At 48.1% G+C, this 272,717-nt stretch overlaps 5 protein-coding genes and 2 non-coding genes across 17 annotated transcripts in view; 6 read left to right on the top strand and 1 right to left on the bottom strand.

Moving 5' to 3' along the window:
* The first annotated feature begins 4,984 nt into the window (after nucleotides 1–4,984).
* Nucleotides 4,985–5,061, top strand: TRNAV-AAC (transfer RNA valine (anticodon AAC)). Its single transcript has one exon. It is a non-coding gene; the product is annotated as a tRNA-Val (tRNA).
* A 22,157-nt stretch (nucleotides 5,062–27,218) lies between these two features.
* Nucleotides 27,219–41,683, top strand: MORN3 (MORN repeat containing 3). Its single transcript, XM_066255070.1, has 7 exons — nucleotides 27,219–27,405; nucleotides 31,506–31,679; nucleotides 35,915–36,072; nucleotides 38,782–38,941; nucleotides 40,125–40,309; nucleotides 40,567–40,647; nucleotides 41,065–41,683. Exons 2-6 carry the CDS (start codon nucleotides 31,535–31,537, stop codon nucleotides 40,639–40,641), a joined length of 723 nt encoding a protein of 240 aa, XP_066111167.1. The 5' UTR covers nucleotides 27,219–27,405; nucleotides 31,506–31,534; the 3' UTR covers nucleotides 40,642–40,647; nucleotides 41,065–41,683.
* Nucleotides 41,684–42,952: 1,269 nt separating this feature from the next.
* LOC136325762 (calcium release-activated calcium channel protein 1) lies at nucleotides 42,953–64,482 on the bottom strand. The gene is made up of 2 exons (XM_066260622.1): nucleotides 63,888–64,482; nucleotides 42,953–47,968 (listed from the first exon to the last, which is right to left on the bottom strand). Exons 1-2 carry the CDS (start codon nucleotides 64,182–64,184, stop codon nucleotides 47,366–47,368), a joined length of 900 nt encoding a protein of 299 aa, XP_066116719.1. The 5' UTR covers nucleotides 64,185–64,482; the 3' UTR covers nucleotides 42,953–47,365.
* Nucleotides 64,483–81,725: 17,243 nt separating this feature from the next.
* On the top strand, nucleotides 81,726–81,828 carry LOC136327979 (U6 spliceosomal RNA). The gene has a single exon (XR_010730026.1). It is a non-coding gene; the product is annotated as a U6 spliceosomal RNA (small nuclear RNA).
* A 16,527-nt stretch (nucleotides 81,829–98,355) lies between these two features.
* On the top strand, nucleotides 98,356–213,209 carry KDM2B (lysine demethylase 2B). 11 transcript variants are annotated; one of them, XM_066260624.1, is made up of 24 exons: nucleotides 98,356–98,450; nucleotides 99,678–99,822; nucleotides 102,740–102,818; nucleotides 104,067–104,113; nucleotides 119,575–119,753; nucleotides 119,923–120,029; nucleotides 132,410–132,503; nucleotides 133,601–133,754; nucleotides 141,553–141,668; nucleotides 148,091–148,217; nucleotides 151,823–152,310; nucleotides 164,510–164,596; nucleotides 194,313–194,537; nucleotides 202,253–202,396; nucleotides 202,667–202,780; nucleotides 203,361–203,447; nucleotides 203,625–203,888; nucleotides 204,144–204,254; nucleotides 204,812–204,850; nucleotides 204,972–205,657; nucleotides 206,229–206,392; nucleotides 206,479–206,640; nucleotides 207,275–207,493; nucleotides 210,800–213,209. In XM_066260624.1, the coding sequence occupies exons 1-24, from the start codon at nucleotides 98,373–98,375 to the stop codon at nucleotides 210,979–210,981; spliced, it is 4,098 nt and encodes a 1,365-aa protein (XP_066116721.1). In that variant the 5' UTR covers nucleotides 98,356–98,372; the 3' UTR covers nucleotides 210,982–213,209. The 11 variants fall into 11 exon arrangements, with proteins under 11 accessions (XP_066116721.1, XP_066116720.1, XP_066116726.1 ...); XM_066260623.1 differs by having other exon boundaries at nucleotides 203,361–203,448; nucleotides 203,617–203,888; XM_066260626.1 differs by having other exon boundaries at nucleotides 98,379–98,629; nucleotides 203,361–203,448; nucleotides 203,617–203,888.
* Nucleotides 213,210–215,612: 2,403 nt separating this feature from the next.
* Nucleotides 215,613–222,398, top strand: RNF34 (ring finger protein 34). The gene is given in 6 exon segments (XM_066254471.1): nucleotides 215,613–215,625; nucleotides 218,810–218,856; nucleotides 219,288–219,418; nucleotides 219,420–219,481; nucleotides 221,876–221,998; nucleotides 222,001–222,398. Coding segments are annotated over 6 exon segments (435 nt in total). The 3' UTR covers nucleotides 222,060–222,398.
* Nucleotides 222,399–264,663: 42,265 nt separating this feature from the next.
* Nucleotides 264,664–272,717, top strand: part of ANAPC5 (anaphase promoting complex subunit 5) — a 32,903-nt gene continuing 24,849 nt past the window's right edge. Inside the window, 4 exon segments of the mRNA XM_066260621.1 lie at nucleotides 264,664–265,029; nucleotides 268,331–268,410; nucleotides 270,013–270,122; nucleotides 271,366–271,559. Coding sequence (XP_066116718.1) covers nucleotides 264,823–265,029; nucleotides 268,331–268,410; nucleotides 270,013–270,122; nucleotides 271,366–271,559 — 591 coding nt within the window. The 5' untranslated portion in view covers nucleotides 264,664–264,822.

Below are 272,717 nucleotides of genomic sequence, written 5' to 3'. Positions count from 1 at the left end.
TCAAAAGACACAACCGCTTCAAAGCTAATTGAATCCAAAGCCCTTCCCCTCGATATGTCCCTGCCTAGCTTTCCAGTAACATCTCTCATCTCACTCCCATCTCCAGTCCTTGCCCTCTTCCTGCCCTTGCATGGAACATTCTTTCCTCTAAATCTTCATACCGTTGCCTTTTGCTGTCATTCAAGCCTCAGTTCAAATGATACCTGTGTTAGTGTCCCAGGGCTGCCCTAACCGCAAACTGGATGGCTTAAACAACCGAAATGTATTCTCTCACAGCTCTGGAGGCTAGAAATGCAAAATCAGGGTGTCACCAAAGCCATGTTCCCTTTAAGACTCTGGGTGGTGGCCGTCAATCCTTGGCATTTATTGGCTTGTAACTGTATCATTCCAATCTTTGCCTCTGTTATCACATGGCCATTTTCCTTGTGTGCTTGTCTGTGTCCTCTTGTCTTATAAGAATACCAATCTTATTGGATTAAGAACCCACTCTAGTCCAGTATGACTTCACCTCAACCAGCTATATCTGCAAAGACCCTGTTTCCAAATAAGTTCACATTCTGAGGTAGTGGATATTAGAAGTTCAACACATCTTTCTGGGGGACACAATTCAACCTGTAACAATACTTCTTAAAAAAGGCTTCCTAGGCCTGACCTGTGGTGGCGCAGTGGATAAAGCGTCAACCTGGAAATGCTGAGGTCGCTGGTTCGAAACCCTGGGCTTGCCTGGTCAAGGCACATATGGGAGTTGATGCTTCCTGCTCCTCCCCCCCTTCTCTCTCTCTTCTCTCTCTCTCTACCCCCCTTTCTAAAAAAAAAAAAAAAAAAATGAATAAAAAAAAAAGGCTTCCTAGCCTGACCTGTGGTGGCGCAGTGGATAAAGCGTCGACCTGGAAATGCTGAGGTTGCCGGTTCGAAACCCTGGGCTTGCCTGGTCAAGGCACATATGGGAGTTGATGCTTCCAGCTCCTCCCCCCTGTCTCTCTCTCCTCTCTCTGTCTCTCTCTCTCCTCTCTAAAATGAATAAAAAAAAAAAAAAGGCTTCCTGAACACCCTAAGGTTCGTGTCTCCTTCCAGTCACATATATATCTCCTGTTTTATTTCCTTCATACAACTTACTATTATATAAAAGTGTTTGTCTCCCTGTTGGTTGTACGTTTCCCTCTGCCAGTATATAATCTCCATAAGATCTCAGGGATCTTGTCTCTATCTTGGTTGTCACTGGGTCCACAGAGCTTGGCACAGAGTAGGTCCTCAATAAATACATTTTTTTGTTTTTTGGGGTTTTTTTTTACAGAGAGAGAGAGATAGAGAAAGGGATAGACAGAGACAGACAGACAGGAACAGAGAGATGAGAAGCATCAATCATTAGTTTTTCGTTGCGCATTGCAACACCTTAGTTGTTCATTGATTGCTTTCTCATATGTGCCTTGACCACGGGCCTTCAGCAGACCGAGTAACCCCTTGCTCAAGCCAGTGACCTTGGGACCAAGCTGGTGAGCTTTTGCTCAAACCAGATGAGCCCGCGCTCAAGCTGGAGACCTCGGGGTCTCAAACTTGGGTCCTCAGCATCCCAGTCCGACGCTCTATCCACTGTGCCACCTCCTGGTCAGACAATAAATACATATTTATTGAAGGAATGAACATTAAATATCATCTAATGGAGAGGTTCTCAACTTTTGAGGTTCACAGACTCCTCTGAGAACTCTGAATGGGGAATATACACATAAACACACAGAGAAATATTTGCAATTTATTTTAAAATTCTTAGCCCTGCCGGTTGGCTCAGTGGTAGAGCGTCAGCCTGGCGAGCAGAAGTCCTGGGTTCAATTCCCCGGCCAGGGCACACAGGAGAAGCGCCCATCTGCTTCTCCACCCCTCCCCCTCTCCTTCCTCTCTATCTCTATCTTCCCCTCCCGCAGCCAAGGCTCCATTGGAGCAAAAGATGGCCCCGAGCGCTGGGGATGGCTCCTTGGCCTCTGCCCCAGGCGCTAGAGTGGCTATGGTCTCGACAGAGTGACCCCCCCTCCATGGGCAGAGCATCGCCCCCTGGTGGGCGTGCCGGGTGGATCCCGGTCGGGCGCATGCGGGAATCTGTCTGACTGCTTCCCCGTTTCCAGCTTCGGAAAAATACAAAAAATAAAATAAAATTCTTATTACTTATTGATGGTTTTTAGAGAGAGAGGAAGGGGGAGAGAAAGAGAAACATCAATTTGTTGTTTTACTTATTTATGTATTCATTGGTTGATTCTTGTATATGCTCCAACCAGGGATGGAACTGGCAACCTTGGCATATCAGGACAACACTCTAACCAACTGAGCCATCCTGCCAGGGATATCAATGTTTTTTAATTTAATTTTTTTTTTTTTTTTTTTTTACAGAGACAGAGAGAGAGAGAATCAGAGAGAAGGACAGACAGACAGGAACGGAGAGAGATGAGAAGTATCAATCATCAGTTTTTCGTTTTGACACCTTAGTTGTTCATTGATTGCTTTCTCATATGTGCCTTGACCACAGGCCTTCAGCAGACCGGGTAACCAGCGACTTTGGGTCCAAGCTGGTGAGCTTTTTGCTCATCAAGCTGGCGACCTCGGGGTTTCAAACCTGGGTTCTTCCACATCCCAGTCCAATGCTCTATCTACTGCGCCACCTCCTGGTCAGCCTAAAAAATTTTTTTTACATAAAATTCAGACTTTTGCCTGACTTATGGTGGCACAGTGGATAAAGCGTCGACCTGGAAATACTGAGGTCGCCGGTTCGAAACCCTTGGCCTGCCTGGTCAAGGCACATATGGGAGTTGATGCTTCCTGCTCCTCCCCCCTTCTCTCTCTCTGTCTATCCCTCTCTCTCTCCTCTCTAAAATGAACAAATAAATAAATAAAAATTCAGACTTTTATTTTCTATTGAAAAACGGGAAGATCTGGACACACTGCACTTAGGTTTCTGCACAGTAATGGGCTGGGACAGAGTAACAGTGTCCCTTTCACATGGGACTTACCAGATGCCACAGTCCCCACCATGATCAATTGTGTTGCCCCATCCTACTTCATGTATTTATGTAATCTGTGGGCCCTGGAGACATCTGAGTCAGAGACTCACAACCTAATGAATCGTGAAGATTGCAAAACTGCCTAAAATACTGAAATGGTGGTAAAACACAAAATGGTTTATGTAATTGGAGTTAGTAGAATCAAAAAGAAAATATAGGGCCTTGAAGAATCAATAAAGTGTCACAAAGAAGAGGGTTTGGGAAGAAGAAGCCTCCTCACCTCTGCTTACAGTTAATCCTATAGGGTCCACCAGCCTGAGGCTGCCACTGAGCAGATGATGTCCCCCAAGGGAGGTCTGGGCAGGTGCACCTTATCTTTAGGTATCTACAGGCTAGCCACATTCAGGTTGCAAATCTAAGGGACTGTCCTCTCCATGGGGTCAGATTCCACATGTATTATTCTTGAGCCTTTCTGTAGATGGCCACCTCCATCACATAGCCAGCCACTTAGGTGCCAGAAGTATTGGATCTTACTTGGCTTCCACCCTGTACCTGTTCCTGCCCAAAGCACTTTCAGAGTCACTCGTCAGCTCTCTGAAGCCAGATCTGGCTCTTCTTAGGGACTTTGATCATGATATATGAGAGAGTGTGTTGCAAGGTTACCCTCCCCAGCCCCTGCCCACACCACCAGGGGAATCTTCCCTATTTGTTCTCTTTAAGGCATTCTACTTAGGGACCTGACAGCAGAATGTGCTCATCCAGTTTGGGAGAGTCATAAAAGTAGCAAACATACAGTACTCACTAGGTGCCTGAAACTCGTCTATATGCTTTACATATGTATGTTATTGCATTCAATCCTCACAGTGACATTATGAGAAAGGCTCTTTATTATCCCCATTTCACAGGTAAATATTCTTAAAACAGCGATTTTCACAGTGCTGCAAGAAATTTTAACACATGCACTACCTGGCCTGACCAGGCGGTGGTGCAGTGGATAAAGTGTCAAACTGGGATGCGAAGGACGCAAGTTCGAGACCCTGAGGTCGCCAGCTTGAGCACCGGCTCATCTGGTTTGAGCAAAGCTCACCAGCTTGGACCCAAAGTCGCTGGCTTGAGCAAGGGGTTACTCAGTCTGCTAAAGGCCCACGGTCAAGGCACATATGAGAAAGCAATCAATGAACAACTAAGGTGTCGCAACGAAAAAAACTGATGATTGATGCTTCTCATCTCTCTCTCCGTTCTTGTCTGTTTGTTCCTATCTATCCTTCTCTGTGACTCTCTCTCTGTCTCTGTCTCTGTCTCTGTAATAAATAAATAAATAAATAAATAAATAAATAAATAAAAACATGCACTACCTGACTATTTACTCAGAGGCACTGACCTCTTTTCCCTTAGATTTTCTAATTTAAAAAAAAAAAAAAAAGACAACTGCCAACAATAATAGCCATCCGGTGGTGCAAATGAATCAAAATTATACCTATTTTTTGTCAGATCATCAAAAATATATTATGGTGTGCTGCAGAAATTTAGTAACTAGTTTATGTGTGCCATGAGATGAAGAAGGTTGAAAATCGCTGCTCTAGGGCATGGGTTCCCCAACGTTCGTAAACCACTCCTGGAGAGCTTGTTAAAATGCAGATTCTGCCTGACCAGTGGTGACACACTGGATAGAGTGTCTACTGGAAACGCTGAGGTCACCAGTTCGAATGAGAGCTCCCAGCTTGAGCCCAAAGTCACTGGCTTGAGCAAGAGGTCACTGGCTCGGCTTGAGTGGTCACCAGTCCTATGTCCAGTCAAGGCACATATGAGAAGCAATCGATACACAACTTAAGTGAAGGAACAGCCGTGGCCGGATAGCTCAGTTGGTTAGAGCATCATCCTAAAGTACAGAGATTGCCATTTGATCCCTGGTTGGAGTACATGGAGGGAGCAGATCAATGTTCCTCTCTTTCTCTCTCTCCCCCTTCCTTCCTCTCTCATTGAAATAAATAAAAATAGCCCTGGCCAGTTGGCTCAGTGGTAGAGCGTCGGCCTAACGTGCAGGAGTCCCGGGTTCGATTCCCCGGCCAGGGCACACAGCAGAAGCGCCCATCTGCTTCTCCACCCCTCCCCCTCTCCTTCCTCTCTGTCTCTCTCTTCCCCTCCCGCAGCCAAGGCTCCACTGGAGCAAAAGATGGCCCCGGGCGCTGGGGATGGCTCCTTGGCCTCTGCCCCAGGCGCTAGAGTGGCTCTGGTCGCGGCAGAGCGACGCCCGGAGGGGCAGAGCGTCGCCCCTGGTGGGCGTGCTGGGTGGATCCCGGTCGGGCACATGCGGAAGTCTATCTGACTGTCTCTCCCCGTTTCCCGCTTCAGAAAAATACAAGAGGAAAAAATAAATAAATAAATAAATAAATAAATAAATAAAAATAAAGTGAAGCAACAACGAGTCGTTGCTTTTCTCTTTTCCTTTCTCTCTCCCACTTTCTCTCCTGTTAAAAAAATAACTAAAATAGTGCCTGACCTGTGGTGGCGCAGTGGATAACGCCTCGACCTGGAAATGCTGAGGTTGCCGGTTTGAAACCCTGGGCTTGCCTGGTCAAGGCACATATGGGAGTTGATGCTTCCAGCTCCTCCCCGCTTCTCTCTCTCTGTCTCTCTCTCCCTCGCTCTCTCCTCTCTAAAAATGAATAAAGAAAAAAAAAAGATTAAAAAAAATAATAACTAAAATAAAATTCTGATTCAGCAGATTCTAGAAAGGGACTGAAATACTGTAATTCTACAAGCTCCAGCCACTACTGGCCAGAGGACTACACTTCAAATGGCAAGAAACCAAGGTGGAGAGCTTCCCCAAGACCACCCAGTTACGACTGTTACCTCTATGAAGCAGAGTGCCAAGAGCCAGTCTAAATAAAGAGCACCTGCCTAAGAAGAAGTGAAAATTCTAGGGACTTTTCCTTCACTCACTTTCCACAGATGTCCTTGCTCAAAATAGCCCCAAAGATTGAAATGCAAAAACGTTTATAGCAGCGCTTTTCTGATCAGCCAAACACTGGAAACATCCCAAGTGCCCCACAACAGGGAAATGGTTAAATAAGCTATAGTCTGTGCATATCGTGTATTTGGCTGTTAAAATGACCGTTATGGAACTAAATGCATGCCTGTAAACAGGCATAGAAAATAGGCCCTGGCCGGTTGGCTCAGCGGTAGAGCATCGGCCTGGCGTGCGGGGGACCCGGGTTCGATTCCCGGCCAGGGCACATAGGAGAAATGCCCATCTGCTTCTCCACCCCTCCCCTGGAGCAAAGATGGCCCGGGCGCTGAGGATGGCTCCTTGGCCTCTGCCCCAGGCGCTAGAGTGGCTCTGGTCGCAGCAGAGCGACGCCCCGGAGGGGCAGAGCATCGCCCCCTGGTGGGCAGAGCGGTAGCCCCTGGTGGGCGTGCCAGGTGGATCCCAGTCGGGTGCATGCGGGAGTATGTCTGCCTCCCCGTTTCCAGCTTCAGAAAAAGAAAAAAGAAAAAAAGAAAATCACGGAAGCCCTGGCTGGTTAGCTCAGTGGCAGAGCGTCAGCCTGGCGTGCAGGAGTCCCTGGTTTGATTCCCGGCCAGGGCACACAGGAGAGGCGCCCATCTGCTTCTCCACCCCTCCCCCTCTCCTTCCTCTCTGTCTCTCTCTTCCCCTCCCGCAGCCAAGGCTCCATTGGAGCAAAGATGGCCCGGGTGCTGGGGATGGCTCTGTGGCCTCTGCTTCAGGCGCTAGAGTGGCTCTGATTGCGGCAGAGTGACGCCCCGGATAGGCAGAGCATCGCCCCCTGGTGGGCATGCGGGGTGGATCCCGGTCGGACACGTGCGGGAGTCTGACTGCCTTCCCGTTTCCAATTTCAGAAAAATAAAAAAAAAGAAAGAAAGAAAATCATGGGATGACCAGGCGGTGGCGCAGGGGATAGAGCGTCGGACTGGGATGCAGAAGGACCCAGGTTCGAGACACCGAGGTCGCAGCTTGGACCCAAGCTCATCTGGCTTGAGCAAAAAAAGCTCACCAGCTTGGACCCAAGGTCGCTGGCTCGAGCAAGGGGTTACTCCGTCTGCTGAAGGCCCACAGTCAAGGCACATATGAGAAAGCAATCAATGAATAACTAAGGTGTCACAACAAAAAACTGATGATTGATGCTTCTCATCTCTCTCCGTTCCTGTCTGTCTATCCCTCTCTCTGACTCTCTCTCTGTCCCTGTAAAAAAAAAAAATTTAATAAAGAAAATTATGGGAAGTAGAAAAGTGGAATCCAAAATAATGTGTGTAAACTGATTAAAGTTATGCAATCATTTGTGTACCCTGAGAAAGATTGGGTGAATTTAGCATAACAGAAATAGTCAATCATGTCAGTTGATGGAATTTTAATTTCCTGAAATGTTGTGCAGGTGTTTGAAAGAAATTTTCAAGCCCGGGTCTTGTTCCTGATGGGTTTAGAATGTAACGGAAACAGCAAGCATTAGCTATTAAATTTCATGTGTTTAATGTTTAGTCTTCAGGTATCAAGATGTCCTTTATGTTTCTATCCAGTTATTTGTACTCCTGGGCCTACCTGGGGCTAGATGGGGCTGTGTGATTTATTTGGTCCAGTCAGAGAGACCTGAGTTCAAATGTCAGTTCTACTACTTGCTGAGTGCGGGATCCTGAGAACCCAATTCACCTTCTCTCTGTACTGGGAAGTCGCTCCGGTAAGACTGTTGTGAGGATTCAGTGCAATGAATAATGTAAAAAGCTAGGTAATATGTAAGCAAGAAAGCACTGAATTTATGTTTGAGTTTTTCTAAAAATGTTTTATTTGGGGGTGATATTTTTAGATTTATAAAACTGCAAAGATAGTATAGAAAGTTCATAACCGCCTGACTGGACAGTGGTGCAGTGGATAAGAGTGTCGGACTGGGATGAGAAAGACCCAGGTTCGAGACCCCGAAGTTGCCAGCTTGAGCAAAGGCTCATCTGGTTTGAGCAAAGGCTCACCAGCTTGAGCCCAAGGTCACTGGCTCGAGCAAGGGGTTACTCGGTCTGCTGAAGGCCCGCGGTCAAGGTACGTATGAGAAAGTAATCAATGAACAATTAAGGTGTTGCAACGCGCAAAGAAAAACTAATGATTTATGCTTCTCATCTCTCCGTTTCCTATCTGTCTGTCCCTGTCTATCCCTCTCTCTGACTCTCTCTCTCTGTCTCTGTAAAAAAAAAAAAAAAATTTATTCTGACATTAAAAAGCATTTAAAAAAAAAAATGCCAAAGCGTCGACCTGGAAATGCTGAGGTCGCCGGTTCGAAACCCTGGGTTTGCCTGGTCAAGGCACATGTGGGAGTTGATGCTTCCAGCTCCTCCCCACCTTCTCTCTCTGTCTCTCTCTCTCCCTTTCTCTCTCCTCTCTAAAATGAATAAATAAATAAAAATTTTAAAAAAAACCAAAAAATAAAAAAAAAAGAGCACCTGTTTAAAAAAAAAAAAAAAAAAAAAAGCCTGACCAGGCGGTGGCGCAGTGGATAGAGCGTCAAACTGGGATGCAGAGGACCCAGGTTTGAGACCCCGAGGTCACCAGCTTGAGCGTGGGCTCATCTGGCTTGAGCAAAAAGCTCACCAGCTTGGACCCAAGGTCGCTGGCTTGAGCAAGGGGTTACTTGGTCTGCTGAAGGCCCGCGGTCAAGGCACATATGAGAAAGCAATCATTGAACAACTAAGGAGTCGCAACAAAAAATTGATGATTGATGCTTCTCATCTCTCTCCATTCTTGTCTGTCCCTATCTATCCCTCTCTCTGACTCTCTCTCTTGTCTCTGTAAAAATAATAATAATAATTTTTTAAAAATTAAAAAAAAAGAAAGTTCATAACCATGATACCTTTGTCAAAAATGCAGAAGTTAACACAGGTGTATCACTAGCAACTAAACTCCAGACTTTACTCAGATTTTGCCAGTTTTTCCACTGATGTCCTCTTTCTGTTCCAGGATTCATTCTGCCATTGCATTCAGGCATCATGTTTCCAGAGTCTCCTCTGGCCTGTGATAGTATCTCAGTCCTGACCTTGACAGTTCTGAAGAGTAATATATTTACTGAGGCCCTGGCTGGGTTGCTCAGTGAATAGAGCATTGTCCCTGTGCGCCGAGGTCACAGTTCAATCCCCGGTCAGGGCACATACCAGAAACAACCAATGAGTGTACCACTAAATGAAACAATTAAGTGGAACAAGTTGATGCTTCTCTCTCTCTCTCCCTTTGCCCCTTCCCCCTTTCTTTCTCTTTCTCTCTCAAATCAATAGAAATTTCTTTTTTAATAATAGCTTTATTGAAATATTGTGATGATTAATTTTAGTGTCAACTTAACTGGGCCATGCCATGCCCAGATATCTGGTTCAACGTTATTCTGGGTGTGTCTTTGAGGCTGTTTACAGAAGAGATTATTCGAATGGTAGACTGAGTAAAGTAGATTATCTCCCTCAATGTGTGTGTGTGGGGGGGGAGCTCATCTCATCAGTGGAGGGACTAAATAGCATCAACAGGTAGAGAATTCTCTCTTTCTGTGCTGACCTTGTGACACAGGTTTTCTCCTCTCCTCAGAATGGAACTTCCACCATCAGCATTTCTGGTTCTCTGTCCTTGAAACTCAGGCTGAAACTACACATTTTGTTTATCCATTCACCAGTTGATGGATATTTGAGTTGTTTCCACTTTGGGGCTATTATGAATAGTGCTGCTCTGGACATTCATGCACAAGTTCTTATGTGGTTGTATGTTTTCTTTTCTCTTACACTCAGGAGTGGAATGGAATTGCTGAGTCAGAGGGTAACTGGGTTTAACTTTTTTTTTTTTTTTTTTTAGCATGCATGCACAGGAGAGAGACAGATAGGAACAGGCAGACAGGAAGGGAGAGAGCTGAGAAGCATCAATTCTTTGTTGCGGAACCTTAGTTGTTCATTGATTGCTTTCACATATGGGCCTTGATGGGGGGGGGGGGGGGACTCCAGCTGAGCCAGTGATCCCTTGCTTGAGCCAGTGACCTTGGACTCAAGTCAGCAACCTTGGGCTTCAAGCCAGCAACCATGGGTTATGTCTATGATCCCATACTCACACCGGCAACCGCTGGCAACCCTGTGCTCAAGCTGGACAAGCCCATGCTCAAGCTGGTGAACTCAGGGTTTCGAACCTGGGTCCTCAGTGTCCCAGGCTGATGCTCAATCCGCTGCACCATTGCCTGGTCAGGCTGGATTTAATATTTTGAGGAACTGCCTGACTATTTTTCCAAAATGGCTGCACCATTTTATAACCGCATCAGCAATGTATGAAGACTCCAATTTCTCCACATTCTGGCCAACACTTCTTATTGTCTGTATTTGTCATTTAGCTGTCCTGTAATTTTATGTGAATTATATCTGAGGTTTAGATTTTTTGTTTGCCTAATGGCTAAGAATGTTGACTGTCTTTTCATGTGCTCATTGGCCAACTTCTTTTGGAGAAATGCATATTCTAATCCAGGGGTCCCCAAACTACAGCCTGCGGCCGCATGCAACCCCCTGAGGCCATTTATCCGGCCCCCACCGCACTTCCGGAAGGGGCACCTCTTTCATTGGTGATCAGTGAGAGGAGCATAGTTCCCATTGAAATACTGGTCAGTTTGTTGATTTAAATTTACTTGTTCTTTATTTTTTTTTTATTTATTTATTTTTTGTATTTTTCTGAAGCTGGAAACTGGGAGAGACAGTCAGACAGACTCCCGCATGCGCCCGACAGGGATCCACCCGGCACGCCCACCACGGGCAGGCGACGCTCTGCCCACCAGGGGGCGATGCTCTGCCCCTCTGCCGTGACCAGAGCCACTCTAGCACCTGGGGCAGAGGCCAAGGAGCCATCCCCAGCGCCCGGGCCATCTTTGCTCCAATGGAGCCTTGGCTACGGGAGGGGAAGAGAGAGACAGAGAGGAAGGGGGGGGTGGAGAAGTAAATGGGCGCTTCTCCTATGTGCCCTGGCCGGTAATCGAACCCGGGTCCCCCGCATACCAGGCTGACGCTGAGCCAACCAGCCAGGGCCTACTTGTTCTTTATTTTAAATATTGTATTTGTTCCTGTTTTGTTTTTTTACTTTAAAATAAAATATGTGCAGTGTGCATAGGGATTTGTTCATAATTTTTTTATAGTCCGGCCCTCCAGCGGTCTGAGGGACAGTGAACTGGTCCCCTGTGCAAAAAGTTTGGGGACCCCTGTTCTAATCCTTTCCTCATTTTAAAATTGTGTTATTTCCTGCCTGACCTGTAGTGGCGCAGTGGATAAAGCGTCAACCTGGAAATGCTGAGGTCGCCGGTTCGAAACCCTGGGCTTGCCTGGTCAAGGCACATATGGGAGTTGATGCTTCCAGCTCCTCCCCCCTTCTCTCTCTCTCTGTCTCTCCTCTCTCCCCCCCCCGTCTCTCCCTCTCCTCTCTAAAATGAATAAATTAAAAAAATAGAAAAAAAATTAAAATTGTGTTATTTCCTAACACAGAGATACAGAGAACACGGTGGCAATAGCCAGAGGGAAGGGGGGTGGAGGTAGGTGGAGGAGGGCAAGGAAGGAGAGAAATGGGGTTGGAAGGGACTTTGCTTGGGGCAGAGGGTGCATGAAGTGGTATGTAGATGGTGTTCTATTGAGTTGTACAGTAGAAACCTTTTGACAAACCAATGTCAACCCAATAAATTTTAAAAATATATAAATAAAAATGGGTTAGTTCCCCTTTTATTGTTGAGTTGCAAAGATTCTTTATATATTTTGGATACAAGTCTCATCATATATATGATTTGCATTTATTTTTCTCCCATTCTGTGAGTAGACTATATATATAATATATATAAAATGTATATATTTGCCTGATCTGTGGTGGCGCAGTGGATAAAGCATTGACCTGGAACACTGAGGTTGCCGGTTCGAAACCCTGGGCTTGCCTGGTCAAGGCACATATGGGAGTTGATGCTTCCTGTTCCTCCCCACCTACTCTCTCTCTCTTTCTAATGAATAAAAGCTTTAAAAAATGTATATATTTTATATATGCTAATGTAAATATATAATTTCTATAACTTATTCAACAATCTGAAACTTAAAGAAAAGTTATAAGTACATTACAAAGAACTTTTTTTTCGAACCCATTTGAGCATAGATTGCTGAACCCTCTGTCCCATCACTGCTAAATGCCACTTTAGTGGGCACTTCCCACAATCAAGCCAAAGTACAAGAAATTAATACTGAATCATTACTACTCTCTAATCCTCAGCCCCCATTCAAGTTTTCCAATTGTGCCAATAGCATCCTTTATAGCAAAAGGATCCAATCCAGGGTCATCCATTGTGTTTGGTTGCTATGTCTCTAGTCTCTGGTCACACAGAACGGTTCCTCAATCTTTCTTTGTCTTCCTTGTCCTGATATTTATAAAAAGGACAGGATGGTTACTTTGTAGAGTTCTCCTTAATTCGGGCTTGCCTAATGCATCCTCCTGATTAGATCGACCTTAGGTATCTTTGTCAGGACTGCCATGGAAGTGACCCTGTGTGCTCATTGCATCTCAGCAGGTGGGACAGGATTTCAGTCCTCCTACTGCTGCCCATGTTCACATCACTTGATTAAGGTAGTATTTTCCAAGCTGCTCCATGTAAAGTTACTATTATTCCCTTTGTGATTTGTAAGTATTCCATGGGAGGCACTTGATGCAAATATTTGCTCCTTTGTGTGTGTGTGTGTGTGTGTGTGTGTGTGTGTGTGACAGAGACAGAGAGAGACCTTAGTCTCCTTAGTTGTTCATTGATAGCTTTCTCATATGTGCCTTGGCCAGGGAGCTACAGCAGACTGAGTGACCCCTTGCTCAAGCCAGCGGGCCTGGGCTTAAGCTGGTGAGCCTTGCTCAAACCAAATGAGGCTGCAGTCAAGCTGGCGACCTTGGGGTCTCTAACCTGGGTCTTCTGTGTCCCAGTCCAATGCTCTATCCACTGTGCCACCGCCTGGTCAAGCGCAAATATTTCGTTCTTCATCAAAGTATCCCTTTATTCATATCATCATGAACTCATAGCTTTCTATTTTAGTCAATGAATCATAATCCGTTATTACAATTATTTATTTTGATGCTAAAGTTGTCACCGACTTAGTCACTGAGACCCACTTCAAGCTGGCTTCTTTGTCTTTTTCACAGCTCCCTGTCATCTTTTAAAGATCATTTTTTTACGTTTTTGACACCAAATCTTAACACCTTCACTGCTCCAACTCTGGAATTAGCCCTTTCTTCACCATTCCTGGTTCCTTTTAGCAAGGAATGGTATTTGGAAACCAAGTTCTGGGTATTAGGGTGTGTTTTCACCACCATGGGATGTCACCACTCTTGGCTTTCTCCAGGGACAGATCTAAGGACTATGTTTATGTATATATGTACATATATATTTGTGGACATTTACACCTTTATTTATGATTGCCCATAAATATTCAAAACCATGATGTCACACCCATACACAGTTTCAGTCCCCAGATCTCATTCTCGTTTTCTCCCTTTCCCATCTTCACGACTCACTTCTCCAGCTGCGGGAAACCAGGCTACCTTCATCCCTGTACTTCCTCATCTGATCATTCCTCCCCACATAGAACCAACCTCCTCTAGCCACCCCCATCTTCTCCCTAGTCCTGATGCCAACCTTGTCCCAGATAAATGCATCTGAATAAAAGAAATGATGAGCAGCCCTTTCTTGGTGTTTTGTCCAGATTGAAATGACTTTCTAAAAAAAATAAATAATGCAAATTGCCCCAATCTCTCATGGCCATAATCAGTGAGCTGTGAATGACAGTGCTTGAGAAAGATTTAGAAATTAAAAACTTCCTAATTCATCTCAAAAGCCATCTAATAATATTTGAGGAATGGATCCATTACTGGACACCTTTGCTGTTCTCATTTGTTGTAGACACACACACACAAAACCCTCTATCCTGGGTTCCAGCCATCCTATTATTTTTGTTTGTCAAATAACAGGGAGAAAACATTGAGCATCTTTTTATGTCTTTCACTTTGACGCATTTGAAGAATTAGAGCTGACAGTTTCCCCAGTGAATCCATATTGACCAGGTTCATCTGTATGGTGGCAGATATTGGAAGAAGATTGTAGGTAGTGGGAACTTTACCAAAATGTTTTCCAGTGACTAGATACAATGTTGGCCGCTTTTGATGTTTTTGGGTTTTTTTGTTGTTGTCTTTTACAGAGACAATGAGTCAGAGAGAGGGATAGACAGGGACAGACAGACAGGAACGGAGAGAGATGAGAAGCATCAATCATTAGTTTTTCATTGCGCGTTGCAACACCTTAGTTGTTCATTGATTGCTTTCTCATATGTGCCTTGACCGCGGGCCTTCAGCAGACGGAGCAACCCCTTGCTGGAGCCAGTAACCTTGGGTTCACGCTGGTGGGCTTTTGCTCAAACCAGATGAGCCGCGCTCAAGCTGGAGACCTCGGGGTCTCGAACCTGGGTCCTCTACATCCCAGTACGAGGCTCTATCCACTGCGCCACCGCCTGGTCAGGCTTTTGCTGTTTTTGTTTTTGCCTTTTTCTTTTTTTTCTTTTTTTTTTTAAGCCTAAGAGATTAAATCTTATTTTATTGCGCCACCTGCTGGCATATTCTCAGAATTTCTGTTTCTTCCAACAAAAGGTAAAAAGGCTTGTTGAACAAAGATTTTTTTTAATTTATTTTTTTTATTTGTATTTATTTACTCATTTTTTTTAGAGAAGAGAGACAGAGAGAGTGAGTGAGAGAAGGGGGAGGAGCTGGAAGCATCAACTCCCATATGTGCCTTGACCAGGCAAGCCCAGGGTTTCGAACAGGAGACCTCAGCATTTCCAGGTCGACGCTTTATCCACTGCGCCACCACAGGACAGGCTAATTTATTTTTTTTAATTTATTCATTTTAGAGAGGAGAGGGAGAGACAGAGAGAGAGAGAGAAGAGAGAGAGAGAGAGAGGAGAGACAGAGAGAGAGAAGGGGGGAGGAGCTGGAAGCATCAACTCCCATATGTGCCTTGACCAGGCAAGCCCAGGGTTTCGAACAGGCGACCTCAGCATTTCCAGGTTGACGCTTTATCCACTGTGCCACCACAGGTCAGGCCATGAACAAAGATTTCTTTTTTTTTTTTTTTTTTTTTTGTATTTTTCTGAAGCTGGAAACAGGGAGAGACAGTCAGACAGACTCCCGCATGCGCCCGACCGGGATCCACCCGGCACACCCACCAGGCGCGGATGCTCTGCCCACCAGGGGACGATGCTCTGCCCCTCCGGGGCGTCGCTCTGCCGCGACCAGAGCCATTCTAGCGCCTGGGGCAGCGGCCAAGGAGCCAACCCCAGCGCCCGGGCCATCTTTGCTCCAATGGAGCCTCGGCTGCGGGAGGGGAAGAGAGAGACAGAGAGGAAGGAGAGGGGGAAGGGTGGAGAAGCAGATGGGGGCCTCTCCTGTGTGCCCTGGCCGGGAATCGAACCCGGGACTTCTGCACGCCAGGCCGACGTTCTACCACTGAGCCAACCGGCCAGGGCCAACAAAGATTTCTTAACAAATTATATATATATATGTAAACAAAATTATATATATATATTATTTTTCCCCCATCTGAAAAACTACCACTCACAGAGTTTAGGTAGTAGATATTTCAGTGTTCTTCATTTTAGTAAAACAAACTTTTTTTTTTCTACAGAGACAGAGAGAGAGTCAGAGAGAGGGATAGATAGGGACAGACAGACAGGAACAGAGAGAGATGAGAAGCATCAATCATCAGTTTGTCATTGAGACACCTTAGTTGTTCATTGATTGCTTTCTCATATGTGCCTTGATCATGGGCCTTCAGCAGACCGAGTAACCCCTTGCTCAAGCCAGCGACCTTGGGCCCAAGCTGGTGAGCTTTGCTCAAACCAGATGAGTCCGCCCGCACTGAAACTGGTGACCTCAGGGTCTCGAACCTGGGTCCTCGGCATCCCAGTCCAGAGCTCTATCCACTGCACCACTGCCTGGTCAGGCAAACAAACATTTTTTTATTGACAGAGACAGGGAGAGATTCAGAGAGAGGGACAGACAGAAAGGAAGGGAGAGAGATGAGAAGCATCAATTCTTTGTTGCAGCTCCTTAGTTGTTCGTTAATTGCTTTTTCATATGTGCAAGGGAACAATAGCAGACCGAGTGACCCCTTGATCAAGCCAGTGACCTTGGGTTTCAAGCCAGTGACCTTTGGGCTCAAGCCAGCGATCATGGGGTCATGTCTATGATCCCCTGCTCAAGCCAGAGACCTCAGCATTTCAAACCTGGGTCCTCCAGGTCTCAGTCCAACGCTCTATCCACTGCACTACCACCTGGTCCTGGTCAGGCAAAATAAAACATTTTCTTTCCAAGTTATCAAAACGGTGACCTCAGCATTCCAGCTCAAGGATTTAACCAAGTTTTCAACAATGAGAATACCTTACCTTTCTATTGTGAGATAACATATAGTTTCAATAATAATTATAAAGCAAATCTGCCTGACCAGGTGGTAGTACAGTGGATAGAGCATCGGACTGGGATGCAGAGGACCCAGGTTCCAAACTTCGAGGTCGCCAGCTTGAGCGTGGGCTCTCTGGCTTGAGTGCAGGGTCACTGGCTTGAGCATGGGATCATAGACATGACCCGAAAGGTTGCTGCCTTGAAGCTCAAGGTCACTGGCTTGAGCAATGGGTAACTCACTTTGCTGTAGCCCCCTGTTCAATGCACATATGAGAAAGCAATCAATAAACAAGTAAGGTGCTGCAACGAAAAACTGACGCTTCTCATCTCTCTCCTTTCCTGTCTATCTCTACCTATCTGTCCCTCTCTCTATCTCTGTCATAAATAAATAAATAAATAAATAAATAAATAAATTGGTGTATCTGGCCCTGGCTGGTTAGCTCCATTACTTAGAGCATCATCTCAAAACACCAAGGTTGTGGGTTCGATCCCTGGTCATGGCACATACAGGAAGTGAGAAATACATGAACAATTAAGTGGAACAACAAATGAATGCTTCTCGCTCTCTAAAATCAATCAATACACTTTTTAAAAATTGCTGTAGCTATATAATATGAACACTTACATAGTTATTCCTGCACTTAGCAAATATATATGGAGTTCAACACCATTTGTCATTAGGGAAATACAAATGAAATCATGATGGGATACCCTTTCACACCCACTAGGATGGCTAAAGTTAAAAGACAACAGCAGGGTGTGAGGGCAATCTGGCTGCGACATCTGTCACCCCATTGATCGCCAGGGTTGATTCGGCTGATCTGGCTGGCTAGGCGGGTGTCCCCTTCCTCCCTCACTGCTCCATGTGCGTCCCTCCCGAAGCTGCGCGCTCGGTTGAAGAGGACGACCTTCCCCGCTAGAGGAGAGGACCGTTCTTTGGTCAAGGGTATACGAGTAGCTGCGCTCCCCTGCTAGAACCTCCAAACAAGCCTCAAGCTCCATTTGTAGGAGAACGTAGGGTAGTCAAGCTTCCAAGACTCCAGACACATCCAAGTGAGGCGCTGCATGTGGCAGTCTGCCTTTCTTTAAAAAAAAAAAAAAAAAGACAACAGCAGCCCTGCCTAACCAGGCGGTGGTGCAGTGGATTGAGCATTGGACTGGGATGCGGAGGACCCAGGTTCGAGACCCCTAGGTCACCAGCTTCAGCACGGGCTTATATGGTTTGAGCAAAAAAGTTTATCAGCTTGAGCCCTAGGTCGCTGGCTTGAGCAAGTGGTTACTCGGTCAGCTGTAGCCCCACGGTCAAGACACATATGAGAAAGCAATCAATGAGCAACAAAGGTGTCGCAATGAAAAGCTGATGATTGATGCTTCTCATCTCTCTCCATTCCTGTCTGTCTGTCCCTATCTATCCAACTCTCTGACTCTCTCTCTGTCTCTGTAAACACACACATACACACACACACACAAAACAAGATTATAAAAAATAAATAAATAAAAGACAACAGCAGCCCTGGCTGGTTGGCTCAGCAGTAGAGCGTCGGACGGGTGTGTGGAAGTCCCAGGTTTGATTCCCAGCCAGGGCACACAGGAGAAGTGCCCACCTGCTTCTCCACCCCTCCCCCTCTCCTTTCTCTCTGTCTCTGTCTTCCCCTCCCGCAGCCAAGGCTCCACAGGAGCAAAGTTGGCCCAGGCATTGAGGATGGCTCCATGGCCTCTGCCTCAGGCACTAGAATGTCTCCTATTGCAGCAGAGCAACACCCCAGAGGGGCTGAGCAGGGGGCCCATGTGGGATTCTGTCTGTCTGCCTCCTGCCTCTACCCCCCAAAGCCCCCTTCTCACTTTGGAAAAATACTCCAAAAAAACAAAACAAATAAACAAAAAAACAACAGCATATGTTAGCAAAGATATAGAGAAATTAAAACCTCCACACATTACTGATGGCAATGGCAAATAAATGGTGCAGCCACTTAGGAAAGCAGTTTGGCAGGTTCTCAAAAAGTTAAACATAGAGGCACCATCTGACCCAGCAATTCCACTCCTAGGTGTAGTGCCAGGAGAAAACATCCATCCACCCAAAAAGTTGTACACACGTGTTCATAGTGGCAGTATTCATTATAGCCAAAAAGTGGAAACAACCTGCATGGATAAATAAATAAACTGAGGAATGGAGAACCAAATATGATATACCATACAATGGACTATTGTGTTTTTGTTTTTGTTTTTTGTTTTGTTTTTTTTTAACAGAGACAGAGAGAGAGTCAGAGAGAGGGATAGACAGAGACAGACAGACAGGAATGGAGAGATGAGAAGTATCAATCATTAGTTTTTCGTTACGCATTGCGACACATAGTTGTTCGTTGATTGCTTTCTCATACGTACCTTGACAGCGGGCCTTCAGCAGACCGAGTAACCCCTTGCGTGAGCCAGCAACCTTGGGTCCAAGTTGGTGAGCTTTTTGCTCAAGCCAGATGAGCCCACATTCAAGTTGGCACCTCGGGGTCTCGAACCTGGGTCCTCGGCATCCCAGTTCGATGCTCTATTCACTGCGCCACCGCCGGTCAGGCCATACAATGGACTATTATTCAGCCATAAAACAGAATGACGTTCTGACACCTGCTACTGTATGGAACAATCTTGAATACATGATGCTGAGTGAGTCACAAAGGGCCGCATACTATATGATTCCATTTATATGAAATGTCCAGATAGGTGAATCCATATAAACAGAAAGCAGATTGGTAGTTGCCAGGGGCTGGGGATGAGAGAGACTGTTAATGGGTCCAAGGTTTGTTTTGGGAGAGATAAAAACGTTCTTGGATTAGTAGTGATAGTTGCACAACTCATGAATATACTAAAGTCCACACAACATTTTACACTTTAAAGACTGAATTTAAAAAAAAAAAGACTGAGCCTGACCTGTGGTGGCACAGTGGATAAAGCGTCGACCTGGAAATGCTGAGGTCGCCGGTTCGAAACCCTGGGCTTGCCTGGTCAAGGCACATATGGGAGTTGATGCTTCCAGCTCCTCCCCCCCCTTCTTTCTCTCTGTCTCTCCTCTCTCTCTCTCCCTGTCTCTCCCTCTCCTCTCTAAAATGAATAAATTAAAAAAAAAAGACTGAATTTCATGGTAGGTTATGGGTTTTTTTGGGGTTTTTTTGTTTGGGTTTTTTTTTTTGTATTTTTCTGAAGTTGGAAACGGGGAGGCAGTCAGACAGACTCCCGCATGTGCCCAACTGGGATCCACCTGGCACGCCCGCCAGGGGACGATGCTCTGCCCATCTGGGGCATCGCTCTGTTGCAACCAGAGCCATTCTAGCGCCTGAGGCAGAGGCCACAGAGCCATCCTCAGCGCCCCAGCAAACTTTGCTCCAATGGAGCCTTGGCTGCGGGAGGGGAAGAGAGAGACAGAGAGGAAGGAGAGGGGGAGGGGTGGAGAAGCAGATGGGCACTTCTCCTATGTGCCCTGGCTGGGAATCGAACCCAGGACTCCTGCACACCAGGCCGATGCTCTACCACTGAGCCAACTGGCCAGGGTTGGGGTTTTTTTTTAAGTGAGAGATCAGGAGATAGTGAGACAGACTTCCACATGTGCCCCTAGTGGGATCAACCCAGCAACTCCTGTCGGGTCAATGTTCACATCAACCGAGCTATTTTTAACACCTGAGGCTGACAGGCTCAATGGAGCTATCCTCAGTGTCCTGGGCCCACACTCAAACCAACTGATCCACTGGCTGCAAGGTGGGAGAACAGCGAGAGAAGGGGGAGAGAAGCAGATGGTCACTTCTCTCATGTGCCCTGACCCAGGATCAAATTTGGGACATCCATATGCCAGGCCAATGTTCTATCCACTGAGCAAACTGGCCAGGACAAGTAGGTTACATATCTTAATAAACCTGTAATAAGTAAAATTTATTTAAGTGGCTACTATGGGTTGAGCACCATGCCAGGCACTGGGGTTACAGTAATGTCCTAAGCTAGATAGGGCTCCTGTTCATATGTAGTATGTATAGTGTCAAATATTGCATCACACAAAAAATATTAAAGGATCTTCCAAGGGAAGGCAATGTCCAATTAATAATACGAGATTTCTCAATTATTTCTGCCTAATAGAATTCTGTTTTGTTGAAACATAGTTCCAAATCTCTTTTCTCAGTTTAAGGAATTGGAGGCTAATGCCTGACCCCCCTGTACCCCAGCATGAGGATAACTAACAAGTGAGCAGAGATCTTAAACATAGAATGGGAAAGATGAAAGCACAATGTTACATACATGCTTATTTCTTTTGGTTTAAAATGTCGGAAATTTCTTTTTTGTTGTTGTTGTATTTTTCTGAAGTTGGAAATGGGGAGGCAGTCAGACAGACTCCCACATGTGCCCGATTGGGATCCACCCGGCATGCTCACACCAGGGGGCGATGCTCTGCCCATCTGGGGCGTTGCTCTGTTGCAACCAGAGCCATTCTAGCGCCTAAGGCAGAGGCCACAGAGCCATCCTCAGCGCCGGGGCCAACTTTGCTCCAATGGAGCCCTGGCTGTGGGAGGGGAAGAGAGAGACAGAGAGGAAGGAGAGGGGGGAAAAAGGAAGAAGGAAGGAAATTTTTGTGAAATATGCATACAGAGCCTGACCAGGTGGTGGCACAATGGATAAAGCATCTGCTGAGATGCTGAGGACCCAGGTCCAAACCTTGAGGTCACTGGCTTGAGCATGGGCTCATCCAACTTGAGCACGAACTCACTGGCTTGAGCACAGGCAGCTGGCTTGAGCATGGAGCTGCTGATCTGAGTGTAGGATCATGACTTGACCCCATGGTCGCTAGCTTGAGCAAGGGTCACTGGTTCAGCTGGACCCCCTGGTCAAGGCACATTTGAAAAAGCAATCAATTAACAACTAAGGTGCCACAACTATAAGTTGATGCTTCTCATCTCTCTCCCTTCCTGTCTGTCTGTCCCTGTCTGTCTCTCACTAAAGAAAAGAAAGAAATATGCATACAGAAAAGTGCAAAAATGTTACATACAGCTTAACAAACAATTATGAGGTGAACACCTACGTGACTACACCCATGTTGCCCTCGGAAGCCTTGCACATGCTGGTTCCCAAGTGCAATGCCCACCTCTCTCCAAGAGGTGACCACAATCCTAATTTTTTAAAGTTTTTTTAGATAGGAAAGAGAGAGAGAGAGAGAGAGAGAGAGAGAGAGAGAGAGAGAGAGAGAGAAGTGGGGAGGAGCAGGAAGCATCAACTCCCATATGTGCCTTGACCAGTCAAGCCCAGGGTTTCGAACCGGCGACCTCAGCGTTCCAGGTCAACGCTTTATCCACTGCGCCACCACAGGTCAGGCAATCCTAATTTTTATGGTAACTTATTCACTTTTCCTTGCCTTTCTACCACTTACATTTGGATCTCTACCTAAGATGAATTTGTTTTTCCTAGTCTGGGACCTTTAGAAAGCAAATTATATCTTATTGCTTTATGGTGGTTTGTTAGTTGGTTTTGATGCTTATCTTCTTTGCATTCAATATTATGTCTTTAAGACTCATCCACGTTGAAGATGACAGTAATACGTTTGCTTCCACGGCTGTGACATTCTATTGTAGGAAGAGTACATGAATGGTAGTCTCATGCTATCACTAATGAAAATGCAGGGCATTTCTTGTTTGGGATTTAAAGAGCATTGTGGTGATGGGCATTCAGGCACATATATCCTGGTACATTAAATCCCCAGATGCAAGGTTACTGTATCACCAACTTTACTGGATTCTCCCCAACTGCCTTTCAAAGTGGTTCACATTCCCTAAGGGTTCAATTCTTCTGCATTTTCAAATTACCTTTGAAAGGTATATTTCATATGGTTGGTAATTTTAAAACTTTAAAAAAAAATGTTTTTATTGAGGAAGGGGGGGAGACATTCATTCTTGTTGTTCCACTCAGGCCTGCATTCATTGGTTGCTTCCCCTGTGTGTCCTAACCCGGAATGGAACCCACAACCTTGTCCTTTCCGGAGGACACTTTAACCAACCGAGCTAACTGAGCAGGGCCTTATATATAATTTTTAAAATGTTTACTTATTGACCAATATTTAGAGAGAAAGGGATGGAGGGAGCAAGGGAGAGAGGGAGAGAAGCATTCATTTGTTGTTCCCCTTAGTTGTGCATTCACTGGTTGCTTCCTGTGTGTACCTTGACAACGATCGAACCTGCAACCCTGGCATTTTGAACGACGCTCTCACTTAGCTAACCCTTCAGGACCTCAAACGCATCTTTACTGAGTCTTGAAGTCTTCTAGATATGTAAGTATTCGTGGGGAAAAACAAAATTTAGGGAAAATCTTCCCTCTCCTTAAAACTTTTAACACATGTGTAAACAAGAATAATCTTGTAAAACTTTTAAAATATAGAAGTTCTCAGTGGTTATATTCTGGTCGTTACATTTCAATGTTTAGTAATTTTATAGCAAGGAGTCGAGATCAAATCGTAAACTCAGCTTCCGGCTCAGGTATACTCAGCTTATCCGAACTTCCTCCCTCCGTCCCTTCCGCTTTGGAGCACGATCCCGCCCACTTCCGGTAGGGGACAGACAGCACGCAGGCGCCAGTCAGGAGCCATTCACCAAGCTCATCTAGTGCTGAAGTATGCGCGTGTGCGAAAGGGGGCGTGGCTGGGCAATTGCGCGGGAGAATGTAGGCTCGCCGAACTCACGCGACTATGTACACCTACTTAAATAGGCGGGCGGAGCCAAGAGTCTCCTCCAAGGTTCAGGCGGCGCACGCGCACTGAGTACAGGAACGTGGCGTTGGCACAAGGGGAGTCCTTACGCATGCGCAGGTAAATAAGGTCAGGAACTTAAACGCTAGCGTCAGGACCCGCCTCCTTTCTCTCCTCACCCTCCTCTGACTTTTAAAGGGCCAGAGCCCTCTTTCAACGAATTGCTTTTTTAAAATTATTGAGAGCCTACTACGTGCTAGGCCCAACTTTCATTGTCTACTGTGTGCCTTTCCCAATTATTATTTTTGTAATCATTGTAATAATTACGTTCATATGTATATTTTTTTCATAAATTTCTTCCCTCCCCGCAATTGTGCCATTCCCCCTAGGGACAATAATTTGAAATGGGAGGGAAAATGGTGTTCTGGACAGCTCTTTTTAGGTCAAGAAGTCTGAAACTGAATCCTGGTTCCGCCACTGCCATACTCTTTTTACTCCAGATATGGTACCTAATTTCTGTGAACCTAAGAGTTTGCTGATTTTTTTTAAATTTAAATTTTCTTTTTTTACTTTTCAATTACAATTGACATTCAATATTATTTTATATTAGTTTCAGTTGTACAGCATAGTGGTTAGATGGTTAGACATTTATATAATTTATGAAGTGATCTTCTGGATAAATCTAGTACTCACCTGGCACCACACATAGTCATTACAATATTATTGACTGTATTCCCTATGTTGCACTTTACATCCTTGTGGCTGTTTTATGAGTTTGCTGATTTTAAAAATGCTGATAACATCCCTGAACAGTTGGCTCAGACAGGTCAGAGCATCATCCCAAAATGCCAAGGTTACAGATTCCATCTTTGGTCAGGGCACATACAGAAAGCAATCAATAAATGCACAAATAAGTGGAACAACAAATTGATGTTTTTCTCTTTCCCTACCACTTTCTCTAAAATAAATAAATAAATTTTTTATGCTGATAAGATTCCTACCTACCTCATAAGATTGTATATTTTAAAAAATATATGTGTAGGGTACCAACACTATGCCTCACACCACCTATCTATTAAATAAGTAAACAGTGGTCATTAAGTGAAATTATTCACTTAATTATCCTGGTTTTCTGGCTTCTGTAACATAGTTCCAGATGGTTCTTTAGGAGGAAATACTTAATTGCCGGATGGCTAGCAGAATGTAACAGTGCCTATTTCCCAACAATGTTGCCAATATCACAGCCCATCATTTTTACACATTTTTCCTAGTCTAGACAGGATGTAATTGTAATGCAGGGTTGTTTCAACTTTCATTTCTTTAATTGCTAGTGAGGCTGTGCATTTTTTCCTTTAGATGATTTCTTATCTGTATTTCTTTGCCTAACAACTATTTTCAAACACTGTAATTTCCATTGGCTTATCCCTGCAGACATTATGTACAAAGCATTTTTCTGACCAATTAAAAAAAGCCCTGGCCGGGTAGGTCAGTTGGTTAAAGCATCATCCTGATATGCCAAGGTTGTTGGTTGTATCCCAGGTCATGCCCAGACAATAACCAACCAATGAATGCATAACTAAGTGGAAAAACAAATCAATGTTTCTCTCTCTCTCTCCCCTTCTCTAAAATTAGTAAATAAAAAATTAGCCTGACCTGTGGTGGCACAGTGGATAAAGCGTCGACCTGGAACAATGAGGTTGCCGGTTCGAAACCTTGGGCTTGCCTGGTCAAGGCACATATGGGAGTTGATGCTTCCTGCTCCTCCCCCTTCTCTCTCTCTCTCTCTCTCTCTCTCTCTCTCTCCCCTCTCTAAAAATCAATAAATAAAATATTTTTTAAAAATGAAAAAAAGAGGCCTGACCTGTGGTGGCGCAGTGGATAAAGCATCGGCCTGGAAATGCTGAGGTCACTGGTTTGAAACCCTGGGCTTGCCTGGTCAAGGCACATATGGGAGTTGATGCTTCCAGCTCCTCCCCCTTGTCTCTCTCTCCTCTCTCTCTCTCTCCTCTAAAATTAATAAATAAAATTAAATTTAAAAATGAAAAAAAGAAAGAAAGAGGACTGGGGTAGATGGAGAGAATTAAAATAAAACTTTCATAAGACAAAGATCTAAGAAACAGTACATCCAGCCTGACCTATGGTGGCGCAGTGGATAAAGCGTCGACCTGGACATGCTGAGGTCGCCGGTTCGAAACCCTGGGCTTGCCTGGTCAAGGCACATATGGGAGTTAAAGCTTCCAGCTCCTCCCCCCGTCTCTCTCTCTCCCTCTCTCTCTCTCCTCTCTAAAAATGAATAAATAAAATAAAATAAATAAATACTGACTAAACACGAAAAAAAAAAGTAATCCCAAAGAAACAGTACGTCCAGTAGAATTTTCTACAATAAAGGAAATGTTCTGTTTCTCTACTGTCCTATGTGGTAGCCAGTTGCCATATGTGCCTACTGAATACTTGGAATGTGGCTACTGTGACCCAGGAATTGAATTTTTGTTTGAATTTAACTTAAATTTAAATATTATATATCCGGCCCTGGCCGGTTGGCTCAGTGGTAGAGCGTCGGCCTAGCGTGCGGAGGACCCGGGTTCGATTCCCGGCCAGGGCACACAGGAGAAGCGCCCATTTGCTTCTCCACCCCTCCGCCGCGCTTTCCTCTCTGTCTCTCTCTTCCCCTCCCGCAGCCAAGGCTCCATTGGAGCAAAGATGGCCCGGGCGCTGGGCATGGCTCTGTGGCCTCTGCCTCAGGCGCTAGAGTGGCTCTGGTCGCAATATGGCGACGCCCAGGATGGGCAGAGCATCGCCCCCTGGGGGGGGCAGAGCACCGCCCCTGGTGGGCGTGCCGGGTGGATCCCGGTCGGGCGCATGCGGGAGTCTGTCTGACTGTCTCTCCCTGTTTCCAGCTTCAGAAAAAAGAAAAAAAAAAAAAATTATATATCCACCTCACTGATGGCATAGCTCTAGAAATTATAAAAGAGAAGGGAGCAGGATGAGGGGGGTGAAGGGTCCTACAGAGTCTCTCCAAAGTGGCCTCATAAATATGAAGGGACTCAAATTTAGACTTTTGGCATTGTTCCCAAGACAGTCCCAGACAAGGGTGTGTTCGGTTTGCAAAAATCTATCGTGCTATACACTGATGCTATTTACACTTTTCAATTGCATTTTACACTTCAATAAAAACATCAACTACATTTGGCACACTTTGTGTTACACTCTAGACATTTTTCTGATTTTTAATTTAGTTGAAGTCTCAAAATATAGAGGTGGACTGTGACTCACTCTGGACATCTGAGAGACCGTAGAGGGCGCTCATCCTGCACCAGAGACTTCAAGGGTGTGTTGAGAAAATACACACAGCGTACAATTCATTCTTTACCCAGTATCGGCTCCAGGAGCTCAGGGACAGTCCTCAGAACTACAGATGGAAGAATAAGCCCTTGCCTCTGGTCAGGCTACTATTTGGAGGGGGGAAAAAATCCTGGCAGAGGGCACAGAAGAGGCCGAGGTCCTGAGGCAGGATCGTGCCCAGCGTTCGCCAGGAAACCAGGAAGCAAGTGTGAGGGGCTCGAGCCGAGTCAGACGGTGTGCACTGAGTAGGGTACAGCCAGAGAGGAAAAAGTGGGGAGGTGGACAGCTGAAGCAGGGCTTTGAAGGCCACCAGGACTGTGACTTTTCATCTGAGTGCCAAGCGGAACCCCTAGGAAGATGTGAACTGAGGAATGACTTGGATATATACTTGTGTACGTTTGAAATGTATGCATCTTTGGGTATCAAATCCCCACAAACCTAGACCCCGTGTGATGTTGGTTTTCCCTTCAAATTTCGCCGCTTCAACTTTGCATCTAGGCAGAACTCCCTTTAATTCTCTTCGGTCTGTTTCCGGCGTCGTTATTTGCTCTGGGGAACCCCACACCGCCAGAGGGGTGGGAATGGAAAGGACGGTAACCTCCAGGGCACACCGCGACACTCGCTCCGCACTTCTTTGGCCCCTAGGCGGGTGCACCGGCCAGCACCCGCCCTCCACAGGCCCGAAGACTTCCTTCCCCGGCCGCGCGAGGCCCTGAACCGTTCCCCAGGCGCCGCGCAGCGAGCGCAAGGTCTCCACAGAAAGGGGCGGGCACTGCCAGCTGGCGGTGTAGTAGCAACACGTTTCCAAAGCGACCCTGGTGGGGCCTGGGACACCGGAGCGCGCGCTGCGGGCTGCGACTGAAGCTGGAGGTTGCAATCCCTCCGCTCCCGCCCCGGGCAAGTGAGAGCAGGTGAGAGGGGCTGGGGTTTGGGAAGGTCTCCTATCCCTCCGGGCCCAGCCCCTCCGTCTTCCATTGTGGTAATTATTGTTATTCAGTATCAAAACAACCCAGCCAAGTCTGTGCACCGCGTTTCAAGACTTCCCCCCAGCCCCCATCAGTAGCTCTTGTAAATTCAGTCCTCAACCTCTCTTTTTGTGTGTGTGACAGAGAGAGAGAGAGAGAGAGAGAGAGAGGGACAGACAGGAAGGGAGAGAGATAAGAAGCATTGCCTGACCTGTGGTGGCGCAGTGGATAAAGCGTCAACCTGGAAACGCTGAAGTTGCCAGTTCAAAACCCTGGGCTTACCTGGTCAAGGCACATATGGGAGTTGATGCTTCCTGCTCCTCCCCCCTTCTCTCTCTCTCTTTCTTCTCTCTCTCTCTCTCCCCTCTCTATAATGAATAAATAAAATCTTAAAAATAAATTTAAAAAAGGCCTGACCTGTGGTGGCGCAGTGGATAAAGCGTTGACCTGGAAATGCTGAGGTTGCCGGATCAAAACCCTGGGCTTGCCGGGTCAAGGCACATATGGGAGTTGAAGCTTCCTGCTCCTCCCCCCTTCTCTCTCTCTCTCTCTCTCTCAATCTCTCTCTCTCTCTCTCTCCTCTAAAATGAATAAATAAATTAAAAAATTAAAAAAAAAAATAAAAAAAAAAAAGAAGCATCAGTTCTTCCTTGCGGCACCTTAGTTGTTCATTGATTGCTTTCTCATATGTGCCTTGAGGGGGGGGGGGGCTAAGTGACCCCTTGCACAAGCCAGCGACCTTGGGCTCAAGCTGGTGAGCCTTGCTCACACCAGATGAGCCCGCGCTCAAGCCGGCGACCTCAGGGTTTCAAACCTGGGTCCTCCACGTCCCAGTCCAACGCTCTATCCACTCGCTCTATCCACTCACTCTATCTATTATGCCACCGCCTGGTCAGGCCTCAACCTTCTCTTGAGTAGAGCCTATGACCCCGAAAGTGCGGGACAGAGGACGAGTTTATGTGAAATTGATGAGGTCTTAAGTAACCCCCAGTGACATCATAAGAAAGTTAGTATTAAAATCCCTGCAGCCTGACCTGTGGTGGCGCACTGGGATAAAGCATCGACCTGGAACACTGAGGTCGCCGGCCCGAAACCTTGGGCTTGCCTGGTCAAGGCACATATGGGAGTTGATGCTTCCCACTCCTCCCCCTGTTCTCTCTATCTTTTACCCCCCCTTTCTAATAAAAATGAATAAATAAATTTTAAAAATCTTTAAAAAAAAAAGAAAGTTATTAGTTATTAAATCCTAGGTTCTCTTACAATTCTGAGTAAACCAAGGAGAAAATGCCAGTTTGGCATTAACACCTTTCTGAACATTTGCTAATTAATCTTAATCTAGCTAAGACTTAAATTGGTTTCTTTTCAGAATTTTTATTTGTACAGTTACCTTATGCTTTGGGTACCTGACTGGTTTTGCGTTTATACTAATGCTATATAAAGTCTGTTTCTTGGATAAATGTATTGATTTTAAAAAGAGAATTCATTTAGCCTGACCAGGTGGTGGTGCAGTGGATTGAGTGTCAACCTAGGATACTGAGAAACTAGGTTTGAAACCAAGATGATCGCCGGCTTGAGTGCGGGGTCACCAGCTTGAGCATGGGATCATAGACATGACCCCATGGTCACTGGCTTGAGCCCTAAAGTTGTTGCCTTGAAGCCCAATGTCACTAACTTGAGCAAGGTGTTATTGGCTCAGCTGGAGCCACCCCCTGCCCTGACCTCCCCACCCCTATCAAGGCACCTATGAGAAAGTAATCTATGGGCCCTGGCCAGTTGGCTCAGTGGTAGAGCATCAGCCTGGCGTGCAGGAGTCCCGCGTTCGATTCCCAGCCAGGGCACACAGGAGAAGCATCCATCTGCTTATCCACCCCTCCGTCCTCTCTGTCTCTTTCTTCCCCTCCTGCAGCTGGGGCTCCATTGGAGCACAGTTGGCCCAGGCACTAAGAATGGCTCTGTGGCCTCTGCCTCAGGCACTAGAATGGCTCTGGTTGCAACAGAGCAACGCCCCAGATGGGCAGAGCATCGCCCCCTGGTGGGCATGCCAGGTGGATCCCGGTTGGGCACATGCGGGAGTCTATCTGACTGCCTCCCCTTTTCCAACTTCAGAAAAAATACAAAAAAAAAAAAAAGAAAGTAATCTATGAACAACTAAAGTGCCGCAACTATGAGTTGATGCTTCTCATCTCTCTCCCTTCCTGTCTGTCTGTTCTTGTCTGGCCCTCTCTCTCATCTCCCCCCTTCCCTCAAAACAAAAGGAGGGGGGATTCATTTAAATATCAAGATAGTGTACAATAGCCTGGCCTGTGGTGGCGCAATGGATAAAGCGTCGACCTGGAATGCTGAGGTCGCCGGTTCAAAACCCTGGTCTTGCCTGGTCAAGGCACATATGGGAGTTGATGCTTCCTGCTCCTCCCTCCCCCTTCTCTCTCTCTCTCTCTCTCTCTCTCTCTTTCCTCTCTAAAAAAAAAAAAATTAAGATAGTGTACAATATAGGTGGTACTTTGAAATGGGAGGAAAAAACCGCACTAAATTTAGGACCTAAGACTATTTCGCCCCTCCCAGCTTTAGCCCTTGCTGTTTTCATTGCTTGGAGTGACTTTCCCTATTTCTAGGCATGATTGTCCAGATCAGTACCAGACTGCGGTTGGTCAGTCTAGTCAGACCCCTGTGGTCCCTGCTACAGCCCAGCAGAAGGAACTCCTTGGTGAATGGGGCTCAGTGGAAAAGGAAGATGCAGGGCCCTTGCTCAGAAAGCATAAGAATTCCAAAACTGTGACAGTAGAGAAGTAAACCAAGCACAGGCCCTTCTAAGGGCAGCGACCTGTGCAACTGCTCAGGTTGCATACCCGTGGCACTGGCCGCGAGTGGAAGATGCTTGGGACACCATGATCTCCTGGACCTGCTCAGCCCTGAGGTCATTCTGATTGTCTGATTGGTCAGTAGCTCTGGGTGCTGATGGCCAAATATTTTACTCTAGCCCCTACTGCTAGCACTGCTGATGTGTGTATGGAGTGTGTGTGTATTTTCTGAGGGGGAATAAGGATCCCCAGCTTTGGAAGGAACCATCTTTATCACCTTGTGCAAACCCCATGGAGACAGACAGGTGGACATGGATGTCTGCACTGGGGCTCTTGAGTACATGAAGAACACAGGTGGCTCGCAGACTAGGGAGAGTCTCTCTGCAACACCACTGGGCAGGGCAGGGAGAAAAGCTGGGTCTGATAGAACAACTTAACTAGGTGATGAGGCAGACAGGTAGAGGACCAAGGCAGGGGTCAAAGGTCAGATGTAGAAGAGTGACCAACCATCCTAATGTGCCGGGGACTGTCCCAGTTTTAGTACTAAAAGTCTAAGGTCCTAGGAAACCCCTCCGTTCTGGGCATATGGGGATAGTTGGTTAACCTACAGGCAGTGTCTTTAGTTTGTGGGCTCTCTTGCCAGCTTGCAAACTCTGCAAAGCCAGCCCCTGGACTTTTCTGCCATCCTATCCACCAGACAGATGATGCGAGTCCAAGGGAGTTAAAGCACTGGGTGCCTGGCCGGTGTGTGTGTCAGGGGGTGTCCCTGTGGGCTGTCCGCCAGCCCAGAGCAGCAAGACTACCCCAACCTCCTACTCCCTGGAATGGGTCCCATTTCTCACCACAGGGAGCTCCAGGCCAAGTCCTAGCCTTAGGGCCAGCATCAATTCCGATTGGTCGTACTGGTTATCAAACATGTGCCCATCACCCCCTGGCTGAGGGCAGTTTCTTCCTAATGCCATCACAAACCCAACTGCTCTACTGGTTTCCCTGGGTTCCCAAGTAATTGTGGCATCAGACCCCCCACCCTCACCCCCTGAGGGGACCCCTGGAGTAGCAAGGGAGGAGACAGCTGAGGGTCAGTTCAGCATAAGAGGACCCCTCCAAGGGCAACTCACCTTCCCCAGGGACTCAGAACACACATGACTCACCACACTCGAGCTCAGACAGTTGCTTCCCCAGGAAGCTCCAGAACCCTGGCATAACACAAGGCAGACTGAACCCCTGATGTCCCTAACCTTTTGTCAGCACCCTCTGGCCCAGCAGAAGCAGCCAACATGCCTATCTCCAAGTGCCCACAAAAGTCAGAGCCACTGTGGAAAGACTGGGACCGAAAGGCTCAGAAGAATGGACTGAGACACCACGTGTATGCTGTCAATGGTGACCGCTATGTGGGCGAGTGGAAGGACAACATGAAACACGGTCAGTGGGGGACCCTTCGGAGATCGGGTGGCAAGTGTGGGGTCAGTGTCAAGGAAACTGTACAGAGCTCACTGAGGATATAAAATGTGTCCCTGAGGCTCCTCCAAGGGGTGAATGCTGACCTGGACCAGCCTCTATGTGCTGGGGTTCTGAACGGGAACCTAGCCCTGACTTCAGCTGAGAGAAAATCTCAGCGGCCCGCGGGGCACAAAGTAGTCTTGAGACACCAGCCTCAAGCACAGTTGGAGTTCAGGATACTTCATCTCTGTCCCTACACTCTGAGACTGGGGCTGAGCATGGGGCTGGCTTGCAGGAGGAAAAGGCAGACCTCAGAAAGGAGCTTGCAACTGGGATTTTGTTCTTCATACCTGGCCCTGATGTGGCTGGAGTCTGACTAACAGGGCGGTGAAGGAGGAGTCTCCTCAAGTAGCTGGGGCTCAGACTTTAGCTGAATTGGGTTCTTGGTCTAACCAGCAGAGGGCACAGGGGTCCTTGGATACAAATTAAGACGGAAGGAAAAAAAAAAGTGTTTACAATATTTTAAAAAGGTGGCGTGACTTTTCACTCCAGTTTCTTACAATTCCAGATTCTATGCTCTTTACCACTCTTCTCTCCTGCTTTCCTGCATTGAGTGTTTTGGCGTTTATAATCCAGGGTGAGAATCTTAGTTCCACCAACTATATATGACCTTAAGTGATCACTACAGCATTCTGAGCCCCAGTTCCCCCATCTGTAAAATGGGAATAAAACCTATCTGTAAAGATAAGGGATAACATCTATCAAGTGTGTGTAACCTAGGATCTATGCAGCAGGAGAACTTATGGAATGTTCTCTGAGGGCTGATCTTGGCAGGGGTGCCACTCAGAAGGTTCCTTGTCCAAGAAGTCCTCTGAAGCTGACTCTATTCATCCTGGCCAGGTAGCTCTGAGTTGGTTAGAGTATTGTCCTGATATGCCAAGGTTGTGGGTTTGGTTCCCAGTCAGGGCACATAGAAGAATCAACCAATGAATGCACACTAAAGTGGAACATTGAGCCTGACCAGGCAGTGGCACAGTGGATAGAGCGTTGGACTGGGATGCACTGGGATGCGGAAGACCCAGGTTCGAGACCTTGAGGTCACCAGCTTGAGCGAAGGCTCATCTGGTTTGAGCAAAAGCTCACCAGCTTGAGCCCAAGGTTGCTGGCTCAAGCAAGAGGTCACTCGGTCTGCTGAAGGCCCGTGGTCAAGGCACGTATGAGAAGGCAATCAATGAACAATTACGGTGTTGCAATGTGCAATGAAAAACTAATGATTTGATGCTTCTCATCTCTTCGTTCCTGTCTGTCTGTCCCTGTCTATCCCTCTCTCTGACTCTCTCTCTGTCTCTGTAAAAAAAAAAAAAAGAAACGGGCCCTGGCCAGTTGGCTCAGTGGTAGAGCGTCGGCCTGGCGTGCAGGAGTCCCAGGTTCAATTCCTGGCCAGGGCACACAGGAGAAGCACCCATCTGCTTCTCCACCTCTCCCCCTCTCCTTCCTCTCTGTCTTTCTCTTCCCATCCCGCAGCTGAGGCTCTATTGGAGCAAAGTTTGCCCCGGCGCTGAGGATGGCTCTGTGGCCTTTGCCTCAGGCACTAGAATGGCTCTGGATCCCGGTCGGGCGCATGCGGGAGTCTGACTGCCTCCCTGTTTTCAGCTTCGGAAAAATACAAAAAAAAAAAAAAAGAAATGTCTTTGTTCAACAAATATTGGTCATCTACAACATGCCAGGCACTATTTCTCATTGCTGGAAATAGAGCAATGAACCAAAGAGACCAAAGTGTGTGCCCTGATGGAATGCATATTCTCCTGGAAGACACAGACACTACAGAATAAACAATAAATAAGTGAATTATTTATTAAGTTAGAGGTTGACAAGTGATATGGAAAGAAACAGCAAGGTAAAGGTTAATTTATTTTTTTGAGGCTTGTAGTCTTTTTTAAAAAATATTTTTATTTATTTATTTTAGAGAGGAGAGAGAGAGAGAGAGAAGGGGGGAGGAGCAGGAAGCATCAACTCCCATATGTGCCTTAACCAGGCAGCTCCAGGGTTTCGAACTGGCAATCTCAGTGTTTCCAGGTCGACACTTTATCCACTGTGCCACCACAGGTCAGGCCAAGGCTTGTAATCTTAAATGGAATAGTCAGTGTAGGCTTCATTGAGAAAACAAAATTTGAGCAAAGTCTTGCAGGAGGTAGGGAATGAGTGAATATTTGAGGAAGAGTGTTCCAGGCCAAGGAACAGCAGGTGCAAAGGCCCTGAGGTAGAAGTATGCCTTGTCGGATCCAGGAACACCATGGAGGCCATAGTGGTTGAAGGACAGTCAGAAAGGTAGGAGTGGAGGACACAAAAGGAGTTAAAATAGCAAGAGATGGGTCTCCATGTGTGTTCAGAACTAATGAAATATGCAGAACATTTTCTAGGAACTGTCCATGAAAAAATTCCAAACCTAAGGAAAGGTTTAGCATTTATTATGAGCCAAGAGTTTTGAGGCTTGCCTGACCTGTGGTGGCGCAGTGGATAAAACGTCGACCTGGAAATGCTGAGGTCGCCGGTTTGAAACCCTGGGCTTGCCTGGTCAAGGCACATATGGGAGTTGATGCTTCCAGCTCCTCCCCCCTTCTCTCTCTCTCTGTCTCTCTCTCTCCCTCTCTCTGTCCTCTCTAAAAATGAATAAAAAAAATTAAAAAAAAAAGTTTTGAGGTTTGTCCCAAAAGCAAATTATCTCAAGGGATTGAGATAATGCTCCCGACAATGGCAGTTTTGCAGTCTATTTTATACATTAGAATCCAAGGAGGAGACATAAGGCAGGTGCATGAAATCCACAGGTGGCAGAAGAAGGAGGCAGGAGAAAGTAAAGCAGGGAAATCTCCAGGATGGGACAAAAAGTAAAACAGAATGATAGATACTTTTTTTTTTTTTTTACATTTGGTGAGTGCAGGATTGTTAACATTTCACATACATAGTTTACAGAGGTATGCAGGTAACAGATTATAATGAGGAAAGTTGGACTTGTCTTGCCCCGTGCCAGGGTCTGGAGAAGAGATCATTTTACATTTTAAGTGTGGTTTTCTAGATGCACAAAAACAATGGACAGAGCTTGTTCGAGGTAGGGATTCATCTAATCATACAGGGCTTAAGATGTGGCCTCCTACCATAACTTGCGCTGTGATGATTTTTTTTTCTTTTTTCTTTTTTCTTTTTTTGTATTTTTTCCGAAGTTGGAAACCAGGAGGCAGTCAGACAGACTCCCACATGTGCCTGACCGGGATCCACCCGGCACACCCACCAGGTGCGGACGCTCTGCCCATCTTGGGGTGTCGCTCTGCCCATCTTGGGGTGTCGCTCTGCCACAATCAGAGCCATTCTAGCGCCTGAGGCAGAGGCCACAGAGCCATCCTCAGCGCCCCAGCAAACTTTGCTCCAATGGAGCCTTGGCTGCGGGAGGGGAAGAGAGAGACAGAGAGGAAGGAGAGGGGGAGGGGTGGAGAAGCAGATGGGCACTTCTCCTGTGTGCCTTGGCCAGGAATCGAACCTGGGACTCCTGCACGCCAGGCCGACGCTCTACCACTGAGCCAACCGGCCAGGGCTTGTGATGATTTTTTTAATGATCAAAACATCCCTTGAGATTACTTGTCATTATTGAGTTTGTCAGACTTGCCAAGGCAGCCCCTTTTTTGTTCACAAAACCCCAGCCAGCTGCATATCCATTCTGTATTATTAAGAGATGAAGCTGAAATGCTGAGGGGGTAGGGTGAGTCTCCACTTGGGTTTGCTATGTCAGTCTGGCTTCAAGGCAAAGGGCTGGAGAACACCATTTGGAAAATGGAACTTTCTTGGGGTCTTCCTGGGTGCTGGGGATTTAGAGACAAACACAAGTCCTCAAGAATCACTAAGTCGGCCTGACCTGTGGTGGCGCAGTGGATAAAGCGTCGACCTGGAAATGCTGAGGTCGCTGGTTCGAAACCCTGGGCTTGCCTGGTCAAGGCACATATGGGAGTTGATGCTTCCAGCTCCTCCCCCCGTCTCTCTCTCCTCTCTCTCCCTCTCTGTCTCTCTCTCTCTCCTCTCTAAAAATTGAATAAATAAAAATTAAAAAAAAAAAAAAAAAAAAAGAATCACTAAGTCTAGGGGCTCCCGAGGCTCAGGCAGACTCAGCAATGGCCCCCCAGCCCCATGGTGGCCATGTCTGAAGTGTTGGCTCATCTGTATGTCCTCAGGAAAAGGAATACAGGTCTGGAAGAAGAAAGGGGCCATGTATGAGGGGGACTGGAAGTTTGGGAAGCGTGATGGCTATGGCACCCTCAGCCTTCCTGACCAAGAGACGGGAAAGTACAGGAGAGTATACTCCGGCTGGTGGAAAGGTGATAAGAAATCGGTGAGTGGTTCCCATCATGCCCTGGGGCGCGGGCCAGGCTGTGTGTGTGTGTGTGTGTGTGTGTAGGGGGAGGAGTCAGAGAGGCCTGGGAGAAAAGGGGGGTGGATTTGAGGGGTACTGTGTGGGTAGGAGAAGGAAAGGGTGGGGGGATGTCAAGGCTTTTCAGAACAAAACCCAGGAAACAGGAAGGCAGAAGAGAGAGCCCAGGGAGGAGCCTGTGAAGCCCTGTGGCTGGCTATAAGAAGCCAGCCAGGCTGTGGCCTTGGTGGTGGTGGGGAGGGGAGTATCCTCCCCTTACTCCCCCTTCTCTCCTACTCATTTCCTGGCTTTCTTTTCTCTGGGCGGCCCTTTCTGAGAATCCCCCTTCTGTTGGACCAGGATAAGGGAAGGCTAGGAAGAGTGAGAGCAAGAAAGCTGAGGGCACGCCCTTATCCACTAGACAGGAGAGTAAGGTCCCAGGTCCGAGGGGTAGAAGGCAGCCATAGGAATGTCCTCACCCATAAACACCCAAATCCTCGCCATAGGCAATGGAAACAAAAATACAGTACTGCTACTAACAACTGCCATTGCAGTCCTGGAATAGGACATGGTCCTTCAGCTAATTCATCATCATCATCAGCTAAGTCTCATATCATTACCATCAGTATCATCATCCCCATTTTACTTCTGAGGAAACAAGCTCCGAGAGGTGAAGGGCCTTGCTTGGGGTTACACTGCTGACAAATGGTAGAGCCCTGGATTTCATAATCTATGCTTTCAAACTGTTTATTGGCCAGTAGGGAGAAATCAAGTGAAGCCTGACCTGTGGTGGTGCAGTGGATAAAATGTCTACCTGGAAATGCTGAGGTTGCTGGTTCAAAACTTCTGGGCTTGCCTGGTCAAGGCACATATGGGAGTTGATGCTTTCTGCTCCTCCCTCCCACTCTCTGTCTCTCTCTCCTCTCTCTCTCTCTCCCTCTCTCTCCTTTCTAAAAAAAAAAAAAAAAAAAAGAATAAGATCAAGAGAAGATAGAGGTTTGCACAGGAAGCCCAAAGGAAGATCATTGGGTGTTCATGGCAGACTTCCTGTAGGAGGTGACACCAAAAAAATGCAAAGAGTTAAACAGGGAGGGAAAAAAAAGGAGAAGGGGAAGTAGCAAAGGAGGCAGAAGTAACAAAAGGAAGGATATGTCAGCAAGGTGTGTGTGCCCACAGGCGTGGGTGTGAAGCGAGGCGAGCTGTAGGTGTGGGCTTTGATGTGTTGGTGAAGAATCAGGACTTTGAGGGCAGACTTCAGCTGCTTAACCCAACATCCTTAGGTGTGATCTGCAGGGAGCCCATGATTTTCTGTGATTGGATGTTAAATACGGTGTTGATGTTCATTTTTCTGAGGAGAAAGTCTATAGCTTTGATCTGATTCTCAGAGGCATCTGTGACTTTTTTTTTTTTTACAGGGACAGAGAGAGAGTCAGAGAGGGATAGACAGGGACAGACAGACAGGAATGGAGAGAGATGAGAAGCATCAATCATCAGAATTTCATTGCGAGACATTCGTTGTTCATTGATTGCTTTCTCATATGTGCCTCGACCACGAGCCTTCAGCAGACTGAGTAACCCCTCGCTCGAGCCAGCGACCTTGGGCCCAAGCTGGTGAGCTTTTACTCAAACCAGATGAGCCCGCACTCAAGCTAGCGACCTCGGGGTCTCGAACCTGGGTCCTCTATATCCCAGTCCGACGCTCTATCCACTGCGCCACCGCCTGGTCAGGCCATCTGTGACTTTTAATAGGGTCAAATCAGAGTTGGGGCAAACATAATCGGATGGGCGATGTAAAGATCCTTCCAGCTGCTGTATGGAAGATGCATGAGGGTGGGAGAATGAGAGAGAGGAGGAAGGGACCAGTGAGGAGGTGAGAAATGACAGTGGGCTGCATGAAGGCAGTAGCAGAGAGATAGAGGGAAATGGATAACCTGGAGTGATTTTTCAATATGGGATGTATGACTGAGAGAGTGTAAAGCCAGTAGCCACTGCCACCATCACAGCCGCCTGGCCCATGCAGGTTCACATTTGATTTGGACAGACGGTAATGAAACAACGGAGCCAAGAATTGGTGGGCCATTAGCTTTAATCCTAGCTTGCTCCTGGCAGGCAAGAAATACACACAGTGGGAAAACACTTCCCTTTCCACTGTAAGTCAGGGCTCCCATAAGTCAGGGCTCCCAAAGCCACTGACTTATCCAAGTTTTCTAGAATCAAAGCTTTCTAGCTCATCAGCCTTATTCACCTCTGTTCCCCATCTCCTTCTCTCTGCACAAACTGGCTTCTTCTTCAGCATTCTGCCATCTTGGCTGCTTCTCCTCTCCTCCACGTGGCCTTTCTCTGCTCTCCTCCAGCATGGGCTCCTCTGCCCCATTTTATAGTATAGAAATCAAAACCTTTAATCCAATATACATACAAGGAAGTCTCTGATACAAAGTCACTCAGGGTGGGAAAGGCTTAGTCTTAAAACTAAGCCTTAGGTATAACACCCTGCCTGCTTACAGCCTGTCTCCCACACCCAATGCAAACTATAAGCGAGCAAACATATACATCATACTTACAAACTTATTTGACCAACAGAGAGGAAGCAAGGAAGAAGCCCAGGTGTGTGTCTTAGGTGCGAGGAGGTTTGTGGGGCTTCCCTAGTGGCGGGGGGCGCCAGGAACAGGGATGATACTTTTGTGCTTTCAGGGCTATGGGATCCAGTTTTTTGGACCCAAAGAATATTACGAAGGTGAATGGTGTTGCAACCAGCGTAGCGGATGGGGCCGCATGTACTACAGCAATGGTGACATCTTTGAGGGCCAATGGTGGAATGACAAGCCAGAAGGGGAGGGCATGTTACGCCTGAGTAAGTGCCCCGGCCGCCCCAAAGGCCTGTTGGTCACACCCCTTTACTGCTGGTTCCAACTCCCTCAGGGCCGCACACTTGTGGGCCCTATATGTTTGCACCCCCAACAGACCACATCCAGGCAAATCCCAGGTCCAGAGTGGGTTAAGGTGCATGACTGGACCAGATCCCTACCCTCAGGGAGCTTATACTCTAAAAGGAGAGCCTAACAATAAACATGAACAATTAAGATGTTTTCTTATGGTCATAATAATTATAGCTATATAGTACTGAACTCATTTAATCCTCACTATAATCCTATAGCATACGTACTCTTATTCTCAGTCTACAAATGAGCAGAGGCACAGAGAGTTTAAGTCACTTGTTCGAGGTCACACAGTGTTACTCATGAGGTCAAAATGTGCTAAAGAATTTCCCTTAGAAATAGGGAGATGTGGCCCTGGCTGGGTAGCTCAGTTGGTTAGAGTGTTGTCCCGATACAACAAAGTTTGCAGATTTGATTCCTGGCTAGGGCACATATAAGAATCAACTAATGGGCCTGACCTGTGGTGGTGCAGTGGATAAAGCGTCAACCTAGAAATACTGAGGTTGCCGGTTCAGAACCCTGGGCTTGCCTGGTCGGGGCACATGTGGGGGTTGATGCTTCCTGCTCCTCCCCCCTTCTCTCTCTCTCTCTCTCCTCTCTATAATGAATAAATAAAATCTTTTAAAAAAATCAACTAATGACTGCATAACCTAAATAAGTGGAACAACAATTCAATCTTTCTCTCTTTCTCTCTCTCAAATCAACAAGTTTTTTTTTTTAATGCATGGAGCCAGGCTCAGAGTAAGTACTGAAAAAACACTGCCAATTCATCTTATTAGCTACATTTCTTTATAAATAGGAAACCATGTGGCTCCACCAAGTTCAAGTGACTGGTGGAGGCACGATGTGAATCAGGTCTGCTTCTGGAAGTCACCAACACCCCAGGGCTCCGATGTTTATAGGTCAGTTGTCTCGGACCCCACTCCACCTACCAGTCCAGCACACTCTCGTCAACACAGTTCCGTTGGGCTTCCGGATGGGCCTGGCACCTAGCCTGGGAGAGGCAGAGAGCCAGCGAGGCCTGGTGGCGGGGCTGGCCCGGCAGTCTGGCCTGGTTTGCTGTGCCCAGCACCCACATCTCCCTGTCCTTTCTTCTAGAGAATGGGAACCGCTACGAGGGCTACTGGCAGCGAGGCCTGAAGAACGGCTTGGGGCGTTTCTTCCACCTGGACCACGGTCAGCTGTTTGAAGGCTTTTGGGTGGATGATGTAGCCAAGTGTGGCACGATAATTGACTTCGGCCGCGATGAGGCCACTGAGCCCACCCAGTTCCCCATTCCTGAGGTGGGCAGCTCTCACCAGGGCCCTGTGGCCACGCCCAGAAAGAGACAGAGAACAGCAACCCCCAGACCACACCCAGCCTGGCCTGACCCAACCCAATCCAACCAGAGAACAGATGAGGTTTTGTTTTCAGTCAGGGAGGCTAGCAGCACCCCACGAGGCTGACAGCATCCTCAGAAGCAAGTAACACCTAATAAAACTGGCATCTTGGGAGTTCTGTATTCCTCAAACCCACCCCTGTTGTTCCTCCCCGCCTCCAGGTCAAAATTCTAGACCTTGATGGTGTGCTAGAAGCTTTGCCCATGTTCCAGAAGACAAGAGAACAAGAAGACTGATGCCAGGTGAGGGGGCAGACATACCTGTCACCCTCTATGCGGGTGAGGCCACTCCTGAGGTCTTCCTTTGGCAGTAGGGTTCAGGGGTGGGACGAGAGAGGGCGGGTTTCCTGCCTCCTGCTGCCCTGCTGGTCCTTATTTGTTTGTCCCCTTCAAAACTCATTTCACTAAAGACCAGTTCATTCCAGTCCTGCCTAACTCCTCCCATTTATATACCCTGGGCTTACTGGGAGGAACACTGCTTGGAGTCAGGTGGCTGGCTTGCCCCTGAAGGCCATGAGTAAGGTGGTTTGCCCCAGGCCTCCACTTGTCCATCTGTCCAGTGGATCTGTCCAGTCCTAGCCCCTCCTGCTCTGGGTACAAGTGGGATTTACAGGAAGGGCGTTGGTACAGTCTCTGAAACACCAGCTCCCACTGCTGCAGAGACTACCAGAGCTTCAGGAGAGAGTCAAGCCCACGTCACCCAACTGCTCAGACCGGTGCAGCTCCTGCTGGAGGAGTGAGAGGTGACTCCGGCACTCCCTTGGCACCTTCAGAGGGCACCACATTCCTCCCAGCACTGGATCATTCCAAGAGGGGGCCCGTGCTTCTCTCCCTAGCTGGCTTCTCTCCCTTACAGCCTTCATTCTACGACCCTATCCCTGAGTGCATTCGAATAAAGGAGAAGCTGATGGTGGTGAGGTCTGTGGTGTAAGTTTTGGGGGTAGGAGAGCCATGGGAGTGATTTCAGATAGAGGAGAGTGAAGAAGTCTCCATGGCCCGCATGGATTGACCCTGGAGGAAAGAGAGAGACGGCGTCTTCAGGCCTCTAGCTCTGAGATACTCCAGGGAGGAGAAAGCCTACATCTGATCACATTGGTCACTGAAACTTGGGGTTAAACCTGACCTGACTTCTTGGTTTAACACAGGGCCTCTCAACCTCGGAATCCTGTGGGAGCTTTTAAAGCTACAGACGCCCAGGTTCCCCGCCCAGAGTTTCTCATCTGTCAGGGGTGAGGACTAGGCCTTCAAAAGCTTCCCCAGATCATTCCAGTGGATAGCTGAGGCCAAGAACCCCCAATTTACTGGATTTGTGACCCTTAGTAATTGACCTCTGTGCCTCATCTGTAAAATGGGAATTAAGAGGTCTCACAGGAGGCCCTGGCCGGTTGGCTCAGCGGTAGAGCGTCGGCCTAGCGTGCGGAGGACCCGGGTTCGATTCCCGGCCAGGGCACACAGGAGAAGCGCCCATTTGCTTCTCCACCCCTCCACCGCGCTTTCCTCTCTGTCTCTCTCTTCCCCTCCTGCAGCCAAGGCTCCATTGGAGCAAGGATGGCCCGGGCGCTGGGGATGGCTCTGTGGCCTCTGCCTCAGGCGCTAGAGTGGCTCTGGTCGCAACATGGCGACACCCAGGATGGGCAGAGCATCGCCCCCTGGTGGGCAGAGCATCGCCCCTGGTGGGCGTGCCGGGTGGATCCCGGTCGGGCGCATGCGGGAGTCTGTCTGACTGTCTCTCCCCGTTTCCAGCTTCAGAAAAATGGAAAAAAAAAAAAGAAAAAAAAAAAGAGGTCTCACAGGAGTATTTCGAGGACTTGCTAACAGTTGTAATCATAACAAACAACATGTATTGAGGTTAATTGTGAAGCAGATATCTGGGCAGGGCTTTGCATAATTCTAATCTAGGCAACATTCCTGTAAGATAAGAGAAACTCTTACATAATGAGTAGGAACATGAGCTCTGCAGTCAGATTGCCGGGTGTGAATTCAGCACGCTTAGCTGTATGTTCTTGGGTACATCACCCAATTTTTCTTTCTTTTTTTCTTTTTTTTATTCAGTGAGAGGAGAGGAGGCAGAGACAGACTCCTGCATGTGCCCCAACTGGGATCCACCTGGCAAGCCCACTAGAGGGTGAGGCTCTGCCCACCTGGGGGTGTTGCTCCATTGCTCAGCAACTGAGCTCTTCTTAGTGCCTGAGGCCAGGCTATGGAGCCATCCTCAGCACTTGAGGCCAACATGCTCCAATTGAGCCATTGCTGCAGGAGGGAGGGAGGGAGGGAGGGAGGGAGGGAGGGAGGGAGAGAGAGCACTTCGTATTTATAAAACCACTTTCTGAAAGAGATAGAGCTCTCAAACTCTAAGGCCTGCAGGGACCAGGCAAATAGCATAGATGAAGCTAGCCTGGTATGAGACATGTTGGGGCAGTGGAGACTGTAGCATATATATGTTCCCGCTCACTGTTGCTCTACAAGGTGCACCCCATGCTACTGCTCAATCTTCCTTTTTATTTTTTGTATTTATTGATTTTTAGAGAGGAAGGGAGACAAAGAGAAAAACATTGATTTTGTTGTTCCATTTATTCATGCCGTCATTGGTTGATTCCTGCCTGTGCCCTGACCAGGGATCAAACCTACAATCTTGCCATGTCAGGTCGCTGTTCTAACCAACTGAGCAACCTGGCCAGAGAATCTTGGGAGGGAGGGAGGGAGGGAGAGAGAGAGAGAGAGAGAGAGAGAGAGAGAGAGAGAGAAGTGAGAGGGGGAGGGGTGAAGAAGTAGATGGGCACTTCTCCTGTGTGCCCTGACTGGGAATCAAACCTGGGATATCCACATGCTGGGCCGATGCTCTATCACTGAGCCAGTCGGACAGGGCTCCAACCTATTTTCTAGGTTTCCTCCCCTCTAATATGGGACAATAATAGTATTTACTACCCAGGGGTGTTGTGGTTACTGTGAAGATCAAATAAGGGATCCCGTCTCCTTCCCTGGTGACATGTGGCATGTCCGAAAACATTTTGGTTGTGATAGCTGATTGAGGATGCTACTGACACTTAGTAGGTAGAGGCTGGGGATTCTGTTAAACATGCTACAGTGTAAACATTCTACAGAAGAATGACTCAGCCTGCCCTCCACCACGTAACCCTGAAATACCATGATGTTCATAAAGGCCTCACCAAGCGCCTGGCACATAGTAAAGGTTCAATAAACGCTGACACTGCTAAGATTCTTCCTACCTCTTAAGTCATAAACAAGGCATGGTCTGTGCTTCTGACACCAAGAAGCTGAGCCTGGCTACCCTGGGACACAGAATTAACCAGATAGGCCCTGGCTGGATAGCTTGGTTAGTTAGATCATCATCCCCAAAGTGCAAAGGTTACTGGTTCGATCCCTGGTCAGGGCACATACAGGAACAGATTGATGTTCTCGTGTTTCTCTCTTCCTCTCTAGCTAAAATCAGTAATAAAAAAATTAACCAGATAGAGCACTCACTTAGGTGCCAGGTCCTATGCTGACAGCTTTACATGTGCACCCCCCCCCATAACCCTCAAAAACCTGCTATTATTGTGCCAATTTAGAGAAGGAAACAGGTCCAGGGAGGTTCACAAGTCACCAAGCTAGACAGTGCTTGCACTTCAACATAGGTGTCTGTATACTCTTGTGGTACAGAACGGTGGCAGCGTGTACAGGCTACCTACCATTTTTTCAAGGAAGGTGGCAGGGGGTGCTGGTTTATGTATAAACTCTAAATGGGAAACAAAATGAACTGGCAACAATAGTTGTCTCTGGGACAACTGGGAACCTGGGAACGGGGAGGGTAGCTTTTCGCTGTGTATTTGGAAGCATGTGAATATATATTATTTACTCAAAATAGGAATAAAACTGAAATTAAAGAGACCAAGTTCTTAACAACCAGCATTTCCCTAAGTCACCCAGGTTTAAATGGGTTTGTTAAAAACAGAATCAGACACACCCAGGGAGGGGCTTGGATATCTGCATTTTACAAGCCAATCTTGTGATGCTTGAGTTCAGGCAAGTTTAGGAAAGAAAACATAAGACTAGTCACAGCCCAGAAATCATTCCAGGGGGACCGCAGGCCTCTCCAGAGCCGGAGGTGGATCTCTCAGGAGGGTGCTGGAAGATGCCTTTGTCTTCTCTGGGAAGCAGTGGAAGGCTTCATTCAGGTGCCCCTGCCTCGTCCTAATTGTCCTCCTTGGTCCAGCTCGTCCAGGAACAGGGGAGGGGTGGGTCCTGGTGCATGTGATGCAGGATGGAGGCAAGAAGCTGCCACAGGAGACAAGGATGGGCCCCTTTCCAACTCAGCCCACAAAGCTGCTGTGGGCTAACTTCCAAGTCAGCGTAGGACAAGAACTGAAGGCCACACTTTCCCCCAACCTTCACTTTAGTCAGAGCACTTTGTATTTATAAAACCACTTTCTGAAAGAGACAGAGCTCTCAAACTCTAAGGCCCGCAGGGACCAGGCAAATAGCATAGATGAAGCTGGCCTGGTATGAGACATGTTGGGGCAGTGGGGACTGTAGCATATATATGTTCCCACTCACTGTTGCTCTACAAGGTGCACCCCATGCTACTGCTCAATCTTCCTTTTTATTTTTTGTATTTATTGATTTTTAGAGAGGAAGGGAGACAAAGAGAAAAACATTGATTTTGTTGTTCCATTTATTCATGCCGTCATTGGTTGATTCCTGCCTGTGCCCTGACCAGGGATCAAACCTACAATCTTGCCATGTCAGGTCACTGCTCTAACCAACTGAGCAACCTGGCCAGAGAATCTTTTTTTTTTCTCTCTTTATTCAGTGAGAGGAGGGGAGGCAGAGAGACAGATTCCTGCATGTGCCCTGACCATGATCCACCCGGCAAACCCACTAGGGGGCGATGCTCTGCCCATCTGGGGCATTGCTCTGTTGCTCAGCAACCGAGCTCTTCTTAGCACCTGGTAGCCATGGATCTATCCTCAGTGCCCGGGACAACTCACTCCAATCAAGCCATGGCTAAAGGAGGTGGGAGAGGTAGAGAGAGAAAAAGAGGGGGAGGTGTGGAGAAGCAGATGGGTGCCTCTCCTGTGTGCCTTGACTGGGAATCAAACCCAAGACATCCACATACTGGGCCAATGCTCTACCACTGAGCCAACTGGCCAGGGCGCATCTTCCCATTTAAAAAAATATATATTTTAAATTTTGAGTTGAGTGGGGGGAGAGACAGAAGCATAACTTATTCCACTTAGTTGTGCACTCATTGGATGCTTCTCATGTGCTCTGACCAGGGATCGAACCTGCGACCTTGGCGCACCGGGACGACACTTTATCCCCCGAGCCACCCTGCCAGGACCCTCCATTTCCTAAGCAAAGCCAGAATCTGCCCATGTAAAGATTCCTGTGGAGGTCCAGGCTCTGGGCCAGACTTTCCAGGTTTGAATTCTGGCCAATTACTTAACCTCTTTGGGCATCAACTTTGTCATCTGCAAAAAGGAGACAAATATTCCTGCCAAAATGCACAACCTGATTATAACAACGACAAAAGAGCAGAGAAACCAGACTGAGGCAGCATTCTACAAACCACAGGTCTGGGCACTTCAAAAATGTCCATGTCACAGGGATCAAGAGAGGTTGGTCCAACTCCAGGCAATGCCATGCTTCCAGATGGAAAAACCACTGCTGGAAAGTACATGACTGAGAGAAGCAGGAAAGTGAACGCAAGCGGTCCTTTAGTATCGCATCGCTGTCAGATTTCTTGAATGTGATCACTGAACTGTGGTTACATAAGAAAGTCCTGGGTTTTAGGAAGAAGTATTTAAGTATGAAGGGTCTTGACATCAGCAACTAATGCATATGGCTCAGGGGCGGGGGGGGGGGGGTGACACACGACACACTGATCTTCATGATTCCCAGTCTCTATATTTGCAAATCTGCCTACTTGCTGAGGTTGAATATGGAAACCCTCTGCTCTGTTTCTGTTCTCATCCTGTAAATAAGGATCTTTCTCACGTTCTAGTGAGTACCACATTTCCCACTTTTTGTTGATTTTGCCATTAAAAACGGCCCTCAAGCATCACGTTGAGGGGCTGTCGTGCACCTGGTGGAGAAAAGGCTCCTTCCTATCAGGGAGGCACGCTTCCTTTCAGGCATGAGAGGTGGTTCTGCTGGCCCTGAATTCAATGCCAGTGAATCAACACTATATATAATATTAAATAAGGTGTCTTTACATAGAAACATATATAAACAAGGTTACTTATCCTTCAGCTGACAAAAGTACTGTGACCTGAGGCTCACAGGAACCTAACCCCGTCTTTCCCACAGGAAGTGTTCACGGTCATGTTATAGAACAGAACTACTGTGAATAAAAAGAATTGACTGCATATGTATTTCAGTTACTGTTGTTTGTGCCACTCTTTTGTAAGGCCTGAAATTTCTCAGAACGTTGGAAAAAGCAATCTGTTTAGAGGCTTACCTGATCAGGGCACCAGAAGAAGTAACACCAGGCAGCCCAGACCCAACAAACGCAGACACGAGAGAAGGCATTATGAGTATATTTATGTAAACACACACACACACACACACACACGCGCACGCACAAACGCGCACACACATACACACTCAACGCTGAATAGGGCAGGGGAGGTCAAGAGGGAAAGGACAGGAAGCATCCAGATGGCACTGTCATGGGCGAGGAGTAGGGACAAGAGGAGCATCTGTCCCGGCTCTGGCTCCCATCAGTGGCCTCCTAACAGGAGGTGAACCCGGAGCTGGAAGAATAGGAAGTACTTAGTCTCCCAGAGGAAAGTTTCAAAGTGCAGTCATTTCTCTTTAAAAAGAGCCTCTTCCTTCCACTCTCTGCCCCCGGCAGAAAGCCTGCACCCTGAGCAAGCGGTCCTTGAGGCCGGGGCAGGACATGGCTGTGGGGAAGGGTGGAAGGCCAAAGCTAGGAAAAAGTGCCCAGGCCCAGGAGGGCTTAGGCATAGTGGCTGCCAGGTGTCAGGGGGTGGTCCCCTCTGTGGTCCAGCTGGTCCTGCAAGCGGGCGAACTCAGCCAGCTCGTTGAGCTCCTGGAACTGTCGGTCCGTCTTATGGCTGACCAGTGAGCGGTAGAAGTGGACGGCAAAAACGATGAAGATCAGGCCGAAGGGGACCATGATGGTGGTGGAGGCAATGGCGGCAGCCTGGCCCGGGGTGATGCCACTATTGCTGACATTGGCGACCACACCAGGTGCTGGGGGCTTTGTGGTGAGCTGTGGTTGGTCTGGCTGCTTCTTGAGGGGCAAGAACTTGACCCAACAGAGCAGCACGACCTCGGCCAGGAAGAGCAGCGTGCCGATGACGGTGGAGAAGGCCCAGGCCAGCTCGATGTGGCGGTGCATACGCTCGTGGGGCGACTCCTTGACAGAGTTGAGGTTGTGCACGTTGCTCACCGCCTCGATGTTGGGCAGGATGCAGGTGCTGATCATGAGCGCAAACAGGTGCACAGCCACCAGCACTGTTGTGCAGGCACTGAAGGCGATGAGCAGCCCAGGTGGGTAGTCATGGGCAGCATCTAGCTGTACCTCCACCATCGCCACCTGGGGGGGGGGCGGAGAGGCAGACTGAGCACCAGGGCAGCCTCAATCCACAGAGGCTGCCTTCCTGTCATTAACCCTGGGACCCTGGCAACATCACCTGACCTCAGCTGCCACATCTGTATAATAAGAACCATAAGACCCATCCAGGCCCTGGCTGGTTGGCTCAGCAGTAGAGTGTTGGCCCGGCGTGTGGAAGTCCTGGGTTCGATTCCCAGCCAGGGCACACAGGAGAAGCACCCATCTGCTTCTCCACCCCTCCCCCTCTCCTTCCTCTCTGTCTCTTCCCCTCCCACAACCAAGGTTGCATGGAAGCAAAGTTGGCCTGGGCGCTGATGATGGCTTTATGGCCTCAGTCTCAGGCGCTAGAATGGCTCCGGCCACAATGGAGCAATGGCCCATATGGGCAGAGCATCACCCTCTGGTGGGCATGCCAGGTGGATCCCAGTTGGGCGCATGCAGGAGTCTGTCTGACTGCCTCCCTGCTTCTAACTTCAGAAAAATACCAAAAAAAACCCCCACCAAAACCATCCACTGGGGGTTGAAAAGCTACTTCTAGAAAGTACTGGTAAAGAAAGTAGGCTTGGAGCCCAGGCTGCCTGGATTTGAATCCCAGTTCTGCTGCTCAATAGCAACGTCCTTAGAAAAGTCACAGAATTTTTTGAGCCTCAATTTTATTGGTAAAATAGGAACATCATGTTATTTTAACAAAGAGGAGCTCCTGGCATGTGGCAGACAATCTTCCAAACAGCAACCGCTGTTCTTACCACCTAGCCAGGTATTAAAATCCAACTGCCACAAATGGTTAAAATGGTCTTATGAATATGTATATATATATAATTTTTGATATTACAGAGAGAGGAGAGGGTGGGAAATGAGAAGTATCAACTCATAGTTGCTTCACTTTAATTGTTCCCTGGTTGCTTATTGTATGTGTCTTGACTGGGCAAGCCCAAGATTTCAAACCCATGACCTCAACATTCCAGGGTAAGGCTTTATCTACTGCGCCACCACAGGTCAGACTATGAATATTTTACTATGACAAAAAGTTTGCATTAAAAAAAAAAAAGAAAGAAAAAGCAGCTTGACCAGTGATGGCACAGTGGATAGAGCATCTATCTGGGATACTGAGGACCCAGGTTTGAAACCCTGAGGTGGCTGTTTTGAGCACAGGATCATCAACCTGATCCCAAGCTTGTTGGCTTGAGCCCAAGGTCACTGGCTTGAAGCCCAAGGTCGCTGACTTGCGCCTCTTGGACAAGGCATGTATGAGAAGCAATCAATGAATGAATAAAGTGATGCAACTACGAGTTGATGCTTCTCTTCTCTCTCTCCCTCTCTCCAAGGGAAAAAAAATTCTTTAAAAAGAAAAAGCAGCCTGACCATGTGGTGGCACAGTGGATGAAGCATCAGACTGGGATGTGGAGGACCCAGGTTCAAGACCCCGAGGTCGCCAGCTTGAGCGCAGGCTCATCTGGTTTGAGCGAGGCTCACCAGCTTGAGCCTAAGGTCGCTGGCTTGAGCAAGGGGTCACTTGATCTGCTGTAGCCCCCGGTCAAGACACATATGAGAAATCAATCAATGAACAGAGGAACCGCAACGAAGAACTGATGTTTCTCATCTCTCTCCCTTCCTGTCTGTCTGTCCCTATCTGTCCCTCTCTCTGACTCTGTCTCTCCCACAAAAAAAAAAAAAAAGAAAAAAAAAAGAAAAAGCAACCACCCACCACCTTCCCTGTTGGCTCCATACCACCTTTTCAAGCAGAAGCACAGGGATGGAGAGGAAGGTCATGCCCAGGTCCTTTCTGAGAACACACCGCACAAACCAACAAGGAACCACGAGAGGCTTCCCAGAAGAGACGGGCTCCAGCTGGGGGCAGTGGGACAAGGCCTCAGGCCATCTACTCCGGGCACAGGGCCCCATGGCTGACGCACGAGCTGCTCCCTAGTTCCTGAAGAACTATGGGCCCGGGGTCACCTGGGGCACACTCCAGGATTGCCATCCACTGCTTTTCACCCGGGCCTTGCAGATCACCCCCATGTGAAAGTGCAAGCTCATCAGATCTGTGCTCTGGGCAGCAGGTGGTGGGCACACTGCCAGGGCCTGCCTGCCAGGCCTGGAGCAGTAAGTACCAACTGCAATACCATTAAGGAGAGTGACCCTTCATGAAGTGTTCACTAATTATGTGCCAGGCTCCGCGAGTGGGAGGTCTAATGCTGAAATGTACCCATCAGCCCCACACCAGCCTGCCCTGACCCCTCCTTCCTCCTGGGCAGGGTGGTAGGCTCCTTCCTTCCCCACTGGCTCTCCTTCTGCCTGTCGTGTCTAGCCTTGTTTGCTTTTATTTCTGGCTCCGTTATTTAGCTGTAACTCTGGCAAGTTTCTCCAACTTTCTGGGCCTTGGTTTCCTTATCTGTAAAATGGGAATAATGGCACATGGCTCGGCGGGTGGTTGTGAGGGCAGAGTTAATCTGATGTAAAAGACTGATACTTATGCCCTGGCTGGTTGGCTCAGTGGTAGAGCGTCGGCCTGGTGTACATGAGTCCCAGGTTCGATTCCCAGCCAGGGAACACAGAAGCGCCCATCTGCTTCTCCGCCCCTCCCCCTCTCCTTCCTCTCTGTCTCTCTCACCCCCTCCCACAGCTGAGGCTCCATTGGAGCAAAGTTGGCCCAGGCGCTGAGGATGGCTCTGGTTGCAGCAGAGCAACGCCCCAGATGGGCAGAGCATCACCCCCTGGTGGGCATGCCAGGTGGATCCCGGTCGGGCGCATGCGGGAGTCTGTCTGATTGCGTCCCTGTTTCCAACTTAAATAAAAAATAAATAAAAAAAAGAAAAGAAAAAAAAAAGACTGATACTTATTACCCTGGCATTGTTTTTTGTTTCGTTTTTATATTTTTCTTTTTTTTTTTTTTTTTTTTTTTTGCATTTTTCTGAAGCTGGAAACAGGGAGAGACAGTCAGACAGACTCCCGCATGCGCCCGACCGGGATCCACCCGGCACGCCCACCATGGGGCGATGCTCTGTCCACCAGGGGACGATGCTCTGCCCATCCTGGGCGTCGCCATGTTGCGACCAGAGCCACTCTAGCGCCTGAGGCAGAGGCCACAGAGCCATCCCCAGCGCCCGGGCCATCTTTGCTCCAATGGAGCCTTGGCTGCGGGAGGGGAAGAGAGAGACAGAGAGGAAAGCGCGGCGGAGGGGTGGAGAAGCAAATGGGCGCTTCTCCTGTGTGCCCTGGCCGGGAATCGAACCCGGGTCCTCCGCACGCTAGGCCGACGCTCTACCGCTGAGCCAACCGGCCAGGGCCGTTTTTATATTTTTCTGAAGTGAGAAGCAAGGAGGCAGAGAGACAGACTCTCGCATGAGCCCGACCGGGATCCACCTGGCATACCCACCAGGGGCTGATACTCTGCCCATCTGGGGCGTTGCTCTGTTGCAACGAGAGCCATTCTAGTGCCTGAGGCATAGGTCATGCAGCCATCCTCAGCACCTGGGCCAACTTTGCTCCAATGGAGCCTTGGCTGCAGGAGGGGAAGAGAGAGATAAAGAAAAGGGGAAGGGTGGAGAAGCAGATGGGCACTTCTGTGTGCCCTGGCCGAAAATCGAACCTGGGACTTCCACATGCTGGGCTGATGCTCTACCACTGAGCCAACTGGCCAGGGCCTACCCTGACATTGTTGTACAGAGTAAACCCTCAGGGAAAGTGAATTTTATTATTATTATTCAGTTCAGAAGAACCATCATCCCCAGAACCACTGTAAAATCCTGAGGTCTCTCTTCTCTGGCTGGAGAGGTATGTACAATCCAGAGCTGATTTTGGGGTCTGACACCTTTGAGAATCTGGTGACAATAATGGACATCTGCCTTAAAAGGCCCAGGTTTATATAGTCATAGGATTTTTCAGATAAATTCAATGGGCTTCACAACCCTTTGTTCTGGAATTCCCACAGCTGAGGACTGTACGAACTTTTCAGCCCAAGAGTTTATAAAATGTTTCAAGTTTTTCTAAAGCTGGAGCGGTGACATTAGCATTTTGGCTGTTTTTAAGACCATTGCTTGCCTAAGGCCAACCCCAGGAATTTAGTCCATGTCAGGGAGGGATGTGGGGCATCAGGACAGGCCACCAGGGCATGGCGAATTCAAGGCCAGGTGCGGAGGCCTCATGGTCTCTGTCTCCAGGGCTGCCCACAGGGAAAAGGGGGGCACACCCCCTTCAGCGAGGGATGCCTTCTGCCACCTACCCACCCCCAATACTTCCTCTTCCTGTTTTGGCTTGCTGCCCCGGAACCTGAAACCAGAGAAGGGACAAGCAGGAAAGCCCGCTGCTTGGCTGCCCTGGACCCACTGGCTATTTATTCACTCACTGGAAATGTCCAGACCCTTTAGGTGTGCCAGGCCCTGAGCTGGACACGGGGAGCATGTTGGGGGGGGGAGCATATACAGGTAATGCTCCCTTACCTGGTACCTCCCCCTGTCGATGGCTGTCAAAAGTGAACTGGCTCCTCCACTCACAAAACTGTGAACCTTGAATAAGTCTCTCGACCTCTCTGCCACAGCTTCCGCATTGATGCAACGGGGCCTACCTCTACCGGCTGTTAGGAGGATTCATGAGTTCACAAATAGAAAGGCCTCAGAATAACACCTGACAAGCCCACAATAAGCTTAGTCAAATGTCAACCATTATTCTTTTATAAGTGAGGGAACTGAGAATCAGAGAGGTGAGGTCAGTGGTCCCAAAGGTTCACTTGGCTCGGAGCCTCGTGAAAAGGGAGGCACAGGAGCCCTTCTCTCCCTGGTTCTGCCACTGTACACTGCCTCGAACCCAACTCTCACACTGTATCCCTAGCCCTAACCCCGCCCCATGTCATGGTGTGAGGAGGTGAGGCCTAGGGCAGGCGAGGAAGTCCTGAGGGCAGAGAGTCCATGATGGAAACAGTGCTGCAGAGACCCTCCCAGCCTCCCGCCCCAGGAGGACACAGTGAAAAACGTTGTCCATCAGCCTGGAAGTTGGCCTGTAACATTTATCAAATCTGCAGGTGCCTTGATACTGGACTTCCGGCCTCCAGAGCTGTGAGAAATAAATGTCCGTTGTTTATTAGCCATCCACCCAGTCTGCAGTACTCTGTTATAACAGCCCAGTGGGATGAAAACAGTCACCGAGGAGATTAAATGAGGTCTTGACATGTGTTTTAACACCGGGCTGGCCCACAGGAGGTGCTCAATAAATCTTAGTTAGAAAGAAAAACACAGGGCTTGAAGTGGATGCCCTGTGCTTAGGCTGAAGACAGCTGACCCCTCATGCCCATGTTCTGCCCCTTGGGGTGGGGGGGGCTGGACCCCCATTCTGGGCCTTGTTTGACCCAGCTATAATCTCTGGGCACAAGGAAAAAGCATGCCCCAGACCACAGCTGGCCAGATGGCCATGTCAGCAGGACAGAAACCACTGTTTCCACAACATCTGTCACAGCCACAAGCTTCAGGACCAGATGCAGCTGTGGGGACACACCTGGCCTGAGGACACCAGAATTGGCCAGCTGTCCTCCAGTTCTTGGGCCAGGGAGAGGCTGAGCAGGCGGTTCTGGTTCTGTCTGCAACACTGGGCCCTCCGAGGAAGAGGAAGGGGAAGGGGAAGGGGCCTCTTGCCGTGCTCCAGAAGAAACCCAGTCACCTGCGCTGGACCCTACAGCTCCTGGAACTGCGACCAGGAGGGTTGGCTGTATGCATATACTGTTCCCACACTGGGGATCAAGTTCCACGCCATGGGGCTTGCTTAAAGGAGCAGCTGGCAAAAACCATGGATCCCGATAGAAACTGCTCACAGGAATGAAGCCACTGCTCTTTCCAGAATGCTTCACACCTGGGAAATCTCCCTAAGAAAAGGGAGAGTCCAGTCACAGGGGCCTCCCAAACCTGGCAGGGGATTTGCCAGCTGAATCCGGGAGAGACAGATCAGATTACAAGCAGCTTCACAAGGTAAATATAGCTGGGCCCCTTACACCAAAATAAATAGCTCTCATCCAGCCACAGGCCTGCTTGAACCACAGGGGCCCTCAAGGGCTAGGAAGGGTGAGAGACCACCAGTCCCACCTCAGAATGGTCCATGGACTGCCAGCACATGAGACGCCGAGGCACCAATTCTCGGGTGTTGATGAGTCAAGAGGGCCATGTGATTCTGAAAGGTAGGGCCTGGCTGGCTCTGCCAGCGTCTGCCTACAACGCCTGCCTGAATGCCGCTCCTCACTTCTGCTGGACTCCATAGAGGCCCGGGCCACCAGGCGCCTGGAAGGCCAGGCCCTCTGGAGGCAGCCCTCCTGTGTCTGGCGCGACCCGAGCGCCCACAGCTAGGAAGCATGGCTCTCCTCTTCCAAGCCTAGGCTTCTCTTGTTCCCTCTGAGGAGGGTGGGTGTTTGCAGCCTGGAGCAGGAGAGCCGTCAAGCCACAGTCACCTGGGGTCACCCAGAGCTGTCTGAGCCTGCCCGTCCCACCTCAGATGCAAACCATCTATTAAGAGAGGGCTGAGGCCTCGTCCAGCAGTTTATAAACTCTTTGACCACGACCTCCAGTACTCCGAATATTTCTATAAATAGATACACGCCCATGCATAACAGAAACAAAAGTTCCACCAAACAATACTTATCCTTAAAAGCACCAACGAGGTCTGTTCTTACAACACAGGATGCATGCTGCTGCTTTCCATTTCATTCTATACTTATTTCATTAAAAAAAAAAATGCTGGTTCAAACTCACTCCATTTATGCTATAAACCACTCACCTAGGCCAAACCTGCAGATTGGGGGAGATGGGGGGGAGAAGAGGCCTCGACTCTCTCTTCATCTGGCTAATTCCGACTTCTCTAGGTTTTCCACCAGGTCACCCCTGTTCCATGGCTTCCCAGGCGAGGACAGGGCCACTCATTTATTCATTCATTCATGAAAAATATGTATGGAGAACCTATTATGTGCCTGGAGGGTCCTGTGGCTCTGCTGGAGAGAAAGCAGGAAGGAAGAGGGCCAACTCCCCACCTACCCCCCGCCCGCCCTGGGAGGAGGACAGGCTCTGAACGTTCAGGCTCGCCCTTTCAGGCCGCGGTCAGCATCCTTCAACACGCTTCCACCATGGCACTTTGCTGCGGTGTTCGGAAGATGTAACGGCAGACCATGTTTCCTCCACCCCACTCTACTTCTCTCTGTTTCTCCAGCCTGTGTGCTTCGGTGCAAGACTGGTGAGGGATACACGGAGGTAACACTTGCCTTTTAGGTATTGCAACCTAGGGCCTCTGAGGTATTGGACAGACGATCTTACGTGATCTGCTGGAAATCGGAAGACCACACCAGAACTTGGAGTGGATTTATTCAGCTCACCCTTTCTACGTTTCAGTATTGTATTTTCACATATGTTTTATTAGAACACATTATCACACATACAGACATATGTATACAAGCATACAAGTACTGAGGCAAGTACTAAGAATTTTTGAGAGAGGTGTGCACTCAGAAGTGTGGAAACCGCCACTGAGACCAGGGGCTGGCAAACTGTGGCCTGCAGACTCCAAGTTTTACTTTTTTCATTGTTTTGAGAGAAAAAGAGATGAAGGGAGACAGGGAGGGAGAGAGAGAAAGAGAGAGAGACAGACAGAGAGGGAAGAATCAACTCGTTTCACTTAGTTCTTCCATTTAGTTGTGCACTCATCAATTGCTTCTTGTGCAAGCCCTGACCAGGGGTCAAACCCACGATCTCTGGTGCACCGAGTTGATGGTTTATCCACTTAGCCACCCGGCCAAGGCACACTACAATTTTTACTGGCACACAGTTATGCCCATTCATTTACCTATCAGCTAAGCTAAAATGGCAGATTTTATTTATTGATTTTATGGAGAGAGGAGAGAGAGGGATGGGAAATCAGAAGTATCAACTCATAGTTGCTTCACTTTAGTTGTTCACTGCTTCTCATATGTGCCTTGACCAGGCAAGCCCAGGTTTCTAACACATGACCTCAGCATTCTAGGACGACACTTTATCCACTGCGCCAACACAGGCCAGGCTCTGGGGAGCATATTGAAGACCCCCGTAAGTCCCATCAGAGAAACCTGCTGGCTTTTGATTAAACGTTCTCCAAGTCCCCTATACATCTTGCAATGATTGTGCCCCCTTGGAAAACCTTGGATTCCTTCACCAGCCCTGGACCCACAAACCAGAAGAGCTCAACACAGATGAAAATTCCAGAAACATGCCCCAGGCACTTGTGAATTTTTACAAAAGGCTTCTTATCTGAGGCAGGGAGTACTGTCCCTTTGGGGCATTCAGCAAAATTCCATCTGTACACAGCTCCAAGAGCACGGAACTGGACATCTGGAAGGCTTCAAGGGCCCAGCTGTCAGCCAGCTACAGGGGACTTAGAGAGAGTGTAGCTGAGTAGAAAAGTCTCCAAGTCAGAGTAGGGCTTGAACTTTACTAGCCAGATGATCATAACCTATATGAGCCTTAGTTTTCCCACTGACAGTACATACCCTTAAAAAGTGGTTCTGAGGACTAAATAAGACTGAAAGAAAAAGGTCCAGGCACATGCCTGGTGTTCAGTAAAGTCACATCATTAACATTATTCTAGAATTCATCACTTTAACTCCTCTGATCCAAAACCTTCCGTGGCTCCCCATTGCCTTTCCAAGAATTCAAAGGCTCTAAATAGCCAGTCAAGGCCCTGTACCATCTTGCCTAGCTAGATTCCTATTTCTCGACTACTTTCTATACACCCTCAGCTCCAGCCAGAGGAGTCCCTTTGCCTCTCCCTAAGACCCTCTAGAGCAGTAGTCAACCTTTTTATACCTACCGCCCACTTCTGTATCTCTGTTAGTAGTAAAATTTTCTTTTTGTAGTTTTTGTTTGTTTGTTTTACAGAGACAGAGAGAGAGTCAGAGAGAGGGATAGACAGGGACAGACAGACAGGAACGGAGAGAGATGAGAAACATCGATCATTAGTTTTTCGTTGCGACACCTTAGTTGTTTATTGATTGCTTTCTCATATGTGCCTTGCCCGTGGGGCTACAGCAGACCGAGTAACCCCTTGCTCGAGCTAGCGACTTTGGGTCCAAGCTGGTGAGCTTTGCTTAAACCAGATGAGCCCGCGCTCAAGCTGGAGACTCGGGGTCTCAAACCTGGGTCCTCCGCATCCCAGTCCAACAACCTATCTACTGCGCCACCGCCTGGTCAGGCAGTAGTAAAATTTTCTAACTGCCCACCAGTTCCACAGTAATGGTGATTTATAAAGTAGGGAAGTAACTTTACTTTATAAAATTTATAAAGCAGGCCCTGGCCGGTTGGCTCAGCGGTAGAGCGTCGGCCTAGCGTGCGGAGGACCGGGTTCGATTCCTGGCCAGGGCACACAGGAGAAGCGCCCATTTGCTTCTCCACCCCTCCGCCGCGCTTTCCTCTCTGTCTCTCTCTTCCCCTCCCGCAACCAAGGCTCCATTGGAGCAGAGATGGCCCGGGCGCTGGGCATGGCTCTGTGGCCTCTGCCTCAGGCGCTAGAGTGGCTCTGGTCGCAATATGGCGACGCCCAGGATGGGCAGAGCATCGCCCCCTGGGGGGCAGAGCACCGCCCCTGGTGGGCGGGCCGGATGGATCCCGGTCGGGCGCATGAGGGAGTCTGTCTGACTGTCTCTCCCTGTTTCCAGCTTCAGAAAAATGGGAAAAAAAAAAAAAAAAAAAAATTTATAAAGCAGAGTTACAGCAAGTTAAAGTATATAATAATAATTACTTACCAAGTACTTTATGTCGTATTTTTGCTAAGTTTGGCAAAATAAATCTTTATAAAACAACTTACTATAGTTAAATCTATCTTTTTATTTATACTTTGGTTGCTCCGCTACCCAGCTACTGCCCACCATGAAAGCTGGAACACCCACTAGTGGGCGGTAGGGACCAGGTTGACTACCACTGCTCTAGAGTCTCATCTTTGCAACTTTGTTTCCAACACTTCCTCTGATCAGAGGGCTCTTCCCCAAGCCCTAACTTGACCGCCCTCAAGGCTTGCTGGAATCACATTCTTCCAAATCAGTTAACTTGATAAAAGCAGTCCCAGGCCTGACCTGTGGTGGCGTAGTGGATAAAGCGTCGACCTGGAAATGCTGAGGTCGCCGGTTCAAAACCCTGGGCTTGCCTGGTCAAGGCACATATGGGAGTTGATGCTTCCAGCTCCTCCCCCCTTCTCTCTCTCTATCGCCCTCTCCTCTCTAAAATGAATAAATACAAAATTAAAAAAAAAAAAAAAAGCAGTCCCAACACCATGAGAACAGGGTGGGTGAGATTCCTGGATACCTGGGCTAGGTATATTCTAAGTACTTTGCAAATACAAATGCTCCCCCACTTACAATGGAGTTGCATCCCAGAAAACTGACTGTAAGTTGAAGATATCAAAAGTCAGCCTGACCTGTGGTGGTGCTGTGGACAGATTATCGACCAGGGACACTGAGGACCCCGGTTCAAAGCCTTAAGGTCACTGGCTCACCAACTTTGGCGCAGGGTTGTTGGCTTGAGTGTGGTGGGGTCACAGACATGGTCCCATCGTTGCTGGCTTGAGCAAGGGGTCACTGGCTTGGCTGGAGCCTCTCAGTCAAGGCACATAAGAGAAGCAATCAATGAACAACCAAAGAGAAACAACTATAAGTCGATGCTTCTCATTTCTCTCCCTTCCTGTCTGTTTCTCTCTCTCTCTCTCTCTCTCTCTCTCTCTCTCTCGCACACATACACAAATCAAAAGTCAAAAATGCATTCAGCCTGACCAGGTAGTGGCGCAGTGGATAGAGCGTCGGACTGGGACGCAGAGGACCCAGGTTCGAGACCCCAAGGTTGCCAGCTTGAGCATGGGCTCATCTGGTTTGAGCAAAAATTCACCAGCTTGGACCCAAGGTTGCTGGCTCAAGCAAGGGATTACTCAGTCTGCTGAAGGCCCGCAGTCAAGGCACATATGCGAAAGCAATCAATGAACAACTAAGGTGTCGCAATACGCAATGAAAAACTAATGATTGATGCTTCTCATCTCTCCGTTCCTGTCTGTCCCTGTCTATCCCTCACTCTGATTCTCTCTCTGTCTCTGTAAAAAATAAAAAATAAAAAAAATTAAAAAAGCATTCAATCTACCTAACCTACCAAACACCATAGCTTAGACTGGCCCACTTACATGAGCTTAGAACACTTACATTGGCCTACGGTTGGGCAAAGTCATCTAACACAAAGCTTATTTTATAATAAAGTATGGACTATCTCATATAATTTACTATGTGTATCACTTTTACACCATCACAAAGACGAAAAATTTGTTAAGTCGAACCCCCTTAAGTTGGGAACTATCTGCACTAATTCAATGAATCCTAACCCCAATCCCACGAGGTTGGTACAACTATTGCCCCCATTTTACAGTCGAGGATACTGAGGCCCAGAGACATCATGTGACTTCCCCATGATCTCATAGTTGTAAATGGAAAAGCCAGGACTTGAACCCAAGATGTCTGGCTCCAGCCTCCCACCACTGTGATGCTTCCTCTCCCATAGCAATAGGGCTACACAGGCACGTAAGAAGCTTACGTGCAGCTTACCAGGCAGGTAACTTCAAGCAAGTCATTCAACCCTCTGTAGGTTGTGTGAAGATCACAAGAAATGATACAAATATAACACTTAGCATAAGGTCTAGCCATTTCCAAGAGCCCAACCAACAATAACCATGATCACTACCTGTAATGAGCACTGAGAATAGTAATTCTTACTCATCTCCATCCCCCTCTGGATTCTAAACACAGGTTACAGAGGCTCAATAATGTCTTATGATTTGAGCCTTACCTGCCAACTCATTTTCACAGAAATTCCAAGCAACTTCTGAACCTGTCCAGGAACCTAGAAACAAAAGGGTGTTGGCCCGCAGAGAACTTGAGGCAGATAATCCAAAAATAATTGATCCCAGGTCGTAAAAAGCATTTTGTTTACAGCAAGAGGCTGACCTTCCCAATTATCTTCTGCTTAGGCTAACGTTACAGCCTGCCTTCCCCAGCACACCAAGATGGCCATGTGTGCTTGTCACAATCCTTCAACGGACAGGGTCAGGCCAAGGCTGGCAGCCTCTCACTGAGAGGTAAACTGAGGCACAGATAGCCTGAATCACAGCCTTTGAGGGTACCTCTGGCTCAGGAGCACCTGCAGGATGCTGATCATGTGCCACATCCAGAGCCCCTTCTTGGGAATTTGGATGCTGAGCCCAGACAAGGCTTGTTGTTTCAAGAAACGCTGTCAGGGCCCTGGCCGGTTGGCTCAGCGGTGGAGCGTCGGCCTGGCATGCGGGGGACCCGGGTTCGATTCCAGGCCAGGGCACATGAGAGGGGCGCCCATTTGCTTCTCCACCCCCCCCCCTCCTTCCTCTCTGTCTCTCTCTTCCCCTCCCGCAGCCAAGGCTCCATTGGAGCAGAGATGGCCCGGGCACTGGGGATGGCTCCTTGGCCTCTGCCCCAGGCGCCAGAGTGGCTCTGGTCGAGTCAGAGCAACGCCCCAGAGGGGCAGAGCATCGCCCCCTGGTGGGCAGAGCCTCGCCCCTGGTAGGCGTGCCGGGTGGATCCCAGTCGGGCGCATGCGGGGGTCTGACTGTCTCTCCCCGTTTCCAGCTTCAGAAAAATACAAAAAAAAAAAAAAAAAAAAGAAATGCTGTCAGGAATGGGAATCTTGTTTGCAGTCTTGAGGGTCCACTAAGGTGTTTAACATCAAATCCTTAAAATTCTTCAACCTGTCAAGGGCCCAACTGGGCCTTCGTAATGAACCGGCACACAAGTTCCTCTGTACACATGAGAAAACTGGCCCCAAAGAGTGAAGCTACTGGTCTGAGCCTATCTCCCCATGCCTGAGGAGGGGCCAGGCCCTTCCTCCGATAGTGGTGGGTGGGGTTCTCTCAATCTTCAGGTTCTTGGGAGACCCTCCCTCATCCCCACCTAGAGACCTTAACTTGCCTATCCCTGAAGATCAAAGGTCACATCAGCTCCTCTGGTCTTCCAGGTCTCTCTGGAAGTAAGCCCTTGGGGGCAGGAAGTTGATAGTGCTGACTCACAGGACAAGAGAGAGTAGTCCAGGAAGCTCACTCACTCTGTTTCCATAGAGCCAGGCTGTGTGGCCCCCTGCCTCTCAGAGGCTCCCTCACAAAGCTAGGTGTCTGTGGTTGGGGTGGGGCGCAGGCCAACCTGCCCTACTGAGCCCCTCTCCCCACCCCGATCCCAGCTCTCCCAGATTTCCAGACACGTGGCAAACAGTTACCCTCTTATAATTGCTTCCCCAGAGCCCAGGCCGTCATGAGATTCAGCCCTTCCCTGCTGGCAGAACTTCTGGGGATTCGTTCCATCAGCAGAGCCAAGAAGTCTTTGCCACCCTGACCAGGGAAAATAAGGGTCCCCAAAAAACAGTCTGGGTGAGCCAAGGGCCCCCCAATGCCACTGGTGGACCCTGCCTCCTGACTTCCCCACACTGTTTTTAGCAAAAGGAAAAGGGATGTGACATGTTTAGAAGGCCCACTTCTTTGTGAGGAAGAAAGGGCTAGAGAAGGCAGAAGAGTGTCACCCCCCCCATTCTCACTTCTCCTGGAGTGGGAAGGGGACTGGGCAGCTATAAATTTATGACCCCAAGAAAAAGGGGAATGGGTATCCCACCATCTTCAAAGCACTGCTCTGAAGAGTTGACAAACAGTGGTGTCACTCTCTTCTCCTAAAGCTGTAAAATTTTGTTTTGCTTTAAAAAAATAAGGCAAAACAACACTGCCCCGGCCAGTTTGCTCAGTGGGTAGAGCATTGGCCAGGCGTGCAGATGTCCAGGGTCTGATCCCCAGTCAGGGCCCACATGAAAAGTGACCATCTGCTTCTCTTCCCCTTCTTTCCCTCTTCCCGCTTGCAGCCAAGGGCTGGACTGGTTAGAGCGTGGCCTGAGGTGGAAGGTTGCTCGGTTGGTTGCTTCTCTGATTGATTCTAGAGTGTGTGTGGATCAGCCCCAGATGGGGTTGCTGGGTGGATCCCGGTTGGGGAGCATGTGGGAGTCTGTCTAACCATCTCCCCTCCTCTCACTTAAAACAACAAAAAAAATTTTTTCTGCTATATTTCTCATTCCCTAGGGAGCCTAGTCTTAACATGTCCCACTGAAATGACAAAAGTACCCAAGAGAGCCAGGCCTGTAGTGGCACACTGGATAGAGCATCAAACTGGAATGCTGAGGTCACTGGTTCGAAACCCTGGGCTTGCCTGGTCAAGGCACATAAGACAAGTGACAAGGAACCAGCAACAAGCAATTAACAACCAAAGTAAAGGAATTATGAGTTGATACTTCTCACACCCCACCCCTCTCCTATCTTGTAAAATCAATAAATAAAATCTTAAACAAAAAAAAAGTGCCCAAGAGAGTCCGTGCCAGCTGACCTGGGTCCAACTCCCACTCCAGCAGACTAGCTGGATGGCTCTGGGCAGTCCCATGACCAAGTCACCCCAAAGGGTGGGTGAGGAGTTAGTGTGGAAGTTAAGGCACCCCACGCAATGCCTGGTACATGATGGGTGCTTGGCAAATGCCAGCTCCTCTTAAGAGATTCCTCAGGCATAGGCAGACTTGCCTCTTAGGATCTGAGATCGATAAAAAAGAATTTCATCGTATCAGCGTAAACTAAAAACTAGAGTACCACTCCTGTACAACGCACTCCCTTCCCCTCAAGCCTCCCTCAATTTAATTCTTAATGTCAGAAAACTTCTGAGTAGCAGCCTTCAAGTTTTACCAACTCAGAAATCAAGGCCCAGAGAGGGATTTATCTGAGGTCACACAGGCAGCAAGTAGCAGAGTTCAGAGAGCTCTTCCCACCCCAGTCTCTGGGCCTTTACACTGTGGCCCAGTGTACTCTGGGCCCGCTCAGGGTTTCTAAAAAGTTCAAGCTCCAATGCCTTGGCCCACTTGTTTGTAGATCACAGGGAGAGTACCAGACAAACTCCCTTTCCAGGAAAACACAAAGGGTGTGTAGCCACTCCCTTCCTCCCTCCCTGCGGACTAAGAGCTGAGCACACTCACTGACAAGCAAGAGTTGGGCTAGAGACCCTGGGGGGTTGGAGGGGTGGGACCCCATTCATGCAGGCAGATAATCAAGAAATGTTACTAGCACCCTGCCCTGGGAAACTCGGAGATTCCAGGCCTGAAGGCATTCCCAGAGCCACTTCTCTGCCCCAGCAGCAGCCTGGCCTACCCCAACCCTCTCTCACATCAGCTCAGCCCTGCATAAGGAGAGGAAACTATGCCGACCCACTAAGTCGAGAAAGAGCCCATTCAAAGGGAACATTTCCCATCCTCCTCCCCCACACCCAGTGACTCAGTGGCAGGTTGCTGGAGAAGAAACTGAGGGTGGGGAGTGGTTGTCAAACCCCCAGCCTGAGGCTCTGGGGGGAAAATGTGGTAGGAGAAAAGGGTTCGGGAAATCCCCTCTACTAGGCGGTAAAAGAATGTGACCATACTTTGGGCCTCAAGTGTAAGTGCAGAGAGCGCTCAGGGGTTCACCTCCCCCTCCCCGCCTCCTGGCACCTGCTTCCAAGGACAGCAGACCTTTGATGTCCCTTCCTTTACCCCGAACACTTGTGGAACAGTGTCTTGCAGAACTACTTCGAGGATCCTGCTGTTTTTCCCTCCTTGCTGCATGGAGCTTGACCATCTTAAGGTACCTGAGTCCCCCACCCCTCCGCCAACCATGGACATTTGTATGACACCCAATCGCCCACATCAGGAGTCACTTGTCCCCCACCTCCCCTCATGTCCACGACCGCCTTCTCCCAGTTCTTCCCCTCACCCTCAGCCCGCTGCCCCGTGGGCCCCGTCGGGGCCGCGGGCGGGTGTCGCCAGGACAAGAGAGGGGGGAGGGCAGGGCGGCCCGTGCTCACCATGGCGAAGCCGGAGAGTAGAGCCGAGGTCCGGCTGGAAGCTTTGAGCTTGGCGCGACTCAAGTACAGCTTGCGCCAGGACAGCGCCTGCATCGAGTGCTCGTTGAGGCTCATCACCTCGGAGTAACTCTGGCTGACCCACTCCGGGTAGGTGACGGCGGCCGGCGGCGGCGATCCTGGGGGCTCCCCGTCCCCACTGCGGTGGTGGCTCCGGTAGCTGCCGCTGGTGGTGCTGCCGCCGCCGAGGGGAAGCTCAGGACTGTTGTTGCTCGGGGGCGGGGCGGGCTCCGGATACATGGAGCACGCTGCAAAGGCGCGGGCCGGCCCGGGCGCCAGCGGAGGCAGCGGCCCCCACTCCCCGCTGCACGTCCGCCTTCGCCGGAGGCAGCCGCCGCCTGCCCCTCGCGCGGGCCGGGCCTCGCGGGCTGGAGAGGCCGCTGCAGCCGCAGCTTGTAGGCACGCAGCCCCGATAGCAAAAGTAAGGGAAGCAGGGGCCGGAGTCTGCGCGCCAGCCAGCGTACCGGACCCCCCGGTCTGGACCCTCGGCGCGCGCCGGGATTGGCCACCGCCCCACGCTGTTTTACATGAGCCCCGCCCACCTCGACACCCGCCCACGACGGGGTAGGCGGTACCCGTGCGAGTCATGTGATCTGTCTCCTCCGACGGCACCGCCCATAGTTCCTGGCGCGAAGCCGCGGGCGCCCGGGTCTCTTCCTGGAAGTAGCTCGGGTCCCTCGGCCCCGCTGCGCTCGGGCTGCCGGCGCCTCCTACCTCCTCGGCTGCCTGACGGCCCTTGTCCCGGACTCAGGACACTCCTTGGTCGGGTCGCCTGAGGTCTCCTCTGGGCGGTTCCTGAGGCCAGTTTCCCCCTTGGAACAAGGTTAGCTCAAGGTCTGCAGGAAAAAGCAGGCAGAGATCCAGAGTTCATTCTGTATTGACTGACCATCTCCTGGAGGCCCGCACGGTTCTAGGCGCTGAGGGTAGGGTGAGGAACCAGCTGGACAAGATCCCTGCCCTCGTGGAGCTTTCATTCTAGTTGGGAAGACACACCAAGTAGTAAATTGTAATAGTTTATAAAAGTGATTAAAATAAATAAAACAAGGTAAAGGGGATGGATAGGGCTGCAATTGTCATTTTAGAAAACTCCCGGCAGAGATGTTTGGATCCGTCTTGTCCAGTTCATTCACGCACAGTTCAGCAGCGTCTGACACCCAAGTAGGCCGGGCGGGCACCCCATAAACACGCCAATTCGGCAAATGTTTACCAAGCCCTGTTAAGTGCTAGGCTGAGGATTCCAGGAAAATGGTAACTTTCATGGAATCTTATATGTTAGTGGGGAGAACAGGCGATAAATAAATTAAGTTCACACCTTTCTGACTTGGTCGTGTTTGAGCAGAGAATCCCTGAACCAGCAGTGTAAAGAGCCAGAAACCTGCTTTCCTGGGGGAATGGGAGGCAGCAGGTGCAAAGAACTATCTGGCTGGAGCATTAGGAGGCCAAGGTAGCTGCAGAACAGTGGAGGTCAGAAGTGAGGTGGGTGTAGAGCACTGACTCTGGTGAGAATTGTCCCCGGGGAAGGCTGGACCCTTTACTGTCGAATTCTACCCCCAGCATCTGGAATATCACCGGTCCGTACACGGTGCTTAGTAAATATTTGTTGAATGCATAATAAGTGTAGGAGAGACAGGAATGATAAAAAATCACAAGCATGTAGTATTCCAGGTCAGCGGTGTGAAATTTAACTGTTGCCGCCACTAGAGGGCGCCCCTCCACTCACCCTCAGCATGGGATAAAACTGTAGCAACCCTCCTCCCTCCTAAAAAAGTCTGTGGGACTCCCCCAGAGGCCTTTATCTGTTTTTTGTTCTGTTTTGTTTTGTTTTAATTTATTTTTACAGAGGCAGAGATAGACAGGGACAGACAGGAACGGAGAGAGATGAGAAGCATCAATCATTAGTTTCTTGTTGCGCATTGCAACTTCTTAGTTGTTCATTGATTGCTTTCTCATATGTGCCTTGACCGTGGGCCTTCAGCAGACCGAGCAACCCCTTGCTGGAGCCAGCAACCTTGGGTCCAAGCCGGTGAGCTTTTTGCTCAAACCAGATGAGCCCATGCTCAAGCTGGTGACCTTGGGGTCTCGAACCTGGATCCTTCCGCATCCCAGTGCGAAGCTCTATCCACTGCGCCACCGCCTGTTCAGGTCTTTGTCTGTTTTTATATGAACACTCGGGTAAAGAACTTGGAACTTGAAATCTCACCCCACTGGACTTGCTTCTCGGATGGCCTTTTGTACTCGTTACTCCCTCCACTTACCATCTGTGTCTCAGCTCCAATATCACCTCCAAAGAGAGGCCTTCTCCATTTCACGTTCTACCACCTCACCTCACCCTGTTTTATTTCCTTTATAGCTCTGACCCCTACAGTATCTGAAATCACCTAGTTGAGATATGGACTCGTTTGTCTGTGTCCCCCACTCTCCCACAGGTGATGAGGGTCCTAAGAGCAAAGTTCATGTCTGTTTAAATTTTGCTGTCACCCTAGGGCCTCTCACAGGGTCTGGCTCCTGGCAGACTCCCTATAGAAAATGTTCAATGAATAAAATAATGAAACGTCCCTGGTTCAAAGAAGCCCCCAGCTCAGAATTGGGTATACACAACATTTGGAGGCCGCTGGGGCCTGAATTAGCCAGCAGGTCTAGGAGGGAAAGAGGCTGGAAGCTGGGAAGAGATGTTTGCAGATTAAGGAGAACAAAAGGATGGGGGGGGGGCGTTGCAAATCAGCATGGGGGTTGGGGGGTATGGGGCCAGGTTTCCTTTCTCCTGCTCCAACATCATGCCCATCCCCCTTCCTTCGAATTCTCTGGAGTTTTAATCCCACCATGTGCACAGAGTGATATTATAATAGTAATAGTAATAATAATAAAAGTGTTATCCAGACTTGAGGGGCAGGTGTCTGAACAACCTGTTTCCCACCCTAGGGTCCCAGGATCCTGAAAGACTGGTGTGATTAGTAGATTTCCCGACCCTGTTAGAGCCAGCTGGGACCATGAGATACACCTACCCCATCGCAAACACCTGTTTAACACAAACAGATGGTGAAACTGAGGCCCCAGAGAGAAAGCACTTTGTGAAAGTACACCAAACAAGCCAGTGAAGAATCAGAATTGGATGCTAGGGGGCCCACCCCTGTCCCTGCAGTGCCTCCAAGCACCCTGTGTGACCTCTCCTTAAGGGCCAGGGAGGTGTGCTCTCAGCCTTTTGGTGTTTATATCTGAAGAAGCCAAATAAAATATTCAGTCAACTCTGTGCAGGAGGGTGTAAAGATCCAACTGAAAGGGCTGTTGCAACTGGCTATACCACCTCGACCAGTGTGCATAGCCCAGGGCTGGTCAGAGATGGTATGGCCTTCCTTGGCAGGTAGCAAGCTCACCATCACATGGGGTAAAGAAAATAGTGAACATTTATATAGTACTTACCAATGACAGCCACTATGCTAAACCTTTAATATTAAATAATTTATATATTTATTTTAAATATAAACTATAATTTAAATAGAAGTATATATTAATTATGTTCATGTTATATATTAAATTATCTTGTTTATTGTTATTTAATTATGTTACATTGAATTAGGAAATTCCTTCTGACAAGCCCCGGTATTACTGTCACTATATTATAGATGAGAAAAACGGACAGAGGGCCAGTAAGTTAGTAGTACAGAACGTTAAACCCATTTGGTGGTTATCCAGAGTCTGGGGCTTAACTACCACCCACATCACCTCTGCCCCTGTATCAGAATCCCCGGACAGTTTTGTTAAAATGCAATTTACTAAAATCCACCCAAGTAGTTTCTTTTTAGCAAAGTCTTCCAGTAAAGTTTGAGAACCAAACTAGATGAGCTTGCATCTTTAACTGTTTTTTCGTCTTGTTTTAAATTAGTTTTTATTTTATTTTATTTATTGATTTTAGAGAGAAAGGAAGGAGGACGGAGAGAGAGAGAGAGAGAGAGAGAGAGAGAGAGAGAGAAACATCGATCTGTTTCTGTAGGTACCCTGACCAGGGATCAAACCATCAACTTTTGTGTATTGGGATGCCACTCTAACCAACTGAGCTATCCGGTTAGGGCTGCTTTTAGTCTTTGACAAGGAATAAGGTTGGCAGTCCCCTTGGCCACTCAGTTGCAGTGTGACCTTAACCTCTCTGAACCCCCAATCCTTTTAGCAAAAATGGAGATATTATAAAGACCTATTTGTGGATTCTGAATTTGGACAACCAGTCACCCATCCCCAGGCAGGTTTTTTTTTTTTTTTTACAGAGGCAGAGATAGACAGGGACAGACAGACAGGAACGGAGAGAGATGAGAAGCATCAATCATCAGTTTCTCGTTGTGCGCGTTGCGACTTCTTAGTTGTTCATTGATTGCTTTCTCACATGTGCCTTGACCGTGGGCCTTCAGCAGACCGAGTAACCCCCTGCTGGAGCCAGCGACCTTGGGTCCAAGCTGGTGAGCTCTTTGCTCAAGCCAGATGAGCCCGCGCTCAAGCTGGCGACCTCGGGGTCTCGAACCTGGGTCCTTCCGCATCCCAGTCCGACGCTCTATCCACTGCGCCACCACCTGGTCAGGCCAGGCAGGTTTTTAGGAGAGGTAAACCTGATGCCCATGTGAAGAGGGACCCCCACACACACCCATTCCTGCCCAAATAAGGCCTTAAAGAAGTCACCACTTTTACTTCAGTTCAAAAAGAGGGCATTTGAGGCCCTGGCAGGTTGGCTCAGTGGTAGAGCGTCGGCCTGGCGTGCAGAGGTCCCTGGTTCGTTTCCCGGCCAGGGCACACAGGAGAAGCGCCCATCTGCTTCTCCACCCCTCCCCCTCTCCTTCCTCTCTATCTCTCTCTTCCCCTCCTGAAGCCAAGGCTCCATTGGAGCAAGGATGGCCCGGGCGCTGGGGATGGCTCCTTGGTCTCTGCCCCAGGCGCTAGAGTGGCTCTGGTCGCAACATGGCGATGCCCCGGAGGGGCAGAGCGTCGCCCCCTGGTGGGCGTGCCGGGTGGATCCCGGTCGGGCGAATGCGGGAGTCTGTCTGTCTGTCTCTCCCGGTTTCCAGCTTCGGAAAAATACAAAAAAAAAAAAAAAAAAAAAAAAAGAGGGCATTTGGTCAGAGCCCATCATAACTGCTTGCCTCCGTTTTCTCCTTCCCCCAGCCATGCCTCCCTCTGACTGCTCTGAGTTAAAATCTCTAAATTAATAATAATGAAAAGAACCACCATTTCCCGTGCTTGTGCCTCTCTAGAACACAGCTCCCCAGTTCCTGGGCTCATTGGGCGCCCTCTTCCCTCCGATCGGAAGCCATGGCAGGGATATGGCTTCATGCCCATGCCTTTTATGGTTAGCGCTTTTTGTGTCCTGGCTAAGAAATCTTTGCCAACTTCAAGGTCATGAAGATCTGCACCTGTGTTTTAAAACTTTAAAACATTGATTTTTGGCCTGACCTGTGGTGGCGCAGTGGATAAAGCCTCGACCTGGAAATGCTGAGGTCGCCGGTTTGAAACCCTGGGCTTGCCTGCTCAAGGCACATATGGGAGTTGATGCTTCCAGCTCCTCCCCCTTCTCTCTCTCTGTCTCTCTCCTCTCTCTCCCTCTGTCTCTCTCTCTTCTCTAAAAGAAAAGAAAAAAGATGGCCTGACCTGTGGTGGCGCAGTGGATAAAGCGTCGACCTGGAAATGCTGAGGTCGCCGGTTCGAAACCTGGGCTTGCCTGGTCAAGGCACATATGGGAGTTGATGCTTCCAGCTCCTCCCCCCTGTCTCTCTCTCCTCTTTCTCTCTCTCTCTCTCTGTCTTTCTCTCTCCCTCTCTAAAATGAATAAATAAAATAAAAATTTAAAAGAAAAAAGAATAAAAATATTGATTTTTAAAAAGTTGTAGAACCCTAAAAAAATTAATTAATTAAATAAATAAATAAAAAAGTTGTAGAACCCTGAGATGATGTCTCGGTTGGTTAGAGCACCACCATCCCAGTTGGGGCACATACAGGAACATATTGATGTTTCTGTCTTTCTCTCTCTCTTCCTCTTCTTTCTCTAAAATCAATCAATAATTTTTTTAAAGGATTTAAACTTATTTTTAAAAAGCTGTAGAGGCCTGACCTGTGGTGGCGCAGTGGATAAAGCGTCGACCTGGAATGCTGAGGTCACCAGTTCAAAACCCTGGGCTCGCCCGGTCAAGGCACATATGAGAGTTGATGCTTCCTGCTCCTCCCCCTTTCTCTCTCTGTCTCTTTCTCTCCTCTCTCTAAAATGAATAAATAAATAAATAAATAAATAAAAAATAAAAAGCTGTAGGGTTTTTGCTTGTATGTTTAGGTGTGTGTGATCCATCTTTTTTTTTTTTACAAATTAAGGGATTTTTTAAAATTTACTTATTGATTTAAGAGAGAGAGGAAAGGAGAGCAAGAGAGACAGAGAGACAGAAACAGACTGTTCCTTTTTTTTTTTTTTTTTTTGTATTTTTCCGAAGTTGGAAGTGGGGAGGCAGTCAGACAGACTCCTGCATGCACCTGACCGGGATCCACCCAGCTTGCTCACCAGGGGGCGATGCTCTGCCCATCTGGGGCGTCGCTCTGCAGCAATCAGAGCCACTCTAGCGCCTGAGGCAGAGGCCATGGAGCCATCCTCAGCGCCCAGGCAAACTTTGCTTCGATGGAGCCTCGGCTGCAGGAGGGGAAGAGAGAGACAGAGAGGAAGGAGAGGGAGAGGGGTGGAGAAGCAGATGGGCGCTTCTCCTGTGTGCCCTGGCCGGGAATCAAACCTGGGACTCCCACACGCCAGGCCGACGCTCTACCACTGAGCCAACCAGCCAGGGCTCATCAGTCTGTTTCTGTATGTACCCTGATTGGGGATTGAACTGACAACCTTTGTATATTGGGACAACACTCTAGCCAGCCATGCTATCAGGCTGGGGGGGTGATCCATCTGATTTTTTTTTTTTTTTTTTACAGAGACAGAGAGAGAGAGAGTCAGAGAGAGGGATAGACAGGGTCAGACAGACAGGAACAGAGAGATGAGAAGCATCAATCATTAGTTTTTCGTTGCGTGTTGCAACATCTTAGTTTTCATTGATTGCTTTCACATATGTGCCTTGACCACGGGCCTTCAGCAGACTGAGTAACTAACCCCTTGCTCGAGCCAGAGACCTTGGGCTCAAGCTGGTGAGCTTTTTGCTCAAACCAGATGAGCCCTCGCTCAAGCTGGCGACCTCAGGGTCTTGAACCTGGGTCCTCCACATCCCAGTCCGACGCTCTGTCCACTGCGCCACCGTCTGGTTAGGCCCATCTGATTTTTTTTTCTTCTTCTGAATTTGGAAATGGGGAGTCAGTCAGACTCCTGCACGCCGACCGGGATCCACCCGGCATGCCCACCAGAGGGCGATGCTCTGCTCATCTGGGACATCGCTCTGCCGCAATCAGAGCCATTCTAGCGCCTGAGGCAGAGGCCACAGAGCCATCCTCAGTGCCTGGGCCAGCTTTGCTCCAATGGAGCCTTGGCTGCGGGAGGGGAAGAGAGAGACAGAGAGGAAGGAGAGGGGGAGGGGTAGAGAAGCAGATGGGCGCTTTCCCTGTGTGCCCTGACCGGGAATCAAACCTGGGACTCCCGCATGCCAGGCCGACGCTCTACCACTGAGCCAACCGGCCAGGGCCCCCATCTGATTTTTTTTTTTTAATTTTATTATTTTATTTATTTATTCATTTTTAGAGAGGAGAGAGAGAGAGGAGGGAGGAGCAGGAAGCATCAACTCCCATATATGCCTTGACCAGACAAGTGCAGGGTTTTGAACCGGCGACCTCAGTGTTCCCAGGTTGACGCTTTATCCACTGCGCCACCAGAGGTCAGGCCCCATCTGATTTTTGAGTGACCTGGTTTTCTCATTGAAATGTAGGGACATTTTTGTCAAAAATGAAGTGACTCATTCACAGTGGATTTGGAAAACTTGGTACCGATAAAAGGAATGGAAATTTTCTCAAAGGAAGGAAGGAAGGAGGAAGGAAGGAAGGAAGGAAGGAAGGAAGGAAGGAAGGAAGGAAGGAAGGAAGGAAAGAAATGACTCTGTTTCTGGACTCTATTCTAGTCCATTGCTCTATCTGTCTATTCTTCCGCCAATATACATTGTCTTGATTACTCTAGCTTTCAAATAAGTCTTTCAACTTTATTCTCCTTTTTCAAAATTGCTTTTGTTATATAAGGTGCTTTATATCTATGGATTTTGGAGTAAAATGTCAGGATAAATTTTGTCAATACATACTTGATTTAGGAATCATTGTATCTCTTAAAGGGGTGGGGTGTCAGCAGAATGGAATATCTTCCTGGGTGATCTAACCTTCCATTAGCAAAACGGGACCACTGGGTCACACTGTAGAGACTGAGCACCTGAGATCAGAGAGGACTGTTGTGGGTTAAATTGCGCCCCACTCCCTAAAAGATACATTCAAGTCCTAACTCCCAGCACCTCAGAATGTGATCTTATTTGGAGAAAGGGTCATTATAGAGATCACCAAGTTAAAATGAGGTCATTACAATGAGCCCTAATTCAGTAGGACTGGTGTGTTTATAAAAGGGAAATTTGGTCCCTGGCCGGTTGGCTCAGTGGTAGAGCATCGGCCTGGCATGCAGAAGTCCCGGGTCTGATTCCCAGCCAGGGCACACAGGAGAAGCGCCCATCTGCTTCTCCACCCCTCCCCCTCTCCTTCCTCTCTGTCTCTCTCTTCCCCTCCCGCAGCCAAGGCTCCATTGGAGCAAGGATGGCCCGGGCGCTGGGGATGGCTCCTTGGCCTCTGCCCCAGGCGCTAGAGTGGCTCTGGTCGCAACAGAGCGACGCCCCGGAGGGGCAGAGCGTTGCCCCCTGGTGGGCGTGCCGGGTGGATCCCGGTCGGGCACATGCGGGAGTCTGTCTGACTGTCTCTCCCTGTTTCTAGCTTCGGAGAAATACCAAAATAATAATAATAATAATAAATAAATAAATAAATAAATAAATAAATAAAAGGGAAATTTGGGCACACAGACCTGCCCAGAGAGACAACGATGTGAAGGGACCCAGGGAGAAGATGGCCACCTATAAGCTAAGGAATGCCTGCGGCTCCTGGAAGCCAGGAGACAGGTCTGCAATAGGTTCTTCCAAAGAGCCCTCAGAGGGAGCGTGGCCCTGATGACACCTTGATTTCAGACTTCTGGCCTCCAGAATTGTGACAATAAATTTCTGGTGTTGGAACACAAGATGGCGATGGAGTAGGCGACATACCAACTTCCACCTCCCGGAACCAAAGTGGATTACAAACTAATTTTAAGAACCATCATCTGGAAAAACCAACTTTGGACTAAATTAAGAGGACTCTTCAACCAAGGAACACTGAAGAAGCCACACTAAGACTGGTAAGAAAAGCGGAAACGCGGAGAGGGCTGCCCAGCTCCCCAGAGTGAACGGCAACCGGGAGAGACTCGCGTGGTGGGAAGTGAGTTTAGCAGAGAGGGGAGGATCCTGAGTCCCAGGAACAAAGCCCCAGCCTGCAGCCCCAGAGCCTAGAAGAGGCATATGGACAATAAATTTCTAGTGTTCTCCGAGGGCCACACAGTGTGTGGGGCTTTGTTACAGTAGCCTGGGGACTCATGTGAGTGCCCCCGAAGAAATGAGGTGGGATCTTCAGCCAGCCAAAGAAGCGGAGTTCCAGTGGGTTTCACAGGGGCTGCAAGTGTGTTCAGGATGTCAGCAGAGATTAGAAAAGGGCACAGACTTTAGAGCTTGGCCCACCTTGATTCGACTCCCAGCTTTTGTCACTTTACAACTGCGCCACTTTGGGCAAGCAACCCAACCTCTCTGTGCCCCACCAGCCAAACGGGAATAGTAATGAGACTTGGCAGAAAGGGTTGTTAGGAGTGTTCCATGAAAGAACATTTGTCTGGCAATTAGCACAATGCTCAATAAATTGTGGTTATTGTTGTATTTTCCCTCTCGTGACATGTTCTGTGCTCAACGAAAGGGGATCGCTTCATTCCAAATCTAATGAATTGGCTGTTCACAAAAGGCAGAGTATCAGTAAGAATCCAACTAGGAAAAACCTACCAGACTAGGGGAATTTATAGAGAGAAGTGCTTCGTAGGTGATAGAAGAACTATGGAAGAAGGCACACCTCAGGGTGGTGCACCTACAGGTTAGCCATGGCAAGAGGGTCGGTGCCACTCTTTGGGGTTGGAGGGACAGAAGGAGGAGGTGTTTCTGCTATCCGGGAAAGACTGAAGTCACCAGATAGAACCTGGATCCACAGTGGACTTGTCTGGTGGGCGGTGGGGACACAGGACATGTGACTGCTGCTGAGGATGCTACCCAAGGCAGAGAGAGGGAGAAATACTCTGGCTTCTCCCTTCCTCCCGCCACCAGGCTCCTATCCCTGCCTCCCATTAGTGGATCTATGAAGGAAGCTAGTTGATTGGCAGCCTGCAGGGATTGGTCTCCCTGTGATACAGAGCAGAGGAAGGGCAAGGAATGGCTTTGAGGGCAAACAAGCCCAGGCCCAATGTTGAGGTGTAGGGGTTAAGTTTAATCACCCTGAGCCTCAGATTCCCCATCTAGAAAATGGGGATGTGAGTATCTGCTCATAGAATAGTTGAGTGCATAAAACGATTTAACCCAGTGCCTGGTGTGTAAGAGGGGGTACCTTGTACATGTGAATGGAAGATCTAATTTGCTGTTTTCTGCTTGGAAGATGAAAGGAAGGAAGAGAACAAGAGGCCTGGGAATGAACTCAGGGTACAGGAGCAGTGCCACGGCGAGTGATATTTTTATCTCGGAGACATGCCCATCTCTCCTCTGTTCTAAGCTGGTGACTCTGTCAGTCTCCTTTTAGAAATCCTGAGTCAGGGCTGACCACACTGAGCTCAGGGTGGATGGCAGTTTGGTCTCCAGGCTCCTTTAAACGGATTTCAAACCCACTGAACTTTTTATTTAGTGTCTCTGCTTCCAACTGCTGCCAAACTTCCTCGCTTCCTCCATCCCGGGGCTGCGCTGTCTCCAGACTCTCTCTTTGTATAATTAAAAAGAAAAATAGAACAGCTGATGTTGCCAAACACATATTTAAAATGACACCCTGGGTCCAGGGAGTGAAAAATAAAAGCGTTTAAGGTTTAGATGAAAAGTCTCCTTGCTCAGCTGTCTCCTGACCCTGGGCCGCCTTTAATCCCTTGCCCTGGTTTGCAAAAGCCTTTTAAGGGAGGGCGTTTATTTCCCAGAGAACTGTTCCAGCCTAATCACAGAAACATGGCCAGCCTCCCGGGGACAGCTTGTCAAGTGCCATGGGTTCTGTGAGGCCCCCGGGGAGGTGGGGAAATTGGGGTGCTCATCACCCTAGGAGCCACCTCTGAGTCCTTGCTTTTCTTCCCCCATGACCCCTAGTCCGTCAGAAAACCCAGCTGACTGTGTAGCCCTTAACATTTTCTCAAAAATCTGTGCCCTCTCTCCAGTGTCCTTTTCCATCTTCCCCAGGTCACCATCCTCACTGGCCCAGGGACGTCTGCAGTAACAGCCTGCTCCCTGGTGTCTCTGCTTCTGCCCTTGATCCTCCTAAAGCCATTCTGTAACAGCAACCGGAAAAATCTTTCTCAGACAGATCTGGTGTTGTCCCTTCGCCAGTTATATGAGTTTCCCATTGCTGCTGTGACAAACTACCAAAAATTAAGAGGCTTAAAACAGTCCAAGTTTCTTCTCTTACAGTTTGGAGGTCAGAAGTCCAAGGGAAACGATTAAGGTTAAGGCTGGGTCCTTCTGGAAGCTCTGAGGGGAAATCCATTTCATTGCCTTTTTCAGCTTCTAGTGGCTGCCTGTGTTGCTTGGCTTGTGGCCCCTTCTTCCTCCTCCTTTTTTCTTTCTTTAAATTTAATGATTTTAGTGAGAGAAGAAGGGAGAGAGAGAGGCAGAGACAGAAACATTGAGCTGTTCCTGTCTGTGCCCTGATCTGGGATCGAACCAGCAACCTTTGTGTATAAGGACAGCACTCTAACTAACGGAGCTATCCAGTCAGGGCCCCTTTCTCCTTCTTAAAAGAGGAGTCTAATCTCAGTTTCCATAGTCACATCTCCTTCTCTCTTGGGTTTTCCTGTGCACCTCTTATAAGGACCTCTGTGACCATGCCAGGCCTACCTGGGTGATCCTGGATAATCTCCCCATCTCACGATTCTTGACATGACTTGATCACATCTGCAAAGCCCCTTCTGCCATATGAGCTAACATATTCACAGGTTCTAAGATATGGACATCTTTCGGGGGAGGGGAACTCATTATTCAGGTGATCTCACTGTTCAAAGACCTCCAATAGCTTTGCATTGAGTTAGAATAAAACCCAAGCTCCTTAACTGTGATAGGAAGGCCTTATCTGATCTAGCTCTTTCTGTCTCTCCAACACCATTTCATGCCTACCTTCATCCCAGCTTATCTGCATAGGAGCTATTTACTCCTCACTGTTCTCTCTCTCTCCTTTTTTAAGAGAGAAAGAGGCCCTGGCCGGTTGGCTCAGTGGTAGAGCGTCGGCCTGGCGTGCGGAAGTCCCGGGTTCAATTCCCGGCCAGGGCACACAGGAGAAGCGCCCATCTGCTTCTCCACCTCTCCCCCTCTCCTTCCTCTCTGTCTCTCTCTTCCCCTCCCGCAGCCAAGGCTCCATTGGAGCAAAAGATGGCCCGGGCGCTGGGGATAGCTCCTTGGCCTCTGCCCCAGGCGCTAGAGTGGCTCTGGTCATGACAGAGCAATGCCCCGATGGGCAGAGCATCGCCCCCTGGTGGGTGTGCCGGGTGGATCCCAGTCAGGCACATGCGGGAGTCTGTCTGACTACCTCCCCGTTTCCAGCTTCAGAAAAATACAAAAAGAAAAAAAAGAGAGAAAGAGGGAAAGAAAGAGGAACAGACAGGAAGGGAAAGGGATGAGAAGCATCAACTCATAGTTTTTTTTTGTTTTTTTTTTTCTTTTTTCTTTTTTTTTTGCCGAGACCCCCCCCCCCCTTCCAACTCATAGTTGCAGCACCTTAGTTGTTCAGTGATTGCTTTCTTATATGTGTCTTGACTGGTGGGCTCCAGCCAAGTCAGCGACCTTTGGGCTCAAGCCAGCGATCATGAGGTCATATCTATGATCTCATGCTCAATCCGGTGACCCTGCACTAAAGCCAGTGACCTCGGAGTTTCAAACCTGGGTCCTCAGTGTCCCAGGCTGATGCTCTATCCACTGCACCACTGCCTATACAAGTTTTTTCTTATTAAAAAAATTTGTTGATTTGAGAGAGAGAGAGAGAGAGAGATTGATGTTGTTTTGCTCATCCATGCATTCTTTGATTTTTTTTAAAAATTAATTGATTTTAGAGAGAACGGGAAAGCGAGAGACAGAAACATCGATCTGTTCCCATGTGTACCCTGACTGAGGATCGAACCCACAACCTTTTGAGTGTCAGGATGACGCTCTAACTAACCAAGCTATCTGGCCAGAGCCTCTCACTGTTCTTTCCACAGGCCAAGTCCTCAAGGCCTATGCACATGCTGTTCACACTACCTAAATGCTCTTCTGCCAGATCTTCATATGGCTGGCTGCATCTTCCCTTTTAGACCTAAGCTCAATGTCACCTTCTCTTAAAGAGGTCTTTCCCTGATTGATCCATCTCACCCACCACTTCCTGCAGTCTCTCACATCACCGGGGTTTCCTTAACGTCAACATCAGTTCTTAACCTTACCTGCTTGTTTGTTTTTTAGATTTCTTTACTTTTCTTAGTGTCTCTCTCCCCGACTGGCATGTGAGCAAATGAGAGAAGAACCCTTCCTTGCTTTCTTTTTGCTGCAGTATCCCCAGTGACTGGGGGACAGTAGATCCTTATTAAATACTTGTTGGATTGATGGATGGATAGGTGATGGTCTGTACCTCCAGTTTGGTGTCTGGACTTCAGTTTCTAGGATTCAGGCTCAGGATGGAGGTAGATTAGAAAGGCAGGAGAGCCTGACCAGGCGGTGGCACAGTGGATAGAGCATCGGACTGGGACACGGATGACCCAGGTTCGAGACCCCAAGGTCGCCAGCTTGAGCGCAGGCTCATCTGGTTTGAGCAAGGCTCACCAGCTTGAACCCAAGGTTGCTGGCTTGAGCAAGGGATCACTCAGTCTGCTGGAGCCCTCCGGTCAAGGCACATATGAGAAAGCAATCAATGAACAACTAAGGTGCCGCAACAAAGAATTGATGCTTCTCACCTCTCTCCCTTCCGACATGTCTGTCCCTATCTTTCCTCTCTCTGACTTTCTCTGTCTCTGTCACCAAAAAAATAAATAAGAATAATAAAATTAAAAAAAAAATAGCCTGACCAGGCGGTGGTGCAGTGGATAGAGCATCGGACTGGGATGTGGAAGGAGGAAGGACCCAGGTTTGAGACCCCCCGAGGTCACCAGCTTGAGCGCGGGCTCATCTGGTTTGAACAAAAAACTCACCAGCTTGGACCCAAGGTCGCTAGCTCCAGCAAGGGGCTGCTCGGTCTGCTGAAGGCCCGTGGTCAAGGCACATATGAGAAAGCAATCAATGAACAACTAAGGTGGCACAACACGCAACAAAAAACTGATGATTGATGCTTCTCATCTCTCTCTGTTCCTGTCTGTCTGTCCCTGTCTATCCCTCTCTCTGACGTTAAAAATAAATAAATAAATAAATAAATAAATAAATAGAGGCAGAGGGTATAACCCTCAGTGAGTAGAGTACTTCTGGTGTACCAGGCCCTGGGCTAGTCCTTCCTTCAGGAAGTTCAACATTTATTGAACACCAACTGTGTGCCAGTTCAGGTGCAAGTTATGTATACAGTTCAAGGAACATTTATTGAGTGCCTACTGAATGCTAGGTAATGTTTGTTAAGCATCTGCTCCATGCCAGCTGTCCCGAATCAGTGCCTGTGTACACAGTTGAATAAATGCCTGAATCAATGAATGCCCTCAAAGAACCCCCAGTCTTCCTTCTCCAATGGCCTGTAAATAAATAACTCTAACACACAAAGATAAGGCTATATGATGTGGGTGTGTTCAGACTGTAGAGGGGCCCTTATCATCTTGTATTGTCAGGGACCTCTCCCAGAGTCTTATCTTCTCGCCTGTGAGCAGCTCTTTGAAGGTCAGGTTGGTGGACCTGCTCCGTAGTCACCTGCCTGTCCATTCCCTGAGCACCCAGGGAGGACCCTGCCTGGAGCGCATGCTCAGTCCGTGCCTGACGTCTGATGCCCGCGGCCTCTCCTCCTGGCAGTGGTCCTGCCATTCATATGCTAGATGAGAGGGGGCAAGCTGGTCCTAATGCTGCCGGCAGTCTGGGGCGCCTCCAACAGGCAGCCCACTCCCAGTTGGCTTGATTTTTCTTGCTTAAAAAAAGGGAAAGGGGAACTTGATTCTCCCTCTTTGATAGAACCCTTTGCCTAGACTTCTTGTAAAAATTCAGACAATGCATAGAAATTGTTAAAACCTCAGCCTGACCTGTGGTGGCGCAGTGGGATAAAGCGTCGACCTGGAACACTGAGGCCGCCGGTTCGAAACCTTGGGCTTGCCTGGTCAAGGCACATATGGGAGTTGATGCTTCCTGATCCTCCCCCTTCTCTCTCTCTCTCTCTCTCTGTTTCTCTCTCTCTCCCCCTCACTCCTCTCTCTCTAAAAATTAATAAATAAAATATTAAAAAAAAAGAAATTGTTAAAACCTCAGATCCTTACCACAGTCACAAGGCTTTGCCTGATCTGACACTTTCCTTCCCTCCCTCCTTCCTCTTCCTGCTTCTATTTTAAATTGTGGCTAAAGATACACAACAATCCACAACAACTTACCATCCTAACCATTTGAAAGTGTACAGCTCAGTGGCAGTAAGTACCTTCACATTGTGCAGCCGTCACTGCCCTCCTTCCCTTCCTTCTTATTTCTTTTTTTGTTTCTGTCCCTCTCTCTCCTTTCCTCTCTAAAATCAATCAATCAATAAAAAAATGGAGGTAACATATTATCACCATTACCTTAAGAAACAAATGTTTACCACCTTCATAGTTATATTATTCACTGTAACCAAATGGTAGAAACAACCCAAATATCCATCAGCAGATGAATGGAATTAACTACTTTGCTATACATATACCATAGGTTATTATTATTCTGTCTTAAATAGGAAGGAAATCCTGACACAGGCTACAATATGCATGAACCTTGGAGACATTATGCTAAGTGAAATTAGCCAGATATAAAAGGAAAAATGATGGTATGATTCCACATATTTGAAATACCTATAGTAGGCAGATTTATTTGTTTATTTGTTGTGACAGCGAGAGAGAGAGAGAGAGAGAGAGAGAGAGAGAGAGAGAGATAGGGATAGACAGACAGGAAGGAAGAAATTTGAGAAGCATTAGCTCTTTGTCGCAGCACCTTAGTTGTTCATTGATTTCTTTCTCATATGTGCCTTGACCTGGGGGCTACAGTAGAGAGAATGACCCCTTGCTCAAGCCAGCTACTTTGGGCTTCAAGCCAGCGACCTTTGGGATCAAGCCAGCAACCCCACACTCAAGCTGGCGACCTTGGGGTTTTGAATCTGGGTCCTCTGTGTCCCAGTCCAATGGTCTATCCACTGTGCCACCGCCTGGTCAGGCTATAGTAGGTAGATTTATAGCAACCGAAAATAGAATGATAGTTGTCAGTGGCTGGCTGGAGGGGGAATCGTGGGGACTTATTTACCCATTAGGTGTAGAGTTTGTTTGGGATTGTGCTGGGCTGAATATTTGTGCCCTCCCCAAGCTGATAGGTTGGAGCCTCAACCTCCAGTGTGATGGTGTTTGGAGCTAGAGCTTTGGGGAGATGATTAGGTTTAGATTAGACCAGGAGAGTGGGACCGTCATGATGAGATTAGTGTGCTTCTAGGAAGAGGAAGAGGGAGCTTTCTCCATACACAGACCAAGGAAAGGCTATGTGAGCACACAGGGACAAGGTGGCTGTCTACAAACCAAGACAGTTCCTGGGGCCTCACCAGGAACTGATTGTGCTGGCACCTTGACCTTGGATTTCCCAGCCTTCAGAACAGTGAGAAATAAATACTTTGTGTGTGAGCCATCTTGTCTATTTTGTTCTGGTAGCCCAAGCTAACTAAGACAGAGATGATGAGAAAGTTCCCAAGTTAAATGGCAGTGATGGTTGCACAACAATGTGAATGTACTTAATGCCACTGAACTGTAGACCTTAAGATGGTAAAGCTGCCTGACCAGGCGGTGATGCAGTGGATAGAGCGTCGGACTGGGATGCAGAGGACCCAGGTTCGGGACCCCGAGGTTGCCCGCTTGAGCGTGGGCTCATCTGGTTTGAGCAAAGCTCACTAGCTTGGACCCAAGGTTGCTAGCTTGAGCAAGGGGTTACTCAGTCTGCTGAAGGCCCACGGTCAAGGCACATATGAGAAAGCAATCAATGAACAACTAAGTTGTCACAACAAAAAACTGATGATTGATGCTTCTTATCTCTCTCCGTTCCTGTCTGTCCCTATCTCTGACTCTCTCTCAGTCTCTGTAAAAAAAAAAGAAAAAGAAAAAGAAAAATGGTAAAGCTGACATTATATCAATTTTGTCACAATTTTTTTAAAAAGTGCCCAATTCAGCAGTACAATTATTTTTTTCTTTTTTTTTTTTAAGATTTTATTTATTCATTATAGAGAGGGGAGAGAGAGAGAGAAGGGGGGAGGAGCAGGAAGCATCAACTCCCATATGTGCCTTGACCAGGCAAGCCCAGGGTTTTGAACCGGCAACCTCAGTGTTTCTAGGTTGACGCTTTATCCACTGCGCCACCACAGGTCAGGCAGCAGTACAATTATTAAAATTGGAACAATACAGAGAATATTAGAATGGCCCCTGCACAAGCATGACATGCAAAGTTGTGAAGCATTCCGTTAAAAAAAAAAAAGAACAGCAGCAACAACACAAAAAACCCTTTCTTTGATGTTTTCCATGGCCCCATCTCAGTCTCCTCCTCCTAACTCCCAGGAAGGAACTTCTGTTCTCAGTTTTGGATTTATTCCTTTATTGTCCCTTGCTTTTCTATAGAGTATACTGTTTACTTTGACCTGTTTTTGAACTTTATATAAATAAGCTGTACTGTATGGCCACTTCTGCAACTTGCCTTTCAGTTCAACATTTCTGGATCCGAATCATCCACATGGATACCTCAGCTGTATGCTTTTTCACTGCTGTATAGTTTTCCTCCTTGCAATGTACGTACCCCAGGCCTATCTAGATTCTCTCAGCCTCCCTTTCTTAGGTGATCTCTTGGCTGCTGGTTCCATCCTGACTGTTACTATGGGGACCGATCTTGTGTGGGTTCTGACCAGCTGGCCTCCATCTGGGCCTTCTCTGCGTGCCTAGCATTGGCAACACTCAGGAGGGACCGCCTAGGAGCTTGCACATGGTTATGTGGAAGTAGTCGGGAGTTTATACTCCATGGGGCAAACCTCTGACAAGGTGTCAGTAGACAATTGTTCTCCTTTTCCCCACCCTCTCCAGTACTACCCTAAGATGCCATAGTAAGTACGGCCTCTCCTCAGTACTCTCATAGTGACTTACCTTTTTTCCCTGCCTCAGCCCCCGTTCTTACTCTTGTTTCACTAAGACAGTAGCACGGCACTGACTCTTGATTCAGACTCTGCTTTCTGATTTCAGAACCCGAGAAGGACAGACAGACTGCAATCTGTCCACTCTCCTGTAGATGAACATTGGAGTTGTTTCAAGTTTTTTTGAGATGGCATACCATGTGGCCAGGATTAACATCCTTGTTGATGCTTCCTGGTGTGCTTGTGTCTGTTTCTGTAGAACGTTCCGAGCAATGGGGCTGCTGTGTTGACTTACATTTATAGGCTGCTTACTCCTTCAGCTTTACCCGATATTGCCCAATTAATTCCCGAAGTGCCTACTTATTTTTCCAGTTTACCCCCAACCCCCGCCTTTGGCTTACATTTGTCTGGGTCATCTGGGTTTTCTTTCAGTTCCTTTAGCACATTGTGCCCCCCCACCACCAGAAGGCTGTTGCATCTGTTTTTTCTGCTGAGAACACTCCCCACACTCGGCCTAGCTAAAGCCTCCTCTTTCCACAGAGATCAGCTCAGCACCCTCCCTTCCCTGGAACTCTTCAGTACAAACCATGTCAACCCCATCCCCCCGCTCCCCGCCCAGTTCTTCCCTGCCCACCCATTTTGTAGATCTCAAGCCTCATATACCTTTTTGTTGTGATAGACTTAGCAGTTACAGTGTTTCGTTTATCTGTGCAACTACTGGAGCAAGGTCTGCTAAGTTTCACTAGCCTAAAGGTAGTGACCTCCCGGTTTGTTTTTTGTGGTTCTTTCTGTAACAGAGACAGAGAGAGGGACAGGGACAGACAGACAGGAAGAGAGAAGGATAAGAAGCATCAATTCTTCGTTGCGGCACCTTAGTTGTTCATTGATTGCTTTCTCATATGTGCCTTGACGGGGAGAGGGGACTACAGCAGACCGAATGACCCCTTTGTTCAAGCCAGAGACCTTGGGCTCAACTGGTGAGCTTTGTTCAAACCAGATGAGCCTGCACTCAAGCTGGCAACCTTGGGGTTTTGAACTTGGGTCCTCCGCATCCCAGTCTGATGCTCTATCCACTGTGCCACCACCTGGTCAGGCACCTCCCGGTTTGTTTAAGTTCAATCCCATATGTCCAGCACCCAACACCATGCCTGGCATCGAGTAGGCAATTCATATTATTATTCTAATAGCTATTCTGTGTTCTTACTCATATTTGAGTCCAGTGTGTAATTTTTCCAGCGTGGTTTAGCATTCATTAGTATCTTCTGGGGCCAAGATTATGATAATGTCAATAAGCACAGATAAAGGTCAATAAACACCATTGAGCTGGCTGGACCTTGACATGTTTTAAGTGCTTAGCAACTATTGAATTGATGCAGAAGTCACCTGTAGTCTGAGTATTATGGTAAACGGCTATTTTGTTTTGGTGACAGGGACAGAGAGAGACAGTGAGAGGGACAGATAGGGACAGACAGGGAGGGAGAGAGATGAGAGGCATCAATTCTTTGTTGCGGCACCTCAGTTTATTGATTGCCCTCTCATATGTGCCTTGACCGGGGGGCTACAGCAGACAGTGATCCCTTGCTCAAGCCAGTGACCTTGAGCTCAAGCTGGTGAGCCTTGCTCAAACCAGATGAGCCTGTGCTCAAGCTGGTGACCTAGGGGTTTCGAACCTGGGTCTTCCGTTTCCCAGTCTGACTTTCTATCCATTGCGCCACTACCTGGTCAGGCGATGGCTGTTGTTTATTGGGCACATACTATGTGCCTGGCACTTTACGGAGTGCTTCACAGTAGCATCTCATCCTGTCCTCACATCCTACCAGGGAGGTACTTTTATTACCTCCATTTTATAGCTTAGGAGACAGAGCCTTAGGAACCTGGAAGCTAGTAGGCGGTGCAGACAGGATTTCTCAGCCAGAGCTCCTAACTTCCTATCATGCCAGTTTTCTTCTGTTCCCATTACACCGCCTTCAGCAGGGGCCAAGTTCTTAATCACAATGGCAAATCAATGATATCTGTTAATATGGGACATTCATTGAGTACAAATCACTTTACATCCCATCCATTCATTTATCCAACAGATATTTACTGAGAACCTACCATGTGCCAAGCTGTGTTTGAGGGGCTGGGGGACCACAGTGGTGAATACAACAGAATGAAACACTGCCTTTGCAGAGTTGATATCCTAGTGTGAGGAGGAAAAACTTAGAACAAATACCTGATTATGATCAGTGCCACAGAGAAAATGAAAGCAGAAAAAGGAACTCTAGAGTGGGACCACTGGGGTTTCCATGATCTCGTTTCATGCTCCCAGCAGTCTATTATTTTCCCCATTGATGATGAGATTCAGAGAGGGGAAGTTACCTCCTCAGGCACACAGCTCACAGGCTGGGAAGGCAGATCTCTGGCTGGACTGAGGATCCCATCCTGCCCATCACTCTTTATTGTGTGTCTAATGAGCGCCTAGTATTGTGGTGGAGACATAAGGGACATCAAGCATTTTCCCAAGCGTTTATTTAGTCTTACAGGCAGGTAAGTTGACCCAGGTGCGTGGAGGGTTCCTACAGCTGGATGGGAGAGTCCATGCTGGGCCCAGGGCAGATATGAAGTGTGACCACCTATGGGAGTTGTTAAAGCTGGAGTCCAGGCTCAGGTGGACAAATTGATTCCAGAGATCTGGAGCAGAAGACTAGAGCCGCTCATACCCTAGGGCCGTTGGTGATTCACAGGCGTCGCTTCCCTGCCCCCACGACCAGCTCCGAGCCCCGCCCCTTTCCGCCCTAGCTCTCCAGCCCTCCAGGCCATCTAGCGGGGAGAAAGTGGCTAGTGACCAAGTGATAAGCTCCGGTCCTCCCTGGGGAAACCACATGCAAATTCAAATAGTGGTTCCGCTCTCCCCACTCGGAATCAACTGCTTTGGGGGCCTTCCAATAGGGACTGACAGCTGGTCCCCTGCTCTGAGTTGGTGGTCCTCGGGACTCAGTTTCTGCCCAGCGGATCGCTGGAACCGGGAAGGCAGTCTGGAACCCAGGGGAGAAGAGCCTGGGCTTTGGAGCTGCAAAGGTGGCGAGCACCACTTCCCTCAGGCAGGCCAACTTCTGTGGGGCACTTCAAGAGGGCCTCTTAGAACATTTGCCCGTTCTTTAAAGAGGTATACTGTTAGGTTTCCTTGATCAAGCTGAAAATAAACATCTTTGGGAGTCTGATGAATTCATTCAATCAACTAACATTTGTTGAGTATATTTTATGAGCCATATCTAGGGGCTGAGGATAAGCAATGAACAAGAAGTCCAAGCAAGCCTGACCTGTGGTGGCGCAGTGGGATAAAGCACCGACCTGAAACACTGAGGTTCCTGGTTCGAAACCTTGGGCTTGCCTGGTCAAGGCACATATGGGAGTTGATGCTTCCTGCTCCTCCCCCTTCTCTCTCTCTCTCTCTCTCTAAAAATCAATAAATAAAATATTAAAAAAAAAAAAAAGAAGTCCAAGCAAGGTCAGTCTCCTCAGGGACTTTTCAATGAGGGAGATGGACATTAGACTGTGACACACATGAATATTTTATTACAATTGTGAGAAATGTTCTGAATGAGAAAGGGTTTTGTGCTTGGGTAAACTGGGCAGACTGGCTGGCTCTTTACTTTCTTTTTACTTTTTTAAATGGAATTTATTAGTGTGAGTTTTTTAAATGGAATTTAAAGGGGCTCTCCAGTTTCTAAAGGCCATTTCAGAGATTTCTCCCTTCAGACCAGGACTAAGAGGCAAATCTTCATTTCTTTCTCAACACCCTCACCTCATCGAGTCAGAAGGCCTGCTCTCTGCCAGGAATAGGTGCTGCGGGGTGAAAAGGAGGGCTTCTCATAAAGGCTTCTCTGTGCATGAACCTAGCAGACACTCAGTAAATAATTGGTAAATTAATGTCATTTCAAGGAGAGATAGCTTAGTTGGTTAGTGTTGTCCCAGTATGCCAAGGTCGTGGGTTTAATCCCTGGCCAATGAACTTGTGAACAGATGGAATAAGAATTCCATTTTTTTTCTCTCTCTCTCTCTCCCTTTCCTCTCTCTCTAAAATCAAGAAAATAAAATTTTAAAAGTTTTAAAATGGAGAGATAAAAAGCCACTGATTCCATCTGCAAAGGGGGATTGTCTCAATGGGAAAAGAGGAAATCTCAGCACTGTTATTCCTCGATTTCTGGAAGGGTGAGGAATTTGGGGACTAGGGGAGGCATGATAGGGACGCTGGACTTCCATTAGACACATACTTTTAGAGCAGGTGCTGGCACTGTGTTGGGTAGGAGATACATTGATGAAGAAGACAGGCAGGGTCCTTGTCCTCTCAGGCCTCACAGTCTGGTGAGAGCAAAAGGCAACAGGAAGACAATGTGATATGGATTATGAGGGGGCAGAGAAGACACCTAAGTTGATTTCAGGAGAATAAGCATTTTGGAGAGGAAGAGGGCTGGTAGGAGAAAGTGTGCAGGACCAGGACCGAAGAATCAGTATATGCAAAGGCCCTGGGGGAGAGAAAGCTTGATTCAAAGAACTCAAAGAAGTTCAGCATGTTCAGACTTTGGAGACTGATTAGGGGTTGGTAGGATGTTGGAGAGAAAAGCAGAGCTATTTCACCCACCTAGGGCAGGCTTTCCCTTCAGTTTTCCCCTTGGGGGAAAACTATATTTCCCCAATGCACAACTAGTTAGGGTTATGAAGTCCAGGAGGTCCACGTTATAGAACATCGGCTCATTCAATCCTCATACAACTCTTAGATGTTTGATAAAATGACTTCCACTTTACAGATGGGACAACTGAGACTGTTTGGGTGCCTGGTCCAAGGGCACATAGCTCCTGATGTTTGAGAGTTTATATGTTGTTTTATGTAAATGCTTCTGTTCTAGCAGTTCCTTTTACATGAGGTAATGTGTGTAAATGCTTTTTTTGGTAATAGAACCATGTAAACATGAGGTGTTATTAGTTTTCAGCCTACAGCCATTGGGGAGCCCAGGATGGGGCAATAATGAAAGCCAAAAGGCCCAAAGGCCTCTCTTAAAATTTCCCCATATCTATTCTGGTTCCCTCTCTGGGGCACCTCCAGATTATTATCTTCTGCCAAGTAGACAGTTTGTTTCTCAGAAGTTACAAGACGTGGGAGGTTAAAAAAACCCAACACATCAGCACCAACAACGACAAAAACTTCTGCAGCAGCCTGAACACAAAGAGTATGCATTTTGAACAAAGGGCAGGGTGAGACCTGAAAGTAAATGCTGACACATCCTCTCTCCAGCTGTGAACTGGGGGTCTGAGGGCTGCAGCAAAGGTCATCTGTCTCCACATCTTTGGGCAGGAAATGCAATTCAATCCTCTCAGTGACTGATGGGTCTGCTAGATTAATGGAATGTCCCCAACCCTGGACTCTGTTCTGACAGCACAAAAAGGAAATCAAACTTCTCTCCTCCCCTCTCTTCTTACTAAGCAAGGTCAGCTGACTCCTTATTTTAAAAGTTCAAAATTTTTTGCCTGACCTGTGGTGGCACAGTGGATAAAGCATCGACCTGGAAATGCTGAGGTCGCCGGTTCGAAACCCTGGGCTTGCCTGTTCAAGGCACATATGGGAGTTGATGCTTCCAGCTCCTCCCCCCTTCTCTCTCTCTGTCTCTCCTCTCTCTCTCTCTCTCCCTCACCTCTCTAAAATGAATAAATAAAAAAATAAAAATAATAATAAAAAAAAAATCTAAAAGTTCAAAATTTTTCTCCCAGAAATCTGCCCCCAGGTGTCCCTTAAAGATCTGGGGACCATTCCAGGCTTTTTTTCTGTCCTGACTTCATCTTTCAAAATAAAAATTAATGTAAAGGGCATGATGGTCCCTGAAAAGGTTAACTGCCAGCCCTGCTGTCCGGCCCTTGGGGATTGACAACCAATGACCATTTAGCATGATGAAGTAATTCTTGGATTTTGATTTCTATTGGTTAATGCACTTGCCTATCAACCCAAAGATGCAAGTTTTGAAAGTATCTTTGAACTTTCACAACTGCTTCCTGGCGTTAACCCCTTCATAAACTGACCTGTTATTTCCAAGTTTCCTTTCAAAGCTCACACAGAAAGAGAGATATTAGAAAATTCAGCACTCTAGGCATAAACTTGTCTTCCCCAATGACCAAAGCTACATGGTAATTGTCCTCTTTTCTCACTCTGATACTTCAGTCCACAAGGAACTGAGGAATGGAAAAATGAAAAATGCCTTTGGGAACTTCAATCACTTTGACATAGTGTGGTCTGTTGTTTCCCAAAATATTCTTTAAAATGTTTATCTTTTTGATTTTAGAGAGAGAAAAGGGAGAGAGCTGGAGAGAACCAAGAACATCTGTTACTGTATATGCCCTGACCGGGGATTGAACCGGCAACTTCTGTGCTTAGGGACAATGCTCTAAACAATTCAGCTATCCAGCCAGGGCCCCCAATTATTATTATTATTATTATTTAAATGCATGAAATAGCTGTAGAATGCATGCCTTATTTTTTTTTTAATTATTTATTTATTTATTTATTCATTTTTTAGAGAGGGAGAGAGAGAGGCAGAGAGGGAGAGAGAGGAGAGAGAGAGAAGGGGGGAAGAGCTGGAAGCATCAACTCCCATATGTGCCTTGACCAGGCAAGCCCAGGGTTTCAAACCGGCGACCTTAGCATTTCCAGGTTGACGCTTTATCCACTGCGCCACCACAGGTCAGGCATGCCTTATTTTTTAAATTCATTTTTAGAGAGGAGAGAGAGAGACAGAGAGAGACAGAGAGGGAGAGAGGAGAGAGAGACAGAGAAAGAGAAGGGGGAGGAGCTGGAAGCATCAACTCCCATATGTGCCTTAACCAGGCAAGCCCAGGGTTTTGAACTGGCGACCTCAGCATTTCCAGGTCAATGCTTTATTCCCTGCGCCACCGCAGGTCAGGCCCAAATTATTTTTTAAAAATTGCAACAGTAAAACAAAAAAAAAATTTTTTTTTTTACAGAGACAGAGAGAGAATCAGAGAGAGATATAGGCAGGGACAGACAGACAGGAACGAAAAGAGATGAGAAGCATCAATCATCAGTTTTTTGTTGCGCGTTGTGACACATTAGTTGTTCATTGATTGCTTTCTCATATGTGCCTTGACCGTGGGGCTACAGCAGACTGAGTAACCCCTTGCTCGAGCCAACGACCTTGGGTCCAAGCTGGTGAGCTTTTGCTCAAACCAGATGAGCCCGCGCTCAAGCTGGCGACCTTGGGGTCTCGAACCTGGGTCCTTCTGCATCCCAGTCCAACACTCTATCCACTTGGTCAGGCATGGCAAAACTTTTAAGTTTGGCAAAGCCAGGTCCTGGATACAAAGTCCTTGCTGTATACTTTTGTTATATTTATATCCTATCCCTTTCTTTCTGTTTGAACTATTTCATAAACTTAAAAAGGCACAATGGTTGTTAAAAATGCAAATAACATTTAAGTATAGCCTCTAAATAACTTCTTCAAAATTTTTCTCCTCTCCTCAGAAGTGTTCAATGATTTGCTGCACCATTTGAGCTTTTCTTTTCCTTTCTCTTATATATTACCTCTATATAGTTTGTTTTAACATAAATGGGATCATGACATACACGTTATTCTGTGACTCATTTTTCATTTTTTAACCAATCCTGCACTTTTTCTGTATTTACCTTCAATGTATTTACATTCAAATTTACCTCAGCCTTAAAGGATATTTTAGAATGAGGCAGTTGGACATATGCAAAGATCTCCAAGATCATATTAGTGAAAATGGAATGGATAGGACAGTGTGTATACTTGTGTTACACACTGATAAAAGAAAATGTATATGGAGGTTTGTAAAAAGGCATAAATTATTTCTGAGAGGTTACCCAAGAGCCTTGCTAACAAGCCTTCTGGGGTGGGAGTGTGGAGGGGAGAAACTGGATGGATGGAGAGAGGGAAGAGAAAGACTTATAGCAATATTCAAACAGTTTTTAGCCCTGGCCTGAGAGCTCAGTTGATTAGAGCATCGTCCCAATCCGCAAAGGTTGCTGGTTGCATCCCCTGTCAGGGCACAGATAGAAAGAGATTGATATTTCTGTCTGTCTCTGTCTTTCCCTCCCTCGCTCTCTAAAATCAATCACTAAAAAATAAATAAAGGCAAAATTTACCTATAAAAAAGAAAACAAGTTTTATTTTATTTTTTTACAGAGACAGAGAGAGAGTTAGAGAGAGGGATAGACAGGGACAGATAGATAGAAGGGAAGCATCAGCCTGACCTGTGGTGGCGCAGTGGATAAAGCGTCGACGTGGAAATGCTGAGCTTGCCAGTTCGAAACCCTGGGATTGCCTGGTCAAGGCACATATGGGAGTTGATGCTTCCAGCTCATCCCCCCCTTCTCTCTCTGTCTCTCCTCTCCTCTCTAAAATGAATAAATAAAAAATAAATAAAAAAAAAGAAAAGAAGCATCAATCATTAGTTTTTCATTGTGCGTTGCAACACCTTAGTTGTTCATTGATTGCTTTCTCATATGTGCCTTGACTGGGGGGCTACAGCAGACCGAGTAACCCCTTGCTAGAGCCAGCGCAGCGACCTTGGGTTCAAGCTGGTGAGCTTTTGCTCAAATCAGATGAGCCTGTGCTCAAGCTGGCGACCTCGGGGTCTTGAACCTGGGTCCTCTGCATCCCAGTCTGACACTCTATCCACTGTGCCACTGCCTGGTCAGGCAAGAAAACAAGTTTTAAACTGGACACTATCTTATAATTATAACAGAACTTGTAAAATATTTAAATATACTTTATTTATTTAAAATTTTTCTTTTATTTTACTTTTTTTTAAAGTACACTTTAAGCAATTATATTTGGGTGCCCACCATATAGATTCAGAAAGAGAAAATTACCAGTACCTCTCACTGTTCGTATTATCCCCAGAGTTGAGTCTTTTCCTGCAATTTTTTTGGGTGAAGATTTTAGAAAGAAGAGAGGGTGGGGGTGCAGCAAGAAGTACCAACTCATAATTGCTTCACTTTAGTTATTACTTGCTTACTTGTGTCTGTATGTGCCTTGACTGGGCAAGCCTGGGGTCTTGAACCAGTGACCTCATAGTTCCAGGTGGACGCTCTATCCACTGCGCCACCACAGGTCAAGTGTTTTCCTGGGTTTGTGCTAATCACTCTTTGCTTTTACTTGTGCTTTCCCTCTATTTATTTGGTTTAGATTTGCCTGATTTTGCAACTTGAAATGAAATTCATTTTTGAAGAGGTAATGCATTTACATAGTACAAAAATCAAAAGGTACTACAATCTATAAAAGGAAAGAAGTCTGTAAGTTTCAAAATCAGGAAACATTAATGCATACAGTTGGTAAAACTCTCACACTGTACCAAGTAATACATTTCCTTCTCTTTCTCAGTTCCTTTACCCATATTTTGATTATTATTATTTAAAAATTTTAATTGTTTATTCTATTGATTTTAGAGAAACGGAGAGAGAGAGAGAGAGAGAGAGATAGAGAGAGAAAGAGGGGAACATTTATCTGTTCCTCTATGTTCCCTGATGGGAGATCAAACTGTCAACCTCTGCACTTTAGGATGACCCTCTAACCAACAAGCATCTGGCCAGGGCATGATTATTTCTTTCCAAAGAAAATCCTATGCAGCCTGACCTGTGGTGGCGCAGTGGATAAAGCGTCGACCTGGAATGCTGAGGTCACCGGTTCGAAACCCTGGGCTTGCCCAGTCAAGGCACATATGGGAGTTGATGCTTCCTGCTCCTCCCCCCTCTCCTCCTTCTCTAAAATGAATAAATAAAACCTTAAAAAAAAAAAAGAAAATCCTACGCATATAAAATATATGTAGATATAGAGATATATCTACATATGCTTAACATCAGTGGTCAGCACAATTAAGTATTAGTATTCTGCACCTTGTTTTGTTATAAGGCTACGAAATCATTCTACATCAGTATATATTGAGCTACATTATTTATTTATTCATTCATTTTAGAGAGGAGAGGGAGAGAGAGAGAGAGAGAGAGAGAGAAGGGGGGAGGAGCAGAAAGCATCAACTACCATATGTGCCCCAACCAGGCAAGCCCAGGGCTTCGAACCAGTGACCTCAACGTTTCCAGGTCGACGCTCTATCCACTGCGCCACCCATATTATTTTTTAAAATGAAATAATAACATTTCACTGGGCGCACAAATGGTCTAAGCATTACTTAATCAGTTCCTCAACTGTCAGACCATTTGAATTTTTTTCTGTTGCAAATAGAGCTGTGATGGCTTGTATCTTTGTATTTGAGTCTATCAGTAGAAAATAGATCAGGAAGTGGTTATCACTTTCTAAGGCGTCCTGGCCCCATCACTACTTACTACCTGTCCTTGACAAGTTTCTCAGATCCAGGCAGGTGGGACAATCTTTTATCCAACAGGCTTCGCCAGGTGCCTCCAGTGCCTTGTTCTTGGCAGGCACTCTGAGTCAGGGGGTTATGGGCTAACCCTGCAATAGTCACATTGTACCAGGTGGCCCCATCTAGGGAACCTTGCAGATATCCCAGGCCCCCTCCCCCACTCGTCCTTACGATACTTCCTTTTCTTCATTCCATAAGTATTTCTAGAAGGTTGACATGGGGACCCAGTGCTAAATCAGACCATGAGGTAGCTTGATAGGTGAATTATGACCATTCTGGAAAAACACTCTCAGGTTGTACTGTCCAATCAGGTAGACACTAGTTACCTATAACTATTTAAATTGAATTACAATTAAATAAAATTTAACATTCAGTTCCTAATCTCACTACCCATGTTTCAAGTGCTCAATAGCAAATATGGCTAGAGGCTCCTACCCCCTCCCAAAAATAAACATTTCCCTGATGCTCTAGGGACAGCCTTAAAGGGAAGCATGGCAGTAAAGCCAGTGGGCTCTGGATTCCTGAACAAGCCCTGGGTTCAAGTCCTGCCTTTTGCTATTTCACAGTGTAAAATTTGGGCAAGTAACCTGAACTCTTTTTTTTTTCCTTACAGAGACAGAGAGTCAGAGGGAGGGATAGACAGGACAGAGAGATGAGAAGCATCAATCATTAGTTTTTTGTTGCACATTGCAACACCTTAGTTGTTCATTGATTGTTTTCTCATATGTGCCTTGACCGCAGGCCTTCAGCAGACCGAGTAACCCCTTGCTGGAGCCAGCGACCTTGGGTTCAAGCTGGTGAGCTTTTGCTCAAACCAGATGAGTCCGCGTTCAAGCTGGCGAGCTCGGGGTCTCGAACCTGGGTCCTCTGCATCCCAGTCTAACGCTCTATCCACTGCGCCATCACCTGGTCAGGCTGGGTTGGTTCTTCTATATATTCTTAAAGCACAGAGCTGCTCAATCAATTTTTTTTTTTACAGAGACAGAGTCAGAGAGAGGGATAGACAGGGACAGAGAAAGATGAGAAGCATCCATCAATCATTAGTTTTTCATTGCGCTTTGCAACACCTTAGTTGTTCATTGATTGCTTTCTCATATGTGCCTTGACCGCAGGCCTTCAGCAGACCGAGTAACCCCTTGCTGGAGCCAGCGACCTTGGGTTCAAGCTGGTGGGCTTTTTGCTCAAACCAGATGAGCCTGTGCTCAAGCTGGTGACCTCGGGGTCTCAAACCTGGATCCTCTGCATCTCAGTCCAACACTCTATCCACTGCGCCACCGCCTGGTCAGGCTCAATCAACTTTTGATGAATTAAGAAATGAATGAGGCCCTGGCCGGTTGGCTCAGTGGTAGAGCATCGGCCTAGCATGCGGAGGACCCGGGTTTGATTCCCGGCCAGGGCACACAGGAGAAGCGTCCATTTGCTTCTCCACCCCTCCGCCGCACTTTCCTCTCTGTCTCTCTCTTCCCCTCCCGCAGCCAAGGCTCCATTGGAGCAAAGATGGCCTGGGCGCTGGGGATGGCTCTGTGGCCTCTGCCTCAGGTGCTAGAGGGGCTCTGGTCGCAACATGGCGACGCCCAGAATGGGCAGAGCATCGCCCCCTGGTGGGCAGAGCGTGCCCCTGGTGGGCGTGCCGGGTGGATCCTGGTCGGGCGCATGCGAGAGTCTGTCTGACTGTCTCTCCCTGTTTCCAGCTTCAGAAAAATGAAAAAAAAAAAAAAAGAAAGAAAGAAAGAAATGAATGAATGGGGCCAACACAGGATCTGACTGGGGTTTTTGTAAGAATGAGCAGGAGGGTCCAGGAAGTCATGATTAAGATGTCTCAAATACAACTAGCCTGGTCCTTTTTTTTTTTTTTTCAAGGAAAAGTACCTCTTTTGGAGAATTACCTTAATCTTCCCTTTTATACCTACTGCCTGATCCTCTAGAGGACAATTAGCTAAAACTAGGAGCTCAAGGGTCTTGGCCCTTCCCCCTTTGGCCCAAAATAACCTCCTCCCCCACTTTGAGCAAATGCCTGAAATTCTTTCAACAGAAGGACAAAGCCTTTCATCTGCCAATTACTGATAAAGGGAAAATGCAAATATCGCTGGGGAAGGTGATCCATCAAGGGTTCAACATTTATTGAGTGACCACTTACCATCAGGCTGCAGGGTAGGCATTCTGGGGTAGTCAGAGGAGAACAAACCCCTGGCTGGCCCATTCTTCTCTCTTGCTCTCCAGTTTACTCGCAGTTTGTAAAGGGAGGAGATTAAATTAGGTGACTACTCTACCCTTTCCCACTCTGACAGGCCAGGAACTCCACATGGGGTGATATATGGACTTAACTGTTTTACCCTAAGTTCCTGTCATTGGATCTTTTCCTGACACCAGATTTTGGGGACACCATAGCTTCATGGGGAGAAAGAAGGGTCTTTATGGGCCCAGCACGTTTCCACTGCGCTACTCTGCTAGCAGTAAGGGAGAAGTGTCTTTAGCAGGACAGGAGAATGAAGATAAAGCCTTCTATTTCAGTTTTCCTTTATTCCACTGAACTCACTTTCCTCCGCCCTCCAGGCCACACACTCTCCTTGGAACGTTTTTATTTCATTATACAGAAGCAGTAAAGATGGGCAGTATCTGAAAAAGCATGTGATGCCTGAGGCTCTGGTTTGAGCCCCAGTGACTCCACTTAACAAGCTATGTGATCTCAGGTGAATGGCTTTGCCTTTCTGAGCAGTAGTTTTTTTGCAGATGAAGAATAACAAGACTATTTCCCTTAAAGGGTTCTTGTGAGAAAGAAGCAAATCAAATGGTCCCTGGTCCCTGGTTATTGACAGAGGCCAAAGGCAAAACTCTTCTCACTCCCACTGAGCCAATGTGAAACAATTTTTGATGTTTGCAAGCTAGTGGACTTGGATTAAAACAAACTTCTAAATAGTCTTTGGCAGAAGTGGGGAGGGGGTGGTGCTACAAAAAGATAGGACAGGATCCTGGACAGGTAGCTCAGCTCAGTTGGTTAGAACATCATCCCAACATGCCAAGGTTGTGGGTTCAATCCCTGTTCAGGGCACATAGTGGTATAACAAATCAATTGATGTTTCTCTCTCTCTTTCTCAAACTTCCTCTCTCAAAAAAACAAAGAGCCTGACCAATGGTGGTGCAGTGCAGAGAGCACTGACCTGGGATGCTGAGGTCCCCTCCTGCCTCCACCTAAGGTTGCTGGCTTGAGCACAAGCTCACCAGCTTGAGCATGGGTTCACTGGCCTGAGCGTGGGATCATCATCATGATTCCTATGGTCGCTGGCTTGAGCAAGGGGTCACTGGCTCAGTTGGAGGGCCCCCCCCCCAGCACATATGAGAAGCAATCAATGAACAACTAAACACCAGTTGATGCTTCTCATCTCTCTCCCTCTCTATCTCTCTGTAAAAGAAAACAAAAACAGAACAGGAAACTTTAAGGTGAGTGAGAGGGGAAGGTGTCTCTTAGGGTGACCAATAAGAACTGATTGTTCACATCGGATCTCAGATGGGGAAGCCACTTCCTCTCCACATGTCTGCTGATTGTTGTGTTGACAGAAGGATGACAGAAGGGCAGAGCCATCATCCAGATTTATAACTTTTCTGTGGCTCAGTTTCCCTGTCTGCAAAATGACTTGCTCCAACTATCACACAAGGTTAATGGCAGAAATAAATGAAAAGAATGGGAAGTATTTTTACCACATCTGCTATAAGCATCTATAATGTTCCTTTAAGTCCCGGTGTTATGTCTTCTCATCGTGATCTTTACCTCCAGGATCAGGCCTCATTGGCCTACAGGAATGTTTAGGGCCAGCTTTTCTCACAACCAAAGACAACCTTCCTGATCATGATGGAATTACAGGGCAACATATTTACCGTTTCCCTGAAAATAAGACATCTCCCGAAAATAACACCTAGTGCCAATTTTTTTCAAGCTTAGAAAATATAAGGCCTCCTCTCAAAATAAGACCTAGCGCGTCTTCAGGAGCAAAAATTAATATAAGACACTGTTTATTTTCAGGGAAACAGGGTAGATTGTTTTACATGGAAATAGAGTCACAAGAAATTCTTGATGGAATTCAGAGTTTGGCTGGTTATGCTGATGTTTGTGATGACATGATTAAGTATATTAATAAATATTGGTTTTTTGTTCAACAATAGATGTGAATTCTTGTTTATGGAAAAATAAGACATCCCCTGAAAATAAGACCTAGCGTGTCTTTAATTAATAAAAAATTAATATAAGACACTGATTTTCGGGGAAACACGGTAGGATTCTGTTTTGGAGGGTGGTCACAGCCAACTAGATATGTGGCCAGAGAAACATACCTAGACCTAATGATACTCCCTGTATGTACAGAGGGTGCCCATATCTCTGCCAAGAAGCCCAGTAGGATTAATCAGGGGAGCCCAGAATTCCCGGCGCTCCATCCCAAAGCGTCTTTCATCTTTTCAGACTTTTCTCTTTATAAACGGCCAATAAGGGCTTACCCTCTTCCTGTTTGCCAGCTGCGTTAGGAGGCGCCAAATCCAATTCTCTCGGTATTTCATTCCTGAGCCTCTATTTCCTCCTGTTGGCGAACGCAGGGACCTTTAAAAAATGTCCAACTTCTGTTCCAGGGTTCATCGCCTAGCAAAGGATTCCACAGACCTGGGTAGAATGAATGAATGAAAGGCAACGTCTTCCGGTCATCTCGTAGCTGAGAAGGCTCTGGTCTATTTCCTGTACCTGTGTGTGTATGTGTGTGTCTGTTCAGATCTTGAGTCCGGGAGTTTAAAAGTTGGCAGTTCGTACAGGTATGGATGCTGCGCTAATTTCTTCCCGAGCCGCCAAATGCCTCCTTCTTATGGTAGGTCCGCCTGTGGGGTAGGTCCATCGCCCTACCCTAAAAGAAAAGACTTGCAGCAGGAAAAAAATAATAAAATAAACAAACAAACAAATAAAAATGTTTTGAATTTGGGTCGGCCCTGTAAGTAATGGGGTGGGGCGGCTGAAGGAAGAGGAAGAGGGGTAGTTAGCTCGTGGGCAATAGGGATAGGAATTGAGCTGGGGGGGTCTTCTTTTGGGGTGCCAAGCACAGGGGGTTTTCAAGCCGGCATGCTCGGCTTGCATTTCCGTGCCTCCCGCTGAGGCCAGCCGTGCAAATCTGCATCTCCTTCCCCACGCCCTCCTCCTTCTCTCCCTCCCTCCCTCCCTCCTTGCCCCGCCATCTCCGGGATGCGCCCTCCGCTTGCAACTCAGCCCTCCAAAAGTCAGCTCTGCACACAACTCCCGGGCGGCGGCGGCGCCTGCGTGCAGAGGCACACTCGTGACCCAACAACAAAACAGCGATGCCAGGGCGCTAGCGGCGCCCGGTGCCTCCCGGGCGCCCTCCCCGCCCTTCACCTCTTCGGGCCGCCGCCCCCGCCCACCCCTCCGGTCCCGGGCCGAGTGCCCCCCCCCCCCCCCCAGCCCGGCAGCAAGCTCAGAGCGCGATCCGCAACAATGTTTACGTTCCGGGGATTATGACGTCGACGCCTCCCCCCCCCCCCACAACTGCTGAAAATGGTTTCCTAGGACTTTGCAAACGGATCTGCTTAAGTGTTGGTGCAAAACTTTGTAGATCTCGGCTCTGGCTTGCGTTATTTATTTTTTTGGTTTGTTTTCTTTGGTCTTCTCTCCTTACCCCCTCCGCCAAAATGCAGGGGGCAGGAGTGTTGACAATTAATTGGTGAACTCTCCTAAAAAAATGGAGGCAGAGAAAGACTCTGGAAGAAGATTGGTGTGTAGCTCCCCCCCCCAAATCTGTATCTGGTATATGATGGATCTATTTTTTGTTGTTGTTTCTTGCTTCCTTTTCTTTCCTTTTCTGTATTTTGCAAGAGGACCGGAAAAAAATATAATAAATTGCATGCAAAAGGAAGCCAGCAGCTTACTCCTCCAGTCCCTTGTGAGGCTGAGTCTCAGACACTTAAGTGGCGAGGTGGTAGCGGGGAAAGGCTTGGAAGGGGGTTGAGCGGACTCCGGGTTCGCCCGGAATCTGGGGGGCTGCCGGGCTGGGCGCTGGGCGGCGGAGGGAGGAGGCAGGGGATGCGGGGAGTGGCGGGGGAGTCTCCTTAGGAAGTGAGTGTGCGCGCGCGCTCGTGGGGAGATGAGGCAGCTGCTGGTGCGTTTTGGGGTCTCGTATGGGAGCTTTGTGGCGGCGGTCTGCCTCTCCCCCTCCCAAGCCCAAACCCCCCCCTCCCACCTCTTCTTGCACTGGAGGGCGGTTGGCGGGGGCGGCTGGGGTCTCAGTCCTTCCATTTCTGCTTTCCAGCTTCCCGGGTAGGTCGGGGTCGGCTCCAGTCTTAGAAATGCCGCCGGCCCCGGGTTCCGGCTTCCCGGCTCTGCCGCCGCGGCCGCCGCGGCTGCTGTTAGCGCCGAGCCGGGCGCCGCCGCGGCTCCTCCTGGGGCCTACAAATGCCTCGCCAGCCCGTGCGAGGAGCCCCCTTCGGGGGTTACATAACCAGGCTCCCGGCTGAGTGGGCAAAACTCAACACCTCTCGGGGGTGGGGGGCAAGGGAGAGCCCCTCCCCAGATGTCTCTGCCACGGCCTCCAAAGATGTAGGAGGGGAATGCCCTGTGTAGGGCGCAGCCAGACACTGGGGGTGCGGCCCCTCTTGTTATCCCGATTTTCATCATCTTTGGCATTTACGCAAAGTTGCTCGTGTCGCGGTGGTAGGGTACAGGGGGCGCGCGGCTTCCGCACCTGTTTGAGCTGGGCCCAGGGTGAGAGGCGACCCCCAAGTCCCCCAATAACGTCCCGGGCTCTCTGGCTTGGGTCCCCGCAGCGCCCGATTGACCGCCAGAGATACGACGAGAACGAGGACTTGTCGGACGTGGAGGAGATCGTTAGTGTCCGCGGCTTCAGCTTGGAGGAGAAGCTGCGTAGCCAGCTATATCAGGGGGACTTCGTGCATGCCATGGAGGGCAAAGGTGAGGCGCCCCCTCTTTCAGTCGCCCTCCGCGCCGCGGGCCGAGCGCACGTGGGGAGGGAACTGCCGGTGTCTGGGTTCGTATTTCGCGCCCGCGTCCCCCATTCCAGGGGATCCGGTGACGAAACGAGACCGAGCACTGGGGGGGTGGTGGTGGTGGTGAGGAGGAGGGCAGGCTGGAACCCGGGCCGGCCGTTGGCCTAGGCCCGGCCCTTGCCCACCACCAACCTCAGGGTGGTCAGAGCCAGCGGTCTGGCCGACAGAGGGACCTGGGGACGAACGGATGGACTGGCGGATGGAGGAAAGGCCGGTGCTCCGCGTTCAACCCCTCCCGGAGCCGGCCCAGTTTCTTGCGCGCTGCCCAGCTCCTTGCGCGCTGCCCAGCTTCTTGCGCGTTGCCCGGCAGGAGTCAGATTGGGGTGAGGGTCTCCCAGGCCTGAAGCCTCCCAAACCCAGTGCTATGTCGGGCCCTGCCTTTTAGGGGCTGGCGCTGGGGGCGCCCAGGGGCCACTGAGTGATGAGCCTCCTCAAGCCTGAGGTCTAAGGAACTCCATCACCTGGTGGGCTCGGCTCTGTCCGGTTAGAGTTGGGTCTGGGTGACCTCCAAGTTGTTGTGCCGGTCCCCCACTTAAGCCTGAGGCCTCTAGCCCTGAAGCTCTGACAGTTTGAAGTGGGGACTGGGGGTCAGAGGGCGATACCTCTTCAGATTTAAAGCTGGGTTCCTTGTACCCTGGCATTTTAGAGTGAAGACTTGGCGCACCCCTCTAGGACACAGGGTTTCTTCCTGGGCCTGAGACCTTGAGAGCTCTGTCGCTTTTGCGGGCTGTGCCACTTTAAAACAGAATGTGGGGAAGCCTCTGGGATTTTGGGGTGCCAACCTACCTGAGACCTTCAGGGCTGGAATTTCTCCCTGATCCTGATAATGGGACCGTGTTTGGGATGTCCTCTAGACACTGGGGTGATGTGATGCTCTGGCTTGGGTCTGAGGGCTCCCAGAGGTCCTGTGGGATTGGTATTTTGGAGGTACCCTTGCCTAAGTAGGCATCTCCCTTTGCTCTCCTGGGATTTCTAAATTCATTTCCCCCGCTTCAGATATTCGAGTTTCCTTTTGTTACTCCCTCTCCATTTATCTCCCATCCCCTCCCTTGGAAAACCCTTCCATCCCCCCCCCTCCCGTGAGTTGTGAGTTGATAACTGAGAAGCGCCTCCGCCCCCCAGGTTCCGCTTGGCTGGCTTGCCTGTGGGGTTAGCCTCTAGAAGAGACTGTCCAGGCTTTGCATTTTTGAAGTTTCTTTTTTGTGCCCACTGTTTCCTGGGGCTCTGGCTTCCTTGGTAGGGGGTCGTTGTGGGGGAGGGAAGACAAAATTTCTTCCAGCCTGCCTTGTCTTTAAGGGCAGCCTTGCGAAGTCCGGGGGCCATTCTCCACTTCCTTTAGATTTCCTTTGCACAAATAGGATTTTCATTCCTCTCCTTTCTTCCGTCCTGGTAGAGTGTTTGGCGGATCCTAAGCGAATACAATATGCAAACTCTTCCTAGTCATTTGGGAGGAATTCTCTGCCCGGGATGTCAGAGAATTTTCTCAGGCTCATTTAAGGAAGCTGACGCTGACCCCAGGGGTGGGCTTTGTGTGTGTGTGTGTGTGTGTGTGTGTGTGTGTGTGTGTGTAGCGGCCAGGGGTCCCAGTGAGGGTGATTCCTTAAATCTGCTGGCTGTTCAGGCTCCTTTCAAAGGAGAGAGCCCTAGGGTTTTGGTAGTTAATTCAGATCTGGCCCCAAAACTCTAGGGGAGGAGCTGAGAAACAGAAGGAGCCCTTCGCCAGGATTCAAAAATAGAAGCTTCTTAAACTTCTCTGCCTTTCAATCCTTAGGAATCCCCATTCACTCAGAGCCCCTGGGGATCTGGGCTGCTGAGGTCAGGGCTTTCCTCAGCTCGGGTTTTGTTCTCTCCCTTTCTGAGCAGAGCCCCCCCCCCCCCCAGTGCCCTGGTGAACTGTTTCCCTGGAGCAGGGGCTTCTGCCACCTGAGAGCTGTTCTGTCTTCCTTTCCTTCTGGCCACTCAAGGAGGCCTGGTGCCCTTGTGGGTTGCTTCCGTTACCTGAGGATTTGGGGAGGTGAGGGTTAATCTCAGCTTCCCCCAACTCCACGAATAGGGTAAGGATTTGAGGGTCTGCACTAGAGGGTCCCCACCCAGATGGAAAGCTGTTCTGTGAATTTTCTTTGGGTCTCTCCATGTCCCCATTGCACAGCCTTTGCGGGGGCCGGGGGAGCATCTCCCCCACTGGTTATCGGAGTTGGAGCAGCAAGCCTTGTGATGGCTGCAGCAGAATTTCACCGTTAAGACAACAAAGCGGTGCCCAGTTCCCTAGTTATTTTGGCACCAAATACACAGTTTCCAGGGAAACCGGCATTTCCCCCCTCCCCTTCGCTATGCAGGATATAACAATAAGATCTTCTCTGATGCTTAGCTACAATGAGAACCCTCGTCCCAGCCTCCTCTCTGGGCCTTCGGATCCTCCCAGGTGGCATTCTTCAGTTTTGCCATCTCTTGACTTTCCGAGCTCAGCTTGGGATGCGTTTCTCTGTCCCGCTTTCTCAGCACTAGCCGGGCTCCTTCTGTGCAGGGCTCTTTCATGAGTCTTCCTCCGCAACCTTCGCCAGCCTTGGGCTGTTCATTGACAAGTTCTGACCCGTGGGGCATGCCGGGAATGACTGAGTAGGCAGAGGAGCTGAGGGAGTTGGCATGGCTTCTCTTGGGCTTCGCCTAATCCATTTTCCAGGGAGCTTTTGCCCTAAAGCTGGTGCCTGCATCTAGTATATAACCCTTGCCCCTTCCTCCATCATTTTTGTCCCCCTAACCAATTATCATGGTTCCACTGCTCCTTCATGACTTCACCAGCTTGTTTTAATTCTAATATCTAGATTTCAACTATGAGTACGTGCAGAGAGAAGCTCTCAGGGTCCCCCTGATATTTCGAGAAAAGGATGGACTGGGAATTAAGTAAGTTGCTGAAACTAATCGCTTTCCCCTCCCTGTCTCTCTCCCTAACACGGTTCATAGCTTGGGATGGATTTCTTCTATCCTTTGTCTCACCTCTCATCCCTGGGAAGGCTCTTTCTTCATTATCTGGGGGATACAGGATCTCCTTGTTCAAGACGCGGCAAAAAGAAAAACTTGCCAGATTGGTCTTTTTCGGAAAATTTGGGCAAAAGAGGATGCAGGATGCTTAAACAGTGATGACTTTTTCCCCTGATCCACTCCCTTGGTTCATGTGCAGTGACTTCCTAAAGAGAGTGTGTTCCACCCCACTCCTCCTCCAAATCAGGAAACTGAGGCCGGGCCTGGGCCAGGAAGGGAATGGCCAGCCTCTAGGCCCAGAGGCAGGGCACTTGGATACGTATTTCTACTCAGACTCCCACTGTGTGGAAACTGGTCCTTTTCTGTGGAGGTTTCTAGGATGCAAGGCCCCTGTCCAGCCTTTCTCAGCCTGGCCCCAGCACAGCGCCCGCCTGCCTTCGCACTAGGTCTTGTTTGGTTTATGTTCTCAGAGATCTGTCAGAGCTCCAGGTGGGAAGACATCTGGGAGGCAGGCTGGAAGAACAGGTTTCCGCCCCTTGGGCAGGGGTGGGGAGGAGGCTGAGGGTGTCACCTCAGCCTGCTGTCCTCTGCAACATCTTCTTGCCAGGCTTGCTCAGGAGTCTCACGCCTGTGGGTAGAAATTAAGCCTGCGGGCATCATTGTTAATTAGTGGTGAATGTCACCATAATCATTAAGAGCTGTGTTACCGTATCCCTGGAGTTGGTATGATGCGTGTGCCTCTCCCCCCTCTGAACTTAGAGGGTTCCTCCCACCCTCCATAAACTCATTACTGGTCTTTTCTAGAGGGTGGCTCACAGGGAGGGGTACCCACCCTAAAAGGAACAGGTGTTTGAAGGCCCAGTTCTGCTTCTTACTCTTGACAACACAGTTTAATGTTCCCTGGAGAAGAGGGTGGACAGTGGGTGTTCCCTCTCTTCTCTGGAGCCATGCTGAGTTCAGGTGTCGGGGAGAGTGTGCAGGTTTGGTTTGCCCACTGGAGTGAGGAAGGGGTTCAGCAGTGACCTTCCCTTGAAAGACCAGCGGGTCTGTCACCCGCCCTCTGGGTTCCCAAAATGAGAGCAAGTAAACCCTTTTGGAAAAATACCCCCCGAGTTGAGTCTAACTCTGTCGTTTCTGGCTTCTCACCAAAGTCTGCTCCCTCTTCTCTAGGATGCCTGACCCCGACTTCACAGTGCGAGACGTCAAACTCCTAGTGGGTAAGTTGCTTGCTGTGTGTGTGGCTCAGTGATGCCAAAGGAGGGAGAAGGAGAGAGGGAAGGAGGCCTGACCACCTGCCTGTTTAGGTTTTAACGGCCTCTGACAACAAAATCCCCGTGGGAGGAGGCAGCAGCAGGTGTGAGCTGCCACCATGTCATTGTGGGGAATAGGTCAGATTGCAAAGTCCTGAGAAGCTGGATCAGAGGGTGTCTGCCGGGGCAGTTTGATGAGGCTGATTTGGACCCTAGCCTCCAATTTCGGTGTCCCAGCCACGCAGTCTTAGATCTCTCCTTTGTGTTTGTGAGTTGCCGGGTAAACACTGTGTGCCTTATGACCTCTGAAAGACTTTCAGGTTTTCCGGGGGAGGGATCATTCATTCCTTCTTTCCTGTTTCCTGAGCACCCAGCATGCGCCGATGAATGCCCTGAGCACCTGCAGAGTGCCTGCTCACTCAGTGCCCCGGACCCCTGACCAGGTAGCAGGTGACATTTTAGATTTCACAGGAAGTCCTTCAATAAAGCCATTTTTCCCAGAACTGTTTCTCAGGTAGCTTCTACGTGGCAGACAAGTTCAGAGCTGTGAACGTGACAGACAAGGTCTCTGCCTTTTGGTTGGAGAGACAGGCAGCAGAGAAGTCAACAGTTTTTAAAAACATATATCTTTTTTTTTTAATTTATTTACTTTTTTAGATTTTATTTATTCATTTTTATTAGAGAGAGAGGGAGAGATAGAGAGAGAACAGGGGGAGGAGCAGGAAGCATCAACTCCCATCTGTGCCTTGACCAGGCAGGCCCAGGGTTTTGAACTGGCGACCTCAGCATTTCCAGGTCAACGCTTAATCCACTGCGCCACCACAGGTCAGGCCACATATATCTTTTTGAAGGGTGATCATGGCTATGAAGAAATAGAGCAGGGTAGTAGGTGGACCGTGCTGGTGTTCTAGGTGGGGGTTCTCAGGGAGGATCCATTTGGACAGAGGCGTGAGGACGTTTGGACAGAGACCTGGGTGACGAGAAGCCAGTTGTCAGAAGGAACAGTGGTGGGATGACCAAAGGAGAAGGTCCTGAGATGTGGGAGGAACGGAATAAGCAAAGGGAAAGGGAGCATGAGAAAGGAAAGGTCACGGGCCAGGTGCATGTAGAGCCTGGTGGAATAGGAGATTTGGGTTTGACTCCTAGTGTGAGGGGAATGCCATTGCGAGTTTATTTATTTAAGATTTTATTTATTGATTTTAGAGAGAGAGAGAGAAAGGTGGGGGGAGGAACTTCTGGTATGTGCCTTGATTGGGCAAACCTAGGGTTTCAAACCGTGATCTCAGCACTCCAGGTCAATGCTCTGTCCACTGCATCACCACTGGCTAGGTGCCATTGTGAGTTGTTTTTTTTTTTTTAATTTTTATTTTATTTATTCATTTTAGAGAGGAGAGAGAGAGAGAGAGAGAGAGGAGAGAGAGACAGGGGGGAGGAGCTGGAAGCATCAACTCCCATATGTGCCCTGACCAGGCAAGCCCAGGGTTTCGAACTGGCGACCTCAGCATTTCCAGGTCGACGCTTTATCCACTGCGCCACCACAGGCCAGGCGCCATTGTGAGTTTTAAAGTGCAGTGCACTTAAAGGGTAGCTATGCAATCTAGTTATTTTCTTGGGGGTGGGGGAAGGGTTTAAGCATCTTTCTAAATGAGATAAAACTCACCCTTTACTTTAGCCATATTGGAGTGCACAACCCAGTGGTTTTTAGTATATTCACGATGTTGTACAACCATCACCACAATCTTTTTTTTTTTTGTGGCAGAGGCAGAGAGAGTCAGAGAAAGAGGGACAGACTGACAGGAAGGGAGAGAGATGAGAAGCATCAATTCTTTGTTGTGGCATCTTAGTTGTCCATTGATTACTTTCTCATATGTGCCTTGACTGGGGGGCTACAGCAGACCGAGTGACCCCTTGCTTGAATCAGCGACCTTGGGCTCAAGCTGGTGAGCCTTGCTCAAATCCGATGAGCCTGTGCTCAAGCTGGTGACCTCAGGGTCTCGAACCTGGGTCCTCCGCATCCCAGTCTAATGCTCTATCCACTACGCCACTGCCTGGTCAGGCAACCATCGCCACAATCTTATTACAGAACACTCTGTTACCTCCAGCATAAGCCCTATACCTTCCAGTTTCCCCTCTGCTTTTATCTCCTGTCAACCACTGATTTGCTTTTTGCTTCTATAGGTTTGTCTGTCCTGGACATTTCATAAGTGGAATCATGTAACGTGGTCCTCTATGTCTGGCTTCCCTCTGGTGGCATTGTGTTGTCATGGTGTACATTCATTTTGTAGCAGGTGTCAGTGCATTATTCCTTTTGGTGGCTGAATAATATTCCATTTGTATGGACAGACTGTGTTTTGTTTACCCATTTTCAGCTGATGGACATTTTTGTTTGTTTCTTGTTCTTAGCTATTATGAATAATGCTGCCATGAATATTCATGTACAAGTCTTGTGTGGTCATATGTTTTTATTTCTCCTGGGTATATCTGTAGAAATGGAATTGCTGGGTCATTCAGGAACTATATTTAACCTTGTGAGGAACTACCAGATTGTTTTTCAAAGCGGCTGCCCCAGGCCTGTCCTGAAGCACAGAGGAGGTTGTCAGTTCGATGCCTGGTCAAGGCGCATATAGGGATCTCTCTCTCCCTTCCTCTCTCTCTCTCTCTTTTTTTTAGATTTTATTTACTCATTATTATAGAGAGAGGAGAGAGAGGGAGGGAGAAGATGGGGAAGAGCAGGAAGCATCAACTCCCATATGTGCCTTGACCAGGCAAGCCCAGGGTTTCGAACCGGCGACCTCAGTGTTCCAAGTCGAGGCTTTATCCACTGTGCCACCACAGGTCAGGCCCTTTCTCTATCTCTAAAGTCAATTAAAAAAGAAAGGCAGCTGCCCCCTTTTACATTCCCATCAGCAATGTTAGGAGGGTTCCAATTTCTCCACATCCTTGCCAACACTTGTCATTGTCTTTTCAATGAGAGCCATCCTAGTGGGTGTAAAGTGGTATGATCTGATGGAGGTTTTATAAAACCTGACCCTAGTGGCTATGTGGAGAGTGAACAGCAGACCAGCGGGTGTGTCAGATAATCCAGCGTGCATAATTGGCCCAAAAGTGTGTTAACTGATACTCAGAGGGGAGGACGGATTGGCTGGAGGCGATGGTACCGATGACAGAGGGATCTCAGTTAATTGGCAAGGGCTAACTCAGGAGGCAGATTTGTTTTTCAAGTGGGATACCAGAAGTGCTAAAGGAAGTGTAAATCAGAGCAGAAGGCGGCAAACTTTCCACCAGAGGGCAGATGGGACAAGGGTCCCTGTCAATCAAGTCTTGGCCCAGGCATCATGCCCTGGTGCCTCAACCCAGTCCCAGACTTTGCTGTTAAATAACCTTGGTTTGAAGCCCTACTCTACTAGATGACAGGTGATTTGGGGCAAGCTATTTAATCTCCCTAAGCCTCAATTTCCTCATCTGCAAAGTGGAGCTAATTGCAGAATCTGCCTCAAAGAAGGACTCTATAAGAGAATAAATGAATGCTTAGAATTCTGCTGGATGATGGGTGTTCAATCAGTGGTCCCCATAATTATTTATTATAATGGCAGGGCATGGAGCTGATGAGATTCTCTTTATGAGCAAAGATTAAAGCCAGATTCTCAAATCCGGGGGTCAGGCAATGTCATAGTCTTTAAAAAAATTTTTTTTAAATTTATTGATTTGAGAGAGAGAGACAGAGAGAGAGAGAGAGGAAGGGGTAGAAAGAGAGAGATAGAAAGAAACATTGATTTATTGTTCCACTTCTTTATGCATTCATTGGTTGATTCTTGATTCTTGTATCGAGCCCACAACCTTGGTGTATTTGGGATAGTGCTCTAACCAACTGAGCTACCTGGCCAGGGCAACATCAGAGTCTTCACAACTTTGCTTTTGGCCCTTTTGAGGAATGTTCAAGCCCTTGGTGGTTCGTTATTCTGCCTATGTCCGGGCCGCCTCTTCCTTCTTTGATCCTTCTTCTGATTGTAGAAACAAATGTATAGTCCCGATGTCCTTGCCAGCTCTTGGAAAGTATAGGATGGCCAAGAAAGCGGGACTAGTAATACCTGCACAGTCTCTCCTGGCACTTCTGTGATAAGTACGCGGTTGATGAATATGACAGTGCCTTGTGGAGACACAGCGAGCTCTGATGCTGAGAGATGCCTGTCATTATGGTGCACGTGGGGTATGATGACACCCATCTTAGTGCACACAGATATCCGGAGAGTGGCAGTGGGACACCTTTGTCATAGTGACTTAAGTGACAGGTGTAACTCAAGCTGGCCTGAGCAAAACAGACTTACATAATAAGTTCAAGGGGTGACTTCTGGGCACCTATAGATCTAGGTTCTCCAAGAAGATCTCAAGAAGTTGCCTCATATTTTTCCTTTCTGCTTACTTCTTTTGCTTTTTTTTTTCCTGTTTCATGCCCCTGCTTTAAAAAATTTTTCCATTGATATGAGAGAGAGAGAGAAAGAGAGAGAGAGTAAGGACTAAAGAGAGAGAGAGAAGCATCAACTCATTCCACTTAGTTGTGCCCTCATAGATTGCTTCTGTAAGTGCCTTGACTGGGATTGAACCTGTGACCTCAGTGCGCCAGGATGGTACTTTATACACTGAGCTCCCTGGCCAGGGCTGGGTTGTCTCTTCTTGATTCCTTTTTTTTTAATTAAGATTTTTATTTATTTATTCATTTTAGGGAAGAGAAAGAGAGAGGAAGAGAGAGTGAGAGAGAGAAGGGGAGGGAGAAGCAGGAAGCATCAATTCCCCTATGTGCCTTGACCAGGGAAGCCAGGGTTTTGAACCAGTGACCTCAAGTGTTTCAGGTAGATGTTTTATCCACTGTGCCACCACAGGTCAAGCATCTTCTTCATTCTAAGAGGTATTAGTTTGCTAAGGCTGCATAACAGAGCCCCACAGGCTGGGTGACTTAAACAATAGATACTTATTTTCTCGTAATTCTGTAGCTAGAAATTGAAGATCACCCTGTCAGCTGGGCTGGTGTCTTCAAAGGTCTGTCTCCTTGGCTTGTAGCTCACCGTCTTCTTCCTGTTTTCACATGGTCTTCCCTCTGTATTTATCTGTGTTCGATCTTCTCTTGTGAGGATACCAGTCTTATTGGATGAGGGCCCACCTTAAAGAACCCATTTTAATTTAAACACCTCTTTAAAGACCTTACTTCTAGCCCTGGACAGATAGCTTGGCTGGTTAGAATATTGTCCTGAAACACAGATTGCTGGTTTGATCCCCGGTCAGGGCACATACAAGAACAACTCAATCTTCCTCTCTCTCTCTCCCTTCTTCTCTCTTTGAAAACAAATTAAAAAAAAAAGTTTCTTTCTATATTCTGGATATTGGTATACATTCCAGAATCATCTCCTACTTTGTGGTTAGCCTTTTCATACCCTTAAAGATATCTTTGAATAAACAGAAGTTCTTAATTTTAACCATTTAGCTCATCTTGGTTCATTAGTTCTTTTTGTGTCTGGTCTGAGAAATCGTTTGCATATTCCAAAGTCATAAAGATGTTCATATGTTTTTCTTTAAAAATCTATCTCTTTTACAACTGTAGTTCATCAGGAATTTATTTTTGTGTTTGGTTTGAGATAGGGGTCAAGGTCATTTTCTTATATAGATATCTACTTGATTTAGTAGTGTTTGTAAAAAAAATTCTCACCACAAGGCACTGAAGGCATGAAGGCATCTTTGTTGTAAATCAGTTGACTGCAATGGTGTGGGTCTGTTTCTGGATACTCTAATCTGTGTTTCTTCAACAAGATCTCTATCCTGTATAGTTCACTTAAGAAGACTGGGATGTTGGCTCTGGATGGTTAGCTCAGTTGGTTTGAGCGTCGTCCTGATACCCCAAGGGTGCAGGTTCAATCCCCGGTCAGGGCACATACAAGAATCAACTAATGAATGCATAAATAAGTGGAACAACCAAGCAATGTTTCTCTCTTTCTCCCCCTTTCCCCCTTTCCTCTCTCTTCTAAAGTCAACTAAAAAAAAAAAATAAAGGAGAGCTATAAAAAAAAAAAAAGACTGGGTTGTTTTCATAGGCATGAGTTGGGAATTGAGGGAGTAGGAAACTGAGGAAGAGATCATTGTAGTTGCTTCTAAAGATGATTTAAACCACTGAAAAAACTGTGTCCATAAAATGATTCATTGTTCATACTATGTCACTGAGGATTGGATAGCCTACAGCTATGGGATCTTGCATATTATCGCTTTATTGTATTCCTCTCTACTGAGGATGCCCAATGGATGCTATGCTTTATTTGGCTCCTTTTCTTGAAAAATCTTCATGATAGATCTCATTCAATATTCATTTATTCTTCCAATTATAGTAATAATCACCTATCTTTTACTGGATGTTTACTGTATGACCTCATTTTATCCTCACAAATAACCATATAAATGAAGTGTTATTGTTCACTTTTCCGGCTGAGGGGTCGGATCCTCAGAGGGAACAAGCCACCCAGCCGGTGGGCAGTGGAGCTAGGGTCTGAACCCAGCTCGAGGTGTTTCCAAAGCCTATGCTTTGGCTTTATAATTTACCACCCTAACTAACCCTAATCCTGTTTCCATTTAGCTCTCTATTTTTTTTCTACATTTTTATTCATTCATTTTTTATTTCTCAGAGAGAAGAGAGAGACAGGGAGAGAGATGAGAAGCATCAACTTGTAGTTGCAGGACTTTAGTTGTTCATTGATTGCTTCTCATATGTGTCTTGACCGGGGGGCTCCAGCTGAGCCAGTGACCTCTTGCTTAAGCTGGCGACCTTGGGCTCAAGCCAGCGACTGTGGGATCGTGTCAATGATCTCACACTCAAGCGGGCAATCCCATGCTCAAGCTGATGAGCCTGTGCTCAAGTTGGTGACCTCGGGATTTGAACCTGGGTCCTCAGCATCCCAGGTTAACACTGTGCCCACTGTGCTACCACTGGCCAGGCTAATTTTTATTTATTGATTTTAGCAGGAGAGGAAGGGAAGGGGAGAGACAGACAGAAAAACAGAAACATCAACCTGTCCCTATATGTGCCCTGACCGGAGATCTAACTGGCAACCTTTGCACTTCGGGATGACGCTCCAACCAACTGAGCTATCCGACCAGGGCTAACCCTCTTTCATTCTTCACTCACAAATGTACAGGCTGTCTGTGTCATGTCTGGTTAAGAGACTTCTGAGACCTGGGCTCTGCCTTTGACTGGCTGTGCTTAGGAAAAAAGCTAAATCCCCACTCCTTAGAAAGCAAATGTAGCTGGCCCTGGCCAGTTGGCTCAGTGGTAGATCGTTGGCCCGGCGTGTGGAAGTCCCAGGTTCGATTTCTGGCCAGGGCACACAGGAGAAGCGCCCATTGGCTTCTCCACCCTTCCCCCTCTCCTTCCTCTCTATCTCTCTTTTCCCCTCCTGCAGCCAAGGCTCCATTGGAGCAAAGTTGGTCTGGGTGCTGAGGACGGCTCCATAGCCTCTGCCTCAGGCGCTAGAATGGCTCCAGCCACAACGGAACAATGCCCCAGATGTGCAGAGTATCGCCCCGTGGTGGGCATGCCGGGTGGATCCGGTCAGGGCATGCCTGAGTCTGACTGACTGCTTCCCAGCTTCTAACTTCAGAAAAATAAAAAAAAAAAAACCCAAAAACAAATGAAGCTGATTTGTCCCCAGACTTTTTTTTTTTTTTTTTTTACAGAGACAGAGAGAGAGTCGAAGAGAGGGATAGACAGGGACAGACAGACAGGTCCGGAGAGAGATGAGAAGCATCAATCATCAGTTTTTCGTGGTGACACCTTAGTTGTTCATTGATTGCTTTCTCATATGTGCCTTGACCATGGGGCTACAGCAGACCAAGTAACCCCTTGCTTGAGCCAGCGACCTTGGGTCCAAGCTGGTGAGTTTTGCTCAAACCAGATGAGCCCGCGCTCAAACTGGCGACCTTGGGGTCTCAAACCTGGGTCCTCCGCATTCCAGTCTGATGCTCTATCCACTGCGCCACTGCCTGGTCAGGCTGTCCCCAGACCTTTTTTAAGTGTCAACTCTGAAAGAGTTCTTAGGACTCTTCTCTTGTCCTGCTTTCCCATTTCACAGGTGAGAAAAACTGAGGCTTGGAGAGAAGGGAGTTGCCCATTGCCCAGACAGTAGATGGCATATCAGATTCAGATGTAGGTTTCAGTTTCAGCCCGTGGGAGAAGACGATGCTGGTAACAGAACCCCAGAGGAAAAGTAGATGTGTGTGTCTGCGGTGGGGTCTAGATGAGTTCACTTCTGGCCACTTTGAATTTGAGCTAGGAGAAACGTCAAGGTTGGACAGACAGGTGGGGGAGGCATCCGATTGGCAGAACAGACAGAAATGCAAGGAGGGCAGGGAGGATGAAATCAGGAGAGCTGAGGCGCCTGAGCCCCCAAGGAGGAGGGCTTTGGAGGGGTTAGCTTATGTTCTCAGATGTTCTCTCTGTTTAAGATTTACACTGATTATTTTATTTCCCTTTTCCTAGAAAACTAGTGCTCTGAATTTGAAATCTTAATCGTGCTAAGGGCCAGGGGGAACTCTGCTTCTGCCCACTGTTTGTCTAATATAATAGAGATCACTCCCCTAGGGGATGTCTCCTGGGAGGATAAATACTATTGGCTTCTGTTCACAGAGATCTTACTCTGAGCTGGGGACCTTGCCTGTATTATTGCATCTGCTCTAGATAAAACTATATTTATCACTGTTCCTATTTATAGATGTCAAAACTGAGGCTCAGAGGGACTTGTCCACAAACAGCAAGTGTGTGGGAGAGCTGAGGTTCGGGCCCACCTGTCTGGCCAGAGCGCAGTGGCTGGCTCTCGGCGTCTCTCCTAGTCTGGAAATGTTTGATGTTCTTTCCCTGGGTGTCTTTTCAGATCTTCTCGCCCAACTGAGTCCTGCCTTGATTTGTTAGTCTGGGTTTATAACTTATGCCCATCTGTTTGTGCGGGTCAGGGTCTTGGTCCTGGGGCGCAGAGGACAGCCTGGCACTGATCTTGTCCTGGGGATCATTTTATAAGATGCAAAAGTGAGAACCCAGAAGATATTGGTGATTTGGGGGAACCCAGGCATCCTCTCCCTTCACGAGGAGGACACGGAGGCCTAGACCTGGGAAGAGATTTGTCCCAAGCTTAGTTTGGGACAGTGCCTTTAATGGGACCCCTGCTTTTATGTTTGCAAACCATTGCTTTCAGTAATGGTGCCAGGTCCTGTGAGTTCTGCTTTCCAGATGTAGAAACTGAGGCCCAGTGATGTTCAGGGATACACCCAAGACCTCACTGCCAGGAAGAGAAGAGCAGAGTTGGACCTGTGGCCAGTGCTCTTGCTAATAAGCACTGCCTCTGTGAGATGGATCAGGAAGGACTCCCAAGGAACAGGATAAAAAACAAAGCTAAACAACAACCAGTATAGAAACTTGAGGATGATAGAGAAGGTTCCAGCACAGTGATGTGGGCCAGTTGCGTGCACTCTCTGGAGAGCGGGCTCAGGAGAGTTTGAGGTCAGGGCAGCTTGTATGCTTCACATTAGTGTTCAAGGTGACCTTCAGTAGCCTCTCTTCGGCTCCGAGCCCGTGACTCTTGGAGCTGACCGATGAAGCCTTCAAAGCAAGGGCCAAAGGGCCACGGATTAATTTCTGCAGCTGGAATTTGTTGGATGTGTGTGTATAGCCTGTGAGCCCGGAGAGCCAATGAGACTAGGAGGGAGGGGAGGAGGGGAGGGGAGGAGGGGGAAGAAAGGAGGAGGAAGAGGAGGAGGAGGAGGAGGAGGAGGAGGAGGAGGAAAAGGAGGGCTGGGCTGTTGGCTGACTTAGGAACACTGCGCTCCCATGTGGAAGATTTCTCCTGGAACCCATTGCCTTTGGGGGCCTGAGAGTGTTCCAGTGCTGTGGGTCCCTTACAGGCTCCAGAGGACAGCTTGTCCATGTAACCTGCTGCAGGGGTGGCTGTTCCCCAAAGCTCAGAGGGCCACATGCCATCTGAGCACGGATCTGTCCCTTCTGTGTCTACGGGCATTTGCTGGGCTTCCTGTTCAGAGACGGGGCACTTGTATCCACCTCTCCTCTGCCACTGGTGGCGGATCAGGCCGGGAACCTGAGAAGACCGAACGCCAATTCTTAATCCCTCAGCTCAGACTGAAAAGGGACTGACAGGCCCCAAGTGTCCCCGGTGACCCTCTGGGTCTCTTCTGCCTCCTCCTTACCCCCAGTTCCCATTTGAGGGCTCTGATCTGAGGATTTAGGAACTAGGCTAAAAGTCAGTGCAATATAACCCTGGAAGAGGACCCACGAATGACCTTACCCAGCAGTTTTCTGAGGGAAATCCCGAGAATCTGGGTGAAAATTCTGAGTGCCCCCACCCCCTTCCTGCTCCAGCCTGAGCTCTTGTTTTTATTCATGCATTTGGCTCTTGTCAAAGCTTCTATTTGAAGAAAGAGTTTGGTGGCAACAACAACAACAAAAAGTATAAAGGTCAAGTACTTCCTGTATTCACACACTAGGCAATTGGGGCCTGGAGCAGGGTCAGTCAAAGTGTCTGGGGCTGGAGCTCAGTGCTGGACTCTTCGCACTGTCCCAGGTGCCCTTGTTGCACTCACCACTCCTTCCCTGGCTTCCCATTGGCCGCCACTAACGGAGGAACAAGTCAGGCACCTGTCTCCAATGTGGATCTTCAAGAGCGAGAATAAAAGAATAAAGGAGACAAGGCTGTGGCTTCAGTGTTAAAATTGGGGTGCCTGAGAAGTCCACATGTGGGAGAAAGAGCTCCCTTGCCCTTTTATCTGATAGGAACACCTCCTCACTTGGTATTCAGAGCCTCATGGTTTCTTTTTCCTTTTTTTATTTTATTTTTTAATTAACCCCAACCAGGATCCAACCACCAAGCTCCCTATAGGGCAATGCTTTGCCCATCTGGGGCATTGCTCCATTGCTTGACAATTGAGCTACTTTTAGCACTTGAGGTGGAGGCCACGGAGCCATCCTCAGCACGAGGGGTCAACTCGCTAGAGCCAATCTATCCATGGTTGGGGGAGGGGAGAGAGAGAGAGGGAGAGAAAGAGAGAAAGAGGAGGGGGAGGGGTGGAGAAGTAGATGGGTGCTTGACCAGGAATCGAACCTGGGACATCCACATGCTGGGCTGACACTCTACCACTGAACCAACTGGTCAGGGCATTTTTTTTTTTTTACTTTTTAAAAATTGATATAGTTGACATATTAGTTTCAAGTGTACACATAATAATTCAATATATTTATATATTTCAAAATGATCACCGCAATAAGTCTAGTTAACATCTTTCACCACAGTTACAATTTATTTTCTTATAATGCAAACCTTTAATATCTACTTAGTAACTTTCAAATATATAATACACTAGCATTGTTAACTGTAGTCACCATGCTGTATGTACATTACATCCTAGGGCTTATTTTATAACTAAAAGTTATTTTTTTAATTTTTTTATTTAGTGACAGGAAGGAGATAGAGAGACAGACTCCCGCATGCGCCCCCAACTAGGATCCACCTAGCAAGCCCACTAGGGGGTGATGCTTTGCCCATCTGGGGTGTTGCTCCGTTGCTCAGCAACTGAGCTCTTCTTAGCACTTGAGGTGGAGGCCATGGAGGAGGCCTGGGGCCAACTTGCTGTAATCGAACCATGACTGCAGGAGGGATAGAGAGAGAGAGAGAGAGAGAGAGAGGGAGAGAGAAGCAAGAGGGATAGGGGTGGAGATGGGCTGGCTACCATTTTTAAAATTTTATTTATTGATTTTAGAGAGGAGAGAGACAGAAAGGTATGTGGAGGGGGCGGGGAGGAGCTTGTAGTGGTTGCTTCTTGTATGTGTCCTAACCGGACAAGCCCCTGGGGCTTTGAACCAGCGACCTCAATGTTCCAGGTCAATGCCTCATCCACTGCGCCACCGCAGGTCAGGCAGGCTGGCTTCCACTTTTGCCTCCACGTTACTGATGGGGCAGCCGATTCTCAAAGGAGCTAGGAGGCCCAGGGCCCAGCTGGGGTTTGAACCCATGAAGTCTTTGCTTGATCACTGCGTTGTGTTGATAGGGGCAGTCAAGCTCCAAGCTTTTGTCTCTGATTTGCATGAATCTCTGGATCTGTGATCCCATTGCCTACCTACCAGCAAACCCCCTTCCTCAGGGGGCTTTGCCTCCATGACCTTGAGCAAGGTTAGGGAAAGAAGGTGGGAGGTGGGAGGCTGGCAGAAGGGTGAGAGTGTGAGCATCTGTTCTGTACCCTCCTTCCAGACTTGAACAGCAGGCTGTCTGCCAGGTGGGCTTTGTAGAAAAGCTGAACAGAGCCCACCTGTTCAGCCAGCAGGGCCAAGAGCTCACTGGAGTTTCCAGCAAAGTCCGGGGACGCCCCCTGGTGGATCTGCACTTCCAATGCAGAAATGAAGCTCTTCTCCCTGCTTTCCCAGGATGGGGTGGGGGGCCAGGAGCCAGCCACAGAAGAAGGCAGGATCATTTTTTTCAACCTTAGCATGTGATCAGGATTCACCATAGCCAAGGACAGGGCAAGGGTGGGGGGTATGCAAGCACCCTGGGCTCTGGCATTACTTAGAATTGGCTTCAAATCCCACCTCTGCTGCTCACAACCTGGACATCTTGGGGCAAGGTAGTTGTCCAAGCCTCAGTTTCTACATCCATCAAATGGGTACAATTGAAGTTCCACCTCACAGAACTGTGACCACAGTGAACCAAGATAACCCCTGTAGAGAGCTTGCTGTGCCGAAGTGCTAAGTAAGTGTTAACTATTCTAGTTGGTAGAAGGAGTATGTTCTGGGGGACTCGCACCAGTCACATCTGTCAGCAGACCTTTGCTACCTCGTTAGTAAGACAGGAACAGTCCTGCTTACCTTCTGGGGTGAGTGTGAAAATTAGATACTGACTGTAAAGGATAGTGACACCCAAGTGCTTAAGGCATTACTTGTAGCCTGACCAGGCAGTGGTGCAATGGATGGAGTGTCAGACTGGGATGTAGAAGATGCAGGTTCAAAACCCTAAGGTCGCTGGCTTGAGCTCAAGGTCGCTGGCTTTGAAACCCAAGGTCACTGGCTTGAGCAAGGGGTCACTCGCTTTGCTGCAGCCCCCCATCAAGTCATATACTATAAGAAAGCAATCAGTGAGCAACTAAGGAGCCACAACGATGCTTCTCATCTCTCTCCCTTCCTGTCTGTCATTCTCTCTGTCTCTGTCACAAAGAAAAAAAGAAGACATTACTGTATTATTCGCTTCCAATCAGGTGAAAGGCACTATGTATTTATTCAGTTAGTACTGACCATGGGTCTTTCATGGGGCAGACGTTGTGCACAGGGTTGTGTTTGTAGCAGTGAACAGGATGGGAATATTCCTCGCATTGGTGAGTAAGCTCCTCCCTGAGGGTTTACATCTAGTTCAAGGGTCTGCAGACTTTCTCTGTAAAGAGCCAGAGAGGAAATATTTCAGGCTTTGCCAACCATTCAGCTTCCGTCAGTTACTCAGCTCAGCCGTGGTAGCTTGGCAGCAGCCAGATGTGAACCACTGCGTGGGGGGCTGTGTGCCCACAAAACTTTATATATGCACCCAGAAATATGAATTTTATGCAAGTTTCACATTTCAAAAATATTATTGTTCTTTTGATTTCCTCCCCCCCTCCATCACTTAAAAATGTAAAATCTACTCCTGGTTTGTGACCTGTACAGTAGTGGGTGGCAGGCCTGTTTATTGCTTAGTTTATTCTGTAAAAAAAATTTTTTTTTATTGAATGATTTTAAAAGGAGAGAGAGAAACACAGAAATTTGTTGGTTTGCTTATTTATTGCATTCATTTGTTGATTCTTGGACGTGCCCTGACCGGGAGTTGAACTCACAGACTTGGCATATGAGGATGACACGCTAACCAACTGAGCTACTTGGCCAGGGCTGCTTAGTTTATTCTTTATTCCTGGGATAGCTTTGAACAAGGTGCTCACTTGCCTCTTGTTCTTTCCTCCCTTTCTTTTTCTCCTTTAGTTTATACACATTTCTAAGTCTCCGTAGACTGTACATTTGTCATTGAGGTAATGGCTTCTCATCCCAGTCCTGACAGATGGGAGGTACCAGCTTTTGTCTTAAAGCCCCATAGCTTTGGTGGTCTGCTCTGCGTCTGTGTTCTCTCCCTGCAGAGCACGGCCACGTAGCTTCAGTAGTTGCTTCCGCCTTGGCTGGAGTTCTGGAGCCATCGTGATTCCCATTTTACAGGTGGGGAAGCAGAGTCCCTGAAAGGGTCATGATGTCCTTGATGGTTTGTGTTCAGTGGTGGTCCCAGGGCTAGCGCCAATGGCTGCTGTCTCCTAGTTCAGAGCTCATCCCCTCCTCTCATGGAAGGCTGAACTTCCCAGAGGAGGGGCACTCACTCTCTAGTGGAGTCATTCATATGAGAAGCCATGTGCCATATGCTGTACAAGACCGCCAGATTCATTGTTTATTTGTTCCACAAATACCTACACTCAGATCAGGGCCTTTCTGTTGTGCGGCACTAGAATAAGACTTATCTCTATGGATAACTAGCTGTTTAGTAGTTCCCCTCCCTAGTCTGGGAGGCCAGGAAAGTTACTTGATTTCCTACTATGTTACTGAGTTCCTACTGTGGTGCAACGTTTCCTAAAGGAGTGAACGGGACAGATAAGACTCCCGCCTTCATGATGGTTACACAGTAGTAAGGAAGAAAGACAAAGCAGACGAAGAAATATATGATACTTAGGAATTGCAATGTGTAGAAGGGATGAACAGAGGGACCCCTTCATTTGAGTCCCAGACACAGTGCTGAGGACTTTGGTAATCATCATCTGGCTTAGTCCTCATAACCAGCCTTTGAGAAGAGATGGCGGATGAAGATGTGGCTGTTCAGAGAAATCAAGTAACTTTCCTGGCCTCCCAGGCTAGGGAGGGGAACTACTAAACAGCTAGTTATCCATAGAGATAAGTCCTATTCTAGTGCCGTACAACAGAAAGGCCCTGATCTGAGCGCCATGCAGAGGATTCTTTGGTTGGCAATGGGGAGCCATGGATGGTTTTAAGCGGAGGGAAGGGTGTCTTTGGTCAGGTCTCTGTTTGAGAAAGCTCATGCTGGCAGCAGTATGGAGGATGGGGAGGGGGTGTAGCTTCCCCTTGGGAAGCTCTGGAGGTCATCTTGGAGAGCCGTAATGGTGGACTGGACTAGAGTGGAGGCCATGGCGGCGGAGGGAGCAGATGGATGGGAGAGATTGAGTAAGGAGACTGGACAGGATGAGGTGGTAGAGTTAACATGGCACAGGGGTGAGATGCATGGGAGAGCCCTGGAGGAGGAGGAGAAGGTTTGTGTTAGGGAGGTTCCCGCATGGGATCTGGACCCTCCAGGTGGCAGGAGCTACCAGCATGTGGATTCCACCCCCAGGTAGCCGGCGGCTGGTGGATGTGATGGATGTGAACACTCAGAAGGGCACAGAGATGAGCATGTCCCAGTTTGTGCGATACTACGAGACACCAGAGGCTCAGCGAGACAAGCTGTACAACGTCATCAGCCTAGAATTCAGCCACACCAAGCTGGAGCACCTGGTCAAGCGTCCGACTGTGGTAGGCCCTGGGCCATGGTTCCCTTCCTGATACCCTCCATTACCTGGCTTTGTCCTGCCCCCACCCCAGCAGACAGGAGGCTGGGAGGGATGCTGGGAACAGGAGAAAAGGGTCCAGGTGACGGGGAGCCCAGTTTGAGGGCAGGCACTGACGGGCGTCTGGCTTTCAGGTAGACCTGGTGGACTGGGTGGACAACATGTGGCCCCAGCACTTGAAGGAGAAGCAAATGGAAGCCACAAATGCCATTGCGGAGATGAAGTACCCGAAAGTGAAGAAGTAAGACTGCCAGGCTGGCAGAGGGAGCTGGGAGGGGCTGACTCCCACCCCGGGGGGCAGGAAGTAAGCTCCTGCAGAGGTCTATGGGAGGCGTGGGGGTCCTTGGTGTGGGCTGGTCAGCATCTAGCTTCCCTGGAATTCAGGAGCCCTGCGTTCTGTTCTGGGGTTGCTGGCTCCTTTCAGGTAGAGTCCTTTGGTATCCCTGCCAGCTGTCCCCTGGGGGTGGTGATCTGAGGAGGAGGAAGAGTCATGGGAACTGTTTCTGCACATGTGTATGCATGTGTGCACCTGCATATGTTTGCGCACATTTAAACCTGTGTCAGCTCAGGCTGTGCATTCTCAGGAAGTCCTGCCTGTCATGCTCTTGCTGAGAGATAGGGAGGATCCTACCATTCTTTTGCTTCTTGCTGTTGAGACCCAGTGCCTCTGACCCAGAAGAGCCTTTCTCAAAGCAAGCCCAGGGGCCACTTCCTCACACTCCTCAGATATTCCTCTAAGTGGGAGGTTGGCATCGTTCTGGGAAGGGGGCCACATCCCGTCTCAGGGACATCACTACATGCACCGTGGCCGGCGAGTCATGAGACCGATTGCTGGACATGGGCAGAGGCACCTACCTGTGAGCGCTTGTGTGTTTGAGAATTTAAGTAACGGACCCTGGGGAGGCAGAAGTCACAGTGGGGCTTCCACGAGCTCTGGCCATCTGGGTTTCCATCTCCAGAAAGGGAAGGAGATGCTGGCTGTCCCCGGCAGGCTGTTGCTCTGGGTTTCCTCGAAACCTTCGGTGGCCCAAATCCATTAGCATTTCTCTGCCTGGCTCTGCTGCCCCCAGCAGTTGAGAGGCTGTGAACGTGTCACTCATCCTGCCCTTCATTCAGTGCATATTGAATGCGGACTCCGTGCCAGCCTTTGTAAGGGAGGCCAAGGCCAGCATGCTGGCCCTGGGCTTCTCAAGGTTTTGCTTTCAAGCTCTCTATCTCTCTCTCTTTCTCTTTAATTACTTCTAAGGCATTTTTCCTCCGCTTAGAGCTGAAGCCCCCATACACTCCTTGGATCCGGGCTCCATCAAAGGCAAGTGGGCTCAAGGAGCCTCTGAGACAGGGAAGTAAAAAGATGAACAAGAGTAAAACTCCTTTCCCCTGGAGAACATGCTGTGGAAACAGGGATAAGGTGCAGCTCTCATCTCTGCAGAGGGAAGCATTCCCAGGAGGAAGCCTTTTTGGCTGCTGGCACAGAGAAACCCCCTCAGAGGGGACACTGAACCTGGGCTTTAAAAGGACAGAGGAGATGGGAGTGAAGTGGGCAGGGATGCCAGGGGCCTGGAAGCAATCATGAGAGTCAAGCTCAAGGAAAGAGTAGGGGACTCAGAGATTAGTTAGAGGCAGATCCCGGTTTACACTGATTGATTGATTGGTTGATTCATTCATTCATTCATTCATTTGGCATGGGGACTGAATGTCTAATCGGTGCTAGGCCCTGGGAATACAGCAGGAAGAAAACTAGATGAGTTCCCTGCCCTCATGGAGCTTACAGTCTATCTAGACAGACATTAATCCAGTAACCAGAGAAACAGATGGAAACTTGCAGCTGGGATGAGGCTGCAAGGCAGAGACCCACTGCCCTTTGGGAGCACAAACCAGGGGACCACCCAGTCACGGAGGGCAGGGCCAGCATCTCCGAGCTGGCATCTGAAGGGTGAGGGGTTACTGAGGTGAAGAGGTTTGGGAAGAGCTTCCCTGGCTATGCAGAGAGCCCAGGCGGCAGGGCAGGGCCAGGAGAAGGACTGTGGAAGGGTGGCCGGTGGGGCTGGGTGGAGATCAGGGGAGGGGCCGTGGATGCAGGAGGAGGGTGGTGATGGGGACGGCACCAGGGCGAACAGGATTTTAAGTTGAGAGGGATGTGTTCAGAGTTGCATTCTGTAAGTTCGCTGGCTGCAGTTGAAGGAGGGGGGTTGGAATAGAAGAATATAAGGAACCAAGCACTGCATCGTCTAGATGGGGGTGAATGCTGGGACGGGGGGAGGAGAGCAGAGGACAATTGGATGTATAGGAAGGTAAAATAGTGGGTGACACATATTTCAGGGGATTTATGCCTCCCTTGCCTCCCTGAGATATTTAGGAAAGCATTTAACTTTCTTGAAAGATTCCTCTATAGGAAACTCTGTTACTACCTTGAGAATCCCATCTAATTACCAAATACGGGCTCACACAGTTTTCTAGGACTACCTGTCTAGGTTTTCTAGGACCACATTGGTTGGATTGTGTGCCACACAGATCTACCAACTTCATCCGTGGCTGTGGAAACTTGTTAGAGGATTTGAACCTCGTTAGGGGGGAAATTGTCACCTTGGACCTAGTCCATTCGTTCGGCTGAAAAGAATGCTGGTTTCAGTTCATAAACGAGGTAAAAATCCCACGACGATGAAGTCCTCTGGGACTGTAAGCATGGTTATGTGGAATTTGATTAAAATGACACTGTTTCTGGAAACCACAGAGCTTTCGTGCCAGAGGTGCCAGGAGAGTGGAGACAGTTGACAGGCCACCTGAACGGAAGGTTTGCGGGAAGGGGGACGGAAGTATTACAAACCGTTACTGCCGTCTCCCTAGCTCCGGATTCAGTCTGGAGGGTTAGGAATTTTTTTCTTTTCTTTTTTTTTTTTTTAGATTTTATTTATTCATTATAGAGAGGGGAGAGAGAGAGAGAGAGAAGGGGGGAGGAGCAGGAAGCATCAACTCCCATATGTGCCTTGACCAGGCAAGCCCAGGGTTTTGAACCAGCAACCTCAGCGTTTCCAGGTTGACGCTTTATCCACTGCGCCACCACAGGTCAGGCTGGGTTAGGAATTTTAATGGGTTTTGGTTGAAGTACTTAAGGCAGAGGGTGGTGACAGTTGTCGAGGGGGTAGTTACAACTGTGTAGGAGACAAAAAATTTGTATAGAGTACGTCAGTATATTTGTTATCCATGGTTGCATTTATTGAGTGTCTAGTATGTACCAGGCACTGTTCTAAGTAGTGGGTGGACTCTATTCCTATGGAGCTTATTGTCTGGTGAGGGGAAGAGACAAGCAAGCATACAAGTGAAGAATATGATTTAGGTGACAAGTGCTATGAAGAAATGTAAAGGGGAAGGAGGAGGACTGGCTGGGCTGGATGAATATCTGTTGTACCTTGCATGTCTGCCATTGCCCGCCCCTCTACCTTTATCCTGCAGTGTAGAATTTTAAAAAGTACTGTTTGCTATATAGAATTGCTAGGAAAATACCTTATGATCATATAAATAGTGATGACTATTTGGGAGTATCCTTGTATTTGCTGTTTATTGCTGCATAACAGATTACCCTCAAAATTCACAACTTAAACAAAAATCTGCCTGACCAGGCAGTGGTGCAGTGGATAGAGCATTGGCCTTGGACTCTGAGGACCCAGGTTTGAAACCCCAAGGTGGCCAGTTTGAGTACAGGCTCATCTAGCTTCAGCGTGGGGTCGCTGGCTTGAGCATGGGATCATAGACATAACCCCAGGGTCACTGGCTTGAGCCCAAAGGTCACTGACTTGAGTCCAAGGTCACTGACTTGAGCGAGGGGTCCCTGGCTCTGCTGGAGCCCCCCACCCCAGTCATGGCACATACGAGAAAGCAATCAATGAACAACTAAGGTGCTAACAACTATGAGTTAATGCTTCTCATCTCTCCCTTCCTGTCTGTCTATCCCTGTCTGTCTCTTTCTTTCTTTCTCTCTGAAAAAAAAAAAATCTTAGCACTTCAAACAACAAACAGTACCTCACAGTCTTTGTAGGTCAGGAATCCAGGAGTGGCTTAGTGATGTGGTTCTGGCTCAGATCTCATGAGCTCATGTCAGGATGGGCCTGGGCTGCCATCATCTGAAGGCTTGACTGGGGCTGGAGGACTTGCTTCCAAGAGGGTGCACTCACATGGCTGTTGCTAGGAGGCCTCAGTTCCTTACCATGTGGGCTTCTACGGAGGGATGCTTGAGTATGGCAGCTAGTCTCCTAGAGCAAGTGGTTCAAGAGAGCAATAAGGAAGTCAGAGTTCCTTGTGAAGCCCAGTTTTGGATGTTGCCTATTATTTACCTCTGCCATATTCTTTTTTTTTGACAGAGACAGAGAGAGAGGGACAGATAGGGGCAGACAGACAGGAAGGGAGAGAGATGAGAAGCATCAATTCTTCGTTGCAGCACCTTCGTTGTTCATTGATTGCTTTTTCATATATACCTTGATGCTACAGCAGAGTGAGTGACCCCTTGCTCAAGCCAGCGAACTCAGGGTTTTGAACCTGGGTCCTCCGCATCCCAGTCTGACGCTTTATCCACTGTGCCACCGCCTGGTCAGGCTATTTCTGCCATATTCTATTAATAAAAAGTGAGTCATTGCATCTGGCCCACACTCAAGGGGAGGGGAATTTGGCTCTGCCTCTGGAAGGGAAGGGTATAAAAGAATTTGTGGACGTGTTTTAAAGGCTCCACAATCTCCTAGGTCAACGATTTTCAACCTTTTCCATCTCATGGCACACATAAACTAATTACTAAAATTTTGCGGCACACCAAACAATACATTTTTTTGCGACCTGACCAAAAAAAAAATAGGTATAATTTTGATTCATCCATGTCAGATGGCTATGGTTGTGTTGGCTGTTGTCTTTTTTTTTTTTTTTTTACAGAGAGAGTCAGAGAGAAGGATAGGGACAGACAGACAGGAATGGAGAGATGAGAAGCATCAATCATTAGTTTTTTATTGCACATTGCGACACCTTAGTTGTTCATTGATTGCTCTCTCATATGTGCCTTGACCGTGGGCTTTCAGCAGACCGAGTAACCCCTTGCTCGAGCCAGCGACCTTGGGTCCAAGCTGGTGAGCTTTTGCTCAAACCAGATGAGCCTGCGCTCAAGCTGGCAACTTAGGGGTCTCGAACCTGAGTCCTCGGCATCCTAGTCTGATGCTCTATCCACTGTGCCACCACCTGGTCAGGCTCTTTTTATTTTATTTTATTTTTTTAATTTGACAATTTAAGGGAAAAGAGGTCAGTGCCCCTGACTCAATAGTCAGGTATTTCATATTCTAAAAATTCTTGTGGCACACTAGTTGAAAATTGCAGTCCTGGGTGTTCGTATCTTTTTCACTTGAGACTTTTGGGTATTAAAATGCATTCCAGAAGGAAATATGCAAGTCTCTTCCTTCCTCGCCTGCTCCTGAGAGCACACAGGGCTGACAAAAAAGGGTTTCCTGGTGTGATGGGGATAGGCTGTGGACTGAGAGCTCTATAGTCCACCAAAAAGAGGATCTCACAGGAAGCACGTTTGTCTCCCAGATAATTGAGAGTTGACTGCTTTTTTCTGCCTGTGTACTTCCTGGAATTGGCTGGAAGAACTGGGGAAATTTGTGGATGCAAAGATTAAACAGTGTAAAAATAGGTATGGTGTGAGCCCGTTTCAGGCAGAGTGGCTACCTCTGCCACTCTGGTGGCCTCGGGAAGTCTTTCATCTTCTCTTAGTTTTCCGGGCTCCTTTAGCCTCTGTCCCCCCTCCCCCCATGCCTTGGGGAAGATGGAGCCTACAGTGGATGTGAAATGTGGATGGGACAAGATGCTTGTTCATGAGGCCTCGGGTAGTTCCCCCAGGGCTCCAGTGACCATTGGATTTCCTACATCCTCTGCTTTTCCATCTCTAACCCCTGCCTGACCTGATGTGGTACAGTGGGTAGAGTGTTGACCTGGAATGCTGAGGTCTCTGGTTCGAAACCCCAGACTTGCCCTGTCAAGGCACATGTGGGAGTTGATGCTCTGTGCACCTTTCTACTTCTCTCTCTCTCCCCACCTGCCTCTGTAAAATGAATAAATAAAAACCCCAAAAACAAATCAATCACAACCCGCTTACATTTGCGTAGGGCTTTTATCTCTGCAATCCACACCCACCTTTTATCATCCTCACTCATGTTTCTAGGCATTGTAAATGATTATTCTTGTGTAATAGGTCAGACAGGGAGACTGACCTAGGGAGTCACACTGGGAGGAAGCCAGGGGCTGTGCCCCAGACTACAGCCTTTTTTTTTTTTTGAAGAGAGAGACACAGACAGACAGACAGACAGAGATGAGAAGCATCAACTCTTAGTTGCAGCACTTTTAGTTGTTCATTGATTGCTTCTCATATGTGCCTTGACCGGGAGCTCCAGCCGAACCAGTGACTCCCTTGCTCAAGCCAGCAACCTTGGGCTCAAGCCACCTTTGTGCTCAAGCCAGTGACCATGGGGTCATGTCTATGATCCTACACTAAAGCCAGCGATCCCTGGCACTCAAGCTGGTGAATCTGCGCTCAAGCCGGTGACCTTGGGGTTTTAAACCTGGGTCTTAAGCGTCCCAGGTCCATATTCTGTCCACTGCGCCACCACCTGGTCATGCTGACTCACTACCTTTAAGAGGAACCAGGTGCTATTAGACCAGGGGTCCCCAAACTTTTTTACACAGGGGGCCAGTTCACTGTCCCTCAGACCATTGGAGGGCCGGACTATAAAAAAAAAAACTATGAACAAATCCCTATGCACACTGCACATATCTTATTTTAAAGTAAAAAAACAAAACGAGAACAAATACAATATTTAAAATAAAGAACAAGTAAATTTAAATCAACAAACTGACCAGTATTTCAATGGGAACTATGGGCCTGCTTTTGGCTAATGAGATGGTCAATGTCCAGTTCCATATTTGTCACTGCTAGCCGTAACAGGTGATATGACGGCTTCTGGAGCCGTGACTCATGCATCCCGTGCTCTGGAAGTAGTACTGTACGTGAGTGACGCCTCGCTTTGCGGCGCTGCCACATACAGTACTCTAGGAGCACAGGATGCAGATGCACTGACCACCAGTGAAAGAGGTGCCCTTCTGGAAATGCAGCGGTGGCTGAATAAATGGCCTCAGGGGGCCGCATGCGGCCCGTGGGCCCGTAGTTTGGGGACCCCTGTATTAGACACTTAGCACACATATCCCAACAGTTCTGGAAGCAGGTTTGACTACGTCCATTTTATGGACAAAAATACTGAAGTTCATAGAGCTTTAATGTGGTAACAGGTATAGCAGCTGAGTGTAGTACTGAAGGGGCTGGTGTGGCTTGTGGATTAACTAGACAGGGAGGCCTTCAAAAAACAGTTGTTTAAAAACAGTGCTGGCCAAACCAAGCACCTCTAGGATATGATTTGACCCAGTAGAGCCACTAGTTAGAGGCCCCCGACTAGTTCAACAAATGTGGATGCCGAGTTCCAGAAGGGGGAAAGATTTAGTCCAGTGTCACACAGCTGATTAGAATAATTCATTCCAGGTCTGTTGCCGGGGGCTGCCCTTAAACAGACGAATCTGATCTGGTTCCTGCCGTCAAGGAGCTGAGGTGTATATGTGACTAAGAAAGTGATAATAATTCTCCCATGTGGATAGTTCGTGTAACTCCACCTCTATTTTGTAAGTGAAAAACCCCTGGCTGAAGGACTCCTGCTCAATGACTGCTCAAATCCAAGGTGGTGGAGGATAGTTATTGTATTGATTACTTTTTCTATTAATTAGGCAAAACATACATACGGTGAAGAATTCAGCCAGTTTCAGAGAGTTCACATTCTAAACTCTTGGTAGGCCATCCTGTGAACAACACCAGGAGGCGATACCCTGGTCCAAGGCACTGACCACCTTGAAATGCCTTCAATGTTGGCTTCCCTAAAATGGGGATTATAAAGATGTATTAAGGGTGAAAGGATAATCATGCATGTAAATAGCTAATATTATTAGCACTTGATAATTGGACCTGATAATGAACGTTGGTGGGCTATTTATTTAGCACTTGACAATTAATATTGATGTGTAGCCCCAGTGGATGGGGTTTGGTCAAAGAATGGAGAAGCTTGATGATGGCCCCTGTAGAGGTTACACTCTGTGGATCTCCTGCCCCCTTGTAACTAAGGGTTTGGGGGAAGGGTGTGGAGACAGGTTGGGAGGAGGGCTGTGGCCCTGGTGAGCATGCCCTGAAGGATGGGACTTCTGATTGGTCCTGGACAAGCTCCTTCAGCAGAAAGTCAGTGGTAGAGGTTTGGCTAAAACGGCAGAGACGGCTTCTTGAGAGCCTTAGGATTTGCCAAATAGACCTTTGGGAGAAGGACTGAGAAGCTCTAAGACAGGCTGTTGGGGTAAGCATTGACACGAGGGTAGTGACCGGGCTGAGTACTAACCTCTGAGCCTCTGCTTTCTCGTCTGTATAATGGGGACAATCCTGTGAAAGATCTCATAGGCTGTTGTGAAAATTGTATTAATCAACGTATCATAGTGCCAGGTATGTGTTAACACGTATTTATCTCAAAGAATTGGCACGATAAGTCTGTGATGTAGGATTGTGGAGCTACTAAGGTAGGGGGGAGGGTGGCAAAAAAGCATCTTAGAATGCAGAGTTGAACTTCATGTCACCTCCCTGCCTTTAGGACCAGGAAATTGCTCAGAGAGGGGAAGTTGTTCAAGGTCACACTACTTGTCGATCTTAAAGCCAGGGCCGCTTCCCTGGTCCCTGGACTGCCATACTCTAGATATGACACCCTTCCAACCCCTAGCACTGGTCATTTGTCTAGTCGTGCCCCCATGAGCACGTTTAAGGAAAGTGGCTTAGCTGGGTTGGCACCTCCAGCAGCAGGATGGAGTCCACGCTCCCTGAAAACAGCGGTGTGGTGGTTGCCCTAGAACGGGGATGGGTAGAGCTACCCTCGTGTCCCCACCCAGCAAGGGCGAGGGGGCGACTGTGGGCGGCGGCGGCGTCCCCTGGCGCCGGCCCGCGCGTTTCCCTGTCGCCGCCGCGGCCTCCCTCCGCCTCCTCGGCGGCCGCCGCGCCGCGCGGGTATTCAGTTTCAGCGCGGAGATGAGCGCAGCCTGCGCCCGGCTTCCCGAGGAAGGAAGGAAGCGAGCGGGGGCTCCAGGGTCCTGGGCTGGGTGCCTGGAAGCTCCTTAGAGGGGGCTCGGTTCTGGTGACCAGGGCCCGGCGCGCGTCGACCCTTCGCCGCCGAAGGGGACGCCCGGGAGCCGCGCCGCCACCGCCGCCGCCGAGGGTAACCGCGGGCGCGCCGGGCGGGGCCGGGCGGGGCCGGGCGGTTGTGTCTGCGCTGTGCCTGGCCAGCCAGGGGCTGCCCCAGCGTCCGGCTCCTTCGGGGCGCGCCGGGAGGGGTGGGGGTGGCCTCCCGCCCGCGGGCTGCGCGGTGGCGTCGCGGAGAAGCTCTTTGTGTCTCCCGGCGCTGCGTGTAAGTGTAGAGTGTGCGCGCGTCGGCGCCTCCAGCTCCGTCACCGGTGCCAGCTTCCCAGGTCCTCGCGCCAGACCTTCGCCCGAGGGAACACCTCCTGGCTTGCCAGGGGAGTTGCGCGAAGTTGGAGTGAGCGGGCGGAGTGCGGCCGCCCCGCCTCCCCAGACCCCAGGCAGCACCCCAAAGTTGGCGCGGCAGGTGCAGCGCCCCCTCCGCCAAGCTCCTCCCCAGCCAGCCCGGCGAGGTGGGAACCCCTCAGAGGCTTCGCTCCGGGCCTCTTGACTGTCAGCCCCGAAATCGGAGGGTGCCCTCGGGCACCGAAGCCCCTGGGCGGGGTGGGAAGTGTGAAGGGGCGCGGCTTTCCAGGCAGGGGGCGGCCGAGGCGGAAGCCGGGCCGGCCAGCCGCGGGGAGAGCTTAGCCGCCGTGGCACCGAGCCGGGGTGCCCATGTGACTGCGGTGTGCTTTGGAAGAGGAAGCTGTAGAGGTCAGTGCAAAGACGTCACGCCAGAGCGGGCGAGAGCAGGAGTGAGGGGGGAGTCCTGGGATGAGCGCGGGGCTTGGGAGAGGGCAGGCGGGGGTGGAGGCTGCCTGCTGCGGGCGCCGGGACAAAGCCGCCCTGTCACAGCTACACAGCTTCCCTGGCCCCTCGCTCTGATGCGTGCAACGGGGCGGGAGGGGCGCCCCGGGCCTGGCAGCCAGGAAATGAGGGACATGGGAGGAGGGGCCGCTCCAGGACAGGCGGTTGTGGAAGTGGTTCATCTGTGCTCCGAGGGGCCTCAGAGGATGCTGGAGGGCGACTGGGAGGGCAGGTCAGACGCAGGCTCAACTTGGAGAACTTTGCCTGCACACGGCAGCAGCAACTCTCAGGGGTTCTGTTTTCCACACGTGCTGGGAAGGCTGGGGCTTGGGGCCTGGAGCCCAAGAACCTCAGCTACAGTCTTTCCCACTGCTCATTGGGCACCTGGGCGGGTAGCCGACTGCAGACTGAAGGAAGTGTGTCTCTTGCTCCGCCCCACAAACAATTTTGTTTTCCTTAGACCGACTGTTCTGCTGAGGCTTGGAGGGGGTGGAAACCAAGGTTAAGATTTTAAAAAAGAGGAAAAAAACGAAAGGAAGAGGTGGTTTTAGGAAAATGAGGACTAATATTTTGAAGTGGTGCTTGAAGTAGCGGTGGTGTGGCCCATGGGACGCTATGTGAGAAGGGGACGTCCCCCCACCCTCTATCCCCGCCCCTAGTTCCTTGGGGAGAAGAGGATCACCCAAGCCTTGTGAGTGGGAGAATGGGGACAGGACTTGGGCTGGGCGGAAGTGGGAGGGCGTGGAGCTAGAGTCCGGAGCTGGGACTTGAACAACCCCAGCGCCAGCACCTCACTGCAGCGCAGCCCGCGCCACCTGTCTTCGTGACAGAGCTGCGTCCTGTGCTGTCCACTACACCCCTCTGATGGGGTTGCTAGGCAGCGGGGCTCTGATGTGCTGGAAGGCCTTTTGATTTGTCAGGCTCCTGCAGACACATGCTTAAGGCTCCTTCCAGCCTATCCCGAGAAGGGACGCAACACGCTGCCTGCATACTGCCTAGCCCCCGGTCCACCTGAATGTGAGGTGCAAAAGGCAGTCAGAGGGAGGGGCACTTGGAGCCCTCCACCCCCACACACACCAACTCAGTCAGCCCCGCCCTTTATTATCTCCGCTCTGCCAGCTGCCTGCTCCTCCCGGCCCTCCCACCCTATTTCTCCCCTCTTTCCCAAACCGTGGAAAAGCGGAGTGCTTCGGAGAAAAGAGGTCAGTGGGGTAAGCGCGTGTGTGAGCCGCAGGAGCTACCAAGATGCGTGAGCCCTGGGCAGGCTACCCCATCTGTGTCTCTGGTGGCCCTTGGGCAAAAGGGCGGGTGGGAGGGAGGAGACCCCAACAATCCAGTCGGCAGGGTCCTAGACTTGGAAGCCTGCTCTGTTCTCCCACCTCCTTAAGCACTGCCGCCCCCCTGGAGGGCAGCTTGTTCAGGGAGGAGGGAGGAGACTGGTGAGTTCCAGTAAGGACTCAGAAGGGGGCAGCCTCCCAGTTGCTTCTGCTCCACCCCCAAGCATCCAAAGCCCAGACTCCTCCTCCTTCCCTCCCCCTCTGCCTTTACACCCCCCCACCCCCAGGGTCTTCTCTTAAACCCTTTTACTTTTCTTAACAGCTTTATTGAGGTATAAGTCACACACTATTCATCCATTTAAAGTGTGCAATTCAGGGATTCTTAGTTATATTCACGGAGTTGTGCAACTGCAATCAGTTTGGAACGTTTTTTATCACCCCCAACAGGGAATTCTGTACCCTTTAGTAGTCACCCCCAGGCCCTGGCCACCACGAATCCTCTCTACTTCTGTAGACTTGTCTACTCTGGACATTTCATAGACGTGGAATCCGTACATGGTGTGGGTATTTTTGTGGCTGGTACCCGCAGAACTTTGAGCTGCCCTGCTTACTTTGTAGTCAGTTGCAGTGGGTCTTGCCAGTTCACTTGCCCGGTGCAGTGCTCCTGGAGTGTCCCATCCTTCAGGGCGAGGTTCTTTTGCATTCTCTTAAGTGCATGCCTCGCTCTGGGCTGGAGCGCTGGTTGGTTCTCAGCAAATGATTGTTGAATGAATATGGATATGAATGGGGACTAGCAGTTGGCAAACTATGCAGGTGATTTACAACTGAATTCCAGGGGGCCCAGTGGCTTTAAAGGGGGCTGGCAACCTGGAAGAGCTGTGCGTAGAGAAGCTTCAAAGGAGCAGAAAGGCAGAAGACTCCCTTGATAGGAGCGTGGGTGAAGCAAGGGTGGAAACCTGCGAGGAAGGACCCTAGTGGCCTGTGGGTTGCCAGCTCTCGTGGGAACCTGAAAACAAAAGTGCCTCCCTCACCCAGCCTGTGGGGACAGGTGGCCAGTGCTTGAGATTGGTCGCCTGATCACAGGGGCTTCCCCTGTGGGGAACTCCAATTAGATTTGGGTTAAAAGAGAGAGAGAAGAAAATTCCCCAGTGTCAGCATTTATAAAAGGGCAGCAGGTCAGGCGTCCCCGAAGCTGTTTTCTCTCCTGTGATTCAGGTGTTGAGTTGCTTTTTTTTCTGCTCCCCTGCTCCTGTGCTGCAGGTACTGTCTGATGAGCGTGAAAGGTTGTTTCACGGACTTCCACATCGACTTTGGAGGCACTTCCGTTTGGTACCATGTTTTCCGGGGTGGGAAGGTGAGTTGAGCTGCATCTCTTCAACTATGTGTCCATCTCTGGCTGTTTGTGCATCGTGGGGCTCGCTCACCTTTCTCTTTCCTCCCCCACCCCTCACCCCCCACCCCCGGCCAGCCCCTGCTCTGTGAGTACTGGTAGTGTCTCTTGGTCCCCCTGGGGCCACCTCCTCACTCTTGTCTTTTTCTGGAGGGAAAGATCAAGGTCACTTGTTTTGTCTCACATCACACACGCGCGCGCGCGCACACACACACACACACACACACACACACACCGTTCAGACTTGTTCGCCAGTCCAGTGCTCTAAGCACTCTAGGCCAGACTGGAACTCCAGATCGGGCTCCTGAGAATCTCCCCCATGCATTTCCCTCGGCTGTAGTTCAGCTCCAGTGCTGAGACATTTTAACTTAAAACTCTAGTGGCCAGCATCACCTGCCTCCAAAAACATTTCACATCGGGGACAGGCGTCACGCAGAGAAAGGACGTGTGGGGCGTGTGTTCAGGATGCTCCTGCTGTATTTGCTTCTGAGAATGTCCACGTGGGGGACTTAGGAGCGTCCCCATGGGACGTCAGTGCCCCCTGAGAATACATGTGTGCCGCCCTGCTCATCTGGGTCTGCGTGAGTGCGCTTGTTTTAACCAAACTTGTTGAATGAAATTCTGGCCGGGAAGTCGTCCTGCTTGGTTCCAGATGTTTTTCCTCCTTCTCCAAAGTGAGCATAAGCTGAGTTTATTTATTGGGCCGTTTTTATCATACAGCTTCGGAAATTGCCCTTCCTCTCCTTCCCCCACCTTCCCGACAAGCCTGCGGCTCAGGAGAAAGAATGTTCCACTGAGTCCGGGAAGTCTTCCCACCCTGGGACAGAAATCCCCTTAAGGGGTGTACAGGACATTCCAGAAAGGCAGCACCCCCCTCCCTCCCTGCCACCCCAGAGACCCTTCGGCCGGTCCCGGTCCGGAGGAGACCATCTGCAGGGTGGGTCCTCCCCGCCCTCCCCCATCCCAGGCAGGTGGGGCTGTCTTCTTGGCTGTGACGGAGTCTGGAGGAAATCAGAGACTTGGCCTGGATCATCAGCTGACTGCCTCTTTTTCCTCCCAAGATCTTCTGGCTGATTCCTCCAACCCTGCACAATTTGGCACTGTATGAGGAGTGGGTGCTCTCAGGCAAACAGAGTGACATCTTCCTGGGAGACCGCGTGGAGCGCTGCCAAAGAATTGAGCTGAAACAGGGCTACACGTTTTTCATCCCTTCCGGTAGGTTCCAGCGAGGCTGGTGCTGAGCTCGCGTGTCCCTGTATCCCTGTGGCTTCAGCCAGGGTTTTAGTCCAAGCGAACGGGTTTCTCTGGGCCTCCTGGCCATTGGCAGTCCCTGAGTGGAGAGGCTTCGGGCTGAAGGGAAAAACAGCGCTGTTTTCCTCTCACGTCTAACCTGTAGCTCTCCGCCTGTGGGTCAGAATTCTCCCGGGAGAATGTCTCAGGTGCTCCGTCAGAGGAAGTTTGAATGCCTTCCCCAGGATTTCCTGCATGGAGATTTCTGGGTGACAGGATGGTCCTGGGGGAGAAGGTTCCTGAGGACTCTTTGAGGCAGGCCCCTGGGAGGGGCAGACACGGGGGCTGGCGGTGGGGGTGTATAGGGGTGCCCCAAAGCCTGGGTCATGAGGGAAGGACCCAGAGTGGCAGCCTCCTTTCGGCAGAACAAGATGTAATGTAATTGGTATCAGGGGCAGCTCTCACACTTGGATACCCGGCTCCAAAACCAGAATTAACTGCACAGTTAAAGCAGAGGGTAGTAATTATAATAAGAGCACCAGCCCTGGAACCTGGACTATATGGCCTTAATTCAAATTTCGACTCTGCTATTGACAAGCTGCGACTTCACAGAAGTGACTTAACCTCTCTGTGGTTCAATGTCCTTATCTGTAAAATGGAATTAAGTCTTCCCAGCGTGGTTGTGAGGACTGAGTGAGTGAAGATCTATTTGTTTAGAGCTATTTTGAGATGGACTGAGGGCTTTTGGCCCGTTATAGGCTGAGTCACTGGTGAATGTGGCAGATGATCTAGGAGTAAGAGAGAGCAGTCTTAGGTTGCATTAACAGAAGCATCTTTCTGAGATGAGGGAGGTGACAATCGTACAGTGTAGAGTGAGGACATCAGGCCACACGTAGGAGGTTGTGTTCCTCTCTTTTTAAAGACTGGTTTTATTTATTTATTTATTTATTTATTTATGAATGACAGACAGAGAGAAGGACAGATAGGAAGGGAGAGGGATGAGAAGAATTAATTCTTTGTTGCATTTTTTTTATAATTTATTTTATTTTATTTATTCATTTTTAGAGAGGAGAGAGAGACAGCGAGGGAGAGAGAAGAGAGAGAGACAGAGAGAGAGAAGGGGGGAGGAGCTGGAAGCATCAACTCTCATATGTGCCTTGACCAGGCAAGCCCAGGGTTTCGAACCGGCGACCTCAGCATTTCCAGGTCGACGCTTTATCCACTGCGCCACCACAGGTCAGGCATGTTGCGGCATTTTAGTTGTTCATTGATTGCTTTCTCATATGTGCCTTGACCGGGGGGGCTACAGCAGAGTGAGTGACCCCTTGCTCAAGCCAGCGACCTTGGGCTCAAGCTCGTGAGCCTCACTCAAACCAGATGAGCCCGTGCTCAAGCTGGCGACCTCGGGGTCTCGAACCTGGGTCCTCTGCATCCCAGAACGGCACACGCTCTATCCACTGCGCCACCACCTGGTCAGGCAGTGTGTTCCTCTTGATTATACTTTGGAAGCTAAGTTGACTTGGAAAGAGAGGAGTCTGGATACCATGTCAGATGAGATGAATCTGAAAGAGGAATTGGGTTGTTTTACCTGGGGAAGTGAAGGTGTATGGTACCGCAGTCAGCCAATCGAAGGATAGTCCCCTGGATAGAGAGGTATAGCCAAGTGGTATTTGAATGACTTGGTCTATCAGGTAGTGAGCTCCCCATCACTAGAGGTATACAAGTAGAGGCTATATATGTTTGGGATAAGGAGCCTGCAGGGCATTTGCCACTGAGCAGATGGTTGGACCTTACGATAGGAATATCTTTTGAGGCCTCTAAAGTTCATTGGATGGAGAAGCTGGGTAACACACGTTTCTGAGAATTGGGCTAGGAGCTGGCCTTGGGTCTGGACGTCAAGCACCATTATGGTGTCAGGTGAAGTGGGAATGGATGTGGTAGCAGTTCCTGCTGTCGGGATGGGGCCTGCACACCTGGGCTCTTCTAGAAAGTTGGACGGAAGGTGGAGGCTTCCCTATTAAGAAAATTTGGAATTTGGAGGTAGCAGGGTTTCATGGGGTGATTTTTTTTTTTTACCATGGTCCCAGGTTCATCCTCAGACTGTTTGGCTCAGGGAGGGTGGCTTGCCCTGCTTGGGACAGGAAAGGATTGAGCTGGTGGGCAGCATTTATAGTGTGAACCCTAGTAGACATGGCATGGAGAATTGGGAAGGAGGTAGTATCCTTCTAAAGCGTGTTCAAGCCCTTCTGTTGGTGGTGAAGGACTGGCTCTGGTGGAGTCAAAGGAACTCAGATATGCTCTTGGCCTTGCTGACTGACTGTGACCTTGGGCTGGTCTGTTCCCTTCTCTGCACCTCAACTCTCCCATCTCTACAATGGAGACAGGGTGGGGCTGAACTCTGAGACCCTCAAGATCCTTCCCAACCCTGTCTCCTGAGTGCAGGCTTCCCAGTGTCCCTGGGAGGACCAACTTTATGCAGAGCTGGGAAGTGGCTCATCGCTTTCCCCAGATCATGTGACTTCAGCAAGTTGGAAAAGGTCTGGAGAAACAGCATCTGAGCCACAGTAGGGGTGTGACTGTTGAAGTCAGAAAGTGGATTTGAACTGCCCCAAGCAGGCAAACTTTCTGGCCCTAAGGGTCCTTGAGACACAGGACTTTTTATTCTGGATTTTTGGGAAGTAAAAAAAAGGACAGTTGGAATTTGTCACTTTCTCAGAGGCAGGGGGCACATGTGGACCAATGAAAATTAAAAAATTTAGAGTCGCCTGACCAGGTGGTGGCGCAGTGGATAGAGCGTCGGACTGGGATGCGGAAGGACCCAGGTTCGAGACCCCGAGGTCGCCAGCTTGAGCGCGGGCTCATCTGGCTTGAGCAAAGAGCTCACCAGCTTAGACCCAAGGTCGCTGGCTCCAGCAGGGGGTTACTCGGTCTGCTGAAGGCCCGTGGTCAAGGCACATGTGAGAAAGCAATCAATGAACAACTAAGAAGTCGCAACGCGCAACGAGAAACTGATGATTGATGCTTCTCATCTCTCTCCGTTCCTGTCTGTCTGTCCCTGTCTATCTCTGCCTCTGTAAAAAAAAAAAAAAAAAAAAAACCAACCTGGAGCCTGACCAGGCGGTGGCGCAGTGGATAGAGCGTTGGACTGGGATGTGGAAGGACTCAGGTTCGAGACCCCGAGTTCACCAACTTGAGCGTGGGCCCATCTGGTTTGAGCAAAAGCTCACCAGCTTGGACCCAAGATCGCTGGCTCGAGCAAGGGGTTACTCGGTCTGCTGAAGGCCCACAGTCAAGGCACATATGAGAAAGCAGGCAACTTCCCTGGCCTCCATCTTTCCTCAGGGCCAGGGAACCTCGTCGGGCGGGATGTGCTGTACTAAATAAAGCTTTTGGTATTCCACAAAAAAAAAAAAAAAAGAGAAAGCAATCAATGAACAACTAAGATGTCACAACACGCAACAAAAAACTAATGATTGATACTTCTCATCTCTCCATTCCTGTCTGTCTGTCCCTGTCTATCCCTCTCTCTGACTCTCTCTCTGTCTCTGAAAAAACAAACAAACAAACAACAAAAAAAACCCAACCTGGAATCCATGTACATTAGCTGATTATCCCATGAAAGGAAGACTAGACTGACACTAAAAATTTCAGAAGGACATAATTTCAGAATAAAGGACAGCACGTCAAGTTTGATAGTGTTGAGTTTATGAAAATTCACACCATCTTCATTTATGAGCTTGGCCACCCCCTCAGTCTGCACCTGCCCAGGGGAACTATAGTTAGGAGTAATAATAATGGGTATCACTGAACAACAGATACCTTCTATTTTTATATTCTCTGTAAATAAGTAAAAAACAAAACAAAACATTCCCCCCACTTTTTTTTTTAAATAAAGCCAGCTCCTGAGGCCGAGAGAGGTAAACAAACTAGCCCAAGGTCGCATGGTTAATAAGGGACAGGGTGGGGTGAGAACCCAGGTATGTGTCGTATTAGAGCCCACCTGGTTCCCCGTTAGCCTGGGAGTCAGCAGATTTGAGATGTGGTCCCCCTTCTCAGCTGTATGACTTGGGGAGAATTATTGGCTCGTTTAACAGACTTTCTTAAAAGTCCATTTGGCAGTCTGGAAGGTGCTGGGGAGGATTTGAGACAGATTCCCTCTGTCCTGAGCACATATTTTGCCAGGCAACAGCCAGCCAGGATGGTGGAGCCCAGTATAGGGAGTCCTCGAAAGGACTCCGGGGTCCGTGACTTGGGCTGACTTGAAAGGATTTCCCATTACTGCTTTATAGTAAGAACTACCCAAAATTCTTGGTAGCTCCAGATGTTTCTTAGACTTAGGCATGTGTGAGAAACTTTAACTGGTTGCTATTAGTGTAAGTTGGCTTGGGCCTCAAATGATCCATTTGTAAAATGGGTACAGGGCAGGTGGCAAAGAAACAGGCTGGAGGTGAGGCCGAGGGTGGTGGGGTTGTGGAAGCTGGACCATTGTTGCTCATCTCTAACCAGCTAGGGGCCAGGCAGGAATGGGGCCTGGTGGGTTCACCTTCTTATTTCTCTTGGAAAGGAAGCAATTCAGATTGCCCTGTGAATTTTCCCTATTCTTTGATAACATGGGTGGGGCTCAAATGAAACATATCCCTGGGCCCTGATGCATCCCGTGGCCTGCCAGTGTGGGTTCCTGTTGACAGCTCCCAAGTCTCAGAGAAGGGAGGCTGTCTTTGTGTCATCGTGGCAAACCCGGGCCTGGCCTGGCATGTGGAGCGGGTTGATGCTGGTGAAGGACGCTGGTCAGGGCCTCTGCGAGGCACCACTGCATTCTGTGGCCTTGGGTTTCACCTCTGCAGCAGCTGCAAAGATAGACCAATAAGGCCTTTGGATTCTGAGCATCCACCTTGTGGGCAGGACTCCATGTACCCCTGCTGTCCTTGGCTCCCTCAGGTCTCAGAGACTACCCATCGGTAGGTTTTGTGGGTCACCCGCTTTCCTTCCACAACCACATCTGTCCCTTGTCGCTTGGCCTGAATAGCCTGTGTTATTGCCTACATATCGTCGTCGGCGACTCTGGCCTGGGACCAGGAGGCAGATATCTGCCAGCCTCCCCAGCCCAGTAATCAACCCGGGACACCTGCTCTCTCCTGCTTCCTGGGGTGCAGCCAATGAGACGCCTTTGGGAGGGTGGAATCCAGATGGGCTTATAGATTTCCCCTCGTTGGTTCTGGAGGGAACTGTTTAAGTAGTAATGAATCAGATGTGGGGAGGGGTGCGGGGGATGGGCTGGCAGTGACTAATCCAGGGGAGGCTGCCTGACCCACCTTGGAACCCCTGGCTTGGGGAGGAAAGGAGAGTGGGCAAAAGCTTCTAGAATCCCTTGACTGGGAGTACAATTGGGAGTCCATGTTTCCTGCTTCCCTAGGTGCACCTCACTTCTATTCTGTTGTCCTCTTTGCTCACACATCAGGGTAACAGATGTAAGTCGGGTGTATCTGTTCCCACCTGCCAGGAGAGAGGGGAGAGGTGGGGGCCAGTCGGTGCGGTTTACGTGGGCGCCCGTGTGCGAAGCCCCGTGGACATCGGGGCAGATGTTTATATGGAGAGGGTTCATATTCCTCAGCTTAGCCACATGGGAGGTGGTTGTGTCTCTCACTTCATGTGGGCAGGTGAAGTCATGAAAGGGACAGTCAGGTGCCCTCTGTCACAGGATGGGTCGGTTCTGTGGACAGTCTCGAACTCGGGTCCCCTGAACCTAGCCTTTCTGTAGGATGGTAGATGGGCCTGTGCGGTATGTAGGAACAGGTCGCTGGAGTCCTTGTCCCTACTCAGGCTTCACCCCGCCACGTGTGTCTGCAGAAGTCCGGTGGTCCTTGGTCCGACATTAGGAAATGCTGCTTAAACAACACCGATGGTGGTCACAACCGCAGTAGTAATAGCATCGCGCCTCTAGGTTGAAACATAAAATGTTGAGAAAATCAGGTGGTACACAGCTGAGGCAGAGAGGCTGGAGGCTTTAAAGGCATCTGCACAGAGGGTTAAGGGGATGGGGGGGGTACAGAGCCCAGGTGACTCGGCAAGGGCACACCCGCGTGCAGAGTGGCTCCCGCTGCCATCCCCCACCCTGGGCCAGAGATGCAGGGAGCTAAAGGCGCAACCAGGTTACATAAAAGCCTTTATTCTGTGCTCTTGGCAGGCAGTCTTCTCCTGCCCTCCCCCCATAGCCGCCAACCTTGTCCCACCTGTGTCCTGCGCAGGAGAGGGCCGCTGACCCAGATGCCAGCAGCAGCCTCGCGGTTTTTGAGCTCTCTCTTCCCTGCGGCAGCTTTGCTCCAGCAGCCGTGACTGCCTGTGGCTGCCCGTGGCTGCCCGTGACTCCGGGCTGGCTTGTGTCAGCTCCTGGAAGGGAAGAGACTAGAACAGCCTGGCGGGCGGGAGGAGAGGGGACTGCAGCACCCAGCTGGGGAACCCGGCTGGCCCCTGCCTGTCTCCTCTCCCATCAGCTCATCCTGTGTCTTTCACTGGGAGAGTCTGCCTCTGTCTGTCCTTTTGGCCTCCGTGTCTTGTTTCTCGCTGAGTCTCTTTCCCTCCAGTTTGCAGGCCTGCCTGCCTCCCGGGACTCTCTATGCCTGCGCTATGCCTTTGATGCAGTGACTGCGGCATAGCGGTTCAAAACAGAGGAGCTGTCACTTACCAGCTGTGACTTCATTCAGCAAGTGACTTCTCTTCTCAGCTTCGGTTTCAGTATTTCCACACAGGATGGATTGTGACATCACCTGTCCCTTCGCTCTGTGCTGTTCCTTCTGGTCGCCGGGATCCACGTGTAGGTGTGGTCAGCACTTGGGATCTGTCCAGTTTGAGAGTTGCTGAAGGAATTAGGTGGCCTGCTTCTGTCCCTGGCCTTTATGGACCAAGCGGAGGCTGACTCCCTGGGTTCCAATCCTGATAAGTGACTTTATTTTTCTCTGTCTCAGTCTCCTCATCTGCAAATTAGAAATGACTTTCCAGGATTTTATGAGAATTAAATAAGTTAAGCCCTTAGACCAGTGCTTGGTCCAGGGTACCATTCAGGAATCATTTTCATGTTTACTGTGCCAGGCTTTGGGCTCCGAGCTCAGGGAGAGGAAAGGGCCCCCAAGTACCCCAAGCTGCTAAGAAGTAGCAGGCAGCAGGAAGACTTGTCAGCAGCTCATGGCCTGACAGGCAGAACTGATGGGGTACGGGTGTTGTGTGGCTGAGGAGGCGCCTGAAAACGGGCCTTTGTGGGTTTTGATGGCAGAAGGAGGAATCGGGCAGAGAAAAGTGTCTGGGTTCTGCAACCCTGGTAAGATGTCACTTAGTTATGGACCCAAGCAATCCTTTGTGACCTTTTCTGAAACTGGTGGTCCCGGGTATAATCCAGGAGAAGGCTCAAGGACGTCCGAAAAGCCTGAGTGATGAGGGGTTTCCAGCTCCCTGGTCGGTATGGGAGGGGACAGGGCCTGCATCTCTGTTGGCTGCTACAGCCGGGTCCAGAACAACACAAGGAAACCTTTGTCATCAAGGTCCTCAACAGGTGGGGGCTGATCTGCAGCTGCCCAGCACTCAGCCTGAGCTAGCCAGCATCACTGCCTGCAAGCGGTCCATCTGGCGGCCCTCCTGCGTCCTCTAGGCTCTAGCTGGAGCCTCGGCTTCCTGCATCAGGCAGCCCGAGCATCCTCACCTCGGTCCTGGGCCTCCTACGCCCTCCTGTATCTCCAGCACGCTGGCATCGGTGGGGCCAGTGGCTGACTTTGTCTCTCCCTCCCCACCCTAGGCTGGATCCATGCCGTCTACACCCCTGTAGACTCTCTGGTGTTCGGCGGCAACATCCTGCACAGCTTTAACGTGCCCATGCAGCTGCGGATCTACGAGATCGAGGACAGAACGCGGGTAAGACGGCTTCCTTCCCTCTGCGTGCTCACACCTGGCTCCTGAGCTCTGTGTGTGTCTGAAGACAGGTTGTACCGAAGTCCTTCTCAGGGCCCTGTCCCTCCTGCCCTCTGCCTCAGGCTGGGCCTTGGTCCTGCTTCTCCCGGGGAGGGGTTCTCATAGGAGCCCCTCCTAGGGCCCTGGCTGTTTTCTGTTTACCTCTAGGCTGGTGGCAATCAAAACCCCCTTGCCGAAGAGGAAGTCTCTTGAGAAAGCACCTTGCTATGTCAGGCCTCTTCCTCCTTCTCTCCTGGAGAAGGGAACGGAGGGAGTTAGGGGGAATTTTGCCGTGGTTGGTGCCGTGGTTCACGGGGGGGGGGGGCTAGGCCTTGGACAGAAGGTCACGTCTTGGTCATGAGTCCTCTGGGGACCCTAGATGTGATGCAGAGGTTGAGGAAGCCAGGGTCTGTGATTCCCCCGGTGTGGCCTCTGAGCTCCGTCTCTGTGTCTGCAGGGGTGCGGGTTGACGGTGATGGTTACGGCTTCTCAGACATTGAGTTTCCCCCAGTCCTACACCCCAGGACCTGACGTACGCCCTCTGCTCCATTCTGTGAAGGTCCCCCGAAAAGCACTGGCTACTTGGAACTTACCACTTTCTTTCCTGTGCTAGAACTTGACCAAGAATCCTCAAGCATTTGAGGCAGGTCGGCAGGTGGGAAACTGGGGCAGAAAGGGCCCATTTCTTCCTCTTTTTTGATTTTCTTACAGTTATTTAAATATTTAGCCTCTTTTTTTTTTAATTGAGTCAAGTCACATACAATTTCTCTCTCCATTTAAAGTGCATAATTCTCCCTGACCAGGAGGTGGCGCTGTGGATAGAGCATTGGATTGGGACGCGGAGGACCCAAGTTCAAAATTCTGAGGTCACTGGCCTGAGCGTGGGCTCACCAGCTTGTGTGCGCAGGATCACTGGCTTGAGCTTGGGACCATAGATATGACCCGATGTTCACTGGCTTGAGCCCAAGGTCACTGGTTGAACAAGGGGTCACTCGCTCTGCTGTAGTCCCACCCCCACCCCCGTCGAGGCACATATGAGAAAGCAATCAATGTACAACTAAGGTGCTGCAACGAAGAATTGATGCTTCTCATCTCTCTCCCTTTCTGTCTGTCTGTTCCTGTCTGTCTCTCTCTCTGACTCTCTCTCTGTCTCTATCCAAAAATAAATAAAGAAAAAATAAAGTGTACAGTTCAGTGGCATTTAGCACGTTTGCAGTGTTGTGCAGCCATCGCCTCTGTCTAGTTCCAGGACATTCCTCACCCCTGAAAGAAGGATTTCTCTGTTTGTGGTCACTCCCCGTTCCCTTTGCCCCAGGTTCTGGAAAGCACTGATCTGCTTCCCATCTCTGTGGACTTGCCTGTTCTGGACCTTTCGTATACATGGAATGGAACCCTGTGGCGTGGCCTCTTGTGTCTGACTTCTCTCACTCAGCGGGACGACGTTCGGCCCCACCTGTGTTGGAGCAGGTGTCGGTGCTTCCTTCCTTCTCGTGCCTGAGTCACATTCCACTGAGTGGACAGGCCATACCGTATCTTCTCGGTCTTTGCCACAGAGATGACGTTTGTGTCCCAAAGACAGGTTGCTGTGGTTGGACCCTTAAAGAAACATCTTGTAGGGGCAGGAGCCCTGGGCCCAGCATCCCTGCCTTTCTTGGTCTTGCTTTCTGGCCTTGGTCTGCATGGAATCACATAGATGAGTCAAAGTCTTAGCCACTGTGTGTGTGTTTGTGTGTGTCTGACCTTTTTCGCAGCCCTGTTCTTGACGGACCCTGTTTCCCAGGGACCACCTCAGCCACATTCTGTGGCCAAGCGCAGAAAAGGGAGCATGCCCATTGTTAGAAGGCATGTTTGCTGCCTGGGAGGCCCAGCACTGCAAAGACTGTGTCTCATCTTGGACGTTTGTTCCTTTCTTCTTTGCTACCCGCCCAATGTCCCTTTCACCATTTTGGGGGAGGCCTGCCCAGCCCTGGGCTGGAGGATGTCATACCGTGGTAACGGCACCATTTGGGTGCGAGTGGTCATCTCAGAGTCTGGATCAAGTGCTGTCTGGGGCTATGGCCAACTGTTCTCTGGCCGGTGCTGAGGAATGGGCCAGTTTATTTGGGAGCAGACTAGGAAGGGCGGGTGGGGTAGAAAAGGGAAAATCTAGAAAGAGGAGTCAGGCCCGTGACTTTCCAGGCAATTCCTGAAAGCCAGAGTCAGGCTGGGCTTTCTAAAACTTCAACTACCCCTCCCCACCCCAGGAATCTGTACCGTACATCTCAGTGAATTTGGGCCCCACCATTCTGTGAGGAGCCCAGTTCCCCTCCCCCCTCAGCAGGAGACGGGGGGTGGTGGTGGAGGAAGGTAATGGAGTGGAACTTCAAGCTTCTATGGAATAACACACACACACACACACACACACACACACACACACACGTCCAGATGAGCTTTCAGGGTCCCCTCCCCCAAGGCCCACTGTCCCTGTTGTCTGAGTGGACACCCCATCTGGTTTCCCCCAAACAGGTTGCTGGGCGGGGGTCTGGTGGGCAGGCTGGGCTGGAACCAGCGGCAAGCTGTTTAATCTGCTTTGATTTCTGGTCCTTGGTGAGGGCTTGTCCACAAGGCCCAATTGTTCATGTCTTAGGAGCCCAGGCAGACAAAAGAGGCTGGGGGGAGGGCGCCGGAAGCCCGAAAAAGTGCGGGGGCTCCTGGTCTGCTCACTATGGCTTAATTCATTCCTTCCCTACAAGCTGCTTAAGGAGGTTGTGGCCCTTTCCATGTAATTTTTCAGGAGTCCTAAAACATGGCTTTTCTTGGAAACTAAATGCAGGAGGCAGAACAGAGGACATTGTCTGTCTCTAAGCCTCGTGGTGTGAGTTCGTCTTAGGGAAAAGAATTTGCTTTTTGTGGTCCAAACTCCAGTGGCCCTTTGAGAACTCAGACTGACCCCTGGATGGGAACCCACTCCCCACCCATCTGGACCCGAGGAACCCAAAGGTTCTCCTAGGTTTAGGAAGCCATTGTCTAGCTCTCACGATTGTAATTTTTCCTGGACTGGATGACTGGTGACTTGACCTGGTGTCCTGATGACGAGCACAAACAGGGGTGCTTTGGGACTGGGGGTTTCCCTCTCCTGCCCCCATTGGAGAGTAAATCTTTCCCCTCTCGTTCTAAAAACATCAGAGGGTGGAAGAACCACGCCAACGAACGGATGTGGTGAGCTCATTTACTATTTGAAGATAGGGCCTCAACAATAATCACTACATATTTTTAACTCCAGTTAGATTGATAAGGGATAGGGATGGTCCAGATGATCATTAAACTGCTGTCTCTTTTTTTATTTATCTCCCCCTCCCCCCATTGGGTCTGGTGACAGCAGCCTTCTCAGAAAAGGTAATGCCCGCATGCCCCATTCCATCCCAGCCAGTGACTCTATTTGGAAATTGCAAATAATTTACCCTTTCTCTCACCTTTCTCTTACCATTGGACATTTTTTTCCCCATTGATTTTTTTTTTTCCAGGAGAAAAACAAATTTTTAAGCTATTTCCACCCACCCTCCTCTATTTTAGTTTTTCAAGTCCTGAGACCTGGGAGTTCTAGATGCACTGAAATAATGCCTTCGGTTCTGGCCTCCTGAGGTCACTCTGCTGTCCGAGGAAGAGCGAAGGCCGGGCGCCTCTCCAGTGGGCCTTTGGGAACTCAGGCTGACCCCTGGAGTCACCCACTGATGAACCCCCCCACCCCCGAGGCAGGGAGCAGTGCATGCTTTCTGACCGCCTTGCCTTTTGGCAGCGAACGACTCAGTTTGATGAGGCTCCGATTTTGTCAACAAATAATGTTGAGCAATCGTGTGTTTAATGTTCCCAGGCATGTGGCTGAAACCTTTTGAAGGCGAAGGGTGGAAGGCGACAACCCATTTGTAAGTCAATTCTTTGCCAATTTTGTTTCCCTGCCGTGTGCTCTCTTGGAAAAAAAAATAAAGTAAAATTTAAAAAAAGAATTTTAATTTTTTCATCAGCATTTGTTTTCATCCAGCTGGTTTCCCTTGGGCTCAGCCACAGGAAGGGGAGACATGTCTTCCTCTCCTGAAATATAGCCAGAAAAAAAAAAATTTTTTTTCCCCCTCCATGATCTACAAAGATTCTCGGGCACCAAGGTGTCCGTCCATGCAAAGTTGGTTTGGACAGTCTCCCCAAGTTGCAAAAGTCAAAAGCAACTTTCGTGTTTTACCAGTTGGGTCAAAAGACAGGAGATGAAGTGAGATGAAGTGAGAAACGGTCTGAGAAGAGGCGGGCCAGCCTGTCCTCAGCTTGCTTGAGGTCTTGGCCGTCTGTTTCAAAATCCTTTGGCTTCTGTTCTGGAGCAGGGCTGGGGCTGAGACACCCCCAAACCTTTCTTCATAGGAGGTCAGGGTCTGCCTCAGGCTAAAGAGCCTCTTTTCCTTTTTAAACTCCAGAGGGCACTGATCTGGTGACTGGGAATACAAAACAAAACAAAACAAAAAACAAAACAAAAAAGGTCATTATTAAATGTACTATCCCAGCAATAAAACTGGGGTTCTTGGGAAAGTAGCTGGAGCCAAGAAAACCATGAAATGATGTTCCGAACACCATGCATATCTTCGCCCCCCCAAGCATGCAGCTGCCAGGATCTCATTCCCAAACATACCACCCACCAGAGAGGCAGAGAGGTCACATGGACCCAATCTGCAGATGGGAGAAGTGAAGCCCCCCAGTGTGGGAAAAGGGCCTCGCAGTGGGGTCTGGATGAGGAACTGAGAGCTGGGACTCTTAAATGGGGCAAGGTTGGGGGCTTTTCCAGGCGGGCACTGTCAGAGAGGCAGGTTATAGCATCTGAGGGTACATGGTGGACCGGGGTCTGCTCGTCTTTGTCTGCGTCCCACATGTAGAATGTTGCCTGTTGATTGTCATCTCAGAAAGGAGAGTATGCTTTTGCTTAATGCCCCGCTCCCTGAGTTCCTGCGAGATAGGAGAGGTGGACGGGGGTCTCTGACCCCTGCAAAGGTCCCTTGAAGCAGACACACCCTCAGCGAGAAGGCAGGTGAGCAGGTCAGGCAGGCGAGTGTGAACACACAGGGTCTGTAAGTAGCCTTGGAGAAGAGGGGCCTGGCGGTAGGAGAGGGACCACCCTCCCAACATTGTACGTCCTCCCTTGCCTGCTCAGGATGGAGTTTCTGGAAGGTTCATCTGGGCCAGGGCTGCCTATGGTATTGCTTCTTCCCTTCTTTTGCTCTCATCTCACCCATATAGACCCCATCTGTTGCCACCCATTGGAATCCCCCTGGGCCCAGCCAGGGCTTTTCACAGTTCTGGTGCAGGAAGCTATGAGCATCTGTATTTTCCTCTCCTATATGAAACAACGGAAAGGGGATCTGTCTTGCCTGACCTGTGGTGGCGCAGTGGATAAAGCGTCGACCTGGAAATGCTGAGGTCGCCGGTTCGAAAACCTGGACTTGCCTGGTCAAGGCACATATGGGAGTTGATGCTTCTAGCTCCTCCTCCCCTTCTCTCTCTGTCTCTCCTTTCTCTCTCCCTGTCTCTCCCTCTCCTCTCTGAAAAAAATGAATAAATAAAAAAAAATGTTTAAAAAAAAAAAAAAGAAAGGGGATCTGTCTGGACTCCTGCTCCAGACCTGGGGGTGTATCCCTTGGTGTTGGGGTTACACGGAGGACTTCCTTGTGCCCAAAGGACTTTCTTGGGAATACAGACTGGGCAGTGCCCAGTGGTGGTGGAGAAGGAACAGGGGGTAGAGTCCTCTGAGGCCCCGCCCTTAGAGCAGGCGAGGCCACACCCCTCCATCCTCATTGGCCAGCCTGGTGTGTGGCCTCTTCCCCCAGATTGTAGGAGATGCTTACTTAGTAATAGCCTGTCTGCACGTGGGTAAGGTTTGGGGATTGATTTCTGTTTTTCAAAGGGGAGGGAGGGGATGGCAAAGTTGGGGAGAGCATTTTTTGAGAACAACCAGGAGCCCACTTCTGCTGTAGCTAGAATCAGGCAGTGGCTTGCATTGGTGGGTCCCCGCACCCGCAGTCAGCAGGTCAGGAGACAACTTCTTTCTCTGCTCCTCACAGAAGCACAAAGCGGACCTCATCTGCCTTCCACAGCAGCGCGCGGCTCAGGGAACCTTAAAATGAAGCTCTCACCTAGGCCCCTTCCTCCCCTATTCCTCCTCATTTGAGCATGCTACTGGTGTTTCCCCTCTCAGCGCCTCCCTCCTGCCCTGCAGCCCCGCCCCCCCCCCATTATTTTCCTTCACACCATTTGTGCTCTTGAGAAGATGATGAAAATAACCCCCCCCCCAACCTCCACCCCCTCGAATCTCTCCTGCCTTTTCTCCTTGGCCCTCCAGAAACTGACCTTGGCCCCTGGCTTTTTGCTTTCAGGTGCAGCCCAAATTTCGTTACCCCTTCTACTATGAGATGTGCTGGTATGTTTTGGAGAGATACGTGTACTGTGTGACCCAGCGGTCCCACCTCACCCAGGAATACCAGAGAGAATCGATGCTGATTGGTGAGTGAGCAGCAGGCTGCACTGCCTCAGCCACTCGGCTGGGGCAGAAACCATACTTTTTTATGTTTTAGTGGTGCCCTTGCGAGTCCCTGGGTTCTGGGAATTCGTCTGAGCCCAAGTGTTGGGCAGATTCCTAGAAACACCTTTGTAGGGGGAAGCCTCTTGTTAGCTTCTCACTTGGAATACAGAGAGAAAATGAAATCATGACCCTAAGAGAGTCACGTTGGTGGACTTCAGGTCTTGCTGGTGACTCTGTGGTTGTGGGGAGGGCCCAGTCCTGGACATGACTGCTGAAGCGGGTTCTTTTTATTCCGTAGTAGACACCAGCGGACTCCCCCCCCACCACCACCCTTCATGCCCTGGAAGTTGTTTTTTTGTCTACATAAGAGCAGGCCCATCAGATGCAGCCAACCTCCCAAATACCAGGCCAGCTTTGAGCCAGCCAGGGGTGTGGCCCGGGCTGGAGATGGGCAGGAGACGCAAGCCTGGCAGAGCGATGGGTGGTTTTGAGCCGCAGCTGCAGTGTCTTACCCCGCTGCTGTTACTTAAAAGGACATTCTTCCTCTAGAATGCTCAGGTCTTGTATCTTGCTGCACAGATGCCCGCCTCGAAGTTGCATTTAGCAGTGACAGTCCCGCTTCTTCCCTCTGCTCTATCACTACTGAGGGGTTTTCCTGGATGCGGAGTCCGCTGTGCCTCCGTGATTTCATCTTTCTCATCACGGAATAGAAAAACTATTTTCCTCACTAAACCTTCTTCCTTCCTTTGACTCCTATCCTTAGTGACTTTAGGGATTGGTTTCAGGTGGGCATATGATGGGAATCAAATATATCTACTGGGCTTTTTCTGTTATAGCGAGAGAGAGAGAGAGAGAGAGAGAGAGAGAGAGAGAGAGAGAGAGAGAAAGGGGACAGACAGGGATAAACAGGAAGGGAGAGAAATGAGAAACATCAGTTCTTTGTCGTGGCATCTTAGCTGTTCATTGATGGCTTTCTCATATGTGCCTTGATGGGGGGGGGGGGGACTACAGAAGAGTGTATGACCCCTTGCTCAAGCCAGCGACCTTGGGGTCATGTCTTATGATCCCATGCTCAAGCCAGCGACCCCACACTCGAGCTGATGAGCCTGTGCTCAAGCTGTATTATCCCACATTCAAGCTGGCGATTTCGAGGTTTCAAACCTGAATCTTCCGCATCCCAGGCTGACGTTCTGTCTACTGCGCCACCATCTGGTCAGGCTCTGCTGAGGTTTTATTGGGAAGTGTTCATCCGTCTCTCAGAAATTGAGTTTGACTGATGGGGAGCAGGGGTTGGGAGTTCTGTTGTAAGTTCTATCAGGTGATGCGACATTCTGGTGTGAAAAATACCGAAACCCTACAACCTGCTCTTCTGAAGCAAGCCTCCAGCCTGGGAGGGGATAGAAATGAGTCTGAAATAGCGTGAGAACCATGGTGATTGCAGTTGTTGTATATACATTCCTGGGGGAACTGAAGGCTTGATCTTTTTTTTTTTTTTTTTGCATTTTTCTGAAGCTGGAAACAGAGAGAGACAGTCAGACAGACTCCTGTATGCACCCGACCGGGATCCACCCGGCACGCCCACCATGGGGCGATGCTCTGCCCACCAGGGGGCGATGCTCTGCCCATCCTGGGCATCACCATGTTGCGACCAGAGCCACTCTAGCGCCCAAGGCAGAGGCCACAGAGCCATCCCCAGCGCCTGGACCATCTTTTGCTCCAATGGAGCCTTGGCTGCGGGAGGGGAAGAGAGAGACAGAGAGGAAGGCGTGGCGGAGGGGTGGAGAAGCAAATGGGCACTTCTCTTGTGTGCCCTGGCCGGGAATCGAACCCGGGTCCTCCGCTGAAGGCTTGATTTGGTGGCAGTTCCCAGCCTGGGAAGTGAGGGTCACTTCTCTCATGTGGCTATTTAGCTGTATATCCCCGATTCCGGGAGGCCAGCTTGAGCCAGCGTTTGGGTCATTGGTACCCACTTGTTTCTCAGACTTATTGCCACTGTTTTCTCCGCCTCTCTACTCCCTCTGCCAAAGAGAAGGGGAGATGTCAGGGAAACACCTCATGAATGGAATGCTAGTTGTATGACAGGCATCATGCTCCGTGATGCCTTGTGTAATCCTCACACCAGGGCCTTCAGAGGAAGTAGTCTTTGCCTTATGTTTTTTAAAGAACGTTATGGGAACATAGTTCACGTAGCCTACAAGTCACTGAGTGGGTTCTCTAATGCAGTGGTCCCCAATCTTTTTTGGACCACGGACCAGTTTAATGTCAAAAAATATTTTCATGGACCAGCCTTTAGGGTGGGACGGATAAATGTATCACGTGACCGAGACAAGCGTCAAGAGTGAGTCTTAGACGGATGTAACAGAGGGAATCTGGTCATTTAAAAAAAATAAAACATTGTTCAGACTTAAATATAAATAAAGCGGAAATAACGTAAGTTATTTATTCTTTCTCTGCAGACCGGTACCAAATGGCCCATAGACCGGTACCGGTCCGTGGCCCGGGGGTTGGGGACCACTGCTCTAATGGTTTTGAGTCGTGCAGCCATCACCACAGTTAAGTTTTAGAGCATTCATTGCCCCAGAGTGCAACCTGCACCCTTCCGTTACTGTCTTACCTCATACCCTCTCCCCCAGCCTGCAGCACTCATCTGGTTTCTGTCTCTACGGATTTTTTGTTGTTGTTGTTCTGGACATTTAAATGAGGGCGATCACACATACTATATGCTCTTTTGTCTTACTTTCTTTTTTTTGTAGTGAGAGAGAAAGAGGGACAGACAAGACAGGAAGGGAGACAGATGAGAAGCATCAACTCTTTGTTGCAGCACCTTAGTTGTTCATTGATTACTTCCTCATATGTTCCTTGATCAGGGAGGGGGTGCTCCAGCAGACTGAGTGACCCCTTCCTCAAGCCAGCGACCTTGGGCTTCAAGCCAGTGGCCTTTTGGGCTCAAGCCAGCGACCAGGGGGTCATGTCTATGATCCCATGTTCAAGCCAGTGACCCCGTGCTTGAGCTGGTGAGCCTGTACTCAAGCAGGATGAGTCCATAGTCCATACTCAACTGGCGACCTTGGGGTTTTGAACCTGAGTCCTCAGCATCCCAAGCCTATGCTCTACTCATTGAGTCACCGCCTGGTCAGGCACTATTTTTTTTTCTTAATTTTTATTTATTGGGTATAGAGAGAGAGGAAGAGAGAGAGACAGGAACATCTATCTGTTCCTGTACATGCCCTGAACAGGGATCAAACTGGGCAACCTCTATACTTTGGGACAATGCTCTAACCCACCAAGTTATCCGTCCAGGTCTCTTTTGTCTTACTTTTATATGTTGAAAACTAAAATAACAGGTGTGTTCAGAGAGGTGCAGCAACTTAATCTGGGTACACACAGCTGGAGGAAGCTGAGCTGGGATTTGAGCCTGTGTCTGACTGACAGCACCTTTCTAGAAGCTGAAGGATACCCAGACCTTTAGATCGATCCCCAGAGCAGCAGGGAGACATAGTGAGTAAAGGTCCAGGGACTTCTGGCAGGGAGTTTGGGGCGTTCGTCTCAGTTTTTCTTGTGATCCCTTTGTCCACATCCCCTGTAGATGCCCCAAGAAAGCCCAGTATAGACGGCTTCTCATCTGATTCCTGGCTGGAGATGGAGGAGGAGTCTTGTGAACAGCAGCCCCAGGAGGAAGAAAAAGAGGAGGAGGAGGAAGAGGAGGAGGAGGAAGAGGGTGCAGATAAGGTGCCCAAGCCACCTGCCGATGGCCCTGCCTCACCCACCAGCACCCCCTCTGAGGACCAGGAGCCCCCCGGAAAGAAGCCCAAAGCGCCTGCCCTGCGGTTCCTCAAAAGGACTTTGTCTAACGAGTCAGAAGACAGTGTCAAGTCCACGACAATGCCCGTAGACTACCCTAGGATGCCCACTGGCTCGCCTACCACTGAGGTCTCTGCCAAATGGACCCACCTCACCGAGTTTGAACTGAAGGGCCTGAAAGCTCTGGTGGAGAAACTTGAATCCCTCCCGGAAAACAAGAAGTGTGTCCCCGAGGGCATCGAGGACCCCCAGGCACTCCTGGAGGGTGTGAAGGTGGGCAGGGAGCCATGTCTGGGGCTGGGCAGCTCAGGGCTGGGCAAGTTCTGTTCAAAGCATAGCTTTCCAAGGACAGCTCCGCTCAGAGTGGCTTGGTGCAGGCCATCCTTGGGGCATGTCCATGCATGGAGAGGGGCCTCTGGTCCAGGCGAGCTCATCTAGGGTGTCCAAGTGGAGGCCACTGTTGAGACCTGCAGGGAATCTCGGTGGAAACTGGCTCTGTGGTTGATGATTTCTTTCTCATACTTGTTGGAATTTGAGGATTTGCCGGCAGTAGGCGCTGTGGGTACACGGAGAGTGCTGCTGTCGGTTTTGGGGTCAGACTCCACCTTCCTGGTCAGAGAGATTTGTGTTCTGAGTTGGCTTTCTCTGGGACAGGGATCCATTTGAGAATTCTCTCTCTTTATTTTTTTTCTGTTTTCTTGTATGTACCGGGATTGAACCCACAACCTCGGCATATTGGAACGACGCTCTAACCAACTCAGCTACCTGGCCAGGGCAGAACATGTATCCCAGGGGTCCCCAAACTACGGCCCGCAGGCCGCATGCGGCCCCCTGAGGCCATTTATCTGGCCCCCGCCACACTTCCAGAAGGGGCACCTCTTTCATTGGTGGTCAGTGAGAGGAGCATAGTTCCCATTGAAATACTGGTCAGTTTGTTGATTTAAATTTACTTGTTCTTTATTTTAAATATTGTATTTGTTCCCGTTTTGTTTTTTTACTTTAAAATAAGATATGTGCAGAGTGCATAGGGATTTGTTCATAGTTTTTTTTATAGTCCGGCCCTCCAACAGTCTGAGGGACAGTGAACTGACCCCCTGTGTAAAAAGTTTGGGGACCCCTGATGTATCCATTTCATTTGACCAAGTGGTGCATCCTGGTGGGCTACGTGGCCCCCCGGGGTTCAGAGGTCTCCCAGTAGAGCCTAATTATTGAGCCAATTTTCACTGAGCACCAGTTGTGCTGTCGGTTGGGGAACAGAAAGAAGGGGGTCATAGTCACTGCCCTCCGGTGATTCACTGTCTAGCAGGAAAACGGGCAGGTAAGGAAAGGAGACAGGGAATTAAATGCCAGTGAGCATTCTGTCTGTACTCAGGGTGTGAGAGCAGGCCAGGGCCCTGGGGTAGTTATGCAGAGGGCATCTGAGCTGGGCTTTGGAGGCTGCGTAGGAGTCCTGCAGATGGGGAAGGCCGTTAGAAGCAGAGTGCTGAAGAACAGGTGTTTTAAGAACTCGGAAATACACTGAGCAGCCTTGTCCTGTTGTCATCATAATCGTGACACTCATTGAAAGCTTACCACTACCAGGTAAGAGAGCTAGGAAGGTGGTAGCTAACCTTATCATCTACCATTCCCCAATGAGGATGTCGGCTCAGAAAGGTCAGGGGACATGCCTGGGGACAGGCCTCCTAGACTCACAGGAAAATTGGAGCGGCTGCTAGCATCTCTGAATATGACGTGGCCAGGAGCCGGCCTGGATAGAGTGGACCATGGTGTCTTCCGGAGTTGGGGACTTCCTGCTCGTCAGGCTAAGCTGTCCCTCCTTCACAGTCTCTGACCCAGGGAAGATTTTTGAAGCCGAAGCTGACCTTCAGAGTGCGAGTGTTGTCACAGGGTTAGCAGCTTCCTCCTGGCTGCACACTCAGGCCCCTGTCCCATCTTCCCAGATGTTGGGAGTTTTCTTGCACTGGCTGAGAAATAAAACAGCTCAGGAAAGTGGGTCCAAGAAAGAATTCTTAGCTGCCGCCTACTGCCGCCACTACCAGTGAGTCTTGTTTCTAATCAATGGGCTTTCCTCTCTGATGACTGACCAGTTATGATCTTTGGCTGGTGTTGCAAGACGAAGTCTTCTTTCCTTCTCTGCATTTTTCCGGGACCTCAGATGACTGCTTGTGATGGCTTACAATAATCAGAGCCCTGGGATGGGAGACTGTCCCCAAAATGAGTCAGTCTGGAGATGGCTAGGTTTTTTGGCTTTTATCGTTGTTCTTTTCATTTATAGTATATTTTCTGATTCTTAAAATTTTTTTTTTTAAGCGAGACAGAGACAGACAGAGTCAGAGAGGGGCAGACAAAGACACACAGGAGAGAGAGATGAGAAGCATGAATTCTTCGTTGAGGCACCTTAGTTGTTCATTGATTGCTTTCTCATATGTGCCTTGACTGGGGAGCTCCAACAGAGCGAGTGACCCCTTGCTCAAACCAGCGACCTTGGGCTTCAAGCCAGTGACCATGGGGTTATGTCTATGATCCCAGCCAGCGACCCCACGCTCAAGCTGATGAGCCCACGTTCAAGCTGGTGAGCCCAAGTTCAAGCCGGCGACCTCAGGTTATCGAACCTGGGTCCTCAGCCTCCCGGGCCAACACTCTATCCATTGCGCCACCACCTGGGCAGGCTTAGTTTTTTGATTTAGGCATTTATGAAACTTTATCAGAGACTTCTGATGCATTGTGGGTCGGAGGTTGAGAGAACAAAGAAGGGACATGGTGGCTCCTTCCACGTGAGTCTTCTCAAGCTTTTCTCTCTCGTCTGTGGCTGGCGGTGAAGAGTGTTGTGGGAGGAATACTGGGCTCAGCGTCAGCGGACCTTGGTTCGATGTCTGCTCCTTCGGGTTTTAGCGGTGTGACGTGGGCTTGTCACAGAACTCCTTTGAGCTTAATTAAAATGAAACCTCTTCCATTGTTTGCTGCCCAAATGCCCACAATGACTTCAGATGAGGAAATGTGTTTGAAATCATCTGATAAACTGTGACACTGAATGCAAGATGACTTCTCGGTGACTGTTGAACAAAGGCTGATGGGAACCGAGGTGTGGCCAGTTAGTTACCTGTCACAGGGAAGAGTGGCTTTGGCGTTTCTCCACAGAGGAGACATTTGGTACTGATTGATGCACATGAGTTCATTTTGTTTTGGCCGGGGGCTCAGGTGGGACTCCCTGATGATGGGCCATCCACGATAGACTTGAGAAAATCGCGTGGCTCAGAACTGCGACTGTGTTCCTTTCAGAGTGGAACTAAAGGAGATGGACTCCCTTCCCCCTGCTCCCACCCATCTCCTTTTATTGAATTTATTGTGGTGACACTGGTTAACAAAACTATATAGGTTTTGGGTGCACAATTTCACAAAACATCTCTGTACACCGTGTTGTGTGTTCACCACCTCAAGTAAAACCCTTTATCCTTCCTGAACCCCTGCCCCCTGTCCCAGGAGACAGGCTGTTGAGAGGCACAGGCTTGGCTGACAATTTCAAAGTCATCTGCAGGCCTGGGAAGGAGGATCTGCAGAGAAAACCCTTTTTTCCTAAACACTGTTAGGTTCATCTTCAACCCAGCGCTCCCCAGTCCTCTGGGTTTTACGTTCCAGGCGTGTTTGAATATAGTCACCCAGTGGTGGCTCGTGGGGTTGCACCCCCCTTCCCAAGTTCCGGAACCATCTGGGCTCGCTGAGAATGAGGGGGGGAAAGCAGCGTACCTTTCAGAAGGGAAAAACACTTTCAAGAGTCCAATGTAAGCTGCCTTCTTGGGGAATAGAGAATGTAACTTTTTTTTTTTAATTGTGGTAAAATACGCACAAACCCTTGCCATTATTTATTTATTTATTTATTCATTCATTCATTCATTTTACTTACTTGATCAGCAGGTTAGATTCTTTAAGAAGGAAACATTGTAACCACTGCAATGTACAGCTCAGTGGCAACAAGCACATTCACAATATTTGTGCAGCTACTGCTGCTCTGTCCAGTTTAGAACCTTGTCACCCCAGACAGCACCTTATGCCCCTTATCAGTCACTTCCCATGTCCCCCTCCCTCCAGTATGCTTTCAGTCTTTATGCATTTACCTATTCTGGGTATTTGCTATATGAAAACTTTTTTGTTGTGGTGGTGACAGAGAGACAGAGAGAGGGACAAGTAGGGATAGACAGTCAGGAAGGGAGAGAAATAAGGATCAATTCTTCGTTGTGGTACCTTGGTTGTTCATTGATTACTTTCTCATATGTGCCTTGATGGTGGTGGGACTACAGTAGACCGAGTGATCCCTTGCTCAAGCCAGCGACCTTGGGCTCAAGCCAGTGACCATGGGGTCATGTCTGTGATCCCATGCTCAAGCTGGTGATCCCGCGCTCAAGGTGGCGACCTTGGGGGTTTCGAACCTGGATCCTCCATGTCCTAGTCTGACACTCTATCCACTGTGCCACCGCCTGGTCAGGCATTCTGTATGACAGCTTTAAGTGTGATAGTGTTACATGGTCAATGGAAAAAAAGTTAAACATTATCATCTAGAAGATAGAACGTGTGCCCCCTTCCATCCTCACACCCCAGACATAACCCCTTCTATACAAACACATGCATAATTTAAAAAAATAATTAGATCATACTGTCTTGCAACTTGCTTTTATCCCTTAAAGCTGTGTGTGTGTGTGTGTGTGTGTGTGTGTGTGTGTGTGTGTTCTTGTAAGTCTTATTCTCTTTTGTGGGTGGAACTTTTGCGAGTTGAGTTTGTCCTTGCATCCATGCTGAGAGACGCGTGGCGACTTGTGACTTGTGGTTTCAGCAAGTCTAAATGAGCCTGACTTGGAGGACGTCTGGGTTTAGATTCGGTCCACAATGATTATCCTACTTCATTAGCTCTGTGAAAAGAAAGATTTCATGGGTCTCGTAAAAGTCTAAGAAAAAAGTCTAAGAAAGACATTTTCTTGCCCGTCCAACTGAAACCCTTTGGGGTTGGCGCCCAGGTGTCTCCAGTGACTCCACTCTGTGAAGACATCTGTTTTGCTGGAGGGAGGGGGCAGTGTGTTAGACTCGACCTGCTGGGAAAACAAGACCTCAGGATGCAAGAGACCCTTGAATTTCCTTTTGACTTCTGTTCTTAGCTACCTGCTGTGTGGCCTTGGGCAAGTCACTCCACCTTTCTTTTTATCTGTGTGTAAAAGAGGATGTTGGACTAGATTTGCTTTGTTTTTTTCCAGGGACCAGCGTCTGTGGTTCCTTGGCCATTCTGAAGTGCTTAACAGGTTGAAACCTGATTGTCCTCACTGTAAAAAGGGGACAATAACAGAGACCTATGTCATTGAGTTATTTTGAGGAACAATGAGGTGATGAAAACCTAGCTCTCCTAGGTAAGCCCTGGCAGGAAGGGAGATGAACTGTGCATAGGTCACAGTCCGAGGAGAGCTCCCGCCCTTCCCTGGCTCTTTCCCCGCCTCCCAGTCTCCCCCAGCCTCTTTCAGGTTTAGATTGAAATCTGTATTGGTCTCCAAGGGCTGCATAACAAAGAACCCCAGGCAGGCTTGAAACAAAGGGGATTTCTTCTTTTAGTACCGGAGGCTGGAGTTCCGAAATCATTGCCCACCCTGAAGGGGGGAGGCTGCTTCCTTGTCTTGTCTCTTCTGGTTTCCCGGGGTTGCTCACCATCCTTGGCGTTCCTTGGCTTGTTGCAACATCGCTCCGTTCTCCGTCTCCATCTTCACATGGCCACCTGTCTTCTCTTTGTCTCTGAGTGCCCCCTCCTCTTTCTTATAGGGACATCAGTCATCGGATTAGGGCCAACCCTGGCCCGTGTGATTTCATTCTTAACATGATTACATCTGCAAAGGCCCTATTTCCTTCCCCATAAGGTTTTGAATAGACATGAGTTCTTGGGTGCACAGTAACCAATCCAATATATCAGCTTTTCCCTCTTTCCTCTTGGATTGACAAGCATTGATTGGAGGACAGAGTAATTCACAGCACGATGGACCATTACCCTACGTGCTGTCTCTCCCAGAAGAAATCTGTACTTTAAACTAGTACTCAGGAGGGTGTGTGGCTCTGTGGGGGAGGTATAGCCCCCAAGTCGATTGTGAATGACTTGAAAAGAACCAGCGCCTTGTAAGGTTGTGAAGGGCTGTGCCCTAGGTGGGCAGTGACCACTGGGGTTGGAGGTGGGAGGGTCTTTGTCAGACACTCCTCTGCAAGGTAATTCTGCAGCTGATCATTCTAGGATCTCTTTCCAGTGATGCCAGAACTTCAGGTGGGGGTGGAAATGCCAGCTCACTATAGAAAACAACCTTTCTTATTGGGTGGAATTATGGGACCTCAGGGAATTATGGGGCCACAGGGAATTATGGGACTCCAGGGAATTACAGGATGACATGGAAGTCCACAGGGAATTATGAGCTATGGGGAATTATGGGACTCCAGGGAATTTTGGGACTGATAAGAAGCATCAGTTCTTTGTTGCGGCATCTAAGCTGTTCGTTGATGGCTTGTTCATTGATTGCTGTCTCATATGAGCCTTGGCCAGGGGGCTACAGCAGAATGAGTGACCCCTTGCTCAAGCTAGTGATCTTGGGCTTCAAGCCAGTGACCTTTGGGCTCAAGCCAGCGATCATGGGGTCATGTCTAGGATCCCATGCTCAAGCCAGTGAGCCCACGCTCAAGCTGGATGAGTCTGTGCTCAAGCCAGCGACCTTGGGGTTTCAAACCTGGGTCCTCTGCATCCTAGTCCGACGCTGTATCCACTGCCTAGTCAGGCAGATGTTAGTTATCTCCTTTTAACACACAAAAAAGATTGTGTTGCTCATTTATCGAAGCCCAAATATAATAGAAAATAACCCTAAACGAAGAAAGAGTCCATTATCCAAACAGATGTTACTTTTTAAGACCAAGGGTTCTGGAGTTGGGCTGAGTGCGCCCCGTCAGCTGTGGTGCTCGGGGATTGTGGTAAGATGGGGACGGTAAGAATATGGAGCTCATCGGGCTCATGGAGGTGACACCAGCCTGGGGCCTGGAAGTGTTCAGAAAGCTAAGCTGATATTATTATTATTATTATTATTATTATTATCATTATGTTAGACACCAGCCATCATGGAATAAAAACAGGCCCATTGTGATATTTTGGGGAGATCCGTGACCGGGGAAGGGCATGCACAGGTTTTCTGTCTTGGGGTTCATCAGGTCCTGGTCTTGGAGCACACCTGCTCATTGCAGTTGCTCCTCCTCAGTCCTGCTGTGTGCAGGACAGTGAGGTGTAGAACCCAGACCTCCAGCACTGTTGGCTTTCTGGGGTCACCACACCCCTTCCCGCTTCAGCAGAACCAAAAGCAGGGGACAGTGGGAGGGCCGCAGCCAGGTCTGCTCACACCCTGGAGGTGACCCAGAACATAGAAAGCAGGGCACAGCTGGATTCAGCCTGGCTGGTGAGCGGGGTTGTCAGGCCCCCAGTAGTGGCTGAGGCTCTCCTGCTGTGGGGGCTGGGTGTGAACTGAGCCCCGCGTTTGGTGTTTTTGGAGGGCAGTGCGGTCATAGAGGGTTGGTCAGAGGGTGAAGGAAGATAGACCTCTCACCTGCGGAGCTCCCAGTGTAACCACAAAGTAGTGCACATGTACCCTGAATCCATTGTCTGTACCACCTCCGCAGAATGAGGGAGGGGGGCCAGAGAGCTCAGGTCTGGACATCTAGGCTACCATAGATCTGAACAATGGTTTGGTTGATTGCCACTTGCTGCATTTTTTGGCCTTAAATTAACTTCTCGGCCCCTGAGTCACCTTGGCTCCTGAGTCCCATTTATTATCCCTACTAGTTAGGCAGCTAATCAGCTTTTATTTATTTTATGTTTTATTTTATTTTATTTTATTTTATCTTTACAGAGACAGAGAGTCAGAGAGAGGGATAGATAGGGACAGACAGACAAGAACAGAGAGAGATGAGAAGTATCAATCAACAGTTTTTCATTGTGACACCTTAGTTGTTCATTGATTGCTTTCTCATATGTGCCTTGACCGTGGGCCTTCAGCAGACCGAGTAACCCCTTGCTCGAGCCAGCAACCTTGGGTCCAAGTTGGTGAGCTTTGCTCAAACCAGATGAGCCTGCGCTCAAGTTGGTGATCTTGGGGTCTTGAACCTGGATCTTCCGCATCCCAGTCCGACGCTCTATTCACTGCACCACTGCCTAGTCAGGCGCTAATCAGCTTTTAAACTGCCCTTTCACAACTAAATAAACTAATATTTCTCTGTCCTGAGAATTTGTTGAATGGATCAGTTCCACAGAGGACAGGGGCACCGTATCCTAATAGGAAATATGGTGTAAGCCAGAGGATTGGCCAGCATTGGTTGGGCATTTACCATGTGCACGGGATCTTCAATGCGTGTGATCCTCACTACAACCTGGAAAGATGGGACTGTCTCTGTTACTATCCCATTTCCTGGGCAAGGAAACAGACTCAGAGAGATGTGGTGACTTGCCCAAACCACGTAGCTAATAAGCTTTCAACTACAAGGCACTATGGCAAGGGTGTGTATGTGTGTTAGTTTCTGGTGGTTGCCGTAATGAATGACCATGAACGTCGTGGCTTACAAGAACAGAAATTTATTCTCTAGGAGTCCCAGAGGCCAGAAGTCAGACAATAAGGTACCGGCAGGGCTGTGCTCCCTGGAAGGCTCTAAGGGTGGGTCCTTCTGTGCTCTTCCAGCTTTTGGTGGTTGCCTGGCGTTCCTTGGCTTGTCACAGCATCACTCCACCAAGTAATGTCACCTTTACAGGAGCCAGGAGTTGAGACTTGAATATACCTTTGTGAGGGAGACATCCTGGGAGACCCAAGATGAGGTGACACCCGGTTGCAGAGGGGCCCTTTACAGAGCAGCGTTCTGGGCTCCTCCCGGCCTGTGCTTAGTGATTCTTGCTGCCTGCCTCTGCAGTGTTATCTCACTGGTGGTATTTTTAGTCACCGTGTCGATGGAGATTCTAATTATTAACAGCCCACCCCTGAAACAGTGGGGCCTGAATCCATTTTTGACATTAAGCTCTTAGAGGGAAGTTGGCATGAGGTGGAGGCCCGGGACGTGCATTGACAGTGGTTATTTTGTCAGGTTGTAAACAGGACAGTTTCCAGGAGAAAGGGCCCGGTGGCCCAGATCTGTCTGTTTGAAAGCCTGCTTGGGGCTATCCTAGTGAAGGCTGGAGGGGTGGGACTGACAGTGGCTGGGCTGGGGTGAGCACCCAGGCTCCCCTGTCTCTGCTTCCAAGAGCCCCAGGGAGTGTATATATCCTGGCAGAGCCTAGAGAAGCTGGTGACATTATTCCCTTCGGCACAATTGATTTCTCAGAGAGAAAATCTCCAATTAGAATAATCGCCTCCTGCAACCTGTCACATACAAATGGAAATGGCTTCTCCTAAGGGGCAGAGCCCAGGGCGCCCCCTGGTGGCCAGTGGGAGCCATGCAAGGAGGAGAACTGCTTCCTGTAGGAAGTGTGTCTGAGATTTCTGGATTCCCAAGGTACTTGGGGAAGTCTCTTTACTAACTTTTAATTATCATTTTATCACTATTCAAGAATTAATTAATAATACACTTCAGGAATAGGTTTCTGTCACCAGATATCTCTGAAGAGCCTCACTTGAGTGCTTGGGAGTAACCAATTCTAGCTCTGGTATCGAAGTGACAAGAAATCTTGAGACAATTCAGAAGGAAACTCAAAGAAAACTGAGGGACGTAGGCATTATTTTCAGTCATAATGCTGAGCAGTCTTTATAAATTGGGTAGCCTATGGCCCAAACCAGCTCACAGATATATTTGGTTCATAGTAGTTTAAAAACATCTTTTTTTTTCAATCAGTTGTCAACATTTAAAAGTTTAACATTTTGATTGAATAGCATTTCTTTATGTTAAAATTTTTTTTAATATATTGAATTTAGAGAGAGAAAAGGGAGAGAGAGAGAGAGAGAGAAACATTGACTCATTGTTCTACTTATCCATGCATCCATTCATTGGTTGCTTCTTGTCTGTGCCCTTACTGGGGATCGAACCCAGAACCTTGCTGTATTGGGATGACACTAACCAGCTGAACTACCCAGCCAATGCTGGCCAATCCTCTGGCTTACACCATATTTCCTATTAGGATACGGTGCCCCTGTCCTCTGTGGAACTGATCCATTCAACAAATTCTCAGGACAGAGAAATATTAGTTTATTTAGTTGTGAAAGGGCAGTTTAAAAGCTGATTAGCGCCTGACTAGGCAGGCGCTAGACTCGTGTTTCCTCTTTTCAGAAGGGGCAAGAGGCCTCTAGTTTGCCAGAGGCCACATCACTCTCCTCTCTGTCATCCTGGTTCACTTACATCTTTCACTTGACCTGCTTGATTCTTGGAGGCATTTGAGGTTGCCCCCACCACCACCACCCAGCCTGGGGGGGGGAACAAGGCAGCAGGAAGTCCTCTGGGGGTGATGGGCCTTCTCTCCTCCCTACCACACGGGGAGATATCGATACAGATACAGAAAGGCTTCGGCTGAACACAGAGCACCTTCCTAGAAAGCTTTTTAAAAATTGACTGATTAATCGATTTGAGAGAGAAATATCAATTTGTTGTTCCACTTATTTATGTATTCATTGCTCCTGTATGTGCCCTGACCAGGAATTTAACCCACAACCTTTGTGTATCAGAACAATGCTCTAACCAAGTGATAGGGCAGGATTCCCTTCTTCCTTAAGGCTGAATCATATTCCATCGTATGGATACCACCGTTTGCTTATCCATTTATCCAATGAGGGGCACTGGATTGCTTCCACTTTGTGTGTGTGTGTGTGTGTGTGCGCGCGCGCCAGACAGAGAGAGGAACAGATAGCGGCAGACAGACAGGAAGGGAGAGAGATGAGAAGCATCAATTCCTCATTGCAGCACTTTAGTTGTTCATTGAATGCTTTCTCTTATGTGCCTTGACCGGGGGGCTACAGCAAACCGAGTGACCTCTTGCTCAAGCCAGCGACCTTGGGCTCAAGCTGGTGAGCCTTGCTCAAGCTGGCGACCTCGGGGTTTCAACCCTGGATCCTCTGTATCCCAGTCCGACGCTCTATCCACTGCGCCACCGCCTGATTAGGCAGTTGCTTCCACTTTTTAGCCATTGTGAATAGTGGTGCTATGATCACGGGCCCCCTCCCTTTTTATTAAAGAAAAGCTGAATGATAACATGATTAAAGAGGACAGGTTGTGGAGTGAAGGGGACTCCACCTCTTACTGGCTGAGTGGTCTGGGACAGTTCCCTTCACACATACCTGTCCCCCTGAGTCCTGGTCTCACCTGCGCTGTGGAAATCGTGACAGTCCATTTCACAGGGTGGTCAAGAGGATGGGATGAGAGAGTGAGTATGAAATAGTTGTTATGGTGCCCAGCATAGAGAAAGGACTCCATACATCTTACCGTCGTACATTCATTCAACAAATGTGTGGTTGCCATTTGCACCAGGCGCCCCCACCTAGCCAGTCCCACCTGCAGTGCATTTAAAAACAATAACTAAAAACTGAAACTGCTGAAAAGTTGTTTGGCTTTATATTGTCATCGGGAACTGGCAGTTCTAAACAATGTCCTACCCTAGGCAAGGACAGTTCCCACTGTCCCTCCAATTGTTGGTAGCCTTTCTTAGTGCCCTATGTGAAGTACCTACCAGAATTGAGTCATGTCCATATTCTTGGTTCCTTTCTGTTGCATTTCTTTTTAAATATGCACATGATAGAAAAATTGGTCTGTTTTACCTTATCATAACTATTTACTTTCTGAATGGCATTTGAAAATTATTTTCTATTAATAGACTTTATGTTTCAGAGTAGTTTTAGATTTACGGGAAAATTCAGCGGATAGTACAGTTTCCATATATACCCTGCGCACATGGAGTTTCCGTTATTAGTATAGTACATTTGTTACAATTAATGAACCAATATTAATACATTATTATTAACTGGAGTCTCTAGTTGATTCACATCTCCTCATTTTTTACCTAATGTCATTTATCTGTTCCTGGATCCCAGCCAGGGCGGCACCATATCATGTTTATTCTTCATGTCTCCTTGGGCGCCTCTTGGCCGTTACAGTTCTCAGACTTCCTTGTTTTTATTGACTTCGACAGATTTGAGGTGTACTGGTCAGGCATTTTGTAGCAAGTCCCTCTCTGGGGATTTGTGGCTTTATTTATTCATTTTTTGGTAAGGTTATTTACTGGAAGCTTATTATAGGTGAGTCCTTGTGTGAAGCTTTGGGAATATAACTGTGAACCAAGGTATTTATAAGCAAGATAAGTTAGTGATATTGCCTTGGTTTTTCTGAGTGTGTGGGTGGTGGTGGACTTTGTGGAGAGCTGGTACGGTTTTTCTTGCTGGCTTAGGTCTGGCTTCCAGCCCCCTTCAGAGACCTTCCCCCTACCCTGGGCTAATATGGCTCCTTTGTTTGGCCACAGAATGTCCTGAAGGAGCATGCGGACGACGACCCCAGTCTGGCCATCACTGGGGTCCCCGTAGTCACTTGGCCAAAGAAGACTCCAAAGGTAAGATGCAGGTTGCCCATGGCTGGGAGACTGTTTCCTTTGCCTTCCACATTCCTTCCTGTAAGGCAGCGCTTCTCAACCTGTGAGTCGTGACCCATGGCTTTAGGCGACCCCTGTGTTTTGGTCGTTCGACCCCCGCCGGGGTCGCGACCCACAGGTTGAGAACCGCTGCTGTAAGGTGAATGTTGGCACCTTTTCAGGGGAGACTCTTGGAAGACACCCCCTCGCCCCCCAGTGAAGACGGTTTTAGTGATTTTTTTTTTAATGGCAAGTTTTTGGTTTTTGAAAGGGAGTCTTTTCCTTAGCATGGCACTGTAGGCGGTGCCCCCTGGTGGTCACTCAGGAAACTGCGGGGAAGTGATGGCCTCACCTTTCCCTGAATTTTCTTCCTCTACCTTCCCTTTTTTATTTTCTTCCCCCCTCACTCTCTCTATTTTCTTTCCTTCCTTTCTTTTTTCCTCCAGCTGCTTCATGGACTGTTTTACCCTCTTTTGAGAGTGACCTTTTTTTTTCTCTTTGTAAAATTGATTGATGCTCACCATCACCATAAAAAGGTCTAATCAAAAAGGAAAGGACAGCCTGATCTGTGGTGGCACAGTGGATAAAGTGTCGACCTGGCAACACTGAGGTCGCCAGTTCGGAACCCTGGACCTGCCTGGTCAAGGCACATGTGGGAGTTGATGCTTCCTGCTCCTCCCCCCTTCTCTCTCTCCTTCTCTCTCTCCTCTCTAAAATGAATAAATAAATAAAAATTAAAAAAAAAAAAAAGGAAAGGACAAAGTCACGAGGAAGAATACTGGTGGCCAGGTTGCTCTGCCTAGTTAGTCCTCTACATCCCTTACCTTTTTTCTATTTTTTAAAGATTTTTATTTATTGATTTTTAAAGAGGAAAGAGAGAGAGAAAAGTGGGGAAGGAGCAGGAAGCATCAACTCGTAGTTGCTTTTCTCATATGTGCCTTGACCGGGCAAGTCGGGATTTCAAACCGGAGACCTCAGCGTTCTAGGTCAACACTTTATCCACTGCGCCACCACAGGTCAGGCTTCACATCCTTTACCTTATTTAGACTCCCACCACCCTGTGGAGTAGACACTTGTGACTCAGTTTACAGATAAGGACAGTGAGACTTTAACAAGGAGCAGTCCCCTTGTTGGGGTATCAGGCCGGATATGAAGGATGGTCTAATGATGGTTCGAGGAGAGTGCCGGAGGCATAAAATGCACACCCGATTCATGTATCCCAAAAAAGAACAGTATAAAATATCTCATTAATTTATTTTTTTATTCGATTACATGTTGAAGTTAGGGTTGTCAGGTTTTGTTTTTTTTTAAAGATACCCATTTCAATTTGAATTTCAGATGAGAAACAAAGTTTTTAGTATAAGTTGTCCCACATATTACATGGGATATACGTATGCTTGAAAAAAGATTATTTGTTGTCAATATGAAATGTCATTGGGGGTACTGTTTTGATTTGCTAAATTGTGCAACCCTAAAAAATAAAATAAATCAGGTAACCCTAGTTGAAATAATAATGTTTTGGCTCTGTTGGTTAAACGGATTATTAATATTCATTTCACCTGTTTCTTTTTGCCTTTTTAAATGTGACTACAAAAAAAATTTTTTTTTAATCTGTATGTGGCTCACATTCTGCTCCCTTGTGTTTATCTCCTATGGTAAGATCCTAAACATGGATCTGCCTGGGGAGAGGTTCCCGTTCCTGGTGGGTATCGGATCCTAATACTCTTTGAAGCTTAGTGGGAATTCAGGTGGCGGTGGGAATGGGACAGGATTGGCCTCCTCATCTTCTGTCATTAGTTCCCCAGCCCGTGGAAGCACGTGGGGTTTTAAAGTTGGTTTTCCCCAACATGGGCAATAAATATAAATGCCATTTACCAGACCACAAACTGTTTCTGCAGACATAGCACCTTGAAACAACCCAGGCAGGCCCCACGGCTGCTCTGAACCTGAAGAGGAAATGGTGGCTTCGCCTCACTGACTCCAGGGGAGAGATCAGGGTTTACAGAATGTGGGCTTTTAAAGAAACAAACTCACCATTACCCACTATCACCTCAAAATCCATGGATAGGTCCAAATGAGCCTCCCCTGGGGAAATCACTTCAGAACTACAGGTGTGCCCTGTCATCCGTGCCTCAGACCCTCAGTCAATTCTTTAGCGGCTTCTAGATGGTTTTTTTAAAAACCTCTGCGTCCCCTTTCCTCCAGAGGCCTGGAAACGAGAAGCTGGCTTCGGTGGGGGGAGTGGTCAGTCTGTCAGAGGACCGGTTATAAGCACTGTTCTGTCCCCAAGTTTGACCCGGGCTGGAGCCCTCAGTCTGGTGGGAGAGGGTGGGAGAGAGAAGGAAGGACCCATACCGTTTAGCAACATTGATTGGGTGCTGGTCTTTTTTTATTTTATTTTTTTGTTTTGTTTTTTTAAACACCTTATAATAAAACAAATATAATTTGCATACCATACTGTTCTCCCACTTAAAGTGTGCAATTAGATGTTTTTAGTCCATTGAAAATATTGAAAGAGTTGTTCAACCATCATCACAGTTGACTTCGAGGACATTTTCAGACTCCTGAGAAGAAACCGCTGTTAGCAGTCATCCTCACCTTCTCTTAAGCTCTCCCTTCTGACCATCACTGATCTGCTTCCTGTCTCTATGGATTTGCTTATTCTGGACCTTTCATAGAAATGGAATCGTATAGTAGGTGGTCTTTTGTGATTAGCTTTTTTCATTAGCGTAATATTTTTAAATTTCATCCATGCTTAACATGTATCAGTACTTCATTCCTTTACGTGGCCGAGTCATGTTCTATTGTATGGATACATGTCACATTCCGTGTGTCCATTCATCTGTTGATGGGCGCTTGAGCTGTGCCTACTTTTTCTGTGTGTGTAACAGAGACAGAGAGAGAGAGACAGAAAGAGGGACAGATAGGGATGATAGGAAGGGAAAGAGATGAGAAACATCAGTTCTTTGTTGTGGCTCCTTAGTTGTTCATTAATTGCTTTCTCATATGTGCCTTGACTAGGGAGCTACAGCAGAGCGAGTGACCCCTTGCTCAAGCCAGCGACCCTGCACTCAAGCTGGTGAGCCTGTGCTCATTCAGCGACCTCATGGTTTCGAACCTGGGTCCTCTGCATTCTAGTTTGACACTCCATCCACTGAACCACTGCCTACCTTATGTGAGTTGCTCCTACTTTATGGCATTTGTGAAGAGTGCTGCTATGAACATTGGTGTACAGGGTTTTATGTGCTTCCTTTATTTCTCTTGATTAGATACCAAGGAGTTGAATTGACTGGCCAGATGGTAACTCCATGTTGCACTTTTTGAGGGCCTGCCAGATGGTTGTCCGTGGCAGCTGCACCATTTTTCATCCCGACCAGCTGTGTACAAGGGTTCCAGTTTCTCCACACCCTCACCAACACTTTCCTTTTTATCAGAGCTATGCTAGCTGAGTCTTGTTCTTTTTAACTTAGTTTACGTTTTCTACCATTTCTTTGAAGTGTATTTTACGAGTTTGCAAGGGCCGCAGAATGCAATATCACAGACCGCGTGGCTCAAACAAGAGAAATGCATTTTCTCACCATGCTGGAGGCCAGGAGTCTGAGGTCAAGGTGTCAGCTGACAGGATAGCTTTTTTCTGAAGACTGTCTCGCTGCCTCTGTGTCTTCACATGGCCTTCCCTTTGTGTGTGTCTATGTCCTACTCTCTACCTATAATGACACCAGTCATACTGAATTCGGATCTCACCCTAACAACCTGGTCTTAACTTCGTTACCTCTTTAAACACCTCTGAGCCCCGGCTGGATAGCCCCATTGGTTGGAGTGTTGTCCCGAATTGCAGATTCATGTTCCTGCCTCTTTCTCTCTCTCTAACATCAGTAAACAAACATTTAAAAGACCTCTCCAAATACAGTCACATTTGGAGGTACTGGGGTTTAGGACTTCAACATAGGGATTGGGGGAGGGGGCTGAAGCCCAATTCTGCCTGTAGCATTTATTGTTAATTATTACAGAGTCACAAATTGGTATAAGTAATATAATAAGAAATCCCGTATCCTCTGCCCCACCCCACCCCCTAGCTCTAGAAATAAATTATTGCCAGTACAGCCAGAAATCCCTGGATATTCCTCCTTGGTATATGGACTGGTTTTTAGACCTTGTTTGATTCTTGCAAGAAGGCTAGGAGGTGGACGGTCTTATCTCCAAGGTGCTGTGGAAACCAGGCACTCAGAGAGGTGCACTGGCACGCTTAACCACACGGGCTTTGTGACTAGTACGACACTTTTGTCCCCAGATGTGTTCCTGTATGTGCTCTGAGGAACTCAATGAAATGTGGCTGAGGGAAGGGGGTGGGGAGGCCCGGCGCTATATTTATGCATTTCCTGGCCCGCGAGGTTAAAAAGTGAACAGAACGGAAGAAGTAAGTAACCGTCTCGGTGACTGGGCCGCCCGGGGTTTCTCCATTCCCAGGTTTGCCTCCAGCCTCCTCTCCATTTCATGCAGTTTGGGTTGACAGATCAAGGGTGCTCACTGAGGCTGTCAGGATGCGAGGTAGGGAGCAGCATTCGGTCCAGGTCAGGTTCCCGAATGAGTAATTAATGATAAATGATGATTAGCCAGGGACGCTTTGATCTCCCCCATCTGGGCCCCCAGAGAGAGCCGAGGTCCTCCTCTGGAACTGATTAGGTCCCATGAGGTCACTTTCTGATGTGGCATCTTTCAAATCAAAGATGCTACTGAACCACCATCCATCACCATCCACTTGATTGGCTGTTTCCAGTGGTGGTGATGGGTTTGTTTGATCTGTCTACATTCTGGCCACTTTCTTTACGATCAGGTGGTGGGATTTGGGGGGAGGGTCGAGGGGTTGGGGGCGCTGTCTGTGACCTTAGAACCAAGCCAAGGGAATGGAGCTTATTTGAAGCCTGACCTCTGAACTCAGGAGTGAGTTGACTGTCTCTGCTCGCCAGCCAGACACTGCTCCCTGGCCAGCGTGCTGGTCCATTCACGGGAAGGAAACTGAGGAAGGATGGGGGGGCAGCCATGACTGTCTCTGGAGAGAGAGAGCCTGTTGAAGCATCTTGCTTCTTAATCCATTATCTCTAGTGGCCAAAGCAGGTTGCCACTTGAATTTCAATTATTGGCCTTTTTTTTTTTTTTTTTTTTTTGGAGTGTGGGAGCAGAGAGACTGGCACTGGCATGTGCTTGTGGACAAGCTCTGCGCCAGAGGACGAGGAGACAGTCTTTCAGCAGCTGCTGGATTGGCTTCCTTGCGAGGACGTTATGGGGCCCACAGGAACCACGGGAGGAAGCAGCACGCACCTGATGGGCGTGTCAGCCTCGGTTCTGCTTTGTTTCTCTTCCCCTTCCTCTGTAGTCGGTCACTTAGGTCTCTGGGAGGCCTGACAAGTGTGGGGTGCCTCAGGAGTGACACAAACAGCCCTCCCCTGAAGGAGAGGAGCAAATTTCCATGTAAGAGGCCCCTGTGTACTTCCTGTTCCTACTCTGCTCCCAGTTCCTGCCACCCCCAGAGGAATTACAGGGGTGGTGTACAGTTGAGGAGGGAGGAAGAAGACAACGAGAAGAATGGCGACTGTTTATGACAGCTACTCAGGGCCAGGGAGTGTCCTAGACAGGCAGCATGGGCTAGTGAGGACCAGTTCTCAGGCATCTGCTTTACCTGGGGAACATAACGTGGTTTAAAAAATATAGATTTCTGGGCTGCACCCTGCACACCATGATTCAGTAGGTTTGGGGCAGGGCCTAGGGATCTGCCCCATGAGAACTACGCTCCTCCAGGTAGTTCTCATGCACGACCAGGATGCGCTCTGGGGTCGGATGTACTTGGTGCTTGAATCCTGGCTCTGCCGCTCACTAGCTGGGTGGTCCTGGGCACATCTGAGCCTCAGTTTCCTCATCTGTAAAAGGGGCTGATAATGCCTTTCCCGCAAGATGCTGTCTGTATAACACCTCACTCAGTAGTCGGCTGTCAGTCAGTGATAGCGACTAGCGTCTTGTGTAATTATGGTTTACACGCAAACCCAGAAGGCTGGTGATTTTCTCAATAGAAATAGAGGAGGGCTCAGAAGGAAGAGCTCGGAGCAGAGAAAGGGGTGAGTAGTTTAGAGACACTTTCCATCCCTAAGTTATTATTGGCGCAAGCGCCCAAATGGCTTGATTTCCCTAGGGTGGGCATGTGCTGTGCCAAAATGACTGGCGTTTCCCACAAGGGGACTGGTTTAAGAAAGTACTTCTTGGCCCTGGCCGGTTTGCTCAGTGGTAGAGCGTCGGCCTGGCGTGTGGAAGTCCCAGGTTTGATTCCCGGTCAGGGCACACAGGAGAAGTGGCCATCTGCTTCTCCACTCCTGCTCCTCCCCCTTCTCTCTCTCTCTCTCTCTCTCTCTCTCTCTCTCTTTCTCTCTCTCTTCCTCTCCCACAGCCATGGCTCAGATGGTTCAAGCAAGTTGGCCCTGAGCACTGAGAATGGCTTCATGGCCTTGCCTCAGGCACTGAAATAGCTCAGTTGCTGAGCAACAGAGCAGCAGCTTCAGATGGGCAGAGCATTGCCTTGTAGGGGGCTTGCTGAGTGGATCCCAGACCAGGCATATGCAGAAATTGGTCTCTCTCCCTCCCGCCTCTCCTCCTCCCTGCCCCTCACTTAATATAAAAAAATAAAAAAAAAAGTGCTTCTTGATCCCTTCCTCACTCCTCTGAAGGGAGAAGTCCCTGGCCCTTCCAGTGGGGGAGGGTGACTGTTGCTGAGATTGTGCCCCTGGGGGTTGAGGCAGCTGAGGCCACCAGCTGTTCCCTTGGGCTGGGTGGGAGGAGAGGGTGTCTGCGGTCAAGGATGTCAGGCCTGTTCAGTCCTTTCGCCCTCCTGGGAGCAGGAAAGTCCTCACAACAGAGCAGCCCTCCAGCGTGTGTGCAAGTGATGTTCAGCATCAGGAGGAGAAGGGGCGCAGTGAGGGAACTAACAAAAAACCAACCTGGGACCCTTGTCTGGAACCCCCAGGGTTTTCCTAAATGACAGCTAAGTCTTCTGTGCAGTTTGAAGTTGGACAGGTTCCCACGAGTGAAGCAAATACCTCTGATAAAAGAATGCCCTCGAAAGGCGGTCTGCTTGCTCTGCACAGTTGTTTCCATCAACAACAGAAAAACCTGCTTGACAGAGAATTATTGGCGGTTCAGGGATGCCGCTAATTCTTACCCCTTGGGACCCAGGTCTCTGGCCAGTTTATGTGAGCTCTGATTCCAAAATTTGTTAGTGGCTGACCCCCACGACAAGGATCTTATCAGAGCCCACTCCACCCCTCCCAGCCTTCAGTGAAGTGACCTGAAGCAGGGAAGTGAGAGTTTGTAGTCACACTACATGGGAGATCCAGGCAAGACAGTACCGGGAGCAGCTCTATCCGCCATATTCTCGCTGGTGGGTCTTCATGTCATCTCCCTTCTGTGGGATGTGTCTGTTTCCAAGCTTCCTCTTGTTATAAGGACACCTGATATTGGATAAGGGCCCTCATGAGCTTTTTTTTAAACTTAATCACCTCTGGAAAGATTCTGTGTCTAAATGTGGTCACACTCTGGAGGTGGGTAGGACTTCACCATGTGAATTTTGGGGGAAATACAGTTCAGCCTAGAAACTTGTTATCAAGTGTTTCAGTGACGCTTTTTCTTCTGCCAAATCCCTGTCCTGGCCCTGAGTGCACAAGTCTTCGGCCGGAGCTCTCTCAGAATCCGGTGAGGCCCTGTCATCGTCTCCACCTTGCAGGGGAACGGCGTTATTGCCGTATTTTCCATTTACTGGCCACCCTGGGTCTTTGCTCATACCATACCCCTTTCTGGGAATTCCCCAATTCCCCCATGTACAGGTCCTCCACCTCTGCACCCAACTGAATTCCTTCTTGATCAGGAGGCGTCCTGATGTGGGTGTTTCTAAGTTGCACTCCCCAGACCACCGTCCAGCTTGTCTGGCCTGCTCTCTGGCTTCTGGTTGGGCTTGGCCACTGGGAAGGACCAGTAGGAGATGGGAATATGGGAAGAGAGAGGGCTGGGGTATTTATTCTCTGAGCTTCCTCCTCAAGGGGTCCTTGCAGGTGGGTGGTTTCCTTCCATTGAAGACCTCAGCTCTTATTTTATGGCCTTCTCTAGCTTTTCTCCATGTTTCTGGTAACCGTTCCTGCCCCCAGCCCAGTGGCCAAAGGGAGGTAACAGCTTGTCATTGTGTCAAGGCTCAGGGTGCATCATCAGGCCTTGTGGGTCTCTCCCTGCTGAACGCTCTATAAATGGAGCCTCTTTTAAACTCTTCTCCAGGACCTGGTGGGAGGGAGCTTGGAGTGCCATCCATTTCCTGCCAAGGTCCTCACTGATTTCCTCCCCAATCCCTCTTTCCACTGGATGTCCATGTTCTGCTCTGAATATTGTTGTGTGTCTGTCATAAGCTTCTGCTAGCTTCTTTTTTTATTCCTTCTTTTCTAAGTGATGAGAGGAGGGGAGATACAGACTCTCGCATGTGCTCTAACCGGAGTCCACCCGGCAACCCCTGTCTGGGGCCAATGCTGTCAGCCAATCTTGGGCCATGCTTGCAACCATGCTCTTTTTACTGCCTGAGGCGGAGGCTCCAGGGAGCCATCTTCAGCACCCAGGCTGATGTACTCAAACCAATTGAGCCATGGCTGCAGGAGAGGAAGAGAGAAAGAGAGAAGCAGGAAAGGTGGAGAAACAGATGGTTGCTTCTCCTGTGTGCCCTGACAGGGAATTGAATCTGGAACTTCCACACACCAGGCCAACACTCTACCACTGAGCAAACTGGCCAGGACTGCCACTAGCTTCTTGAGACTGGAGCTTGTCTATTAATTTTGTCCTTACCTCTTTTTGCATCCTGTCATGATGCGGGATGGTCCCGGATAGCCAGGGCCCGGAGAATGTTGAATAAGTGAACCATGAGAGCAAGGTCTTCCAAGAGCTTCCAAAAGATGAAGTTGCGTTCAGTCACTTTCAGCCTCTCTGCTTCCCAAAGACCTCTGAGTCTTCTTCTCTTTGGTGAGCAGGGGGTCTCTCCTTACTTTACCTTTTGTGTCTCGGCTAACTGTTGAAAGAACGCTAAATAGGAGAGTACTAAGGTCTCCTTGGTACTCCTTTAGACCCTTCGGCTCCTCGAATTTAGGCATCCCCCTTGATCCCGCCGACTTAGAAAGATCCTGTCTCCCCTGGAGTTTTCCAGCCCTCACCTGGGTCATTGTACAACTACTGTACTGGAACTTGTAAGACTGCGTTCTGCTGAAATAACCTGTAATTAAAGTCTGTAGTCCTAAATTTCTTTTCTTATAGTCTGATAACCTGCTCCACTGTCTGTGTTAATAATGAACGACAGCCTGACCAGGCGGTGGCGCAGTGGATAGAGCGTCGGATTGGGATGCAGAGGACCCCGGGTTCGAGACCCTGTGGTCGCCAGCTTGAGTGCGGGCTCATCTGGTTTGAAGAAAAGCCCACCAGCTTGAACCCAAGGTCGCTGGCTCCAGCAAGGGGTTACTCGGTCTGCTGAAGGCCCGCGGTCAAGGCACATATGAGAAAGAAATCAATGAACAACTAAGGTGTTGCAACGCGCAATGAAAAACTAATGATTGATGCTTCTCATCTCTCTCCGTTCCTGTCTGTCTGTCCCTGTCTATCCCTCTCTCTGACTCACTCTCTGTCTCTGTAAAAAAAAATAATAATAATAATGAACGACAAATTCTTGGAAGTCATTTGCTCCTGCCTTCGGAGGAGTAATTAGGACTCCAGGCAGGTGCTGTGAGTGCCCACCATTGTCATGGTTATATTTCCAGAACAGTGGCCTATCCTTCAGACTTTTTTTTTTTTTTTTGGTCAAAAATATTTTCCCATTTTATTATTTTTATTTTTTTGTATTTTTCTGAAGTTAGAAATGGGGAGGCAGTCAGACAGACTCCCGCATGCACCCGACCGGGATCCACCTGGCATGCTCACCAGGGGCGATGCTCTGCCCATCTGGGGCGTTGCTCATCTGCAACCAGAGCCATTCTAGCACCTGAGGCAGAGGCCACGGAGCCATCCTCAGCGCCCGGGCCAACTTTGCTTCAATGGAGCCTCAGCTGCGGGAGGGGAAGAGGGAGACAGAGAGGAAGGAGAGAGGGAGGGGTGGAGAAGCATATGGGCGCCTTTCCTGTGTGCCCTGGCTGGGAATCAAACCAGGGATTCCTGCACACCAGGCCGACGCTCTACCACTGAGCTAACCAGCCAGGGCCTATTTTCCCATTTTAAAGGAGGACACTTGACTGCTGACCCTGGAGTCATGTTCTTTTTTCACCCCCCTCAATGTTACTATCAAATGTTACCAGATCCTTCTCCTCCAAATTCAGGTGTTAAAAGAAAAAAGCCTGATTAGAAGAATATAGGCAAAATATTTACATTGTTTAATTTTTGCTTCTTGTTACAAAGGTGGGAAGGGCAATTGTGTTTGTTGGGACAAAGACAGTCTAATCCAAAATAACATTGAATATAAACTGTAACTGGAAAATATAATTAGTAAAAAGGTAGTGGGAAGTGAAAGGTTATGGTGAGACCTACTCCATCCCACTGACCACTCCACCAATGAATGTAAATTACTGAACAGCAAAGGGCTTGACAAGAGGTCAGAGGTCATCACTTACAAAAATGATTTTTTTTTGGAGGGCTATTTAGGTTCACTGCTTTGTTAATGTTTGCAGGACAAGATGGTAGGAAGGGCCTGGGTGTGGGACCATGGTGGGAGTATTTTAACCATTGTTGGGTGTGCAGTTCAGTGACAGTAAGTACATTCATGTGGTTGTGCAACCATCACCACCACCTACATCTGGAATTTTTTCATCTTCCCAAGCTAAAACTCCATCCCCATTGGATAGTAACTCCCTATTGCTCCCCTCTTCCTGGTCCCTAGTGACCACCACTCTACTTTCTCGCTGCATCAATTTGACAACTCTGTGTAGCTTGAATAAGTGAAATCTTACAGTATTTGTCTTTATGTGACTGGCTTATTTCATCTAGCCTAATGTCTCCCAGGTTCATCCACGTGGTAGCCTATGTCAGTTTCCTTCCTTTTCTTTTTTTTTCAGAGTCAGAGAGGGGACTAGATAGGGAATGGAGAGAGATGAGAAGCGTCAATCATTAGTTTTTCGTTGTGGCATCTTAGTTGTTCATTGATTGCTTTCTTATATGTGCCTTGACCGTGGGCCTTCAGCAGACTGAGTAACCCCTTGCTTGAGCCAGCGACCTTGGGTCCAAGCTGGTGAGCCTTGCTCAAACCAGGTGAGTTGCGCTCAAGCTGGTGACCTCGGGGTCTTGAACCTGGGTCCTTTGCATCCCAGTCCGATGCTCTATCCACCACTGCCTGATCAGGCAGTTTCCTTCCTTTTTATGGATGTATAATACTCCATCGTACGGCTGAACTAAACATTTTGTGTTTCCCTTTGTCTGTTGATAGACACTTGGGTTGTTTCCATCTTTGGCTGTTGTAAATAATGCTGCTGTGAATGTGGGTATCTAAACATCTTTGTGAGCCCTTGCTTTCCGGTCTTGTGGGCATAACCCAGAAACGGAATTGCTGGATCACATGGTAATGGTACGTTTACCTTTGTGAGGAATTGCCGTTCCTCTTCCCACAGCAGCAGCGGCACATTTTACATTCCCACCAGCCGTACAGAGGGTTCCTATTTCTCTACGTCCTTGCCAACACCTGTTATTTTCTGTTTGTTTATTTAAATAATCCATCCTAACTGGCGTTATTTCTTTTTAACTCACCTTATTTTTTATGCTAAAGTATTGTTTAGAAAATTAAAGATATCGTGACAGTTTTATCCCTATTTATATTTGCATCCCTGAAAAAAAATTTTTTTTTTTTACATAACTGAAGTATTATTACCCCTAACAAAATATATAATTCCTTGTTACTACCTAATGCCTGGTCATCTTGGTCATACTCAGATTTTCCAAATTATCCTTTATAGCTGCATTGCCCAAACGAGGATCCAGTCCAGGATCACACACTGCATCTGTTCTTGATTCTCTTTTTTAATCTAGACCTTTCTGAGGAGCGTGATCCATAGACAAGATGGAAGGAACCATGTGTCTTATAGAACTTCCTGTTTTATGCGGGTGTCTGATTGCTTCCTCAGGGTGTCATTCAGCTTTTCCCCTCTCTCTTGTAACATCTGTAAATTAGACGTTACATCTACAAGCTCAGTTAGGTTAAAGTTAAATGTGGTAGTTAGTGATTAAGGTAGCGGCGATCTGATTCTTCCCCCATTCTTTCTTTCTTATTTTTTTAAAGATTTTATTTATTCATTATAGAGAGGGGAGGGGGGGGGAGAGAGAGAGAGAGAGAGAGAGAGAGAGAGAAAGAGAGAGAAAGAAAGAAGGGAGGAGGAGCAGAAAGCATCAACTCCCATATGTGCCCTGACCAGGCAAGCCCAGGGTATTTTTGAACCGGCAACCTCAGCGTTTCCAGGTTGACGCTTTGTCCACTGCGCCACCACAGGTCAGGCTCTTCCCCCATTCTTCAGTTATGTTCGTCCTCCTTTCCTCCACAGAATAATCTGGAAGGGGATGCATTGGCCCCTTGCTTCCCTCCACCCCCATTCACTGATGGGTTGCCACTTGCCACACTGGGGGTCATTGTTTCCTGTGTCAGTCGTCTTACCAGGAGATGCAGAGTAGAGCGTATCATCCCTCCCATGTGAATTTGCCCCCACTCTTTCCCAGAGCTTTTCCTCATCCATTCCTCCTGCAAAGGCAGCACGCACACTTATTCTTTCCCTGGAAAGACCAATTTTCAAAGTAAGGAGTCCATTTAATGGCAGCTTCAGATGGTGACAGATGAGTTTTGTCAGGCTTTTTCTATTTTGAGTGGCGTAGTAAACTCACGGTTTTCATAGATCCAGGGGTGTTTCAAAGGCAAATTGTTTTGCTGGAGATAAGCTTTTTTTTTTTTTAAAGAAAAGCAAGAATGGTAAATGAAAGAGGACTGTGGCAGAGGTAGGGGAGTGTGTGTGTGTGTGTGTGTGTCCTTAGCCCTCCTCCCAGCCACGCCAACCTGCCGGGCATTTGTATTTGTCAGGCCCCAAGTGAAAGGCATTGAAGTCTTGTCAGAGCCCATCAGTGACTGTCAGCAGCACCTCATTGAAGAGATGATTCAACTCTCTCCTTGGTTTGAGTATTTTCAACATGCCCCCAGGGTTTAGGGCCAACATTCCCAACCAGGTTACCTTTTAGGCACAGGAACTAAGATCTATTGTGATGGCTTATATATATTTTATATATACTTTTTCATTTAGGTGACATTCACATGACATAAAAAAACCATTCTAAAGTGAACCATCCTGCGGCCGTTTAGTACATTCATAATGTTGTGCAACTACCATGTCTGTCTAAATTCCAAGATTAATTTCATCTTCCAAGAACAAACTCTGTACCCATGAGCAGTCACTCCCCGCCACTCCCAACACCCCGTGCCCCTGGCAATCACCAGCCCTACTTTCTGTTTCTATGTGGATTTACCTATTCTGGACATTATATATATATATATTCCATCTCTGTGTGTGTGTGTGTGTGTGTGTGTGTGTGTGTGTGTGTGTGTATGGAATCATGTCATATGTGGCCTTTTGTGTCTGGCCTCTTGCATTTAGCATCATGTTTTCAAGGTTTATCCACGTTGTAGCAGGTGTTAGTGCTTCATTCCTTTTTATGGCCAAGTAATATTCCACTGGATGGAAAGATCACGCCCATTTATCATTGGGTGGAATTTGGGTTGTTTCCACATGTCTGCTTTATCATCCTGTTGCGTGTAATCTTTGGATCCGGTCTCTTCTTTTGAGTCTTAAGTTCCATACACAGAACTTTATATCCTGTTTTCTCCAAAGTCTTTCTTTGGAGGATTGTAGAACAGACAACATGATGGGGGTTCTGGTACAAGGAAACCAAGGATGCGGGGAGATTTGGCTTTGGTATGAGAAATATTTTTAAATTATAACATTCCTGGTTGTAGGCTGGAATTATACTGGCATTTTATGCCTTTTTAGCTTATTTTATTTTCCAGAGCTGGGGTGGGGTAGGGAACCCATTTGTCTTGCCTGAGTTGTCCTGAGTGGTCAACCTTCACCTGGATTTTTTGTGGGGAAACAAATGGAAAAAGGGAAATAACTTTTCTGCAGTCAGCAAATGAATTGGAAATGGGGTGGATGATGGGATAACATTTCTCAGATCAATACCATTCACCTGTTAAACTAGTTAATTTTTTTTAATCTTATGCACAGTCACAAATCTTTCAGTGAATATGAATATTTATTGGTTGATTTGGGTAATGTAAAGAGACATTAATTAGGAGAGGGGCTCCATTTAATAGAAAGATCTGTCTGTGTAAGTGCCCATATGACAAATATATTTGGTTTTTAAATGCTTGTGGAATGACCCTCCAGGGGGAAAATGAAAAGTCACTAAATAACATTGGTAATTTCCTTAACAGAAATTACTGCGGTCTTTTTGTCTCTCAGCACGCTTTGAACCATGTTTTTATCCAGGCAGCCCTGGAATCGGTCCTAAGTTGCTATATGACACTATGCAAAATGTCCCCTTCTTATTTACATTTTATTAGAAAAATAACTCTCCAGAAACCTTATTTTGCCGTTAAGGGGGGGAAACCTATTGAAGAAAAGAGAGACAAATGGTGAAATAATAGTCAAATAACTGAAGCATTCATTCTCCACTGCTTGTTAAGCATAAATTATTACTTGCATTAGGAAGCGACCCCTAGGCCTGACCTGTGGTGGCGCAGTGGATAAAGCATCGACCTGGAAATGCTGAGGTCGCTGGTTCGAAACCCTGGGCTTGCCTGGTCAAGGCACATATGGGAGTTGATGCTTCCGGCTCCTCCCCCCCTTCTCTCTCTCTGTCTTTCTCTCCTCTCTCGGTCTCTCTCTCTCCTCTCTAAAAATGAATAAATAAATAAATAAATAAATAAATAAATAAATAAAAAAGGAAGCGACCCCTTGCATGGCTGCTTTGCCATTTCTGTTCCCCCCCTTAGGGCATGTTGACGAATGGTGTCCCTTGGTTCAGGAGAGTGTCAGCCTGTTACTGAACTAGACACAGATCCTGCCCCAATCCTCTAGAAAATAACGTTTCCGGGCTACAGCCATGCCCTTTGGTGACAGTCTGGGAAAAATCTCTCAGCAGAAAGGGGTCTGTCTATTCCTGGTGTCTCATGATCTGATGGGCAGACTGGAAAATTAAATGAAACTCAGAGAAAAAGCGGGGAATTGGGTGACAACTGTGACCAGGCGGACTTGGCATCCATCTGTTTTTATTTCCTCACCACTTGGTGAAAGTTCTGGATCCTCCTGGCTTGGGGCAAGCACCAACTGCCTGGGTGGCATCAGCCTTGGAGAGTGCTTTCTAAGAATGTAAGCCTAGGCTAAGTGGAGCCAGGGCAGCGTTCAGTTCTTAGGGTCACTTAAAGATGAGATCCAGCCCTTGGCCTGTTAACTCAATCAGTTAGAACATCATCCCAAAACACCAAGATTGTTAGTTTGATCTGTGGTCGGGGCACACACGGGAGGGGTGGCTAAAGAGTGGAACAACAAATGAATGTTTCTCTTCTCTCTCTCTCTTTCTTCCTTCCTTTCTCTGTCTTTCTAAAATCAATCAATTAAAAAAAAAAAGGTGAGATCCAGCTGAGGGGGGGGGGTGATGAGCCTAAGGCACAATGCAAATGATAAATTTTAAGGTGACAATTCTACTGGGCAAGGGCAAGTGTAATGTATTTTATATAGAGTCCAGGACACTACAAATACAAAAAAAAAATGTTGGATAATTGTGTGCACCAATTAGCTAAAGGAATCAAGGGAACTAAGCAGTAAGAAGCTCTTGAAGAGGAATTCTTAGAGGTGTTACAGTAGTGGCTGGCAGGAGCTTCTTAGTGTTTAGAGAAAAAGCACATTATCATGTCTTAGTCCTGGTTGATGTATTGTTATTTGGGTTTCTCTGTACTCTGGTATTTTTGACCAATTACAATGACGTGAAAGCATGATTAACATTTTATCAGACCACACCTTTCTTTAAGGGGCTTCCCACCAGAGGTGAAGAGTGTCCCCTAAGACAGCATCAGATTTAGACTTCAGCCCAGACAAGGTAGTTTTAAAAAAGACCTTTGAAGGTAGAGAAGATATGTGGGGGGTTATTCTTTTGCTTGTTTTTGTTGTTAACCTTGAATGGATCATGAAAAATAAAAGATACTCAACGGACATGTTTCAGGAAAGATTAAGTCTGCTGGGATTTTTCCCCATAGTGTCAGTGAATGTATACGGTTCACACAGACCTTAAAATCCAGTCTGTAAAACTGACATCCCTGTTTATTCACTCCTGCTGAGTCCCTGCTATAAGCCTCCTGAGTTTTATTTACAAGTTCTGTGCCACACATTCTGCCTTCCTTGAAAGACCAGGCCATGACCTGCCTGAGTGTCCCCTCTGTTCTCACAGTGGATTTCACAGCCAGTGGCCTGAGCATGAATAACAGTTAGATGACATTGCAGAGTTTATCACCAGGTTTCTCAGCTAATGGGCTTTTATTCTTGAAAAAACCTCTGATCTCTTTACAGAAGGTCACCCATTCCTCTGTTAGGCAGACCTTCCCATTTTACAGATGAAGAATCTGAGCAGATACAGGTATGCATGTTCAGTGTCACCTTGGGTATTCCTAGTTAGTTGTGAGTATGCCAGCTGCCGGGCTGTTTCTGCTCATCAGCTATGGTTTTGATGCTTACAATAGCTAACGGTCAGAGTTCCTACTTCCGAGGAATGAATGCATCTCAATCTGGATTTATAGTAATTTTTCTGCAGGAGTGAGCTGCTTTTGGAGTAAGCACTAGAACCTTTACAGTTTAAGAATTTAGAAACCCACATCTTCTGGGCCAGTCCTGGGGGCTGCCAGTCTCCTCCCCATCTGGGGCAGTGCATTCAGGGCTTCTCTCTGGCGTGAAACCCCCACATTTGGCGCTCAGTCTGAACTTCCATGTGCACCACCCCATAGTCAATGCTATTTCCCTCGCGACCTGGAAAGGCAAACCTGATGGCAGAGAGGGCAGCGTCAGTGGACCGGCCCAAGCCGAGTGCCCCTATCAGAGAGAACTGGGGCCCCAGACTGCGTCCAGGCCAGCGGGCCTGCAAGCTCCGGGCATGGGATTCTCGGGTTCACGGACAACAGGTCCCGGGACCAGAGCTAGAGCCAACCCGGTAGCCTCGGTCCCCACCTTAGAGGGCACAGGGACCCGTGCCGGGCGTCGCGTGCTGGGTCGCCCCCCGGTGGCCCGTGCGCCCTGGGACTCCACGAGACGCCCCTTAGGACCACACAAAAGACCTCACCCGAGGTCGGGCGTGCATTTCCTGTTAGATTGGTGGCGGCGTGCAGCCAGCCATCCATGTGTATCCCGCGGCGCGCGGACCGGGCCGGGCGGGGCACGGGGCACGCCCCCACGCAGCCCCACTCTGCGCCCGCCAGCCGCGACGGGTCCGCCCCCATGTCATCACAGGCCGGGCTCCCTTTGTGTGCGGCCCGAGAACCGCGGCCGTGCCATTGGCCCGCCGGCCGGGGGGCCAGCCCCTTCCTGGCTCGCCTTATGCATATGCATGAACACCCCGGCCCTCCCCTCCCCTCCCCTCCCCTTTCCTCCCCTCTCCTCGTCGGCCCCTCCCCGCCCCCTCCCGCGCGGGCGTGCGAGGCGCGCGGCGCGGCTCCTTCCTCGCGGCAGCGGGAGCCCGAGCCCGGGCCCGAGCCCGGGCGAGCCGAGCCTGCTCCGGGCGGGCGGCGGCGGCGGCGGCGGCGCTCCAGCCATGTCAGCGCGCGCGAGCCTGGGCCCACCATGAGCCATGGCCATGTCCGTGAGCGCCGAGGACGACGACTATGAATCGGAGCCGGACCAGGTCGGGCGCCCGGGGTGGGGCTGAGGGTGGGACCCGCCACCCGACCTCCCGACCGGCCGGCAGAGCGCCCAGGGCGGCCGCGACGCCACCCCGCCGCGACGAGGAGAAAGTTTTGCAGCAGCCGCCGCCGCCGGCGCGGCCAGGGCCTGGCCGGAGCGCGGCACGGAGGAGCGCGGCAGGCCGCCGGGCGCCCCGGGCCCCGCAGCCAGCCCGGGCAGGGGGCGTGTGCGGGCGGCGGTGTCCGGGTGGCCGGCCGTGCCGCGGGGACAATGTGGGCCTCGCCGTCGGGCGGGCCCGGCCCGGGCGCCGGCCGGGGCCCGCGGGCAAGTTGCGGGCGCCGGCGCGCGGGCTGCCGGGGTGCGCCGCGCCCTCCCCTCGCGCCCTCGCCCGCGGCCCACGCGCGTGCCGGCCGCCCGGGTGCGCCCGGACCTGCGGGCGCCGGTGCCTCTCTCCTTCCCGTGTGCGAAGTTGCACGGGGACCCTTGGTCTCTGGGCTGGAAGACGCCGCGGCCCGAAGGGTGGGCGGCCCGGGGCCCGTGGGCCCGACGGCCCGAGCTTTTGTCTGGGCTCCGCGCGCCCGCCGACCGCCGTGGGCAGACGGGGACAGACAGGAAGGGGTGCGAGCCGCGGTCAGCGCGGGGAATCCGGAACCGGCTAGTGCGCTCCGCGGCGGAGGAAGCCGTGACCCCAGATGGCAGTGTTTGGCCTCGGTTGGGTTGAGAAGGGAAAGCAACCTCTCTTGGGAGCAGGGGGGAGAAATCTGTGTATAAAACAAAGCCCTGGGTGTGTTTATGGCGTGAATTTACTCCTGGAAGGTTAGTGTTTAGGAAGCTGGGGAAGAAAGTGGAGGTTTTACGAAGTATGATCTGTACAGTATTTGAAACAGGACACAGGCGAGGTAGACTAGTGCAAGAAATTAAGCATTGGATGGTTCAGTTGTCATGTGAGCATGGGACTAGTTGAGTAAGATGCTTACTTATTTAGGCCTGGGTGCATTTCCTTGGTGGGATCAAGATATTTGCGGGTGTTCAGGCCAAGATGTAGAATGTTTTCCCCTTCCATTAGGTGTGACTGAGGAAGTATTTATTGTATGTGTTGAACTTAAATCATATCACACATGTTATTAAGTGGTTTTATTTAAACAGACAAACTTAAATTGTATTGTTTTCTTAGTTTATTTCTGGACATTTTTCAGGTGCACATACCTTATGAGATGTTTCTGAATCTCACTGAATTGGATTAGCCCAGAGACAACCCAAGTGGTTTGGGGCTTGAAACTTTTATCAAGTCTATGAATGAGTTTCATATTCTAGCTACTTAGTTCACACCTCAACTCTTGGTTTGAAAATTTCAGTTCATTTTGGGTCTACTTAATCTCTCTCTGCTCATGGTTTACCATTTCTGTGGCATCTGGTCACATGAGACACTTGTATACAGGGTACTGCACTTTGGTGTTTTAGAATTGAGATTCCAGTTACCTGTTTTGTTTTGTTTTTTTGGCCACACCCTATGGCAAATGGTAGATATAATCTTTGACACTACATGAGCCAAGACTTAGTATGCCTGGGCTTAAAACCACATGTTCAGGCTCTGCCACTGCTAAGAGGGACGTCCATCAAGAGAGGACCTGTACCCCTTGAAGCCAGCTTTTGTTTGCTCCTCCTCAGTCAGCCAGTTGTGGCATTTGGATTTGTCAGCCACAGCAGTTCTCCAGATTGTGATGTTCACTTTAAGATGATTTTTCCCCCCACTCAGATGCGTTGAGGGAGGTGACCTCTAAGCCAGGTCAACGGGCAGCAGGCTTTTCCCATAGCCCCAGCTGAGAAGATGGTTGTCAGCTAAGGTAACCAGCATTGGGAACACTCCAGGCTGTGGCTTACTGTCCCTAGCCTTGCCTACTTCTCCCTCACCAATTTTTTTTCCTGTCATGGGATCTCTGGGGCCTGAGTGGAAGAGTAGATTCCTCCAAGGATCTCAAAGGCAGTTGTTCCCAGGCGAGAACCAGAGTGTCCAGTTCTCAGGCTCTAAACCCGCTCTGTAAATAAGGCTGCTTCACGAAGGGCTCAGGAGGTCTGACTCCCCTGCCTCCACCCCACCCTGCCAAAATGTTGGCACCATAGGAGAGCTCCTTCTTGAGGAGGTGTGGGAGTCCTGACGTGTGGGCATGCAGGTGTATTTGCCTACCTGCTGTGTGGAAGGACCCAGTGGAGGCCCTGCTAGGAAGTTCCAGGGGTCCTGTCCATCCTTGCAGCTTTGTCTTGCCCCTCAGAAGTTTGCCTGCTGCACAGTAAGTCTGTGCATGTCCCGAGGCCGGTGTGCAGTTCTGGATGGCCTCAGGCTTCCTTAGACCCATTCTGCTGGGCTGGCCTGTGCCCCATGCCTTCCCACCGCAACCTGGGTTTCCCCTGCTGCCAGTGTCAGGCGCCCATGGGGCGGGAGCAGAGGGGTAGTGGTGGGTGAGAGGAGACCCCTCCCATGCCCGTTGCCAGTGCTCACCTTAGGCTGGGCCTTCTCCCATTGACTTCCTGTGCTTTTCCAGTGCAGACTGTGTCTGAGGGTTCTTCAGCTCTGCCTGTCGGTTTGAGGAGATGACTCTTGAAAAGGGCTTGCTAGTGAGGAGAATTCTTGCTTCATCTCGTGTTTTTTTTAAACCCCTGATGTGACAATAATGTTATTACTTTAAAAAATAAAAAAATAGGCCTGACCTATGGTGGTGCAGTGGATAAAGTGTCGACCTGGAAAGCTGAGGTTGCCGGTTTAAAACCCTGGGCTGCCTGACCAGGCGGTGGCGCAGTGGGTAGAGCGTCGGACTGGGATGTGGAAAGACCCAGGTTCGAGACCCCGAGGTCGCCAGCTTGAGCACGGGCTCATCTGGCTTGAGCAAAAAGCTCACCAGCTTGGACCCAAGGTCGCTGACTCCAGCAAGGAGTTACTCGGTCTGAAAGCCCCCGGTCAAGGCACATAAGAGAAAGCAATCAATGAACAACTAAGGTGTCGCAATGAAAAACTGATGAGTGATGCTTCTCATCTCTCTCCATTCCTATCTATCTGTCCCTATCTATCCCTCTCTCTGATTCTCTCTCTGTCCCTGTAAAAAATAAAATAAAAAGCCCTGGGCTTACACGGTCAAGGCACATATGGGAGTTGATGCTTCCTGCTCCTCCCAGCCTTGTGTGTCCTCTTTCTCTTTCTCTCTCCATCTCTCTCTCCTTCCCTCTCTCTCCCCTCTCAAATGAATAAAATCTTTTTAAAAAATAAAAAAATAAAGAAGTAAAAATAACTACTTATTTAAAAAGAATAAAAAGTAGAGCCTGACCAGGCAGTGGTACAGTGGATAGAGCGTCGGACTGGGATGTGGAAGGACCCAGGTTCAAGACCCCAAGGTTGCCAACTTGACCGAGGGCTCATCTGGTTTGAGCAAAAGCTCACCAGCTTGGACCCAAGGTTGCTGGCTCAAGCAAGGGGTTACTCGGTCTGCTGAAGGCCCGCGGTCAAGGCACATATGAGAAAGCAATCAATGAACAACTAAGGTGTCGCAACACGCAACGAAAAACTAATGATTGATGCTTCTCATCTCTCCGTTACTGATGTCTGTCCCTCTCTCTGGCTCTTTCTCTCTGTCTCTGTAAAAAATTAATTAAAATAAAAAGTAGGAAGTGATGAAAGAGAAAAATTTTCAGTAATTTTATGCAGCCCTAATCACTGTGGTAACTCATTGTGGCTTCTTTAATAGTGACATTTTAAGACCTTGAGTCTTCCTGAGATTATAGGCAAAAGTTTTGAGACTTTGTACCTATGTGTGTTTTCCTGCAGAAAAGGTAATCTTAGCTTTCCTCAGACTCTCCAGAAACCTGTCCCCGGGGTTCTGGTACCATGTGTGGGGGGCAGGGGGAGAATATCTCTTGTTCTTCATCCTCAGCATACGAACAAACTGAAACCCTCCGTGGAGTCTACAGGAGTGTGTTAAGGAGCCCTTGGTGCTATTGAAATCCAGTTTTTCCTAGGATGTCCATTATGCTTGAAGATTTGGGGACACATATAATGTTGACATAAATCTCTTATGTAGTAGAATGCAACGTTAGCATGACAAAGGAATTCCACTGTTCATGGTTACCTGTGGATACTCCTTGGGGGCTAAGTGTCAGTGTGCTGCTATTAGGGGTGGTTTGGGGGGAAACTGTCTTAATTGTGAAAACATCCATCCAAGTTTTACTGGTTTTCTCACTGACTCCCCTTGACAGTTGAAACTTGAACCATTTCACTCCTTCCTTCCTTCCTTCCTTCCTTCCTTCCTTCCTTCCTTCCTTCCTTCCTTGTGACATTTTAATGAATAGTGACATTTAAGTGACTTTCTTTTCTTTCTTTTTCCTTTTTCTTCATTTTATTTATTGATTTTAAAGAGAGGAGAGAGAGAGAGAGAAGGGGAGGAGTGGGGAAGCATCCTGTAATATTGCTTCTCGTATGAGCCTTAACTGGGCAAGCCAGGGGGTTCTTGATTGATGACCTCAGCATTTCAAGCAAATGCTTTATCCACTGCGCCACCACAGGTCAGGCTAGCCTGCTCACTTCTTGAAACTCTTCCTGGCTGAGAAAGTCACACCTCCTGCTGCTTTTCCTGCCTTTTCTGACAGTTCCTCAGCAGGTTGCTCTTTGTCCCCTGGCCCTTGGATGTTTTCAGTATTGTGGGTACTGTCCAGGACCCTCTTTTCACTTGACTGGTTCTGCCTGGAGACCCTCATGGACTGAATTAGTTGAATGCTACATGATGCTGATCTCCAGTTGTGTATCTCAGCTCAGGTCCTTCCTGCCCGCGGGCGACCTTCTTGGAGTATCCTGTGCTTCCTCGCATTCCACGGTGGAGCCATTGTTCTCCTGTCTACTTCTAAACCCTCGTTCTCCTGTTGCTCAGGCCAGAAACCTCCATGTTTTTCAGGGCTCTTCCTGCTTGCATACCATGTTCACTCAGCCTCCCAGGTCTTCTAAACACAGGGTCAGCTTCTAAAATATCTCCTGAGTCATACCTTCCCCTCAGCCCTTCTGTGGCTCCTGTTCATGCCTTCATAGGCTTTGGCTGGACGACTGTAGTGTCCCCAGCTCATCTCCCTGGAGCCTTCCATCGTGCCCACCGCCCCCTAAATATTCCCCCCACATTGTTGCCAGACTACGCTTCTGTTGTGTGGAAAGTCCTTTGAGAACTCTTACAGGGCTGCCATTTCTCTCGGGGGCACACAAGGCCCTGCAGGGTTAGGCTGCTGCCCCCCTCAGGGCTGTTCTCCAGCAGCCATATCAAGCTGTCCCTTGAATGTGTCACGTTATTTCAGTTTCTATCTCACTCTTCCTTCTGCCTAGAACATCTACTCTCTAACCCCACCCCCACTGCTGGCCTGCAGAGTCCTAGTCCCCCTCTAAGACCTCCTGTGTCTGTGACAGTTTTTCCAACCTCCCTTCGCAGTGAGATGAGGTCTTTCTCCTGAGTCGAGCATACCAAGGATCCTGGCTTTTGAGCCACTGTCTGGATTAATGTCTCGGTTTCTTGTTTTATCAGCACTATTGACCTCGGGTAGATTACTTAACCCTGCTGTTCCTCAGTTTCCTCTTTTCCAAATGGAAACAATGATTCCTAAATCATTGATAATTGAAACAAATGTTGCAAAAGAGTAATTACTTCAATAAATGTTAGCTTTTGACATTGTCATCGCGTGTTGCATTGTGTTCCTGTGGTTAAAGTCTCTCTCCCCTCAGACTATAGTGCCTTTGAGAATAGGAAACAGTTCTTACTAAGTTTTGTAGTTTCAGCACCTGGGACTGAATCTCATACAGAATTCCCAGCCAGCCTGACCAGGCGGTGATGCAGTGGATAGAGCATGGACCTGGGAGCTGAGGTTTGAAACCTCAAGGTCACTGGCATGAGCATAGGCTCACTGGCTTGAACGTGGGATCATGTCACTGCCTTGAGCTCAAGGTCACTGGCTTGAGCAAAGGGTCACTGGCTCAGCCTGAGCCCCCTGGTCAAGGCATATATGAGAAGCAATCAGTGAACAATGGAAATGCCAGAACTACGTGAGGAGTTGATGCTTCTCATCTCTGTCTCTCAAAAAAAAAAAAAAAAAATTCCCAGTCAGAAAACACTTGGATAGGTGGGTGAATGTGAGTGAGGGGTTAATAATGAACGAGTCGCACATGCACATCACATGCTCTGTTGACTGCTGGTGTCGCACATCCTTCTCATGTGGTTTTGGCCCGTTTGGTTATGTTTTGCAGAAGTATCTGAATCCTTGGCCCATTTTAAAATTGGGATCTTAAAAAACTGTTGAGTTGTTAGAATTCTTTATATAGTCTGGATATAGGTCTTTACCAGATATATGATTTGCAAATGTTTTCTCAATTCTGTGGTCTTTTTTATTTGACAGTGTTCTTTTAAGCACAAAGATTCTTTTAATTTTGAAGTCCAGCTTACCTTTTTATTTTTTCTTTAGTTGCCTGTGATTTTGGTGTCATCCAAGAAACACTTGAGGAATCCAAGGCAATGAAGACTTATCCTTAGGTTTTCTTCAGACTTATAGTTTTAGCTCTTACACATAGGTTTTCATTCCATTTTTTAGTTAGTTTTTGTATATATTGATAGTATGAGGTAGGGGGTCCTACTCTATCCTTTTGCTTGTGGATATCCATTGTTTGAAAAGTGTTTTTTCCACCACTGAATTGTCTTGACATTTTTGTCAAAATCAGTTGGTCGTAATTATTGTAAGATATTGTGAGGTTTTATTACCGCCCCCCCCTTTTTTTTATTCAGTGAGAGGAGGGGAGGCAGAGACAGAGTCCCGTATGTGCCCTGACCAGGATCCATCTGGCAAGTCCACTAGGGGCGATGCTCTGCCCATCTGGGGTGTTGGTCTGTTGTTCAGCATCCAAGCTCTTCTTAGTGCCAGAGGCAGAGGCCATAGAGTCATCCTTAGTGCCTAGACCAACTCACTCCAGTTGAGCCATGGCTGCAGGAGGGAAAGAGAGAGAGAGAGAAAGAGAGAGAAGCAAGAAGGGGGAGGGTTCGAGAAGCAGATGAGCGCTTCTCTTATGTGCCCTGACTGGGAATCAAATTCGGGACATCCACACACCAGACCAGTGCTCTACCACTGAGCCAACTGGCCAGGGCCTATTCCTCAACTCTTAATTCTATTCCATTGGTCTATCCTAAGGCCAGTATCACACTGTTTTATTTACTACAGCTTTGTAGTAAGTTTTGAAGTCAGGAGGTGTGAGTGCTCTGACTTCGTTCTTCATTTCCAAGATTGTTTTGGCGCTTCTAGGTCCCTTGCATTTCTGTGGGAATATTAGGATCAACTTGTCAACAACTTCTGCAAAAAAGCCAGCTGGGATTTGATTGCATTGAATGTATAGGTGACTTTGAGGGGAGGATATTGCTGCCTTAACCATATTGTCTTTTCAATCTATGAACATGGGATGTCTTTTCATTAATTTGGGTTGACCCAAGTAATTTTAACTCCGGTGTTTTAGAGATGAGGGATTGAAGAGTTTCTGCCCATGAATACTCTGGAGCAGTGGTTTCAACCTTTCTATTTATTTTTATTTTTTTATTTTTTTTTACCAGGAACAGAGAGAGAGAGATAGATAGGGACAGACAGGAACAGAGAGAAATGAGAAGCATCAATCATCAGTTTCTCATTGCGACACCTTAGTTGTTCATTGATTGCTTTCTCATATGTGCCTTCACCGTGGGCCTTCAGCAGACCGAGTGACCCCTTGCTCAGCAACCTTAGGTCCGAGCTGGTGAGCTTTTTTTGCTCAACCCAGATGAGCCCATGCTCAAGCTGGCAACCTCAGGGTCTCCAACCTGGGTCTTCCGCATCCCAGCAACGCTCTATCCACTGCGCCACCGCCTGGTCAGGCTCTCAACCTTTCTAATGCCGTGACCCCGCAATATAGTTCCTCATGTTGCGGTGACCCCAAACCAAAAAAATAATTTTGGTGGCTACTTCATAATTGTAATTTTGCTACAGTTATGATTTGGAATGTAAATATCTGATATGCATTATGTATTTTCCGATGGCTTTAGGCAACCCCGCCGCGGTTGCGACCCACAGGTTGAGAACTGCTGCTCTGGAGAGTACAGGATTTGATAGGAGGTACTCAGTTAATATTTGTGGAATGGATGAAAGGAAGATATACCCTAATAGTACTTCTTTTAAAGACATGCTTATGAGTTGCTGATGGAAAAAAGATGTTGGAATACTGAAATTGTGGGGGGGGGGGGCTGTGGACTCTAGGTCTACCTCACCGGCTGAGCTGATGATATGGATCCTGAGTTGATAAGATCAACAAGTGGCCCTGGGGTCAGGGGAATGGTTTGGAAATGGTAGTCAGGGGATTCCATCATTGCCTTTTGCTGGGAAGAAGATTTCATACTGAAATTAACAAGACATTTCTGGGTTACTTGAACAAACAGAGGCAAGGATAAGAGAGAGTAGAATTGAGTATCAGTGAACCTTTAGGTGTCACCTAAAAATGATTAGGTCAGAAGCTTCATGCCGAAACGAGAGGCTTGTTCACCTCCTTAATAGAAGACACCTCCGATGTCTTGTGTAATGTGTTGGTTTTCTCAGTGGTCTTTGTTAGCATCCTGCATTTCAGGGGTTACTCGGTTGACGCCCAACAGGCCGGCTGGTTGGTGCCTGTGTCCTACAATGGCTGCTGGAGAGGCTGTGGTGGCAGCAGCTCTTCCTGCTTGATCAGGCAGCTGGCTAGAGGGGGCCAGAATCCAAGTCCTCGGGAACAGCAGCTCCTTACACCTCTTCTTTCGAGGTGTTTTCAGTTGTTTGCTTTGTCAGGATGTCTCTGCTGCCATCAAGATCCAGACAGGCTTGTTTTTTTTTATAGATTGGAGATGTGCTTCTTCCAATAGGAATGCGCTTTGGAAAACACAGGAAGGGGGCTTATTTTACAGTCACAGTCCAGGCATTGTGGCTCTGGGTGGGTTGGCTCAACTTTTACTTCCGAGAGACGGTCTTTGTGGCCAGCGAGGCCACAGAGCTGGCTCAGTGGCTGTGTATACCTGCCATTCCTGAGTGGGATGGGAAGAGGCGTGTGTGGACTCCTAGAATTTTTCTTTTTTTTTCCCCTCGGAATCTTCATCAAAGACGCTAGTCCTTAGGTGTGAGCCCTTGGCAGCTGGCACCTGTGCTGCCCTCTCTGTACCTGACTAGAGGCTGCTCTGCCTGCCTGCCCACTTGCTCGTGTTGTGATGACCCAAAGAGTGAGTTGTTACAGGAGACGCGCTCTGTGTTGGAAAGTGTCCCAGGCTGTGAAGAAAGGGAAGAACCTTCCTGGCGCCCATTTCTCTGGGAGTCCACGTGCCTCTGTGCACCTCCTGTCAGCACCCATCATGTGTGTACTTGGGGGGGCTCTCCCCTTTCTTCACCGTCAAGTCCGCTGTAGTCAGTGCTGTTTAGAGCACAGCTGGAGGGAATGCACATCCTCTGCTGGCTCCGTGACCCTGGGCAAGTCCCTTCACCTCCAGCTCTAGTTTCCTCATCTGGAAAACAGCGTCTCTTTGGGTTATAATTGGGGAAAACATGTAAAATATGACACAATAGTGCACACTCAGCAAATAGCCACCTTTTCTGCTGTCACCATCCTTATCCTTGCTTAGTTTTCAGGTCCACAGTCGCTTACTTGCCATTCTCAAATCCAAAGACTCTGAAAACTGATCTTATTTATTTTTTAACTACTCTGGCAGCAAGACCCAACCTGAGTTGACGTGTGCAGTGTGTAGGTCGATTTGGTGTTATCGCTGCGGAATGCATGACTCGGGGCGCCCTAGGCCTTCCTGGGGTGTTGTGTAAGGACGGTGCAGGGAAGCCCAGAGTAACTAGTGTTGGGGCAGCCTCTCTCCCTGGGGCAGCTGGTGGGTGTGTGGGCCGACCAGTGCCTGCCCCTGAGGTAACCATTGCTGGAGCCTGGCGCAGCTTTGTGGGAGGTGAGGACAGGGGCCAGTGGGACCAGATCTAGCATCTCCCTTCCCCCTGCTGAGTTCAGAGCAAGTTGACCAGCAGCGCCTTATGGGGTGGGCACCGATGCTGTTGGGGGCCTTATAGTCTCCTTGGTTGCTGCAGGCTGCTGGGGAAATAAATCTGAGGGAAGGATCCACTTGGGAATGACCAAAGGTGTGTGTGGATTGGGGTATGTGAGATTTTCAGCTCTCCACCGGGGTCACTACACAGCAGAAGAAAATGAATGACAATAAGGCTTTATTCACAGAGCAGGGCAGACTGTTTTTCTTCCCAATGTGGTTTTACATTTCTAGGCAGCCCCTGTGGAGTTCAGGGAGGGTAGGCAGGACCCTAGCACCCTCTTAGAGTGTCACCGTGCCTTTGGGCCAGGAGATAACAAGATGATGGGATTTTGTTTAGGGATCTAATATGTAGTGACAAGCAATTGAAATGGAAAGGCCAGGACCAGACTGAAGGATGTTGAGTTGGCCGAAACGGGGCTTTGAGCAACACCTGCCATTTAGATCAGGTAGTTTTGGGGTGAGTCGTGGGTCTCTGTGTCGGAGGGAAGAGCCATTTTCCAGCAAACTCGTGCTCTTCAGAAAGATGCTTTGGACCAGATACACTCTGCCATCCTGGGCCTTCCCTCTTCCTGTCCTAGTGGACAGGGACCTCAGCCGACAGTGTCCTCCAGGAGCTGACCAGGAGTTCCCCCAGGGATCCTCATTTGGAAGAAGCTCTCTGGCCCTGGTGGCCAGGATGCAAGGACCTCAGAGCAGACATGTGGCTGGCTAGCTCACTGTTTAACACTGAACCTACCTACTTCTGTTTCCTTCTGAGCCACAGGGTAGGAAGGACATGGGCCCATTTAGGGACTGTGCCAGAAGTCAAGGTTCCTTAGCACTGTTTCATTTCTCCTGGGTTTTGTTAGGTCCACTGAGCACATCCTCTTGTCAAGCAACAAGTGGTGGAAAGACACCGTTGGTAACCGCCTTCCTGAGCTCTTGGTCTCAGAGGGAGGACCAGTGGAAGGACACAGTTGTGACAAGTGCTGTGAGGACACCTGCACGAGGCGCCCGAGCCCTGTGCAGTGTGGTCAGGGAGGGCTGCCGGAAGAACGTGGTGTGCAGACGGGCCTGTAGGATGAGCGGGTGCTCGCCCCGTGGAGTGGGGAGGGTGTGCCTGGCCCAGGAAACACGGCTGACCATGTGGCCCTGTGTGGCGTCTCCCAGGTGGCACAAGCTCAGGGACTAGTCTGAGACCTGGGGCCACGGAAGGGTCTTGAGCCAGTCAGAAACTAGAGCGCCCTCTGTGTCAGGCTCCTGGGGCTACCATAATGGAATACCACAAACTGGGTGACATAGAGCAACAGGAACTGAATTCTCTCACCAGTCTGGAGACCGGAAGTCAAATCAGAGTGTGGACCTGGCCGGGCTCGCTTTGAAGGCTCTGGGCAGTAACTGGCCTTTCTTGGCTTATAGAGGTGTCATTGCCATCACACGGCCCTCTAACCCCTGTGTGCCTGTGTCCATAATCCCCCTCTTCATGGGGACATGAGTTATGTTTACCTGTGTAAAACCCTGTTTGCAAATAAGGTCCCATTCTGAGGTTCTAGGGTTAGCATGCTAGCATACCTTTGGGGGGGGGGGGTTCAGGTCAACCTGTAACGTGGTCCGCTGTATGTCCCACCTGCCTGCAGCCCACCGTTTACCAGTCCTGTGTGTTCTCTGCAGAACCGGGCGATAGGGCGGCCCAAGGGCAAGCTGGGCCCCGCCTCCGCGGTGAAGTTGGCCGCCAACCGGACCACGGCGGGAGCTCGCCGGCGCCGGACGCGATGCCGCAAATGCGAGGCCTGCCTTCGGACCGAGTGCGGAGAGTGCCACTTCTGCAAGGACATGAAGAAGTTCGGGGGGCCCGGGCGGATGAAGCAGAGCTGCATCATGAGGCAGTGCATCGCGGTGAGTGCGCAGAGGGGCTCCCCCTGAGCCTGGGGCCTCCCGAGCTCCAGCAGCGCAGGCTGGCCCTGCCTTTTTCCAGGACCCGGCCTCATTCAGCCACAGGCCGGGTGTTCCTCTGCTCGCTGGTCTGCCCTGACTCTGCTTAAAGAGACTGTCCGCACGGCAGAAACTCCCGAGAGAGGCCCCCTCTAGGAAGAAATGGACTCAGAGGAGTGCTGTTTCCCAATTCCACATGGCAGGACTTCCCGCCCTGTGCTTGGGCTCTTTTTCCTTCATCCTCTGATGCTTAGAACCCTTTCCTTCCCTTGATGACCAGGTGCTTTGAAGTTTCCGCCAGTAAAGATGTCAGGGCAGCCTCTCCTGTCTGTGACCCCGTTGCAGACATTTATGATCCAGTTATGTAGGCGCGCCCCTCCTTCCTGTCCTACCTTCAGAGTCAGAGGCCTGGGTGGAAGATCAGGGCACCTCCTGCAGGGCTGCCCGGACAGAGAGGACTGATTTATGGTGCTCAGGCTCAGGAACTGGGCGGCTGCAGAGCCTGGCTGGCCCTTTGCCTCCGGCCTTACCCCAGGACAGGGCAGTGGACACACTCTCTCACAACATGCCCTGTCGGGGGCTGCCTGTGCGTACCCTCTGCTCACACCCACACACCCTGCTTCCCTTGGGGCGCTGCTTTCAGGGCCTGGGGCTCCTTCCTGTGATCTCTGACCCCCACCCCCACCCAAGGCAGCCTTCACTGGAGGGACAGGACCCTGGCTGCTGTGCCCCTCCAGGCCAGGGGGCACCTTCCCCTCCTCCCTCCACACACACACACTGTGTTTTCTTTTTTTATTGCGGTTCAAAATATATAACAAAATTTATCATTTTAACCTTTTCTTCTTTTTTTGCAAAATATATTTTTGTGCTCTATTTGATATAGATGTATAAAAGTTTTTTATTTTTGCTTAAGAAACATCTTATTCATACTAAAAGTTGATAAGCTCCAATAAATTGTTGCAATATATTTTCACTTTCTTTTTCTTTATTTTATTGTTGATTGTGTTTATTTCCTAACCAAACAAGTAAACAGCTACTCCCCAACTCACACAACCCAGTTTCAGTACACTATTAAATAAAAAAAATTTTTTTCTAACGGAACAGATGGTTTCTGTTGTTCATCAGTTATTTTTTTTTTTAATTTTTTAATTTTTTTGTATTTTTCTGAAGCTGGAAACAGGGAGGCAGTCAGACAGACAGACTCCTGCATGCGCCCGACGGGATCCACCCGGCACGCCCACCAGGGGGCGATGCTCTGTTGCAACCAGAGCCACTCCAGCACCTGGGGCAGAGGTCACGGAGCCATCCTCTGTGCCCGGGCGATCCTTTGCTCCAATGGAGCCTCAGCTCCAGGAGGGGAAGAGAGAGACAGAGAGGAAGGAGAGGGGGAGGGGTGGAGAAGCAGATGGGCACTTCTCATGTGTGCCCCGGCCGGGAATTGAACCCGGGACTTCCGCACGCCAGGCTGACGCTCTACCACCAAGCCAACCGGCCAGGGCCTCATCAGTTATTTTTGTACCTCATGTTTTTATCAAAGGGTTGTTGTTTTTTTTACAGTTTACATTTAGTATTTTTTTTTTTTTTTTGCTTTTTTTTTTTTTTTTTTTGCATTTTTCTGAAGCTGGAAACAGGAAGAGACAGTCAGACAGAGCTCCCGCATGCGCCCGACCGGGATCCACCCGGCACGCCCACCAGGGGCGAAGCTCTGCCCACCAGGGGGTGATGCTCTGCCCATCCTAGGCGTCGCCATGTTGCGACCAGAGCCACTCTAGCGCCTGAGGCAGAGGCCACAGAGCCATCCCCAGCGCCTGGGCCATCTTTGCTCCAATGGAGCCTTGGCTGCGGGAGGGGAAGAGAGAGACAGAGAGGAAGGCGCGGCGGAGGGGTGGAGAAGCAAATGGGCGCTTCTCCTGTGTGCCCTGGCCGGGAATCGAACCCGGGTCCTCCGCACGCTAGGCCGACGCTCTACCGCTGAGCCAACCGGCCAGGGCCTACATTTAGTATTTTGTATTAGATTAAGGTATACAGCAGTGGTTAGCCAATCATATACTGTAGAGTGTTCTCCCTGATATTTCCAATACCCACCTGGCCCCAGGCATAGTCACGACAATATTGACTTTCCTATGCTGTATTTTACATCCCTGTCATTCTAATTTTTTTTTTTTTTTTTTTTTAATTTTAGAGAGAATGGGTGTGGGAGAGGGGGAAGAAACATCAATTTGTTGTTCCACTTATTTATGCATTCATTGGTTGATTCTTGTATGTGCCCTGACCAAGAATCAAACCCACAACCTTGGCATATTGGGACAACACTCCAACCAACTGAGCTACCCGGCCAGGTCCATTTTAACCATCCTTAAATGTACAGTAGAGTCGTATTACTTCTATGCCCATTGTTGTGAAAACCGAGCTCTAGGACATTTTCATCTTGCCAAATCAAACTCTGTATGGTTAAACCAGAAGTCTTCTTTCCCCTCCCCCTGCCCCTATCCCCCATCCACCCCCATCCCCAGCAACCACCCTTCTACTTCCTGTTTCTCAGTGGGACTACTTTAGACACTACAGGTAACGTGGAGTCAGGCAAGATTTCTCCTTCTATGATGGCCTATTTCACCCAGCATAATCTTTTAAGGTTCACCCGCGTTGAAGCATGTGACAGGATTTCCTTCTTTTTTAAAGGCTGACTAATATTTCATTGTGTGTATAGCCTGCGTTTTCTTCATCCTTTTGTGTGTCCATGGACATTTAAGTTGCTCCCACCTCTTGGCTGTTGCAAATGATGCTGTGATGAGCACGGGTGTCCTGTTCTGAATTCCTTTGGATGGTCTGAAAGGGGTGGAATTGCTGGGTCGTATGGAATTCTGTTTTTAATTTCCTGAGGAGTCTCCACACTGCTTTCCATAGTGACTGCACCATTTTACATTCCCATCAACTGTGCACCAGGGTTCTAGTTTCCCCCGCACTTCTTGTTTGTCTCTTCAATTTCTTGTTTTTTTTTCTGGTTTTCTGGTAGTGGTCATTGAATGGGTCTGAGGGGGTAACTCACTGTGGTCTTGATTTGCATTTCCCTGATGATGAGTGACATTGAGCATCTTTTTTTTTTTTTTTTAATTCATTTTCGAGAAGAGAGAAAGAAAGGGGGGGAGGAGCAGGAAGCATCAACTTCCATATGTGCCTTGACCGGGCAGGCCCAGGGTTTTGAACCGGCAACCTCAGCATTCCAGGTCGACGCTTTATCCACTGTGCCACCACAGGTCAGGCCATTGAGCATCTTTTCATCTGCTCAGCATATGATGTTGGCCATCTGCATGGCTTCTTTGGAGAAATGAAATGTCTGTTGAACCTCTTTGCCCAGTTTTGAAATTGGATTGTTTGTATTTTTGTTGTGGTAGTAGAAGTTCTTTATAGAATTTGGACATTTGCCTTTTACACATACATGCTTTGTAAATATTTCCTCCTTTCCAGTGTTGATTGTTTCCTTTGCTGTGCAGAAGTTTTTAAGTTTCGCTGCTTGTGTTTTTTGTTACCCGTACCCAGGTCATTTGAATGGATTTCAGGGAATTTGAGATCCTCCTTGAAATTAAATACAGATTTTTATCTGTGTGCATTTCGGGGGGTCCCTGTGCCTTGTCATGTTCTGTCAGGATTTGAGAGGTTGTCTGTAGGGACTCTTGGTATTGAAAGCAGTGTCACCTAAAACTTTACATGTTGGCCTTGACCCAGGACTATCTCTTCTTCCTCTTTAGCCTTGTTTTCTCTTCCACCACCTCCCTCCCACCCAGTGTCCCAGGCTCAGATAGAGGAAACTCGTCTCTGCTGTCACCAGTTCTTTGCAGTTGTGGTGCTAGCCTGGTACCTGGCACCGTTGGTGCTGGTTGCAGGAAACCTCACTTGTCTCCTCTCCACCTTGATGTGGCTTCTGGAACTGGTCACATAGGCAGACTCAGCCCGACTGGGGCGGGGGCTTCTTGCCCTTCCTGCAGCCTGTCCACTTTGCTGGGATGTTTTATCCACTTCTCTCCCTTTCCCAGGCCCTTCTCTCTGAATGTGCCAGAGCCTCCCTCCACCCACAGCGGCCTTCCCCTTGCCCCCTGTCTGAGGCTCCCTCTGCAGACTCGATCCCTTCCCACAGTCCAGATCCCTCTGCAGGCCCTGGGCTCGCCTGTCCTAGGCTCTGCGGTGGCTTCACTTCTGTTTCTACCCCTCATCACCCTTTCAGAGCCGGCCGCCTGCCCCGTCCTAGACCAGCACCCCAGTCTCCCTACGCGACCCTCTTCTCTCTGAGCCCAACCCCCCCGGCCTGTGCGTGCTCCGGCAGCTGCCTCTGCTGCCTCTGGTTACGCTTGTGTGTGACCTGTCCGCCTTCTCCTGGGCTTCCACCACGATCTGTCTTCATCTTCCCAGACACCTCGGGGAGCAGCTGTCACCCTCATCGCTGTCCCCTCTCAGCCAGTCCTTCAGGCTTTAGCAGATGTTCAGTTAAGTGTTTGTTAAACAAATGATGACCCTCTTCTCTTCAGTGTTATGTTCGTTTGAATTCCAGTGTTTGTGCCATTTTGTAGACTTTATCACTGGCTTACACAGTGGAATGTGTTATTTCAGTTTATTTGAAGCTCCTCTAACTCAATTTAATAAAAATTGCCTGTGTGTTTCCTCTGGATCCCTGTACCAGGTGATGGGACCCCAGGGGTGTCTGGGGACAGAGCGTCTGTGCAGGCAGGGAATTTATAGCCTAGCACGTCAGTTCTCAAACTTGGTGTTTTCAGAATCACTTTGGCCCTGGCCGGTTGGCTCAGTGGTAGAGCGTCGGCCTGGCGTGCAGAAGTCCCGGGTTCGATTCCCGGCCAGGGCACACAGGAGAGGCGCCCGTTTGCTTCTCCACCCCTCCCCCTCTCCTTCCTCTCTGTCTCTCTCTTCCCCTCCCGCATCCGAGGCTCCATTGGAGCAAAGATGGCCCGGGCGCTGGGGATGGCTCCTTGGCCTCTGCCTCAGGCGCTAGAGTGGCTCTGGTCGAAACAGAGCGACGCTTGGGAGGGGCAGAGCATTGCCCCCGGTGGGCAGAGCATTGCCCCCTGGTGGGCGTGCCGGGTGGATCCCGGTCCGGCGTATGCGGGAGTCTTGTCTGACTGTCTCTCCCCATTTCCAGCTTCAGAAAAATACAAAAAAAAAAAAAGAATCACTTTGTCCTCTCCAAAATCATCAGGACCCAAGGAGCATTTGAGATCTTGCTTCCCCAGCATATGTTGTCAATTTGGCTCAAATAAATTCGTAAAAATTAAAAATAAGTCATGAGGACCCAAAAATTCATTTACTTATTAATATTACCATATTTAAAATTAACACTGAATTCATTAAAAAAGGAAAAATAAGAAACACAACATAAAAACATTTTTTAATTTTATTTATTTTTTAAAAATTTATTTGGTAAGAAAAAAGGAAACAGACTCCTGCATGTGCCCAATGGGGATCCACCCGGCATACCCACTAGGGGGCGATGCTCTGCCCACCTGGGACCCTTGCTCTATTGCAACTGGAGCCATTTTTTTTAGTGCCTGAGGCAGAGGTCACGCCACTCTGGGCCAACTCACTCTAATTGATCCATGGCTGTAGGCATAGGCAGGGAGAGAGAGAAAAGCAGGGTAGGGGTGGGGGGGGGTGAGAAACAGATGGGCACTTCTCCTTTGTACTCTGACCGGGAATTGAACCTGAGACTTCCACACGCTGGACCAACACTCTCCCACTGAGCCAACTGGCCAGGGCCAACCTTTTTGTTAGAAATAATTACATTTTCCAGACTAAAATGATTGGTGGGGAGAATAGCATTGTTTTATGTTACAATAAATCTCTTTCATACCAGTTTCATTAGACAAGACCTGGATTTCCACATCTGATTCTGTATTCGTTCCATTGGTGGTGTTCTAGAGGAATTGTATGAAGGTTCCCTGGCCTTACTCAGAAGCAGAGTTGGAAAAGAAGAGTATTTTCATAGCCATTTCAGATCATTGTGGATATTCTTTCCTGGTACTCCACCAGAACATTAGTTGCAATGTGGAATCTGAAACTGTATCAGTGAATTTCTCATACTGTTAAATTAAAATTTATTAGTCTTCCTTGCCCTTGGAATAGCTCATTTGCTCATACATGATCTGGTAAAGTCATGCATTAGCCATTTGGAAAAGACCGGATGACTGAGTTATGCAGATTTTCTGAATGTTGGTGCATTATACAATTTTTTTTTTGTTTGTTTGTTTTTCATTTTTCCGAAGCTGGAAACGGGGAGGCAGTCAGACTCCCGCATGCACCCTACCGGGATCCACCCGGCATGCCCACCAGGGGGTGATGTTCTGCCCCTCTTGGGCGTTGCTCTGTTGCATCCAGAGCCATTCTAGCACCTGAGGCAGAGGCCACAGAGCCATCCCCAGCACCTGGGCCATCTTTGCTACAATGGAGCCTCGGCTGCGGGAGGGGAAGAGAGAGACAGAGAGGAAGGAGAGGGGGAGGGGTGGAGAAGCAGATGGGCGCTTCTCCTGTGTGCCCTGGCCGGGAATCGAACCCGGGACTCCTGCACGCCAGGCCGACACTCTACCGCTGAGCCAACCGGCCAGGGCTATACAATATTTTTAAAACAATTTTTTCGACCACATTTGTTACCCACTACCAATCTCGTCAGAAAAGTCTTTCCGTACTGGGAAGCTGTCAGGTTTGTGGTGGCTGAATTTCATAAAATTCTAATTTTTGTGTGGAAAATGAGAATTGTATCATTTGCAGCACGTTGTAAGTTATTTCTCTGGCGTGACAGGGTCACTTGTTTCGTCTTTGGGGAAATATGCCAGCATCCATGGGCTTGTATTTTTTAGCAGTCATTCTTCCAAGTAAAGTGATGGTCTGTAGAGAAGGTAGCCAGGTGAGCCCTCAGCATGGTCACATCAGTGCTTTCCCTTCAGATGCCGTCGCTTGGTACACAGCAGACGTTTGTGCCGACTTCCCATTTTGTCACACAATATAATGTGAAAAGGATCAAGGGTCAAAGTTTTAATGAAGTTGATAGTTTTTACTGCTTCATCAAAGACACTCCTAAATGAAACTGGTAACCTTAATGAGTGTATGGCCAGGAAGAGCCCCATCACCCGGCAGTGCTAATGTTAACACGGTGGAAAAGACCGCTGGCGTCGTACTGTTGTTCTGAAAGTAGTGTTGACCCACCTCCCACACCTCCTTGTGAAGGTCTTGGAGACCCTGGAGTCCCCAGCTGATGGTTTGATACCTGCTGGTGAGGTGCAGGCTCGCACCCCGCCTCCTTCGGGTCTTTCCTCAAATGTGAGGCCATCTCTGACCTCACTTCAGATTAGCCTGCCTCCCGCCCTGGCCCTGGCCCTGGCCCCGGTCCTGCTTGCTGTATTTTTCTCCGTACCATGTCATGTACTATGTTCTCCATTTTGGCCTCCTCCCTCCACTAAGACACAAGCTCAGGATGGCAGAGGCGTGTTTCTGTCGTGTGTATTCCCAGCACTTGAGTAGTACCTGGCACACAGAGGTAGTAGAGTATATGAATGAGTGGGTGGGTGGGTGGATGGACGGGTGGATGGCGATGGCAGGCCAGAGGACAGCAGCTCGTGCCCTTGTCCCGTTGCTCACGTGGGTCCCAGCCCCAGCTGACTTCTGCTCTCCCCATTCTCCAGCCAGTGCTGCCCCACACTGCTGTGTGCCTAGTTTGCGGCGAGGCAGGGAAGGAGGACACAGTCGAAGAAGAGGAAGGCAAGTTTAACCTCATGCTCATGGAGTGCTCCATCTGCAATGAAATCATCCACCCTGGATGCCTTAAGGTGAGTGGCCCCTGAAGGGATCTGGTATGCTGCTGACACCCCCACCTGGGGCCTCTGGTGGCAGTGAAGGTCCACGGGACAGGGGGAGCTTAGATTCCTTCCAGGGAAGACCCTCAAGTTTGGGGGTTCTGTGTGTCAGATGGGCTGAGGGCAAGAGGGTCTCTAGTAGCTCAGACCTTACAGACACACACAGACACTCTCCCTCCCTCCCCTCCCCTCCCTTCCCTCTCCCCTCCCCTTTCCGCCCTGCCCTCTCCCCCCCTCCCCCAGAACCACAGCGAGTTCCCAGAGCCTCACACCTGGGCCAGAGGGAGACACTGGGGTTGTCAGGCTGCTCGCTGGAACCCTGGCTCAGTGCTTCTGAGAACACTGGGGCCTGGCCAGGTGAGGGCAGGTCCCCTAACAACAGGGGGCCGTGTTCCTGGGTGCGGGGAAGCTGCCTTTGGTGCGTCCAAGGCAGGGCTGCCTTCTGGGTACCTGCCTGTCTTGGGCAGCAGGTTCTTCCTTCCAAAGGAAGAGACCACTCGGGGCTGGCATGTAGCTTCTTTCACAAGAGAATGGCAACATACCTGTCGCCTCCCTGTCAGCCAGATGTCTGCTGTGTGTATCTGTGTTCTAGAGAGTTCAGGGCGTGCCTGCCCAAAATGGCCTTTCAGCCCTGAAGTGTCTCCTGTCCCTGGGTGGCAGTGGGGGGGTTGGTTTGATGGTCACCCCCCCTGACATCCCCCCTAATACACACTCTGACTGGGATGCTGTGATATTCCCTGGCTTTGGAAGTCAGACCACTGTGTCTTCATTGGCTGGTGACTCCTCTCTGTCCCAGATCAGAGCATGGACAACAGTCTGACTTGCTCACACCCACCTCCACACACAGTGACTGAATTCAGCAGTCACCTGTCTTAACTACTACCGTTTTCTTTGCGCCTCCCCCCACCGCGTTTGCTGACTGGCCTGTTCCTCACAGATTAAGGAGTCGGAGGGCGTGGTCAATGATGAGCTTCCAAACTGCTGGGAGTGTCCCAAGTGTAATCACGCAGGCAAGACTGGGAAAGTGAGTGTCAGACTCCTCAGTGGCAGGGCTCAACCCGGGAGGGATGGACCTTGGCTTTGCCAGGCCCAGCCTCTGCCCACCGGGGGGGGGGAGGGGGTGTGTGCAGCGGGCTTGGGGCGGGGGGCTCGTCCAAAGATATACAGTTCGCTTGTACCTTGTCTCTTTTTGGCCTACAAGCAAAAGCGTGGCCCCGGCTTTAAGTATGCCTCCAACCTACCCGGCTCCCTGCTCAAGGAGCAGAAGATGAACCGGGACAACAAGGAGGGCCAGGAATCTTCTGCCAAGCGGAGGAGCGAGTGTGAGGAGGCGCCCCGGCGCAGATCCGACGAGCACCCCAAGAAGGTCCCCCCGGATGGCATCCTGCGCAGAAAGTCGGATGATGTGCACCTGAGAAGGAAGCGGAAATACGAGAAGCCGCAGGAGCCGAGTGGACGCAAACGGGTACAACCGGGAGGGGCGGGGCGCAGGGGCACGGTGCCCTAGCTGGTCCTGGGGTGCGGGTGCAGAGGGGAGAACCCAGACCTGGGTGCGGGCGCAGTGGGGAGAACCCAGACCTGGGTGCGGGCGCAGTGGGGAGAACCCAGACCCCAGTCTCTGGCTGCTCTGAGCAGGGCACCTAAGTCCTGAGAGACTGCCTGCCCGCCCAACAGAAAGGAGGGGAAAACCAACCAGTTACTCCTCTTCTTACCTCTCTAGGCCTCCACACTACAGACGTCCCCAGGTTCCTCCTCTCACCTCTCACCGAGGCCCCCTCTAGGCAGCAGCCTCAGCCCATGGTGGAGATCCAGTCTCACTTACTTCCACCAGGTGCTCCCACATCGCCCCGCACCCCCAAGGCTCTGGGGACTTGCTAAGCCCCCCAGACCCCCCCACGCTCACCCCACTGGTCCTCCAGCCCACTGCCCCGCTGCTCCAGGGGCACCTGTTCAGCCAAGCTTCTGGGGCACCTCGGAAGATCCTGGTGGCCCTGCTCCGCCCACAGGCCCTTCCAGCATCAACCACAAGGTGGCGCCTGGTCTTCTCCCTGCTCTAGCCCTTCAGGCTCTGCTGGGAATCCCACAGGCCCTGCCTCTAGGACGGGCTCCGGGGCCAAGTCCGCCCTGAGTAGGCCACTGCCTATCTCTGGGTCGGTCCAAGGGTGCGAGGTCAGTTGGGCGGGAACAACTCAACCCCACTCCTCTACTTTCAGCTTCTTAACACGGCCCGGCAGGGCCCACCCATTTGTCAGAGTGGGTTTGTGTGGAAGGCGCCCCTCCAGTTCCCACTCCGGAGACTGGACGGGTGGAGGTGGGTGGGGTTGGGTGAAAGGAACAAGCCCCACGCACCCCGGGAGCAAGCTCCGCATCCTTTCTTTCCTGCGACAGCTAAAGCCTGGCAAAGAAGATAAGCTTTTCAGGAAAAAGGTACCATCGGCCCAGCCCCTTGGGCCTGGGGTAGGGTATCCCGGGAGACGGGTGGGAGGCTGGGGCAGGCCCAGCCCTGAGCTGGGGACTCAACTGCTCGCCCCCACACTCCCCTCCCCAGCGGCGCTCCTGGAAGAATGCTGAAGACCGGATTGCTCTAGCCAACAAGCCGCTCCGGCGCTTCAAGCAAGAGCCGGAGGACGACCTGCCCGAGGCGCCCCCCAAGACCCGGGAGAGCGACCGCTCCCGCTCCCGCTCTAGCTCGCCGACGCCTGGGCCCAGCACTGAGGGCGCGGACGGGCCCGAGGAGAAGAAGAAGGTCAAGATGCGCAGGAAGCGGCGGCTCCCCACCAAGGAGCTGAGCAAGGAGCTGAGCAAGGAGCTGAACCAGGAGATCCAGAAGACGGAGAGCAGCCTGGCCCACGAAAACCGCCAGCCCATTAAGTCCGAGCCCGAGAGCGAGAACGAGGAGCCCAAGCGGCCCCTGGGCCTCTGCGAGCGCCCCCAGCGCTTCAGCAAGGGGCTCAACGGCGCCCCCCGGGAGCTGCGGCACCAGCTGGGGCCCGGCCTGCGCAGCCCGCCCCGCGTCATCTCCCGGCCCCCGCCCTCAGTGTCCCCGCCCAAGTGCATCCAGATGGAGCGTCACGTGATCCGGCCGCCGCCCATCAGCCCCCCACCGGACTCACTGCCCCTGGATGATGGGGCGGCCCATGTCATGCACAGAGAGGTGTGGATGGCCGTCTTTAGCTACCTCAGCCACCAAGACCTGTGCGTCTGCATGCGGGTCTGCAGGACCTGGAACCGCTGGTGAGGGGCACCGGCCTGCCGGGCCGGGAGGGGCGGCAGCAGGGACAAGGGCTAAGACACGGGCTAGACCAGGGTGGCCTGCTGGTGGTGTGTGGCCCCACTTGAGTCGCTAGTCATGTCCTCCTTTTAAGCCCACTCCAGCTTAATTCTTCTCAGAGAGTCTGTCTGGACTTGTCAAGAGTTGGACCCTATTTGAGTTCTTGATTTAGCTCCTTGGAAGATGAACCATGGGCTAGGTTGAGCCCTTTCCTTAAAGTGTTAGCTCAGGTTAACAGCAAGGATGCCAGTTACTTACCTTAACCCCAGCTTTATAGCATGCATGCAATGGTGTAGAAAGCCCCCCTTAAGTCCTTAGTGGAAAACGGATGCGACGCCTCCCACGGAGGCCCTGTGGCAGTCACAGCAGAGATGCCCAGGCACAGGCAGGCAGGACGTAAACAGAGAGGAACCCAGAGGAAGTAAGGAAGCTCTCCCTGAGCATGGAAGGCGGGAAGTAGCAGTGGCCAGGCTGAGGGCTCCACAGGGGAGCCCACCGTCTGACAGTGCTGCTCGGTACCGGGCCTGCCGCCAGGTGCTGTGATAAGCGGTTGTGGACCCGCATCGACCTGAACCACTGCAAGTCCATCACGCCCCTGATGTTGAGTGGCATCATCCGGCGACAGCCTGTCTCCCTGGACCTCAGCTGGACCAACATCTCCAAAAAACAGCTGAGCTGGCTCATCAATCGGTTGCCTGGTGAGCACTGGGCCGAGGACCCAATATGCACAGGCACTGGACTGGGGTGAGTCAGCTGACATGCCACCCCTTCTCTGTCCCTCCAGGGCTCCGAGACTTGGTGCTGTCGGGCTGCTCATGGATCGCAGTCTCAGCCCTCTGTAGCTCCAGCTGTCCGTTGCTCCGGACCCTGGATGTCCAGTGGGTAGAAGGGCTAAAGGATGCCCAGATGCGGGATCTCCTGTCCCCACCCACGGATAACAGGCCAGGTGAGTGGCCAGGCCTGGGGGCCATCGAGTATGTGTGTCCTCAAGCCTTCTATGGCCCCAGCCCTTTTCTGGAGGGTATAGAGATGAGTTTCAGCTGCTGTGTGCTCAGCTTTGGACCCCGGGGGTCTCCCTGAAATGGCAGAGGCTCTTTATACACCCGCTCCAGGGGGCTCTTCTCTGTTCATTTGTCCTACATCGAGGTCAGGGCCCCTTACACGTCGGGGACTGTGTGACTGTACAGGGGCTCACAGAACTGAGCCTCCTAGTTTGGGTTGGGGTCCGTGTGACTGGACAGGGGCTCACGGAACAGAGCCCTCCTAGGTCGGGTCTTAGGGATCATCGCTGCCTGCTTGCAGCTTAAATGAAACCGTCCTAATCCAGAAATGCTCTGCTGTCTCTGCTCCGATGGGCCTGGTACTGCTGGGTGGAATGTGGGCTCTGTGTTTCTAGAGATGAATTTTTAGGAATCTAGACATGTAAAATCTGATGAGGAATCTTATGATTACTAAATGTTGGAAATGATTTTTTTTTTTTAATACTTGGCAAAATGAAACCCAAGTGTTCCATCTGACAAGTGGACATTTTAGGGCCCTGTCAGGTTGCTATGTGGCCTCTCTCCGCCCTGCCCCCTCAGGTCAGATGGACAACCGGAGCAAGCTCCGGAACATCGTTGAGCTGCGTCTGGCGGGCTTGGACATCACGGACGCCTCGCTGCGGCTCATCATCCGCCATATGCCCCTGCTCTCCAAGCTCCACCTCAGTTACTGTAACCACGTAACTGACCAGTCCATCAACCTGCTCACTGCTGTGGGAACCACCACCCGAGACTCCTTAACTGAAATCAACCTGTCAGGTTGGTCGGGGACACCCGTCAGAGACTGCCCAGCCCTCCCGTGGGTCGAGCTGGGAATTGCACATTCGTGCACCTGCTGTGAGAGGGTCACAGCGGTAGGAGCTGGGACATACCAGTCATCAAGACAAACACAGCCTGGTTTAGAGGGGAAACATGTTAATGAAGTTATTACTGAGTTTGTAATAATTACCACCAAAAAAGTGCTGGCAGCAGTGAGCACACAGACCAGTACCTGACCCAAAATAAGCAGGGAAGCTTGCCACAGTGGGCGGGGGCTGGCGCCTGGCGGGATGGGGAGTGGTGGGCATGAGGGAAGGCTAGGCTGGGTGGGCTTGAACTGGGGGTGAGCAGCTCGCCATTGTTGTCGTCAGTCACATGCGCCTTCCAGCTGACCTCGTGTCAGTGGGCTTGTGATTGGAGAGGAGGGAACTCCACAGCTAGTGCCTGTATGGTTCGTGTCTTATCCCACACTCTGGAGCCCTCCCTGTGGCGGCCATTACTGTAACCCTCAGGGACCTGCTTTAGGTCACTCCAGCCCCCACCTGCCTTACAGAGAGTCTGTCTCAGGGCATTCTCACTGTGCATCCTCTCCCCACTCAACTCCGTCTCTGCTGCTCCCCTCTTCCAGGCCCGCCTCCAACACCAGCTCAGGGCTGTTCTTCCCCTAAAATACTGTCCTCGTCCCCACAGACGGGCTGCCTGAATCCCTCAGTGCCTCCACACTCCAGGGCAGGCAGCTGCACCCTGAAGAACTTGCCAGTCCGGCTGGTTCACTGCTGTCCGTCTCAGGGCTGAGGGTCCTCCACTGTGTCCTGCTGGTCACCTGTTATATTCATTGCTTGGTGTGAAGTATGGTGAATCCCTGCTGTCTGCTTTTCTGACTTATCTTCAGGCAGTTTCAGCTGCACTTTGGGGGCTCACTTGTGCCCAGTCCAAGTTCTTCCTGGTTCAAAAATTCCTGAAACGAGGCCCTGGCCGGTTGGCTCAGCAGTAGAGCAACGGCCCAGCATGTGGATGTCCCAGGTTCAATTCCCAGCCAGGGCACATAGGGGAAGCGCCCATCTGCTTCTCCACTTTCCCCCCTCTCCTTTCTCTCTGTCTCTCTCTTCCCCTCCGGCAGCCAAGGCTCCACTGGAGCAAAGTTGGCCCAGGCGCTGAGGATGGCTCCATGGCCTCCGCCTCAGGCACTAGAATGGCTCCAGTTGCAGCAGAGCAACACCCCAGATGGGCAGAGCATCACCCCCTGGTGGGCATGCCAGGTGGATTCTGGTCGGGCGCATGCGGGAGTCTCTCTACCTCCCTGCTTCTCACTTAAGAAAATTTCAAAAAAATTCCTGAAATGAGCCCGCCAACCCTTCCATCAAGGACACTTGATAGAAAGGACCTTCCCCTCAAGCTGTGTGGACCCCTTGGAAAACTAGAAGACAGTATTCTACTTCTGTGCTTTCGACTTCCCTGCCCTGGGTTATACAGACCCTCCAAAGGCAGGTGTTTCCACAGCTGGTAGATGGTCTCATTGCCCGTGGGCATTTAACCACATGACCAGCACTGCATGGCCACTGTTGTAAGCAACTCTTGCTATACCAATGGACAACGGATATCAGAAAAAGGGCTGTTTAATATGGGGGCTTCTGTGTCGTAGTGAACAGTGAAAATTGAAACAAAACTACTATATGGCAGTGAGTCTATTCTATAGGCCAAATCTCTGCTGTTTGCACTATGAATGGAGCAAGTGTTGAGTTGTGGGGGACAGGTTTTCTGAAAGAACTGTAGGATAGCATTATATAGCATCCCTCATCTCTTGACTTCTGCAGTAGGGTTATAAAGAAGGTCCACCATGTTGCCAGAGGTGTTTGAGAGATGAATTAGAAGGTTAAGGGGCACCCTGGAATAGCTGAGGTATTAACCCCCTTCTTACTTTTCCTGTCTAACCACCTGGCCCTCACTGTGGTTCCACGGCCCTATGGAAAGCGTCTGTGTCCAGATTTTGTGCTGATATGAGAGGATTGTGTGACAGGGGCTACATTGTTTGAAAGGCTGTTTGTTCTTTGGTGGCTTATGTAGTGCTATGACTTCAGTTCCTTATGCCACCTCCTAACCTTTGGTAAGACAGAGGTAGTGCTGGCCTCATGTGCATTACTGCAGTTTGCCCTGTTTTTATTCCTATTCAACTTAATAGAAAAATGAAAGTGCAGATACTAGTGATGACGAACAGGTATCAGGCTTAATGTCATTGAGATGGGTCATTCATCTGGCCTGGAGTGTGGACTCTAAGCCTCAGCTGGATGCTAACTGACTTTTGGAAGCCAGTCGGTTCAGTTGTAAAAGAAAAGACTATGACAGAACCAAAGTACAAACTGGTAGAAATACAGTTGAAGAGTGCGTGCACCCGCAGGCAAAGGCACAAGGAAGGATTCAGAATCCTGGTTTTGCTCCTTGGACACAGATCTCTCCAGCCCCTTCTTGCGTGTTGGCCTTCTGCATAGGTATCAGGTGAACTCTCAGGATAGGGGCGGGCCAGCGTGCAGGGCCTCGCTCTAAAGCTCTGGTGCCCAAGGGGCGGAAGGATCCCAAGATGACCTTATAGACATTCTCACTCCCACCTGGCTCTTCTCCTCTAGAATTTATCTGAAGAAAAAAAGCAGATAACTGCGTAATAATGTGTGTAGAAGTATTTGACGCTATAAAAAAAAAAGCAAGCTCTTTAACATGTCCATGATACGATCTTTATAAAACAACATAGACCTATTTACGTGAGAATACATATATAGTGGCAGTTATGTGGTAAGATTCTAAGTGGTTTTGCCTGACCAGGCAGTGGCATAGTTAATAGAGCGTCGGACTGGGACATGAAGGACCCAGGTTCGAAACCCCAAGGTCACCAGCTTGAGCCCCAGGTTGCTGGCTTGAGCAAGGGGTCACTCACTCTGCTGTAGTATTTCAGCCAAGGCATGTATGAGAAAGCAATCAATGAACAACTAAGGTGCCACAATGAAGAATTTATGCTTCTCATCTCTCCCTTCCTGTCTGTCTGTCCCTATCTGTCCTTCTCTCTGTCTCTGCCACACACACAAAAAAGATTCTAAGTGGTTTCACTTGGAACAGTCTGAATTAATCGGTAGATGAAACCATGCCCCATTTGAAGAGAACTCTTTAAGCAAGTACAGTCTTCCTTAGGATATCGGGGCTGGAATATGCTCTAAAGCTCAGTCCAGTTTCTCTGTTGCTGAGCGCCAGGGATAAGGGGGCCCCCATTCCGGCTCCTCATCCCTCCCTCCACCTCACATTGTGTCCTCTTCCCCGCAGACTGCAATAAGGTTACTGACCAGTGCCTGTCCTTCTTCAAACGCTGTGGAAATATCTGTCATATTGACCTGAGGTACTGCAAGCAAGTTACAAAAGAAGGCTGTGAGCAGTTCATAGCTGAGATGTCCGTGAGTGTCCAGTTTGGGCAAGTGGAAGAAAAGCTCCTGCAAAAACTGAGTTAGTCCGAGGACAACTGTGTAAATATGGGGTGGGTGCGGGGAGGGAGGGTAAGATTCTTTACAGAAACTAGGGCTTTTATTTTCAATTTGGAACTTGGAACAACAGATCACAGAACGATTGATTCCATTCTGCAAGTCCTGCCAAAGGCAAAGCCTTGCCACCACCTGTTTTGGGGATGAGGGAGCTGGACACTTCCCTTGGTCTTTCTGAATCGTAACTGCACCTGCTTTCTGGACCATTGCTAAGGCGGCCTTTACCAAGAAGACATTCCTGTTGGGGAGGAGGATGAACTTGGAAGAAATTCTCTTACAGAAGCATGAGCTTAGGAATTCATTCATTCGTTTGTTTTTTCTTTTTTTTGGTAGTGGTGTTTTGTTTCGGACACCTCAGTCCTTACAGCTCCCTCTAGTGTCAACCTTAAGAGGACCATACACCACATCTGCCGTCTTGACATATTGTTTGGTTTTGTTACACCTTACATTTATGCAGAATTATTTTTGTACAAATTGTTTAAAAGTTATTTATGCAAAGTTTGAATGCATAAACGGTGTTTTTATTGTTTTATGATTGCCAACTTTCTTGGTTTCCTTAAGGTAGGAGAGAACTTAACCTGTCTTCATCAACACAAGTCATCCCTTTATACATGTGCCCAGACCTGGCAAAGCAGGCTAAAACCTTCCAGTTAAAAGCATGTTTACCTGGAAGTTGAGAGCCTGCTCTGTATGTCAACAAGTTACAGAAGCATGTTGTGCATATATGTAAATTATAGTCGAAGTAAGACATTTTGCCAAGTTTCCTCTGTATAAAATTCACCTTTTTCTCATAAATTTTAAAATTCAGACTTCAAAACTTTGCACTCAGGAGGGTTTTGCTCCAGCATGAGCTCTTGTTCTCTACATAGATCTAATTTATATAGTGAGTCAAGAAGTAGAATTAACGACCAAACATAGCCTTTCTTTTCCTTTTCTTTCTCCTTTGAAGGGTGAGTTGAGTTCTCGTCTAGGTTTATAACATGGCTATTTCCCAGTTGTAAAGTTATGCATTCATAAGTGCCACTGTTGTAAGGTGTTGTTTTCCTAGACCTTTCCTGATGCGGTTTTACCTTTGTTGAATTTGTATAAACAACTGTACGGAAAAAAAAAAAACACTCTTGGATTTTGAGGGTTTCTGTTCTAGAAGTGGACTAGACATTTGATTATAAAATCCGGGAGCACTTATCTCAACACTAGTATACATTGTTTTGAAGCCAAGCAAGCTGTAATTTTTTATGCATCTGAGAAATGCAGTGGCCCCTTGGTACATGTTTCTCCCCACCTTCAAAAAGAGATCTTACTATTCATGGCTAACAAAGGTAATGGGAAAGAACTAGGCTACACCAATGGCCACCTGGCACCTCCACTGCCTGAGGTGTGTGTGGTGGGGTCCACTTCCTCCGGGCGGCTCCAGGAAGCCACATCCTACACTCATTAGCCTTGGGCCAGGGTGGCTGGCGCACTTGGTTATGAGGTAATTTCCCCAGGTGAAGACACAGAAGTCATTTCAGATCACCAGATTTTTTTGGAATGTTGGCCCTGCAACCCCATACTCAAATACAGAAACAGCTGTTGTAATGAATCTGAAAAGGGAGATAAGCCAACTTCCTGCCTCAGTGATCAGCAGCAACATAAGACATGGGTCTCCTGGGACAGAGCCTTTTCTGCCAGCAATCATGTTGCCCCTCACTCTACCTTTCTATTTGCCATGGCAGAATGGTTTCAGGTCCCATCTAGCTTCATGCTTCTTGTTCATTTAAATCCAAAGATCCTTACCCAAACTGGAGACATCTGAAGCTGTTACACCCCAGAATTTAATTCCAAAGACGCACTTCGCAGAGGTAAGGGTCAACGTGCCCCAGTGTATTGATAAAATGTGGCTTACCTTTGCAAGTCTGATTGTTCCTCATGGAATACCCCCACAAGAGGTCAAATTGGTGTCCTTGACAGCCTACATTCTCTGAACCTCCGACTAAGTTATCCTGATGTCCAGTAGAGGCATCCTCTTCCTGGAGAATTGTTTTAAGCGTCGTCATGGTTTCCAGATGAACAATCCTCAGCGTCAGAGGCCCCTGACTGTCCTATAACACATCTGGGAGCACGCAGGTCTGCCGAGAGGAGGGACACACCAGAGCCGAGATACAGAGTCTCTCCAGGCTTGAGGCTGGCTGCCATAGTGCCACGGTGCCAGGTGGGATCCCCACAAGTATACTGAAAAATCCAGTTAAGATTTTACCCCAGCATACAGCCTCACTACAGACCTGTTATTTAAAAATGGGCTTTAGTTAATGCCAGGCTAAGCTAAATGCTTAGAAACAGCGGCTCTGAGCCCACACGCCGTATCAGATGATGTAGAGCAGGGGTCCCCAAACTTTTTACACAGGGGGCCAGTTCACTGTCCCTCAGACCATTGGAGGGCCGGACTATAAAAAAACTATGAGGCCCTGGCCGGTTGGCTCAGCGGTAGAGCGTCGGCCTGGCGTGCGGGGGACCCGGGTTCGATTCCCGGCCAGGGCACACAGGAGAAACATCCATTTGCTTCTCCACCCCCGCCCCCTCCTTCCTCTCTGTCTCTCTCTTCCCCTCCCGCAGCCAAGGCTCCATTGGAGCAAGGATGGCCCGGGTGCTGGGGATGGCTCCTTGTCCTCTGCCCCAGGCGCTAGAGTGGCTCTGGTGGCGGCAGAGCGTCGCCCCCTGGTGGGCAGAGCGTTGCCCCTGGTGGGCGTGCCGGGTGGGTCCTGGTCAGGCACATGCGGGAGTCTGTCTGACTGTCTCTCCCCGTTTCCAGCTTCAGAAAAATACAAAAAATAATAATAATAAAAAAAATAAAAATAAAAATAAAAAAACTACGAACAAATCCCTATGCACACTGCATATATCTTATTTTAAAGTGAAAAAACAAAACGGGAACAAATATAACATTTAAAATAAAGAACAAATAAATTTAAATCAAACTGAGCAGTATTTCAATGGGAACTATGCTCCTCTCACTGACCACCAATGAAAGAGGTGCCCCTTCCGGAAGTGTGGTGGGGGCCGGATAAATGGCCTCAGGGGGCCACATGTGGCCCGCGGGCCGTTCTTTGGGGACCCCTGGTGTAGAGGGTACCATAAACCAGAGGTAGTGCTTCTGGTGCTAGATCACAGCTTTTTTTTTTTTTTAATTATTTATTTATTCATTTTAGAGAGGAGAGGGAGAGACAGAGAGGAGAGACAGAGAGAGAGAAGGGGTGAGGAGCTGGAAGCATCAACTCCCATATGTGCCTTGACCAGGCAAGCCCAGGGTTTCGAACCAGTGACCTCAGCATTTACAGGTCGACGCTTTATCCACTGGGCCATCACAGGTCAGGCTAGATCACAGCTTTTTAACCTGGGAGAGAGTGGAGGCTCTGTCCCTCCTTCCTCTGTGGAACCTGATGTTTCCAAAGGAAGACACGATGGCACCTCTAAAGCATCCAATGACATCCTTCTTTCTATATCATGAGGCCAAGGACAAGGAGATGTCAATTGTGTTCCATTTTGGACTTTCAGAATTTAATCATGATATATCGTATATTCGGGAAATTAGAGATAAGGCATGCCAGATACAAAATGCAGATTCCTGAGAGAAATGGTTGCCCTCTGCCAAACAAGTTGGTACCTTATAATCTAAGTGTCAAGCTTTGTTAAGACTAAAAATGTATTAGCTTCTTATTTAAACTGAGGTTACTTCATAACACACCTAGCCTGACCTGTGGTGGCACAGTGGATAAAGCATCAACCTGGAATGCCGAAGTTGTTGGTCCAGAACCCTTGGCTTGCCCGGTCAGGGCACATACAAGTAGCAACTACTATAAGTTGATACTTCCTGCTCCCACCACCATAACCTTTCTCTCTGAAATGAATAAATCTTAAAAATAAAACTTTAAAGCCTGACCAGGCGGTGGCACAGTGGATAGAGCATCAGACTGGGATGCGGAGGATCCAGGTTCAAGACCCCGAGGTCGCCAGCTTGAGTGAGGGCTCATTTGGCTTAAGCAAAGCTCACCAGCTTGGACTCAAGGTTGCTGGCCTGTAAAAGAGGTTACTCTGTCTGCTGTAGCCCCACGTCAAGGCACATATGAGAAAGCAATCAATGAACAACTAATAGCCACAATGAAAAACTGATAATTGATGCTTCTCATCTCTCTGCGTTCCTGTCTGTCCCTTTCTATCCCTCTCTCTGACTCTTGCTCTGTCTCTGTTAAAAAAAAAAAACTTTAAAAAATCCATTAAGAATTTTTATTCTTTTGTTAAAAACAAGCACTTGAAACTTATATAAATCCAAGAGGAAAAACATTAAATAAGCTATTTTAAGATGAGAGTATGTGCAAATTAACCTCAATTTTCTAATTTAACTTTAGACAAACCAGCACCTGCTCCTCAGCTTCTAAATGTGCTGCTGGTCCAGACTTGAAGATGTCCCAGTGTGTGGGAGGGCTGAGTTTCTGAAGTTCACGGTCTCACAAGAAGTATAGACAAGGTAAGTGCTCTTTAAGCTTCAGCAGGGGCTGAGTCTTACTGCTCCTATAGGGCAGTAATGATCAGCTCACGCTGGTTGGTAACTCTGGCCGACAACTATCATGGGATCTGAAGGTAAACATGAGAAGATATTTGAAAAGATCCACCAGGCCTTGAATTAAAATGCTTTGACCTTCAAAATTAAAAATGGTAGAAAGGTGTGTTTTTCTTCATGAGTTAAACTTTCTTCTCTAAGCACAGAGGCAAACTACCTGCCTCCTTGCTGTAATGTTCAGGTGTATGGGTCGACTCCTGGATGATAAGCAACAAAGGCATGTGTGTTATACATTGCAGATAAGAGATAAAAACCCACCAGCACTCAGCTGAGATGTTAGGCATTCTTTCCAAACTCGTTCTACAAAGCCAGTATTATTACCCTGATACTAAAACCAGACAAATATATTACAAAAAAAAAAAAGAGAGAGAGAACATTATAGGCCAGTATCCTTGATGAACATAGATGCAAAAACTTTCAAGAAAATATTAGCAAACAAGATTCAGCAACACATTAAAAAGCTTATATATACCATGACCAAGTGGGATTTATACCAGGGATGTAAGGGTGGTACAACATCTGTAAGTCAACCAATGCAATGCATCACATTGACAAAGAGACACCAATAGGTGCAGAAAAAGCATTTGACAAGTGCGACATCCTCTTATGATAAAAACTCTCAACAAAGTGAGTATAGAAGGAACGTATCAACATGATGTCACAGACCCACAACTCGCGTCATACTCAACAATGAAGAGCTGGAAGCGGAACAAGACAAGGAGGCACACTATCAACACTTACACTCAGCGCAGTATTGGAAGTCCACACCATGGTGATCAGAGAGAACAAAGAAATAAAAGGCGTCTAGATCAGAAAGGAAGAAGTAAAACTCATTGTTTGCAGACGACATGATATTATAGTATATATAGAGAGAACACTAAAAACTCTAAAAAAAATACTAATAAATCAGCAGATTACAGAATCAAATATACAGAAATCGGTTGCTGTACACCAATAATGAACAATCCGAAGGAGAAATAAAGAAAATTTCATTTACAATGGCATCAGAAAGCATAAAATATCTAGGAATAAAATTTAACCCAAGGTGAAAGATCTGTACTCTGAAAACTGTAAGACATTGAAGATACAAATAAGTGGAAAGATTAATATTACAAAAGTGTCCTCAATACCTAAAGCAACAATTCAATGTAATCCCTATTAAAATACCAATGTCATTCTTCTCAGAACTAGAACTAATCCTAAAATTTATATGGAACCACAAAAGACCCCAAAATAGCCAATGAAATCTTGAGGTATCATGCTCTCTGATATCAAACTACTCTATATATAAAGCTGCTATAATCAAAACAGTATGATACTGGCGTAAAAACATATATAGCTCAATGGAAGAGAGTCCAGTATGGATGGGCCTAGAGCATATTATGCTAAGTGAGGTAAGTCAGAGAAAGCCAAATATTGTATTTCACTTCTGTGGAATGTAAAAAACTAACAACACAATAGAAACAGACATAAAAATACAGAGAACTAGCTGATGGTTGCCAGGGGAGTGGAGTGAGAGGATGGGAATGAAAATAAAAAGTGTATCTGTGTAACAACTGAATACTATTCCACAATTTTTTTTATTATTATTTTTTGTATTTTTCCGAAGTTAGAAGCGGAGAGGCAGTCAGACAGACATGCTCGACCAGGATCCACCTGGCATGCCCACCAAGGGGCGATACTCTGCCCATCTGCAATCTGAACCATTCTAGTGCCTGAGGTGGAGGCCATAGAGCCATCCTCAGCGCCCGGGCCAACGTTGCTCCAATGGAGCCTCGGCTGCAGGAGGGGAAGAGAGAGACAGGAAGGAGAGGGGGATGGGTAGAGAAGCAGATGGGCGCTTTTCCTGTGTCCTGACCGTGAATCGAACCCGGGATTTCCACACGGGCCGATGCTCTACTGCTGAGCCAACCGGCTAGGGCCTTATTTCACAATTTAAAAGAAAATTTAAAAAATAAATAAAAGAAAATCAGTGTTTACAATGCAGTTTTATTTACCCCCCCCACACACACACACACAAAAGAATATCTTAAAAATGTACTTGCCTACTACTGTGGGAATGAATCTACAGTTGGTGTCATCTAAACCAAAAAAATCCCCACCCTAGTAGAGTTAGACCCTAAAAGAGAAACAATTTCAAATTATTAATGTCCTAAGAAGTTTTTCATGAGTTAACATTTCAGGTTTCCTGGTTGATATATAGTGTAGGGAGAATTAAGAAAAAACATTGGTGGGCCTGGCTGGTTGGCTCAGTGGTAGAGCGTTGGCCTGGCGTGCAGAAGTCCCGGGTTCGATTCCTGGCCAGGGCACACAGGAGAAGCGCCCATCTGCTTCTCCACCCCTCCCCCTCTCCTTCCTCTCTGTCTCTCTCTTCCCCGCCAGCAGCCGAGGCTCCATTGGAGCAAAGATGGCCCGGGCACTGGGGATGGCTCCTTGGCCTCTGCCCCAGGCGCTAGAGTGGCTCTGGTCGCAACAGAGCGACGCCCCGGAGGGGCAGAGCATCGCCCCCTGGTGGGCAGAGCGTCTCCCCTGGTGGGCGTGCCGGGTGGATCCTGGTCAGGCGCATGCGGGAGTCTGTCTGACTGTCTCTCCCTGTTTCCAGCATCAGAAAAAAAAAAAGAAAGAAAGAAAAAACATTGGCATCAGAGCTAAGTTCAAATTCTGACACAGTCACTTTTTAACTGAAATTTCGAACAAGTTATTTAACTTCTCAGAGGTCAGGTTCCTTATCTGCAGTAGGAGGCAATATCCATTGCAAAATGCTGGTGGTAACCTTAAAACTCATAGCACAATAGCTGGTCACGGTGAACAGCAAATCCGTGGTTAACCTTACTAGTAAGTCAGCTGCAAAGGGAGCTGCTGCAACATGTCTGAAGGTGCTCCCCTCTCTGGTGAAGACTGGAGCTAGACCAGGCATGGACACTCATTCATGCTGTACCCAAGTGAATTAGGAACTGACTAGGACAATATAAATCAAAGCATTCTTGAAAATCTAATTTTATTCCTGAAGTTCAAATTAGCTAGCAGCAGCACTGAAAATACTTTCACTATACAAAACAGTGTAAACCAATTACACATTAATAAAGAATTTAACACACATTTCTCTAGTGAAAGAAGCTGGATGCAGCCCTTGCTATAAAAAGCTGTACCTGGGCCTGACCTGTGGTGGCGCAGTGGATAAAGCGTCGACCTGGAAATGCTGAGTTGATGATGACGACGACGATGATGATAAAGAGAACTTGAAGGAACGGGTGAGATGTACAAAATTTAGTTTCCCTGACATGTCAGCCTGGCAGGTGGCAATGTGCCTATGTGCACTTCTGCTAGGTTAGCACAGGATGTGTCTTCTGGCTTGAATGTAGAACAGTATAGAAAACTCGTTAAGGACTGACAAGAAATCTGGGAAGTTGCCTGACCTGTGGTGGCGCAGTGGATAAAGCGTCAACCTGGAAATGCTGAGGTCGCCGGTTCGAAACCCTGGGCTTGCCTGGTCAAGGCACATGGGAGTTGATGCTTCCAGCTCCTCCCCCCTGTCTCTCTCTCCTCTCTAAAATGAATAATAATAAAAAAATCTGGGAAGAATACCCAGAACTAGCGATGAAGGTGAGGAGAGCAGGTGGTCTTCCTCGCTGTGGGAGGGCTGGGTTTGCAGGAATGGGTAATTGAAGCGCTCTGATTTCAGACGCCTGGCCTCTCTAAGAGGAGACTGAGAGCCTCGCTATCTGACCTGTCCAGCCTTGAGGATGTGGAGGGGATGAGCGTGCGCCAGCTGAAGGAGATCCTAGCTCGGAACTTTGTCAACTACTCTGGCTGCTTGGGAGCTGGTAGAGAAAGTGAACCGGTTATACAAAGAGAATGAAGAAAACCAAAAGTCATGTAGGTTCTTTTTCTTTTTCCCTGTAGCATCCTTCCTTGGGCTTTAGAAACTGGGCTGTTTCTGTTACAAGTCAAATGTATTTCTGTATCCTTTTATTGAGTGTGAATTACTTATGTGAACCTGTTTATAGATCTGGGAAGAAGTAAGTTCATTATGTGATAATGGCTCTGAGATCACCATTGCCAAGTGAGTTAGGTAATTGCTTGCGCAGTTTGGGTTTTCTTGCCGTAATTTGTTAGAATTCCAATGAAATTCCTTGTATCTATAAAATGCTTGTTTTCTAACCCCTTGGGTAGGTCAGTACTTTGGTTATCTCCATTGCACCTTTTAAATCCTAATAGTAGAACAGAATTCCCTAGATCCAAGATGTTAAGTATTAAGTTCTTAGCATCAAGTAGCGCTAGGTTTCTGTTTAAGTCACAAAAAGCTGAAGTTAAGAACCAGTGAACTATTTAATGATGAAGCATGGAACAGAAATCCTCAGCTGCTAACAGAGCCAAGCCACAGAGCATTTACAGACAAAAAATAATTCAGTGTGGTTCAGACTGGCAAATACTATGTTCTTATCTAGACCTCAACAGTCCTCCTGTCATTAACTGAGTTTTTTTGTTGAAAAGCTGGTTATAATACAGCAGTTGTTGATAAATAAGGTTATGCCTAGAATATGCAGAAAGTATTTCTGGTGCACTTATTTCTAAGATGATGCTACAAGTGGTAGATAAGCCTTCTTAATCCTCAGACCCTTCAAAGGTCCTGGGCTGTGGCTAGGAAATGGCACTCTAGTTGTGAGAGGAGAAGTCAGTTTACTTAGTAAATGTATTGTAAATGCTAAGTGTGTACAGTGTATGCTGGTAGAGTGTGGCCTTCAAGGAGTTTATGGTAGAGAACATCGTGACACGTATGATTGCCTAAGTGCCTTGCTCCGTTAAATCACTGCTCAGCCTATATCACTGGTCCAATCTCCAAGTTCAAGGAACACACATTTTGTTTTGAGCACAGCTGAAACATTTCCTATCTTTTTTTTTTTTTGTATTTTTCTGAAGCTAGAAACGGGGAGAGACAGTCAGACAGACTCCCGCATGCGCCCGACCGGGATCCACCCAGCACGCCCACCAGGGGCGATGCTCTGCCCCTCCGGGGGGTTGCTCTGCTGCGACCAGAGCCACTCTAGCGCCTGGGGCAGAGGCCAAGGAGCCATCCCCAGCGCCCGGGCCATCTTTACTTCAATGGAGCCTTGGCTGCAGGAGGGGAAGAGAGAGACAGAGAGGAAGGAGGGTGGGGTGGAGAAGCAAATGGGTGCTTCCCCTATGTGCCCTGGCCGGGAATCGAACCCGGGTCCCCCGCATGCCAGGCCAACGCTCTACCGCTGAGCCAACCGGCCAGGGCCCATTTCCTATCTTGACTGGCTTCAGCCCCTTACACCAGGATTCACCTCAGTAGCCTTGACAGACACTGGCTTCTCTGCTTTCTGCTCAAGTTGTATGAATTAGAGCAGGGGTCCCCAAACTACGGCCCGTGGGCCACATCCAGCCCCCACCGCACTTCCAGAAGGGGCACCTCTTTCATTGGTGGTCAGTGAGAGGAGCATAGTCCCAATTGATATACTGGTCAGTTTGATTTAAATTTACTTGTTCTTTATTTTAAATATTGTATTTGTTCCCGTTTTGTTTTTTTACTTTAAAATATGTGCAGTGTGCACAGGGATTTGTTCATAGTTTTTTTTATAGTCCGGCCCTCCAATGGTCTGAGTGACAGTGAACTGGCCCCCTGTGTAAAAAGTTTGGGGACCCCTGAATTAGAGGAACCTTCCATGTTAGAGACCAAAAGCCAGATGGACTTACTCTCAGGAGCCTTCTAGTGTCTCCTCCATCAGAGCATCTTACCTGTGGATCTTTTCTCTTCATTCCCTAGGAGTGATATGGGCCGTGGACCAAGTTACAAGAATCTCTTGACCTGACAGTGTTTATTTCTCTTAAATCCAGGGATTCCTGGCTTTCCAAGCTTGAATTCTTGTTTTCTTACTAACCTTATTCATGATCCTCATTGAGTCTTTAGGTGACCTATAGAAAAAGAAACCTCAATGTCCCATATTTTGGAGGGCCTAAGATTTCTTCATTTTTATTTACAGAAGCAATCTGTCCTTTTCACAAAACCCTTGAATTACATAGATTAAAATAGAATTAAATAGCTAACATTTATTGGGCACTTCACTCCTGGCCTTTATATTTGTATTTCACAAACTACTAAGTATAGGCATGAATATTACTGCCATTTGTAGTGGGGGGAAGTACAGAGAAGTTGGGACTATTTCTCTTGCAGTGGGGTTGTGCTGTGTCCATCGTGGTCACCCAGCAGGTGACAGCTCCAGCTCTCTCACCTCTGTTGCCTTTCAGATGGTGAGTGGCTGCAGGTGCAGGATGAGGATGACAGTCTGTGTCGCATCTGCATGGATGCTGTCATCGACTGTGTCCTGCTCGAGTGCGGGCACATGGTCACCTGCACCAAGTGTGGCAAGCGCATGAGTGTCCCATCTGCCGGCAGTACGTGGTGCGCGCTGTGCACGTGTTCAAATCCTGAAGCAGACGCTCTCCTGACGGGACCTGACCCTGGCTTGACCCCAGACATTTCAGTGCACAGAAGGGACTGGAAACTTACTGGTCAAAAGTTGGAGTTCTTTTTAGAAATTATTTTCACTACTAACTGGGAACAAAGATTCATCCTACGTTACAACAACGTTGGTCCATGCCATAAGCCTGTCAGCTTGCGGACATACTGTTTCCCAGGTTCAGCTCAGTTGCATTACACGTCTGTGACCATTAATTGCTGAGGTCACACTGCTTATGGCCTCAGCTACTCTCCCCTGGAGGACATTTATCCTCTTATTTCGCCTTTCTCTTATTTTTAACCTAAACTACTCAGATGTTTAAAATTCTGTCTGTTTGGATAAGATCACTGTCCACAGTGACCAACATGGTACACACTGAGCAGTGGCACCTCTGAATGTTCACTTTATTAGTCATGTATATTTTAAATGCTACTATTTAAAATATTGTTGCTATTTCTGCATTTAAACTTAATTGGGAACTGATATATTCTAGTCAGCTGCCAGGGCCTTAGACTAAACATGTCCATTTCTGTTCAGGTACAGCTTTTTTGGTTTGGATTTTTTTTTGGGGGGGGTACATTTTTTTTGGTTTTTTATTTTTTATTCATTTTAGAAAGGAGACAGAGAGGGAGAGAGAGATAGGAGAGAGAGAGAGAGAGAGAGAAGAGGGGAGGAGCAGGAGCATCAACTCCCATATGATCTACCAGGTCTTCTTTCTCTCGACAGGTGTCAATGGATATGTTTCTGAGAATGAGATACTGCTGCAGGTCCTTCACTTTCAGTCGCATCAGCTGGGGGCGCTGAAAGGCCGTCTCTTGAAGTAAGCAGCAGGTAGAACATCGAGGAAGATTTTCTTGTAAGACTGAACAGACGGAGCAAAAATCCTTCTTGCAGTCATAACATATGTGCTGAAGAAACAGAAAATAAGTATTTAGTGATATCCAGATATGAGCCGTTGTGAAAGCCCTAGTTCTCCTTCTTTTCGCCTTCTATTAAAATTCAATTCTAGTTCTTATGAAGACCTTCCTCTGTGGCACCAGACTATTATTCTCACAGGTGTCACTGTGTTCCAAAAGCTATGAAAATCAAAACAGTTACCGCCAAGGCAGTTTGGAGTCAGAGAAATTCAAATACAGCTCTTTAAGAAAAACAAACACTCTTGTGTTAATGAATTAAAATTTTTCCACTTCTTTGGGCAAACATGTAATTAGCGGAACAGGGCTGAGCTGAACCACATGGAGCAGAAAGCACAACCACAAACTATTCCTGCACTTTTCCCATGTGAACAATTCCCCATATTTAAGGAAAAGGGTGAAAAAGCGTAACACAAGCAAAGAGAAAAGCACTGATCTCTCAAGGTCAATCCAAACAAATAGCCCCACTACTGTAGGAATCTGTACAGCACTCTAGACAGTCTTAATCACAAATTCATTCCACTAGCAAAGCTTCAAGAACACATTAAAATGTAGTGCATTGTTCCCACAAGCTAACATCTTGTTACTTACGTATTTCAAAGTACTGAATTGACAATCAAAGACTGCAAGATGGCCTAACAACATGATGGTTCTCAGAAAGAACAACTTTATCCCAATATTTTATGTTGAATCTCTAAACCAGGGGTCGGGAACCTTTTTGGCTGAGAGAGCCATGAATGCCACATATTTTAAAATGTAATTCCATGAGAGCCATACAACGACCCATATACGTTAGGCATTACCCAATAAAAATTTAGTGTTGTCCCAGAGGACAGCTGTGATTAGCTCCAGCCACCCGCAACCATGAACATGAGCAGTAGGAAATGAATGGATTGTAATACATGAGAATGTTTTATATATATATATATATTTATTTTTTTTTTGTATTTTTCCAAAGCTGGAAACGGGGAGAGACAGACAGACTCCCGCATGCGCTCGACTGGGATCCACCCGGCACGCCCACCAGGGGCGAAGCTCTGCCCACCAGAGGGCAATGCTCTGCCCCTCTCGGGCGTCGCTCTGCCGCGACCAGAGCCACTCTAGCGCCTGGGGCAGAGGCCAAGGAGCCATCCCCAGCGCCCGGGCCATCTTTGCTCCAATGGAGCCTCACTGCGGGAGGGGAAGAGAGAGACAGAGAGGAAGGAGAGGGGGAGGGGTGGAGAAGCAAATGGGCACCTCTCCTGTGTGCCCTGGCCGGGAATTGAACCCGGGACCCCTTGCACGCCAGGCCGACGCTCTACCACTAAGCCAACCGGCCAGGGCTTATATTTTTAACGTTATTATTTTATTAAAGATTTATCTGCGAGCCAGATGCAGCCATCAAAAGAGCCACATCTGGCTCGCAAGCCATAGGTTCCCGACCCCTGCTCTAAACAGTAGTTACCTTAATACTTACATTCATTTCTTCACTTGAGTTAAGAATATGGGCAGGGATACATTTTTTGAAACTTGAGATCAGAGTTTACAGTGAATCAGCTCTAAACAAAATTGCAGACTAATCTCTTGCTTCAGAACATAAGCATCATCAGGAAGAATCAAAGTATATAAACGGGTCAGAGTTCAGGAGAAAGGATGTCTAAGCAACATGACAAGAAGCAATCTGTAGTCAGAAAACCTGAACAGCAACTCAGTCCCTTTAATTACTTTTCTAAATGGGAAATGGTTAATAGGACTAACTTTTTGGTATTTTTATAAAAAGAAAGGAAGATTCGGCTTAGTATTCAAAATTATACACAAACAAGAATTTTGGCATGTCTTTTTTTTTTTTTTTTTCATTTTTCTGAAGCTGGAAACAGGGAGAGACAGTCAGACAGACTCCCGCATGCGCCCAACCGGGATCCACCCGGCACGCCCACCATGGGGCGACGCTCTGCCCACCAGGGGGCGATGCTCTGCCCACCCTGGGCGTCGCCATGTTGCGACCAGAGCCAATCTAGCGCCTGAGGCAGAGGCCACAGAGCCATCCTCAGCGCCCGGGCCATCTTTGCTCCAATGCAGCCTTGGCTGCGGGAGGGGAAGAGAGAGACAGAGAGGAAAGCACGGCGGACGGCTGGAGAAGCAAATGGGCGCTTCTCCTGTGTGCCCTCGCCGGGAATCAAACGCGGGTCCTCCGCACGCTAGGCCGACGCTCTACCGCTGAGCCAACCGGCCAGGGCGGCATGTCTTTTATATGCAACATTTTATCTAACTTACCTTCTTTCTAAAGACTGAAAATGAAAGTCCACAGGCTTTGCAAACTATATTAGGCCCTTCTGGAGGTGCTGGTGGGTAAGTGGAAAAACCTGAGTTTGGTGTAAATCTGAATGGACCGGTGCCTCCGGGAAATCCTGCCTGCTGGCCCCTAACAGCTCCGGTTCCCATGACTTCATTCAGCAGCCCAAGGCATGAAGCCCACATAGAAGTGGCACCTGCCTGCAAAGGAACACAAGGGACCAATTTAAAGCTAAGTGGAACCTGGGCTCTCTCTCTGGGATCCTCAGGGAATGCCATTCTGGAGGTATGTTTGCCCTAAATAACCGATTCTTTTAAGCATCTAAATTTTAAGCTATCTGGACAGAGATAACTTTCTGGTATTTGCAAAGAATATTAGGCCAATAAGGGCTACTCATAAATTGTTAAAAACAATACATTTTTTTCTGTGTGCACACACACACACAAAAAGATGACTGGATAGAAGTACATGCTAAGCAGTATTTGGTATGTACTTACACTAAAGAAAATTGTTCAGGCCCTGGCCGGTTGGCTCAGCGGTAGAGCGTCGGCCTAGCGTGCGGAGGACCCGGGTTCGATTCCCGGCCAGGGCACACAGGAGAGGCGCCCATTTGCTTCTCCACCCCTCCGCCGCACTTTCCTCTCTGTCTCTCTCTTCCCCTCCCACAGCCAAGGCTCCATTGGAGCAAAGATGGCCCGGGCGCTGGGGATGGCTCCTTGGCCTCTGCCCCAGGCGCTAGAGTGGCTCTGGTCGCAACATGGCGACGCCCAGGATGGGCAGAGCATCGCCCCCTGGTGGGCAGAGCGTCGCCCCATGGAGGGCATGCCGGGTGGATCCCGGTCGGGCGCATGCGGGAGTCTGTCTGTCTCTCCCTGTTTCCAGCTTCAGAAAAATGAAAAAAAAAAAAAAAAATTGTTCATTGTTTATCTGAGAATCAAATTTGAGCATCCTATATTCTACTTGACAACCTTAGACTGGTGAGTACCATACTAGAAAGCAGTTCTGTAGGCTAAGGCAGATTGTCCCAGCTTTCACTGAGCAAAAAGAATATAAATTCAAATTACTTAATTTCATTAAATTTCTGTTTTCCGACCTGCTTCTGGGTCGGGGTTTCGTACATAGCAGAGCAGCTCCCTCGCTGTGATCTATTGAAAGTCAGCCCTCAACACAAGGGTTTGTATAAACTTCTTTATAAAAAAATAAAATAAAAATTTCTGTTCTCGTTTGTACCTGGGCATAATAAACTATGGCATATATAAATAACTTCTTATTTTTGAAAAAATGACTGGGAAAACACCAAAACGCCAACTGAAGCTCTCTTAAGGTTTTTAATGTATCTCATATAATGAGTTTTTCTCCACTTTCCAAATTCTTTAAAAAAGAATATATTAACTTGACGTTAAGAAAAATATTTTTTTCAAAGCAGTTATTCTACCTTTTCAAACTGAAAACAACACAATTTTTTATTTATTTATTTTAAAGAGGAGAGGGAGACACAAAGAGAAAGAGAGAGGAGAGACAGAGAGAGAGAAGGGGGAGAGGGAGCTGGAAGCATCAACTCCCATATGTGCCTTGACCAGGCAAGCCAGGGTTTCAAACCAGCGACCTCAGCATTTCCAGGCCGATGCTTTATGCACTGCGACACCACAGGTCAGGCAACAACACAATTTTTGATGACTCAGTAATCATAATGACCTCCCAGGGTGTGTGGGTTATCTGCCTCTCCACTAACTGGCCTGAAAGTACTATACTGCCTTTTGTGTCTTTTTCTTTCATCTCTTCTCTTTCTGTGAACCTCCAACGCTGTCACTATACCTGCCGGGCAGCCTTTTATACTGCAGATTCAGAAACCTAATAACCACACTTGTTACAGGTATATATACATATAAATATTTTTTCACTGAGGGCTCAAGGTATTTTCCTATGCTGAAAGTAGAAAAGCTATGTTTGGAACTAATGTTTGCCCCTTGTCCTAATTTTTAAGTATATTGTAGACTCTAGATAATGTGATAGGTAAGGGAAGTCCAGTTCAGTGAGGTCTTATGAGTTAAAATGGTAGCACATGACAACGGTATAGTTCATTTAATTATCTAACTGTCAAATATTTACAGTTTGTCCAACAAGTTCTTTAAAAACATTTTTATGGATAAAGCGTCGACCTGGAAATGCTGAGGTCACCGGTTCGAAACCCTGGGCTTGCCTGGTCAAGGCACATATGGGAGTTGATGCTTCCAGTTCCTCCCCCCTTCTCTCTGTCTCTCCTCTCTCCTCTCTCTCTCTCTCTCTCCTCTCTAAAATGAATAAATAAAAAATTAAAAAAAAACACATTGGCCCTGGCCAGTTGGTTCAGTGGTAGAGCGTCGGCCTGGCGTGCGGGAGTCCCGGGTTCGATTCCCAGCCAGGGCACACAGGAGAGGCACCCATTTGCTTCTCCACCCCTCCCCCTCTCCTTCCTCTCTGTCTCTCTCTTCCCCTCCCGCAGCCAAGGCTCCATTGGAGCAAAGATGGCCTGGGCGCTGGGGATGGCTCTGTGGCCTCTGCCTCAGGCGCTAGAATGGCTCTGGACGCAACAGAGAAACGCCCCAGAGGGGTAAAGCATCGCCCCCTGGTGGGCATGCAGGGTGGATCCCGGTCGGGCGCATGCGGAAGTCTGTCTGACTGCCTCCCCGTTTCCAGCTTTGGGGAAAAAAAAAAAATTTTTTTTAAAAACAATTTTAATTGGCTATTTGGGATGCTACAGAAGGATAGTGCTACTTTTGCTACTACCCAGAAATAATATGCTATAGTATATTAAATATAGGCAAAGGAAAAGGTAAAGCAGTCAGAAACCACAATACACAGTTTAAACAGTCTTAAGTATCAGGGTCACTGACTTAAGTATTATATAGCTTCACACCCTATAATTCTCAAGAAATAGTGAAGCCTTTAAAGGTCAGGTTAAATTATAGTTAATAGTTCATACCTTTAAATATATACTTCAGCCTCTAGAGTCATGGTTTGTTTAAACATAAAAAACAACTTACTTTGCACATTAACATTTTTGGAGTTATACCTCAACTGCAGAACGTACCACTGGGACAAACTTTTCTTCATTTCAAGAATTTAAAAAAGTAAAGTCTTTGAGAAGTTTCAGCTTCCCGATGTCCTAGCAACTAAACAATCAGCTGTTAGCTCTTATCCTCCTTTCAATTCCTGGGAGATGTCTTCTCCTTCTCCCCAACTCCAGTGAAAGTTCCTTGTGCACAGAACTTGTTTGCACTACATCAAGTTCCACCATCCTGACTGATAAATAAATAACTGTGTAAAGGTTTCTTTACATTACCTCTTAAAAAGCAATATAACATTAAATTTCATGCTACCTGGAGAGTTCAAATTATCTTACTGAGGAGTCATAAAGGTAAAAAATGGTTCTTACCTAGCAGGCTAGAGTCTCAAATGATCCTTTTTAAAACCAGTACTGCCACACACTTGGTTCTTTGAGAAACCAGTTTTAGAATGAGTTACTGATTTTCAAACCATGCTAATGAGTATGATCATCAAAATTCTAGGCTGACAATATTCACAGCACTGTTGAAGAGAATAGAAGGATTTATTTTGGGGAAACAGGTGGAATCTCTGTGTAGACATCAATATTGGAGGATAACAATTTCATTCCATTCCTCATCTTTCTATAAAGGAGAGGGAATTTCTTCTTTATTCCTCAGAAGGGAAAATAATAAAAAGAACATTCCAATTTTCTTTCAGTCAACTCATCATCAAGTAAAAATGAAAAAACAGCCCTGGCCAGATAGCTCAGTTGGTTAGATTCCTCCCGAAACACAGAGGTTGCCAGTTCGATTCCCAATGATGGCACATACACTAACAGATTGATGTTTCTGTCTCTCTTTTTCTCCCTTTCTCTCTAGCTAAAATCAATAAATCAAGAAGAAAAAAAGAAAAAAACAGAGCCCAAGCCAACCCCCAAAGTGCTGTCCCAGGCAAAACTGTGTTGCTATAACATATCATTTGGTACGGCTCAACCAAAATCCATAGCAGAGGGAAAAAGGAAACACTGAAAAATCTAGGTTTTGGCCTCATTAAATCTGTGAATTTAAATTTGGACATATCTCCAAATAAGAGAATCATCTCTCAATAATACTCCTTAGCTCATTCTTATGGGTAACACTACCTATGTAAACTGTTATCCTCTGACAGTACCATTTGTAACACTCCAGCCTTCTTGAAAGGTCAGAAATTTGAAACAGTGGAAGCCCCAGTCATTAGTTTTAAGTACTTTTCTTTCCCACCCAGCCTATTTTAAAAACTTAATTTCCAGCCCCCTGACAGCCCTGTGTTTTCTGGTACCCCAGTGCTGAAATGAAGGTGATTCTACCTCCCCCACTTCTTCGGAGCAGGTATTTTTAATCCTACACTCTGCAGTGGCTGCTGTCAGTCTCTTGTTAAGGAAATGTCTAGACCTGTGAAACCACCCTAAGGCAGTGGCTGGACTCACCAAGGGAGCCTTAAAAAATACCGATGCCTGGGTCCCAGCCCCAGAGATTCTTTTTTTTTTTTTTTTTTTTTCATTTTTCTGAAGCTGGAAACAGGGAGAGACAGTCAGACAGACTCCCGCATGCGCCCGACCGGGATCCACCCGGCATGCCCTCCATGGGGCGACGCTCTGCCCACCAGGGGGCGATGCTCTGCCCATCCTGGGCGTCGCCATGTTGCGACCAGAGCCACTCTAGCGCCTGGGGCAGAGGCCAAGGAGCCATCCCCAGCGCCCGGGCCATCTTTGCTCCAATGGAGCCTTGGCTGCGGGAGGGGAAGAGAGACACAGAGAGGAAGGCACGGCGGAGGGGTGGAGAAGCAAATGGGCGCTTCTCCTGTGTGCCCTGGCCAGGAATCGAACCCGGGTCCTCCGCACGCTAGGCCGACGCTCTACCGCTGAGCCAACCGGCCAGCAGCCCCAGAGATTCTGACTTAACTGGTCTGGGGGTACAGTCAGGGTATTAAAATATTTTCAGCCTGACCTGTGGTGGCGCAGTGGATAAAGCGTCAACCTGGAAATGCTGAGGTCGCCGGTTCAAAACCCTGGGCTTGCCTGGTCAAGGCACATATGGGAGTTGATGCTTCCAGCTCCTCCCCCCTTCTCTCTCTCTGTCTCTCCTCTCTCTCTTTCTCTCTCTGCTTCTCCCTCTCCTCTCTAAAATGAATAAATAAAAATAAAAAAAAATAAAAAATAAATTAAAAAATTTAAAAATATATATATATATTTTCAAAATTCCACATATAATCTGAATGTACTGCTGAGATTAAAAGGTTAACTGCTGATTTCTCCTGCCTGCCTGCATGGTTTCAGCTGAAGAATCTCTTAGGAGATTCCTGAATGAAAGGAGCCGTGGTTACTTCTAAAGCCTGTGCCTCTGGGGTTCTGAGACCAACACTTCAGCCATGTGCTCCTTATATGACCTACCTACTGTTTTCCCCCTGAAGTAGTGGGACACACCTCTAATGTTTCCTTTCCCTCTAAAGCATTGGTAGTCAACCTGGTCCCTACGGCCAACTAGTGGGCGTTCCATTTTCATGGTGGGCAGTAGCAGAGGAACCAAAGTAGAAATAAAAAGATAGATTTAACTACAGTAAGTTGTTTTATAAAGATTTATTCTGCCAGCCCTGGCCAGATGGCTCAGTGGTAGAGCGTCGGCCTGGTGTGCAGGAGTCCCGGGTTCGATTCCCGGCCAGGGCACACAGGAGAAGCACCCATCTGCTTCTCCACCCTTCCCCCTCTCCTTCCTCTCTGTCTCTCTCTTCCTCTCCCGCAGCCAAGGCTCCATTGGAGCAAAGTTGGCCCAGGTGCTGAGGATGGCTCTATGGCCTCTGCCTCAGGCGCTAGAATGCCTCTGGTTGCAACAGAGCGATGCCCCAGATGGGCATAGCATCGCCCCCTGGTGAGCATGCCAGGTGGATCCCAGTCAGGCGCATGCAGGCGTCTATCTACTTCCCCGTTTCCAACTTCAGAAAAATACAAAAAAAAATTTATTCTGCCAAACTTAGCGAAAATCCTACATAAAGTACTCGGTAAATAATTATTATATGCTTTAACTTGCTGTAACTCTGCTTTATAAATTTTATAAAGTAAAGTTACTTCCCTACTTTATAAATCACCATTACTGTGGAACCAACAGGTGGGCGGTCAGAAAATTTTACTAACACAGATACAAAAGTGGGCGGTAGGCATAAAAAGGTTGACTACCCCTGCTCTAAAGTTCCCCCTAATCTTATCAGAAAGGCTCAGCCAAGTGTTAACAACTTAATCTGATTCTTCTTGGTGCCTGCCTTCACTTTATTTGCTCTTTGTTTTGGGGGCCAAACCTCCCTTATTCTTCTACATTTTGTGTGGAATCTCCCAATCTCCAACATTGGGAGAAAGACAGGGATTTCTGGGTCTGTCAAAAACAGCCAGTGTTCAGGCCCTGACCAGTTGGCTCAGCGGTAGAGCATCGGCCTGGCGTGCGGGGGACCCGGGTTCGATTCCCGGCCAGGGCACATAGGAGAGGCGCCCATTTGCTTCTCCACACCCCCCCCCCCTTCCTCTCTGTCTCTCTTCCCCTCCCGCAGCCAAGGCTCCATTGGAGCAAAGATGGCCCGGGCGCTGGGGATGGCTCCTTGGCCTCTGCCCCAGGCGCTAGAGTGGCTCTGGTCTCAGCAGAGCGATGCCCCGGAGGGGCAGAGCATCGCCCCCTGGTGGGTGTGGCGGGTGGATCCCGGTCGGGCGCATGCGGGAGTTTGTCTGACTGTCTCTCCCCGTTTCCAGCTTCAGAAAAATACAAACAAACAAACAAACAAAAACAGCCAGTGTTCAAACTATTTTTGTCCTCCAACACCTCCAAGATAAAGAATCCACCCAAGGCCTGACCTGTGGTGGCGCAATAGGATAAAGCGTCGACCTGGAACACTGAGGTCGCCGGTTCAAAACCTTGGGCTTGCCTGGTCAAGGCACATATGGGAGTTGATGCTTCCTGCTCCTCCCCCTTCTCTCTGTCTCTCTCACTCCTCTCTCTCTAAAAAATCAATAAAAATAAAATATTAAAAAAAAAAAAATCCACCCAAAAGGTGAATTCTCCCAGGCCTGGGTTCTATCTCCTTGCCTCCCCTTTATTACGTTTCATCTTCCTGCACTTTCCCTTTAGGTTCCAATTTCCTAAATATCTTCTGCATGTCCCCTCAGGGCACAAGCATCCTACCTAACAAGTTACCTTGACATTCACCTAATAATGCTTGAAGTGTCCTCTACTGATCTTTCCCTTTTACAGATCTGTTCAAATTGTGTTACTACTTGATATAACACTCCCAATTTTCAACTGACAGAATCAATAAATGAAATTAGGGAACTATTTAAAATGAGAGCATTTCCCCAACAGTTATTATATGTAGGCTCCTGAGGGATGGAGAGGCATGCCAATTTATTCTTTGAGCTCTTGACTCTCTGCCCATTACATTTCCTTGGAGTCCAGTTACTGTATCGTAGGGTAATGACCAAAAATCTTCCCCTTTTGCACCCCTCCTTTTTTAGACACCCAAGTTCCATTTCTGTTTTCCCTATTATCTAAGATCTCCCACCTGCATTCCCTAGTTTGTCTGTGTTTTATTCACTCTCTGCTCATCTTCTGTTAGTAAGTTTGAAGCTTTTCCCAAACTACTCCATTTCCTCCTAGATTATCTGAGCAAACCCAATTCCCAGACAGTACACATGACACAGACCTTTAGCTTTTTGAATCTGCAGTACATTCACTGAGTTGTTGTGCTGCCTGAATTCCAGAGAGGTGTATTCCTTACATAAGGGTCACCATCCATCTTTTACTTGCTTATTAAAAAAGCAAACAAGCCTGACTAGGCGGTGGCGCAATGGGTAAAGTGTCGGACTGGGATGCGGAAGACCCAGGTTCGAGACCCCGAGGTAGCCAGCTTGAGTGCGGGCTCATCTGGTTTGAGCAAAAGCTCACCAGCTTGAGCCCAAGGTCGCTGGCTCAAGCAAGGGGTTACTCGGTCTGCTGAAGGGCCGTGGTTAAGGCACATATGAGAAAACAATCAATGAAAAACTAATGATTGATGCTTCTCATCTCTCCGTTCCTGTCTGTCCCTGTCTATCTCTCTCTGTGTAAACGAAAAAATAAATAAATAAAAAACAAACAAAAAACTACGATCCTTTCATGAATAAAGCCAAAGTTGGGATCTCTGAAAACTAAAGCTATAATGTAGGCTTATGTCACTAATAATTCTAAACTCTATTTAGGACCATGGTTGAGAGCATGACTATAGGCTGAACTACATAAATCCGAGATGTTAGAAAGAATAATAATCTGGAAAGATGGCAGCATTTCTTCCCTTGACCATGAATGTAGTTCAAAACAACATAGAAAAAAAGTAAAGGCAACTATCTACTCATAAGCATAAAACTTCTAACTTAAGGAATTTAGCTTTGTTTGCAGTTTATTTTCTAGCCATCAATGACTACTGAAAATAAATGGCTTTTCCTTGATAATCCCTTTCCTCCACGCTCCTTTAGGTCAAAATTGTTGCTGAATAGATTAGCTTTGGGGCCATGGCCTAGCTTGTATCAGTTAAGAACCAGGTATCATATTAAAAACTTACATGGGCCATACATAGTAAGATATGAAATTCCAAAGCCACCTGTCTGGACTGCCACAGATACCTACTTCTCCTCATGTTATTCTGGCATCCAATGCCAGTTTTGGGAGTTTTCTTTTCAAAACCATTGCACCAAGATCTTTGAGGGACAATAATAGCTTTTTTCACTCCTAATATGGAACTTAATAAGAAGACAAATAGAAATTTAAATGTTTGCTTGTTTACTAATAACACCAATTGAAGAACACGACTTGAGCTCTGCAGCCAATTGGTCTTAATACTATGACAGCCCAGTTGACCAACAGCAGGTTACCAGTTGACTCTGGACCACCATTCCCTTATAGGAAGACAGATCTGACAGGTCCCAGAAAGAACCAAGCCAAAGCATGTTTAGCTCATTTGCTAAAACTCACCAACATAAAAGCTGCCTTTTTCCCCCTCTGGTAGCAGAAAGGCTGAAAGTATTCCTCCTATATTGTTTCTTCTTAGAGAATGAATTAGAAATTTCCTCCCACGGGTAGGAGTATAAAGGAGGGGAAGGGTGGAGAGTGTTACCCACAAACCTCAACAATTTGCATGAAAGGGCAATATGACTGACAGTTCCCAGGGCAGTGACACCTACTTCCACAACAAAAACAGACTACCCATTGATTTTGTAAGCACTCTCAGGTTCCTCGGCCAGATTCCCACAAGAGGAGCCCATTCTGAATCATCATTTCGGTTAACAAAGTAAGAGAAAATGTACCGTTTTTTCACAAAAGCAGCAGCCCATTCTTCTTCCTGGCAGAGTGCCAGTTTTCAAATGGCCTCAAGGTTCAGTTGTCATTGATTGTGTGAATGTGATCTAACATGCCTTTAGAATCCCTATGGAGGGAAACTGCTTCCAAAATTTAAAGAATTAACAAAAAGTACTACAAAATTTTGAATCCTATTCTAAACTGCATTCTGATGTGGTCCCTATTAATGAGTCAGCCAAATGTAATAGTAACCAGGCAAACTAGAATGACAAATAAGAAAAGCTATGGTGGTTTCTATGGACAAAGAGAGAAAGCTAATGGGCTAAAAACAGCAGAAAACTAAATAATTATGTGGTAGATAGACAGACATGAGCAGAGCAAGGATGAAGGAACAGGTACTGAAGGTCACAAGGGTGGAAAGCCCAGGGTTCCTAGCAATGGTTAAAACTGAGAAAACAAGGACCCCTCCCCAGGGTGACCTTTCCCTGCTAGCACAGTGGTCGGCAAACCATGGCTCGCAAGCCACATGTGGCTCTTTGGCCCCTTGAGTGTGGCTCTTCCACAAAATACCACGTGTGGGCGCTAGCTCGATGAGGAATGTACCTACCTATATATTTTAAGTTTAAAAAATTTGGCTCTCAAAAGAAATTTCAATCGTCGTAGATATTTGGCTCTGTGGACTAATGAGTTTGCCGACCACTGCCCTAGCATATCGCTCATTGGTTAAGGTTTTAGACCCCTTGACTTTTCATATCTCTGGTCATGCGGCTTGTACCCTGCCCTGACCTTCCCTCTCCTGGCACGTAACTAGGCATGTAGAAGGCCCCCATAGAAAAGGAACAAGGGGACAAAAAGTGGCCTCATGCAACTCCCACACAGGCCCTTGTACAACCACTCCCTTAAGCATTAACCCCTAGGGATAAAATCTAGGCCTCAGGTTGTGTTTCAGCTCCAAGACCAGAAAAACAGCAAAACCAGACAACTGATGCCACAGGACCAGGTGCATTGACTCACGTCCACGGAGCTGGCCAATTGGAGGAGACCATGGACCCCGAAAGGACACACCTGGAAAGCTGATGAATATTCTATTGAGAACTTCTCCTGAGATCCCTGCCTTTAATTATTTTATTTATTCATTTTTAGAGAGGAGAGAGAGACAGAGAGAGAGTGAAGGGGGAAGGAGCTGGAAGCATCAACTCCGATATGTGCCTTGACCAGGCAAGCCCAGGGTTTCGAACCTGCGACCTCAGCATTTCCAGGTCAACGCTTTATCCACTGCGCCACCACAGGTCAGGCAAGAGATCCCTGCCTTTAGAGAGGGGATAAAAACCCTCAGGGTGGAAGAACCACTGGCTCTCTATATGGAACATGCCTGACCCTATCCCCACCCCCAAACCCAGGTGCCTTTTCCTCACCTCTCTCCCCTAAGAGCTGCTTGCCCCAGTCTGAATTAAATGTGGTAATATTTTAGTTATTTTAAAGATAAACCTAGAAGTTTCAAATTCAAAAACATTAATTTTCTTGGATGTTGCAAGAAGCTATGAAGACCAGGCAGGGATTCAATTCTGTCAATGAAAGCTTCCTCTGAAAATTCAACCACTGTAGGCTTTGTTTTAGACTCCAAACAGCCTTCAATTTGCTAAAATGCAATGTCCTTGTGTTAAATATGAAAAGATGTTTCAAATGTTAAAACCAGTAATATAAAACATTAAGTTTTGCAGTCTGAATTTCAATTAAGTTAAATTTTCCTACAGAAATTTAAAGCAGATCAAAAGAAACAGTTCAAGTAATAAGCAAAAATCTTTACCCTATTTAGAACCAATGGAGAAAAATATGCACCTTAAAATGTGAAAGGATTTCTTATTGAAACTGCTGCTTCAACTGCAACACAATACGCAAGGGACTCTGCTATATTAATAACCAAGTACCATACCATATACCACAAAGGAGGAAATTCTACCTACGCCCTAAATTCTTTCTTCTTACCATTTGGACATTAAGCACGTTGCAAAAACAGATGCTGATTTTTAAAATATAATATTTTGGGGCAAGACATTTGGTCAAATTGATTGATAGAGGCCCTGGCCGGCTGGCTCAGCGGTAGAGCGTCGGCCTAGCGTGCGGAGGACCCGGGTTCGATTCCTGGCCAGGGCACACAGGAGAAGCGCCCATTTGCTTCTCCACCCCTCCGCCGCGCCTTCCTCTCTGTCTCTCTCTTTTCCTCCCGCAGCCAAGGCTCCATTGGAGCAAAGATGGCCCGGGCGCTGGGGATGGCTCTGTGGCCTCTGCCCCAGGCGCTAGAGTGGCTCTGGTCCCAACATGGCGAAGCCCAGGATGGGCAGAGCATCGCCCCCTGGTGGGCAGAGCATCGCCCCATGGTGGGCGTGCCGGGTGGATCCCGGTCGGGTGCATGCGGGAGTCTGTCTGACGGTCTCTCCCTGTTTCCAGCTTCAGAAAAATGCAAAAAAAAAAAAAAAAATTTGATTGATAGAATTTTACAATAACCTGTGCTAGAAATCATACCTTCCTCATGTTTGACTTTTGTTTTCTTTTTCTAAAACAGTGTACTTGATCCTTAGGACCACTCCCCAGCCTTTCAGAGAAAAAAAAGAGAAAATTATAGTCAACAGATTACTTTGTCTTTGATATTTCATTTGAGCTTAGAAGAACTAACATGATTAGTACATTTAAGAAAGGATGATATCGATACAAAGATAGGAAAACAGGGAGGATTAAGTCCAATTAACATAATAATTTTGGTTTATTTTAAAAATCCCTTATGGGGAGTTAATTAGATGCTACTTTAAGGTTAAACAGTTACTTAAGTCTTGAGAGGTAAAATCTACTTCAAAACATCTGTTTCTAAACAAATTAATGGATGAAATACTCATTTTAAATATATACTAAAATCAGTTGCTCCTGGGTTTGAGTGAACATATACTTTATCTGATTGCTTAGCTTTTAAAGTAATTTTGATTTCACCGAAAGTCTTTGCTTAAATGAACATTCAAATATTAGAATTCCATGACATCAGGAATCACTGACCCAGCCCAGAAATCTACAGATAAGCATACAAAAACATAAATGAAAAGCCGTATCTTCATAACTGTCATCTCACTCTGATTGAAGTCTATTTGGGTCTGCATTATACTTCATAAAATATATCTTTTCTACATTTTCAACTGCCATCAAACTTGGTTTCTAAAATTTCAACTCAGAAAGCACTATTTTCCACCTAGATTCAAAACCACAAATGTTTTTAAAGAACTCTATTTCAAACTCAACCCTGGACCTGCCCCTAATTCTCTTCTACTTCTAGTTCCTTGATGGGCCACCAATTTAAACACTAATAAAGATACTGGCGTTCTTTGGTGCACTGTATATAAAGATCCCAGCGTTGGTTTTGGAAGAGGGTTGTTTTCAGGAAAGATAGCAGGTTTTTAGAAATTTTAATTGGTATTCTAAGATGAAATCTTTTATAACTAAACCGGGAAGTTAAAAACAAGCTCCTAAGACAGCCTCACACTTGAACGCACAGTTAGAAAGTTACCTACTGCAAAATTCTTCCTTGCTTCCTGCAGCCAGAACTAACCTTCCCCGCTCCTAAGGGGTTTCACATTTTTTCATTCTCATCAAGTGGTTACTTGAGAACGTCTCTTCTCCTTCGACTGGCAAACTTGTAAAGGCGGCGATTGTATTTTTGAATTACTTCTACTCAGAGTATCTCCTAGACCGACACAGGAAGTGTTCAACAAACTACAGGTATTTGCTGAATTTCTCTAACCCCTTAGCACTCCCTTATCAATCTTCCGCAGTAAATCTAGAGGACTCCGTGTAGGTCGCGGGTTAATTAAGCCAGCAGCAGCTCGTTCTGTTTTCTTACCCGCATCCAGCGCACCTCTTCGCTGAGATGAATGAAATCGGCTGTCCCAAAGAAGATCACCTTTTATGACTCGTACCACTCGGTCTGGCCTCGGGCAGTGAATGGATACCTGGACTGACGGTTGTACACGGAGCTTTTTGGAATTCGCAGCTCCCCAAAGTAGGCCAGAATCTGTCCCCTGCCCTACACTTCTCCCCCTCGGGGATGCTCCCCCGCTCTTACCCTCACCTTGAAGAACTCAAACTGTCAAATTGCCTTTGAGTTTTGTTTTCTTTTTTTTCTTTTCTTTTTTTGTATTTTTCTGAAGCTGGAAACGGGGAGAGACAGTCAGACAGACTCCCCCATGCGCCCGACCGGGATCCACCCGGCACGCCCACCAGGGGCGAAGCTCTGCCCACCAGGGGGCGATGCTCTGCCCCTCCGGGGCATCGCTCTGTTGTGACCAGAGCCACTCTAGCGCCTGGGCAGAGACCAAGGAGCCATCCCCAGCGCCCGGGCCATCTTTGCTCCAATGGAGCCTCGCTGCTGGAGGGGAAGAGAGAGACAGAGAGGAAGGAGAGAGGGGCCGGAAATCGAACCCAGGACTTCTGCACGCCAGGCCGACGCTCTACCACTGAGCAAACCGGCCGGGGCCTGTTTTCTTTTTCTAAAACAGTGTACTTGATCCTTAGGACCACTCCCCAACCTTTCAGAGAAAAAAAAAAGAAAATTACAGTCAACAGACATAATATAGTCAGCAGGAAGAGCTGCGTACCTAGTGGAGACGGAGACACGTATGGTTTGCTAGTGATCTAGATCCGGCCCCCATGTTAAGCTTACGGAAAAAAAATAACTACAAAATCTTCCCGGTTGGGTGGCCGGGTGGGACCCCTGACCAGCGGCATTTCTAACCTGGGAGCCGGTCCCCAGCCTCACAATGCCCCACACCACTCCTTTCCCCTTCGTCCCGCCGTGTCTGTGTCCGTCCTGCGACAGTCCCGTGCTGTTCCCGACAGTTGTGCGAGTTCAAGGACCCGGGGCGGGAGAGAGCGTGCGGTGGGCCGCGGGGAGCACGGGGGAGTCCGCCTCAGGCCCCTGGGGACGCGGACAGGGCCAGGGCCAGGGCCCGGAGCGGAGCGGGGCCCCGAGGCGCGCCCGCCGGCCTCTCCTGGTTCCTCGGGCTCGCTGGCCCGCGGCGCTGTGGGAGTCAGAGAGGACAGGCAGCCTAGGATACCTATCCGCCCCGGGCCGGCCAGGGGCCCAAATGCCGACAGGCCCGGGCGCCCCTCAGCGGAGGTCTCGGGAGAGGTGCCCCCGAGGTAACCGCTGAGAAAAAAGAAGGCACTTGGGCACCCCCCCCGTCCGAATAGGAGAGGCGAGGAGGGACTGCCTGGTTTCACCGGTCTCTCACCTTCATGGCCGCGACTGCAGCTTCTTGGTGAGCTCAAGCCGCAAACTCAACACCATAACAGCTCCTCGCAAAAACGCCCTCCTTTTTCCAGACGGCGGCTACGGCGCCTCCAAAGGCGATCGAGCCTCCGGACGTAAGGGGCGTGGCTACAACCGCCTCGAGCCCCAGGAATTGAGCAGAGCGGCGGCCAAGTTAACCAATCCAGAGCCGAAATCGGGGACTGGTTACCAGAGCCAATCAAATAGTGGGGATGGGGCGGTGCCTCTGACGCAACCGGTGGAGGGGCGGAGGAAGACTTCATCCGGGCTACGGCGGGTCTGGGCGGGTCTGGGCGTGGCAGGTAGCTTTAGCCCGGCGGTGTTCGTTGGGATTGCTGAGATAGCAGTCAGCGTACCCAGAGGAGCCGTGTTACGGAGGTTTTCCCGGGCTGGGAAGGCGGGAAAGGGCGACGTGCATTTGAAAAACGCCGGTAGGTTTGCTCAGAACAGGGCCTCAGATTTCTCCTGAGACTTGCAAGCCCCTCCACTCCGCAGTGACCTCAGGTCCTCTCCCTCGAGGGTTCGGTGACCGCGGCAGCTCCGCGCGCGAGGATGCGGCTGTAATAAGACTTTATTGAAAACACTTCAACGAACAGTTCTCAAATCCCAGCTGCTGTTAAAGAGCGATGTCCAAAACAACCAAATTCTAGCGCGGTGAAAGAATTCGGGTGAGCCCTTGCAGTTGACTGCATTTGAAGAGGAAAGTGAGGCTGTGACGGGGTTGGTTTTCCTGCGTTACTTCCTCTCCCCTTCAACTCAACCAGTATTTATTTATTTAAGCATTAAATCAGAGTACATGAAGAGGTCAAGTAGCCGAGTAGTCGCCGAGCTTCCTTGTTAGAGAAAGAATGACTTGTTTCCTAATGATGTAGGCACAAAGAAACTAAAAAAAAAAAAAAAATTGAATGGTGCAAAGACATATTTCTCTTTAGAAAGGAAGCTGGCAGGTCTACCTCAAGAGCTAATGAATAAGTACATGAAAAGCTCAACATTATTAGCCATCAGGGAAATGCAGATCAAAACCACAATGAGATGCCAGTTCACAACCATTCGGATAGCTAAAATCAAGAAGACGGGTAATAAATAAGTGTTGTATATGTGGAGAATTTGGAACCTTGAATATGTTGCTGGTGGGACTGTAAAGTGGTTCTTTGGAAAACAGTCTGGCAGCTCCTTAAAATATTAAACATAGCATTACGGAAATGACCCAGCAATTCCATTTGTAGGTGTAACTCAAGAGAAATAAACTAATGTCCACTAAAAAATGAATGTTAATAGCAGTATAATTATAACAGCCTGAAGGTGGAAATGACCTAAATGTCCCTTGTTTAATAACGATAAATAAAATGTGGTCTAGCCATACAATGGAATATTATTTAGCCAAAATAAGAATCAAGTACTGATACATGCTACAGTGTGGATGAACCTTGAAAACATGATATTAAGGGAAAGAAGCCAGTTACAGAAGACCACATGTTCTATAATGGTGTTGGCAGCGAAAAGGTACCAGGGGTTAGACCTGTAGAGTCAGACCAGACCTCAGTCTAGCAACCTGGCTAAGAAAGAATTCAGAGCCGAGACTCATACAAGGAAAGGTTTACTTAGAAAGTCACAGAGGTAGAAATGTGTTGTAGCCTGACCAGGCGGTGGCGCAGTGGATAGAGTGTCGGACTGGGATGCGGAAGGACCCAGGTTTGAGACCCCGAGGTCGCCAACTTGAGCGCAGGCTCATCTGGTTTGAGCAAAAAGCTCGCCAGCTTGGACCCAAGGTCACTGGCTTGAGCAAGGGGTTCCTCGGTCTGCTAAAGACCCGCGGTCAAGGCACATATGAGAAAGCAATCAATGAACAACTCAGGTGTCGCAATAAAAAACTGATGATTGATCCTTCTCATCTCTCTTTGTTCCTGTCTGTCTGTTCCTATCTATCCCTCTCTCTGTCCCTGTAAAAATAAATAAATAAATAAATAAATATAAATAAAAATGTTTTAAAAAATGTGTTGCAGAAGAATGCCCTCAGGAAGCAAGTTAAAGCAGCAAAAGAAGGGCCCTTAGAATTTGTGCAAGAGAGAGGCAAGGAATACGCACCTGGGAGAAGGGGTTGGGAAAAGGCGTGGCCGTGCACCATAGAGCCACAGGGTCCATCTTAAGGGTATCCTGAGGTCTCACTGGAGAATTCCATAGAATATTCATCAGCTTTCCAGGTGTGTTCTTTCAGGGTGTGGTCTCTACTGAGTGGTTGGCGCCCAGGGTGTCATAAGTCAATGCAGCTGGTCCCCGTGTCAGCCATGAGTCACTTGTCTGCTATTCTGGACCTGCAGCTGAAACACACCTGAGGCCTAGATGTATATTTGATGTGGGTCAGAACCTCATTACCCTGGGAGCTGAATGTTTAAGGACTATTCTCTGGCACCCTTGTTTGTTCCACCTCAAAGGGTGTCTAACCCATATGACCAGCGATATGCCAGCGGTGGAAAGGTTACCTTGGGGGTGAGGTCCTTGTTTTCCCAGTTCTGCACATTGCTAGGCACCCAGGGCTTTCTGCCCTAGTGACCTGTACCTGGTCCCTCATCCTTTCTAACTGCCTACCACAATAACATATATGTGAAATGTACACAATAGGCAAGTCCATACAGACATTAGTAGAGTAGCTGTTGCGTAGGGTTGAGGGATCTAGGAGAAAATGGAGTGTCTGCTAATTGAGCACAGGGTTTCTTTTGTGTGTGTGTGGGGGGGTGATGAAATGTTCTAAAATTGATTGTAGGGATGGTAATACAACTGTGTAAATATACAAAAAATTATAGAGTTGTACAATTAAAATGGGTGAACTGGATGGTACGTGAGTTATAACTAGTAAATCTGTAATAACAATGATTATGATAAAGATACTGAGAAACAACCAAAGATAAAAAAATAGTGCCACTGAATTGTGTCCGAGGTAAAACAAAACAACAAAGCTACCAAGAGACTGAAGTATTGAAGACCATTTTATTTATTTTTTAAAAAAATTTTTAAGTCTTTATTCATTTTTTAGAGAGGAGAGAGAGAGAGAAAAGGGGGGAGGAGCAGGAAGCATCAGCTCCCATATGTGCCTTGACCAGGCAAGTTCAGGGTTTCAAGCCGCCGACCTCAGTGTTCTAGGTCAATGCTTTATCCACTGTGCTATCACAGGTTAGGCTTGGAGACCATTTTAAAACCGCAATTCACGCAGAAAACTTGTCTTAGTCTGTGCCTAGAATAAACAAGCTCCTGATAATGAGTGAATTATTTCTTCTGGAAGACTAAGAAGGTATATGATAAGAAATAAATAAATAAGTGAGTCAATGGAATACAGGAGTTCACTATCTCTGAAAGCTTGACCTTGGGACTTCCTAAAGCTTGAGAGGCATTTTGGAGCATAAACGTCATACTTTTTCAATAATAGAGATGCATCAGATTACCAAAAATTTTTTTCAGACTTATATAATGACATCCTTTTTTTTTTTTAGTTGTGTACTAGTTGTACCAATTGTGGTTCAGGAAAATGTGGTCTGTTTCTTACCATAGTCATAACAGCTCAATAGTTTGTATTTCAGAGTTAAAAAGTATTACCAAGATAGGTGGGACAAGCTATTGCTGTTCAACTACTTGCTTAGGATATATTGGGGCTCTTCTCTGAGTTTTCTATTTCTATTAATCCCTAAAAAAAGTTTTTTGTTGAATTCACAATGTGCTTAAGTCGATTAAGTAATTTCAAAATCTTAAATTCAAGAAGCAGCAAAAGTTTTATTACCTAGAAATATTTTAAGTTACTTTTTCTTTTTTTCTTTTTTTTTTCTTTTTCAGTGAGAAGAGAGAAAGGGATAGACAAGGACAGACAGACAGGAAGGGAAGAGATGAGAAGCATCAACTCATAGTTGCAGCATCTCAGTTATTCATTGATTGCTTTCTCAAATGTGCCTTTACCAGGGGGCTACAGCTGAGCCAGTGATCCTTTGCTCAAGCTGGCAACCTTAGACTCAAGCCAGCAACCTTGGGCTTAAGCCGGCAAGCACAGGGTCATGTCTATGATCCCACACTCAAGATGGTGGGCCCACGCTCAAGCCTGCAACCTCAGGGTTTCAAACCTGGGTCCTCAGCATCCCAGGCCAATGCTCAATCCACTGCACCACCACTAGGTCAGGCACTCTATTTCTTTCAACATCATGTGTACTCATAAGACAAGAGGGTAGAAAGCTAGCTACTTTTATTCCAGCAACGGACTCCATAATAATAAATCATGGAGGACCTTATCAACTTCTGCAAAGTTGGTTAGCAACTTGCTATAATAAACCATTTCTCATTTGGAAAACTTGAAACATATATGAGGCAAATAAAATGGTGTAATGAAGTCCCAGGTATCCGTCACTCAGCTTTGACAGTTTTCTGCATTCTGTCATTCTTGTCTCATCTCCAGCACCTGCATCCCTCCACCCACTCCTCACCCACTCCCCATCTGAGTTCAGCTGCATTATTAAATTAGTGCATCATTGGCCATGAGCCAAATGAAAGTATCTGAGAATTGGATCTGGTTTGCTATGTTGTGCTTATTTGTCCTCGGTCACCTTCACAAATGTAATTATTTACCCAAAGTAATCCATCTTCTTTGTAGCCATTACCTAAATGATATGACTTAAAAAGGCTAAAGGGATTCTCTAACCATCCTCATTTAACCTGACTTCGCAAATGCCGAAGTTATACATAGATCATAAAATCTACCTGCTGGTAGAATGAAACATCATCTTTTCACTGGAATGCTTAAGCCAGGTCTTACCTGAATCCCGGCTGTCTGATTGATTGACTTCTGCTACAGCAAAAACGGTTTCAACAATACTTACTGCACTTTAGAAAGCCATCTCTGAGGTTGGAGAACAGATGGTTCCACGGAATCATTTGTTTTGGATTCCGAATAATTTTGGAATTCTGGTTAATTACTTTGCTGACTTGAATATATAGTCCTCTTCTGTCTTAAGTTCCTCCATCTGTGAAATGGACAGAATAATTATTAACTGGCTTTGGTCTTACAAGTTGCTAAATGGTTGAAGAGCCCTGATACCAAAAGTGAAATGGAAACAAATCTTTAAACTGGTTTCCAGAGAGTAAAGCAAATAATATAGGGTCATTTTATATTTCTCTGAAGTGAGCTGGAGCACTTTACCAGCTCTCCCCTGCCCCCATGGTCCTCCTTAGTAGGCAGTAAGGGGACAAGACTTTCCTTTCGTGGCTTGGGAAGCAGAGGCACAGAAGTGAGTTCTCTCTTGCCTAAGGATTATGAGGCAGTGATGAAAGTTACATTTTTTAATTTTTATTTTATTTATTCATTTTAGAGAGGAGAGAGAGAGGGAGAGATAGAGAGAGAAGAAAGAGACAGGGGGGAGGAGCTGGAAGCATCAACTCCCATATGTGCCTTGACCAGGTAAGCCCAGGGTTTTGAACTGGCGACCTCAGCATAGTGATGAAAGTTAGAACTGCCAAATCTCCTATCCTCAGCCCGGTATTTTGCTTACCTGTATTACTACTCTTCTAATAAGGAGACAGACCTTGCAAAACAAGTTAATTCTTGTACATTTGATCTGTACCTCTTTATAGATGTTGTAAACTTTATACATTATGGGGAAACAATTCACCTACCCCACTGAAATGTGGAATTAGTACAGTTTCCTACTGGTATTGATATATCATGTGATAAATATTAAGCATCCATTATATGTCAGGCACTGAAAAAGAGGGTCATGACCCCTTTCCTCCTGGACCTTAAATGGCCATATTAAAGGAAAAAATGTCAAAAGTGCATTTCCTGGGACTGACATATAAAAAACTGACAAACTTGGTGGCTTAAAACAACAGAAATGTATTCTCTCACAGCTTTGGAGGCCAGAAATTCTAAACTAAGATGTCGGCAGAGCCATCCTTCCAAGTGCTCTAGGGAAGGAACCTTCCCTTCCTCTTCCAACTTCTGGTGGCTCCAGGTGTTCCCTGTGGCTGCGTCACTCCAGCCTCTGTCTCCATCATCACATGGCCTTCTCTGTATCTTCTCTTTCCCCTCCACCCCCAGCTTTATTGAGATATAACTGATATATAACACTGTATTAGTTTTAGGTATATAATAGCTCTATTTTTTGTGTCTGTGACAGAGACAGAGAGAGGAACAGATAGGGACAGACAGACAGGAAGGGAGAGAGATGAGAAGCATCAGTTCTTCGTCGTGGCATTTGAGTTGTTCGTTGATTGCTTCCTCATATGTGTCTTAATTGGGGGCTACAGCAGAGTGAGTGACCCCTTGCTGAAGCCAGTGACCTTGGGCTTCAAGTCAGTGACCTTTGGGCTCAAGCCAATGATCATAGGGTCATGTCTATGATCCCACGCTCAAGCCAGCAACCCCAGGCTCAAGCTGGTGAGCCTGCACTCAAGCTGGCTACCTTGGGGTTTCGAACCTGGGTCCTTTGAGTCCCAGTCCAACACTCTATTCACTGTGCCACTGCCTAGTCAGGCTTTTTTTTTTTTTAAGTGAGAGGAAGGGAGATAGTGAGACAGACTCCCGCATATGCCCAACCAAGATCCACTCAGCAACCCCCCTCTGGGACCAATGTTCGAATCAGCCAAGCTATCCTCAGTGTCCGGGGCTGATGCTCAAACCAATTGAGCCACTGGCTGCGAGAGAGGAAAAGAGAGAGAAGGGGGAGAGGGAAGGGAAGAGAAGCAGATGGTTGCTTCTCATGTTTGTCCTGACCAGGGACTTATGCACCCCAGGCCAATGCTCTATCCACTGAGCCAACCAGCCAGGGCTTACAATAGCTCTTTATCTTATAAAGACACCTGTCATTAGCATGGTGAGTGGGTGAAATGAGTGAAGGGAATCAAAAAGTACAAACCCAGTTATATAAAATAAATAAGCCATGTGATGTAATATACAGCACAGTGACTGTAGTTAATAATACTGTATTGCATATTTGAAAGTTGCTAAGAGTCTAATTAAGTTGCTTAAAAGTTCTCATCATTAGAAAACATTCTGTGATGAAGTGTGGTTACAAATGTTAACTAGATTTATTGTGGTGATCATTCTGCAATATATACAAATATTGAATCATTATGCTGTACTAAATAAGAAAAAATGGGTCCATTAAAACCCAAGTTTCTCAACTTCAGCACTATTGACATTTGGACCAGCCCTATGACTCCAGAACCCACAGTCATTCTAGAGAATTCCAAGTCTAGACCTGCAAGTCATCCTCCTGAGCCCCAGATCATGCACATTTCCCCCTAGTGAGCAGATCTGCGTGCACATTTCCCACTTCCTTTTCACTTGTGCTCCTTTTCCTGGGTTCCTTCCTTGGTGTGTGACACCACACCAGAGACCTGAGAGTCATTCCTGAATTGACTTCTCCCTGAATCCCATATCCAGACATTGTTCTCCTCTACTTTCTGCTCGGCTCCATTCACTGCTTCGACCCTTGGCCATGACCCATGCTCAGGCCACATCTTCTCTTACTTTATTGTGACTGTCTCTTAACTGGCTTTCAGTTGTTAATCTTGCTCACTTCCAATCCATTCTCTACCGTGAAGACAAATTGCCTCTCCACACCATAGGTCTGATCTTGTCTCTTTATGTTTAAAATCCTTTGAGGCTTCTGAATGGCTTTATGATAACATCCAAACTCATTAAACTAGCTTTACAGGGCCTTTCCTGTTCTGTTCCCTTCTCATCCCACCAGCCCCATCTCCCACAAGCCTTACCATATAACCTCCACTGTAGCCATACCGAACTGTTTGCAATGCCCTTAATGGGTCACAGTCTCTCCTGCCTCCCGGCCTTTGCACATGCAATTTCTCTATTGAAGGAGCTCTTCACTAGCTTCTTCACATGATTATTGTTAATCAGATTTTAGGTACCCTCTATGCATAGTTTTTCAGGGAAGCTTTCTCTGAACCTCCAATACTGGGTCAGGTACCCTGATTTTATTTATATATATATATATATATATATATATATATATATATATATATATATATATATATATATATCACCCTACACTCATTCTGTCATAGCATTTGTCACATTGTATTATACCTGCTTTTTGTGGGCGGGGTTGATTGCCACTGCTTTAAAACTGAGTTGCGCCCTGGCTGGTTGGCTCAGCGGTAGAGCGTCGGCCTAGCGTGCGGAGGACCCGGGTTCGATTCCCGGCCAGGGCACACAGGAGAAGCGCCCATTTGCTTCTCCACCCCTCCGCCGCGCTTTCCTCTCTCTCTCTTCCCCTCCCGCAGCCAAGGCTCCATTGGAGCAGAGATGGCCCGGGTGCTGAGGATGGCTCTGTGGCCTCTGCCTCAGGCGCTAGAGTGGCTCTGGTCGCAATATGGCGACGCCCAGGATGGGCAGAGCATCGCCCCCTGGTGGGCAGAGCATCGCCCCTGGTGGGCGTGCCGGGTGGATCCCGGTCGGGCGCATGCGGGAGTCTGTCTGACTGTCTCTCCCTGTTTCCAGCTTCAGAAAAATGAAAAAAGGAAAACAAACAAACAAACAAAAAAAAAACTGAGTTGCAAATAAGATATAATAAAGTGCATAGCCTGACCAGGTGGTGGCGCAATGGAAAGAGCGTCAGACTGGGATGCAGAGGACCCAGGTTCGAGACCCCAAGGTCGCCAGCTTGAGCACGGGCCATCTGGTTTGAGCAAAAGCCCACCAGCTTGAACCCAAGGTCGCTGGCTCCAACAAGGGGTTGGCTACTCAGTCTGCTGAAGGCCCGCGGCCAAGGCACATATGAGAAAGCAATCAATGAACAACTAAGGTGTTGCAATGCGCAATGAAAAATTAATGATTGATGCTTCTCATCTCTCTCTATTCCTGTCTGTCTGTCCCTGTCTATCCCTCTTTCTGACTCACTCTCTGTCTCTGTAAAAAAAAAAAAAAAAAAAAAAAAAAAGGCCCTGGCCGGTTGGCTCAGCGGTAGAGCATCGGCCTGGCGTGCGGGGGACCCGGGTTCGATTCCCGGCCAGGGCACATAGGAGAAGCGCCCATTTGCTTCTCCACCCCCTCCCCTTCCTTCCTCTCTGTCTCTCTCTTCCCCTCCCACAGCCAAGGCTCCATTGGAGCAGAGATGGACCGGGCACTGGGGATGGCTCCTTGGCCTCTGCCCCAGGCGCTAGAGTGGCTCTGGTCGCGACAGAGCGACACCCTGGATGGGCAGAGCATCGCCCCCTGGTGGGCGTGCTGGGTGGATCCCGGTCAGGCGCATGCGGGAGTCTGTCTGACTGTCTCTCCCCATTTCCAGCTTCAGAAAAATACAAAAAAAAAAATTAAAAAAAAAAAGTGCATGGATCTTAAGTGTGCAGACCAGTGTTGTAGTGGCTACGTACACTCATGTAATTACCACCTAAAAGAAAATCTAAAACATTTTCATCACCCCAGAAAATTCCCTTGTGTTTTCTCTCTGGTCAACAACCTGTCCCGCTAGCAAAGGCTCCACTTTACGTTTATTTGTCTGGATAGACTGGAAGCTCCATGTCTATTTTTATATATTTCACATGCTAGCACATAATAGGCATTCAGTAAATCGGGCATGAATAAAGACATGGAACATGGATAAAATAGGTAGAAAACTGCAGTGATTAATTTATTTGGATATCTTGAGGGTTAACATTGCTAACTTTTTTTTTAGATTTTATTTATTAATTTTAGAGAGAGGAGAGAGAGAGAGAATGGCGGGAAGGAGGGAGGAACAGGTAGCATCAACTCTCAGTTGCTTCTTGTATGTGCCTTGACTGGGCAAGCCCTGGGTCTCAAACCAGCGACCTCAGCATTCCAGGCCGACGCCTTATCCACTGTTCCATCACAGGTCAGGCAACATTGCTAATGTTAATAGCAATAGTATCTGAGACAATGTTAACAGATTTTCTTGGAACAATATTTCTCTTCCGTTCCATAGTTAGCTTCAGCTGTTCTCTTGATCTGAACATCTGCTTTGTACTACTGTACACCTACACACTTAATAAGAACCTTACTTCCAGATTATACTTTTGTGGGACTCCAAATCAAGGGTCTCTGCTTGATTAAAAAAAACTCATTAAATGCTTATGTGTAAGTTTGTTAAACCTCATACAGAAGTTAATAGTGCCCTGGCCAGTTGGCTCAGCGGTAGAGCGTCGGCCTGGCGTGCGGGGGACCCGGGTTCGATTCCCTGCCAGGGCACATAGGAGAAGCGCCCATTTGCTTCTCCACCCCCACCCCCTCCTTCCTCTCTGTCTCTCTCTTCCCCTCCCGCAGCCGAGGCTCCATAGGAGCAAAGATGGCCCGGGTGCTGGGGATGGCTCCTTGGCCTCTGCCCCAGGCGCTAGAGGGGCTCTAGTCGAGGCAGAGCGACACCCTGGAGGGGCAGAGCATCGCCCCCTGGTGGACAGAGCGTTGCCCCTGGTGGGCGTGCCGGATGGATCCCAGTCGGACGCATGCGGGAGTCTGTCTGACTGTCTCTCCCGGTTTCCAGCTTCAGAAAAATACAAAAAAAAGAAAATGTTAATAGCATATGGGATCAGGTAAAATAAAGGAAAACTGAATGCGGAAAGTAGAAGTGCCCTGTCTCCCTGGGCCTTTGTCCAGGTTCTATATCTGTATTGGTAATGACAAACTTCTTGTCTATGTTGAAATTCAAGGGATTAAGCATTTTATCTCCAATAGCACTTGTTAATGTCAAAATAAAGCCTTGTAAATCTCCATTTATTTGAAAGCCCTTGAATTCCACAAGAGAAATGGAGGGGTGGGAGGAATAGGAAGCACCACCTTGTAGTAATTGCTTCTCGTTAGTACCTTGACTGGTAAATCCAGGGTTTTGAACCAGCAACCTCAGCATTCCAGGTTGACACTTTTTTTTTTTTTTTTACAGGGACAGAGAGAGAGAGAGGGATAGACAGGGACAGACAGACAGGAATGGAGAGAGATGAGAAGCATCAATTATCAGTTTTTCATTGCAAGACCTTAGTTGTTCATTGATTTCTTTCTCATATGTGCCTTGACTGTGGGCCTTCAGCAGACTGAGTAACCCCTTGCTCGAGCCAGCAACCTTAGATCCAGCTGGTGAGCTTTTTGCTCAAACCAGATGAGCCCGCGCTCAAGCTGGCGACCTCGGGGTCTCGAATCTGGGTCCTCTGCATCCCAGTCCGACACTCTATCCACTGCACCACCGCCTGGTCAGGCCAGGTTGACACTTTATCTACTGCGCCAACACAGGTCAGGCCAAATCCCACAAACTTTGAATGTCACACTAAATTTTAAGACATTTATTTCAAGGCAAGTTGCCAAGTATATATAATTGTTTCACATCAAATAGCTACAGAGCCTGACCTGTGGTAGCGCAGTGGATAAAGCGTCAACCTGGAAACACTGAGGTTGCCAGTTCAAAACCCTGGCTTGCCTGGTCAAGGCACATATGGGAGTTGATGCTTTCTGCTCCTCTCCTCCTCCTTCTATCTCTCTCTCTCTCTCCCCCCTCTCTAAAATGAATAAATAAAAATTATTTAAAAAAAATTTAAAAAAATAGCTACAGAAATGTGGAAATATGACATTTCAGACTGGAGTGTTTTTCTTTTTTTTTATTATTTTTATTTTTTTTATTTTTTATTTTTCTGAAGGTGGAAACAGGGAGAGACAGTCAGACAGACTCCCGCATGCACCCAACAGGGATCCACCCGGCACGCCCACCAGGGGCGATGCTCTGCCCACCAGGGGGCGATGCTCTGCCCATCCTGGGCGTCGCCATGTTGCGACCAGAGCCACTCTAGCGCCTGAGGCAGAGGCCACAGAGCCATCCCCAGCGCCCAGGCCATCTTTGCTCCAATGGAGCCTTGGCTGCGGGAGGGGAAGAGAGAGACAGAGAGGAAAGTGCGGCGGAGGGGTGGAGAAGCAAATGGGCGTTTCTCCTGTGTGCCCTGGCTGGGAATCGAACCCGGGTCCTCCGCACGCTAGGCCGACGCTCTACCGCTGAGCCAACCGGCCAGGGCTTGGAGTGTTTTTCAACAACACCAAGCAACTCGCCAATTTTCAGTGGATCCCAACTGTATGTCCTACAAGTTTAACTCAATTCGGACATGAATTATCTGGAAATAGCATCAGATCCCACAGGTTAAGGACTCAGTCCCACAGTCTGCCCCCCTTTCAAATGCCAGTGCATGTCTGGTTGTCACCTGTATTTGTGATCAACTGGCTATAAATTGGGGTTCCCACGAACCCCTCCTGTGGACTGATAATTTACTAATGTGGCTCACAAAGCTCAGGGGAACATTTATTTACATTTACACATTTTATATAAAGAGTATAATAAAGCCCTGGCCACATAGCTCAGTTGGTTGTAGCATCATCCTGGAGCACGGAGGTTGCCGGTTCGATTCCAGGTCAGGGTACATACAGGCAGCTCAATGTTCCTGTCTCTCTCTCTCCCACTGCCTTTCTCAAATAAATAAATAAATAAATAAATAAATAAATAAATAATTTTTTTTAAAAGAGTATAATAAAGGATAGAGATGAACAGTCTGATGAAGTGGCACACAGAGAAAGGTCCAGCAGAGCTCTGAGCGCAGGAGTGTCTGCCCTGGTGGAACTGGTGTGCACTCCCCTCTCAGTAGGTACAGGTGTTCACAAAGCCAGAATCCCATCAGATCTGTTTCAAGAATTTTTATAGAGCTTAATCTTCAGTTCCGCCTATCTTCCCAGAGGTTAGTGGATGGGACTGAAGATCCCAACCCTTTAATCACTTGTTCTTTCTGGTGACCAGCCTCTTCTTAATATTTTTTATTTATTGATTGATTTTTAGAGAGAAAGGAGTGAGAGAGAGAGAGAAGGGGGAGGAGCAGGAAGCATCAACTTCCATATGTGCCTTGACCAGGCAAGCCCAAGGTTTCGAATCAGTGACCTCAGTGTTCCAGGTCGACGCTTTATCCCACTGCGCCACCACAGGTCAGGGAAGCCTCTTCTTAAGTTATCCTATGTCACCACATTAGCATAAATTCAGGTGGGCTAAAAAGGAACTCCTTCTAACAATAAAACACACCCCCATCACTCAGGAAATTCTAAGGGTTTTAAGGGCTCTGTGCCAGGAACCTGCAGACCAAGACTAAATATATTTATTATTACCACACAGACATTCAGCAATAGACATCAGTGATAGGCCTCAGTTATCACATTCAGCATTTGCTTCCAGACTAACAAGATATGAAAAGTAGATCAAGACAACTTTCTCCACCCTCTAGAGATGTGCTGGCAGGATCGAGGCTGCAATAAATAAGACTAAGCCTCCTTCCAAAGGTCGCAATAAACACATTTATTAAGTCTCTAATTGCATGTGGTGCTATGCCGTGCTAAGTGAGTCACAGAGCGAATTAGCTAACTCTTGCCTCTCCTAACAGTTTATCAGCCAAGGCAGACAGTCTGACGCTCATTCACGTTTACAGACAAATTGTATAGACACCACGGAATACAAACAGTAAGTCAATTCATAAATGAACAAGGTAAACATTCAGAAGTGGCAATACTTAAATGGTTGAGATAAGAGAGTTGTCTTGAAAAATTGCAATTTCAGGCTATGTAAGATAAAAAAAACTTAGTACTTTTCTCTCTTCTCTACCACTACATATATTTACAATCATAGAAGAATATGTATGTGCCTCATAATTGCTCCCTAAAATGTCAATCTTTTGTTCAAATGCCTGGCTGAGTAATGTGTAATTTCAAAGCTAGGCAAAGAGAAGCTATCAAAGTGTTAGCAGGCTTAAGTTTGGGGAATAATTTAACATTCTTCTTGATCAACCCTCCTTTGTAATATCTTCCTTCAAATTATTTCCAGGATATCCCTTTCCTTCCATTTCTGTATTTTAAAGACAAAATTATACAAATAACACATGCTATTTTAGAAATGCAGAAAAAGCAAACAAACATTTTTATGGACTGAATATGTATCCCCAAAATTTATATGTTGAAGTCCTAACTCCTAATGTGACTATATTTGGGATAAGGCTTTTAGAAAATAATTAAGGTTAAATGAGGTCATAATGATGAGGCCCGAACCCTATATGATGGTTGGACTTCTAAGAAGAGGATGAGTGATCCCCCATCCCTCTTTTAAGACACCGCAAGAAAGCAGCCATCTGCAAGCCAGGAAGAAAATTGTCACCAGAGACTGAATCAGCTGGCCCCTGATCTTGGACTTGCTGGTGTCCAGAACTGTGAGAAAATAAATTTCTGTTGTTTAAGCCACCAAGTCTATGGTACTTATAATGGAAAAGATTGATATTATTCCCAAATCTTCTAATACAGAAGATAACTGCTGTTAACTCCATTTCCTTCCAGAATTTCTTTCTAGTTCTCATCCAACAACTATCTTTGTAGTCCTGTACATTTGCCCACTTCTGCCTTCTGCTCCTTCCCAAACTTTTTATTTTATTTTTAATTATTCAGTGAGAGGAGGGGAGGCAGAGAGACAGACTCTTGCATGTGCCCCAACTGGGATCCACCTGGCAAGCCCACTAGGGGTCAATGCTCTGCCCAGCTGGGGCATTGCTAGGTTGCTCAGCAACTGAGCTCTTCTTAGCACCTGAGGTGGAGGCCACAGAGCCATCCTCAGTGCCCAGAGCCAACTCGCTCCAATTGAGCCATGGCTGCAGAAGGGGAAGAAAGAAAGAGAGAGAGAGAGAGAGAGAGAGAGAGAGAGAGAGAGAGAGAGAAGTGAGAGAGGGGGTGTGGAGAAGCTGATAGACATGACTCCTGAGTGTCTTGACCTGAAATCAAACCCAGGACATCCACACATCCGGCAGACGCTATACCACTGAGCCAACTGGCCAGGGCCTAAACAATTTTACTGGTTTAAAAATGTTTTACACTTGAGGAATCTTGTCTGGATTCCATCACCATGAAGTTGGAAGAGACGTTAGAAATCTTTTTGTTAAAATTCCTGCAAAAGCATAAATTCACACTAGTATTTTCTGATATAAAATAAAATTACAACATTTTGCATCAATGAAGAAAATGCTTCTCTGAATTAGTGAAAAGTCTGAATTAAATCATTTTGAAAGAGACATGATTTTAACACATTCAAGTATGTGCAACAACTCTGAATAGTCTAAACAAAATCTAGGGAAATTGAAATTTTTGAAAATTTGATTTTATGAGTAGATAAATGTGATTTCCCCTGCATTCAATAACAAGTTTATGTTTATAAAATGCTTTATCATTTTCAAAACACTTTGACTTTATGATTTATTTTGATCCTCAGTCTCAGAAGTAAAGGAGACAGTTATTATATTTTCCATTTTGGAGGTAATAAGAAAGATAGTGACTGACTTGGAATAGATTAAAAAAATACTCAGTTTATCAGCTTTTGGAAATGCAACAATAAACACTTATTTTGTTTATATACTTACTTTTATGTGTACACTTATTGTTTTTTTTTCACTTATTGTTTTTATATTTATAATTAAACTTTATTACCATTTATTAAGCCCCAGGCACTATTCTAAGGACTTTTCTTCTATCTTCTTATTTAATGCTTATAACAACTCCTGAGGTTTGTACTATTTTTATTCCCATTTTATAGACAAGAAAATTGAGGCACAGATCATTAAATAACTTGCCCAAAATCCTATTAAAAGTAGTGGGGCCAGGTTCAAACCCAAGCAGTCTGATTACAGGACCCACACCTCTAGCCATGATCTTAAAAGTAGTAAGCTCACTACAGCTACTTCAGAAGGACAGAGACGTATTCTTTTATTTTTTATTTTTGTACTTCAAATGAATTAGGAGGTGCCTCCTATGGCCTGATGTGCCTGGTTTGTTTACTTAAAATTGCTTCCTTCACAGTGAGAAAAGATTCCTCAGAGCTGACTACTCAAATAAATGCAGTATTTATGGTCTCCTGCTTAGTGATGTTTAACAGCACTACATTTGTACATAAGATTCTGCATTTGCTGATAGCTCACTTGTACTCATATGATAATTTTGTTTTCTAAAGTAGATTGCAAGCATTGAGGTACGGATCTTGATCTCTGGTTTCTTGCCTTTTGATATAATGATATGGTTAAAATTGGCTTTTGCCTCATTGGCTAAGAGCAGGAAGGGCAGGGATTAGGAAGTAAGGAATCTGGGCCCTATTCTGCCATCAAATAGCTGAATGACCTTGAGACCTGTTTCCTCTTCCTGTAGGCCTCAAATTAATTTTTATTTATTTATTTATTTATTTATTTATTTTGGTATTTTTCCGAAGCTGGAAACGGGGCTGCAGTCAGACAGACTCCCGCACGCGCCCGACCGGGACCCACCGGGCATGCCCATCAGGGGGCAATGCTCTGTCCATCTTGGGGCATTGCTCTGTCACAATCAGAGCCATTCTAGCACCTGAGGCAGAGGCCACAGAGCCATCCTCAGCACCCGAGCAAACTTTGCTCCAGTGGAGCCTTGGCCGTGGGAGGGGAAGAGAGAGCCAGAGAGGAAGGAGAGGGGGAGGGTTGGAGAAGCAGATGGGCGCTTCTCCTGTGTGCCCTGGCCGGGAATCGAATCCGGGACTCCTGCACACCAGGTCGACGCTCTACCACTGAGCCAACCAGCCAGGGCCTCAAATTAATTTTGAGATGATCACTAGCAAGTACCACTTACTTGAAAATACAGATGTCTATATTTTTTATTGTGATAAAATTCATATAATTTAAAATTTACTATTTTAACCATTTAAAAGTATACAGTTCTGTGGCATTTAGTATATTCACAATGCTGGGCACTTATCACCATTATCTAGTTTTAGAACATTTGCATCTAGATATGCAATATTCAGAACAGGCAAAATTCATAGGAATAGAAGGTGAAACTGTTGTGCCATATGGTAACTCTACGTTTAGCTTTTTAAGGAACTGACAGACATTTCCATTTCCACCAGTAAATGTGAGTGTTTCAATTTCTCCACTTCCTTGTCAACATTTATTATTGTCCAACTTTTTGATTATAGCCATCCTAGTGGTATGGAGTCTCATGTGGTTGTCCCTGTTTATGGCACATCTGTGTCTGAACTAGACCATGATTTCAATGACAGCCTGAGCTGAATTTGTCTCATTCACATTATTTTACCAGTCAGTGTCCAGCTAAGTTCCCAGTACATACTAGATGATAACAAACATATCTGGTGAATAAAATAATTGACAACCACTGTTATTTTTGTGTAATCTTCCTAGGCAGTTCCTATGGCATTCGTGAGTTTTGCCAAGGCTGGTCAGAAACATTTTTAAATATAAAGTTGATAAAAGGAATCAATTTCAGTGTTAAAGTTCCCAAATCTTTTTATTTCATAAATTCCTCCAGTGATATTAATGTTGGTTTTTAAAGAATTCTAAAATGTCTTTTGCTGATTAAAGCTTTATCAATAATTGTCTTGTTGTGAGATATTGAGTAGGTTGAACAACAGCCTTATTGAATGCCTGTTTCAAGGGCTACACCCCGCTAGGTGTAGAAGGTGGGTAGGGAGCCCAGAAACAGATCTCAAATATATGTCTATCCGAAATGCACTTACTAAACAGGTTAATTTCATCTTTTCTCTGGGATAATGGCTTTCTTCTTAGAATTTTTTTTTCTCTTAAAGGCTTCCATTCTTTTATGTATTAATTGACACAAATTAAGGTTTCAAAGAACACTTTTTCCCCCTTTCTCTCCCACACACAGAGTGAATTAGATACTTGTTCAGAGACCTTCAAATGAACAGGGTTTTTAAGAAGTGTTCTGGCAAGTTAATTGCTTTTGTGGTGCAAGAACATTATGAGCCTGAAAATAAAGAATGAAAGAATCATGCAGTTTATAAGATTGGATGTATAATGCTCAGAAGTTCCAGACGCTTATGGGAAAGATGACCTCTAATGCTTTGGCTGGGAAGGATGAAACCACTTTGAGTTTTCTACAAATGTGGCTTGACAAGGACTGGTTAATCAATTCTTCAAGCTTAGATCAGTAAAGCTTTAGAATAGTATAGCTTATATCCTGAACTCTGGAAAGAGCTATGTTTTTAAAGATTAAATAAGAAATGCTATGGATATGTTATCAGTTTGTTCTGACTGATCTCTCAGACTCCAGAGTTAAATTCTGACTTTTTTTTTTAAATTCTGACTTTGATTGATAATATTAGGAAGTTTTATTCATAGCTGGTCCCAATTTGAAGTGAAAGATATATTTGGGAATAGAATTAAAAAGGAATTTAGATCCTAAATTTAAAATGGTTATATTTAGCTTGTGCTGTGAACTAAATTGTGTCCTCCTAAATTCACATGTTGAAGCCCTACCCCCCCCACACACACACACACCTGTGATAGTGTTTGGAAATGGCTCTTGGGAGGTAATTAGGTTGACAAGGTCATGAGGTTTCATAGTTGTTACACAGCCTTATCATCACAATTAGGCACCAGCTTTTCATCAAACATCACAGATACAGAAACTTGCAAACTGAAATGTAAGCAAGTTTTGCAAACCAAGGACTCAACATCACCCAAAGAAGGGAAAGCAATGAGCAAATGTAGCTTCTGCTTCTGTTACTGAAAGCAGCCGCTTCTACTGGAAACTGCCATTAAGTCAAATATTGAGAATGAGTCAGGGTGTTCACAAAAAATGAAAATGGTGAGTGTGAAATGTACTTGTATACATGTGAAAATTATGTAATGTATATTATTCTTCACTTAATAGCACTAAGAGATGCAAAGTGGGTTCGAGCAAACAAATGAGAGTTGACAATAGAAACACAAACTCAGCCCCAATTAATTTGTTCATTGATCCTTTCAGCTGCAGATGGTAACATCTACTTTGGATGAAATAGGAGGTCCAGAGACAGCAAGGAGTTTCTTTCCCCAGAGAGGGAGGTCAATTCAGTTCATGAGCTTTGAGAAGTTGGAATGTTAGCTTGGTCTGGAAATACTTAGTGATGCTTGTCAGGCTAAAGATCAAGTTTCTCCCGGAGCTCAGTTAATTACCCAGAACTTTCTGTCTTGATTGAGCCCTGAGACTGTATGACTCTCAAAGTTGGGCTCATGTTATTCTATAGGAGATATTTTCTCCCTTGAAGCTGGATTTTCTTGGATTATCAAATGAAAGTCTGTGCATGCACATGGGAGACCTGGCTCACACGTCATATTTTCCTTGTTCAACAGAGCCATTGAAGCAATTACCTATTTCCTCTCACACAGTGTCTAAGAATTGTCTAACAACCGTGGTTCATGTTTGTCATTTTCAGAACTTTTGGATCTGATCAGCAGATAAAGCATTCATTCTCTGACACTGCTGGATTTCCCATCCATCGTGGGAGCTGCAAGTGATGTGCCAGCACTTAGTTGCTGGTGAGCTACTATCTAATGAGCAATGGAGCACACTGATTATACTTGGCACAATTCTACTTGGGGTGCACCGTGTTCAGAGATAACTAAAATCATGAATATAGTCATCGTTACTCAGAATAATTTAAACACCTTTGATAAGTATTCAGTTCTTTCATAATCATGACATTGCTAATCATAGCAAGCTGAGCTCCAGCTCCTCATTAAAATGTAGAGGCCACATTCATTCACTGCTGGTGGGAATGTGAAATAGTGCAGCCACTGTGGAAGAGAGTCTGGAAGTTCCTCAAAAAGTTAAACATGGCCCTGGCCGGTTGGCTCAGTGGTAGAGCGTCGGCCTGGCGTGCGGGAGTCCTGGGTTCGATTCCTGGCCAGGGCACACAGGAGAAGCGCCCATCTGCTTCTCCACCCCTCCCCGTCTCCTTCCTCTCTATCTTTCTCTTCCCCTCCCGCAGCCAAGGCTCCATTGGAGCAGCGTTTGCCCGGGCGCTGAGGATGGCTCTGTGGCCTCTGCCTCAGGCGCTAGAATGGCCCTGATTGCGGCAGAGCGACGCCCCAAGATGGGCAGAGCATCGCCCCCTGGTGGGTGTGCTGGGTGGATCCCGGTCGGGCGCATGCAGGAGTCTGTCTGACTGCCTCCCTGTTTCCAACTTCAGAGAAATACAAAAAAGAAGAAAAAAAAAGTTAAACATTGAGTTACCATATGAGCCAGAAATTCCACACATAGTATATACCAAAGAGAATTGAAAACATATGTCTACACAAAAGTGTACCTGAATGTTCACAGCAGCACTGTTCACAGTAGCCAAAAGGTGGAAGCCACCCAAATGTCCAGTGAGAGATGAATGGATAAATAAAATATAGTACATCCATACAATGGAATATTACTCAGTCAAGAAAAAGGAATGGAGCCCTGACACCTGCTATAACATGGATGGACCTCAGAAACAAGTTGCTAAATGAAAGAATCCGACACAAAAGGCCACATATTGAATGATTCCATTTACATAACATATCTAGAATATGAAAAACTATAAAGACAGAAAGATTAATAATTGCCAGGGTTGGGGGAGGGAGAATGGGGAGTGACTACTAATTGGTATGGGTTTTTTTTTGGGGGGGGGTCATTAAAATGTTCTGGAATTAGATAGTGCTGATGCTTGTTGGCTTCCTTTCCTAGCTTCTAAGTCAACTGGCTGGGATGTACTATTAAGGGACTCTGGAGGGAGAGTGAAGGATGGGTGAAAGGGAGAAGCCATGGTTTTCCTTGCTCTCTCTCTACTGGGAAAGGAAGGGGTCAGTCACTCAATAATACATAAGGTGAGATAAAGGCTCATATGAAACAAAGAGCCTGAAAATCTTTCTGGGGACTGAACTGTTCTGGCAGGATGAATTGCTTTCAATATTTTCAATTATATATTAATAAAGATGACTTTGGTTGCAAGAGCCAAAAATCTTCCTCAGTCAAGCAAAAGCAAAAAGCAAACAAAACAAAAAGCCCAAACTGAACAAATAAATGTTTGCTAAGTTCTGTTCTTGGGAAATTATAGGCTGGACACATGATACAGTTGAAGAAAGAGCTGCAAGAACTATGGTCTCAAGGTAGAAATAAAACTCAATGACCAGAACTATTTATTTTTCTCCTTCCCATCCCCCTCAATCCTGCTTAGCTCTTGTTCCTGTTTGAAAATTGATCTTGTTCTTTCTTCCTACAGGTAGCCTTTTACTGGTGGCAGGAAATATGACACCAATAGCCTTGTCTAGTTATCCCAAGACAGAGGGCTCTTCTTTCTCTAAAGTTCACATAGCATCCCAGAGAAGGATCTGATTGGCTCTGCTAAAGCCATATGCCCATCCTTACAGTCCCAGGGGTGTTGTGTAACTTTGTTGAAATTAAAGGCAACACATTTGTGGGGAAGATAGTGGAACATGTTGGAGAGACAAACTGAATCCTAGGCAAGTTATAAATTCCTGTTTCCTTTATTGGCTTGGAGGGTGGCTTTGAAATGTAAAAGTGAAGGAGATCAGCATTAGATTTTCATCAATAAAATAAGAGCAGGTCCTTCTCAGTCTCTCAGAGACACTGGTTCATCAAAGGGATTTTTAATTTTTTTATTTTTCTGAAGCTGGAAACGGGGAGGCAGTCAGACAGACTCCCGCATGCGCCCAACTGGGATCCACCTGGCATGCCCACCAGGGGGCGATGCTCTGCCCATCTGGGGCATCGCTCTGTCGTAACCAGAGCCACTCTAGCGCCTGGGGCAGAAGCCAAGGAGCCATCCACAGCGCCCGGGCCATCTTTTGCTCCAATGGAGCCTCGGCTGCGGGAGGGGAAGAGAGAGACAGAGGAAGGAGAGGGGGAGGGGTGGAGAGGCAGATGGGTGCCTCTCCTGTGTGCCCTGGCCGGGAATCGAACCCGGGACTCCTGCACACCAGGCCGATGCTCTACCTCTGAGCCAACCCGCCAGGGCCATAGGGATTTTTGATATGTGTCTTATGCCACTTTTTTCTCTATGAGATTAAATGTCTAGTTTGTTTATTCATAGCTGTATCTCTAGGACTTAGCACAATGTCTGGCACATAGTAGGTACTAAAAAATATTTGTGGAGTGAATTTTAAGGATTTAAAGCACAGCTGACTTGAAAGGAATCTTGGCAATAATTGAGCACATACCGGATGCCAAGTGCCTAAGTGAGAAATTGAGGTTGTGGCCTGACCTGTGGTGGCGCAGTGGATGGAGCGTTGACCTGGAAATGCTGAGGTTGCCGGTTCGAAACCCTGGGCTTGCCTGGTCGGGGCACATATGGGAGTTGATGCTTCCAGCTCCTCCCCCCTTCTCTCTCTCTGTCTCTCTCTCCTCTCTAAAAATGAATAAATAAAAAATTAAAAAAAAAAAAAAAAAAGAAATTGAGGTTGAAAAAACAAAACATGGTCCCTGCCCTTGAGGCACTCACAGTCCATCAATGGAGGTAGCTGCTTATGCAAGTCATTGAACAAAGTGCTATGAAAATGGTCACATAATCTCTAAGGAGATGATGGAGTAAATCCCTAAAAGATAAAATGTTTTCAGGATTTTGATAATATTTAGCCATGTTCTCAAAATCAGATATATTCAAATAGAACTATTTAAAGCAGGAGAGTTTCCAACCCAAATGCTGGGTTAGTGGGTGAAGCAGGGTGAAGTGGTAACACAAGGTGCCCATCAAGAGACAACAATGAATGACTACAGCTGTAGTGATTTGGGGACTTCATGCCTGAATAAAGGTGGCTCTTGTCCATTATTACTATTCAGGAATAAACAACCATGTTGCCAAATTTTTTAATTTTTCAAGTAAAGCTGAAAGTACTGATTTTGGGGGGGGGCTGAAATTTCTCAATTTTAAAGTGTTGGCAAACACTATGCACACATCTAATGGACCACATTGGTTCAGAGGTCACCAGTTTATGATTTTTGGTCTAGAAATTCACCTCATTTTATCTCCACCACCATAACAGGGTATAGAATATAGTAGCAGCTCAGCACATATTTATTCATTAAATGAATGAATGAATGAAAGCCTTCAAGTTAAATTGCTATTTTGGATTTTTAAAAAATTACATTTTACAATTAGTAAAGTGTTTCTACTCAGGTTTTTAGGGTTAACTAGAAGTTTACTGCACAAGTATCCTTTGCCAAACTTTATTTTATGCTATACCCACTATGCAGAATGATTGTGAGAGTGCCATGAAATTATAAGTATGCTTTATCACTTAAAAGGGGTGGCGTACAAAATACAAGGCAAAGAAACATTAAATATCCTGCAAAAAGTCAGTTTCCCCTTTTACAAATAAGTGACAGTTATTGAGAATTGCATGTAGTAACCAATACCAAGTTGTATGTCTAAAATATATGTAATTGGGCCCTGGCCGGTTGGCTCAGCGGTAGAGCGTCAGCCTGGCGTGCGGGGGACCCAGGTTCGATTCCCAGCCAGGGCACATAGGAGAAGCGCCCATTTGCTTCTCCACCCCCCCTCCTTCCTCTCTGTCTCTCTCTTCCCCTCCTGCAGCCAAGGCTCCATTGGAGCAAAGATGGCCTGGGCGCTGGGGATGGCTCCTTGGCTTCTGCCCCAGGCGCTAGAGTGGCTCTGGTTGCGGCAGAGCAATGCCCGGGAGGGGCAGAGCATCGCCCCCTGGTGGGCAGAGCGTCGCCCCTGGTGGGCGTGCTGGTGGATCCCTGTCACGCGCATGCGGGAGTCTGTCTGACTGTCTCTCCCCGTTTCCAGCTTCAGAAAAAAAAAAAAAAAGTAATTGTATGTCTTAAAATGTAGAGTTCTCAGGATATAAAGGTTAGGTCTATTATTCTGAACTATCAGTGGCTTATTTTCTAGCATAGTCTTATATATTTTCCTCCTTTTGTTTTTGTGAACCAAAACCACATATTCATTCATTATTCATGAAAGAAATAATGATTGACACAACAAAAACCAGGCACTACGCACAGTTCGTGCGCCCATGTCATTTAATAGTAAGTACGTGGTTTTCCTATCAAGGGTCTTATACGGAAGGCAAGTCATTATTAGTATAATTCAGGCTATAGAGAAGTGGCTTGGGAGAGGTACCGATGAATGGAACTGGTGCAGGCGTCCCCAAACTGCGGGCCGCGGGCCGCATGCGGCCCCCCTAAGGCCATTTATCTGGCCCTCCCCGCACTTCCTGTACGGGCACCTCTTTCACTGGTGGTCAGTGAGAGAAGCACACTATGTGGCGGCCCTCCAACGGTCTGAGGGACAGTGAACTGGCCCCCTGTGTAAGAAGTTTGGGAACCGCTGCGTGAGAGATTCATCGTGGAGGGCTATGAATGCCAGACTATGGATTTTGTAGTTTGTTAGGAAGGAAACTGACTCACCATACCAAGGTATTAGCTTATTTCAAGTAAGGATACAAGGCCACTTGTAACCTGACCAGGTTGAATCCATATGGCATTTGTGAATACTGAGAAAAAATGTTTATTCACGTCTTAAAAGAGGTAAGTGAAAATCCCAAACTTTGAATTTAAATATTAACACAATGAATCAAACACAAAATTTAAAAATGCAAATTAAAAAACTAAAGATGCAGATTTAATTTTGTTGCTTTTTAACAATGTTTTTAAAAATCAATTTTGTTTTCAAATTAATGAACAATAGGCAGCCCCCTGGCGGTTCAGTCGCAGCCCCCAAACGTGGACCAACTTTCACTTGGTCATAAGTTAAAGTCGCCCGGAAACCTGTTCTCCATCCGCAAGAGTTTCTGTAGGGACTCGGTTTTTAGGTGCACCACCTTTGTCCCCGTCCCCTAGCGGCACAGTGGGACATTATGACTGGCTGTAGCTCTGATTTGGATTCTCTGATTGGCCAACCGCCTGCAGCGAGCGCGAAGAAGCTTGTTCCCTAGGATGCGTCGCGGGCTGGGGGAGGCAGTGCGAGTGGAGTGTTGCTGAGGAGGAGCCTGGTTGTGTGAGGCGTCGGGAGCGGGGGGTGGTCCAGGCCTTAGTCACCGGGCACTATGGCCAGTGTCCACGAAAGCCTCTACTTCAACCCCATGATGACCAATGGGGTAGTGCATGCCAACGTGTTCGGCATCAAGGACTGGGTGACGCCGTATAAGGTCGCGGTGCTGGTGCTGCTGAACGGGATGGGCCGCACGGGCGAGGCTGCTGTCAGTCTCATGGAGCGGCGGAGGCTCAACCAGCTGCTCCTGCCCCTGCTGCAGGTGAGGGGCTCCGCCGGCTCCCGCTCTTTCAGCAACCCTTTCCTGAGGACCTGCTCTGTGTCGGCCACTTACCTGGGCCTGGGGGTACGGGGGCCCATCAGATAACTCTCTAGCCCTGGAGGACCGCAGGGTGGAAAAATTAAAAAAAAAAAAAAAAAAAAAAAAAAAAAAATATATATATATATATATATATATATATATATAATACCACCAGCTGTAACACTTAATGAGCACTTACGATGGGTCTGGCGCTTCATATGCATGTTTTTGCAGGTTCATATCTTGCCACCATGCCTCCAGTATTTGTTAGCTGGGTGACCGGGGCTATTTGGATCTGATTATGGATCTGAAATTATTATTATTATTTTAGATCCTCCGTCTTCTGTAGAATGGGGCTGACTACACGTAGTCCTGAGCGTGTGAGACACAGACGGATCATATGGGCTCCGTGCCCTAGAGGACCTTAATAAGTAGTAATAATGACATAAAACTAACAGTGAACATCGATTGAACACTTACTGTGTGCCAAGCATTTTATATTATTTATTTCATTTTGCAGATTCAGGTTGTAGCTCCACCACTTACTAAGTTGTGGGACTCGCGCAAGTTCTCCAGCCTATTTGGGTTTCCGGTTTCTGTAAATTGGGAATAATAATGGCAACTAGGTCATGGGATGGCTGGGTTAAATTAGAAGATCCACGGGAAGGAAGTACTTAGCAGTGTGTGACACACAGTAAATAGTATTGGCTATTTTTATTTTAATGTGGTTCCTTTTTTTTTTTTTTTTTTGTATTTTTCTGAAGTTGGGAACCGGAAGGCAGTCAGACAGACTTCCTCATGTGCCTGACCGGGACCGGGATCTACGCGGCACTCCGACCAGGGAGCGATGCTCTTCCCATCTGGGGGGTCGCTCTATTGCAACCAGAGCCATTCTAGCGCCTAAGGCAGAGGCCACAGAGCCATCTTCAGCGCCTGTGCCAACTTTGCTCCAATGGAGCCTTGGCTGAGGGAGAAGAAGAGAGAGACAGAGAGGAAGGGGAGGGGGAGGGGTGGAGAAGCAGATGGGCGCTTCTCCTGTGTGCCCTTGGCCGGGAATCGAACCCTGGACTCCTGCACGCCAGGCCTACGCTCTACCACTGAGCCAACCGGCCAGGGCCTTATCAAAGGTGTTTAAATTATTCTGAGTAACGATGTCTATATTCATGATTTTAGGTATCTCTGAACATGGTGCACCCCAACTAGAATTGTGCCAAGTAGTATCAGTGTACTCCATTGCTCATTAGATAAGTTTTAATCAAACTGTATGCAGAATTCGTCTAGTAATGTTCCAACCAGACCCCACTTCCTTTACTTATTGTTTGGCTTTCAAAAGTAGTTAGTTTTTAACTACTCAATACACAAAGATTTAGTGTAAAAACTTCAAAGAATACTAAAATTGATGGAGTGAAATTTTTTCCTCAGAGATTATTACTGTTAAGATTGATTTACTCAACTATTTATTGAGTAGTAGTTCAGAATGATTCTTAGACCTTTTGCATGTGCATAAAGATAAGTAGATGCATATGATTATTAGTATGTATACATGTATCCTTTTAATTTTGCTTACAATTTTTTTACACAATTGCTTCTATTCCCCAGCTTGCTCTCCTTTCCCTTAGCAAATATTAGAGCTCTTTGCATGTCAGCACATTTGAATGTAGACCCACCTCATTCTTTTAAACAGCTGCATTGAATTCCACAGTAAGAAGGGAAATAATTTAACTCAATTTTAATTAATTTAAGATAAATTTATTTATGATTAACTATAAGTTAATTCTTTATTGATGGACTTACAGGTTCTTTTCAGTTTAGTTAATTTCAAACAATGCATTCTGGACATACTTTTCCTCAAGTGGAATTGCTGGGCTAGCCACCTCTACAATTGGCATATATGCTGTCAACTTGCTATCCAAAAAAGATTCAGTGTTTAGTTTTAAATCTCAATTAGATTGTAGTCTTCCATTTAAAAAAAATTTTTTGTTTGCGAAAGAGAGGAAAGAGAAGAGAGAGAGAAACACTGATTTGTTGTTCTACTTATTTATGTGTTCCTTGGTTGATTTCTTGTCTGTGCCCTGACCAGGCCTCAAACCTGCAACCTTGGTGTATCAGGACCATGTTCCAACTAACTGAGCAACCTGGCCCGGTCTAGATTATAGTCTTGATAGCAGAGGTTGCATACTCTCTGTCTCTAAAGGTACTTTACGTGGACTTGGACACATAGTATGTCTACCTAATTTATGAGGTTTTGGGAAAGAATCAAAGGAGATTATGTTTATGAAAACATTATTGTGTTTGTATAGTGTTTTCCAGTTCACAGAGAACTTTGCATGATCTTACCTAATCTTTGCCACAAACAAGGGAAATGGTTATTATTATCTCCATTTTATCTATGTAGGAAACTAGGGCTCAGGAGGCTACAACTTTGCATGACTATAAAACTAAGGAAGAAGGAACAGTACATCCTTGGACTACAGGTTCTATGTTTTTACCCCTATTTATTTATTTATTTACAGAGAGAGAGAGAGAGAGAGAGAGAGAGAGAGATAGGGACAGACAGACAGGAACGTAGAGGGATGAGAAGCATCAATCATCAGTTTTTCGTTGCGACACCTTAGTTGTCCATCAATTGCTTTTCATATGTGCCTTGACCGTGGGCCTTCAGCAGACCAAGTAACCCCCTGCTCGAGCCAGTGACCTTGGGTCCAAGCTGGTGAGCTTTTTGCTCAAGCTGGCACCCCGGGGTCTCGAACCTGGGTCCTTCCGCATCCCAGTTCGATGCTCTATCCACTGTGCCACCGCCTGGTCAGGCTGAAATAATTGTTAAAGCATAGGGGTTGAGCCTTGGCTGGATAGCTTGGTTGGTTCAAGTGTCATCCTGAAGTGCAGAAGTTGCCGGTTCAATCCCTGTTCAGGGCACATACAGGAACAGATATATGTTCCCCCCTCTCAAATCAATCATAATAATAAAAAAAGCAGAGAGATTGATATGTGAATTAATGTTTGCTGCTGTTTATCATATATCTAGCTCTTTAAAATGTGTCCGTAGCCTGACCTGTGGTGGCGCAGTGGATAAAACTTCGACCTGGAAATGCTGAGGTTGCCGGTTCAAAACCCTGGGCTTGCCTGGTCAAGGCACATATGGGAGTTGATGCTTTCTGCGCCTTCCCCCCCTCTCTCTGTCTCTCTCCTCTCTCTCCTTTCTAAAAAAATAAAATAAAATGAATTAAAATGTGTCCGTAACTTCCATATCTTCTTTACTCAGGGCCCAGATATTACATTGTCTAAACTATACAAGTTAATTGAAGAATCTTGTCCTCAGCTGGCAAATTCAGTACAGATCAGGTAAACTTTTTTTTTTTTTTTTGGGTGGGCCATCATTTCCTTTTTTATTTTTTTATTATTTATTTATTTATTTATTTTTCCTGAAGCTGGAAACGGGGAGAGACAGTCAGACAGACTCCCGCATGCGCCCAACCGGGATCCACCCGGCGCGCCCACCAGGGCTGACGCTCTTCCCACCAGGGGGTGATGCTCTGCCCCTACGGGGCCTCGCTCTGCCGTGACCAGAGCCACTCTAGCGCCTGGGGCAGAGGCCAAGGAGCCATTCCCAGCGCCCAGGCCATCTTTGCTCCAATGGAGCCCTGGCTGCGGGAGGGGAAGAGAGAGACAGAGAGGAAGGAGGGGGTGGGGGTGGAGAAGCAAATGGGCGCTCTCCTATGTGCCCTGGCCAGGAATCGAACCCGGGTCCCCTGCACGCCAGGCCGACGCTCTACCGCTGAGCCAACCGGCCAGGGCCGGTGGGCCATCATTTTTAATTCTAGCTTGCACCCGGCGGGCAAGTAAAAAATACACACTGGGCTCCAAAACCCACTCACATTCAGTGCTCACAAAGCTACTGACTTATCAGAGTTTCCTAGAATCAAAGGTTTCTAGCTCACCAGACTTATTCACCTCTGTTCCCCAACTCCTTCCTTCTCCCCGCACAAACTCTGTATAAACTGGCTTCTCATTCAACACTCCGCCATCTTGGCTGCTTCTCCCGGCCTCCTCCACGTGGACTTCCTCTGCTCTTCTGCTCTGCTCTCTCCTCTAATGTTAATCTCAGGAGCCAAGAGCAGATCAGGTAAACTTAATTTTTTTTTTTTGTACTTTTCTGAATCTGGAAACGGGGAGGGGGAGGCAGTCAGACAGACTCCCGCATGCGCCCGACCGGGATCCACCCAGCACACCCACCAGGGGGCGATGCTCTGCCCATCCGGGGTGTCGCTCTGTTGCGACCAGAGCCATTCTAGCGCCTGAGGCAGAGGCCACGGAGCCATCCCCAGCGCCCGGGCCATCTAATGGAGCCTTGGCTGCGGGAGGGGAAGAGAGAGACAGAGAAGAAGGAGAGGGGGAGGGGTGGAGAAGCAGATGGGCACTTCTTCTGTGTGCCCCGGCCGGGAATCGAACCTGGGACTCCTGCACACCAGGCCGACGCTCTACCACTGAGCCAACCGGCCAGGGCCAATTTTTTTCTCTGTATAGAAATGTCAAAGTAGATGAAAATGAAAAAAAGGGCACATGTTAATTTTTTTACAAAATATATCTTTTATTATTTTAGGTTGTTTTCCTAAGTACTTAATTTTTTTTGAAGAATGGTTAACATTAAACATACTGTTTCAGAATTTATTTTTCTATCTGGCTCTACTTTCTTTTTAATTGTTGCAGAGAATTCCCTTTTTATTGGATGATGTGTTACTTTGATTAATTTTATGATCAAGAAAACAGCAATGATACTTTTCAGGAAATGAGAGTGACATTTTAGGTTATCGAGTTGGTTTTATATACCACCTTTTATCTGAAACCCTGGATTGCTTTTAAACTAGATGATTTCAGATAAATATAAAACATGGGAAGCTGTTCAAAGGACCTACCTAAAAGACGCACCTCGATTTTCTCATTCAGAATCAAACTGATGGCTGAAGGCGAATTGAAGGACATGGAACAATTTTTTGATGGCCTGTCAGATTCTTTTTCTGGAACTGAACCAGATGTCCACAAAACAAGTGTAGTAGGTAGGTATAGAGTTCCGAGGAGAGCAGAGAATGTGTTCATTGATGTGAGCGGCTTTCTCAACCACATCTATCATTGCTCTGCAGTGTCTGAGCAAAGCCAGTGCGGATGTAGCACGTGTATTAGTTTGTGTTTGTTGCCTTGCCATTTTGATCTGTGTTTAAATAATTGTCTTGTGGAAAAGCATATTCTATTTTGTCTATAATAGTCAAAGTATTAGCCTGGTCGGGGGTGTGGGACGGGGTGTGCTTTTAGGATTTCTCAACTCTTTCCCACAGTCCTCTGGACCACTTGTCTGTGTTTCACAACTCTAAGTCAGGGTTACCAACTAAACTTCTATGAAGAGAAGTTAAGTAAGAATGTATGAGTGCCCTAGTTTATAAGGTGAGGGCATACATGATGTTTTTCTATTAGTTTTCTATCCATGCTCCATCCACCTGGCTTTTTTTCATGGTAGTTTTTGTTTTTCAACATCAATTATTTATTGCTATCTCTCTTATATGCCAGGATCTGAACTTATAAGATAGACATGGACCTCCTTTTCGTGTGTGTGTGTGTGTGTGTGTTTGTGTGTGACAGAGACAGAGAGAGAGAGGGACAGATAGGGACAGACAGGAAGGGAGAGAGATAAGAAGCGTCAGTTCTTTGTTGTGGCACCTTAGTTGTTCATTGATTGCTTTCTAACATGTGCCTCATTGACGGGGGGGGGGGGTTTATAGCAGAGCGAGTGAGTGACCCCTTGCTCAAGCCTGCGACCTTTGGGTTCACACCAGCAACCATGGGGTCATGTCTATGATTCCACACTGAAGCCAGCAACCCCGTGCTAAAGCTGATGAGCCTGCACTCAAGCCAGCTACCTCGGGGTTTCAAACCTGGGTCCTTCACATTCTACTCTGACGCTGTATCCATGGCGCCACCACCTGGTCAGGCTGGACCTCCTTTTTATGGAGATTGCATTCTGGCCTGATGGAAAAAGTAAATAAAATCATTTCAGATAGTTGTAACAGCCACAAAAAATATATATTGAGTGGACAAAGATGGTGGAGTGGGGGTGGGAGGACTGAGACCCAAATAAGAAGAAACCAGATTTGTAAAGGGTGGGTGAAGGACAGTCTAGGCGGAGGGAATAGCAACTTCAAGTGTCTCTTGGATTCTTTTGAAGGAAGAATCACAACAAATAGTCATCAAATTGGTGTATCCTGATTTCGTTTAATGTCTTCACCTTGTCTGTGTCTTATTTTGTAGGTTTATTTCTGCGTCACATGATCTTGGCCTACAGTAAGCTTTTTTTCAGTCAAGTGTTTAAACTGTACACTGCCCTTCAACAGTACTTCCAAAATGGTAAGAAAAAGACCGTAGGGGATGCTGATACGGAGCTGACTAGCAGAGAAGAGGGCGAAAGAAAAATGGAAAAAGAAGAACTTGACGTGTCTATAAGATATCTTGGGTTTTTCTGACGGGGTCCCTTTCCTGCGAAATAGCACGGTGACAGGCACGGTGAATCCTTTAATTCAGCATGCACATACTAGCTGTTACCTGTCTGCCCCTTCAGACCCGGGAAGTTGACCCCTACAGGCTGTGTCACTGGGCTCCCTGTCCTCTGACTTCTGGTAGGAGGCATTGGTGCGCTATCTGGAGGGTCAGGGAGGGTGAGGTCAGGCCATTGAGTCACTGGCTCCCTTCCTTCATGGTCATGGTGGGCTGTCTGCAAGGTCACAGCTCCTATCGGGTGGCTCTCTCTCTGCACCGGGTAACTAGGAAGATTTCCCAGGCCTGGCATGGAAGGGCCCTGTGTTACCAGCCTCAGGGACTGTTGTCTCTTATGGTTTCTCTGTCCCCTGCCCCTATGTTTCAAGTGGTCTGTTACTAAACCCTTCTCAGTTTACCCCATTTGAATGTGCCTTTTGTTTTTGCTGGGACCCTGACCAGTAGTGTTCATTACATCAGAGTGAGTTAAGAATTGATTAATTCAGTGAGAATCTGTGGAGTGAGTGCCTACTGAAGTGACAGCACTGGGAACAGGGTAGCACTGTGTGCCTCATGGTTCAAGCCAGGAGTGGCCTTGGTCCCTCCCTGTCCTCGCTCTGACAGCCAGTCCTTCCTCCACAGTGTGTCTGGAGTTAGTTCACCTCTCTCCGCTGCCCCCTGCGCCCCTGTGGTCTCTCATCCTAACCGGTCTCCTTGTCTCCGCTCTTATTTCCTTACAATCGGAGGGACCTTTATGAATGCAAAGCACTTCATGGCACTCCTCTTCCCTAAACCGTCATTGACTGGCCTTGGGGTTTAGACGGAATTCCAGGCCTGCCAGGGCCCCAGTGCATGTGGGGCCTGGCCCTGTCACCCTCCCTCCCTCCTCCTTCCCCACCCTCCTCTTGTGACCGCCTGACCGCCCCGGCTTGCTCCCAGTTTCTGGACTACCCACACTGCTTTCTGCCTCATGTTGCCTGGCATGCTCTTCCCTGGCTTCTCAGTCGCTTTTCCCTTTCACCTTTCAGGTCCCACCCCGGTGTCCTCACACAGGCCTTCCCTGGCCACGTGTCTCAGTTATCTCCACCCCAGATACCTCCTGCTTCTCTATTTCCTTCGGTGCTCTCAGC

Source organism: Saccopteryx bilineata, chromosome 2 (genome assembly GCF_036850765.1).
Source record: "Saccopteryx bilineata isolate mSacBil1 chromosome 2, mSacBil1_pri_phased_curated, whole genome shotgun sequence".
Taxonomy (NCBI): domain Eukaryota; kingdom Metazoa; phylum Chordata; class Mammalia; order Chiroptera; family Emballonuridae; genus Saccopteryx; species Saccopteryx bilineata.
This window is presented reverse-complemented; position numbering and strand designations above follow the sequence as displayed.

Bases quoted from the DNA above. Each gene is read 5' to 3' on its own strand.
- KDM2B (XM_066260623.1), top strand. From the start codon at position 98,373: ATGACGTCGACGCCTCCCCCCCCCCCCACAACTGCTGAAAATGGTTTC. The intron at 204,255-204,811 runs GTGCTCCCACAT...TTCCTGCGACAG, and splicing joins GTCTCACTTACTTCCACCAG to CTAAAGCCTGGCAAAGAAGA. The intron at 206,641-207,274 runs GTGAGTGGCCAG...CTGCCCCCTCAG, and splicing joins ACCCACGGATAACAGGCCAG to GTCAGATGGACAACCGGAGC.
- LOC136325762 (XM_066260622.1), bottom strand. From the start codon at position 64,184: ATGTATCCGGAGCCCGCCCCGCCCCCGAGCAACAACAGTCCTGAGCTT. The intron at 47,969-63,887 runs GTGAGCACGGGC...CCCCCCCCCCAG, and splicing joins TACTCTCCGGCTTCGCCATG to GTGGCGATGGTGGAGGTACA.
- MORN3 (XM_066255070.1), top strand. From the start codon at position 31,535: ATGCCTATCTCCAAGTGCCCACAAAAGTCAGAGCCACTGTGGAAAGAC. The intron at 31,680-35,914 runs GTCAGTGGGGGA...GTATGTCCTCAG, and splicing joins GAAGGACAACATGAAACACG to GAAAAGGAATACAGGTCTGG. The intron at 36,073-38,781 runs GTGAGTGGTTCC...TTGTGCTTTCAG, and splicing joins GGAAAGGTGATAAGAAATCG to GGCTATGGGATCCAGTTTTT.